Here is a 288358-nt window from a genome sequence, read left to right on the forward strand (position 1 = left end):
AAAGTTCAGGATTAGATTCTCACTTCGTGGAGGTCACTCTGGTCACTGTGAGGTGAATGGATGGGTCAAGAGGTCCCAGGCGCTTGTGGTTGTCCAGGTGCACCGTGCGATGACAGAAACACAGAGTCAAGAACTGAGGACTGTAGTGCAAGCCAGTGGCCTTGGGAGATACTGACAGGTCTTCCATTGGTGATTAATTGTACTAGGGAGATCAGGGGGGATGCTTGGCTTGCACAGTTCTGGGGATGATGAGACCATTCACCGAAGCAGAGAACCGGGTCTAGGGGTAGAGTTATTAGTTAAGCTGTGGCTCATTGGGTTTGAGGTGTCTGTGAGACACTCAAGTGGACTAGTCAAGTCCAGTTTGATCTCTGGCCTCCTCCAGAAGAGATTTCAGCAAGAGATTTACATTTGAGAATCATCAGCATATACCTGGTTGATGCCGTGATCCAGAATGAGGTCACCTAAGGAGGGGTTAGGGGAGAAAGGAGAAGGGCTGGAATTCAATCTCTAGAAACTCCAACTTTTCTTTTTTAAAGATTTTATTTATTTGAGAGAGAATGAGAGACAGAGAGCACGAGAGGGAAGAGGGTCAGAGGGAGGAGCAGACCCCCCGCTGAGCAGGAAGCCTGATGTGGGACTCGATCCCGGGACTCCAGGATCATGACCTGAGCCGAAGGCAGATGCTTAACCAACTGAGCCACCCAGCCGCCCTAGAAACTCCCAACTTTTTAACAAGGAGGATACACTGGCAAAGGAGACTGAAAAGATAAGAGCTTGAAGGAGAGACAGCTATGTTGGATGTTAGGATGTCTAAATTTGAGAGCTTGGTGCTGAAGGATGAGCAGGAAGACATGTGAGCCTGGGACTGAGTGATGGAAACAGGGCAGAGGGAACGTCTGGGAAGGATGGAGCCACGGCACTGCGAGTGGTGGGGAGACCTGCCAAGATGGGCGCAGGTGCATCTGGAGAGGAAGGGCCGGGGACCACCTGCCACGCAGGGAGTGCAGGGAGAGAGCAGACAGTGAGGTGAGAAGGCTCAGGGTGCTCTAATGATGACCTAAAACCAAGAGAGCAGGGATCTACCGACGGGAGGGAAGGAGCAGGGTGGGACACGCACCCAGTTTCCAGACTGATGTTCCGAGGTTGAGAAGAGCCATTTCCAGTGTCCACGGAAAGGATGCTCTTTCATCAGACACAGAGAACCACTAATGCCACTACTTTTTGACTCAGTTCATTAGGTAAATTAGGTCCCCAACTTCTGGAACAATGTTCCCTCTAAATGTTCTCTGAGCTCTTTGTCTTTAAAAAAAAAAATTTATACACACACACAGATGCTGTTATATGTGTTTGAACATTAAATTGTACATATTTTAATATTGTGATCCACTTGAGATCCTTTTTTGGAGTTAAGTATGGGTACAAATTAAGACTAAATAAGTAATAAATTCACAGAAGAGTTCACAAAACATATCAGAAGGGCAATGTTACAATTGCAAATTCTTGCCCGGCGAGTACAGTTCTGTTACAGTTGTTGTTTGGTTCTTCCTAGCATATTGCCACATATAAGTGAATAATTAGCAAATATTTTGGAAACTTTTTTTTATTGATGATAATGGGAATTAAATACTTTCATTTCGTTAACCCACAGTTTCTCAACCTTGGCAGCATTTACATTTTGGGCCCGATAATGCTTTGCTGTGGGGAGCTGTTTCTTGTAGGATGTTTAGCAGCATCCCTGGTATCTACCCACTGGATGCCAGTAGCGGGCCTTGTCGTGACAGCCACAGCTATTTCCGGGCTGGGCAAAACGTCACCCGGGGGCGAAAATCGCCTTTGCTGGAGAACTACTGTGTTTACCTATTTCATTTTATTTTTAAATTAGTCAACTTCTCAGTTCTTAAGATCCTTATAGGCAATGACGGGCTCAAAATAAATGTTTAGTGATCGGTTACATCTAATTACAGGTATAACACACTTTACACATGAGCAGTGTTTCTCCAAACTTACACCATTCACATTTGGGCAGCTGTGTATTTTAAATGCACCAAGAAAGCTCCCTCGATCCTCAGGGGGAACACCATTGGATGCCTTTTGTAAAGTGAAGAATTAACCTATATTTTCTGAGTTCATATTTGTTGTACTGGGTTCTTCTAAGCAGGACGCATGGAGACTGCATCTGTTTTTGGTGAGTGTTAGTTATATATAAAGGAAGGAGAGAATAGGGCTAAATTTGGGTTATCTTTGATCTCAGGTTTAAAATTCAGCAGAGGGTATTGAGTTACCCTGAGGAAATTAGAGCAGTAGTTAGTAGCATAAAGAATTTCTTTTGAATGTTTTCTAATTATTTCATTGCAATGACAGCTTGGTGGCTCAGGGAAATAAATAGGAATTTTAAATAGATGGATTCAGGTCTAAACACCAATTATACTTGAATTCATTTTCCTGAATCTTATGTCTTCCTTCTTTGAATTTAGGTTTAAAACCCACAGTGGCCCTGTGTCAACAAAAGTGTAGACGGACGGGGACTCTGGAGAGCAATTATTGTTCAAGTAACTTTGGTAAGAAATAAAACGCCGCCCTTTCTCTTTAATCAGAAACTTGAGACTGCATGTTTAATCTCAAAGGAACCGCCATGAATGTGATGGTAAAGTGTCAGTTACACTCTTCATTTACCCAAGAAAAGATTTTCCTATACCCTAAGGTACGTTGACTAGTGCTGCTCAAAGTGTTAGATTTCACAACTGAGAATAATATGTATACAGAAATTATGGTTTTTTTCACATAAACTTATCAGTTTGACTCCTGGAGTGTGATACTGCTGCTCTGTGTATTCTGGCCAGCTCAGTGTTCCTGAAAAACCCTGTACACTTTTTCCTCACATATTTTTCATGTCCTGGGTATTTTTTTCACACATCTGTAATTCCACTTAAGTAAATTAGAAACCAATCCAAGCTGGTCTTTCTTAGAAGAAATTCAAGTATTTCCTCTGTCATGGCCTTCCAAAGTACTAAGTTAAAACTTGGGAACCTGAAATCTCTTTGGAAATGCTTATAAATTGAAACCTGAGGAGATACTACCTAATGACTTAAAATTTCTAAGAGCTTTCTCCAATTTAAAAAAAAAAAATGGCACTAAAAATCAACTGAAGAGCAAGAGATACCAAATTTAATTACGTGGGCTATTTTTAAAAGGAACATTGAAGAAAAGTCTTGTCAAGAAAAGAAAGTTGCTGAAACCTAAATACATTACCCAGAATGAAGGGTCTCCCAGAAAAGGCTTGGCCTGCTTTTTCTGTGCCTGAAGGTGGTGACTCTCTGCAGCCCAGACAAACTGTGTCGTAGCAAAGGTGTGAAGCACTGAAGAATCTAGGGCCCTAGACCTCACTGGAGTTTGCGTGCTGAAATTCAAATAACAGGCATAAAAATGAAAACAAACTGCTATCACGTCCAGGTTAGTCCTCGGTGGGAGGTGCTTAAGGAAATCTCCCTCCATGTCCTATGGAGCCACCTGATTTCCCTTGGCTCTAGACTAACATTTTGCAGTGAACACTTACCACCAGGAATCAAAGTAAGGCATGGTAAGAATTCTGATTTTATGGATTTTGCCTGCTACATAAGCAGTGACTTCTCACTTTATCCTGAAGGGTCGGGTCAGCGAAGTCCAAAACTTGATTTATTCCACTGTGACTCTCTTACATGGCAAAATGACCAAATACTATCCCCAGTGGCACACTGGTTCTCAGCCTGCCTTGGTAACAGGGATAAGGCTCATAAAACATTCTCCCAATCCAAGTCCTGCACCACACAGAATTGTCACCCGCAAAATGCCAAAAGCATGTCTTTGAGCAATACAGCATCTTTCCTTCCATGGCTCCGAAGTAAGACTCTTACCTCTTACATCACAATGGAAGAAAGAGAGGGTTACTAATGAAAAGCAACTGAGTTTTGCTAGGGTTTTTTTGGTTGGTTGGTTGATTGGTTTTTTTAAAGCAAGAAAACGTAACTTTGTTAAATGAGATATACAGGTGGATAAGAAAGACTCAGAAAAACACAGATATTTACTGATAATAAGAGATGGGGACCCATGGGATGAACCCAAGTTGAAGGAGAGAAGGCAGCTAAACAGAAAGGGGAAAAGACACAGAAAGGTAAGGCGCTCAAACACACAGAGAGGAAGACTCAGATCTTCATGGCTCAAACCCCTGTCATGCAACCTCAGTATCGTATTGTCTCTAAAAACTCAAGGTCTTACTGAGTCTTCATAGGTAGAGGCTCATAAGCCTCTCCCTTACTTGGTAAATGGTCCCCGTGTTGGATGAAACGCTGTAAAGCGTCCCCACCTCAGCAGCAGACTGCAGGGCAGGAGACATTCAGGTTTCTGTCCTGGGTATCAACACCTAATAACCCGGGTAACATTATGGCTCCATGGCCTCTTTTTTTTCCAACCTGAGTTTTGGGGACAAATGTGCAGAATCAAATCCGATAGCTCTATTAGGGCCTTCTGTTGAACATTAAAATGTTACCTATCTGAAACTTAGAAGAACGTACAGTTATTTTCAGTTCTGCCTGCGTTTGCCTTCATGGTCATATTATTTCCACATGTTTTCTTCGGCAGTATTGGCCGGCACCGTGATCACAGCTGTCACCCGAGGTGGAAGCTTGCATGCCACCGTCTCCATCATCAACATCTACAAAGAGGGAAATCTGGCAATTCAGCAGGCTGGCAAGAACATGAGTGCCAAGGTCACTGTGGTCTGCAAGCAGTGCCCTCTCCTCAGGAGAGGTAAGTATGGAGGAAAACGGTAGTCTTTCTTCTAGGGGAGTTCGACGACAGGGAAGGGAACGAGAGAGAGAGTCCAAGCAAGTCTCGGATCTTTCCATGCCCTGGCTGAGCAAGGGAAGTGAGATCAGGCTTAATCTGTTGCCCACTTCTGCTGTAGAAGGCAGGCCTTTGGAGTCAGGCAGAATGGGGCTCTGGTCCCAGTTCTTGTAACTTGTGGCAGAAGATGAGAGAGTGGAAATGATGAAAGAGTCCAAGAAGCATTTGAAGCTGGATCAACAAGGAACAGACATAGAAGGAGCAGTTCGGGGGGAAAGAGATTTTCAGCTATTGCACTTAAGGGGCCCATGCAAGTTTAGAGGAAGATATTCAGCAAGGAGCAGGGAATTCAGAGCTGAAGTTCAGAAGAGAGAGGTATATATGGGCTAGAATTAAAGATTTGGGAATCATTTGCAGATATAGAATCATCAAATCCACACATGGAAATCAGTTTAAGAGAAATTATGGAAAAGGGAAAGTTAAAAAAAGGAAAAAGTCCAGAGCCAGAGGTGCAGGATTTTTTTTAACAAGTTCTTTAACTTATAAAAGTAATGTATAGTCTATGGTTTTTAAAAAGTTTAAGGAAGTAAAGAAGGAAATAAAATAAAAAGTGAAGCCCTTTCCCTTTCCCCAGAGATACCATGAAAAGTTCCTTCTAGAAAGTTTCTATCTATAGAAAGCACACATGTATGTACACAGACAAGTGAGATTGTGCTATAATAGTCTGCAACTTCCCCCACATGATGTGTGTAGACATCTTTCCACAAACAGCACATATAGCTAGATCTCTCTCTCTCTCTCTCTGGAGTGGTAATAATGCCAGGTATTCCATTGTGTGATATACCATGATTTCTCTATCCAATCCCAGCTCATTCCTTTCCTCAGTCTTATTACAAACCTCTCCCACAACCAAACCAGACCACACACACACACACACACACACACACACACGAGAGAGAGAGAGAGAGAGAGAGAGAGAGAGAGAGAGAGAATATTCACTTCAAGAAAAGCTTTACTATGCATTCAGATTGTTCAGAAAAGCCTGGAGGCTAGCAGCTTCACATTGGGGCTTCAGAGGGAATAGCAAAGGCTCTGTAAGAGCTAACACTTCTCCCCCGAACTGCCAGGAGAAGCAGGTAACGTCCATGGAGAAACGTACTGCACGGTCTCACCACAATGCCGGCAGCCCAGCCTTGAGGAGGCGCCCACCTGCACAGCCCTCCAAGCTCGCACAGGCTCAGGGTCACTCTGAGGACAGTGTTAGCCCACAGAGGAAGGGTCAGGCTGGAGGAAAGGACACACGTTATTTCTCTTATGACACACAGGAGAGAGGAAGAATAAAAGAGACAGTAATACACACCTCCTTTAGGACATTTTTCTCAGACAGTGTAGATCTTCAGAGTTGAATCCAACATACCCTTAGCTTGCGCCCCAGTCTAGGCCTAACTTAGCCAGACACACTGTTATACAAAAAAGTGTGTCTCTGACAGAAGTACTTCTTGGTACCTATTTGTTGCAAAGAACTGTGAGAATGCAAATAGATGACGCACCCATGTCCTCAAGAAACTACCGTGGTATAAATGCTCGAGATGTTGAAAACAGTTCAAGTCGACCACAGCAGCAGAAGATAGTGGATCGTTAGTTGCCAAATGCCTGGGAATCCAAAAGCACCTAGGGAACAATGAGAGGCCATCTGGGGATGCCGTGTCCGGGAGCACGGAGGCCCCTTGAGGAAGGACAGCCTTCCGCATGAACGCGGTGCACTGTGCACGGCAGATGCTCAGTCAGTCCCCCGGCCTACAGCCCTGCAGAGCAGGGCGTGACCGGATCTCATCCCTCCGTCCATCTTCCTAGTGGTGGCAGAGCTGGGGTATGTTACTTAGTTGAATTCAGATTTTTTTCTAATGAGAGGCTTAAACCGGACTTTATCCTGGGGAGACAAAATGTATAATTATACCATTTATAGATCATTTATCTAGAGGTAAGTTGTAGTCTAGGTTGTATCAAAACAATAGACATAGAGGGGCGCCTGGGTGGCTCAGTCGGTGAAGCGCCTGCCTTCGGCTCAGGTCATGATCCCAGGGTCCTGGCATTGAGCCCCACGTCGGGCTCCCTGCTCGGCGGGAAGCCTGCTTCTCCCTCCCTCTCCCACTCCTCCCCGCCCCCCGCCCTGCTCGTGTGCGCTCTTTCTCAAATAAATAAAATCTTTAAAAATAGTAATAAAAAGATAATACACAAAGAGAAAAAAGTAATTTATGTTCTCTTCTTTTTAGGTCTAAATTACATTATTATGGGCCAGGTGGGTGAAGACGGGCGAGGCAAAATCATGCCAAACAGCTTTATCATGATGTTCAAGACCAAGAATCAGAAGCTCCTGGATGCCTTGAAAGACAAGCAATGTTAATAGTGAACTGTGTCAATTTAAGTTGCATTCTGTCATTGCCTTTGAAAGATCTATATTTTTCTCTGTAGAAAAAAAATCTTATATTAAATATTGAGCATTCGGAAAGATTTACTCTTCACATGATGTAGCTATGAGACCTCCGATATCGCTGGTGGAAGTTCTGTGTCTGCACCGAGAGGAACAGATGTGTGATTGAAAACCTGCAGACTTAGTGCGGCAACAGGAAACTGAATGTATCAAGCGTTCTCAGTGTGGAAGCAGTTTATTTATACATCTCTGTAAAAGGGTATTTTAGGGATCAGTTTGTGTGAAGATGTAAAAAAGAGATTTTATAAGTGCAATATTTATAGTGATATTTGTTTTACCTTCAAGCATTTGCTCTGAGGTGTTATATTCTTCTCTTGCATTTTTTTAAGTCAGTGCTTAATAAAATATTTTTAAATGGTTACATAGCAGCCATTAAACTTGTTTTTATAGAAAATGGGACACTGTAAAAAGGATCTTCCCTGCTTTTTGCATATCAATTTGGCATCAATTTACACTTTGCTGAAAGAGTTAGCATTCCAAGAACTTCAGGGACGGGATGGGCCCAGTGACGTAAGTAGACTATAATTCTCTGGAGAATCAGAGAACGTTAGTGTTAGAATGGCATCCCTCGGGATCTAGTTCAACTCCTTCATTTTGTAACAGAAATTGAAGCTCGGGTCTCTTTAGTGACTCATCTAGAGCCCACATCTCCCAAGAGACCCAGCTGGCACTCAAGCTCAGAAGTCCTGACTCCAACCCAGTGCCCTCCCTGCCACTAGAAGAGGCCCTCCCTGCCCCAGAGGAAAACCCTCTTAGCCTGACTGCAGCGTTGGCTCTTTGTTTCCTTTGCAGCCTAAATCACCATCGGTCGTTTTATAGGACTTGAAATTAGAGGTGAGTCTGATGCCCTGGTCCTGTTCCTCCTCACTTAACTGGATCAGGCTGCATCAGCTAGGTTGCTTTCTGCTATGGCCTTTGAGGAATCAGTTTTCACTCAGTGGTGGAGGAACTGTGAAGGAACTCCCCGCCTCTGCACACAGCTGTTTAACCTGCAACGGCTGTGGCAACCGGCCCTCAGGAGTTTGCCGGCCAGCAGCTGTGGAAGAGTGGGCAACCATCCCTGTCTGAGGAAGGGGGGAAGCACATCAGGGATGAACAAAGACTTGGGTCACAAGGTCTCTCATGGTAGAACCAAAGGTTTAGAAATAAGGAAAAGTTTCTTTTGGGTAAAAACAATCATTCTCAGCCCTAGAAGTGACCAGACATTCAAAAGGCAAAAAAAGAATTTCAAAAGGAAGAATCCCTCTGTTTTGGCAGCTGAACACAAGCAGGCCATGAATGTGGGCTGGTTGTGGGGTCAGGAATCATTCCTAACCTCTCCCACTGGGCTGCGCCCGTCAGTACCAGAGAATTCAGCAGCTGAGAAAGTGGATGAACGGCAGGAGTTGGTGGTTGACTTCGCTGGCCAGTGCCACCTTTTAGAAAGGCCCCCCACAAGGCACAGCTGTGCACAGCCAGAATGTAACTGTGGAATCCTGATTGAGTCTAACCTTCTCAAGGCAGGGGAGTTCCTTTCAAGAACCCATGTTATGAGACTTTGCAATGATTACCAAAGATTTCAGTATTTGGGGGGCACCTGGCTGGCTCAGCCAGTAGAACGTGTGACTCTTCATCTCTCGAACGGGAGTTTGAGATGACTTGTCGAGAGTGTGTGTGGTGTGGGGTGTGTGGTGTAGGGATTACTTAAAAAAAAAAAAAAAGTTGGATTTCTTCTCCTTCTCTTCTAATTGGTGCATTACCAGCAGAAAGACTGCCATTTGTGGCTGGGCAGGTGCCTGAGTCACAGTGAGGTAAAAATTGGGAAAAGTAATCCAAACTATTTATACCATTGACATCTCTGACACAAGACTTTGAACTGTTGAGGGAATCAGTGGTTAATAATGAATGGCACTGGTTTGTCTTTTAATTCAATTTTTCAAAACGGAGATAAGCTGAATAGTGACCTTGCTCTTTTTGGTCCAACAACCATTTCTTAATTTCTTTCTTGTTTAATAAATCACTTACTTTGACTGAACTTGAGTTTCCTTAGTTATAAATTAAAGGAGTTAGACTAGATGACTTCTGGGAATTATTTCTCTTTCAGGAATTTTTTTTAATTTTATTTTTTTCAAAGTGCAATTGACTAAGTTTTGTTTTTGTTTTTAGTACTTGTACTTGGGGACACAAATACACTGGATGAACAAATGGGTGACCATACTAAATACATCATAAAATATTTCCAGACTCTCTGATGTGTTTCAGGGGATCCTGTTAGCTTAATTTTCGTCCTTTGAATTCAATTCAATTCCTATAATAAAAATATATAAATTTTGCAAAGTTTCCAAATCTTAAATTCTGTTATATAACTTATTTAGTCAAAGGTTAACCTTAGTTGAAGAAATTTACCTTCTTTTTTTTCTTTCCATAGGAAAGGGCAGCCAGGCTCCCACTCTATCTTCTGGACTGCTTTAGTGAAAGAAACTAATAACAAAGATCTTCTTTAAAGAAGAGCCTTATAATAAAACAGCTGAAGGGGGAGCGCCTGGGTGGTGCAGTCAGTTGAGCGGTGGACTCTTGATTTCGGCTCAGGTCATGATCTCAGGGTCATGGGATCAAGCCTGGTGTAGGGGCTCCACGCTCAGTGCGGAGTCTGCTTGGGATTCTCTCTCCCTCTCCATCTGCCCCTCCCCGCTACACTTGCTGAAGCGCTCTCTCAAATAAATAAATAAATCTTAAAATAAATAAAATTTAAAAAGAGCTACTGATTAGTAATTCTAACGTGAGTTAAGTAATATTATGCAGAAATTCCATTGGCTTGAATTCATGGATATATTTATATAAGTGCAAACAAACAAATTTGCAGGAAAAAAATTCAAGTAGAAAACATTTAAAGAAGGTGGGGGAGGGGGAGCTTGCCCTAAGTGTTCTAAGGTCCTTTAATTAGAGAGAGAAGGATAAAAATACTAATTTAGAACTTTGATAACTTAAGCCTTTACATTAAAATATCTGGGGTAACTATAAAAGGATACAGAGTTTGAAACTTTATTTTTTTTTTAAAGATTTAATTTATTTATTTGACAGAGAGAGACACAGCGAGAGAGGGAACACAAGCAGGGGGAGTGGGAGAGGGAGAGGGAGAAGCAGGCTTCCTGCTGAGCAGGGTACCTGATGCGGGGCTCCATCCCAGGACCCTGGGATCATGACCTGAGCCCAAGGCAGACACGCCCAAAGACTGAGCCACCCAGGTGCCCCCAGAGTTTGAAATTTTAAAAACTAGCAGAGAAGGTAAATAGATTTGAAAACTTAGATGAAATGGACAAACTGCTAAACTGTACTTACCAACTCAGACTCAAGTAGAAACAGAATACCTAAATAGTCCTATACCCATTAAAGAAATTCAAACAGTAATTAAAACTTTCTTCAAATAAAATTCCAGGTCCAGATAGTTTGACTTAGGAGGTCTACCAAATATCGAAGGGACAAATACTACCAATCTAACACATACTATTCTAAAATAGAAATAAAGAAGTAACATTAAGCAATTCTTTTTGTGAGATTAGTGGAATCTTAATACCAAAATTTCAGCAAACATAGGATCCAGTCTGATCTCACTTATGAACATAGGTACAAAAACAAGATAATTATCAGACAAAATCCAACAAACAAAATAAGTCATGATCAAGTTGGATTTATCCCAGAAATGCATGATTGATTTAACATCAAGAAATCAATGTTCATACTTCACTGCATTCCTAGATCTGCAATGCCAGCTAGGCAGTTGTAGGCACAACTCAACATTCAGACTCATGAGTACCACAGGCCTCTCTCACTACCAATAACATCCCCAGAGCTATAGAACAAGGACCAGAGCTTAACAGGATAGGGCCAGACTGGGAGCAGTTCACACAGCCATCCATGAGCTGTTTTCTTTGGCCTTCCTAGATAATGTCTCAGATGCCAGGGGCCTCGATCCATGTCAGGTGGGTGCAGACGCTCCACCTTAAAGTTCCCATTTCCTCGGAAACCAGATCTCTTGTATGAACTCCATAGGCATAGTAGCTTCCAGGCTCCTCCTAGATGACATGCCTCATTATAAGAGTTACACACTCAGGAAAACCCAAAGCTGTGGCTCCCCTATTAGGTATTTAGAGTTCCATTATAGTTCCTCCCAATCCAATGCAATTTACCAATCAGGGTTCATTTACACCACAAGCAAGTTTGCCTAGCAACATAGTAGACATACTGTAGTATCAGATTACTAGGTAAATGAAGCTGGAGTCAAACAAAGGTCGTGGACTCAACAGAACGGGGAAAGTTTCTGTTAAGCCCTATTCGCAATACATGTAAGGAGAAAAATCATTTGATCTTAATAATGCAGAAAAGCATTTGATATAATCCAACATTTATTCATGACAAAATAAACCCTGAGGAAACTAAAAATAGAAAAGAGCTTCCTTAAGCTGACAACAACAACAAAAAAAACCTGCAGCAAATGGTGACTTTTAAAGTCATGGATAAGATAAAAATGCCTGAAGTCAACATTTCTATTAAAAATTGCACTGGTGGGTCTAGTTAATGTAGTAAGGAAAGAAAAAGAAATAAATGATATTGGACAGGAAGAAATGACTGTTATAATGCAAAGATGATATGATAATTCAACTAGAAAAGCCAAAAAACCTGCAGGTGAGTTGCTAGAATTAATAGAGTCTTACCAATTTGTTCCTTAGATGTACATATAAGCCCTACTCCAAGGACAAAATATTTTTAAAAATCTTTTATGATTAAGCATCTTGAATTAAATATGTGAGGGCCATGATTCACGTGCAAACAGCCTCTTTTTAACATAGGGCCTAAGGAAGTACAAGTGTGGGAGTGTACATGGATGTACAGAATTGGGTATTCGAAGTAGCTCTGGGATGTACACAGAAATTTGTTCTGGATAATTTTGACGTTGTTATTTAAAATCCTAACTTTTAAGTACTGGGGATGAAAGGTACAGCATGGGGAATATAATCAACGGTACTGTGAGAGTGTTGTGTGGTGACAGATGGGAGCTACAATTGGGGTGAGCACAGCATAATGAATAAACTTCTTGAATCACTATGTTGTACACCAGAAACTAATGTAACATTGTGTGTCAGTTATTCTTCAATGAAAAACATTTTAAAAAAACTAGACTTCTACTTTGTTTTTGGAATTTGCTTCTTCCTCTAAAAGACAAAGTCAGCAATTAGGTTTAAAAAGGCTAAAATTTGATTATAAATTTGAAATGTTATCTTTTGCTGGAAAGATATTCCCGTGGCATTCTGAAACTAAGATTAGTATTTAAACAGTGAGATAGAGCTTTTGAGTACAGAAATCTATTAAGAAAATGTATAAACTTAAACATTTCATACAGCTGGTTAATTTACCTTACACACAAGAAATTAATAATAACAGTGACATAATGTAATTAAGAGCCTCCTGGATGAGGCAGACAAAGACTTGGATTCTCCTTCACAGTGTAGCAGTGGGAGAACTTTAGTTTCCTATCAAATGAAGTTTCCTTTTCTGTAAAATGAGAAAGGTAAATTGGATCCTTTCTGAGATCCTTTATAGGTCTTAAATTGTTTCCAGATCCTTGAATAACCAGATGGATCAGGATATAAAGTGGCACAGAAATAAAATCAACCAGTGCCTCCTTTCTAAGCCCCTGGTCTCTCCATGCCCTGGCTTATTTTTTTGAGACTGCCTCCTGGTTTTCTGTTTATGCTTACTACCTCACTGTCCCTCTTACCCCTCTTATTCTTACTCATCTCATTGGTCTCTGTTTCTGTCCTCAGTCATAAATTAAGTCTTTAATAAACTATTCGTTTGGAAAAGCAGGGACTAGGTATCTTAAGTTCTGGTCTCTGACGAAGATGAACCTACAATGAGAAATTAATTCAAAAAAGCAAAGCTTTGGAATGTATCTTACCTGATACAATAAATTGAGTTCAGGCTCTCAAATCTGTCATGATTCAATCTTGGACAAATTACTTAAAATGTGATTTTCTCACATATAAAATGAGAAGGCTGAAGTAGGTGACTAAGTTTTCTTCCAATCTAAATGATGAAATAGGTTCGAGCGCACAAAACTGTTAGATAAGTGTCTGACTGGACATCAGTCCTAGGATGGTTACACACATAGATAATGCTAAATTTTCATTCAGCAAATTTGTGCCATTCACCATCAACATTGAGAGAAATGTTTCTGCCTAGTTTTATAACTTAAAAAAAAAAAGAAAGCCTCTGCATTAAAACAATCATTATAGAAAATGCAGTGATTGTTTGTTATTTCCACTGAAATATTAAATGGGGGGGATGAGTTTTAAAATATTTAAAATTTAAGGAGTGCCAGAGTGGCTCAGTTGTTAAGCGTCTGCCTTCGGCTCAGGTCATGATCCCAGGGTCCTGGGATCGAGCCCCACATCGGGCTCCCCGCTCCGCGGGAAGCCTGCTTCTCCCTCTCCCACTCCCCCTGCTTGTGTTCCCTCTCTCTCGCTGTGTCTCTCTCTGTCAAATAAATAAATAAAATCTTTAAAAAAAATTTTTTAAATTTAAAATATTAAAATAACCTCACAAAATTAATTAAATTTCTGGATGAGTTACTGAGGCAGCTAGTATTTTCCTCCTCAAAATTCTTTTCAAATAGCACCTGATCATTTTTAGTATCTTTCAATAAGAATAATTTGCCTAAAATTGAAGAATGGATTAAATAACCTTACCTAATGAAAAGAGAGACCAAGAGACAGACATACAACACAGAGGAAACCCTAGAATGCAGAATGAAGGAAATGGAGCTTACCTGTCATTTACCTGGTTGAAACAGTTCTTTTTTTAAACATTTACCTCCTACATAAACCTGCTGTTTTGCTTCTTGTATTACTGTACTCTAATTTATATCAGAAGTCTTGTCTCTTAAAGATGGCTACTTTTAAAGGATGTAGGTAGCACATAAATTTTTTCCTAATTTTGAATGGCATATCACAAGTATTTATTTCAAACTGGGGACAAGGAGAGCAGGAAAAGAAAACAATATGAAATTATCAAATGAAGATAAACGCTATAATTGGTAATTCTTCTAAGTATATATTTAAGAAACACACGTTTATGAATAGGACAGTGATGCCAGAAAGCTAAAAAATAAGCTTACAAATGAGAAATTCAGCGCAGCCATATCCCTGGTACCGTTAGTATTGTCTTAGTGTAATTCCGAATAATTAGATCCAACTGGTTTACTCCTCAGGGCCTGCCTATAACCTCAGCCTATTTGGATTTTATAAATGTATTTTCTGAGGAAAACAAAAATTTCAGTGCAATTCCAATAAAATGCAATTTTATTGGATGCCATTCCAATAAAAATCCCAACTAACCCTTTTAGTAGAAATTGATAGGCAGATTCCAAAATTTATATGTAAAAGAAAGAAGCTAGAATAGCCAAAATTATTTTGAAAAAAAAAAGTACAAAATAATTTACCTTGGTATTTATTACCATACTTCACCCCACTGTGTTGTGTTAACGATGGGCTACTAACTTGCATATTCAAGCAGTTTCCTTTTGGAGTGATAATGCATTATAAAAGTCTACTGTTATTTTCCTATTTTAGTAAGTTGTAGCCTTATGTATTTTTGTCAGGTTAATGAAGCCTAATTTCCATTCATTAAAATTCATCCTTTTTGAGTATATAGTTTAATTGTGCAACCAATCTTCTCCCACCAGATCTTAGTAACCGATGATCTGATTTCAGTTTCCCTAGTTCTATCTTTTCTAGACTATCATGTAAATGGAATCATACAATATGTAGCCTTTTGTGATGATTTTCCTCACTTAGCATAATCCTTTTAAGACTCATCTATGTTATAGCATAGATCGGTAGTCTGTTCCTGTGCCAACCTGGGTAGGCTGTTTTGTTTCCCAGAATTTTCTTCCTTATATACTTCCAGATAGGGTGAGCCACAAGCCCCATTTGTGCGTGAAATTTGGAGGGCAGAACTAAAGCAGCGGCTTCATCTTATATTTTAGGCAGGCACTTTTGTAGTTCCCACATGGTATGACTTACCTGCTGGCTCACATTTTGGGGTGGGGCAGCGGTCTGGCCTGCATTGTTCTACCTTTCCTTGCATCCTCCTTCAGCATCTTTGACTCCTGGGTCACGTGTATGTTTAGCAACCTGGCAAAAGGCAACTTTTCACACAGGATACTCCCATTATCAAAGTTGGAGGCAGTGAGAAGTGACATGGGTCTCAGTCAGTCCTCATGGGTTCCAGCTTTGTCTTTGTTTCTTCCACTTTCCATCTCCTGTCCCTTTCTAACTGCCTCCCCTGTGAAGTCTAAGCTCTTAGGTGCAGAAACAACAGCCTCATAGGGACTGCTTAACCAACCCCAACTGTGTAACAGCAAATCCCTGTAAACAAATCACTATAAAAAACATACAGGTATGCCTACAAATAACCTAGTAGTTCTGCTTCTCTGACTGAAGTCTGATACAATTTTGCATCCCTGAGTAAAAAAATATCCACTATATGGATGTACGGTTTGTTTATCCATTCACCAGTTGATGGACATCTGGTTGTTCTCAGTGATCCAGTTTGGGATCATGAATAAAGCTGCTATAAATGTTCACATACAGGTCTTTGTGTGAATATATTATTTCAAAACATGGTATTTATAAATATAAGAAATAGCTAAAAGAGTTCAATGTGACTGCCACTGGAGGTGGAAAGGAGCACAAAGGGGGCTGATGTTGATGTTTTACATTTGAGACCTTTCTTACCATGATTTAAAAAAAACAAAAACACTGAATGTACACTTTAAAAGAGTGAATTTTATGCTAGGTGAATTATACTTCAATAAAAAGGTATTAAAGTATATGATAATACAATAAACAGACTGCCAACTTATAATCTAATATCAAGTTTTATTTACCTTTTTTCTTACAATATGCTTGTCATTCAAAATATACCTCATAAGTAACTCATGCATACAGTAGGCACTCTATAAATATTTTGATTTAATAATTAGGTATTTTTTAGAATGACTAAAAATCCTGATGTAAAATCCCAATAGGGAAGTGCATAATCCCATTGTAGACAAAATATATAACTTTACAGTAAACATTTTTATAAGAATTTTCCCCAAAGAGGGAACACTTACAATTTGGAAATTAAAAAATAAAAAGTAAAAAGCAAGATGAAACACAATACTAGTATATTTAGCCAATGATCCCTGGATCAGTGGTGCTTAGAGACCAAGGGTTACCTGCACCCTATGGCCTTAAGACCATCTGAAATTCAGTTAAGAAGATAGTCATATACCTAATAACCTCTTAACTGGAAATGCTGCAAGAAAATATAAGCAATAGCCTGTGAAACTTTTTAAACTACATCCCTTATATGAACACAGGAAAAAAATTTAAATACATATTTTATTCTCCAATTTTAAAAAAATCAAGGCTTTTCATCTTAAGCAGCAAGAATGATCCACAAATAAGCAAGAAGTAACTTTTACAGAAGCTATGTTAAATTCTGTGGAAAATACTGTGGGAGATTAGTTCAAGAACCTTAGTCCAAATATAAAATAAATCCTTGCATTGAAGGGTCTTACAGTGTTTACAAAAACAAAACAAAACAGGCTGTGACCACATAAGATAAAGTGTCTTCTAACTCCTTATTTTGGTTTGGCTTTATAACTCCAACCTGAAAAAAATTATAGCACTATTATGCTAAAGAAAAATTAAAAGCCACCAAATGCCTAACCTTAGTGAAGTACCTGTGCAAACCTATAAACATACTCAAATACTTAACTGCTATAAAATGAAAAGTCTACTAACTATATTTTTCAAAAACCATATATAATTCTATAAAATTTAAATATGTGGACTATATCAATACATGGAAATGTATATATAAAATACTATCAAGTGAGAATAACAAAATAAAAAATATAAAGTGATTACAACCATGTAAAAGTAAATATATTACAATAACAAAAACTGAAGTGAATTTAAATTTATAGAGACATAAATAGATTCAAACATCCATTAGGGGCTTTTCTTTGTTACGTAAGATTATAACAAAATAAAAAAAATAGACTATTATTTTAGATAAAACTATACTCCTGAACAATAAATACTGAACTACATGTGAACTCCTAAAACAGATCTTAAAAACCATGACTTACTCCATTTCAGGTGTGTCCTATGGATGGAGATCAGCCCACATTTGCTGATCTTCATTTTACAAAACCTTCTGGCAATGTGTACAATTATAATTGCCCTTCTTAAACATAAAAAGAAAAAAATTTAAAGCACTGTTCAAGTAAGAAAACCAAGCAGCATGCTAACAAAACCTATCTACTTAATCTGTTTTGCTCCTGCAAAAAGCTAACAGAGGATTTAAAAAAACTAATTCTATATACATATTTTACATAATATATTTATGCTATAAATATTTTAAAGAATGGCTTTTACATAATTCTCCATGTTAATTTCAATAGATATCTTATTTAGTCACAAATTATGCAAATGCAGTCTTCTAGAATTATTACTGAAAATTATTCTCTCCATGGTTTAGAAAATGGTTAATTTCTTGGATAAAACATAGCATATTTAGAAGTCCGAAAGCCAAGTAAATCCCTTATTTCATTTCGGAATTTTGACAGATCCTGGCGTAGTTCATTTAGGTTTTCCACGGTTGCCTGATCTGTACTTTGCATCTTCTGCCTCATGGACGTCAGGTAACGATGCACCAAGCAGCACATCACTTTTTGGTAGTTCTCATCCCTCTTTTGTTTCAGATTTCTCCATTCCTTCAAAACAAACAATTGCATGGTACTAACAATGGACATAAACCATATTTAAATGAGTTTTTTTAAAGATTTTATTTATTTATTTGTCAGAGAGAGAGAGAGCACAAGCAGGGGGAGCGGCAGGCAGAGGGAGAAGCAGGCTACCTGCTGAGCAGGGAGCCCGATGGGGGACTTGATCCCAGGACCCTGGGATCATGACCTGAGCCGAAGGCAGACGCTTAACCAACTGAGCCACCCAGGCATCCCTAAATGAGGTGGGTTTTTAAAAAATATTCACAGACACAAACACATGTTTTATTAGACTGTATTTTTGGCATTATGTGTTACAAGGTAATATCCAACACTTATTTAAAACAAATATGGCCTGCACATTTTGTTATTCATTCACCTGGATGCTTTTCTTGATTTAACAATAGTCTTAGGAATCTTCAGTTTATAGGAAAGATTAGCAAACCACAACCCACAGGCCAAACATGGCCCACTTACTATTTTTTTATGGCCTGTGTAAGCTAAGAATGGTTTTTACAGATGACTATTTGTAATTAATTTGATGATAGGGAACACTAATTTTGAACCCTAATTAAACAAAATGTTATTTCCCTCCCCAAAATGGAATTCCATTCTTTACATTAGATCTGTATTACAAAAAAATTATTACTCAATTAATATTATACTTTTAATTTCACCAATAAAAATTTTATAGATATTTGTATTCTTTCTTGTAATATTACTTGTTATATTAATATAACATCTTTGATTTTGTCTCAGTCTGCAAAGTCCAAAATATTTATTATCTGGCTGCTTACTGGAAAAGTTTGCCGACCTCTGGTTTGTGGCAACATGTATTGAATTATTTATGTACTGAATAACTTTCAAGAAGAACTGAAAAATATGAGCTGGCTCTAGTAGTCAATCTTTATCTATGCTGACAGAATAGGTATTCTAAATATTTTCCATGTTTTAAAGCTGTGAGATAAGATTTCATGAAAAAAAATTACAGCTCTCTCCTCTCACATATTGAATCCTTACTGTCTGTTAGATAATGTGCCACGCATTAGGGGTGTATGAGCGAAAAAAAAGTAGACAGTCCTAGGTCTTAAAGAGGCCGAGGACATATTTACACTTTAGTAAACATCTGATATTAGGAACTGTTAAAACTTCCAAGTTACAATTTTAATTTCTTTTTTTTTTTTTTTAAAGATTTTATTTATTTGACAGAGAGAGACACAGCGAGAGAGGGAACACAAGCAGGGGGAGTGGGAGAGGGAGAAGCAGGCTCCCCACTGAGCAGGAAGCCTGATGCGGGGCTCGATCCCAGGACCCTGGACCGTGACCTGAGCCGAAGGCAGACGCTTAACCTACTGAGCCACCCAGGCACCCTACAATTTTAATTTCTTACCTTCAAACTGTTTTGCCGTTTAACCTTGCCTTTTGATGTATGAGAGCAAATCCACTTACTGAGGCTACTAATCATATAGCAAATAGTCTTTGGTGAAGGAATGATGTTGAAAGGTGGGGGTAATGTACATTTGTCATCAAAGTAGCTAAGCCATAACTTTGCTCGAGCGAACTTCCATTCTTTGTCTTCATGATTCTGTAAGAGGCAAATGAAAAAGCAATATAGAATATGAACACACACACACACACGGGGGAAGGGGAGGACAGAAGGAGCAAGGGAGAAAGGTGGGGTGGGGGGAGGAGAGAGAGAGAGAGATCATTTTAAGCTGTCCAAATGTTTGCACACCTTGTATATAAAAATCTGGTTCAAGATTTGCAGTTAATATACATTACTTACATTTTACAAAAATCTATATTTAATTTAAAAATACTAATTTTTAATTCTTACAATCTTTGGTTGCCTAGATTTATCTACTGCATACATTTGGTATGATCTGAAAGAACATAAAGGTTTTAAAAGAATGAACACTTACTGCTATCAACTGGAAGCTTTTATGAAGCATTGCCACCAGCAGCTTGGTAAGCACGATCACAACCACAACATTGTATGTCCCAACAATAACAGCTCCAACAAAGGACTGCAATTCTTCTCCATAACTAAATCTTGTGACAAAGATTGCCACATGTGCTAAGGAGAAAATATACCAGAACAAAGCAAAGCAAGTGCCAATGAACCTGTAAAGACAATTACATTTCTGTTTAAAAGGAAATTAAAGAGATTAATTAGCAAAAATGAAGAATTCATTTATATCAACACTCCATAAAATATTGATAACCTAAGAATAATACTTTAAAAAATAAACGAGGTTGAACCCAATGGTACAGATATGCCTTCCTTAAACAAAGAAACAGACTCAAAAGGAGGATAAACTACTTTTGTTTAACCCCTTACTGCTTTCCTGTCTATTCTCAACAAAGCAGCTGCTAAGACATTGTTAATGCCTAAATCAAGCTGCCACTTCTCTGCTCAAAAACTTCAAATGGCTCTCAATCTCAACAGCCCAAAGTCCTTACCAGTATCAACAAGGTTCTACATCTCCTACAACTTTCCCTCAGCTTCACTACATCCCAACCACACTGGCCTCCTGGCTTTTCCCTGAACTTGGCAGCCACACTCCCATCTCAGGGCATTTGCCTTTGTCATTCCCTCTATCTACTAATGGTCTTCCTCCAGCCATCTTCTTTGTGTCTTGATTCTTCATCAGCTTCATATCTTTACTTGAATATCATCTCTGTGGGGCCTTCCCCAGTCTCCTATCTAAAACTGCACCCTCTCACACATATATCCTCCCTGGCCCAAGCTTTGTCTCTTTAGCCCCTTTTATTGCATAATATACTATATATTTTATTTCTCTTTTTATTGCCTATATCATCTCACTCTAATAGAATATAAGCTCCATGAGGTAGTGTTGTTCACTAGTACTTCATTCACTCAGCACTTCAAACAGTGTCTGTTACGCAGAAGGGGTTAAATGAATACTTATTATTAATTTAATCTTATTCCTTAAATAAGATGACATGCGAGTATCTAAAGAATAGTTGGTACATAACAGCAACACAACAAATGAGTAATTCCACACCCCTTCTCCATTATGTTATTTTAAAATGAGGGGAGGTAGGGCGCCTGGGTGGCTCAGATGGTTAAAATGAGGGGAGGTATTTTCTCTCCCTTACAACTGATTATTCAATTTCTTATGATACAGCAAATTAGAGAAAAAATTGTTGATGAAGCTCTAATGATTCTCAATTCTAGTGACCTCCTACTAAGTGTTGAAAATACAAGAGATTGTTTTGGCTGTAACAATGCTGGACAGTTGCTACTGACATTTACTATGTGAAGGGTAGAGATGTTGAATGTCTTGCAATATACAGGACTGACAGAAAACTGTCCTGCCCAAAATACTAACAGTGTACAAAATGCCACGAGCTCCTCTGTTAAAACAGACTGCAGTGGGGGAAACGATGTATGATTTTACGCCTACTAATTACTTAAGATTCTACTTATATAAAGATAACTATCAAATGATTCATGAAAATAAGTATTTCTTATTAAAAAAGAATGTCTTGGAGAAAATTTGAAGTTCTATTTCTCTAGGTACTAATTCATATACAACACAATAGAAAGAGAGAAATATATTTACTAAAAACTTTAAAAGACACTCACGAATGGAAGGTATCATTGCTTTGCTGTTCACAGAAGATGCCTACACAGTCCTTCTGTTCTTTTGGGGTATAGCCTTTATCGTACAGTTGTGTCAGTCCAATTGTGAAAGAAAACAAAACAAGAAGGAACATCCCAAGAAACTTTCCAAAATCTTGTAACATCTGTCCCATTGAAATCTGTGGAATATATTATATAGGTGTTGGTTAAAATTATCAGGAACAAAATAGTAAATATTAAATGACTAGGCAATAAAAGTAAAACAAACATATGATCCACAGTCTATTCCTTTTATTCCATCTGGTTAAGATAGTTTCATACTTTTAAAACATCAAAAGTCTCGTTGCCTAACAAAAAGCCATTCTAAGCATGCCAGCACTGTAAGTACTGGATGGCACAATTCTTGAATCTGGACCAGGTGTGCAGAGGACATGGCTGTGATGAAGTTAGAGGCTGAGACATGGAGATTTAAGAAAAGCCTATTTGCAAGGAATAAAAGGAAAATTCTTTGCTCAAGCCTAAAGGGAAATAAATGCTAATATTTACAGCTTTTTAAAATTTACAAATATAAAATCATATGACATAAAGTATTTGATTTTTGTGATCAATTACCATAAGATGGCATTTCCTCCTCCAGGACTGCCCTAATTTCTTTTGCCAAGGTGGTCAATTTTCTTTCATTTTAGATAAATTATAAAAAAATATTATGTGTACGAGCCAGATGAGTAGGTTTAGTATATGGGTACCTATTGTAATGTACACTTGTGAAGTGTGTCTGGAAGCTTTATTCAAGCCTAATTTCATTGTCCTCTAATACTCCTTAAAAATCTGGGAAATAGGCATTTTTCATAAATTCCTGGTATTTAAATTAGCATAGCAAATTCGAAGAATAATTTGACATTACCTTTTTGACCTAGCAATTCTATCCCTTGGAATTTAGCTAATAGATAAGAAATACGCTAAGATGTGTGTATATACAAGGATTTTCACTGTAGCACTGTTAGAGGTAGCAAAAAAATTAGAACATCCTAAATATTGTTAAAAAGAATGAAGTATATATCTCTAGGTGCTGGCACAGAAAAATGTCTATAAAATGCTAAGTCAAAAAAGCAGGGTATAGAACAGTATTCTAACAGCTACTGTTTCTAATTTTTTAAAGGATAAATCAGGTATATATTTTCATATAGACAGGATTTAATGTGTACAGGGAAGTTTTGGAAGTTTACACAAGAAACTGTTAACAGTGCTTATCTATGGAAGGTAGGACTAGGGGTTAGAAGGCAGACTTTTTTCCTTTGATTTTTCTTTACTATATGCATTTATTACTTTTACAATACAAAAAATAGTGTTTAAAAATAATCCTTCCTCAAGATTTACAGGTCAGTTTTATATAGTTAATTAAATCCAGCTTCAAATAAAATTTCTCACTGTTTCAAACCTGCCAAAATAATATATGCCATTTACCAATGACACAAAATGGCAGTGACAAGCAAGTGGCCAAACCCCTCTAACCCACTAAAGTCAGCCAGGTAATTAAGTAGAAGAGGCGTGCTAAAATTTTTTAGGCACACCATAAGCTGGCGACCTGGACTCTGGAAAGGTCCAATATGCCTGAGCTGCACATGTGACTAGGCCATATGGTACTTTTAAAAGTCTTATGCTTCCCTCACTTCCCCTTGCAAAATTCTGAGAGAAGAAATAGAGAGCTTTTAGATTCAGCAAGCCGGAAATGTGTGACAAAGAGAAGAAATACATTTCCCTTTTAGTCAATGATAGCTTTCTACTGAATCACCTTGGAAAAGAAATAATTTATTCAGACTGTGAGTGCTTAGATAAAGCCATGCCATGCAACTAGAGAACTTAATAAGTTAGGACAGTAAGAATGCAGTAACTGCTTTAGATAACTACGAAAAGACTGCCTTTGAAGAAAACTTAAGACACTGTAAGTAAACTTATGAGTAAATAGGGTTTCCCAAGAGTGACTATGTATGATGTTATTTGTTTAATTTTAAAAAATTTAGTCCAAAAGAGAAGCCTTAATTTAACATGACTAAGTTGGTTTTTTAAAAAATATATTTATTTATTTATTTTAGAAAGCGAGCAAGCGAGGGGAGGAGCAAAGGGAGAGGGAGAGAGAATCCTCAAGCAGACTCCCTGCTGAGCAAGGAACCGTAGGCAGGGCTCAATTCCATGACCATGAGATCGTGACCTGAGCTGAAATCAAGAGTCGCACACCTAACCAACTGAGCCACCCAGGAGCCCCTAACATTACTAAGTTTTAAAGAGTAAGTATAATTCAATTTCAGTATCAAGATGAACAATATTTAATGAAAAAAAACCCCACAAACTTCAAGGTCTGTTCTTTAAAAGCATGATATTAGTTCTTACATAAGATGGAAGAATCAAAACTAGCTACAGTGGATATCACTGAGGTGAGCATCAACTGAAAGAGCATACTAACCAAACATTCATGTGAAAGGCAAAATTTAAAAACAGTAAATCTATTTTAGTGTGAGACATTATGAGGCTTATTTATTTGTGAAAATAATAATGCTTTTGAAAATATTTACTTATTTTAAACTACTTGGCATTTCTACTCAAGAAATAGGAAAATTAAGAAATGAAAAGAAAAAGGTAATTAAAATGTCAATACTGAAGTTTACACAGAGTTAATAGGGGTATACACAGAGAAAAATATATATACATCTTTCTTAGTAATCAGAAAAACAGAAATGAAAGAAAACTAAGATAGTGTAACTTAGCACCAAATGCTATTCAATGTGGTGAAACAGTCTGCTTTTATACTGCTTGTGAGACCAAAAATTAACACATCCTTTCGAAGAAAACAGAAATACTAAGGCACTATTAAGGATCATATCTTCTGATATGTTAATGCTACTGGAGATTTATCCTTAGGAAATAATTTAAAAGAGGCAAAGTCCTCTACACAGAGTACTGTGTAGAACAGCAAAAACATGCCAAATGCCTGAGAGGGCAAAGACTGGTATCATTAGGGTTCACAGCAAGTGTTAAAATTATAAAACTTGCTAATGAAGCAATAATAATGACAACCTCTAGTCATTCTCCTTCCAAATCTTTCTCCAGAAAAAGCCACAGTTACCTGTCTAAAAGTTCTTTAAAAAAAAAAAGAAGATTTTTATTTATTTACGAGAGAAATAGAGAGAGAGCACGCACACAAGTGGGAAGGAGGAGCAGAGGGAGAGAGAATCCCAAGCTGATTCCTTGCTGAGCACCAGCCGGGCGTGAGAGGCTCGATCTCATGACCCTGAGATAACGACCTGAGCCAAGATCAAGAGTCGGACATTTAACCCCTAAGCCACCCAGGCACCCTACCTGTCTAAAAGTTCTATCTAATCAAGCATTCATGCTCAAAACCTCCTTTGCACGTATGATAATATTCAAATTCCTGGCACAGAGAACTTCAGAGTCCAGTCCGGTCTATTTTTTCAGCCTCATCTCCCCAGTAGCCACCCACTGTCTAAGTACAAAAGACATCCTGTCCTGTCTGAGCACGCCATACTTTTAGGACTCCATGTTTTCACACATGTAACTCCCTGCTCTTTGCCAGGCAAGCTTCTCATCCCTTCAAGGCCCAGATCAAATGTCACCCTAAGAAGCTTTCCTGACTCTCTCCAGGCACTGCCTCATTTTGCTCCAAAGTGCTCTGTCCATAATCTCTAAAATACTATTTTTCACTTTATACCAATATGTATGTTTGTCTCTTCTAGTAGTCTTTAAGAGCAGGCACAATGTCAGTAAGCTCCAGAGCCCAGCATATTAGTTAAAATGTTGAACACATAACTACTTTTTATATGCCTTTTTATACAACTCTACCATTTTCTAAGAGGTATCATGTATTCTTATTTACCTTGCAGTATGGGAAAGGCTAGTATTATCTCTATTTTTCCAAGTGACAAACTGAAGCTTGTGGAGATTTAGTGAATTGCTCAGGGTAACAGAACAAATAGATGGCAGAGGTAGAATTCAATTCTCATTTCTTGCAAGAGATTTTGTGAAACATCACTGTCATTTTTATCATAGCTCTCCCATTAAAAATTTGGGGCTGTGTACAAGTTAGAAGGATTTCGTTCTCATGTAACAGTTCCCCCACACAGCAGGGCTTATTGACTTAATGCATGAATAAATATCGGGAAAAAAATGTAATTGTTAATTAACATTTTGCACCAAGTCTTTTTTTCTAACACTATGAGCTGGGCCTTAGTTTCCTGAGCTATAAAAGGGATGGTCATGTGCTACATCAGACTCACTTACCTACATGCTATTAAAAATTTGCCAGACTTTATCCCAATCTATTTAATCAGTATCTCTGAGGGCAGGACTTAGAAATGAAGGTTTCACAGGCTCCCCCGGTGATTTTTTTTTTAAGATTTTATTTATTTATTTGACAGAGAGAGACACAGCGAGAGACGGAACCCAAGCAGGGGGGAGTGAGAGGGGGAGAAGCAGGCTTCCCGCCGAGCAGGGAGCCCGATGCGGGGCTGATCCCAGGACCCTGGGATCATGACCTGAGCCGAAGGCAGCCGCTTAACCATCTGAGTCACCCAGGTGCCCCTCTTCCCTGGTGATTCTGACTTAGCCTCACCAATTTGGGAATTCCTAGACTACATGACCTCTAAGTTTCCCTCTAACATTTATGCTTCTTAAAAGAAAAATATCTATCCCCAGTATACCCTAAAATGCAAGGTACCTGAAATTGCTCTTTACTCATTGCAAAGGACAATATGCCATTTCTGTGTTACAGACCAGTAAATCAAATCTAATAATTATCCAGTAAAGCCAAATAATGCCCTAGTAATAAAGTATGCATTCATGTGTCAGACACTACATTTACTTTCCAAGTTTCCTTGTATTATGTTTCAGGTCTGCCACAGTTAACTCTACTAACTATAAAGGGAATGGAGGAACGGATCTAATCATTTATGTAAAACTCATCATGTGTCAGGGACTCTGCTATGAGATGCATCTTCTACATGCTGATCCATTTAATTCTCATGACAATGATACGGAACCTGAGACTCATAGAGATGAAGTAGCAGTAAATTATGGAACAAGATTTTGAACCTAGCTGGTTGGTCCTGTCTTGTCCTTTCTGTCTTATGACCCAACTACAAGGGCTAAAGGTTGTTTAATTCATTTGAAATACATGGAAAAACCAGGAAGAATTTTTGAAATCTGTAAATTATTAAAGCCTACCCAAAGAAGTGTTGTACAATAAAAGTTAATGAGAGAATCATATTACCCTGTAGCACTGAAAACAGAAGGGCAACTTAGCAGAGTGGTGAAGATCATTAGCTCTGGAGCCAAACCACCTGGGTTGGAATCCCAATTCAGCTACTTACCAGCTGTGTGACTTTGTGCAAGTTACTTAATGTCTCTATGCCTCAGTTTCTTCCTCTGCAAAATGGAAATAAAAGAGTCTGCCTCTTAGAACAGTTGTGAGGATTTAATGAGGTAATAAATGTAAATAAAGATCTTAGAATAGTATCCACAGTAAGGGCTCAAATGTTAACTGTTACTATTACAATTGCCACCTTTATTTTTAGATTCTGTCTTCATGTCTTTTTTTGTTAAAATGTAGAACATTACTGATTTAGGCCCAACCATGACTCCTATCTGAAGTGTATTAGCTGGCATCCTTCATAAAAGCAGAAGAGCTAACTTCAAAGAGCAGGTTGGTCTGTGGATTCAGAGAGACTCAGGTTCAACTCTTGACTCTACCTCTGTCTAGTTCTGTGAACTACTGAACCTTTCTAAGCCTTAGATCCGTCATTTGTAAAATGGAAATAAAAAACAGCAAGGGTTGTGATGAGGATTAAATAAGTGGAAAACAGCACAGTGCCTGGTCCACATGAAACGTCCAACAAATGTGGTTGCTGAACATATTTTGAAGAAGCAGCTCCAGGCACAGCTAGGATGTTGTCCTATTTCTCCATCAGCCTTTTTCTTTTCACATACCCATCAGCACTTGTCTCTACTGAAGCCCATTCTATCCAGTTTTTCAATTCAGTTTAACAAACAGTAAGTAACTACTATGGCAAGGCAGTAAGTAAAGTGCAGATGAAAAAATAAAGCTATATTCCCCATCCTCAAGGATTTTTTAATTTAGTAGAAATAATATCATCTAGAATTTAAGACAAGCTAAATTTTAATTGTCTTACAATTAAGACAAGCTTTAGGAAGTGCTTTAAGTGTCTTACAATTAAGACAAGCTTTAGGAGATTCAAGGTATCAAGTTCACTGGATGGAGTTATTCATTAGCAGGGAGCAGGAGTGTAGGAATAGATTTTCCAGTGGCAAGAGCCCTGAAGCTAGCACATGTTACTTCTCCTTGGGATACCCTAACCCACCTCCTTTCTACTCATCTTTCAAGACTTACTTCCAGTGTCATCTCTTCTGGAAAGTGCCTTAAACTGAAGCGAGTGCCCCTTCTCTGAGCTGTCTATGACAACAATTACCACTGTAAATGTCATGCTTGTTGGTCACCCTCAATGCACTGTGAGCTCCTTAAGGAGATATTGGAGCTTATTCATTTTAGTGTTCTCAGTGTCCAGGACCTACCAGGCACTCAATAAATGTTTGTTGAATAAATAAAATTTCAACAAGCAGAGGGATGGCTGGGACATTCTAAACAGGGTAATAACAAACAATGACATGGAAGTGGAAGAGCACGGGACATGTGTGAGATTAGTGACTGGTCTTGGCCCAGATGGAGAAGAATTTCAGTAAGAGACAGAGAGGAGTACAGTGAGAGATGGCTACAAAGTAAGTAGGGCCAGACGTAGAAGGTCACCTTCCAAAGTCTACCTACAACATAAGTTACAAATTTAATGAACACAATCATAAAAATGTCAAGTACTAGAAAAGAAGATTCAATCACTGCTGAATATAGAACCATTTTATATACTCTATGACATTCCTATGACCTTCATTTGCCTAGGATAGTCCCAGTTTCCACTTGTTTTCCCAAGTTGGTATTCCCCAAAGTGTCTCTATTCAGATGATAAAATATGGTCATTCTAATCAGGGAGAGATCTGTACCCCTAACACAGGTTATATATCCAGTTAAAATAAGTCTGTCAACTTCTAAATCTGCAGAAATTTGGAAGGAAAAAATGTTAGTATATGGAAATAAATTTAACAACCAACAGCAGTAATCACATAAAAACATTATCTGACATAGCAGGTTATATACATAAAGGAAAAAATGTTACACTTTTGCTGAAGTAATTAACTGTCAATTTTCTTTTTGCATTTCTTTTAGTTTTACATTCATAACTGAATCATTCCATTTTAATTGAGTTCCTTATGATGAATAAAACGGAAAAATGTATTATAATTCTTCTGATTTTTTCTAGAATATTTTGGCAGAATTATGCAATACAAATCTGTCATGTTAGTAGGACTACACTGGAAAACAAATGTCCTTATTTGAAAATTTAAGTAAAAGCCTCAAAATATGAATCTACAGATTCCTATTCAATATCTATTTTTTGCCCTCTTCCTAACTAACCAGACCTTGATTTCCTGGGGGGCAATATGCTCAATTAAAGGTACTCATCTCCTCAGACTTCCTTGTAGCTACAAATAACCATGTGACCAAATTCTGGCCAATGAGTTAATAAGTGGAAACATTTGGTAGGGCTCCAGGAAAAATTATTGCTCTCTTGATAAAAAGAGAAAGACAGCTGGCCCATGCTTTCTGCCATTTGCCCTCTGCCTTTCCCCCTTCTTCCTGCAGGATACCGACTTGATATAAGACTTGGAGCTTGCTTTGTAATATCATACTAATTCTATTTGTATTTCCAAATCTTTCAGTTCTGACACTAGCCTACCCCAGCAATGGTTGCCTGAGGAGAGGGCAAAGGGAGTACTAAATGAAAAAGGTACCAAGAAACTTTTTGGGCTGATGCACATGTTCTCTATCTTGTTTATGGTGGTGATGAAACAAACTTACACATTTGCAAAACTCATCAAGTTAAGATGGGTGTGTTTTACTGTACGTAAAGTTTACCTTAACAAAGATAGTTTTTAAAAAATCATTTGCTGAACTAAATCATAATATTTAAGTATATATTATGATTAACCTGCAGACTTTCTTAAAAAATGGGAACACAATAAATATTTGTTGGCTTCACCTAAATTATGTGTAGTTCTATGGCTATTAGGATAGTATAAATTATCATGGTGGAGGAGAAAAACACACACAACAGCTGAAATGACAAATACCCACTTATGCAGTATTTGTATACACAACTATAGTTCTTTTGGGAAGAGACTAAGTCAGAAGACCTGATTCAACAGTTCTAAGAGAAACAAAGAGATAATTCCCTAAGAATAGCATACTTTTCCTTTTTAACTCTCTGTAGAAATCTATAAAAAAAATTTTCCATATAGAAACTTGGTGATCCCATCAGTTTTTAGCTAAAATAAAAAAAAATCAACATGCACGTAAAAATTACTGTTGAATCTTGACTAAAACATTCATTGAAGATATTAGTGGCAAAATTAAATCAAAATAACAGATAGTCTAAACCAGTGTTTCACATACTATTGCTTTGGAGAAAAACAGAGACTTGAGCATATCTAATGAAAACTGAGTATGACATTAAATGAGTTTGTGTAATAATCCTTTGAACAAGCTTAAACAAGTTTCTTTACTTCTTTCTCATAAGCTTTAATGTGATAATGTGCACTGTGAATTCCCAAAAGAGTTTTATGGAATGCAGTGTGTCTGACTTATTTCAGTCAGAGCACCTCATAGGACTTGGTTAAGGAAATCACACTTCAGGAAACCCTGTTGCAGGATGACAGCACAAGCCAAATCAAATCAAGTTTTTCCTACATATTTTATTTTCATATCTCTATTTGGAGAAGGTAATTATGCCCTCTATTTAAAACATCTCCTTTAAAAATATTTTTAAAAATCTACGTTCTTGGGGTGTCTGGGTGGCTCAGTCAGTTAAGCATCTGCCTTCGGCTCAGGGCACGATCCCAGCATCCTGCAATAGAGCCCCACATCGGGCTCCCTGCTCGGTGGGGAGCTTGCTTCTCCCTCTCCTCCTCGCTTGTGCTCTTTGTCGCTCTGTCTCAATCTCTCAAATAAATTAAAAAAAAAATCTTAAAAATCTACATTCTTAGTAAATTTTAACTTATTGAGAAAAAATTAATATTTAGAGCTAGTCATGTAGCAAAGTTGATCCCCACCTTCTAAAAACAATCATTACTACAATCTGTGGGGTAAATTCAACCAATTATGAGTCCTTTCTTTAATGTAAAGAGACCTAGAATTTCGTCCTGGACTCTCATGATAATCATCATACTACTCTGAACAAATCACATACCACCTCAAAAGCTCAATTTCTTGAGCTATAAATTACTATAAAGTATAAAGCCGGGCCATATGAACTCTATGAAACTTGTTAGTTCTAAATATGCTATTTTCCAACTTATTTTTACTTAATATTTACTAAACAAAGTGAAAGAGTATTTTCAAAATATAGCTTATTTATTTTCTTTTTTTTTTAAAGATTTTATTTATTTATTTGAGAGAGAGAGAGAATGAGAGATAGAGAGCACGAGAGGGAAGAGGGTCAGAGGGAGAAGCAGACTCCCCGCTGAGCAGGGAGCCCGATGTGGGACTCGATCCCGGGACTCCAGGATCATGACCTGAGCCGAAGGCAGTCGCTTAACCAACTGAGCCACCCAGGCGCCCATAGCTTATTTATTTTCAAAATCATCATTAAATATGAATTTTTTGCACAACACCTCCCTCATATTTATCACTTAAAATTTTAAATATGAGATTCATTTTGGTAAAAGCAGATTTTCATGTTCCTCTATTGTCTGAAGTATAACTATATTTTAAACAAATCTACATCTGTTGGCTGCAGGACAATAGGCCAGAGCTTAATAAAGTTTGAATACCTGAAACCAAAAGATTATCATTCAGCCAGAAGCAAAGCAGATGAAAATGCAGTGTCCTCTCAACTGTTAATTATTATCAAAAGCAAAGTTTAACATCATGAGAGAACAATGTTCCAGTGGACCAACAGCAAAATATAATAATAATGACATTTAACAAATATTCTTTAATAAGAATTAATTATTTACCTGTAATGGACCCAATATGGAGCTTGTTGTATACATAAAAAAGAGACGAAGATAACTTAGAACATTTGCAAATGCAAAAAGCCCTTCCGCCACCAGAGTAGGATGGAATGCGTCCCAGTCCTTCCGGTCAGCAAAATCATGAAACTAAAGTTAGGAAGAAAAAGCCAAAGGTAAATAGCTCCCTCAGTTTAGGAAAATAAAAATAAATATTCTGACTATTGAAAGAAAACTAATTATTTATACCTCTTTCAGGGGTTCTCCTTTTATGTTTTGTAAAGTCCTCTTCTTTGAATACAAATAACATTATTTTAACTAAATAAAAGATCTTTACATATGTGAGGCAATATCACTTACTCTATATAAAGAGGTTTTCTCAGAAATTCTTAGGTTTTAAAAAATTAAGCAATTTTTTAAAAATGTCATTAAACTTTTTATGATGAAATGTTTACTGGTTTTCCTTAAATTCTACAACACAAACTTTAAGTATTAAGTAAAATTTAAGTAAGTTTGCTCTCAGTTAATTAGCTATCATATTAAATTAACCTAGCTCTTTAACTCAGGTTTCTAGAATGAACCCTAGAAGTTCTTCTCCTTTCTAAATACTAAGAAAGAGAGTGCATTATTATACCCAGATGTAGAGTGGCCACATGTTCCAATTGCCTGGATAGTCTCAAATTATATACCAGTTTTCCTCGCATAATCATTAATGCCCCATTTCACTCTCAAAGTGTCCTGGTTTGGATAAAAAATTATAAGAGCACCCCACTTCTAGAACTAAAGAGACTGGTGTAAGACACCAATGACCCTCAACCATTTATCTATGTATGACCAATTTTTATTTTCTTAGTAATTGCACAACTCTGGTCACTGAAAATGCCTTACAAACATGTTCCATACTACTGATCATTTAAAGGAATAGATTTTTTTTTAATAAAGTAAAATGACATAAGATAACCAGTTTTTTTTTCTATAGTCTATAAATTAGTTAAAAAAAACCAAAATATATCTCTCAGTTCTTTGACTGTGATGCCTTAGAAGAATTCTAGACTCAGGGCTTAAACAAAGATAGTTAAAATAAAATCTTACCTTTTCTGGGCTTAGAAGAGCTTACATCTTCATAAAATTATAAGATGTGTATAAAACTAAATTTTTGTCAAATTCCAAATTTTAAAAATAGAGGCATCAAAAAATTATCACACTTATGTCATTTTTTAAGCTATGGAAGACAATAATCATGATTTGGAATGTGGTAAAACACTACAGAATGAATTCTTAAAGATCAACTTTTTTCTAGCATGTATAAAGATAACTAACACTAATCAATTTCAGTAACTTTGTGTTCTCATTTTAAGTATATATACACATTAATGAGGTAAATGAATCTAGCTCAGATATAAGGAATTGGCATTTGGTAGAAAGAAAATGCCTAGACAGACCTGGATTTAAATCCAGTCTTGGTTTCTTACTGTGTGGTCTTGGATAAGTTACTTAATATCTCTGAGCTTCGTTTTCCTTATTTGCAAAATGGGGATAAGGACATCTGTCTCACAGAGTCCCTGTGAGGATAAAATGAGATAAAGTATAGCAAGTATCAACCATGGTGCCTGGCATATAATAGGTAACCAACATTAAAAGGCAATTAACATCCTTCAAACTACTGGAAGGCAGGAAACAATGCACATTATTCCCTTACACTGGGATAGATTTAAAATGAAAACACATCAGATACAGATTTGGGCCGATGTAACTCTGAGTTATACAGATACATATCTCAGGTTTTTCCTAACAAACCTTCATTTGTATCTCCAATTAACATAGCTAATAGTCACCTTGTTGTGAGCAACCACTTTGAGGGCAAAAGTTGCCAAATAAAGTGAATTCATGACAAAACTGAGTTGATTACGGGATTCTTCCAAAAAGTCTTCCAACCCTTCATACCAGAGTCTTTTAATGTCTGACCAAATCATCCCTAAAAAAAGGAAGGAAAAAAAATCAAATAATGCTCTTAAATCAATAATAAACTGAAGACTACTTTAAAACTCAAGATATTAAATAAACAACACTTGTATCAGCTATAGCTTCATTCAAAAGAAAAAATAACTTTTTAGTAAAAAGTTCTCAAAATTTGAAAGAAAATAACTATGTTTTATATGACAATATTTTTCTCATAGAAGAATTTTAATAAATGTGAAACAAGCATAAGAAAACAAACTGATGCTATACACACACACACACACACACACACACAGGCTCAGTTCCTGATTCTTTTCTTTTCTCTATTATGCTCACTCCTACAGTGACCTCATCCAGTCTAATCTAATGGCTTTAAATACCATCTATGGGCAGATTTTCAAATTTATCTCTCTAAACTCAATCTGTATTTATAGAATTAATATCTCTAACCCTCTCTCCTAAATTCAACTTGTATACGAACTTGACTACTCTACATCCCCAATGGGATGTCCTAACATATCCAAACTGAACTCTTAATCTCTACCCCCAAATTCACTGTACCTTGAAGTCTTCCCCTCTCAGTGATAGAAACTTCATCATTCTAGTGGCTCAATCCAAATTTCCTTGAATCATCCTTGACTCTTATTTCTTTTAATCCACACATTCAATGCAACAGCAAATCCTGTTGGCTCTACTTTCAAAATATATTTAGAATCTAACCCTTGTCACTATCTCTTCAACTTCAAGCAACCATCCTGTCTAGCCTGGATTACTGAAATAGCCTACCTGGTCTCCCTGCTTTTATCCTTGTCTCCTTAAAAGCTATTCTCAACTCAGCAACCAGAGTAGTCCTTGTAAAAAATGCAAGTGTTGAGGCTGAGGTCGAAGAGGTTGCTGCCTGTGTTCTCCTCTAGGATTTTCATGGATTCCTGTCTCACACTTAGGTCTTTCACCAATTTTAACTACTGGGACTTAATCAGGATAAAAAGCTCTTGCACAACAAGGGAAACAGTCAACAAAACCAAAAGACAACCAACAGAATGGGAGAAGATATTTGCAAATGTCTTATCAGATAAAGGGCTAGTATCCAAAATCTATAAGAACTAATCAAACTCAACACCCAAAGAACAAGTAATCTAATCAAGAAATGGGCAGAAGACATGAATAGACATTTTTCCAAAGAAGACATCCAAATGGCCAACAGACACATGAAAAAGTGCTCAACATCGCTCGGCATCAGGGAAATCCAAATCAAAACCTCAATGAGATACCACGTCACACCAGTCAGAATGGCTAAAATGAACAAGTCAGGAAACGACAGATGTTGGTGAGGATGCGGAGAAAAGGGAACCCTCCTACACTGTTGGTGGGAATGCAAGCTGGTGTGGCCACTCTGGAAACCAGTATGGAGGTTCCCCAAAAAGTTGAAAATAGAGCTACCCTATGACCCAGCAATTGCACTACTAGGTACGTACCCAAAGATACAAATGTAGTGATCTGAAGGGGAACCTGTACCCCAATGTTTATAACAGCAATATCCACAATGGCCAAACTATGGAAAGAGCCCAGATATTCATCGATAGATGACTGGATATAAAAGATGTGGTAGGGATGCCTGGGTGGCTCAGATGGCTAAGCGTCTGCCTTCAGCTTAGGTCATGATCTCAGTGTCCTGGGATCGAGTCCCGCATCGGGCTCCCTGCTCAGTGGGGAGCCTGCTTCTCCCTCTCCCTCTGCCTGCTGCTCCCCCTGCTTGTGCTCTCTCTCTATACATATCTCAGACAAATAAATAAAATCTTAAAAAAAAAAGATGTGGTGTAAATATACAATGGAATATTACTCAGCCATCAAAAAATGAAATCTTGCCATTTGCAATGGCATGGATGGAACTAGAAGATATTATGCTAAGTGAAATAAGTCAATCAGAGAAAGACAATTATCATATGATCTCACTGATATGTGGAATTTAAGAAACAAAACAGAGGATCATAGGAGAAGAGAGGAAAAAATAAAACAAGACGAAACCAGAGAGGGAAACAAACCATAAGAGAGTCTTAATCATAGGAAATAAACAGGGTTGCTGGAGGGGAGGTGGAAGGATGGGGTAACTGGGTGATGGACATTAAGGAGGGCATGTGATATAATAAGCACTGGGTATTATAAAGACTGATGAATCACAAACCTGTACCTCTGAAACCAATAATACATTCTATGTTAATAAAAAAAAATTGTAGAGAACTGAAATATCTAAATAAATAAAATTAACAATAAATAAAGTTCACTTACTAGCTCTCTTATCAAAAAATCAAACAGTGGCGTCTGGCTGGCTCAGTAGGTTAAGCATCTGCCTTCAGCTCAGGTCATGATCCCAGGGTCCTAGGATCGAGCCCCGCATCGGGCTCCCCGCTGAGCTTCTCCCTCTCTCTGCCTGCCACTCCCTCTGCTTGTGCGCTCATACTCTCTATCAAATAAATAAATAAAATCTTTAAAAAAAATCAAATAAAGATAACACCTCATAATGGTGCTTAACTGCCAAAAAAAAAAAAAAAAAAGAAAGAAACCTAGAATTCGGTTGTGTGGTCCTTCCACTCCATCCTAAGTGTAAACTTACCCCAGATCTCTTTTCCCTTGCTACTGGGTATATGTTTTATACTGATCCAATAAACCATGTGATTTGAGCATCAAAAAAAAAAAAAAAAAAAAACAATGCAAGTGTTACTTCCCTTCTCAAAACTCTGAAGTAACTCCCAGAGGAGATAAGGATTAACTACAGGTCTGAACTCTTTCTCCACGGGAACACAACCTATGTTACTGTCTATTAAAAGGGTTTCCTTGGAAACATACTACATTAAGAAAAATACGGAAGGTCAGCTGTGTTCAACATTGTTATAAAAACAACACTGATTGGGGAATTGCATCTGGACTGGGAGGACTCTAAGTGGACTCACAAGCCCTGAAGGTATACACAGCCAAGCCTATAAAAAGACATGTTGAAACTGATGAATCACTGAACTCTACCTCTGAAACTAATAATACCCTATATGTTAATTGAATTTAAAGAAATTTTAAAAAATAATTCGTAACTGAAGTATATAATAATATCATATATATAAAATCTAGTTTCTCTATGGGCTGTTTGACTACTTATTTGTCCATTCCCCAACAGTATTTTTTGTTACATTAGTGTTATGATTAATATGAGTGTTCCAATTTTGCTATTAAAAAAATCATTGTCTATATGATTTCCTGGAGTACTTTGAATATGGTAGCTTCTAATATACCTAGTAAGTTTACAGGATGGTGAATCTTTACAATGTCAACTCATCAGTCAACAGTGTGTGTTTCTTTATTGACTTTGTGACATTTAAAACATTTTTATCTATAATCTTCTTAATAGATTTTTTAAAAAAGACATATTGAGAAACACAGGCCTCCGCTTCTCTGTGTGATGTCTCTCTTCACTCAAGAGTGTGCTTGCAGTGGGAGGAGCTACACTCTTGGGCTTTATGAGGTAGTGCTGCTGCTAGATTTGAGGCTTCTCTAGTTGGGGTAGCCCACGCCCATCCCGTACAACTGAATATGCCCATAATGGGGCTGGGAAACAGCCCCAGACTTTTGTAAGAATTGCCAATAAAGAGAAATTTGAAGCTATAATGTTGTACTTTCCTGTCTTGTACCCTTCTACCAAGCTAATAAGTAAACCAGGGCCAGGTTCCCACCTATTGTGTACTGCGAGTGTGAATGTCAACGAGGACCCAGGATCACTGTTGTTGATTGTGCAGAGTGGGTGCCGCACCTTCCCTTTTATCTCATGTCACTCAGAGTCAAAAGTAATTTCTTTATCATGACCTGCAAGGCCCTATATCACTTCTCCCCTCTGGCATTCTCTCCTATCCATCTTTCCTTTCACTACTTGTCACACTGGCCTCTTTGCTTCCTTGCCATCCTCTGAACACACAAGGCTTCTGCGTTAGGGTGTTTACATCAGCTCTTCCCTCTGATTGGAAGCTCCTCACCCAGATATCCATTTGATTAACTCCTTTACTTCACGTCTTTGCTTACCACCTACTCTGATCATCCTATTAATAAATTGCAAACCCCATGTCCTCCACTCCCAACTCCCTAACTCTGCTTCTATCTTTCTTTTCCCTTAGTACTTAACACTTTTAAACATTGGGTATAGTGTACTTATTATGTCTATTATTAACTGACTTTATTCACTCCACTTAGAGGAAACTCTTCAAGAGTAAGAATTTTTGTTTTTATTAACCAATGTCCTAAATGTCCTGGATGGCTCCTAATACATAGTGGGTACTCAAAAAATGTGCTAAATGAATAAATATACACAAATAAAACCCAAACAAACAAAAATCCTTTCCCCCTTTTTGACCAGAAATTCCTCCATAATTAATATATTCCTAGGAGTACCAGAGAACAATATTATATTCTAGGATAGTTTTATGATAAATTCTTTCATAAGATCTTTTTAAGGAGAATATACAGTAATAAAAAAAAATAGAGTGCTGCAACATAACATATGGGCAGAGATCAAGTTAAGCCAGTCAGAATCATCCTCTGGCTTACCAATAGGCAGAATAATTCCCCTAGGAAGCACATGAAGCATTCTTGAAAAATTGTTTATAACATCTTAATTACACAGTACCCATATTTTATGCAGAAAACCATTTTTAAATATTTGCAGATCTGACAGGGAAAATACATAAAAATTCCACTTAGATGAGCTTCTATTTAAAGTGAATACATAAAAACTATCTGAAAATGTTAAACCAAACATTCTTTTTTTTAACTCAAATACTGTACCACTGAAACATTAAACCAAAACAGATGCTTACAGAAATAAGTGTTTTATTTCTGTAAAATGCAATATTATAACTAAAAGGAATTCTTGACAACAATTACAAAAGGAATTGGACAAGATTTTTGATTGAAAAAAAAAAAAGGCAGGGGGGCCTGGGTGGCTCAGTTGTTAAGCATCTGCCTTCAGCTCAGGTCATGGTCCCAGGGTCCTGGGATCGAGCCCCACATGGGGCTCCCTGCTCTGCGGGAAGTCTGCTTCTCCCTCTCCCACTCCCCCTGCTTGTGTTCCCTCTCTCACTGTGTCTCTCTCTGTCAAATAAATAAATAAAATCTTAAAAAAAAAAAAAAAGGCAGACATGTGAAAGAACAGTGAGTACCATTGTCAGGTGGTTTCCCATCTTCTGCGCAACACCCCACAACAAAATGAAGCTAATACACTTGACGTATTTGATATTTCTGAATTGAATTAAGAGAACAAAATAATTTTAGACTATTATAATCAGTACATTCACTAGCCAATGTACTATATTTTAGGGTCTTTTTTGTTTTTATTTTTTTTAGAATTAGTAACCAATACTATAAGCTGTAATCCCATCATTTTGGGATTCCTCAAGGCCTGCTCCTACATCCTCTATTCTCATTTTATACTTTCTCAAGTGTCTCATTCATGCCCATAATTTCATATACAACCTATATGCAGATTATTCACACATTGCTAACTCAAGTTTAAACTTCCTCTTGAGTTCCAGCCGATGATGTCTAATTGTCTTTTAGATATCTTGAAATCTTTTTAATTTCAACGTATCCAAAGCCACAGTCAGGATCTACTCTCACAAATATCAAAACCAAGTACTCTTCCAAAATACCTACACTGCTTAATAAACTCACTCTTCCTCACCTCCTATATACTGTGTATTTCCATGCCCTATTGACCTTACTTTGTAAGTATCTCTCAAATCTGTTCCCTACTCTCTTTTTCTATCATAACCACCCTAAGTCCAAGGTACCATCAGCTTTCATCTGCAACAGCCTCCTTCTGGTCTCCCTCCATCCACTCTTGCCACACCCCTATCCTCCTAACCATTCTCTACTATAGCCAGAATGATTTTTTCAAAAGCAAATCTGAAATACAAAAACAAAAAACCAAAAGGCAAATCTGATCATGTCACTCCAATCCTTAAAAATTTCAATGGTTTTCCAATGTTCTTAGCATAAACTCAAAATTACTTAACATGGCCCACAAGCCTGTCCATGGCCTGAAGTACCATCCATTTCTACAGCTTCATCTTGGATTTTGCTTCTCTTGTTCTCTCTGCTCCAGCCTTTACTCAATACCTTCTTTGTGCCACACTCCTTCTTGCCATGGTGCCTCTGAACATAATTTTTAGATCAGCCTAGAATACACTGTCTTAGTTGACTTTTTTATTTTTTAGACCTAGCTCATTTATCAGTTCCTCAAGAAAGCCTTTTCCTAACTTTCCTGACTCGGCAGGATGCCTTTATAATATGCTTGCTCTCCTAGCTCCATGACCTTTACTTAGCAGCACTTAACTCGTTTGTGCTTTTTCATTTATCTGTGCAATTTTCAAGTTATTGGGGTTTTGCCTTAATTAGACCATAAGCTCCATGAGTGCTGTACCATATCTCAGTTTTGCCTGTGTTTGGACAAAGTAGATATACAAAATTTTTAAAAATATATTTTTAGGGGCACCTGGGTGGCTCAGTCAGTTAAGCATCTGCCTTCAGCTTAGGTCATGATCCCAGGGTCCTGGGATGGAGCCCCACAACCGGCTTCCCTGCTCAGCAGGGAGCCTGCTTCTCCCTTTCCCTCTGCCTGCTCTTCTCCCTGTTTGTGCTCTCTCTCTCTCTGTCAAATAAATAAATAAATAAAATCTTTAAATATATATATATATATATATATATTTTGTACTAGCTGTTCTATTATATTCTAAGAGTAAAAAATTAAGTAAAAGGATACCGCTAATATTCTGTGCATTCATCAACACATTATTTCCATTTACCTATGTGTTTTTTATAATTTAACCCTACTTTTCTTGGAAAGCTAAGGAAAAGAACAAGAAACAAATGTACAAAAGTCAGCTATCGTGAGTCAAAAGTCACTGTGTTCACTGCGTGAAATAATACATTGAATGAGAAAGTGCCTTTAGATAAGCAGGCCAGTGATTCCTACATGTTTCCTTAGAGCAAGTTCAGATCTATATATCTAAGGTAACCCAGAGTGATCTAATTACATAACAGGCTTAGAAGATGTCCTTGGCAAGGTTTATTCAGATCTATTGGTTTCAAAGCAGAAGCTGTGCTGAGAAAAGTAAAATACTTCCAGGAATTTTACTAGCTTAATGCATATTACACTCTTCTACTGAAGCAGAATATGGTTAGAAAATTAATCATATTGTATGTGCATGAATATTCAATAATGTCATTGAAAATAGGGCCATCATGATTAAAAGGAGTAGCAATAGTTTTACCATTATTATGAAATTTCATCACAGCAGCAATATTTACACTATCCAAAGAGTGGTATAACTCTGAGTTCAATAAGCTTTTACTCACTGCTAAGAAATATAAATTTTAACTTGATCCTACACAGACTTAGGAAACCTAAATCTTACTTACAAAACAAAGAAAAGATTCTTTCTCATGACTATTTAAACAATAGTTTACAGATAAATGATATAAAATTTCCTTTATTACTAAGATATATAACAATCTTTCAGAAGTATTTTAAATGAATAGAGGGGAAAAAGTGCTTCTTAGAGATTCCATTCAGTATAATATTTTTTAACCCATTCAAAAAACAATATAAACAAGTTTCACACTAGAAAGCTCTATAATGATGCAATTTGGAATTACATATGATAAAGTATAAATTACTTCCTAAATTAAAATATTAAGTTTTAGATTAAATAGCAGAAATACAGGAGAGAAAAATATTAACAAGAAGAAATTATTTAATTCCCTTTAACCTAGAATCCAGATGTGTTATTTTTACTTTATCTACCTAATTTTAAATGTTAATGCACAATGGATTGAATACTGCTAAAAGTAAAACTCTGATTTAAATCAAGTTGCTTGAAATGAACTAACTTCCAAATTAAAATTAAAATTCCAAAACATGCAAATTATTTTTATAGCTGAAGGAGAACTAAAAGTGAAAATGATACATTAATTTTCTCAAAATTATTTAATGGTTAAATCAATAAAGAACATATTGATCAATCAGTGTTTTATGCCATAGAAAATACTAAATTTTAATATCCCTTAACTCTATAGCAAAGAGCAAAAAGACAGGTGAGAAATACTGAGTTTAAAAACAAGGTTAAAAAAGTAAACAATCAATAAAACTAAAAGGCAACCTATGGAATGGGAGAAGATATTCACAAATGATATATCAGACAGATAAAGGGCTAGTATCCAAAATCTATAAAGAATTTATCAAACTCAACAGCCCCCCAAAAAAATCCAGTCAAGAAATGGGCAGAAGACATGAACAGACATTTCTCCAAAGAAGACATACACATGGCCAAGAGACACATGAAAAAATGGTCAACATCATTCAACATCAGGGAAATACAAATCAAAACCACAATGAGATACAACCTCACACTGGTCAGAATAGCTAAAATTAACAGCATGGAGGTTCCTTAAAAAGTTAAAAATAGAACTACCCTACAACCGAGCAACTGCACTACTACGTATTTATCTAAAGGATGCAAACATAGTGATTGGAAGGGGCACATGCACCCCAATGTTTATAGTAGCAATGTCCACAATAGCCAAAATATGTAAAGAGCCCAGATACCCATCAACAGATGAATGGATAAAGAAGATGTGATATACAGATATAGATAGATAATGAAATATTATTCAGCCATCAAAAATAATGAAACTTTGCCATTTGCGATGACATGAATGGAACTAGAGGGTATTATGCTAAATGAAATAAGTCAGTTAGAGAAAGACAAATACCATATGATTTCAGTCGTATGTAGAATTTTTTTAAAGATTGATTTATTTGAGAGAGAGAGAGAGCATGCAAGCAAGTGCAGGGAGGGGCAGAGGGAGAGGGAGAGAGAAGCCTTAGCAGACTTCTTGATGAGCTCAGAACCCCATGTGGGGCTCGATCTCATGACCCTGAGATCATGACCCGAGCTGAAACCAAGAGTCAGTCGTTTAACCGACTGCGCCACCCAGGGTCCCCTCACTCATATGTGGAATGTAAGAAACAAAACAGATGAACATAGGGGAAGGGAAGGAAAAATAAAATAAGATAAAAACAGAGAAGGAGGCAAACCATAAGAGACTCTTAACTATAGGAAACAAACTGAGGGTCGCTGGAGGGGAGGTGGGTGGGGGGGATGGGGAAATTGGGTGATGGGTATTAAGGAGGGCACTTGATGTAATGAGCACTGAGTGTTATATGCAACTGATAAATCACTAAATTCTACCCCTGAACCTAATAATACACTATGTGTTAACTAAATTGTATTAAAAAAAAGACTGAAGATACATAGGGAAATAAAGGAGATGTCATTAAAAGACCATAAATAGACAATGTGATTGTATCTCAACTCTCTTCCATCCCCCACAAAAAAAGGGCAAGAGCTGTAAAAACTGCAGGTCATTTAAAATATTTATCATACAGCATAATACTTATAAAAAACAATTTTCAGAAAATAAAGTATCTTATATTTAAAAACCCTGTCATGGCTGCCTGGGTGGCTCAGTCATTGGGCGTCTGCCTTCAGCTCAGGTCATGATCCCAGGGTCCTGGGACCGAGCCCTGCAACAGGCTCCCTGCTCGGTGGGAGGCCTGCTTCTCCCTCTCCCACTCCCCCTGCTTGTGTTCCCTCTCTCCCTGTATCTCTCTCTGTCAAATAAATAAAATCTTAAAAAAAAAATTAAAAAATAAAATAAAAACCCTGCCATTTCTAAAGAGATCGGGGTATCATTACAAAGAACTGATTCATATTGAATGAGTCACCAGGGAATCCTTTAAATCTAAATTTAAATAATGTTTCTATAATAAAGATAAAGATGTAACCTCGTAAGTTCATAGGTTCTTAAAAGGAAAACTAATGGTATAATAAAACAAAATAGTTAACTCTTCAAATGCAACAAAGTATAATATATATCACATTTCAAAGTACCTAAGAAAAGATTCATACTCATACCAAAAAAGCATTCATCAGCACAATTTTCCGTGTTTTAATGATAATGAAAAATTTTAGAGACTGAGAATAAAGAATTTCTCACTTCCATGTAATTAAGTAATATTAAATAAGAGATCTGCTGCCTTATCAAGTTCAGGATCATTTATCGTTACAAAAATGTTAGTTAAGTCTTCCATGATCATGAAAGTGTTCAAATTCTTGCTCTGTAAACAGTTGAACACAGATGTTTGTAATGCCACCAAGCAAGGGAGAATTAATGGGCTATATAAAAGCAGATTCTTTTGAATAAACTTGACACTTACCAATAATCCACAGTATAAGTAGATAGTCTATTCTTTCAAGCGCTGGCCCCATTGTGTTTTTCTTATCCTCATTGTAGACAAGAGAGTAGAGGTTTAATAACAGCAGGAATGTGAAATATGATGCTCCATGAATAATAAATTTCATAAAAGGAGTGTGAATGATTCTGCCAAACTGAGATTTGGGAGCTATCAAATAACAAAGTGACAAAACTGGCCAAAAGATGCCAACTGTCAAAACAGTCATTATCTTCTTACAGGTGGGCTTACGTCGGTAACCTGACATCTGCCCAAACCAAACAGTGTTCAGGAACTGCTGGCAGTTAGACTGTGAGACAAACTGGAAAGAACACACACATACACAAAAATAAATAAATATTAATAATTATTAATGAATAATTATTCTGTTAATAATTATTAATAAATACTTAATATCTATAAACATAATTTGATAATACCATTATTTAACTGATATTCAAAGTGTTACTATTTTAAAATCAATTCTATACAGTCCACACAATTTTTTGTTTTTCGTTTTTCTTACATGTAATAAAAGAGTGTAGAGGTTGAGCATAGACTCTGGAGCCAGATTACCTGTTTTCAAATCCAGGCTCTGCCACTTAATAACTGAACCTGAGGAACTCTTTAAACCTCTTTAGGCCTCAAATTTCCCATCTATAAAATGGGGATAATAATAGTCTCTACTCATAAACTTGTTACAAGGATTAAATGTAAAACTCTTAGAATAGTGCCTGATTCATAGCATGTAGTATATAAATATTAATAGCCTACTTAGCCATTTTGCAAAATAAAGACTCTCATAACGTTTGTGAAATTTCAAAGTTAACAACCACAAACCAAAGAAAAAAACTTTTGTCTAGAAGAACTACTGATTTCAGTTATAAGAAACCAAGACACTAAGATAGAAAAGCAATCCAAGTCTAAACATCAGATATATTTATGCTCCATTAAAACATTGAGAATTTCTTAAAATGTATTAAACTCTTAAATCTGCTTAAAACTAAATTCTGTGTAAGAAAAAAAGGAAATAAATTACCAAATAAGAGGGAAATTCTAGTTCAAGTACAGGAATCAATTTATCAAAGTTTACAAAGCTTCTTAGTTTACTGATTTCAGAAGCAGTATTTTCCCAATATAATGCTCATGTTGTGAAGTATAACTTAAGGATTCTGGTAACTGTGGATATAATAATGTGATCAGGTTTGAAATTACCATAGCACAAGTGATCATAATGTCATTCAGATATTAAATACTAATTGGTCAATCTTCTGTTTTAAAATGATTTATCCTGGGCACTAGGTGGCTCAATCCAGTAAGCGTCTGACTCATGATCTCAGGGTCCTGGGATCGAGCCCCGCATTGGGCTCCCTGCTCAGCTTGGAGTCTGCTTCTCTCCCTTTCCCTCTGCCCCTTCCCACTGCTCATGCTCCCTCTCTCTCTCAAATAAATAAATAAAATCTTAAAAAGAAAGAAAGAAAGAAGAAATCTCCTAATATACTATACTTGTTTTTGGCAGTTAAGTCTTAACTTCATTCTTCATTCTTCTGTTCAGATTCCAGTGCTCTTAGGGGATCTTAAATTGTCTCTCAAGATGAAATACTGGGGAGAGAAACAGCTTTTCCTCCTACCAACCACCCAGTTTAGTGGCATCCCAAACTTAGTGGTTTCTCCCTTCCCCCCAATTATCAAAGGACTGCTGTCCTTGCCATTCCTCTATATAATGATGATTTAATTAACAGTAATGTTAAATACGTAATTTGAAGAACAAAATTTCAACTGGAAATGTTTTAAGTCTGTGGTGGTTTTAAAACATTGATACAAATTCTTTGCTACTCTTCTCATCAAGAGGTGCTTATCAATGTTTCATACCCTTCAATTCAACAAAGCTGTGACTGCTTTAATCAGTAAATTCTGGAAGAAGTGATACTATGTGACTTCTGAGGTAGGTTTTAAAAGGCCATGCAGCTTCTACCTTGTTTGAGGAACACTTGCTCTTGGTGCCATTAACTGCCATATAAAGCATCCTACTACCCGAAGTTACCATGCTGTGAGGAAGCCCAGGCTACCTGTAGGCACTCTGGGCAGCCCTCAGAGGCTTCTTAGACTATCTCCTCACAGTCAACCCACCATGATGACCATGCCCCTCTGTGATTCCAGTAGTAAGTGCTCAGGAGGCCCACCCTCTATGGATCCAGCTGGCCCACTCAAGAGCTCCCTGTTGGAGTCCTCAGCAGCTGCTCAGGCTCCAGACATTTGAGTGAAGAAGCCTCCAGATGATTGTAGCCCCCAGGCATCTAAGCTATCTCCAGCTGAGACCCTAGATATAGTGAAGCAAGGACAAATTATCCATCCTTGCTGTGCCCTTTCCTAATTCCTGGCCTACACAATCCAAGAGCATAATAAAATGATTATAAAATTATTATAAATGATTATGAAATACTGTTTTATGCCACTAAGTATCAGGAGTTTGCTATTCAGGACAGATTACCTAAACAAAGTCTACCAACTATTTGGGAAGATATTATCCTCCCCTTTGATCATATCTAGAAATCTAGTTTAAAAAACTACATTTTCATTCATCCTTAAAATTACAGAGTATTTTCCTTTCAAATAAAAATATTACTACTACTTCTTGTTTCCTTTTCTGGCATCTTCTTTAGAATGGAACATTTGGTTACATCTGTGAGTCCTCAGGGTGATATATATATATATATATATATATATATATATATATCAATCATTAGGAAACTGGCTCTTAGTTTTTCCTTCCCTAACCAGGATAATCTCAGGTCTTTCCACCTTTCTTTGAGGTTCTTTTTCCAATCCCTTATATCTTGTTATCTCTTTATTCTATCATTTTCTAGTATTTCATGTCTATTTTAGGTTGTGGAACACAGAAGTAAATAAATTAGCCTAAGGGCGCCTGGGTGGCTCAGTCGTTAAGCGTCTGCCTTCGGCTCAGGTCATGATCCCAGGGTCCTGGAATCGAGTCCCACATCGGGCTCCCTGCTCAGCAGGAACCCTGCTTCTCCCTCTCCCACTCCCCCTGCTTGTGTTCCTGCTCTTGCTGTCTCTCTCTGTCAAATAAATAAATAAAATCTTAAAAATAATTAATTAATTAATTAATTAACCTAAGATCTAGTCAAAATGTATATTAGAGGATGATTATACCAGGGGTTCTATATTGTTTCTATTTATACAGATTAGTATAAGCACACAGGTATGTTGTTGATTTATAATCTTACAGTTACACTGATCCAAAATCTTGTGTATAATTTTTTCCTATAAATGTTTTATCTTAATCAAGAACCTTAGAGTACTAGAAAAAGCATAGGATTTGAAGTCAGAAATCTGGATAAGTGACATACCATGTAGGTAATGTTAAACACCTTAAAATTCCTGTACCAATTTCCTGAGTCACAAAACCATTGTGAGGCTCAAATTTTCAACCAAAATAATACAAAATTCTGCCTGGCACCAAAGGTCCTATATCTTGCCTTCCACAATTATTTGTCTCAGGTCCCATTTTTATATTAATACAAATCTGATAAGCAAGTTTTATTCTAACATCTATATTAATAATAAAAATAATGGGCCTTAAGGATGTCTGGGTGGCTCAGTTGGCTGAGTGTCCAATGAGTTTGGCTCAGGTCATGATCTCAGGGTCGGGAGATTGAGCCCTGCAATGGTTCTGCACTAAGTGCAGAGTCTGTCCCTCTCCCTCTGCCCTTTCCCCTGCTTGTGTTCTCACTCTCTTGTGCTCTGTCTCAAATAAATAAATCAAATCTTTAAAAAAAAAATAATGGGTCTTAGAAAAAATATCTTAAAAGTATCATTTACCAATACCTCATACTATCAACTGGATATCATTACCTACATATAAACACCCATAGTTAGTAAATTATTTCAAAAAATGAAATTTAAAATGCATACCTTCCTTCTTCAAGTTCCTGAATCATGTATTGTGTGTGTGTGTGCACGCGTGCGTGTGTGTGGGAGGGGATTAGAAATAGGTATTATTTCCCTTAATAAGAAGAGATGATGCCAGTAGAGCCAGATTCAACTTAGTTATCATATCATATGCTTCTCCACCTTTGGGTTTCGATGAATTAACAAGAACCAGGAAACACAGTATCTGATACTTTATTTTTAAATAGAAAGGAACTATTACTATAGAAAGCGCTATTTATAACCAAATCAACAAAACAAACCTACGATGACAAAACACAAGATGGAAACATCATTGTGAAAGTACTTACTATACAAAATCTTACCTCAATAGCTACTACTTGGCAAAATATTAAATCAACATCCATATTATTATTATAATTAATATTGTTAAAAGCAACTTGTGTCAACAATACTTCAATTTTTTAAGAAAAGGAAAGTAGTAAAACTGTGAACCAAAAAATAATAATAATAGCAACTGCCATTTATTCAAATATTTGCTTAATGCCATACTCATTGTACTAAACTTTTAAAGTACATATCCTTGGGGTGCCTGGGTGGCTCAGTCGGGTAAGCATCTGCCTTTGGCTCAGGTCATGATCCCAGGGTTTGGGGATTGAGCCCCACATTGGGCTCCCCACCCAGCAGGGAGTCTGCTTCTCCCTCTCCCTCTGACCCTCATCCCAGTTCATGCTCTCACTCTCTCTCTTAAATAAATAAATAAAAATCTTTTTAAAAAAGTGATAGTACAGTACATATCTTTAATTCTTAATTGCTCTGAACCACTGTGGAGGAAATAATTCTTTTTTAAGAGATTTATTTATTTATTTTATATAGAGAGAGAGGCCTAGCAGGAGGGGCAGAGGGAGGGAGAGAGAACCCCAAGTAGACTCCACACTGAGCGAGGAGGCTGGCTCTATCTCACGACCCTGAGATCATGACCTTGAGCGGAAACCAAGAGTCAGACACTTAACTGACTGTGCCACCCAAGCACCCTGGAAATAATGTATATATATCACAGAAAACCTCATACCTCCTTTTGGTTATATTTGATAGCAAGTTTTAGACGACTTAAATTCATTCTTTCTTCTAGTAATCCCCGTTTGTCAAGAGGCTCATCACTAGATGTATGGTTTAGGATAACTTCCAATTCTCGTGAATTCCGGGCTTGTGCAAGCAAATCTTTAGCAAACATCTTACATTGTCGGGCTAGCTCCTCATAATCATTCCTGCAAAATGCAACAGTTTATTATTAGAAATGTCATTTCCAACTTCTAATTAAGCTTTTTTCAATAGAAAATTATTTACTCAGTAACATTTTAATTCTGATAGGGCTATACAAAATCTGAAGTCATTTTGTGCTGATGGTCAAAAGAACCTACTGGTGCATAAATTCTCTGTAGCTCTGGGGAAAACTCTAACACAATTATGTTCTCTGTGTTTCACACTGATAATTTTAGATGAGTACAGTATTTCTTTATATATACTGATATTCCTAGAAATTCGGATTATAGTTGTCAACCAGTTATTAACTCATTTGCCCTTATTCTCTATAAGTTTGATATAAAACTTCCTTTTATCTGACTTATCTAAACAATAGATAATAATAATGCTATCCAATAAATATTACTATGTAACTTTTAATGAGAGATGTTTTCAAAATAGTCTACAACATGTTGTATGCTACTTCTGATATTAAAATAATATTCTGATTCACTTTAAAGTGTTCATTTGAACAAAAGTCAAGTTGGAAAGAAAAGATGATGAAATACTCCTAGTAAAGAATTTTCTTTCATAATCACTACTCCTTGAAATTTAGGATTTAACTGCTGGTTAAAGATAGGCCTAAATCAACCAACTTGTGAGAAATTAAGAAGTTTTAATAGATAATCCTCTTTAAGAACATCAATTACATTAAAATTACATCTGAGTATAACTTGAAAATAAAGTTAGAAATAAATATGAGTCAACTGAGGTCAGATTTCGGAAAATAATTTTATTCAGTTTTTTTTCTCCTTACTGGGAAAGGAAGGGAAAACAGAAAAATTTCCCAATGATTAATCATCTATACAATGGGATTTTCCCTGAACAGAAAATTATCACTCAAAGAATTAAAAACTTTTCCTTAGAGGCTAACATTTTTCTCATCTACTCTTTGCATTTACTATATAACCAAAACTACCTAAGAATAAGTAATTGGATTTCTTTAACAAATGAAGTATTACTGCTTCTTAGTCTAGGAATCTAATTACAGATGAGAATATTCATCAAAAGTGTGTATTATTACAAAGAGGTCTCATCTTTAGGTAAACACTGACAGACCACTAAATTCAGTAAAATTAATATATTCTATTAATCTAATTTTCTTAATCTTTAACAGATTATTAGAAGACTAATAAGTGGCTATATAGTTTAGATGGAAATATAGTAGACTAGAAGCCAGGAGTCCCATGTTCTAGTTATAACTTTCGCTAACTCTGTTCCTAATTAGATGCTGATATCAGTAAGATATCTAACCTATAAAGATCACCTTCCTTGTCTACAAAAACAAGGGGATTGAAGTAAATGGATTCTATGATCTATGTTCAAAATCTAACTTTATTATCCTATGATTACAGAATAATCATAGCAGTTGCTTCAAATCCTTTTTGGAAGGAGCTGAACGAATTCTATTTTATAAGGTAACAGAACTCCAATTATAAGATTATAATAGGAAGTTCTTCAGATTTAAAAGGAATAATTTATTAACAGCCTCATATGCTAATAAGTTAAAAGTAGCAACAAGTTACATTTTAACCATGTCTTATGTGTTTCTCAAAGTATATACTTGATGTCATATCAAGTTTAAATAAATTTTAACTTATCCAAATTGAAATAAAGGAGTTCCATACTTGAAAACTTATAAACAGGTATATTTAAAAAGTTTCTAGAACTCAGCTATCAAGAACACACTATAAACTGCTGTTAAGGCATAAGAAAACCAAGCTTCTTATTGGCCTTGCAGGAAGAAGTTTGAATCTTTCCATCTTGTCAAGTCACGAGAGGAGTGCAATGCAAAGGCATGGGGCTCCCACAGCAGCTAGACTTAAAAGGAAAGGTAGAAATAGGTATTACCTGCTCCCCAGAAACTTCACAGCAGGAACTGGCAAGAAATGATCAATTTCTCCTTCTTTGGGGGGCACCAGGGATACTTTAACATAAGGGAAAATCTCAAAGCTTTTCCTCAAGTCTTCGAAATGTAGTTTTCTAAGGACTTCTATTTTTTTAATGTTTAAATTAGTAGTTTAATAGGCTGCTTTTTCCAGAGCCTTTTTTTTGTCCCCCCAACTTAACTCTCCAAGGGAAATTGATAACAATGATTCTTTGTGTCAAAATTACATTTAACTCTTCATTTCAGAAGAATACTCAGAATGGGATTCATCCCTCTTAATCAGTAGTATTTTATTTTTTATGTCTACATGTTATGTGTCTCCTAATAGAAAATCTCACCAAACAGTGAAAAGGGACTATGTCTGTGTGTGTGGAATGTCCCTGACACACAGAAAGCATTTTATATGCTTCTGAAAGTTATGAAGGATCAGGCTCTCAGGATGATTATAGTATCTGGGAATGAGGGGAGGTAGAATAGAGAGCAAATAACAAATTTGCTCTGGCTTAAGGTTGCCACTCCCCCTACTCTTCACCCTTAGAACTCCTTTGGTAACATTAAACAAAGGGGGAATTTAACGATGGTGCAAGAATGGCAAAGGGCAGTTGGGGAAAGAGTGACCTAAGTAACATCAAAGTCTATTCCATTGAGCCTGAAGGAAAATCCCAAGTAGGTGGCAGCAAGGTCTGGTCATCTTGGATCAAAAGAAAATAAATGTAAACATGAATTTGGTTCATGAAAAAAAACTCAGGTTGAAGGGATTCTGGAAAAAAGGACATAATTTACAATTTCCACTCATTCCCACCTGAATTCCACCTCCACAAGGCTTAATTCTTTTAAATCAGCACTAAGTTCAAATGCTCTCAGAATTGGATCCTCCTCTGTTAACATTATTAGAGCTGGACTGGCCAAACAGCGATATATATCAAGACGAAACCTGTGATAAAATTTGATTCCATAATGTAAAATAAATGGATTGTACACATATAATTAGTATTTTCAACCTACAATTTTCATAAATTTAAAATTAAAATACTATAAAATTAAAAGAAAATAAAACAACTATAATATACTTAGGATAACTACATAAAAAGAAAAAGACTTAAAAAATAAGTCTTTGTATTTTTCAATCCAATTTAATTAAAAAATTTCTCTTCCTGAACCCAATATTATTTTAAATGAAATAGGGTAGTAACTAATACATTTTGAATATGATGTGAATGGTTATTAAATTTTTCCTTCCTCAGTGATAAGACTACATTAATATGCTAGGTATGTATAACACATGACTCGCTCAACCAGGTTGTTTTTTAAAGATGTTTCAAATCTTAAGAATGAAATCATTCATTTATGCATAATCTCCAGCTAACAGAAGATCACATTCCTTTACCTTCTGTAAACTAGTTAAGGTTCACATTCAATACCTAAATAGGAAGCAAACCAGAAAATTTTTGCTATAATTCTTTCATTTATAAACATATACTTCTTAATTTATAAATTTGATAGATATTATATAACATATTTTCTCCCAAACATAAATACATGCTTGTTATTAAAAAAAGCAAGCAGTTTAGGGGCGCCTGGGTGGTTCAGCCGGTTAAGCGTCTACCTTCAGCTTAGGTCATGATCCTGGGGTCTGGGATCGAGCCCCACATCAGGCTCCCTGCTCAGCGGGAAGCCTGGTTCTCCCTCTCTCTCTGCCTGCTGTTCCCCCTTCTTGTGCTCTCACTCTCTCTCTGTCAAATAATTAAGTAAATAAACAAATAAAGAAAGCAAGCAATTTAGAAACTTGATGGTCCCCAGTTCTCCTCCTTTCACCAACTCTACTCCTCAAAGAATGGTCACTTACAGAGAGTTGTGAATATCCTTGATATTTTCGATTCACACACAAACATAATCAGACATACTATATAAAGGAACAACTCCTTCTATGTCACTACATATAGAGTCATGTCATTTTTTCCCAAAACTGGATGGTTTCCCATTTGATGGCATCTCATCAGATCTCCAAAAATGGAAATTTCAGTTGCTTCTAATTTTTTACTTCTATAAATATCACAGCAATGAATATTCTTTAATTCATATATTCTCTGCACTTAGAATTGCTGGATAAAATGGCATGTGTATTTTAAATTCTAATAGCTGCTTCCGAAGCACTAACAATAAGGAGAGCTCATTTTCCCTTACATCATCATTAGTATTTTGCCACTCTAAGAGATGAAAAATGGAATTTTATCTGAATTTCTTTAGAAGTTTAAGCGTCCTTTCCTGTTTACTATCGATGTATACTATTTCTGTAAACTGTTTATTTTCATTAGCCTATTTTTCTGATAATTGTTTATTTTTTAAAATCAATTTGTAAGATCTACATATCAAAGAAATTAGCCCTTTGTCTAGTGAAAGCCTTTTAAATACTTTTCTCCCAATTTATTGTTTGTCTGCATTTCCCAACTAACCCAGAGATTCACCAGGAGACAGTAGAACTCTTAAAGGCTCAGAGTGTATTAGCATAAACTTTACCCAAATCAGTGGCTCACCTATACAGACCCTGAAATGACCCTTAGGAATCAAGGCTAAAAAATAAAAATAATCAGGGGCGCCTGGGTGGCTCAGTAGGTTAAGCATCTGACTCTTGGTTTCAGCTCAGGTCATGATCTCATGGGTCGTGGGACTGAGCCCTGCATCCAGCTCTGCACTCAGCAGAGAGTCTGCTTGAAGATTCTCTCCCTCTGCCCCTCCCCCCATCACATGTGCACTCTCTCTCTAAAATAAATTTTTAAAAAAATAAGAATCAAAAACTAAATTAGGCACAGAGATCTACAATTGTACATTACAGGGAGACAGATTTTGTAGGCCAGAAAAATAATAATAAAAAAAAATCTTAGAAAAGTAAAACAGTATTCATACTTGCTACAATATATACTAGACGGTCCAGATTTCACACAAAGACATACTAGATGTGCAAGAAAAAGTCAAGCTGTGCTTCACTGAGGAGCAACATCAGAGGGGTAAAATAGACTTCACAAAAATAATCCAGCCAGACAGGTAACAGAAACTGCCTTTGAGAGTGACCAGAATTCAGATTTAACAGAAAAAGATTTCAAAGTAGCCATTATAAATATATTCACAAAACTAAAGGAAGTATGATTAAAGAAGTAAAAGAGAGCATGATGACAATGTTACCTCAAGCAGAGAATATCAATACAGAAACATAAATTATGAAAAAGAACAAAATGGAAATTATGGAATTGAAAAGTACAACAACTAAAATTTACAGTTCACTAGAGGGGCTTGTAATAGGTTGGGCTGTGTCCCCCTAGAGTTCACATGTTGAAGTCTTATCCACTAGTACCTCAAAATGTGAACTTATTTGAAGACAGGGTCTTTAAAGAGGTAAACAAGTAACAATGAGGACATTAAGGTGGAACTAAATCCAATATGATTAGTGTCCTTATAAAAAATTTGGGGTATTGTGAAGACAGGAATACATACAGAGAGAATACCATCTGAACATGAAGATGGCCACCTACAAGCTGATGACAAGAGGCCTGGAACAGAATCTTCCTTCACAGCCCTCAGAATAAACCAACCTTGCCAATACCTTGATTTTGGATTCCTAGGCCTCAGAATTGTAAGACAATAAATTTCTGTTGTGTAAGTCACCCAGTGTGGTATCTTATTATGTTAGCCTTAGCAAAATAATGCAGGGCTCAACAGTAGATCTGAACTTGCAGGAGAAAGAACTACCAACCTTGAAGATATATCGATAGAGATTATGCAAGCCAAAGAATAAGAGAAGAAAAAGAATGAGGAAAAATGAACAGAAATTCCAGAGATATGTAATACTATTAAATACAACAAGATACTCATAATGGGTCTATACCAGGAGAGAAGAGAAGAAAAAATATTTGCAAAAATAATGGCTAACAGCTTACCATATTTATTGAAAAACAATAACCTGCACATCCAAGCAACTCAACAAATTCCAAGTAGGATGAATGCAAATAAACTCACAAACCGAATCATGGTAAATATGCTGAAAGTCAAAGGCAGGGAAAAAGTCTTGAAAGCAACAAGAGGAAAGTGATGAGTCACTTACAAGGGAACCCCAATAAGACTAACAGCAGACTTCTCAGTAGAAACAACAGAGGGATAAAATAGTCAAAGCACTCAAAGAAAAAAAAAACTATCAAAAATCCTATAACCAGGAAACCTATTATTCAAAAGCAAAGGCAAAATAAGAACTTTACCTGATAAACAAAGACTAATTGAATAGATTCCTAGCAGACCTGCCTTACAAGAAATATTAAAAGGAAGTTCTTCAAGCTGAGAGCAAGTGATCCAAGATGGTAATTCAAATCCACATGAACAAAGAGCACAAGTAAAAGTAGTTATGTAATTATAAAAGACACTATAAATGTATATTTCTCTCTGCCTCTTAACTGATTTAAAAAGCAATTATATAGGGGTGTCTGGGTGGCTCAGTCAGTTAAGCATCAGACTCTTGATTTCAGCTCTGGTCATGATCTCAGAGTCATAAGATCCAGTCCTACATCAGGCTCCATGCTCATCAGGCTCCATGCTGTGGAATCTGCTTGAGATTCTCTCTCTCCCTCTCCCTTAAATAAATAAATACGGGGTGCCTGGATGGCTCAGTCAGTTGAGCGTCTGCATTTGGCTCAGGTCAGATCCCAGGGTTCTGGGATCGAGCCCCGTGTTGGACTCCCTGCTCTGCTCCCTCTCTCTCTGCTTACCACTCTGCCTACTTGTGCTCTTTCTCTTTCTCTCTCTGTGTCAAGTAAATGAATGAAATCTTTTAAGAAATAATAATAAAAATAAATAAATAATCTTTAAAAAGCAATTATATAAAATAATATGTGTACAATGTATCATTTGGACTATAATAACACAGAGAAATGTAATACATATATCATGTATTCACCAATAACAGCACAAAATAAGTGGGCAGGACTACAGCTGTAACAGACTAAAGAAATGATGACAGTAAAATAATAATTACAACAATATGTTGTTGGGTTTGTAATATTAATAGATGAAATATGTATAACAATTACCATTAAAAGAATGGAAAAGAGAATAGAGCTATATAGAAGTAACATTCTATATATTATTAGAATTAAGCTAGTATTAATCTGAAGCTGATTCTGACAAGTTAAGATTCATATGGTAAGCCCTGGGGCAACCAGTAAAAAACAAAAACAAAATTTTTAAAAAACCCTGAAAACATATAATAAGTAATTCATTAATGATATTAAAATGCTAATTAGAAAATATACACTCAATGCAAAAGAAAGCACTAATGAAGGAACAGAGAACAAGAAAAAAAGACATAAAGGAAACAAAAGAGGAGACATACAGAAACCAAAAAGCAAAATGACATATGTGAATACAACTATGTTAATAACATTAAATGTGAATGGTTTAAACAATCCAATTAAAAGGCAGAAGTTGTCAGACTAGATTTTAAAAAAGCATAATCTATATGTTGTCTACAGGAGATACACTTTAGATTCAAAGATACAAATATATTGAAAGTAAAAGTCTGGAAAAAGATATATCATGCAAACAGCAACCACAGGAAAGCTGGAGTAGCTATACTAATATCAGACTTAAACAAACAAAAAAATGTTACTAGCAATAAAGAGGGACATTTTATAATGACAAAAGGTCAAAGAAGATATAACATTTATAAACATATTTGTAACTAACAACAGAGCACCAAAATCATGAAGAAAAAATTAATAGAAATGGAAAAATAGACAACTGAACAATAACAAACAGAGACTTTAATACCCCACTTTCAATAATGGATAGAACAACCAGACAAAAGTCAACAAGGGAAGAAAAGAATTAAGCAACACCATTAACCAACTAGACGCTGACAGAACACTCCATCTGACAAGGATAAATTATATATTCTGAAACATTCTGAGATCTAATATTCCTCTCCCAGAAATTGGTAAAATAAATGGATAGAAAACCAGGAGGGATAAGGAAGACTCAAATACTATGAAAGAATATATGATTGAACTGAAATTTATTGAATGCTCACCCCAAGAGTACATAGAATATTCAAGAGTATTATTTCAAGAGTACAAAGAATATTCTTCACATCAAATTACATGGTAGGCCACAGAACTAACCTTAATACATTTTTTTAAAGAATGAAATCATAAAAAGTACTTTCTCCAAATTAAGTAATGGTTTCTTAGCTATAATACCAAAAAGAGGTCAACTGGACACCACCAAAATTTAAAACTTCTATGCTTCAAAGTACACCATCAAAAAAAGTGAAAAGATAACTGATAGAATGTAAAAAAAGATTTGCAAATCATATCTGATGAGGGACTTGTATCCAGAATTAAAAAAATAAATAAACTCTTACAATTCAGCAATAAAAAAGCAGATAACCAATAAAATACTGGGAAGTGGATTTGAATAGACATCTCCAAAAAAGATAAGCAAATGACCAATAAGAACTTGAAGGATGTGATTTATATGAAATATCCAAAAGAGGCAAACCCATAAGAACAGAAAGTAAATTTGGTGGTTTCCAGCAGCTGGGAGAGTGACTGTTAATAAGTATAGTGTTTCTTCTGGATGTGATGAAATGTTCTGGAATTAGATAATGATGGTCAATGTATAACTACATGAATATTGTAAAAGGGTGAATTTTAAAATATATGAATTATATCTCAATAAATTATATCTCAATAAAGTTATTTTTTTAAAGATTTTATTTATTTATTTGAGAGGGAGAGAGAGAGAAAGAGGGCAAGAGCAGATGGAGGGAGAATCAGACTCCCCACTGAGCAGGGAGCCCAACACGGGGCTCCATCCCAGGATGCTGGGATCATGACCTGAGCCAGAAGGCAGATACCTAACTGACTGAGCCACCCAGGTGGTCCTCAATAAGTTATTTTAAAAATACAGTATATTCTTCAATCAATTAATTAAGTTAGAAATCACCAGTATAAAGAAATCTGGGAAATCCCAAAATATGTGAAAGTACAACAGCACATTTTAAAATAAAGCATGAATTACGAGAATGAAAAGACAAGCCACAGGCTGGGAAAAAATATTTGCAAAAAACCTATTTGATAAAGGACCCTGTATATAAAGTATACAAAGAACTCTTAAAACTCAACAATAAGAAAATAAACAATCCAATTAAAAAGTAGGCAAGAGATCTGAACAGACATCTCACAAAAGAAGATATACAGATGGCAAATAAGCATATAGAGATGTACAACATCATACATCACTAGGGAATGGCAATTAAAGCAACAGTGAGATACTATACCATTACACACCCATTAGAAAGGCTAAAATCCAAACCCTGACAATACCAAATGCTGGTCAGGATGTGGAGCAACATGAACTTCATTCATTTTTGGTAGGAATGCTGAATGGTGCAGGCAATTTGCAAGACAGTTTGGCAGTTTCTTAAAAAAGTACACATATTCTTGGGGCGCCTGGGTGGCTCAGTCGTTAAGTGTCTGCCTTCGGCTTGGGTCCTGATCCCAGGGTCCTGGGATCGAGCCCCACATCGGGCTCCCTGCTTGGTGGGAGGCCTGCTTCTCCCTTTCCCACTCCCCCCGCTTGTGTTCCCTCTCTCGCTGTGTCTCTCTCTGTCAATAAATGAATAAAATCTTTAAAAAAAAAAAAGTACACATATTCTTAGCATATGATCCAGCAATCACACTTCTTGGTATTTATCTAATGAGTTGAGAACTTATGTCCACACAAAAACCTATACATGAATGTTTATAACAGCTTTATTTATAACTTCCAAAACTTGGAAGCAATCAAGATGTCTTTCAGTAGGTGAATGAATAAACTGTAGTACCTTCATACAATGGAATATTATTCAGTGTTAAAAAGAATCATACTGTCAAGCCATGAAAAACATGAAGGAAACTTAAATGCATATTACTAAGTGAAAGAAGCCAATATGAAAAGGCTACATACTATATGATTCCAATTATATGACATTACAGAGAAAAGTTAAAACCATGGAGACAGTAAAAAAAAAAAAACCAGTGGTTGCTAGGGGTTTGGGGTGAGGGAGGGCTAAATAAGTGTAATGTAGGGGATCTTTAGGGCAGTAAAACTATTTCCTATGATACTATAAATAGAAAATCCCAACTAGAAAATCCAGAACCAAGAATCCAAGGCAAGGATATTCACTCTTACTAACTTACATTCAACATCACACTGGAGGTTCTAGCCAGTGCAATAAGGCAAGAAAAATGAAGGCCTAAAGATTGGAAAAGAAGTAAAACTGTCTCTACTTACAGATGATATAATCTTATATATAAAAATCTTTAGGAATCTAAAAAGCAAACAAACAAAAAGCTCTATTAGAATAAATGAGTTTAGCAAGATCACAAGATACAAAATCAGTTTTATTTCTATATACTAGAAATGAACCATCTACTAATGAAATTAAGAAAGCAATTCATGTGCAGTATTATCAAAACAAATAAAATACTTAGGAATAAGTTGTAAAATAAATTGTAAAAACGAAGCACAAGACCTATACACTGAAGACTAGAAAACATTGCTGAAAGTAATTAGGAAGATCTAATAAAATGGAGAGATATACCATGTTCACAGATTGAAAGATTTAATATTATTAAAATGGCATTCTCTCCAAATTGGTTTAATGCAACTCCTCTTAAAAATCCAAGCAGGTATTTTCATAAAAATTGGTAACTCATTCTAAACTTTATTTGCAAATGCAAAGAACACAGCCTAGCCAAAAATTTTTTAAAAAGGATAAAAGATGACTTACATTTTGTTTCAAGTTTTGTTTTGTTTCAAGTTTTTATTTAAACTCCAGTTAGTTAACATATGGTGTAATATTAGTTTCAGAAGTAGAATTTAGTGATTCATTGTTTACATATAACATCCAGTGCTCTGGGTGCCTGGGTGGTTCAGTTGGTTGGGTGTCTGCCTTTGGCTTGGGTCATGATCCCAGGGTCCTGGGATTGAGTCCCACATCGGGTTCCCTGCTCAATGGGGAGTCTACTTCTCCCTCTGCCCTTCCCCCCACTCTCTCTCTCGAAAAAAAATAAATAAAAATCTTAAAAAAAATAACACCTAGTGCTCATCACAAGTGCCTCCTTAATACCCATCACCATTTAACCCATTCCCCTGCCCACCTCCCCTTCAGCAACCCTCAGTTTGTTCTCTATAGTTAAGAGTCTGTTTTATGGTTTGCCTGTCTCCCTTTTTTTTCTGTATGGTCATCTGTTCCTGAAATTCCACATATGAGTGAAATCATATACATTACCTGATTTAAAAGTTGACTATAAAATTACAGTAATCAGGACACAGTGATATTGGTGTAAGGACAGACTTATAGATTAATGGAACAAATTAGAGTCTAGAAATAAAATCATACATATATGCTCAAATGATTTCTAAGGTGTAAAGATAATTTACTAGGGAAAACAATACTCTTCAACAAATGATAGTAAAACAAATGATTGGATATTGCAAAAAAATTAAAAAAAGAACTTAGATCCTTATCTCACACACATATAAAAGTTTACTCAAAATAGATTATAGACTTAAATGTAAATCATAAAACTATAAAACTTCTAGAAGAAAACAGATTTTCTAGGAGAAAATCTTTGTGACCTTGGGTTAGGCAAATATTTCATACATATGACACAAGAAATAATCTACAAAAGATAAAAGTGATAAAATGGGCCTCATCAAAATTAAAAGTTTTGCTCTTCAAAAGACACCAAGAAGAAAATGAAAAGACAAGTCACAGACAGGGAGAATTCATTTGCAAAACATATATCTGATAAAGGACTTGTGTCCAGAATATACAAAGAACCTTTAAGACAAACAACCCAATTTTTAAAAATGGAAAAAATCTGAATAGATACATCATCAAAGAAGATATATTAATGACATATAAACACATGATAAGATGCTTGATATTATAAGGCATAGAGGAAATGCAAATTAAAACCACAATGAGATACTACTACACTTCTGCTAAAATGGCTAAGATCAAAAAAACTAACAATATAAGTGACCATGTGGAGGAACTGAAACCATCATATATCACTGGTGAGAATGTAAAATGATACAATCACTTTGGAAAACAGTTCGGCAGTTACTTAAAAAGTTAAACATACACTTACCATACACTCAGCAATTCCACTCCTAGGTATCTACCCAACAGAAGTAAAAAAAATATGTCCACACAAAAACTTATATGTGAATGTTCACTGCCAAAAACTAGAAACATTTCAAATGTCCATCATCTAGTGAATGTATAAACAAAAGATTCATCCTTAAAATGATATACTACTCAACAATAAAAAGGTATAAACTACTGAAATATGCAATATGAATGAACCTCAAAATATTATGCTAAGTAAGAGAAGCTAGAGACATAAGTCAATATATTATATGATTCTATTTATATGAAATTTCTAGAAAAGAAAAAAACTATAGGTTATAGACAGAAAAAAGATCTGTGGTTGCTTGGAGCTAGGAATGGGAGCAGGGATTGACTATAAATGGGCATGACAGAACTTTTTCCAGTGATGGAAATGACAGAATATTGGATTCTGGTGATAGTATACACCTGTATACATTTACTGCACCTGTATACATTTACTGCATATCATCAATCTCCATATTTAAAAAAAACTTTTTCGGGGTGCCTGGGTAGCTCAGTTGGTTAAGTAGCCGACTCTGGCTTTCAGCTCAGATTATCATCCCAGTGTCCTGGGAGCAAGCCCCATGCCCGGCTCCACGATCAGTGGGGAGTCTGCTTGAAGATTCTCTCTTCCTCCTTCTCTGCCTCTCCACCCCCTCAGCCCCACTCATGTGCACATGCTCTCTCTCTCTCTAAAATAAACAAATAAATAAATCTTAAAAAAAAAACACAAACTTTTTTGAGTCCTGTAGTTATGTGATTATATTCTACATAACTTTCTGGTATTCATCCACACCAAGAAGAATATGGGAATATGAAATTCTACATTGTCCAAAATACTTTTAAGACAGTAAGTAATTTCATATGGTTCAACCTAAATATTCAGACAACAATAAGAATGGAGTAGATGAGACAAGATTAATATCAGGTAGGCAAAATTAATGAAATAGGAGAGGAAATTTTAATGGAATCTGTATAGACAGAAATCAGAGAGGGAATTTCTAACTTCAACATGTAACTTATGGTCATTGATGGAGACTAGTTTCCAATCTAACACCACAGTTAGGAGTCACATTTCTAACCAATTAGAATTCTAGTCATTGAGCAGAATATAGAACCTCAAGCTGATCATACTGGTTAGATCCAGAGACAGGAGGAGAATTGAGATTGGTCAAAGGACACCTGCTCAAAATTAAAGTTAGAATTTTTACACAGATTTGAGGATTTATTCACATATTACTTGTGTAGTTAAAATAAATAGCTTTCAAACTAGTATTACTAGAGCCTCATAGTTCACTGATTTTCTCAATGCCAAATCCTACTCTTCTAGCCAAGTTGTACAAATTCAATTGCTTTTAAGGGTGAAGTGGCTAATAATAGGAGTAAAGTTGAATATACTTTAGGCTTACAGGCATTCAAACTCAAAACTATAAAAATCACTGTGCAGTTTAAACAAAGCACTTCTCAACTTTTAAAAAACTTTGCCTTTCTTTGATAGATAGTAAAGATTGCAAACATTTCTTTAAAGTTATTTAAAATTTCACAACACATGAAATAATTGAGACTAAAACCAAATCACAGCAATTATATTACTGAAAATGTTTTTCTGAACTGCAGTGGTCCATTACCCTTCCCTACCCCATTTAAAATTATCCCCCCTAAGGGGTGTCTGGGTGGCTCAGTCAGTTAAACTCTGCCTTTGGCTCAGGTCATGATCCCAGAGTCCTGGGATCAAGTCCCGCATCAGGCTCCCTGCTCAGCAGGAAGCCTGCTTCTCCCTCTCCCTCTGCTGCTCCCCCTCTACCCGCTGCTTGTGGTCTCTCTCTCTCAAATAAATAAAATCTTTAAAAATAAATAAATAAATAAAAATAATAATAAAATAAAATTATTGCCCCTAGATCTTATCATCACCTGGAACTTCAGCATCTCTAAAATTTAAAAACCAGTAACTTTGTAAATACAGATTGCCTCATTTTCTTATTGCCAGTATAGTGGCCCTTCAACTTCACCAAAACCTTCACCCGTATCTCTTTTTACTCATTTTGTTAGCCTCCTTTTCTTCAGCAAGTCTACTTAGCAATTCCTAGAAATGACTTGTAGTCAGGGCATTTTGACACTTGCTATAACTGTTTTCCCAAATATCAATAACAAACTCTCTCAAACTTTTCTGTAAATACACCACATCATTCGGAGTTCCCTAAATAAACCACAATCACATTCTGTACTTTCTGCATAAAACAGAAAGTTTTTGTTTTTTTTTTAAAAGATTTTATTATTTATTTGAGGAGGGGTGGGGTAGAGGGGGAGGAAAAGAGAGAATTTCAAGCAGACTCCCCACTGAGCACAGAGCCAACAAGGGGCTCAATCTCATGACCCTGAAAATCATCACCTGCACCAAAATCAAGAGTCAGAGGCTTAACCAACTGAGCCGCCCAGGGCCCCTCTTTTTATTGTTATTCATACCTAAAGACCAAGCTCAAGCCACAGGTCCTCTAAAAGCTTTCAGAACAAAGCTTTTTCCCCCACCTGAAACCAAGCCAGGCTTAGTGTTCTCTCCAGCCCCAATTCCTACAACCTCAGCTGTTTCAACTACACACATATTTAATAAGCATACAATTTGGGAATATTTATATTTAATATTAATAAAGGATTTTAAAACTAGAAGAAGCCTTAAAGATCATTTCTGCTAGCCATTTTACAGACTAGTCATTATATGATATAGCCATAGCTATCAACCAGATCTTATAAAAAAAAAATAGATCTCACTGTAAATAAACCTGACAATAGAAAAACTTTCCAGTTCAACCTCTGCAAATAAACATTAAACTGATTCCCAGGAGACTTTCTCAATTTATGGATCTGTGACTATCTGTCAATCCACCAAAGATCTGTCCTTAACATAAGGAAGGAGTGAGGGTGAAGAGCTTGCAGCTTTAAGGTTAATTTCACGTATTGTAAAAACAGTTTGTCAATGGGCTGCTTAGGACTTCCAGACCATATTTCCCATAGTAAATGTTATACTTGATACAATCTCAACTGTATTTGATTACTACATAGATTATATATAAAGACTTAGGCTGAAAATTAGATTCTCAAGTGTAGCCCAGAACCTTATACAACATGCCCATATGTGTGCTCTTGCTCAACCCATCCAAGATGGGATACTTTCTCATTCATTTTCTCCTCAGTTGTTGTTAATATTTTGACTGGGGAGAAAGGGAAGAGAAAAAGATTTAAATATTGTGTGAAAGGGGAAGTAAGAGGCATAACAAGTTAAGTATTTAGTCAGACAGAAAATACGTTTTCTTTCCTTATAAATAAGATAAGAAGGGGCATCTCCACCCCTTCTACTATTTGGAAATTCTCTTAGGTTAATAAACTCTGCTTTTAAAAAGTAAATAATGTCTCTAAGCCCCACCAGCAGAAGCATGAGGTAAACCCTATTCATAATTTGAAGGCTCTTCCTAACTATGCATCATTTAGTAAACATTTCTAAAAGATGTAAAACTCATATTAAGCAAAGGAACTAGATGTTTAGCTTTCATAAGCCATTCCAGTACCATATTTCTTAAAAGCTGCATAGAAAGAAAAACAACAAAAATTTCACTGACATATACCTTACTAAATCACACACCTATTTATCAAAACCTTACCTGGAATGTCGGAGACTGTCCTTTTTGTTCTTTGCAGAACACAATGTGCATTCACAGCCAACTGCATGGGGCTTGGGTAGAGATACATCCTGTTTTAACAGCATTGTAAGAATTTCATAGTTGTTACGATGAGCAGCTAAAATGACAGGTGCAACATCCATAGTTGTTGAATACTCAGGATTCTGAATTCGCTCCATTAGTTTCTGAAAAATATTTATATAAATGTCCAAAATTATTATTTGTGACTTCAAAACAACATATTTATCTGTAAATGAAATGAAAAAAAAAACCAGAAGGCACAAAGAACACAATAATTATTTTTAAAAATATGATAAACATTTTACCAGGACTAAATTTTTTTGAAACCTGAAAATTTTAATTAATAAATTCAATATAATCATGACAGACAAAAATCTTCAATAGAACATATTCATACAACTAGAGTTTTGTTTTCCTAACAAAGAAGAAGTGAGGATACCTAGACAAATACTTTAGAAAAAAGTGTTTAATTTTCACAAGATTATGGAAACATGCATGACAAGGATAAAGAAGAATCTTAGAAAAAGAATATAAAGGGAAAAACAGAAATGTTAAAAATAAGCAGAGTACAAATGCATGAAAAAAACTTAAAAATTCCACCTTTATGGCAAACCTTGCCACATTAATAGCAATGAAGCTGCCTGAAAGGGATAAGTAAATAGGAAGCACTCTTCATTTTATGTAATTCTTTACATATTCTCAATCCTTACCTATACTATTTCCTGTTACAAATGCACAAAAACACTAACAATAGTAACTATTATTAATGAGTCCAGGACTGTTAGGCACCTTACATTTATCATGTCATTTAATCCCCACAATAGTCTGCAAAATTGAGCATTGTAATCCCCATGAAGAAACTGAGGCTCAGAGAAGTTAATGTGCCCAAGCTACACAACACAGTGGCAAAATGCAGATCAGAACTCAGGTCTGTATTACACCAGAGCCTGAGCTGCTTTCCCTACATGGGCTCATGGGCCTGGTGATGGCATGACATGAGGAAAGAAACATTAGTAAATAAAGAGTCAGCGTTAAATAAAAAGGTTGATTATTGTATGACTATTGTATATTCTTCCCAATACTTCTCACTTTTTCACATGGGTTTTCCTGAGAGCTGTTTGATTCCATTGTATAAGCTTATCAAGTTCACAGGGTTTTTTTGGTAATTTTTATTAACATTATAAAAGTAGTACACACATACTATAAAATATCTGAAACATATAGAAAAGCAGAAAGAAGAATAAAAATTCCCATATCCCTACTATGCAAAATACATTTTACAGTATCTCCTTCTAGTCCTTTTTCTACTATACCACCTTTTAAGGACATCTTTGGCATAGTGATTTGGCATCAATGATTAAAATCAATGGTCCTTAATATTTTGAAACTCAAGGACCCTTCTAATAATTTCATAACCAGAATTTCTGGGAAATAAAATTCATGTATAGAACTAGCATGTAATTTAAGAAAATTCATAGACCTATGTTCAAGATATTTTGTTTTGCTTATTTAAATAACACTACCACAAACATCTTTATGAATACAGCTTTTTTGAAATTTAGGATAAACTCATTAACCACAGAACCCCTGAACTGCAATAATAGGTCTAAAGGCCATGAACAGTTTTGAAGCTTTTGATATATATATTACTAAAGTTCTTTCCATAGGTTATATTTCCAATAATACAGGATTGTACCCATTTCACACTCAAGGTTTACTCACCAGCACTAGGCATGGTCATTCCCAATTTATGAGTGAAAAAAACTATCATGAAATATTACTTTCCTTTCCTTTGATTACTAGCTAAGTTTTAATATTTTCTGACATACTTAGCTTTTTCCCCCTTCTTTTATGAATAGTTTCTTTATATACTTCCCATTTATTTATTGGAAACTGTAAATTAATGAATTTATTTAAAAATAACAAAGAAATCTAAAAATTTAGCCCGTTCTCCCCTTATTACTGGTTATAAAGAGAAGAAAATTATATTTAAATGTCTTCATTTTTCCTATAAAACATACTTGACTAAATGAAAAACATTATTAGAAGATTAAAATGCATTATTTCATTGCTCATAATATAATCTATATACTATCAAAAAAACCCCACCTGTATTTGAAAAATCAATATTTATCAAAAGACAATTTTGATAAGCTTAAGAATACAGAATAAATTCACTGAAATGGTAAAAAAAAAAAAGTATGTAAAAATATTTCACATTGCCTGTCAAGAAGTATTAGGGCTGTTAAAATGTGGTCTTACTGTCACTAGAAATACTCAAGCAAAGGATGATAACCCTTTTTGTTAGAGATGAAGTACAAAGTTTTCTTTGGCTGAGGGATGAAGACTGCCAGAGCCTTACAACTTAAGAGTCAACTGGTGGTGCTAATGGTGATGAAATAATGTCAGTAGGTTGCTCCAATACCCTGGCATACTACACCCCACCCTCCCTGCCAAGAAAGTAAACGGGTAAAAAGGCTACAAGGTGGAATAAGTATACCGAAATATAACAGTGACTGCAAGACAGATGACAGAAAATCGAATAGGATTCTAGACATTTCTGATCATTTGGACAGGTGCTATATTCTTAGCCTTTTTTTCCCCTCTGTTCTTTTTGGTTTCTTATCACCACTTAAACTAGTTGGTACTATCCTCTGGAGAAAGTCATGCTTACAGAAACTTTGTAATACCTAAATGAAAGTAAAGATTTCAGTTAATATATGGTAAAGTATGCAATTTAGCAGAGCTTCTCATTGTTCTCAGATAATGGCAGATAATGCACAACCGATTTATAATTCTATCTTAAAACAATATTTTTTCTTCAGAGGATAGCCAGTTTACACTACCAGCAATTATTTAAAAACTGCTTGTTTCACTACATCCTCACCAATAATGAATGTTATAATTTTATGTATATATAATTTTATATATATATATAAATATATAACAATATCTCATTTTAAAGTAGAATTTATTTGGGGTGCCTGGGTGGCTCAGTCGTTGATCATTAGTGACTGTCTTCCTAATTACAAAGGCAATAAAGAAAAATAAAAGGAGTAAGAAAAAAATACCCTTAATTTAGCAATGAGATGACTGCTGTTAGGTAACATTTTGCTACATTTCCATATAGTTCTTTGTCTGTCCATCTTTTTAACCTTGGATCATATTATATGTCCAGTTTACTATTCCCATTTTTTTCACTTCCTATGTCATATTTATCCAGGTTCCTAAATATTCTTTTAAAAATACCATTTTCATATGTACGTAATTTTTATTATTTCCAATCTTTTATTTGGGGATGTTTAAATTGGGTCACATGGTTTTTTCATTGCTACAAGTAAGATCACAATTAACATTCTTCTCCCCATTTCTGACCAGTTCCTAGAAGGGGAAACACTAGATTAAAGAATATGAACATCTTTCTTATTTATGATATACTCTGCCAAACTGCTTTCCAAAATACCCTCCCCACCAACTTGTATTAGACTATACCACTCCCTTGCCATCAATGATAATTATTTTTAAAAATCTTTACTAATTTGCATTATCAACAATAGCCAAACTATGGAGAGCCCAAATGTCCATCAACTAATGAATGGATAAAGATATATATAATGGAATATTACTCAGCCATTAAAAGAATGAAATCTTGCCATTTGCAATGATACGGATGGAGCTAGAGTATATTATTTTAATATATTAAGTGAAATGAGTCAGTCAGAAAAAGACAAATACCATATGATTTCACTCATATATGGAATTTAAAAACAGATGAAAGTATGGGAAGGGGGGGAAAAAAGAGAGAGGGAAATGAACCATAAGAGACTCTTAATGACAGAGAACAAACTAAGGGTTGATGGAAAGAGGTGGGTGGGGGTGGGCTAAATGGGTGATGGATATTAAGGAGGGCACTTGTGATGAACACTGGGTGTTGTATGTAAGTGATGAGTTACTGAAATCTACTCCTGAAACCAAATTGCACTGTATGTTAACTAACTAAAATTTAAACAAAGAAATAAAATAATCTTTGCTAATTTGATAAGCAAAAATTAGTATTTCATATCTTATTAGTAGTAAATTTTAATATCTTATATTTTCTTTTCTGAGATTTTTTTCATGTCCTTTTCTGATCTTGGTGTTTTTCATCAATTTGTCAATTATTAAGATTATGAATTTGTGACATATTTTGAAAATATCTTTGCCAGTTATTCATCTGCTTTCTAAATTTTGCTCTATATCTGAATTCCAGAAATTTAACTTCTATACAGCCAAAGGCTGTGCCATTGCTTTTTATGATCAGAAAGTCTTTCCACTCATAATCAGTTAAATATTCACCTACATTTTCTTCCAGTTTTATGGTTTCACTGTTTATATTTAATTGTTAAATCCATCTGGAAACTGTATTTTCAACCTAATCTATAGAATGTCCAAAACTAAAAATATTGGTCCACACTGACAAGATTACGGAAATATCACTAATTTTAAAAAGGTTTCCTGAAGGGGCGCCCGGGTGGCTCAGTCGGTTAAGCGTCTGCCTTCGGCTCGGGTCATGATCCCAGGGTCCTGGGATCGAGCCCCGCATCGGGCTCCCTGCTCAGCGGGGAGCCTGCTTCTCCCTCTGCCTCTGCCTGCCTGCCTGCCTACTTGTGCTCTCTCTCTCTCTCTCTCTGTCAAATAAATAAATAAAATCTTAAAAAAAAAAAAAAAGGTTTCCTGAAAGCAAAATTAATTATTCCTGCAAGTATCTACTTACTTTAAGGCAATATTTTACAGAGTAAAAAAAATCCATTTCTTTAAAACAAAATAAATTTGGGGGAAGAAAAAAATGGGAATGGGTCAGGAGATCTATTTTGGTTTAAAAATCCAAATTAATAAATATTTAAGAGTACTAACTACTATAGTTGGTCTTGATGATCGTTTTGGTCGATGATTAAGTAGTATATCAACAGCTCCCACTACTTCAGAGTCGATTGCCACCAAAAGTGCATCTGCGGACTTTAAAAAAAAAAAAAGGTTAAAAATGAAAATGGAGGATAAAAAGGTAAACTATTTATTTTTACTAATTCTTAAATAAAACTATCTTTAAATTTAAGCTGTATTATGTACAGTAATACTAAATTTTTAAAAATTTAGACTGTCCAAAGAGTACATTTGCTTGCCTTAGCAGTACTTTTGCGTACACACACAAATTTCTGTGCTGATTTCACTGCATAAGCTGGTAAAAAAATAAATAAATAAATGCTTGCTAGAAGGGTTTATTAATGGAACAGTGCTGATCCATGGAGTATTCAAAGCTGAAATTTTTTTTCAAGACCTTTACTTGTGAACTTTGAACCAAAAAGAATCTTAACATTCCAGATCTATTAAAGAAATTGCCAAGAACTATTACTACTGGTAAAGGATTATGTTCATTCTAATAAAAATGATCATCAGGGGCGTCTGGGTGGCTCAGATGTTTAAGCGTCTGCCTTCGGCTCAGGTCATGCTTCCAGGGTCCTGGGATCGAGCCCCACATAGGGCTCTTGGCTCAGCGGGGAGCCTGCTTCTCCCTCTGCCTCCCCCCACCCGCTCATGCTCTCTCTCTGTATCTCTGTGTCTCAAATGAATAAATAAAATCTTTAAAAAAAAATGATCATCAATGCAACCATGAGGATAAGGGGCGCCCTCTGGTATCAACTTTAAAACCTATATGGCTAACTGAAATGTTACAAATTTGACATTAATATTAGCAATCTTATCAAGTAAAAGCTGCAAAAAACTAGGCTGCCAATGTTCCTGGAGAAAAGAGGGAGAAGTGACTTTATAGTTTTACTCCCAAACTATCATTCATTTTGAAACTCCAACTCTGACGGGAGGAAAAAGTAAATAGAAGCTGAGCATTTGGGACTTTCCAACACTCTGTAACAAAGTGTACAGTCCATACTTGGCAACTGTGACATCGGGTTTTTGGGTTTCTTTTTGTTTTGTTCTATTCTGTTTTGTTTTAAGGAAAACCATAAAGGCAGAAGGGAAACATGGGGACAAATAATGATTTAATCTAAGAGAGTGCCCTGATTATTTTCAATCTGTACATTTTAAAAACTGTTATAATCTTTAATAACCATTTACATCAACACTCTCTCTTGAAAATGAAACCATATCAGATCTTTAGTATTCTTGGAGCTGAAAGGAATAAAGCTTCCACAAACGTTATCTAGATGTCAAAAATAGGACTAAAAACGACTTTGACTAAAAACGACGACAGACTTTGGATACCTAAAAATAGAAATAATCACCCCAAAGAACTGGGGGCCACATTCAACCATTAGGAACTGCCTATGTATTTCCACAGAAAAAACTCCCCACCCCAATGAGAAGTTTAATTTTTTATCCCTTAAAACTTTTAAGGTTCACTGGGTTGTAGCCTATTCTTTAAATCTAGCATCATTATTCTTCTGCTTTGCAAACATTTCTCTTCAATTTTTACCATACTTGGTCAAGTGGAGCAAACAAAAAGAATTGTGTTCATTACTAAACATTTCATTTATGATAAATTTTAACCTATAAAGCTAACTATATAGTAATGCTACTGCTCTCCAAGTCAAAACACCAGTCAACTCCAACCATCTGAAACACAGCCATGGATCCAACTGCAAATTTCCAAAAAAACTATATTGAGCTGTGACAAACTAACTTCATGGGCATTATTTCCCAGAAGGAATTGTCTCAATGACACTGACTAAGAGTTGTCTACAAATGAAGGATAACTTGCTTTCCCCAAGTATTCTTCAGATCTTTACTGAATAAGGAAACAGCTAGATAAAAACTAACAAAATAGAAAGAAATGAAGAAAAAATTGCTAAAAGCTGACTACTGAAAAGATAAAATACCAGTATAGGAAAACAACTATCAATACAGAGCAGTCAGAAGCCATTTAATATAAGGACAAACATGTTAATAGTTTCAGATTATACAAAGCAAAGTAAAACAATTATATTTTCAATGATTCCCACTTACGATGATAAAGTTAAATTATATTCAGACACACTATTTAGTGAAGAATAAAGAAAGATTCATGTTAAATCTCTCAATGCTTAAAAGGATAAGCTTCAGGTATAAAAATATTTGTGTAAAAAAGTCATGTAAATAAGGAGTTACCATTAACTTATTCTGCACAAATCATATGCTATTTGATAAATCAAAGGAAGTTCTGAATGAAAAAAGTCTTAAATTATTTTTAAAATATCTATAGGACAAAATGTCCTCATTAGTTTTGCTTCCCAATTTCTCACAAATATTTGACCATCCCTTATTAAAATTTATTCAATATGTATATTTATTATGTATTAATGAGGTTGCTTACTATATTCCTTCCCACCTCAGAAAATGTCTTTTCAACAAATCTCATACTCTTTTCTCTAGACTCAGAGTAAGAAGCTTCTTATTTCCTTTCCAAAGCTAAGTTTTCCACCTTGGTATTCTACTTAATGCTTTTCTGTCTCCTACAGGAACTTGGTCCTTTGTTTACAGAAATACCAGTCCTAGCCTCCATCTCCCAAAATATGAAATACTTCCTCACTCTTTGCTACCTTGACTTGATCCTGTCCCACTCAAGTTTTCTTCCTCTCACTTTGTCAAACTTCTCCAATCATGCATATCATTTTCTCTAACTCTATTGATGCCAGTTTCAAAATCCAATGGCCCTTCCTACCCCTTCACTTTCTTTGATTTCTAAGCAACACATCAAAACTGCTCCTTTGGTTTTAACAATGCTGCACTATCCTAACTCCTTTAATGGAACACTTTCCTTCTATTGCCTTTATTAATGTAGATGCTCCCTGAGAAAGAATCAGCACCAGCCATTCGCTCTCCTCTGTAATTTCATCCACTTTCATGATGCAAGTGATCGTCCCATGTCCATGACTGCTGTATCTCTCCAGCCTGACCTCTCTCTACACATGTAATTTCCATCGGTAACTGTCTTTTGGAGACTGCTTGATATGCCCCAAATAAATGAGGCTAAAACCCAAATTCACATTTCTCTGCCCCAATCTTTACTTCTTAACTTCCTGTGTTTCTTTCATCCTTCTCCCAGCCACCTATGTTTAACATTTTCAAATCATCTTGGTCTCCTTTACAATTCTCCCCTCCAAATTTAAATACTAAGTTCTATCAATTCTTCCTTCATAACATCTTTCACAACTGCCATTTTTTCTCCTATCCTTACAGCTACTATTCTAGGTCAGGCTTCAACTTCTTCAGACCTGGATTACTGTAAAAACTGCTCACCCAAGCTATAGCCTTCTCCACTTGCCATTTTTCAATCTATACTGAACACAGCCACTAAAATACATTTCCCAAAATACCACTGGACACAACACATCCCTTCTCAAAAATCATTTAATGAGCCCATTTTCTATAAACCCAAACTCCTTAGCCTGGCATTCTGGCCCTTTTCACTGGTTTTGTTTGTTATTTTTCCAGATATTTCCCACTACTATCCAACCCAAAGATTTTGTTCAAAAGGCTAAGTCAATTCATTTTCTCAAAAATATACATTGCACATCTTTGTTAACATCCTTCCCCACATCCCCTGTTCTGGAGTGATCTACATATTTTGGAGAGTAGCTCTGGGTAGTAGGTAAAAACATGGACTCTGGAACCAGAACCTGAGTTCTAATTCCAGCTGGGCCATTTGTGGAGTGTCTTTGGGCAAGTTACCTAAACTTTTTGTACCTTGGTTTCCTCCTCCATAATAAGGAAATAATAATAGTACCGATCTCATAGGTTGTGAGGACTAAGGAAGTGAATATATTTAAGGTACCTGGCACACAGTATCACTATAAAAATATTGACAATTATTGATGTTTGAAGGCTGAGCTCAACCAACACTGTTCCATGAAACCTTGATTAGCTCAATCCACAGTAACCTTCTCTTTTCTATGTTTCCAAAATATCTATTGTAAAGCACAAAAGTTTAAGTATAAAACATGATTTCTCAACAGTGACATTATTGACATTTGGGGCCAGGTAATTCTTCGTTGTAGAGGTCGTCTTGGGCACTGTAGGATGTTTAAGCAGCATACCCAGCTTCTACCCACTAGATGCCAGTATTGATCCATCCCCCAACTGTGAAACCAAAAATGTTTCCAGACATTATCAAATGTCCCCTGGGGAGCAAAACTGTTCGGTCAAGAACCACTAGTATAATATAAGAGAAAGTACATGAAAGCACTTTGTAACCTCAAAGTAACATACAAGGGTCAAGTATTATTACCACTCAGCGCGTATCAAATACACATCTGCATTATTTAATTGATTTGAAACTTGTATGTACACGTTGACCCTTAAACAATGCAAGAGTTAGGGGTGCTCGCCCCCCACATAATTGAAAATCTGCACATAATTTTTAACTCCCCCCAAACTCAACTACTAAAAGCCTCCTGTTGACCAAAGCCTTACCTATGACATAGTCAATTAACACATACTTTGTATGTTACATGTATTATATACTATATTCTAAAAATAATCTGGAGAAAAGAATATTAAGAAAATCATTAAGGAAAATATTTACAGTCCTATACTGTAAAAAAATCCATATATAAGTAGATCCATGCAGTTCAAATCTGTATTGTTAAAGGGTCAACTACACTTTCATTATCCAATTAGTTTTAATATCCTTTAGTATGAAACTCATGTTTTCCTTATTCATTTCCACAATCACACCCCATGGAAAGCCTTGGACATCTGTTGACTGATAGGTAAGACAGAGGTAACCTGAGACAGAACACAGTAAACTGGAAAGCGCATGGGATTTGCAGTCAGAAGACCAGGTTTGCATCTTAGCTCTGCCTTCACTTATTTCAGAACTTTGAGCAATTCATTAAAGTCTATGAGCCTCAGTTTTCTGATCTATAAAATGTGATATCTATATAGGTTGGCTATGATGTTCAAATACGATCAGGAACCATGTGAAAGAACCATGTATATTGCAGAATTATTATATACATAGGATCATATATGTAAAAAGACAAAAATGACGATTATACCATAATACTTCATTTATCCAGAATCATCAAGGTCTTTCTTTATAACCTTATTTTCTAGGTAACTGAAGCTTATGCCTTTAAGTATTTAACTTTGAAATTTAAACTATTTTGATGGAAGTTTTCTACTTTCAGAAGTACTATACATATTCTTCTGTCTTCTAAAACAATAGGTACTGAATATAATTTAACTTTTACTTACTTACTCTGGCCATTGTTGTAAACATTAATTAGAGATTATCAGATATGAATGCTGTTGACCTCTTTATTAAAGAGAGTCAGAGGTACTGTGCCCCATTTTGTTTCACTGCAGCCCTCATGCTCCTTCTGTTGCCCCTCTGATTCTCTATGCATTAAAGACTAAGGACTGAAGTTTGTTAAAGTCGAAGGAGGGCTCTCATACTCCTATGACTAAAGTTTATAAATGGAAAACTTCATGGCAGCTACTGCTCAGAGATGTTTTTTGTTACTTTCTGATTCTCAGTGGTGTTCTGGGTAACTGAAATTGCTGGGAAGGCAATTTCTTTTTCTGCTCTATGTATACATAGAGACAGTACCATAGATTGCAATGCATATATATGTACATAGAACTAACCTACTTATATTTTAAAAATCTTCTGTGAGTGCTTCCTGATGCCACTCAAAAAAAAAAAAAAGTCTCATTAATTTGAAGCTACAACAGAGCAATCATACTATTTGAAAGAAAAAAAAAAGTGCCAGGATTCATGTGCTCCCATCATAAGCAAACCCAAAAGAAAAGGAAAATAATATTATTAAATTTCCTTTCAGAATCTCTTGACTGAATTCTCTCAAGACTTATATGCATGCCTGCTTTTCTATGTGAACTGATATAAAGAGAAACAGAAAGGTCTATATTTTCCAGTTAAAAAAAATTTGTTCATCTTTAGTTACAAACACTAAACTTCAGACAAAAGGAAAACTTAATAAAATTTAACAGGAGAAAATCAAAATCAAATTGAAAATTGCATTGTGAGTCAGGAGCATTTTGTTCTTATGTTTGTAAATTACATGAGCCAGAGAACAACCTGTTCCCCTGACACTTCAGAACACGTGTACTATTTTTAGATATATAACATAAATAGTAATAACGTAAGTAATAAAAACAAAGTCATCTGTAATAAATCGTGATAATTTACCTTTGTGAGATGTTATAAAACATATAAGGGAGGAAGTAAAAATTTGGAGGGAAAAGATAAATCAAGTCAAAATATACTTTTAAAAAAGGCTTTTTTTGGTTTGTTTTTAAAACTTTTAGTGGCTCAAGACAAAATAAAGGGTGAAAGATAAGAATGAAAAAAAAAGGAAGGAAAGAAGGAAGAAAGGGGGGATGAAAGGAAACTAGAAAGAAAGAAGAGAACATGGCATATCTAACAGTATTTAGAAGCTACTGGTAGAATTATCTAGCCTTGTACCTGACAACCGTAGTCCAAAAGAAGCTGCAGTATATCCAAGTTTTCGTTTTCAATAGTTATGGTAACAGCATTTCTCCCAAGCACATCTACGCAATTTATGTTCAAGTCACCTGAACTGTTTTCCTCCAAAATCTTTTTAACCATATAATAGTCACCTAAATAACAATATACAAACATAATTTAATATCCAAGACATATTAGATAAGAATGACTGTAAAAACTTAGCCTGTTGATATAAAATTTAAAAACCTAAACTCATTTTTGTATATGGAAATGTGCAAAGAAAATGTGAACATTTCCTTGCTGAAAACCTTATCCTGATAAAATAGTATGTACCTCAGCTGCAAGCAAAAAGAAAAAATTTTAAATGTGCAGTTGAAATAAAAGTTGTTAGTTTAAAATTCACAACTGACTGATTATAAGGAGAGAAACTTTTAGAAGATATTTAAAGCAATGATGTCCATAAGTACGGACTGGAAACTAGAAAAACCTAAGAAGCGTACAGGATTTAAGTTTTAGACCTCAAATACATAAACACATTTACTGGCACATAATAATGGTTAAAAATATGATCTAAAAACAAGCAGAGGATATTAAGAAGTGGTTTTATAGGGGAAAAGTAGTTTGGAAAAGCAGTATGAATATATATATATATATATATATATATATATGCTAGTGGGTATGCATAGTAAAAGGGAAGGATGCCAGAAATTCCTTTCCTCTCCTCCCCACTCTCCCAACACACACACATACACACACACACACACTGCCAGAAATTCCTCTCCTCTCCTCCCCATTCTCCCAACACACACACACACACACACACACACACACACACACACACACACCTTATCTCATTAATGAACCTGTTTACATGGCCAGGGAATATTCAGCTCAAAACTCTAAGGCAGAACTAGGATTAATGATGGTAAAGGCTCAAGTGAGAATATTTCAAAGTGAAGTTTCACCTGTCAGGAGCATGCAGGTTACCTTCTGCCTAACTCCATTCTGTCTACATCAAAACAACTGACCCATAGGGGAAAATGAGAATAAGTACAGAAGTCATCATTTTCACCCAGTGCCCATTATATTTGTCTGTTCACCAGCTAGTGCAGTAATTTGGCAGAATAAATCAAAAGAGAAGTGCTAAATAAATAAAGCCAGGTGGGTTTTGTTTGTTTTATTTCATTTAACTTTTGAAACATAAGATCAATAAACCATTTTAAATGACTTGCAAATATAGTTGTCCTTAAAAGTCTATGAATAATAACCAGGAAAAGAACAATCAGAGTGGAAACCCCAAGGAAAAAGAAATGAATAATTTCATGATACAGAAAGAAAAAACCCTAAAACTTAACTAATTGGGTGAATAAGGAAAAGTAACAGATTTCTGTTAAAACTTCTAACAAATTTGCTATTTTTAGCCAATGACTTTAAAGTCCCCACACATTTTGGAAGAAGTTGAATAGTAGTTTTTTTGATGGTATATTTCCTTAGTTCCCTCAAGAAGAAAACTAGTCACAAAAAGAAATATTTTCCTCATAGCACTACTAATTAATATTTAAACACTTTTGTTCCATGACAAAAACTTACCAAACACTTCACAAAGTGAAGCTCTCAGTCACAAGCTGAACTAATAGTGAACATACAGATAGACCAGTGAAAATTTAGCACTATTACTGGAAACCAATGTTTAAAACCTTATTTCAGGTGATTTCAATATATTAGTGGTCAGAGAATGCCTCCCATAAAAGCTCTACATTTTCTTTGGTTTCATGATGTGTCTAGGTGAGGACTAATTTATCTAGGGACTCATTAGGCTTTCTGAATCTAAAGACTTCTGCCCTTCATAAATTCTGCAATATTTTCAGCCATTCTCTTCAAATACTGTTTCATCCTCATATTACTCTTTTTTCTACTGGAACTTCTATTAAACATTATGTTGGATCATCTCATTCCAACTTCTGTGTCTCTAAAGATTTATTGTTCCTCTTTCTCTCTTCTATATTCTTGATAATTTCTTCAAATCTTCCAGGTACTTATTATTTTTTATTAACCCATTCATTTTTAATGACTATTTTTTACTTAAGTTTTATTGGATTCCTTTCCAAATCTTTTGATTTACCTTGTTTTCATTTCCTTAAGATTTTAGTCATTCTATTTATTTTTATTTTTTTAAGATTTTATTTATTTATTTGACAGACAGGGAGATAGCGAGAGAGGGAACACAAGCAAGTGGAGTGGAAGAGGGAGAAGCAGGCTTCCCGCTTAGCGGGAAGCCTGATGTGGGGCTCGATCCCAGGACCCTGGGATCATGACCTGAGCCAAAGGCTTAACGACTTAGCCACCCAGGTGCCCCAGATTTTAGTCATTTTAAACATACTTATTTTATGATTTCTATACGGTATTATCTAAGGCCTCAGGGATTTAATCCTATGTGTTGTGTCTACTGACTCATTCTTTTTTTTTTCCAAAGATTTTTTTTTATTTATTTATTTGAGAGAGAGAGAATGAGAGACAGAGAGCACGAGAGGGAAGAGGGTCAGAGGGAGAGGCAGACTCCCCGCCGAGCAGGGAGCCCGATGCGGGACTCGATCCCGGGACTCCAGGATCATGACCTGAGCCGAAGGCAGTCGCTCAACCAACTGAGCCACCCAGGCGCCCCTACTGACTCATTCTTGAGAATGGGTGACTGTCTTCTGAATTTTTAAATTGGGTGTTGCAAACTCTTCATGCAGATTAACTGTGGAAATCCTGGCAGCCTAAAGTTTGAAAGGTTGTAACATCAAGGATGTTTTGTTTCCTTCTTCTGGATAACTCAGAGGTTTTGCTATCCTATCAATCTTTTTTATATTTATTTCTCAGTTTAGGTTTTCACAGACCAAGTAGGTAATATTAAACTCCAAGCCCTGGGGGCACCTGGGTGGCTCAGTTGGTTGAGTGTCTGTCTTCAGCTCAGGTCATGATCCTGGAGTCCCAGGATCAAGCCCCATGTTGGGCTCCCTGCTTGGTAGGCAGTCTGCTTCTCCCTCTCCCCCTGCTCCTTCTCTCACTCTCTCTCTCTCTCTCCCAAATAAATAAATAAAATCTTTTTTTAAAAATTAAAAATAAGTAAACAAACAAACTCCAAACCAACAAGAGAGAGGACTACAGCTGCAAATTCTTACTTACAAGCTTCACTGTAGTCTCCCAGTGCTGGTGGGTGGGTTCTTTTCTTCATCTACCCCTTTGCTACAGGTACAGTGCTTTAAGGATCCCGATTTTATGTATGGATGTTGTGCTAATTTCCCACTTTGTACAAACACAAGGCCTTATAACCTGTTTCCATATGTGCATTGAAATTCAAATCCCTATAATGCCTGGACCAATAACTAACTCTTGCCCCATCCACAGAGTAGCCAAAATGTTAGCTCACACACTCCTCTGTTCTTCAGATCATTTTGGATCATGAGTGTTTAATTTCTTGAAAGATCAGCTGTTCACTTAAATGGACATTTGTTATATTTTAACTGACATTTCTAGGTGATTTGAAGCAGAAGGGTTTTCAGATTATCTAAGTCAGCCATTTGTCAGAGACAGAAAAGTATAAAAAATTGTATAAGTACAATTCTTATAAAATTTTATAAATTTCAGGTATAGCAAATGGAAAGAAACAACTGCTACCTGTTTTAAAACTTTAGATTGCTGTTTCAAGAGTAATTGTATTGCAAATGTCAGATACTCCAGCTTTAGGTTTCAAAGACTATTTCCATTACAGTCAGGGGACTATACGAGAAAATAAAACTTAAAAAATCAAACCAAGTAAGTAATTTTCATCCCTAAAAATAAGAAGTTCCACCCTGCGACAGCTGACATACTCATGCAAATGAAAAATTACATGCTATAGTCACAGAATCTATAGGAAACTAGAGTGGTTTCTAAGTATTCCACCTAAGTTTACATTTGCAAGCCATTTAAAACAATGTGCTACATTGTTAAGCCCAGAACAGTCTTAATATTTGGTATGAGTGTATATGTACAAAGAGGTTAGTAAATTTAAAATACAAAGCAAGAAGCTAGTTATAGAGCAAGGATTACAATTTAAATGCCTTTTATGTCAAATATATGAATGCTTTTCATTTTATATTCAAGTTGCTTTTAAGAGTTACATAAATCGTTTGTCTTTTAAAATGTAATATATACAAGGAAATGCAACATAATCTTTTTACCTTTTGGCTAGATGGTTCTTTTTTTGGTGAAGGGAAAATAAACGTTTCAATCAATTCCACTAGTACACCAATTTAATAGCAAGCCTTCTCAGCTCCCCCTCCAAAATAGTTCCCATACTCATCCACTTGTATCCATGTATACTGCTACCCACAGTCAAAGCCACTATCATCTCTTTCCTGGACTCTGCAATAGACTCTTTTTTTTTTTAATTTTATTTATTTATCTGACAGAGAGAGAGCACAAGTAGGCAGAGAGGCAGGCAGAGGGAGAGGGAGAAGCAGGCTCTCCGCTCAGCGGCCTCGATCCCAGGACGCTGGGATCATGACCTGAGCCGAAGGCAGACACTTAACGACTGAGCCACCCAGGCGCCCCTCTGCAGTAGACTCTTTACTGAAATAGCTGCCAATACTCTAATACAAAGCTCAACACACTTTTTCTATAAAGAGCCATATAGTAAATATTTCAGGCATTATGGGCCATATTATCTCAAGTTGCAAATATTCAAGTCTGCCCTTACAGCACAAAAGCGGCCACAGACTACATATACACAAATGAATTCCAATGTGTTCCAATAAAACTTTGTGAACACTAAAGTTCTAATTTCATATAATTTTCCTATTATAAAATATTATTCTCTTGATTTATTCCCATTTGAAATGTAAAATGTAAACTATTTTTAGCTCACAGGCCTTAGAAAAACAGGTGGTGAGGATCTGGCCTGTGGGCCATAGTTTGCTAACCTTGCTCTAGCCCCTGCTCTAGTCCCACCCCTTTAATCCACTGTCCATCTAACAGCCAGAGTGATCTTTTTTAAATTAAAATCACTCAATTCCCAAAAATCTTGAGATTTTCCATCACACCTAAAATAAGTGCCAAAATTTTCACTGTGGCTTACTAAGCCCTATGGCACTTGAGCTTTGCTACCATTCCCTATTAACCTTGTGCAACTCTCCTGTTTACTCACTGTGATCTTTCTAGACTAATGTTTTCCAAAATGCAGGTTGCAACCCACCAGGAGTCATGAAATCAATGTAATGAGTACTAAACAACAATTTTTAAAAATAAAATGATATATAAAACACCAGGGTAATCTCATGGATCTTTAGCAATCGATTCACCCTGGCCAACTGTGATAAACCCTTAAGAAATACAGTGAGAGGGGCGCCTGGGTGGCTCAGTCCTTAAGTGTCTGCCTTCGGCTCAGGTCATGATCCCAAGGTCCTGGGATTGAGCCCCGCATTGGGCTGCTCTGCGGGAAGCCTGCTTCTCCCTCTCCCGCTCCTGCTCCCCCTGCTTGTGTTCCCTCTCTCACTGTGTCTCTCTCTGTCAAATAAATAAATAAAATCTTAAAAAAAAAAATACAGTGGAGAAATGTTACAATATCAATTAAGAATAGATGATTCCATCTCTTCTTCATTGGCATCTCTTTATTTTCTGGCATATGATGGTAAATTTTAGTATCACTAAAATGGGAGCATTAATGTTGATCAGTTTAGTTTAATTTTATAGTATCCAAATTTTCAGTTAGTTGTGAAGTATGGGAGAATTTATGTCAAAAAAATCTGTAAAGCTTTTCAAACTAAGTTTCTGTAACAAACTTTTTGAGTGTGTCAACTGTAACAATCTAATTGAACTATTACTAAAGACACTTAAAAAAAGATTTTATTATTAAAAGGAAAAAGAATAACGAGGTAAAAAAAATACAAAGACATGATCAAATTTAGTTGCTGGATCTGTAAATACAAATAGTGACAATAATGATTAAAATGTTAACTCTATAGCAAACTTCAAATTAGTTTGAACCAAATTCTAAAAAGAAAAAAATGCAAGACTTTTACAGTGAAAGTGACTTAAAAATGTAGTTTTACCCAAATGTGCAAAACCCAATATTTCTCATAAATCCCTGTTTTATAATCATACTTATAAACGAAACCTTAAAAATTAAAGATACTCAAAAACATGGTATGTTTGAATATTTTTGAAAAAAGACAATTATTACTGTAAGTTCTTAGCCATTTATGACTGTTAATGAAGACTATTAATGATAATGAATATCATCTGGCAAAGGAGCAAAGATTCACTCTGCTGTAGGAAAAAAATTATACTTACAGCATAGAAGGTGATGCTTTTTTTATAGTAAGTAAGTTGACAAATTAAAAATTATTAACAGTATACTCTTGTATCTATTAGAAAAACAATTAGAAGCAATGTTTATTTTGTAATTAGAGTCTGGTATGACTGGTATATGATGCAAATCAGTGATGTTGCAAGTTGTATAAAATTTTAGTTTACATCAGTTAGCTAAAAAAGTCCCATTAAATATATTAAGTACGGTCTTATTAAAATGGCAGTTTAGTATTACTTCTCCCAGAAATGCTGCCCATTTTAAAAGCATGCTTCGTCCAAAGTTATGCAAATTCATGTAAGAATTCAAACATCAAGGCACCCTTCTACACAACGCAGCAAATCCTACCACAAAGGTGACGTAAGACCTCAGACTAGACTGAGCCCAAGGACAGCTCTCTCCATCCCTCCTGTGCCCTCATGCTGAAATTTCAAGAAGGGCATCCTGACTCATTAATTGCAAATAGAAATTTCCTGAAAATGCCCTTCATAGGGAGTTGAAAGGTCCTAAATCCGGACTAAGTCCTTTCATTATTTCCTTTCTCTGCACAAGAACTGATCATAGCATATTAAAGGGTTAATATAGGTTTAGCTCGTGAACATATACTAAAAGCTACCATCTACTCAAGTTACATTAAAAGAGGTAAATTAACATGAACTATACTTAGTTAGGCATTCCCTAAACCGATGTAGTAACCCTTTCTCCAGCCATCAGGCCTGAGTAAACCACAGGCTCCCACAAATAAAAGTGGCTCATTATCACATTAACTCTCAATGAGAGAGGAAAGAGGTGGTCATAAGAATCCTGCTTAATATTTCATAAAATAGCCAGCTGTTGTTTCAATTATCTTTCACCTCTGAGTTGCAGCGTTCTATGTCTATAAAGAATATGAATGTGCTTTCTGAGAATTTTACTGGGGTTAGGGCACATACTTAACTTGATTGTCACTAGTACAGGAACTTTGACTTCTTCTAAATTTTATACAAAGAACCAATGATACATGATTCTGACCTACTTTCAAGATAAATAACAGCCACTATTAAGCAGCCACTACCTGGAGATCAGCACTTACCTAGATATATTGAGCTCATTTTTCATAAAAGCCAGCTATAAATCAAACATAAAATCTTTTTCTTTCCTACTTTTTTCCTTTACTCCTCAATGTGTACACACCCATCCACTAACATCCACTAACATACACATAACCAAAATCTCCATAATTTTTGCTTTAGGAATTCTCCCTAAATGGACTATATGATAAACATTTTGTACACATAGAGTAGGATTTCTAAATGAAAAGGATGAGAAACATAGATACGACAGTGTGGATTTGTTCTAGTGCTATTAAAGCTTTTCACTTTTATTGGATAAATATAATCCACAGAATCAAGGTTTATAAAACATTCATAGAGAGCAAGTTTAATCTCCAACTAGTAAATCCAAATTTGGATATGTCTTTTCTAACACAAATGATTTTCATTCATTCAACTACAACTAGATCAATACAACATAGTGTTTAAGAGTGCAGGCTCAAGCAGATCTGAGTTCTACCACTTCCTAGCTAATGTAACCTTGGGCAAAGTGATTTTAAAATTTTGCTAAGCCTCATTTTCCTCATTTGTAAAATAAGTATAACAACAGATCTGGCTCATGGGGTTGTCAGGATAAAATGAAATCATCTATGAAAAGCATATACACTCTACCCTAATGCCTGTTTTAGCAAATGTTTGCTATTCAGTTTGATGAAAGCTCCAATGTAATAGTGGAAGCTATCGCTACTTCAAGAAATTTCTTACTTTTAGATTAAAAGTAAAATACACTAAAAAAGGCTTAACAATATTAGTGAATATAAACATGTAAGCAAATAAAAATACTGCTATAACTCAAATTTATTTTTTCAATGTAAATTGTATACCATAAACATATGTAATTTAAACCATTTTTCCAAATCTAAGCCAAGAATTCATTTCAACATACCTGAAAGAGAAAATACCTATTTAATCTCACTCATGTAAAAAAATGTTTAATTTATAGAAGGGTAAAAAAAAAAACATGCATATTTATCTTCCACCCCACCCCCAAAAGCTAAATCTCTCCGAGGATCTTAATGTTATAAAATGGGAAATTGGCAAAGAATAGGAAGCTATTTCAACTAACACTACTGGATAGGCTACAAAACTATCATATATGAAAACTTTCATTTGAGGTATACCATGCAATAATTCTAAATATACATACCATTTAAGTACTTTCTCCAACCACATTCCATTATGACATTCCTCTGTCCTCAGTTGACAGCAATATTAAATTCCCTTTCTTGAAATACTTTCTGTTTGCTTTAAAATAACCACAGCTCAGTAAGCTGGGGTAGATGCAGCAGCCACTTACTCATTCTAGTACAACACAATCTTGTCCCTTCCCCTCTCAGAGAATTTTTGAGGGAAGAGAACTCAGATAATCCACGTCAGTAATACTAAGTAATTTTACATAATCCACAGACAGTGACTTTTGTGAGGTTATAAACATATTCTGTTTCTTTACATTTCCAAGTCTATTCAAAGTTGTGTCCATGGTGGACTTTAACAAAAGCTTCCATAATGTAATTTAATACTATTACATAAGAACATAAAAGTGTCTGACAAGAGACACAAGTGGACTGTTTATATGTTAATGTGTTCTCAAAAAGTTGTGTAAATAAAATCCTATTTCAAAAGCAGTAAGAGAGGTGAGAAAGGCTGTGATTTATTAAAAACACACTCATACATACAAACAAAAAATCCTCTGTAGTTAATCTTTTCACAGTGTAAGCTGCCCTTTGAGTTTGTGTTTGGAAGTTTGCAGGATCCTAAACAGAGTATTCCTAAGTGAGCATGGCCATTGTAAGGCAACTTAATAAATTTAGAAAGAAAAAAATTACAGCATTTTCTTACATGTGGGAAATAAAAGCCCTCTTAGGGCAATCAATTTCCCATTCCTTTTATTATATGCATCAATATAAAGCATGCTTAAGTGAAGAGATTTTATTATGGCCATAAAAGTGATTGATTTCTAGTTGGTTTTTTTTTTTGAAAGAAAAACACATTAAATACATTCCACAGTTTTGTCTGTAATTGTTTTGCACGACCATTTTTTCCAGAAGGTTCAAGGACAATAAACCTTCTTCTCCAATGAAAAGCACGAACAAAGTTCCGCAAATTAAAAAAAAAAAAAAAGTTTGGCACTAAGGCATAATTTCTCCAGTCCTATCTTTATCTCCACCCAGGATACTGACATACCTAAATCCCATTCAACAGTCATTGAACACCAAGGCAATGGGTGGCTGAAGCTAATAATACCAGTACGGGTTTAAAGAAAAAGAAAAACAAAAACCAGGTGAGAGCCCATAAACACGAGGAACCCTAAGCAAGGTCATGGAATTTTCTAACTAGAAGGTCCCAAACTAGACAAACCCTGTGGGATTCCAGAAAGAAAGAACAGAAGCTCGGAGAGGGAGACCAGGTCATTCAGGGGGTTAGTAGCAGAGGCGGAGGTCTGGGTCGGCAAGTCTCTACCTAAACACCGGAGCCCACAAAGGGAGGCCACGGCCAGAACCGCCCCAGGTGCGGTGCTCCGAGGGCTGCACGCCGGCTGCTCCCGCCCGCCAGCTCCACACTCACAGGGCAGAGGCGGTGCCGGGTGGCCCGGGAGAGGCAGCGGGCGAGGCGGTACAGAAGCTCCGCGCGTGAGGGAAGAATGACCCAAGGTGAGGCTGGGGAAAGGGTGAAGGGTGTGGAGGGCAGGGGTGCCCAGAAGTGGAGAAAGGGGCCTAGCTCTCACCCTTGTCGCACGCCAGCAAGAAAAGCTTCTCATTCAGGGTGTTCTCCTCCTTCACCTCCCGCACATCCTTCAGCGCCATCACCTCGTTCGGCGACGAAGAGGAGGATGGGGAGGAAGGAAGGGAGGAGGAGGAGGCGCCCGAGAGATCCGTGCTCGGGTACAGAGCCGCCATCATCGCGGCCCATGAAGGGGGCAGGCCAGGAGACGGGGGCGGGGCCCCCACCAGACCCGACCCCGACCCCAGCCCCGCCCCAGGGCTGGAAAAGGGATGAGTCGTTCCCACGGCCGCCTCAGCGCGCGGCCCGTTGGCCCCAAAGGGCGTAGTCTCCCCACGGAGCCAGCACTCGCCCTCCACTGACAGCCCCAGACTGGTGGCGGCGCATGCGCGGCCCCGGGGCCAGCGCCCCCTCCCCAGTCGCCGGCGCCCGGGCCGAGCCGGTCCGCGCCCCTCCGGGGACGACAGAGTGGCGCGCGCCAGGGCGGCAGCTGAGCGCGGGGCCGTGCCAGGAGGCGCAGGGGCCGCGCTAGGGGCGGCCCAGCCCGGGAGGAGGATAAGAGATCTGTGGGGAAGGAGCTCCGAGAGCGATTCTGCGCACGTCGGGCTCCCGGGCTGTGGGAACCGCCGGCCCAGCTGCGCCCGGAGATGTTCGCGACTCTCCTCACGTCATCTTCCGTTCTGCTATAGCGACGACAACGGGGCGGGCTCGGGGGGACGGGGCCGTTGTGGGGGGCGGGGCCTACGTACGCCACGCCCCCGGTCCTCGCCAGCCCGCTGCAGCCTCGAAAGGTATCCAGTTGGTGGGGGCTAAGTGAACGGCCCAGTGCGACTTTTCCACACCCGGGTTGTTGAGGTAATTTACCTGCGGTCCCCTGCTGCATGTAAACATGCAGCGGTATGGGTACTGAACCTTTGACGACTTAATGTTTAGTCGAACCCCCCTTGTGGAATTGTCTAATTATTTCGTGTTGGTCACGCCGCTAGACTTGTGCTTGTGTGTGTGTGTGTGTGTGTGTGTGTGTGTGTGTGTTTGCACTAGCTAAACTCATTTCTAGACTATTTTTTCAACAACTTGTTTGTGATATAAAACTGGCATAACATTCTTGATGTCATACATTTATTCGCATGTAATTCAAGTGTACCAACATGTAGCCATTGGATAAGCGCATTTTTAGCATCTACAGTCATTCCAGTGGTTTCTTCACATTTATAAATTTGATTTTAAAAGATGTGCGTTAGGCAAAAGCTAACTGAAACACAGTACTACTTTCTTGAATAATTTTTTTTAAAGATTTTATTTATTTGAGAGAGAGAATGAGATAGAGCATGAGAGAGGGCGGAGGGTCAGAGGGAGAAACGGACTCCCTGCTGGGCAGGGAGCCCGATGCGGGACTCGATCCTGCGACTCCAGAATCATGACCTGAGCCGAAGGCAGTCGCTTAACCAACTGAGCCACCCTGGCGCCCCTGAATAAATTTTTTTAAAGCAAGCTTTTATTTAAGGCAGATTCTTGCACCTTTAAAAGCTAGGGGATAAAACTACAACTCATGTCTTTAATAATTCTTATTGCTTCCCACAACTATAGAAAAATCAAAATTGTGCCCTCACTGCTTTAGGTTTTTAAAGGCAGTAAATTTACATCAGAATATCTTATATTTGAGGGAAATACTTCCTATTCAGGTTGATTTATTCCATCTCTGTTCTTGCCATCACTAACTCCCAAATTTCCCAAATATAACTTTCTCACAATTCAAAGTACTCTTTATATCTTCTCTAATAGGAGGCCTTAGGTAGATGACAAGATTGCCCATCTTTCCAAACATTGTCATGTGTTTACTTCAAAATAGTCATCTATTGAATCATTTTAGCTTTTTCTTTCTCTCTAATGTATCGTAAATCTTCCCCATTCTATATTGTTTCCAAGTTTGCATATTTGGTGGACTGTCAAAATTGTTCATTGCTAATTTGTAGCCCTTGAACACAGAGGTACGTATGTGGGGGTTTATATGTGTGCTTACTTACACAATCTTCATAGTCTAGTAAAATTTTAACTCTAATGCTGACCCATCCAAAAGTTCCAGAGTATTGAAAGGTAAAAATTCAGGTAGCTCCAAGTATAAAAACTACTTTACTCTTAAGTTTTTTCAAGCTTCTGGGTTTGTGATTTCTCATCCATAAGGACTCCCACAGGGGTTGGATTAATTTCTTAGATCCAGGGGAATTCCAACCTACTTTTAGTAGATTATCCTAGAAGGCAAAGTTATTAGAGGTCTATCCTTTTTCAAAATAAGCCAGTGTTGCAACTGCGTCCTGTTTTTTAGAAGTTTTTTTGAATCATCTCAGATGCAGCATATTCTCTCTTGCCTCTGGTACATATTTTATCCAGCATAAATTGGGGTATTTTAGCATCCCCTATAAAATGGGTTTATTGTACATCTGTGATAGTAAGACTAATGACAGAATTATGATGAACAACGGCATGCAAGATTCAGAAGCAGCACATTACTCAAAACAACTCCCCAACCTGTAGGTACAAAAAAAGAGCCATCAACTTCAATTGGAGAAGAGAAAAATCCAGATTCAGATCTAGTCTTAAAAATAGAACAGATCCCGCCCCCAAAAAGTAGAACGGGGCACCTGGCTAGCTTAGTCAACAGAGCATGTAACTCTTGTCCCACACTGGGTATAGAGCCTACTTTAAAAAAAAAAAAAAAAAGAACAAGAACAGATCCTATCTCCAAACTCAAGGTCACATTTGCTTGTTTTACTAAAATGTCTGTAAGACTTTTCCTGCCTCAGAGCTTTTGTACTTGTTCCCTCTGCTGAACATTTATCACCTACCTCCTCATCATTTATATTTCAGTCTAAATAGCACATCCTTAGAGAGACCATTCCTGAGCACCCAAACCAAAATCTTAACCCCAGTTCCCAAATCAGTCTCTATTACGTTACCGTTTTATTTCCCCTATTGCATTTTATCACTATCTAAAATTCCTATTTATTATCTCTCTCTACTAGGATATAAGATTCATGAAGTTAGAGAATCTATATTTTTTCAATGAATCCCCATGTTTCTAGCATCATACCTGAATCATAACAAATTTATGTTAATCAACTGATTCCCTCATATTATTTCAGCACAAACTAAATCGTAGTAATAATGCAGTTGGTCTTTACTAAAATTCTTCATATTAAAGAACCACAGAACCACCTTCATTCCCCAAAAAATAATCTAATAAATTTCTTTTGTTTTACTAATTAAAATTATTTTTTCTGGAAAATAAACTTATGATAGATTAATTTTCAAGGCTGTATATTCTTTAAATGAAATGAACACTGACACATTTGTACATACACAGAGTTTTTATTAAATATATTTTGTGAGAAAAAGAACACCCTAAAATGCCAAATTTCATGTAAATCAGATAACTTAGTAAATATAATGGTGAAAAAAAATTAAAAGGGGAAACATTGATTAATCTCTTAGAGCAAGAACATATCTTAATCTTCGTATAAGAAAACAGTCATCAAAATATAAAAGGAAAGGAAATCACTTTTGTAGAAGAATATATTTCAAAGTTCCACCTATTGATGATTTCATTTAAAAAATCTGAGACACATGAGTAGTCTCACTCTACCAACCTGTTTTAATCAATGGTAGAAGAGGGGTTTAAACTACTCATTCACATGGAGATAAAGTGACAGCATTTTTGTTGCATAGCAGTATCGCTCACTCTCACAGTGGATGATGGAGGAAACAGATTTCTCAATTCATTTTTTAGCAGCAGAATCTGTCTGCTGACAGAAATTCACACAAAAATAGGTCTGAGGGTTAGCTATTCCCAAGTAACACAAGCATTAACCAAACACTGTCAATTTGTAGGAAGCTGTGGAAAAAACATGTGAAAATATTCTGTGTTGAATATTAGCTTTGTGTTATTTTCTGCTAAAGATGTGGGCAATTTCTAAATTAGGGCTTCAGTATAGGTCAAAATTAACATGTTTTGAGATGCTGTAGTCAATGTTTTGCTATAAATATGTGGAAGAAGTCAGTTGAAAAATAGCTATATGCACATCCAAAATGAATATTTTCTAAAAGAAATCTTCATGTACCAAATATCTACAAACTAAAAAGTTATTATACACGTAGTGGGACCATGATAAACACTTAATGGTTGCCTGACTGACCAGTTATACATACCACTTAAGAAGACCTGGGTAATTCAGATGCAAAAAAAAAAAATTATATATACACACACACATATTTCTCTAATAACAGCCTACCAACATATATGCTGCATAGTTAAAGCTGTATTATAAACTAGCATACATAAAGTATCAGTACAGTTAAAATTAAGTTTTTTTGTGTTTTTTTTGAAGATTTTATTTATTTTTTAACAGAGAGAGACAGCGAGAGAGGGAACACAAGCAGGGCGAGTGGGAGAGGGAGAAGCAGGCTTCCCGCCGAGCAGAGAGCCGGATGCAGGGCTCGATTCCATGACCCTGGGATCATGACCTGAGCCGAAGGCAGACGCTTAACGACTGAGCCACCCAGGTGCCCCAAAATTAAGTTTTAAGTAAAAAGCTCCTGCTACTTATACAAGAGAATGTATTTTGGTGTTTATTCAAGAGTTAGTTCTCATATATAAAAAAGTTTTAATGAACAATACTTGTCACTTAAAAATTTGAGACAATATAGAAATTTACAGAAAAGCTGAAGCTCACATAGTTGGAGGAAAAAATAAGAGAACCTGGATAATGACTTAGAATACATTTGTGATCAAAATTAACAAATACACACACACACAAATCAAAGCACAGCAGGACATGCAAAAAAATTTCTACACTGATCTTTTTTGAACCATGAAAAAGAATGAATTTGTTTTAATAAGACTTTCAGAAAATGAAAATAATTTAATTATGAAATATCAGCTTGATAATGAGCATATTATTATCAGTATTGACTGGTAAATTAATTGCGTTATCCAAAAATGTTGACAAAGTCTAAGTAGTATGAAAAAGATACTGAATTCATTAATGAATTATACAACTAGTCTAAGCATACAAATAATCTCTGGTTTTATACCCACTACATTTCAGAATTCTGTAAACTGTGAGACATTCAATGTGTTTAATGTGGCAGAAAATCATTAAATGTTTCATTATTTTATTCTATTCAGTCCCTTTCCCATTAAGCATGCAAACACGGTCATAACCATCTTTGGTTTCACTTCTACGAGGTCATCAGGTAAGGCATATATCCGGGCACCGATCTTTCGAGCAACTGAAATGGCATATCTTGAAAAGACAAGAAAAATATCTTATTAGTTGTTAGCTACTGTGTTTTCACTTAATATATGTTAAGAATGAACTATTTTGATTAGATTAGTGCTTTACGAGAAAGTTAAGTTTGAAAGTCTTTAAATCATAGTCTCCATATAAGTTGTACTTAAAAATGTTAAAGACGTAGTAACCTTACCTGTAAGGACTTACAAAATTTAAGAGCCACTGTGTTCTAATTTAAACCATAAAAAGCTTACTTAGCATTGTTCAGCTTGTCCTCCTCAGATAAGTTGTCTCTCTTGATCATTTCTTGACGAACTGCATTTGGTGCAATGGCATCTATTAAGTCTAGGACAGGTAAACTAGTGCTAATAGATTTGTCCTAGAAAATAAAGAATGGATGAACATTCATAAACATCTTTTAATTTTCATAAATGGCAAATTGGGTCATCACCATGTAACTGAAAGCAACTTATAAATTTTCTTTGTACTGAACATTCAGCTTTTCTGCAACCAGCACACATCACAAACCATTTACAACAAGCTTTTCCTTCAATCTTTACAGAGCTTACAGTGTGGAGTTGTTACCATACCCAAATAGGGTTTGCAGATGTGACAATTCCTAAAGTATGCTAACTACAGTATCCATTCTGTAAAAAAATAACTTTGAAAGGGACTAGGAGATGAATTTTAAATTAATAGTTTTGTAAATTCTAGTAATATATTTCTTAGACCATCGATTCCTAAGCCTTCACTTGAAATTTTTCAGAAAGAAAAATGAAAATATTAGTGGAAAGGAACTAACATTTACAAAGGCATTATTCTAGTTGCTTTACATGTCCAGCTTGTTTAATTCTCCTTACAACCTGGTAATAATTATGATCTCTCTTTCAAAGAGGAAGAACATGAAGTTCATAGAGCTCAAGTGACATGTTCACACAACCAGTAAGTACAAAACCAGTAATTGGACCCATAACTGTCTGATTATAACGCCCAAGATTCTCTCCATTTTTGAAGTCACCTCCAAGCTGAACTAAAAATGAACAACCAAATTCTAGTGGATAGTGCATTGCAGTTAAAGCCAGAAATCCTGGTCTGAATTGTTTTACCACTTACCAGTACTTGAAAAAAGAAAAAAATCACTTATTCTGTCTCTCAGCTGGGATAGTGGCCACTGCTGCTTACCTACCCAGAATCTATTCTTTCCTTACTACTTTCTCCATCCTAACAGAACCCACATTTTTGCTCTGTGTCCATACCTTCCTCACATGTACTCCTATTTCAACTCTCTCTTCTATTCGCTTCAAGGAAAGCGGAACCCAACCACAGCTCCAGGGGTGATCCTGAGCTAGTCCAGGCCATGAATTCTGGGCGTAGGGTGATAAACTTATTCTTTTTTATGTATAAAGCATACAGTATATAAACATACAGTAATATCCATGGCATTAAAATTTCAGAGAGGGGCATTTAGGAAGAAAACATCTAAAAAGACTCCTTCGATGAACAAAAACACTAGTCTGAACCAAACAAGAGTAATCCCATCTGATTACCACAGTGATTTAATTTTGGCCTAATTTAATTTAATGTGAGGTCCTTGCTATTTTCTGGAAGAGCCATGAAAAACCAGCAACCCTCCTCCTGTATGTGAATGAGAGGATGAAACCTTTGTCCCAGCTAGCAGCTATCCTATAACCAAGAGGAAAACCAGCTATAGGGTGAAGTTGGCACTGTAGATGGCAAAGCAGAGATGAATAAAAACCTCAGTCCTGAATGACATTCTTCAATTACTGTTCAACCAACCCTAAAATCTACCCTACCTCTGGATTTCTGCTATTCTGTACCTTTCCTTTTGGTTTAAACCACTTTAAATTGGGTTTCTGTTACCTGAAGCCAAAAGCAAGCACCCTTTCCTAATCGCTACCATGAGAATGTCACAGGATTCTTGGGAATATTAATATAAGTGAAAGCATCTACTACAGTTCCTAGCCAAATTAATAAATTTTTGAAAAAACAATTTGAAGCCATGTGAAGAAAAGTAACTGTCTACTTTTTTGGGCCATGATGTGTAAGCCACTACATTTATTAATTTTAGAAAAATGTATATTCTTTACTTTCAGGAATGTTCATTTTATGAAACAGATTTTTGGGGAGAAGTATAAGTAGAGGAGTAAAAATAACTAGGGTCTTTAAGTCTTTGATGCTGGTAATCTGGATCTGGGTGGGGGTTTCTTTGGCATCTTCCTTATTTCTGAAAAATTCTCGTATTTGTTTTCTCAATGTGTAGTCTGCAGACCACCTACATGAACAACACCTGACATGCTGTTAAAAGCATAAATTTATCCCTGTAAATGAATGAGTCAGGTTATCTGTGGATAGGGCTAGGAATCTGCTTTTTTAATAAGCTTCCTAAATGACTCTAATATACCATTATTCTTTCTAAAAAAAACTTAACATTCATGCCATTCTATAACAAATTTAAAATTTCTGTGTGCTTTTCACTTTTCTATGATGATTCAAAAACATACAAGTGGCTTAATTGTGCTATATTTTGATTACTTATTTACATATTTGTGAGGGTTTTTTTAAGACTGAGGAAAATTATTTTGTTCATTTGTTTTTTTCAGCTTTATTGAATTATAATTACACATTAAACTGTAAGACATTTAAAGTGTACATCTTGAATATTTGATATATTTATATGTTGTGAAAGCCCCTTGTACTGAGCCCTTAAGACGTACCAGGTACTATTGAGCTCTTTACATTTGTTAACTTAGTTTGATAACAAACTCAGATGATAGGTATTATTAATATCTCCATCTTAAATATGGGGAAACTGAGGCATAGAGAAATAACTTGCCCAAGGTCACACAGATACTGAATGTATGAGCCAGAAGTAAATTCAGTTTTATTTATCAAGAGGTGTAGTCCAGTTGTTAGTATAAACTGCTAAGGTTTCTATAAAACACACCCTTTTCACGTGCTTCCTACTCCCCTTAGCTGATTTTTATAGTATGCTGACACCCCACACAGTGATTCCTGTCTTATTTGCTTCCTTTCCTGAACGGTGACCACTCTGAGGGCATTATGTAGCCCCAGTGACACAAAGCACCTGATATAGAGTAAGCTTTGAATATTTATGAGATGAATGAGCAGTATGTCACACAACTAACAAGTGTCTGCGCTGAAGTCAAATCCAGGGCCACACAACTACAGTTTGGCTTTCAACCTGCAGTTAGATCTGCCTGTGAAATCCAGCTATTCTGCTTAATAGTTAAATGTATAACAGTGGACAAGTTGTTTAACTTTTCTAATGTTCTTTTTGCTTATAGAGTTATTTAGAGAATTAAACTGTAAAGGGCTTATCATGGTGGCACAAAGAACTCAATAAAGGGGAATTATGATTATTGTTATGGCTGATATACCACTTATCTTCTTTTATTTTTATTTTATTTTAATCTCAGTGTTGTTAACAGAGTGTTCTATTAGTTTCAGGTGTACAATATAGTGATTCAACAATTCCATATATTACTCAGTGCTCATACACTTCCTTATCTTGATGAGGGAAAATTACTTTGCAACTAAAAAGGGTAAATTTGTCTTTTCTACAATTTCTCAGTATAGCACTGCCTTGATTATGATTAATAGATTCTTACTAGTACCATTTATTATAGCCTTCAAAAATAATGCCTTCTACAGTTGGGAAAAAAAAGCCTCCCCACCCCAACTATTTTTTAGCATTTGCTGCCAGATTTCTTAAGTATAGTCTTTTTAAAGATTTTATTACTGAGCATCTACTAAATAAATGCCAAGCACTTTTGCATTATGTTTCTGCTACCTCTGTTCTAAGTAAAACTCTCAAGTCCGCTTTTCTCTGTGAGCTCCCTCCCTCTTAAAGAGTTTGTGTACTCCTATTTTCAACTATCTCTTCTATTCAACTGATCAAGTCTGTGTTCCCAGTTTTAATATTTCCTTTCATCCAGCTCATTTCCTGAACATTACCTCAAATCTAACAAGCTTAAAACTGGACTCATCACCTTTTCCAGAAAGCAACTATACCTCCTGACATTCCCATTTGTTAGTGTTATCTGTTTTCCAATTACCCAGGCCTAAAACATCAAGTTTTAATTCCTCTTTCTCCTGTGCTTCCCTAAATCAAGAAGCCAAACCCTACCTGTTCTTTTGCAATAGCAAATAACTATCCACTGTTAACATGCCCAGTGCCCACCCCCAACTCCATTCAGATCCTTATCATTTCACACCTTGAGTTCTGCCTCAGCTTCTTAGGCACTGTCCTTGAATTTACACCTTTCTTCCTCCAATCCATCCTGCTCACCACAGTCAGAAGAGCATTCCTAGGGGCACGTGGGTGGCTCAGTTGGTTAAGCATCCGACTCTTGATTTTGGCACAAGTTATGATCTTGGTGGGGAGTCTGCTTCTCTCCCTCTCTCTCTCTGCCCACCCCCCACACACACATGCGTGCCCACACTTGTACGCTCTCTCTCTCTAAAATAAATCTTAAAGAAAAAAAGAAAAGTATTCCTAAAATAGTTACTTATTTTTACATTACTTCCGATATCGATAAACTTTTATTAAGGCCAGATACCTCCACAATCTTGACCCCAGACTATATCTAGCACTACACCCTTAGGAACTATCCTCTCTAGCCAAACTATTTCTCCTAACCTTCTCAGACTTGGCTTTATTCAAGATGGACCGTTTTGTAGCTTGTTATGAAAATTCCAGTTATGAAAACTTTGTCTTTCAAATACATGGTGAACGCTATGAGGGCCAAATTAATTTCTTATATTCTATATCTTTACCTATAAATGTTACTTAATAGTAAGAGAGCTCAATAAATATGTTTCTAAATATTCTCATTGTATTTGATTTAAATATATACATGCTTATTATTTTTCATCAACTAATGTACAAATGCATAAAATTTCATTACAACAGTTTTAATGAGTAACTATCAGAGAATTTCATATGTCCCTTTTCCTGTTTTACGTTTTTAAATTGTGTTTTATGTCTAAAATATATAAAAACAAATCATGGACTGAAAATTGTTTCTCTTTTTTTAATAAGCAACAGCAAAAACTCAAAATCATTAGTTCCTTCCAAGATGGCAAAAAGAGAAACATACTTGAACTAGGACTCAGGCAACATCTCTGCTGTATTCCAGCTGTCCGGTTAAAACCACTTTGGGGCTCAGTATTTAGTAAAGATTTAATTTATCAATTTCTGACATTTCTCCTGCTCTAAAATGTTGTCAAACATATAGAACAAAGGAAAGGAAAAGACTAAAGATGGATAGATAACTCTTAGGAGAGCTTAGGGTTTCATCTGTTTGCACTCTTTTTTTTTTCTTTTTAAGATTTTATTTATGCACTCTTATTCACTAAAAACAAAACAAAACCACCAAATTGTGGATTTTTCACATATAATAAAATCACAAACACAAGCCTCACTGGATTCATGTGTACAAGCAGACATGCTTATTTGTAGTTAACATCACCTTGCATGCAAAAGCAAAACACAATGGAAATGAATGAAAATTAGTGGGTATGCATGTGCAGATTACATTTTTGAGTGCTTTATGAATCATCCACAAATGCTCGGAAGTGAGTGTTAGGTGCCATTATGAAGCCAGATGACAAGATTTTTTTTTTTCCTACCAGTTTTCTCAATTCCCACTTGAATCGGTTTGGCTGGCTCTGTTATGCCTTGGAAATGATGTCAATACAATTCTGAGACTGCTGCTAGGGAGCACAAAACATTATAGGTCCTATATAAACAATGGCTTTTTTTATCTTTCTTTTTCATTTGACAATTGGGTTTTTTGGCTCTATTCTATTTCTTTTTTAAGATTAGATGACCAGAGCCTGATAATATTAACCTGCATTTACACTCAACAGGACAACCAATCAAAACTATAAGAATTCAAACATTTATTTTTGCTTCAGATGCCAAGTAACTAGTAAGCCTAGGTTCATAAATTATGTTTCTGATCTATAATGTTACTGTAACTCTGAACCTAAACCAATGTAATTTCCAATAAAAATTCCTTCCTGAACTTACTTACGAAAACAAAATTTTAAAATAGCTTTTGATTACCTTGAAGTTGGATATAGAAGTATTTTTTTTTGCACTTTTAAGAGTCTGATTGACCCATTTAATAATAATTTCATCATTTACTTTTTCACCCTCTCCAAGATCTGATAACACATTCAATGTGTACCTGTAACAGAAAAGATGTATATTTGAGAGTGAAAGGGGAGAGAGAAGGGGTGAAATTTGCTCTCACATCATTTATATCAATATTTAGATAAGTATTTAAATATTTTGGCTCGAATAAATATTTCTAATGTTAGATATTTGAACTTAGTCACATTCCAAAGTTGCAAAGCTCAGTAATCAAAAACAAAAACTACTAAATGGTATTTTATAAAAACAACTCCTTACAAGGCAGTTTTTAAGAGGCATTAATAAAAGTGATTATTTCCAGAGATTGATCCACTTTTAAACAAAATGTATTATCAATGGCAAATCATTTTAAAATACATTTTACATTTACATGTTTCTTATGTTTGTTATTCTCAAAAAGAGCTAAAATTTTAGTTCATATGACTTGCTGAAGGAAGCAGTATTGCTATAAACATATCAGCCTTTACCTTCTCATCAGCTGCCATACCAATGCCAGAGTAAGTGTTGAATTCCCTTCATTTAGGTCCTGCCCAGCAATGCCGACCAAGGAGAATTTAGCCTTATTCTTCCCAAGTTCCACTGCATAGTTACAGTTTTCAATCTATGAATAAGGAAAAGTTTTGGTATAAAAGCATATTTTTAGGGCGCCTGGGTGGCTCAGATGGTTAAGTGTCTGCCTTCGGCTCAGGTCATGATCCCGGAGTCCTGGGATCGAGTCCCGCATCAGGCTCCCTACTCCTTGGGAGCCTGCTTCTCCCTCTGCCTCTCTCTCTCTCTCTGTCTCTCATGAATAAATAAAATCTTTAAAAAAAAAAACATGTTTTTAAAAATATATCTCTTGAGTACACCAGCTTTGTTCAGTCATTTGAAAAACAACTGAGGACACCTTCAATTTAGATGACAGAATATCATTTCATAACACTGAAATTAAGGAAATAATAATTATTCCCATTTTATAGCTGAAGATATCAAAGCACTGAAGGGTTAACCTAGACAGAGAAACAACTGGCTAGAAAGTTTTAAGATCTTACCCTAAAAGTCTTGACTATCCAAGATTACATAGTTTATTAGAGGCAAATCTGTGACTAAAAACCTAGGTTTCCTGCATTCCATTAATAGAGTTAAAAAATACTCTTTTGTCTAAATTTAAAACTAAGGAATAAAGAAATTGTTTCATTAAGAATCTAAAACCTCAGGGCGCCTGAGTGGCTGTCGCTAAGCGTCTGCCTTCGGCTCAGGTCATGATCCCGGGGTCCTGGGATCGAGCCCTGCTCGGTGGGAAGCCTGCTTCTCCCTCTCCCACTCCTGTTTGTGTTCCCGCTCTCGCTGTGTCTCTATCAAATAAATAAATTAAAAATCTTTAAAAAAAAAAAAGAATCTAAAACTTCATCTCCCATTTCTTCATCCAGGTATTACTCATCTTCCAAAATGTAGCTTTTAGCTCACGTTCTTGAACAAAGGCTTATTAACCTTAACTATACCAGCTAATAACAATCTATCCCTTAATGAACTTCCAATAATGCTTATTTTGTATGGCTTATGCACCATCTTCTACTTAGCAATTTATGTTCTTTCTTTTGTCAACCACAGGACAGGCTCCTTTAAAAAAAAAAAAAAGATTGTATTTATTTATTTGTCAGAGCGGGGGGAGCACAAGCACAAGCAGGGAGAGCGGCAGGCAGAGGGAGAAGCAGGCCCTCTGCTCAGCAAGGAGCTAGATGCGGGATTCAATCCCAGGACCCTGGGATCATGACCTGAGCCACAGGCAGATGCTTAACCAACTGAGCCACCCAGGCATCTTTGGACAGGCTCCTTTTAAAAATTATAACATGTACAAGTCTGTATCATACTCTTCTCCATCCCCAGGCCAGAACCCATCACTGTGCCCCGCCTACACTAAGAATCTGAGGAATGACCACCAAGTCAATTATTTACCTACCTACTTCTTTCCAGTGTTATAAGTCTAGTTAAGTCCTTTCTCTAGTAAATTTTTTTGTCTACATGGCCTCTGTAGATGTTTATTATCTCTAGTCTTCTTATCTCAGGGGTGTGTGTGTGTGTGTGTGTGTGTGTGTGTGTGTGTGTATAAATTCTTAGGTATTAGAATCTTTTTCTCCAGTGAAATTGTAAGCTCTCATAATCTTTTAATACACAAGTAATAAAAAGTGCTTACTAAATACTTTTTGGAATAAACATTTAAGAAAAATGGTGTAACTGGTTTCTTCTGATTTTCTTTCCCAAGTTAGTTAAGACCTCATTACAAAACAATTCAATGTGAGATATACAGATACATTTTTCTTCCTAAGAAAGTATTTCTAGGAAAGGTGAGAAAGGGACCACACAATAGAATTTGCACAAATAAATGGGTATTGTTGTTTAAAAAAGAAAATCCAAATTCCCAAAGATCAGTTTGTTACAAATAAAAATGCATGAAGATCCTTTGATCCTGCTGTAGCATCTGCCTGGTTCTCTCAATAAGTTTCATAAAATCTTTGATAGGTATGCATTTTTTTAAAATACAATGAGATAATATTTTAAAATTCTTTTTCCTAGTAATCATATTATACTATAGATTTAGACTGCCTAATAAAAATATATGCTATAGAAATGCACAGAATTGAAAAACAACCAGATACCTAATTTATAGAAAATAGCATCAAAGTTCTGATTATGTCACAGTGTGAACAGGAGAAAAACCAGCATATTTTCCGCTGACACCTGTTTCAATGGGAGAATTTTCTAGCAAATGTAATAATAATCACTTTTGTGCAAAATGTGTTTCAATGAAGGGCCATCTATTTTACAGTTAGATAAAAATTCCCAAGTGTAATGATAGTGAGAAGGGTGCTCAGGGTTACTAGAGGTCGGAGACATGGATATAACCAGCAACAAAAGGGTACCTGGAAATGGACGCTAACATAAGGAAATAGATGTGTTCTGGTTTTTGTGGCAACAGTTGATTCCAAATTTGGCAAAACTTCTAAGATCTGGAGAGGTACCAAACTAGAGAAAGAATAAGAAATTCAGCTCTAGGGATAAGCCTTGTTTATGGTACTACTTAACACTCTAAAAGTGGATCTGCTCTCTGAGGATGTAAATATAGAAAGTTAAGAGCAGTGGGCCAAGAACTGAGCCTTGGATACTTCTAGAGGTGTCAGGCTAAAAAACGAAGAATAGGTAAGAATAAAGGTAAGAATAAATACAAAGCAAGCAAGAAAAAAAACTGGAGAATGCAGTTTCATATAGTTAATGGGAGAAATGATTATCAAGCACTTCAAATGCTTTGGAAAAAGTGAAGCTTAGATCATTTGGAAAATGAGAAAAATTACATAAAAGGATACAGGGTTCCAAGTGAGAAGAATTACTGAAGAAATAATGAAGAAAGACTATTTAAGTGGTGCAACTTTATGAACTTCACAAATGAAGCAAAGTGATGTCTGATGAATGCCCAAAGTCTCTAAAATAAGCCTCTATGATACTTTGTCATGAAAGTACTGTTTCATTTTTTAAACATCTTGAATTTATTACAGGGCTTATGCTCCATTCTATAAACAGCTGGTATTTGTTGAAAGGAAGCATTTTACATATGATTCACTTGTGACATCTCATAATTAAAATTCCAGATAAAATGAGTGGTTTAATTTTTGTTTTCCTATTACATTTTGCATCTGCTTACTCCTAAAGGAACTAGAAAAAGAACAAAGCCCATAGTAGAAGGAAGGAAAATAATAAAGATGAAAGCAGAAATAAGACTTAAAAAAACAATAGAAAAGATTAAAGAAACCAAGAGTCAGTCTTTGAAAAGATAAACAAAATTGACAAACTTTTATCCAGACTCATCAAGAAAAAAGAGGACTCAAATAAAATCAGAAATGAAAGAGAATAACTGACACCATAGAGAGACAAAGGATTGTAAGAGACTAGTATGTAAATTATATGCCAACAAATTATACAACCTAGAAAAAATGGATAAATTCCTAGAAATATACAATCTTCTAAAACTGAATTGGGAAAAAATCTGAACAGACCAGTAAGTAGTAATTAAATTGAATCAGTAATCAAAAATCCCCCAGCACTTGAAGTAATGAGCACTAGGTGTTGTATGCAACCGACGAATCACTAAATTCTACCTCTGAAACTAATAATACAGTATATGTTAATTAAATTGAATTTAAATTTAAAAAAATTTTAAATCACCCAACAAAAGTCCAGGACCAGATGGATTCACAGGTGAATTCTACCAAATATTTAAAGAAAAAAGAAGGAAGGAAGGAAGGAAGGAAGGAAGGAAGGAAGGAAGGAAGGAAGGAAGGAAGGAAAGAAGGAAGGAAAGAAAGAAAGAAAGAAAGAGAGAGAGAGAGAAAGAAAGAAAAGAGTTAATACCTATTCTTCTCAAACTATTCCAAAAAATAGAAAAAGACAAGAACAAGTTTTGGTAAGGGTGTGGAGAAAAAGGAAAGCTTGTGCACTGTTGGTGGGAATGTAAACTGGTACAGCCACTGTGGAAAAGAGTATGGAGGTTCTTCAAAATATTAAAAATAGAAACACTACACAATCCAGTAATTCCAGTACTGGTATTTACCCAAAGAAAATAGAAACACCAACTCAAAAAGATCCATGCACTCCTATGTTTATTGCAACATTATTTACAATAGCCAAGAAACAGAAGCAACCCAGTGTCCATTGATAGATGAATGGATAAAGATGTGTGATATATATGTGTATACACACACACACACACACACACACAGGAATATTACTCAGCCATAAAAAAGAATGAGATCTTGCCATTTGCGACAATATGGATGGACCCAGAGGGTATTATGCTAAGTGAAATAAATCAGCCTGAAAAGACAAATACCATATGATTTCACATATATGTGGAATTCAGAAAAAAAAAAAGAGCAAAAAAAAAAAAAAGGCAGAAACAGACCCATAAATACAGAGAACTGGTGGTTGCAGAGGGGAGGAGGGGGGAATGGATAAAATGGATTAAAGAGAGTGGGAGGTACAGGCTTCCAGTTATGGAATCATCATCATTCATTTCCCAGATAGTCTCCCACTGACTGTAATCAAGTCACTGCCCTGCTCAAAAATGTTTAATGTCTTCCCATTACTTCTAGTTTAAAATGCAAGCTCTTTAATCTGACAGTCAAGGTTCTCAACACTTGGCTCCAGTTGAAATTTTTAGGGTCTTCTTACCTATTGGAATCCTCTGCTATAGCCAACATATTCCCTCCAATTCCCAGAAATGCATTTTATATTTTCCCATCACTATCCCTTTTCCTGATCCTTAGCCCCCTCTCCACCCTCTCTCAAACTCTAACTCAAATACCGTCTCCTGCATGAAGTATCTCATGATAAGTGCAGCCTGTGGTCTTTTCTTCCTTAGAACTCATAATATTCACTTCTATAGGGGTGCATGGGTGGCTCAGTCAGTTAAGTGTCTGCCTTCATCTCAGGTCATGATCCCAGGGTCCCGGGATCGAGCCCCACATCGGGATCACTGCTCAGCGGGGAGCCTGCTTCTCTCTCTCTCTCTGCCTGCTGCTCCCCCTGCTTGTGCTCTCCCTCTGTCAGATAAATGATAAAATCTTTAAAAAATACATTCACTTCTATATATGTTACACTACATTAGTTTGTACACATATCTCTAATTTTTTTAGGCTTCTTGAGGACCAATTCCATGTCTTGTACTATTTTATATCTTGAATTGCACTGTACAGGTAGTAGGTAATCAGTAAATATCTGTCAAAAGCTACTAACAAATAACCAGTGAAGATTTGGCAAGTTCTGGGGATTATAATATAGGAAAGCATTTATGATGCACCTCAAAGAAAATTAAGTACTACAACTTGTTAAAGACAAAAACAGTTACATAAAGTGTCTGACTGAGCGAACGGTCTTCATCTTTCCAAACATTTATAAAAGGGCTATTAAGCTTAACACATTTTGAGTTAAATCAGAATCATGGGAACAGGGGCGCCTGGGTGGCTCAGTCATTAAGCGTCTGCCTTTGGCTCAGGTCATGGTCCCAGGGTCCTGGGATCGAGCCCCACATTGGGCTCCCTGCTCAGCGGGAAGCCTGTTTCTCCCTCTCCCACTCCCCCTGCTTGTGTTCCCTCTGTCACTGTGTCTTTCTGTCAAATAAATAAATAAAAATTTAAAAAAAAGAATCATGGAAACAGACCACACGTTACTAAGCTTTATGAAACTCCAAATCCTTTGTTTCATATTAGAACAATAACAACATATCCTTGGTGATTATCTCATTCACCTTCTTCATGTTCCCTCCAAGAGCAGGATAAGGAGGTTTGTTGACCTGGCTCCAGTTGACCGGCACGCGGATCATTTCATAGAGCTGAAAGACCACTAAAGCATCTGCAAGGTCACTAAAACAAGAGGAAAAGATGATGAAGGAGGAGGAAATTTTATTAAGCACAATGGATATAGGCTTAGGTCTTCAAAAACACAACAGGGTCATTTAATCCTTAAAAAAATGACAGGACAAGGGCAGCTGGGTGGCTCAGTCAGTTAAGTGACCAACTCGTGATTTAGGCTCAGGTCATAATCTCATGGGTCATGAGATCAAGCCCTATGTCTGACTCCATTTTCAGCAGGGAATCTGCTTGAGCTTCTCTCCCTCTGCCCCTCCCCCCACTCGCTCATGCGCTCTCTCTAAAATAAATAAAGCTTAAAAAAACGACAAGATGTATCATTTGACCCAGAACTTTTTTTTTTTTCTTTTCTCAAATTATTTAAATTCTAGTTAGGTAACACACAGTGTAATATTGGTCTCAGGGGCAGAATTCAGTGGTCAACCCAGAATCTGTCCAAAACTTTTTTATAAATGTTTACAAAGACAGAAGTAAAAAGACATTTATTGCCACATTATTCATAAATTTGGAAGCAACTTAAATGCCTGGCAGTAGGGGACTGTTGAATAAACCATCCATACCATGGACTCTGGTCCACCATAAGAAATAAGGTAGATCTCTATGTACTGACATGAAAAGCCTTACAAGATATATTATGCTTAAAAAAGCAACTGGCAGAACACTGCATACAGTTCACCATGTCTAAAATTTATTTTCAAAATTGAGAGTATTTAAATACCTATATGTGCTATGGACTGTTAACAGCAATACCTCTGAGGAAGAAAAAAGGAATATGGGAGATGTAAGAGAAGTATTATCATGTTTTAATTCATTCTACTTACTTACACACTTCCTGAAATTTGTACAGTGAGAGTAAGTTCATGTATTACTTACATATTATGATTTTTAAAACCTTTAAAAATATACAAAAATCACAATAGCTACAAAGTAGGCAGTTGTTCATGTTAAATAATGAGGGTTAAAAGGAAGGAATTTATGAGCAAGTAGGCGTTATTGAAGTAAGAATAGTACTACTTTGGATTCAGAAAAACACATCCTTCTGAGATGCTCAAAGTATATCCATTGAGTCTGTTTTCAGTTTTGTATGCTAAGGACATAAAGCAACATCAATTGATTTTGAAAATTGCTGGCTCTGTGATGTATTATGTGGTTTTTCTCTTTCAACAGCTTGTTCACAGAGTTGTTTTGCTAAGATTCATATGAAAGTTACTTTGCAACTCTGGATACACACCCTATGGCAGTGAAGGGGACTGGGCCCTGTGCTGAGTGATGGAAAGATAAAATCTATTATGAAGGCAATTAAGAGCTGAGTGGGTTATCTATAAAAGCACATGGAGAATTTTATATAAAAAAATTACTAAAGGATTTGTTTTTTTTTTTTTAAAGATTTTATTTATTTGACAGAGAGAGACACAGCGAGAGAGGGAACACAAGCAGGGGGAGTAGGAAAGAAAGAAACAGGCTTCCTGCGGAGCAGAGAGCCTGATGCAGGGCTCGATCCCAGGACCCTGGGATAATGACCTGAGCCGAAGGCAGACGCTTAACAACTGAGCCAACCCAGGCACCCCACTAAAGGATTTGTATTGGTTCTGCATTTTTCTTTTTTACTTTAGGTGAATTCATTCTTATTTCTATTTAGAAAGTATTATTATTCATGTTTTGCAAATAGGGAAACTGAAGTCCAGAGAGTTGAAATGATTTCCAGAGAATTCAAGATGTATTCCTGAACCAACCTGTCATAGAAAAATTCTAGGACTAACATTTCTTCAAATATATTAAATAACTTGTGTAGGGGAGAGAATTTTCATTTAAAATCAATCTAAATTTTGCTAATGCTTTGGTTTGCTTTAGATTTGGTGTACTGCAGGAGAGGAGTTAAAATAACTTAGGGTTTAGGAATATGATCCAGACACAAATTCATAGACACACGGTTCTGGCGCCAACTAGACCTCTGGCTACTGTTTTTCTATATATGATAGTTCTCTTGAGGGTTATGTTACTTTTGAGAATTTTCTGAATTCCCTTTTCCAAAATAAAACTACATATGCCTAGAAGTCCTATGCTAGCACTTCAGGACTTTGACTAAAAAATGTGGTCAATTCTCTCCTCCACTGTCAACCATAGAGAACTCTAGTGATCATGACATTTATGAAAAAGTTACCATGAGTCTCACTCAACAAATCTTAGTCCCCTAGTATTAAATTTACTTTGTAATTTAAAAAGAAATTTACTTTGAAATTTACATGCTCATTGTAAAAAAAAAAAAGCATATTTAAGTCATTAAGATTAAAAATAAGTCTTCTCACTACTCTCCATCCTACTACCCAGGATGCATACAGTTTGGTATTCATCCCTCTGGGGTTTTAAAAAATTCATATACAAATGTGTATACACACAATTTTTCTGCAAGATAAGAAAGCAGTTTAATCCCAACATTTTTTATGCTATAAATGCTTATATTAAGAAAAGTTCAAATAAACAACTTACCATGACACTACAAAGAACTAGAAAAAGAAGAAACTTATCTGAAATTTAGTAGAGGAAAGAAATAATAAAGAAAAATCAGAAATAAATAAGAGACCAGAATAAACAATAACTTAACATTGAAAGTAATGACCAGTTTAAAAAAAAAAAATGGCAATGCTTTGTATATACTCAATTTTAAAATAAAAATGGAATCACACTAGACCTATTATTTTCTTCTTTTTTTAAAAAAGATTTATTTATTTGAGAGAGAAAGCAGCAGAGAGGGGATGGGGGTGGCAGAGGGAGAGAATCTTAAGCAGACTCCCTGCTGACTGTGGAGCCCCACACAGGGCTCGCTCTCACAACCCTGAGATCATGACTCTGAGATCACAACCTGAGCTGAAACCAAGAGTCGGGTGCTTAACCGACTGTGCCACCCAGGTACCCCTGAGGTATTATTGTTTTCTCTCAAATATATATTATAGACATTCTTTCCCATTATTCTATAAAGATCTTATCCCTCCCTCACCCCTCCTCCCTCCCAGGATTTGATTCCTTTACTGCCTTGCTACTATAATGAGAGTTCCAGTCTAAATGATATATATCTGTCATCTAGGTGGAATTTACACACTTTTAAAGAGTTCATCAAATATCAGTCCATCACATCAAAGCCAGTTACCATAAGGTAGTACTGGTTTTAGATTTTATTTTTTTAATCTTTTTAAAGATTTTATTTATTTGAGACAGAGAGAGAGAAAACACAAGTTGGGGGAGGGGCAGAGGAAGAAGGAGACTCCCTGAAGAGCAGGGAGCCCAACAAGGGACTCGATCCCAGGCCCTTGGGATCATGACCTGAGCCGAAGGCAAACGCTTAACCGACTGAGCCACCCAGGTGCCCTAGTTTTAGATTTTAAACAAAATTTTGCATGTACACCAAGAAGCAGAAATTACTGTATCATAAATCCTCAACTGGCCAGTGAATTGGTCTTTTGAGGTAGATTTTGGCAAAAATAGAAAGTGTGAATTATAATTTAAAATACTGATATAATGATAAGAACAATTTATAAAATATTACTATTCTAATCTGTTACAGTTGAAATATTTTATTTTTCTGATCAATAATTATAAAAGAGTACGACGAATTATCTTTACCAAATTGGTTGTTTATATCATCAAAAATTGTAACTATTATCATATTCTGATCTTTTTAAATAATACTTTACTTTTCTTTAAAAATCCATTGTATTGCCAATCTCCAGCATTCTGAAATTATAAATGTTGGTTAAAATTCTTGTGATTTTTAGAAAATGTACTAATGTAAACATACCTATGGTTTGAAACTAGAAAAGTTGGATTTTGGCTATAAAACTAAAACACAATAAAATATTTACCTGTACAAATGATTAATGTATGGGTTGACCCCCAGGGAATTCATCCAGTTCCGAAATGTTCTCTCTTCCTTGCTCTCTCCTAGAGTAGACACAAGTTCATACTGATGATTCCAGACAAAAAGCATCAAGAAATATATTTTAAGCCATCCTGGCAGGTGCAAACCAGCCATACATACTTTGCTGTGGTTTCTGTGATACTACAATCTTTTGGGGAAAGGTAAGTCTTACTGCCAAAGTCCCTTCTCCCCACCCCGCCCCTCTGTCCAGAAGGCCTCCATTTGCTCTAAATTTCTCTCTCTAGAGTCCTTTGATGTCTGTGAACTACTGAGTCATGGGTTTCTCTGTCCAGAAAGTGACAAAGAAACTTATATGGTCGTATCTGTAGTTACGATTACATGCAAAAGGGACTGGCTAAAAATTAATGAAACAAAATCTTTTAGCAGTCAGGGTAACAGCACAGTAAACACAAAAGAAAAGCTGTGCTTTTCCCAATGCAGTGTTTCTAAATTTGTATAGATTTTGGTTTTACACAGGGAAGTTTCTGGGCACGCAAACTTACATTTTAATTACACCAAACAGCAATGAAGGGGAGAGGGGGATTACAGGTAATATAAAAATAAGCAATGAAGGGACAGAACTATTTTACAGGCTTCCTGAGTTATTTTAGATTGTCACTACTGAAAACACATGAGGGACACAGCCCCCACACAGGGTGCTAAGAGAAAGACATCTTATCCTAGTAAGTCCCTAGACCTCAGAGATCACCTCAGCAAGAAACTCCTTGCAGACACTTTTAACCTGTGATTACCTAGCCTCCCTGAGCATTCCCTTCATAGCATCTACAAGAAAATGTGGGCTATCATGTACCACAGAGTGGGCAGAGAGCGAGAGGGACTCTCCTTGCCATGTCTGCTTCTAGTCATCTCCCAGACTGCAAATCCTGGTGACTATCTGTAGTATTATTTATTTTCAGCAAAGGTAGGGGGCAATGGAATGTCCTAACCTACATCTCATCACCAGACTCGTGAAAAACTGAAACATTTACACCTCTCATCACTTCTAAACTGTAGGCTAGTTCATGTCACTCTCTAGACTTTGACTCATGTGGGATTCCCAGAACAATGGATCATCTAAATCTATAACCAACTGGGCCCCAGGGACCCATTCCTATAGAGCCATCCCTGCAATCATCTTCAGAATAAGTGCCACAGGTAATATAACCTTGCACACCCAGAAAAGAAACCAAACCTTATAAAATCTAAAGGATTCTGTTATTTTGTGCAGCTGTTCGGGAAATAATCTGTCCATTATATTTTCATTTGATTTTCTATGCTAATACCTAACGGCATTCCCAGAATCTACTTTAATTCTTACTCTATTAAATTGTGTAGCCATGTAATTTCTTAAATTTTGTTCCCTCTGGCCTGCATAAAAGGTAATGACCAGTCTGTTGTATTTGCCACTATCACTTTATGATAAATAACCTACTTGAAAACCCTTTAAAAAAGAACCAAGTTAAACTAAATATCCTAGGAACCATGCTTCCCTGTTTGTAGGAGTTATTAAACAAGTATAAATTAAATATCTGAACTTTCCCCAAAGCGACATAAATATAAGCGTACTATCATCAACAATTTGATGCATGTGACTTGGATTTACCTTTTAGTTGTTTCTATATTAAAATCTGTAATTGATTTTTCACTAGTAATTAGAGAAATTTTACATTATTTCCTTCTGGGAAAATCCAAGTTATGTTTTAAAATTACAAACATTGATAGTGTAACAACAGTCTAATCTTTAATTGAAATAATATCCAAATTCTGCTGAACCTGATGATACAGCAAATAATACCTAAAAAGATACTAGTATTTTGACTGAGTTCTGAAACTGTTATAAGCTTCAGGGGTTCATATTTCTTCCCATTGTTCTCAACTGATTATATTGTTATTATTTTCATTTTTGATGCCTGGAAAGTAAAATAGATTATGTAAGTGAGCATTTATTTATCTGATGCCATTTCAAATTGTCTTGGTAAATAAATGCTCAAAGCCAGAAGCACTATGCATTTGTGCAAGAGCCATGATAAAGCATTACAAAAACATATGTATTCCAGATTGTAAATGTTGTCTGTATTGCAGACAACTAAAGCAATCCTAGAAGTTAAATGTTGATTGCTGATATAAAAGATAGAAAAAACTATAAAACATTTCGTTTCAGGGCCAAACTTATATCTGCAATTGACAAAAGTTTCAGAAAAAAATAACAAATATACAGTAAGTAGACTACTAAGAGGAAAGAAAAGGAACTAACATATATTTAACACTCACTAAATGTGCGAAGTGATGTTTTCCTCTTTCCAACCTATTACTGAGCACATACTGTATGCTAAACTCCTTCATTCCTCAAAGGTCATTTTAACTTGCTCTGTAATTCTTCAAAATTAGTATTATTAATCTTGGTTTATAGATGAGAAAACCAAAGCTCATGGAAGTCACACAGATACTAAATGGTGGACCCATAATTCGAACAAAGTGTAATACCACGGACTATATATTTTCTATCACCACAAATGAATTCTGAGATGGCCTCTCTATACATAGCCCACATATTTGGCTCAATTTAATATGAAGGGTTTTTTTATTCAGTTGGGCTTTTAATTTTCTCTAATTCCATTCAGATAAAATTCTTTACCAATGAGAACATGAATATGGGATGTGATAAAGTCAAGCTTCAAATTTCATAAGGATCTATAAAAACAAATTTACAGAGGAGAAATTCCAATGACAGTCGAAGTCAAATACATTTTTTGGCAGACGTATCAGGATATACATATGTTCTAAATAAAGATGATTGATAAATATTTCCCATAGTATCTTCTTATATAGAGTAAATACTAATGGAAATGTTTAGCAATCCTATTCACACTGAAAAATTCCAAAAGCATGCTGAACACTAGCAAAAGAATTCAAACATGACAAAAGAGCGAGCAAGTTGGAAAAGATATCTAGCAAGAACTCAGTGACTATAAAAAGATCATTTTTAATATGCCACTCTAAACAATGCCTTCTATTGTAAGATACAGAGGCATTTTGAAATTTTCCAGACTGATGAAAACTTAGCAGTCTTCCGTTTTAATTTTTTTAAAGTTCTAATCCCTCACCCTCAATTTCTCTGCTGAAAAATCTATACTTTTATCTATCTTCCCACTCAATTACATACCTATGCAGAGAATAGTCTTTTTTTTTTGTTTTGAGAATATAGTCTTTATCTTTCCTCTCAATTACATATCTATGTAGAGAATATAGTCTATTTTACTGGACCTCAGGAAGAGTGAATTGAATTAATCATATTCCTCAAAGAACATACTTGTTAAATCTGAAACTTCTTTCATTAATCAAGAAGATGCAATTATAAAGTGTCAAGGACACTGGAACTCTGGTTTTGGCAGTCAAAGAGAAGAAGATCATGAAACTGATTTCTCATTCTATCCCCCTCCCCGGGGAAGGAAGGGAGTAAGGCAGGTGATGCGAGAGAAAGGACTCTGCAACGTCAGATTCTCTCTGCCAACAAGAATCCTACTTGAAGACTGCCTTCTCCAAACCAGGGCAACTAGTGAGAATATTTTAGGATGGGCCCCTCCCTCTGACTGCTGCCACTGTTTTCACGTTTAGTTCTGATTCTAATATGGGTTTGGGTATGCGTATGAGAGTATGAGAACCAAAAAGAAGACAGGCCAGGAAACAAAGATAGGGAGAAAGAACTAGATAGCAAGAATGTTTCTGTCGTCACGACAATTCATATATCATAAGCTTCAATGACAGTCAAGAAATGTAACATAACTAATACAAATAAAACCTAAACAGATCCTTCCAAAGATTACCAGTGATAAAAGGTAAGTGTGTTTATTCACAGGAGAAGGATAAAGGCTTTACAACACGAAATCCAATTGTCAAAACTGATTTTTAGTGTGTTTACAACTATAGTATCCCATCATTACAGAAAGCAAATTCAGGGGAGAGTTTACATAATCAAGCCTTGCTATGCTATTCTAATTCAGTTTCATTTGTGTTTCTTCCTTGTTGTCATTCTTTAGGCATATTAAGACAGAAAAAACACAGCATGAACAATGCAAAAAATAAATATCAACCCAGAGAGAAAGAATAAATGGTACTAATAAAAAGAACATTCAGAATGAATGTATTTATAGGGTATAGAAAAGTACTAAATACAGTACCTACATTAGGAGGGGTCAAATCTGCATTTCACGAAGCAAAACAGGAAAGTATTATAAATTATGAGACAGATAACAATAGCCCACACACAACAAGACAAGTAATGAATATTTAAAATTTTTTCATGTACATTAAAAACATTAAAAAGAGAACAATACTGGAGTCAAACTGTAGCTTTCAAAGGAGGAAAAAAAGCTACAAAATGATTATTTTTTCCAATAGATAATTCATTGTCCATATTGGTGGTGGAGTTATGTTATGTGGCCATTTAAGAGACTACTTTAAATGTATGATAGTTTTCACTAAACTCTGATGGAGAAATGACAGACAAGTAAGATTTACCCCAGCATTCTCTTTTAACAAAACCAACAACCACTTTCCTTAATACGAACTTTTTAATGGATGCACATGCCTACACACAGTAAACTGCATCTCCCACCACAATCCCCTACCTCTGACAGTGAAGTAGTCAATACCACAAGAAGATGCAACAGTGAAGCAATTAAAGGCAGAAAGAACATACCTTCCAGTAAATTCATATCGATGTCATTATCAGGCTTGTGTAGGCAGGGGTATGTGTTAAACAGATTAGCTACAAAAGCTAAATTAAGTTTAGGATTGCCTGAAACCACATCTGCAGGAGTAACAAACTGTTTGCAGCCCAGTTTATCTGCTTCTTGAAGCATGAATCCAGCACGCTTCAGGTCGTTTTTCTCCTAAACAACAAAATAAAACAAAAACGGTCAACATTAAACTTTTGATTGGCATAATTTTTTTATTGATACACATATTTAAAAGTAATCACTTTTCTAGAAATATATTAAATGACAGATCAAAATAAACTCTCAAATTTTCTATCAGTCAGCTCCTACTGGTCAAATTATAGATAATTTGGTCAAGATCATACCTTTTGGCTAAGAGGCTTAGTTATCTCACCCATTCTACTCTGAATAATATTTCCAGTAGACTCTTTTCTCAATGAAAAACAAGTTGGGATACAAATAAAAAATTATTAAAATCAGAAGAATAGCACTTTTCACAAGTGCGAAATCCTAGAAACAAACCAAGTACTTGTCAACAGGAAAGGAGACAAACTGTGTCGTATTTATATAGTAACATCGAACAATGTGAGTGACTTAGCAATATATGTTCAAAATAAGCATTTAAGTACAAGGTAATAAGCTTTATGTGAAGTTAAAAAGTAAAATGACAAATTTAGTTTTGTAAGGGATATATTTGGTTGAAAGAAAACTATACAAAAAGAGAAGCAAAAGAACAATGAGCGTAAGACTGAAGACGGTGATTATCACATTAAGGTGAGGCAGAAAGATGGAATAGGGAAGAAGAAGAAAGCTAAACATAAATTACTATCAAGGCCTTAGCTTTCTTGTTGGAGTGACGGTTCATACGGACTTGTTAAAATTTTAAAACAACTACAAACAAAAATAAATAAAAAGAGGGACATGCACGGACCCATGATGAGAGTGTATCATGTCCAAGAATTATGACTTATCTCATTTTGTGCATCAGTTACAAAAAAGTAAAAATGTAAATGAAATCAGAGAAAGCAATAGGTTTAATGCTATTAAACAATAAAAAGTTCCTAACGTAGACACGAGCAAATAATAATATGTGGACCTTATTCAGATCTTAATTCAAATAAACTATAGAAAGAAAATCTGACATTTAAGACGCAATTGGAAATGCCAATGTTGACTAAATATTTTGATGATATAGATTATTGCTAATTTCTTTAGGTCTGATAAGGTATTATGGTTATATTTTTCAAGTTTATCTTCTAGAAATACATATTGAAATACTTATCAATGAAATGTTTGAAGCAAATGTTTGCTTCAAAATAATATGGGAGAGGAAGTACAGGTGATAAATGAATAAAGACTAACCATGAGCTGATAGTTGTTGAACCTGGGGGATGAGCACAGGGTAGTTTATTATACTGAGTTTGTTCATTTTTTTATTATGTTTGAAATTTTCCGTACGTTTAAGTTCTTAATTTTTTGACTCAAACTAATTTGCTAATTTTGCAGTTTTGCAATACTTTCTCAAATGTTTCATTGTAATAATGTAAAATATAATTCATTTGTAATGACTCAATTTGCCTTTAAAACCATTATGGATGTTGCACTTTAAATACTTAATAGATTTTCATACAAACTATATCTGATCAGATTTTAACGTTGAGACAGAACTATCCCCAGTATTTACAACTTATGCTAAAAAATGGGCTTCCTAGGAAATGCATTAGCTAGGCCAGGATCTGCGTCAGTCCTTCCTACACCATAAACACTAGAAACTGCCATCTTTTATTTTGTGTATTTCTGAATATAAGTTGGAAGAACTGATTATCAGTTGCTTAGCAATGGTTTGTTACTCCCTTTCCTAGTATACAGTGATAGTCACCAAAGCACCCTTGTGAGTTCCAGTTATATTGCACCAGGAAGAAGTGGATGTACGGTTAATTCCACACATACTCAACATCAGAATTCTGTAATTACCCTTCTTCAGTTATGACAGCCAGATGGCTTAGTATGGAGATCTGAAGCCTAGGGCATGAAAAACTTCTGAAGAACAAAGGGCCAAGGTTTAATGAAGAGCTGAGGACTCCATCAGGGAATGCTGCCTATAGAGAATTGCACTCTAAATCTGACTGTACTCACTAGTCAAATTCACAGAGATAGAAAGTACAACAGCGGTTACCAGGGGTTTGGGGGAGAAGGGAATAGGGCGTTATTGTCTAACAGGTATAGATTTCACTTTGGGATGATGAAAAGTTCTGGAGATGGATAGTGGTGATGGTTGCACTCACTGCAAATGTACTTAATGCCAAAGAACCGTACACTTAAACATGGTTAAAATGGTAAATTTTGTCAATGTATATTTTACTGAAACATAAAAACCTTTAATTAAAAACTGTACTTACATTAAATCCTGAAAGGTCAATGGTAATGGTACGTTCATCACCCCGGTCACCTTTTGGTGCAATCTGATTAAGCAGATGAAAATAGGCTCTTGAATCCTTTAAGGAAAGACATGAAATAGAATTTTTTAAATGAATAAAATCATCATTTGATTTAGGGAAATAGTACTCAAACTGAAGAAATTGTCCTCATCTTAAAGAATGGAATAACTTAGTAACTTTACTTATTACTTACAGGCTCCTGAATGCACTATGCTGGTTTCACACCTCACAGCTTCTAGCGACACTGTTCCCTACACCTAGAATACCTTTCCTCACCTTTTCATTTATTTACACCCCAAGCGTCAGTTAAGATTAGGGTCAAGTATTATCTTCTGGAAGCCTTCCCCCCTTTAACTGAGACTGGCCTTGTGACTTGCTCTGAACAACAGAATGCAATGAAAGTGATGTACTGGGGCTTCCAGGCCCAAGCTGTTAAGAGCTTCTGCTTCCTCCCTCTTGAAGTTGGCCTCCACGGAGGAGGTCCAACTATCTGAGACTATCACGCTGTGAGGAAGCACAAGCTAGCCTTATGGAAAGGCCTCATGGAGACGCTGTGAGGCACTAGACATGTGAGTGGTGCCCTTGTGCACCCTCCAGACCAGCCCAACTGACAGCTGAATGCAAATGAGTTTTATCCCAAACAAAAGCATCTGAAGCAGAACTACTTAACCAAGCCGCATTAACCCACAGAATCATGAGAAACGATATGGTTATTTTAAGCTATTAAGTTCTGAGTGGCTTGTTAATACCAATATGTAACTGAAATATCCATCCACTAAATGTCTATCTCCCTGTGTAACTGGTGAGCTTCTCAAGAGCTAAATCTTTGCATCCCCTATGCCTGGCATAATACCCCATAGGAAGGATTTAATAAAAATCTGATGAACTGAATTTTAAAATAACAGAGCTCCCCAAAATAAATTTTTAAATGAGCATATAATAGATGAAAGCAGAGAAATACAATGTCACTTCAAAGAAGGATTGTCATCTAAGCCCATTATGACAAGAACATAATCTGACTGAAGGTGTTAATATAGCTAGAGATAAAATACGGATAAATGCCAATGCTGATTAGTCTGGGTGGGGGAAGAAAGCATAGAGAAGGAGTCACAGAGACCCAATCTGGCAATGCATGTCTAGGAAGTGACCATGGGAGAACTGTTAGGCACACTGAATGTTATAGTTTCACTGATAAGCTCTCCCGGTAGGGAGAGAAGCATTTCAAGCTATTTTGGTTGAGAAACATACCTGAGGAATTCTTTTTGTCTACTGATTCCCTGTGCCCTCGGATATTTGGTCTCCTGTTAGCTGGTTATTGGCAAAGTGGTAGCAAGAGTGTTGAACTGGTCAGGCCCACAAGGGCCGTTAGTCCAGTGAACAGAGGAAGTCTCAGTCCAAATTAATAGACTGACATCCTCATTATAACTTAGTCTCTCTGTGGCATATAAAATGGGAAAGAATGCTTTAATCTGCTAGGGCTAGTATCTCCTTCTCACAGCCAGTTGTAGTTCTTCTTAAATACCAATAAACCAGTTTTTTTCCTTATTGCAAAAGAAAATTTTGTCCTTTTTATATTTTTAAGTCCTTATTTAAATTCCAGTTAGTTAATATACAATGTAATAGTAGTTTCAGATGTACAATACAGTGATTCAACACTTCCATACAACACCTGGTGCTCATCACAAATGTACTCCTTAATCCCCATCACCTATTTCACCCATTCCCCCATCCACCTCCCTTCTGGTAACCATCAGTTTAAACCAGTTCTTTTTTAAATAAAAGGATTTTGCAATTATAATTGGGAGATCCACCTCAGACAGAAAAATGCAAAATTTCATTTTCTACACTGTGTCCGTATGAAATAAACTTCAATTCAAAATTAATTCTGAACACTTTTTGTTTTTCTGCATTCTACATCCTTATTTTATATCACAGTTATGAACATTAAGATATAAACCCTAGGGGCGCCTGGGTGGCTCAGTCGTTAAGCATCTGCCTTCGGCTCAGGCCATGATCCCAGGGTCCTGGGATCGAGCCCCGCATCGGGCTCCCTGCTCGGCGGGAAGCCTGCTTCTCCCTCTCCCACTCCTCCTGCCTGTGTTCCCTCTCTCGCTGTGTCTCTCTATGTCAAATAAATAAAATCTTAAAAAAAAAAAAAAAGATATAAACCTTAATGTCTTGGCTGAAGTTTTTGATGGTGTGCCATCCTGCATTGGTCAGGTGGTAGTTCACCCATCGCAGCAGTAATTCCTCTGGAGAAAGCTTCATCAGCTCTTCTAGATCCTCACCTTCATTTAGCAATGCAATTAGAGCTGAAAAGAAAACAATGAAATATAAATTTTTCCCACAGTAAGTACATGTCAATGAAAAGTAAGTATTTTTGATGATCTTACCTTCGTTCCTGGAAATCTCAATATCAGCCAAAAGACCAACTTTGATGATCTGCCAGAGAAGTCCCAAGACCAAGTGAGGTTTTCCTTCTTTAAGATCCTGTGCACCAATGTTGACCACTGTACAACCGATGGCTGAGGCAGAATTCAGGGCTAGGTTTAAGTTTTCCTGAATTGCCGCAAAGAAAATTATGTGTGAGAAAGTACTTTCCAAAGTCTTATTGACAAGTTGTAAAGGTAAATAAAAAGCAATAGATTGTGAAAATTCAGCTTTTGAAACATAAGTAATATTTATACAAGCAAAATACTACTATTCAAAGAAAAAAAATCCCATGGTTTTAACTAGCACTTTACTACTTGATCTCTTTCCCTTGCTTTCATAGTTACTGTTTGTCATTTTCATCCCTTCGTATTTCTCTTCTTTCATACATCATGATACTACATAAACCCATCATCATGAGGTAAAAAACTATGTTATCAAACTTTACAATCTTTTACAAATGAATGAGGCTTCTTTTGGATAAAGTTTCATGGGAAACTAGTAGTATTCTAGCCGATCTATTCCCAGAGCTCTAAAATTACTAAAAAAAAAAAAAAAAAAAAGACAGATTTAATATCCACAGTAACACTTTGCTCCTTCCCAGAGATCTTTTTTATTCTACATTAGTATACTCTTTCAAGCCTCCCAAAGATCTAGACTATTACCCCTACTCATATTGGAAGACTGTCATCTCTAAAAATAAAACTGTAAAAGACTTAGCCCCTCGGGCCCATCCTGTAGTTATTGCAAAATAGCTACAGAATTTTTTTCTTTATTTTCCTTTAATGCACTGCATACAAATGTTAAAAGTAAAACCAGACAATAAATTTGTACAACACTGAGAAATGCTGTATTTCAGAGCCAGTGTCATAAAAAATTATGACACGTATCCTAAAAATAAGATGTATGAATATTTTCAACAATCATAGATATTAAACAAAGCATCCCAACACAAGATGTGAAAGAAAATAAACTTCTGGCAATTGCAATCAGAAATGAGCTTCTTCAAGAATGGTAGTTTCTGCTAGGAATATGCAATATTATTGCTTATTGGAAAGTGGGAGACAAGAAAGCCATATTAGTCAACATCCAATTCATACTCCCCAATGAGGATACAGGAAATAGGAGTACCCCTTGGATACTCCAAGACTAACCATGTAACACTGCCCTAAAGTTGTAGCTTCCCTATAAAAGAGGCTTAACAACTTTAGCAAAATCGAGGATTGTATTTGCCAAGAGAAATGAGGGAAATAGCTTAGAATTAGCTCACTTTTAATAGCTGCAGCTGTGACTAGTATATGCACTAGTTGCTATTACCACTACCACACAAGAGTGGCAGTACACAGTGATTATAAGGTGGGCTCTAGAGCTAGACTGCTGGGATCATATCCTGGTTCTGCCACTGGGTAACCTCTCAGTGCCTCCGTTTTCTCATCTGTAAAATCGTAGCATCTACCTCATTTTAAGGGTGCTGGGAAGAGTCAAAGAGATAACTTATGCAGTTTGTTTAGAATAGTGGCTGGTACCCAGTAAGTACTTAGTAACTATTGATATCCAGCACTGCTCTAGAGATTTTGAGGGGAAAAGTATGGTGACTATAAATTCTTGGACTTTAACAAGACCTGAATGGAGAAGCTGACTACAGAACAATATATTAAAAAAGAATAGCTCAAATTCTGTGAAATAGTAAAACATGGAGTAAAACTATATAGTACTCTTATTTCAACCAAGAACAACAGCATCAAGCAAATATTCACTAATAAAAGCAACTCAATTGTTACAATAATATAACATGAATACTATTATCTTAAGTAAAGTTCATCTAAAGCACTCTGAACAATGTTTGTTTGCTTGTTTGTTTGTTTTAGGTGGGCTCCACGCTGGGGCTTGAACCCACAACCCCACAATTAAGACCTGAGCTGAGATCAAGAGTCAGATGCTTACCCAACAGAGCCACCCAGGCGCCCCCCCATCCAAAGCTCTTTGAATCTTTATTTCATTCAGTACAAAACTGAAGCTGAATTTTTATTTAATAAAACCTAGTTTTTATAAGAAACTGAAATTATGTTAAATCCAACGTTTACATGAATGGACCCTTGAAGGCATTATGCTAAATGAAATAAGTCAAAGACAAATACTATATGACCTCACTTATATGTGGAATCTAAAACAAAACAAAGCAAAAATTACCAAACTCATAGAAAAAGAGATCAGACTTGTGGTTAGCAGAGGCAAAGGGTTGGGCGGGGGGGAGGAAAAACTGGAGGAAGGTGGTCAAAAGGTACAAACTTGCAATTTTAAGATACTTAAGTACTAGGGGTGTCATGTACAACAAGATGACTACAATTAACACTGCTGTGTGGTATGTAGCGAAGTTGTTAAGAGAGTAGATCCTATGAGTTCTCATCACAAGGAGAAAATTTTTCTTCTTTTCCTTCTTTCTCTCTTTTTCTTTTATTGTATCTATATAAGAAGATGCATGTTAGGTGAACCATTGTGGTAATCATTTCACAATATATGTAAATCAAACCGTCACACTGTATGCCTTAAACTTACACTGTAAAATATGTCAATTATTTCTCAATATAACTGGAGTAAAAAAAGTTTTGCCTGGGCCTAAGTACCCATTAATAAAGGCCTTACATTTTACAACACAGTACATGATTATTAGCAAAGGGCAAATACTTACAGAAATAGTGAAAGGGGTGAGCTTTTTCTTATTAATGGCTCTTTCATCAATTGTGTCTGGTTCAGATAAGTTGATCATTTTGCTATAGGAAAATGGCAGTAATTAAGCTTACGACTCCCAGTTTAAGATAAATAATTTACGTTAAATTATTTAAGACTTTTTAGTTTGTTTTTACAAGTAGACAAAATAGTTAAATTTTGAAAAGTAGTAACAATCCATTTCTTTAAAATATAATGTGATTCATGTCAGGGACTTACTTTTTAAAATCTAAGAAATATTCTGTAACCTAAAACAAATCCATCACTCACTGCAATAGTAATCTTAGCACTTCCTCCTAATTTTTTTTTAAATTGTCTTGCATTTTCTTTATGTGAGTCCTGTCTCTATTTCATTTAATGATCATCAACATTCAGCAGTCTGAAATGTAAAACAAATTCTTTTTTTTTTTTTTTTAAAGATTTTATTTATTTATTTGAGAGAGAGAATGAGATAGAGAGAGCATGAGAGGGGGGAGGGTCAGAGGGAGAAGCAGACTCCCTGCTGACAGCAGGGAGCCCGATGTGGGACTCGATCCTGGGACTCCAGGATTATGACCTGAGCTGAAGGCAGTCGCTTAACCAACTGAGCCACCCAGGCGCCCTGTAAAACAAATTCTTAAGAAGCCAAGTTTCATAAAGTGGTATCAACAGTGTCAAAATTACTGTTGTTGCAGAAAGAGCCAGAGACATGGCCTAAAATTTCAATAACTCAAACATTTTAAGAGAAATTAATATAAAATTTATCTCTAGATTTTAGAATATATTTTATATTTTAAAATAAAGATAGAAAAATACCCATTCAATTCATAATAGGAATTTCCTCTGAAGGTCAGAAAAAGAGATTAGAACTGTAGGTAGAAGTCAAGGTATATTTTATATGTTACTTAAAAACTAATATCCTGTACTTGTGCGTAGGTTGGAGTTTTTTTTTTCAAGTAAAAACACAGAAAAAAAAAGACTGAAAGAAACATGCCAGAATATTAATAATAGCTAACTATGGGTGATAAGAATATTTGTGATACTTACTCTTCTAAGTTTTCTATATTTTTATAAACTTAAAAAAAAAAAAAAAGACACCTGCTTTGTACAAAGAAGTATGCTGGGACTGTAGTACACAAAACAGAAACGAAGATATGCCCCTAGAGAGCTTACAGTCTAGTGAGCAGAAACACACTGCAAAGAGCCAAGGATATGACAAGACTGACTTAAAACATTAATTTCACTTAACCAAAATGAGATGTATCTTTCTTTTACATTTCCTCATGTCCCTGTCCCAGGCAATAATTCTTTATTAAAAATGAAAAAAAGAAACCTTGTGGACATTTTTAAATACATCAAAGGAATAACTCAAAACTATCCTGGCAGCAGTAAGGAAATAGAAAAGGCATCAGAAAACTAAGAGATTGCACTTAAAGAAAAATTTTGGAAAGCATCTGGTACTTAATTTTCCATGCGATATAAATTCTTCAATACCTACATAGCTACTTGTTTGCTGAGTTGTAGTTTTTACTGAATGCTCATCAACGGGGAAAGGAAGAACCTATCTCCCTTAACCTAATGTTCAACTCACCAAAGAAGGATGCCATCTGCAAGTGACTTGAAAAGGCTGCCATCATTGGGATTCATGGGTAGGAGATGCTTACAGTCAGGGTCATCCTCCAGGGCTTTGTTGATCCAGTTAACAAAAGCCACTTTTTCTTCCTCTGAAAACAGAAAATCTTAGTCAGCAAACCAAATTTCACAAATTTTACAAATGAACGGCATCTTAGACTTGATGAACTATCAGATTTAGTGAGTGAATCAATGACTGAAAGATCAAATTTAGATTGGCAGATTACCTGCATAAGAATGCTGTGTGCCCTCACTGGAAATGGATGAAGTTCCTCCAATAGCAGTAATTCCTTCTCTCTTGTTAATTGTTTTGCGGAATGTCCTGCTGATGTCTTTGCTTTTTAACTCTTGCATCAGCTGGAATGGAATATAAGTAAAATTGAGCCTTGATCAGACAATCAAAAAAACTTGCAGTGTGAAGGATAATTATTTAGACTTCTTTATTTATTTGGAATATCAAAATAAATCCCAATCAGGTATTCCCACCCTTATTGGTTGTGTACACAGATACCTCTCATGTCATCTTACCCAGAGCACAAAATGTATAAACGTCTGCACCCCAAATACTAGAAGAAATTTTGTTATAATTAAGCTTAAATTGAATACACTGAAATTATTCTCCTGTGCTTGCCACGACCTTTTGTTGTGTCTTTTGAAAACTAAAGAATAACTAACTACATGATATTTTTAAATGCTTTAATGAAGATATTTGCCTGTCTGAACATTGCAAAGTTAAAATCAGTAAGTCAGACACTGCAGGAAATTTGAGAGGTTTGGAGAAATGCCCTCTCCCAATCACTCTCATAATTGGCTAGACTGAATTTAATCAGTACTCCAAGCAGCAGCCAGAGTGAGTTTTTAAAAAAATCTGAATCTGATCATGTCACTTCACACTCTCTTCTTCCTACATCACTGGCTTCCTATTGCTCTTATGATAAAAATGAGAATCCTACAAGACCCTTATGACCTGACCCCAACTTACTTCCCCAGCTGCATTCCATCCCCTTACCATCTCGCCCTATCCACACTCAGCTTTTTTCCAAGTGCTTGAGAGTATCTACCATCCCTAAAGCCACACAGGGCCTCCACATAGGCTGTCACTTCCATCGGCCTCGCACATCATTCATTTTCCCCACTCAGCCCCTTTGATCTGTTTAACATCTTTCTTCAGATCTCAGCTCAGTCTTCATAGCTCCCAGGACACATTCCCTGAGTCCCTGGGTTCCGCGGCCTCACCATCAAGTTCTATTTCCATATGACACATACAGTCCTGGTGGAGGCATAGGAAGAAGTGCTCAGCTGGCAATGGCAATGGCAATATGGTCAAGTCATCTCTCTTGGCCCAAGAGTTTGAAATACATGATATTCAAGATTCAGTTCTACAACCTATTTTTCTTCTGTTGGTTAAGTCACGTATTATTTTTCATCTTGTTCAGTTCCCTGAGCCTTGAGGTACTTTAATAATGAAACAATGCTACCATAGCTAGCACCAAAATCTACCTTGTGGCATTTGCTGAAACTAAAGGTATAACTTATCACAAGGAAATAACCAGTTTCTAGGAAGTATAGCTTCCATACCTTAGCTATGTCAGTCACAAAAAATATTCCATTTCTCAAGACCAAGTACTGAGACATTAAAACATTCTGTATACGGATAGTCAGTAAAAACCGAACTCAACTGTAGTTTTACTAGCACATGAGCTATTACTGTCAAAACCTGACTTCTAACAATTTGAGAATGATTTTTCCCTTTCTTTTATGAATTATTTGTAGACACTCTTGTTACCATCATCATCATCATCACCACCATCATTAGAAACAGTGCTTTTTTCTGGTCTCTGCAGCCAGATTTAACCAAAGAGAGCAATGACATTACTAAAATCCTGCTCAAAGCTAAAAGATCAGTAACCAGGAGAGGATGGGATTACTTACTGACACAAACTCTTGAAAACTGATTTTGCCATCTTTGCTGCTGTCAGCAACTGCTAGAATTTTCTCCACAATTTCGCGCACCTTGTATCCAGGCAGAGGAAGGCTTGCTTCCTTAAACAGGTCCTGAAGTTCATAGTCACTAACATACCCACTGTTGTCAATATCTGTAAAGATAAATTATGAGCTGTCAAATATCATTTGCACTCTTCATTAGAGGTGTGCACCCAGAAGGCCTAGTGGGAGATTCATAGGCAGGTAGAACCTTTCAGGTTTGCTCCACAAGTTGCAGTCACCTTTTCTCCTGTATCTGAACAGTACAAGGTAGTCTATACACTTGTCAAAAAAACTCATATTTAAATGGACTTTATCCACACAGATTTAGGACTCCATGCGTATTTTAAGTACATAGTATGAACACTGCTCTGACAGATGAAAAACCCAGGCTTAGCACACAACTAAATTTCAAAGAACTAAGCATGGACAAGTCTCAGAGAGCTAGAAGAAACAGCAGCAATGGTCATGAGGGAATACCTACCAGATTTTAACTCCTTCAGAGAATTTACAAAATGGGTCTGCAGGTTCCACACTGTGTATAAAATATGTGCAGATTTGTGTAGTAAATACAGTAAGGTATTTCTGTTATACATTTCACTTGGTGGCAGTTCTGTTTCATTTGTCAATAATTCATTGCTTCTTCATTATGTATTTATGATACCATTATGTAGGCTGAATCATGTTTGATGTCACTTTGACATTAAGTGTTCAAGAAATAATTTCACACCTGTATTTGGACTTCTGAAAATAGGTTTCCAGGCATTTTCACATTATCACTGAGGTGCCCTTCCCTAGGTTTTCCCTGCAGATTAGATATCACTTCTTGACACAGAACAAAGAAAACACAAAACACTCCTGCCCAGAGTTGGCAACAGAACTTTGGATTGTTTGGTTAGTTGCCTGGATCCACCTTGTTATATAGGCTTTCTTGGCTCATCTGCTTATAGTTGCTTTGTTTCCTCTATTTCACTTTTTCCTCTCGATGAAAGCCATCCTCACTATAACTCAATTAATGATAAAGACAGAATTTTTCTTTTAAACTCTCATACACAAGTTTTAGAATTAACACTGTTTAGAATAATTAAAAGTTTCTCAACTAGAATCTACCAATAACTAAAATATTGCTATAATCTCCAAAGTCAGCTAGGAACCTTGATATTGCAATAATAATATTATTTTCTTTGAACTTAGAGCAAAATATCATTATTTAATACATCACAAGTTCAGAATTGTTTCCTATAATTCTGAAATAGGCAAATAAACTAGCTGGCTTACTTCTTTACCAGCACTATGGCAGAGAGTATTTAAAAATAAACAAGATTGAGGGGTGCCTGGGTGGCTCAATTGGTTAAGTGTCCGACTCTTGATTTTGGCTCAGGTCATAATCTCTGGGTCATGAGACTGAGCCCTGATTCTGGCTCCTCGCTGAGCGTGGAGCTTGCTTAAGATTCTCTCTCTCCCTCTCCCTCTTTCCACCTCCCCCACCCTCACATGCAAGATTGTGGAAAAGTTGTTTACCTGCTAACCATCATGCTATACTAACAAGAATACTTAGGAGCTGGGAGTCTGAAGATGAATAGGTCTGTGTGCTTAAATCCCAGCTCCATCCCTCTGGCCTCTGTGGTTTGGGTGTGATGTGACAAGAAATAATAGATACCATTTAATAAGCACATATTCTGTGCCACGTGATTTGTTAAGAACTTATCTCATGAAATCCTGTAACAACCTTGAGGTAATAGATAATATTATTCTAATTTTAAAGATGAGGAAATCAAGGCTTAGGTTAAATTATCATAAAGACTAGAGTTTAAAAAGAAATAAGACTTTCCTATAATTCAACAACATCAAAAACAAACAACTTATGATTAAAAAGTGGGCAGAAGAAATAGACACTGAACAGAAATGAAGAGACATTTTTCCAAATAAGTTATACAAATGTCCAATATACAAACAAAAAGATGCTCAACATCACAAAACATTAGGGAAATGCGGATCAAAACCACAATGAGATACCACTTCACACTCATGAGGATGGCTATTACAAAAAATTTTTCTTTAACAGAAAATAGTAAGTGTTGACAAGGATTTGAAGAAATTGAAACCCTTATGCACTGCCGATGGGACTGTAAAATGTGTAGCCACCACAGAAAACAGCATGATGGTTCCTCAAAAGATTAAACACAGAATTACCATATTATCCAGCAATACCACTTCTGAATATATACACAAAACAACTGAAAGCAGAAATGTGAACAGATATTTGTACACTCATGTTCATAGCAACATTATTCACAATCGCAAAAAGGTAGAAACAACTTAGATGTCCTTTGACAGAGGAATGGATAAACAAAATGTGATGTAGACATAAAACAGAATGTTATAAAAGATGAGGAGTTGGTATTTAATGGGTTTGGGAAGATGAAAAAGTTCTAGAGATAGTGGTATGGTTGCATACCAACATGACTATACGTAACACCACTGAACTGTATACTTAAAAGTTATTAAAATGGTAAGTTTTGTTATGCCTATTTTACCAAAATTTATAAAGGAAAAAAAAAAAGAAAGAAGACAAATATTTTAACCTGCCATGTCTCCCTTGAGACCCAAAAAACATCCCATGTAGTAAGGCTGGATGGGCATGTCCCTCTGCCCCTTAGAAAAGTTGTTTGGTAGAAATTATCAGAGAGAATACTGAGTTCCAAAATAGCAATTTATCTTGTCAATAAAGCTAGTACATATTGTGCTAGTGTTAGCACCGTCCTCACAGAGAGCAAATTATCCGGCTGTCAGATTTGTTCCATCAATGAATTATTTATTCAAAATATCATTAAATAAATATTGCAGGATTATATGTCCGTGAGTCATAAAGAGTAAAGCTACACAAAGAAAAGGGATTACTAATTCATTCATATTTCACTAAGACTTAGGTAGCACTTCTGTTCAAGCTACCAAACTGCACTATAAAATAACAGCAACAGCAAACTCAGAGATACATTTTTATTTACTTCCTCTGTTTCAGTGCTCAGAATGAACAGACCAGTAATAATTGCCCAACTTTTGTCTTGAAAAGACTCTGGGCACTGCATACAATACTCCATGAAATTTATTATTAATAATAATCTTCTAGAAATTGTATCATATTCATGCAATGCTCTACTGACAAATATACCATCCTCCAAATAATGAAAAGATCAGAATTAAGGCATTCACTATGAGCCTAATTCAGCCACCCTGTAGACTGTATTTGGAAGGTCTGAGTTACTCTGGGGATGGCTGTGCAGGGAGAGGTGGAAGGGCCCAGGGATTTGTACACCTCACTTTACTTCACAGCAATATTTGTAAGTTATGAGCTTCCTGGCTCAGTAAAGCAATATTTGTAAGTTATGAGCTTCCTGGCTCAGTAAAGCTCAGTAAAGCTTTACTTTTTTTTTTTTTTTTTTTGGAGAGCTCTCTTTTTTAAACTCTTTCTTTTTTTTCCATTGGTCTCTAAAATTCATTCTGCACTACATTTCATCTACATGAATTTTAGTGATTATTCACGAGGTTTGTGAGAAATCTAGGCACAGGACCAACTGTGATCATTATATATCCCCGCTGGTCTACCATCTGACTGTTTCTCATGGACTGCTCTTCTGTACCAGAGAAGGAGCCTACTGTGGGAGGGGCAGGGATGGTGGTGTCACTGTCCCAGTGTCCTTTCACTGTGCTCACCTTTCACTTGCTTGCTTTTGCAGACTAGAGCAAAAGACGTTATTTATATTCCTATTTGCCACAGGTTTCCTAGGAACAAAGTATGGAAGAATTGCAATCCAACAGAGTATGAGGGGATGTTTTGGGAAGAAAAATACAAAGCTGTCAAATGATAATGTCATAAAGACAAAACACCATTTGGTTTAAAAAGTGAAAGAAGAAAAATAGGATATGCAGCCTTTAAAAACAACCCCAAGATTTTTTAAAATTATGCATAAGGGAGAAGGAAATTAAGACATATGGCCTTTAAAAACAATATTCAGATTTTAAAATATTCTGCATGAAATAAGAAAGTGTTATTGTTTGTGACAAACACATGAAGGCCAGAGTTCAGTTTATAAACAAGGAAGTGTTTCTGTATTTTCTCTCTGTAATGAGGATATCATGTTAAGCATATTCAGTAACACTGTCATTCATTAACCTGGATTACTCTCGGCAAAGAAATTATCAAAGAATTCAAAGTCCAGTTCTCCTAGAAATTTAAGCCAGTCTTAGTTTATCTTTCAGAAAGAAAGAAAGAATTCAGTGAAACCTAGATGGGAGGGGGGGACAAAGGAGGGGGAATAAAGCTAGGGGTAAATGGGTGGTAGTAAAACCAATAAAAGTTATTGTTCCATTCCTGGAAGTCTGATATCAAGCAGAATAGCAATGTCGTATCTAGTTTTTCTCGAGCATACCTATTTTATTAAATGCTTCTTGTAGCTCTTCCAGTTCCTCCCGTGAAATGACAGTGGTACTGTTTTCCATCTTTGGAGAAAACACTACCTTCAGGTCTTTATATCTAGAAAAAGTAAAGTTATAAAAAGAACATTAGCCCTTTGGAAACATTTATCTAAGCAATACAGAGTACACAGACAGTACACTGTCTAGAAGAAAACACCTGAGAGGTCTGGATGACAAGGAACAAACAGGAACAGACCCTCCTGGGAACACCACTTCCCAGCACAGGTGGGAAATAAACATTTCAAGTTTGAGAGACATGTAGCATTTATAAATGTAAAGGAAGTGGTCAGAAAGTAAAATTTTAAGACATGACTAATGTCCAAAAAAGAAGAAAGCACATAATTTTTGAAATATAATTTATTCATTAAAATTTGTCATTTAAAGATAACATATTAAGTTGTGTGAAGCCCTCAAAGAGTATTACAGCTCGTGTGTCATTTGTGATCTGTATACCAACTTGCTTAGGAATTTTTGGTGTTTTTTCAAAATGACATTTCTGAATCTTACAGCTATTCTGGGGCCTGGTTCTAATCAAAGTATAATTAAATCTTTGGGGCTTTTGGAGGGTTTTTTGGTTTGTTTTTAAAGATTTTATTTATTTGACAGCAACATAGAAAGAGAACACAAGTAGGGAGAGTGGCAGACTTCCCGCTGAGCAAGGAGCCCAATGTGGGACTCGATTCCAGGACCCTAGGATTATGACCTGAGCCGAAGGCAGATGCTTAACCGACCGAGCCACTCAGGCGCCCCTAAATCTTTGGGTTTTAAAAAATATACCACTGCCCACTATTTAATCCTACTCTGTTTAAAAAAAAGAATCTTAAGAGCTCAAGTAATAGAGCTGATAAAGGGGTAAACGGAATTCATCTTACTCTCCAGATGCAGTTTCTTCCATCTTAGCATTAAATAATAAAATTTTATCGAATTCTCACTTTTAGAATATTTCACTATAGTTAAAACTATTTATAGGCATACTTATTTTGTGTTGAAAGAGATTAAACAGATCTTTTAGAATTTTTAAGCATAATCCCCTAGTTCTGCAAAATGCTAATTCTGTCACAGTTGGCTTTGAATCTCTGTGGTTTTGGTCATCCTGCATATCCTTCCCCATATTCAAAATGATTTCTACCGCTGGCCTCAAGTTTTAAAAATAGTGATCCAAGGTTGCACCTGGGTGGTGGCTCAGTCGGTTAAATAACTGCCTTAGGTTCAGGTCGTGATCCCGGGATCTCACTCTCACTTTCACTCTCAAATAAATAAATAAAATCCTTAAAAAAAAACAAAAACAAAAACAAAAAAAAACACAGTGATCCAACTTTCCCAACTGCAGTCCACAGAAAGGCTGCAAATTAATAGTCCTTGTGCTACCTCATATTTGAAAGGATAAATACCCCTGGGGTTCTATTCTTTTTGCTCATGCTTATTTGAATTTATGTGATTAGTTAACTACATAAACTATTGTTATTTTCCCACAATCAGACAAAACCAGCAGTTAAACTTATTGAAAAACCAATTACCCATACAATGTGTTTCTTATTTTTAAAACGTTATTTTTGTAAGTAATAAAGTTGCTTCAAGTCCTTTAGTGTTTAAATGAAAGAAATAGAAAAATATAGAGCTATCTTCAAGATACACTCTTAAGTGCTTGTTTCACCAGCACTAAAATTGGAACAATACAGAGAAAATTAGCATGGCCACTGTGCAAGGAAACACACAAATTCATGAAGCATTCCATACTTTTTTTAAAAGATATACTTTTTTTTTAAGATTTTATTTATTTACTTGACACAGAGAGAGAGAGCGCGCGCACAAGCAGGGGGAGCAGCAGAGGGAGAGGGAGAAGCAGGCTCCCTGCTGAGCAGGGAGCCCAATGCGGGGCTCAATCCCAGGACCCTGAGATCATGACCTGAACTGAAGGCAGACGCTCAACCAACCAAGCCATCTAGGTGTCCACAAAGATATACTCTTAAAAGAACAAAGCAAGGTACAGAAGAGTAAATATGGTGGGGGGATAGGAAGCTATATCAGTTGTATGGTTATAAACATTTCCAGAAGGATACCAAAAAAAGGTAACAGTGACTGACACTCTAGGGGAAATGAGAGATTGGCTGCAGAGTGGGAAAGGGGCTTACTTTTCCTTATACATGTTTCCATTCATCTTTGTAGACTATAAGCCTGTCAAAACCAAAATAACTGAAAACAAGACAGGCAATTGTGGTAAAACATTGGAAAAAATAAAATAAATACTCGTAGTCTGAAGGCACACATTGTTGGATACTGATAATGCTAAGATTGATATGCACAGTATCTACACGTTACAATTTAAAATAAGAGCACCTATTTTCCTTACAAAGCAAAATACTATGATTAAAATAGTAAATTAAATGGGGCACCTGGGTGGCTCAGTCCTTAGAGCATGCAACCCTTTATTTCAGGGTTGTGGATTCAAGTAGAGATTACTTTGAAAATATATTTTTTTAAAAAAGATTTTATTTATTTATTTGAGACAGAGAGAGGAAGTGAGAGCACGAGCAGGGCAGGGGGAAAGGGAGAAGCTGACTCTCTGCCAAGTAGGGAGCCTGACACAAGGCACTATCCCAGGACCCTGGGATCATGACCTGAGCTGAAGGCAGACACTTAATGGACTGGGCCACCCAGGTGCCCCAATATATACATTTTAAAAGACATCTGCCTCTGTAAAATTCTTTGTAAAGTTTTGAGGGGAAAAATTCTAGCTAGATCAACTCATATTTATCAAACACATAACTTGGTAATCCTGAAACACTGTAGAATGCAGTTATTAGAATTCACTTTGCAATTTTAGAAACGAAGAACCCATCACTTAACCAGTATCCAACACCTGGCATTGAAGCATTCCTACCTGGATGCCTGAGATGGCTCAGAAGAGCATAGTTTTGTTGTTGTTGTTGTTGTTTTGTTTTGTTTTCAAAGATTTTTTATTTATTTGAGAGAGAGAATGAGATAGAGAGCGAGCATGAGAGGGGAGAGGGTCAGAGGGAGAAGCAGACTCCCTGCTGAGCAGGGAGCCCGATGTGAGACTCGATCCCGGGACTCCAGGATCATGACCTGAGCCGAAGGCAGTCGCTTAACCAACTGAGCCACCCAGGCGCCAAGAAGAGCATAGTTTTTTAAAGTCAGTCCTGAAAAATGCAGCCTAGAAGGCAGCCAGGATCAAACCAGAGACCCACCAATGGGGCAGATTATGTTGAATTCTGTAGATAGATATACCTTCCCATAGATTTTGACGTGTACCATGTTTTCTTCAGTAATTCCGACACTGCTTTCCTCCTCTGCCTTTTTTTTTAGCCCATATAATTTAAAAGCTTTCTTTTACCAATTAAAGCCTTTTTTAGCCCCTCCCCTAATCCTCAAGGGTATCCTGACACAACCAAATATATATTTAGAAACTTAAATATATTCTAAGGATGAACTCAATTTAGATGAAATTTGATCTGATCTTTTATCCTTCCTCAAATTTCTAACCTCCCTGAACCTTTAAAAGCTTTACCAGAATTAGTCTAAGCAGCCATTTACGATTTACAGGATCTAGAACTCCAGGATCTAGAACAATTTCAGAGAAAAGGCATTAGGAACAACCCTGAGACCAACCAGATTCTGATGCCTTTCAATCAACTGTAAAGCTTCCAAATGTGAGGGACCAAAACTGTTTACACAGGCACTTTTTGGCTTCTTAGCTATTCTGTTTTCTTTCCTCCCACTGTGGCCCTAGCCCTGGTCATCTGATATTCTGAGTTCTTGAGGTAGCCACTGACCCACTGAGGCAGCCGTCCCCTAACTAGTCTAGTCTATCCTCCAAAATTCCCTTCTTCCCTTACTTCCTCCTTCTCTAGTAATAGAAAAAATAATGGCAAATATTTACTGAGGGCTTTCAATGGACCCAGAACTATGCTAACCTCCTCACCCACAAGCTTACTATGTATTTATCTGTTCTACTGATGGAACAAGCATCCTCTCTTAAATGTAAATTAGAGGGCTGCAGAGATTACCTGCCTAAGGAAGGCAGACAAAATAAGAGATTCAAAATCAAATCTGTTTTAGTGCCTCCAAGCTCTTAAATTCTACGTGTAGTTAATTAACATCCCTATTCTTGGCTGCAAGCATCACAGGTAGTTTTAAAGAAAAGTATGAGTGATTGATAAATCCTTACAGTGCTCATCAAATTTATATTTTAAGGGCATATTTATATTTTATTTTTTTAAAGATATACTTATTTATTCAGAGAGGGAGTGTCCATGTGCGTGCAGAGGGGGAGGGAGAAAGGGAAAGGGAGAAACAGTCTTAAACAGACTCCACACTGAGCACAGAGCCTGACAGGGGCCTCAATCTCACGACCCCGAGATCACAACCTGAGCCAAAACCGAGAGTCCCATGCTTTACTGACTGCGCCACCGAGGTTGCCTGTAGGGCAAATTTATATTTTAAAGCAAATGTGTGTTTTCTTTAGAATAACGGATGAATACATTATTATTTAATCAAGAGAATATACATCATTAAATAAATGAACCATATCTGTCTCTTAAAAACACAGTAACTGGAAAAAGCAAAGTACAACAGGATACATAGAGTATATGTACCAATTATTAAGGTCTAAAAACAGAAAATACTGTATATGTTGTATTTGTTTTGTATGTTGCCAAACATAGGTGCTAAAACTTAAAAACATATGGGAATGACATACAAATTTAGAATATTGGTTGTCCTATGGAGAGGGAGGTAAGGGGCACAGCTGGAGGCTGAAGCTCAATCATTACATTTTTTAAGAGAAATCTGAAGCAATTATGGCAAATTTTTTTTAAGATTTTATTTATTTGAGAGAGAGAGAAAGAAACAGCATGAGAGGGGAGAGGGTCAGAGGGAGAAGCAGGCTCCCCACTGAGCCGGGAGCCCGATGCGGGATTCGATCCCGGGACTCCAGGATCATGACCTGAGCTTCATGAAAGCAGTCGCTTAACCAACTGAGCCACCCAGGCACCCCTATGGCAAAACTTAACATCTGTTCAATCTGAGCATTAAGTATATGGATATTGGTTAAACTGTTCCTGTACTTTTCAGTATTTTTTGTTTTAAATATTTCATATATAACTGTTTAACTTTTAAACTCAGACAGTAAAAAATAATAAGTAAATAAAATAATAGAGCTAACATAAGAATATGTTTTGAACAGGAGAAAATTTCCCAAAGCCCCTCAGGACATGGGGAAAAAAATTTTTAAGTACTTCAATGTTGAACTATCAGTTAATATTATTGCGGCAGAAGAATTTATTGAAATATCAAATTGTGTTTATTTTCCACCTTCCCCCCTCCCCAGTCCCACTCCTCAACTAAAGTAATAACTACCTCTTGTTTTAGGAATGCTGGCAGCACAGAAAGCAAAACCAGCCTGGAATCTGTGGTTCCTTGAGTCCTTGGGTTGAAGTACAAACTTCCTTAGGGTTTACTTAGGCTGGGTGTGCTGTGAATGGGGCAGCAGGAGGACATCTCTGAGAAGCCACTAGATAAGGAAGACAGAGAGACGGAGAAATTACCCCGGTGGGGAAGGAGGAAAGTCTGGGATGCCATCAAGGAAGACTGCAGCCATAAAGGTGGCAAAGAGAGGGACAGACAAGGTGTAGCAGAATCTCTGCCAAAGGGATACACAGAGTAAGCAACGGGTGCTTCCCAGGTCAACACTGAGGACTAACGACCAAGGACAGAAGAGCTTCCTCCAAGCCTTTGGTCTGTTTAAGACCTCATACAACAGAGCCTGAGGGGCAGATTCCAGATACCTGAGAAAGACCTGACTGCTCAGGCAGGATGAGGCATCACAGTCAAAATAAATTTGCCTTAAATAACATAAATAGGGGCACGTGGGTGGCTCAGTTGTTAAGTGTCTGCCTTCAGCTCAGGTCATGATCCCGGGGTCCTGGGATCGAGCCCCGCATCAGGCTCCCTGCTCGGTGGGAAGCCTGCTTCTCCCTCTCCCACTCCCCCTGCTTGTGTTCCCTCTCTCGCTGTGTCTCTGTCAAATAAATAAATAAAATCTTAAAAATAAATAAATAAATGTGATAGTTTTTTCATATCTGACTTTTATGGGAAAAGCCTTGATAGTGTTTCTCTGGAGAACTGCCTAGGATCAGAGGTTCCAGAGCACCACAGTATCTCTGGGAGTAGCGACTCTATGGTATCCTATACCCTCCTCCCCTTCTTCATAAACTATTCTCTTATCTGCCACCACAACTCTCCTCTTTTCCCGTTATGTCCTATTTTTAGCTCCCGATTACAAGCTTAAAGAACACAAGGTCGCCGTAATAAATCACTATGTGAAAAAATAAACAGCTAAGAAATATGAATTAATTAAAGGGTTTTCTTTTTAGTTTAAAGGAAACCTAGGGAAAGCTTCCATTTTTCTGTATTTTCAGCAATCTCTTTTTTCAACCATATTTCACAATAGGGAGTGGCATCACTCATTTTCCAAAAAGCAAACATTCATATTCCGTATCAGCCTGTTACTTTATCAGATTTTTCTCTAGTTAATTGGACTGTCTACAGATTCTCTAATATAAATATGAACTGGGAGACCACTGACTTTGTTAAATATTAGACTCCTACTCTACATACCAGACTGACCCCTCTTTGGACAAAGCAAGCTATTAAATGGGGACAACATAACTCAGATTTCTCCTGAGCATCCTTCTGCAAAGTGAAGTCACAGGGGAGCTTGACCCACACCAGAATACCAATGTAAAAGCATGTGGTGAGTCAACAAGTATTTTGAATTCAGAAATGGATTCAGACCAAAAAAAATTATATAGGAGGACTTAGAATAACTTTCTCAAGGAAAGACACTTTATTGAAAAGGAAGCTGCGGGTACCAAAACTGACCTTCACTACTTAGTGTATGGGATTTGGTCACCCAAGCACAGAGGTTCAAATGTTACTTGATTTGTGCAACTCAATGAATGGCTGTGAAGAGTTAGAGTTGCTCACTGAATGATTAATCAGCATGTAGGAAAAAAACTGGTCTCTTGTCACAAGGCCTTACTCCAGACTTCTCTGCATCGACCCTAACTAACCCCAAACAGTGCCAACTCTGGAAACCCCAACACATAAAGCTGTAGTAAGTGCAAAAGTGATGAGGGGTGGCTTAGGCAAAGGAGGGCAGTGTGTAAAGCCTGCCTCCCACTCTGCACTCAGCTCCACCCAAACGGGTGACTAGTGTATCCACCGTGCCCTAACGGTACAGGTACAGGTACAGGCTCTTCCACTGCAGCCTGCCCAAGAGGCAGGAAAATCATTGCCCCTTTGTCAGCATAGCCACACTTAGTAATTTTTTAGTTGAGAAATAGGAAACTGCATTAAATGTACACATAAAAGATACAAAGTAGAGTTTACTGATCCAAGTTTAGGTCAAGAGTATCCATAGAAGACTGATTGGGACCATTCGGGATGTGAAAGAAAGGGGAAGACTTAGTCCCTAGTATCTTCCTGAAGCCTCAAGCTCTCTCTAAATTCAACATCAAGTGAATACAGCTAACTTGTAAGCGGAGGAAATTACAGTCTATCAAGTGGGAATCAGTTCTTCTTGGGACCTGCTAACCAATGATGCCCCATGGACCCAAGCTCGGCACCACTTCTACCCAGCAGCCCATGAAAATTTTTCCTGGTCCCTGAAGTCCGGGAGGAGGAAGGAGGCCCTGACATCTGACTCCCTAGCCTTTAGCCTTTTCCTGATGTGTCCAGGATGCCTGCCTGGTTCTGAAAGGGGAAGCTACTGCTGAGCTCCAGTGGACTGTTGCCCACAGGAATCAGGCCGAAGGTTGCCAAATCTTCTGATTTTTAAAGAGAAACCAGAAACCCATATTTTTTTTGAAAGATTTTATTTATTTATTTATTTGAGAGAGAGCAAGCACAAGCAGGGGAGAAGCAGAAGGAGAGAGAAAGGGAGAAGCAGTCTCTCCACTGAGCAGGGAGCCCGATGCAGGGCTATTTCCCAGGCCCCCAGGATCATGACCTGAGAGCTGAAGACAGATGCTTAAACAACTGAGCCACCCAGGCGCCCCAGAAATCCATATTTTTATATGAAATTTTATTTTCAAATTTTGCAAACAATTTGAATTCTTACAAAGCACCATGTGTGTCAGACCAGAACTCTGCTCTATTAATTTTGCTTCTACACCTCTCTAATTCCACATCACTTCACTTGGCCTTTCAAGGGAACTTGGAAACACTCTATGTTTCTCTAGAAACACTCCCATCAAATTAGCTCATTCTCAGGGCCAAAAGAGAACATTTTATCTCTTAACATGTCAAAACCCAACCTCACTTATGCACCACTCACCACATCCCTGATCCCAGTAAGGGATATTTCCAAAGCACAGCTCCTCTGAGAGAAGAGGAGCCAGCAAGTCAGAAGACCACTAATCACAGATTCCTAGCTCAGTTAAGTGGATCTGCCTCTTATCCCAGGATCTTTTCCTTCTCACTTATTATTTATAGCCCCTCTACTCTCCCTCACTCCCCCACCCCCGCCACTTTAGGACTTCTCTGGCTCTCTGAGAAAATTCAACACACCAATGTTACCAAAGTTGCTATCCTATAATGTTATATCATCAATACTTCAAGTATCATTTCCTGAACATGTTTCTTCTCCAGTAACTATTTCCCTTCTTCTGGTAACCGCACCAATTTTCATTTTGGGGTTCCACTCATTCCATATAATCCATGCATAACATTTGAGTGAAGCTCTAGGTCCAAGCCAATCAGCACATCATATTCTCTGGCCAAAGGGATTTGGTTTAGGGACAGGCATACAATCCAGTTGGAGCCAGTGAGACATAAGAAAGCTTTTGTGGAACTTTCTGTAATAAGAGTCCCACAAACCCCCCTGGATCAGTTTTTCATGAAGTAGAGGCCAGAGCAGCTGCATGCATCTTGCCTCCAGAAGGGGAGGACCTGGGGGCTAAGAACGAAGCCACAACCAACACAGTAGAAAGGAGAGCCAGTGGGTGAAGAGAAAACGTGACCCGGCAGGGCTGAGTGCAAAATCCCACTGTGCTAAAACCTTGACACTAAAGTGTTACTTAAAACAAAATTTTTTAAAGCCACTTAAACTGGGTTTCTGTTGCTTGCAACAAAGAGTCCAAACTGATATACAGACATAGTTTACAAAAAGAAAATAAAAGGGGGGGTGGTCAATTCCTCAAATGACAGAAAATATTTGAACATTCTGAATTAGGAAAGAAAATTAATCATAATTATATTTTCTAAGTTTACATCCAAATAAGAAGCATTATTTTTGTCATAATTTTTTAGGTTTTTTTTGGGGGGGCAGGGTAGAGAGGGAGAGAATCTTAAGCAGGCTCCACACCCAGCATGGATCCCAACAAGGGGCTCAATCTCACAACCTTGACATCATGACCTGAGCTGAAATCTAGAGTCAGATGCTTAACCGACTGAGCCACCCAGGCCCCCATTTTTAGTTGTTTTTTTTTTATTTGAGTATGGTTGACACACAATGTTATATTAGTTTCAGATGTACATTATGACTCAACTTCTCTATATGTTATGATGTGCTCACCACAAGAGTAGCTACCATCTGTCACCATACAGTGCTATTATAGTATCATTGAGTTTTGCCATAATTGGTATTTTACCACCACCACCACACCCAATCCCAGAAATTCAGTGCATCAGTGAAGTACAGAAGTCAGTTTATGGTTGCTCCCACAGCACTGAAGACTATATTCATAGCCTAAAGGCCTCTAGACTTACAGCTTCTTTGTACCTTTTTTCCCTTCTCTATATCCAGAAAGATTCTTCCCATTTCTCCTAACTCATTTCTTGTTAAAGATGGCAAACTGAGTAGTAATATATTATGAGGAATGGCAGGTCTTTCTGTTGTGAGGCAGAGCAGGCAATGTAGCTGCAATAAGAAATATTCAGAGTCAACAAATCGTTAAAATCAGGAAATTACTAACACATTGCAGATAGAGGGGGGAAAAAAAGAAATTTACCTAATACATGATAGTAAAAATAACAAACACCCAAGATGTTTGTAACTTTATCCAGTAGCTCACCAAAAGCAGGTCTCCCCAAGTATCAAAGTCCCTATAAGTTAGTTCAATTTTCAAAGGGGTGCTTGACCTACACCTCCATGCGACCCTCAATAATTTGCTGTGTGGAACAATAATGTGCTTCCGAAGTACAAAGGGAATAAGAAAGATGTATGGCAGACAGGAATTCAGGAATGAATGAGGCTGAAAAAAACAAAACAACCTATCTAGTCTCTTTTTTTTTGGTTTATTTATTTAGTTATTTTTAAGTAATCTCTACATGCAGTATGGGGCTCAAACTCAAGAGATCAAGTTGCATGCTCTTCCAACTGCCCCAGCCAGGCACCCCTCCATCTAGTCTTTAATAGCATTTTTATACATGATTAGATGTCTTCTTTAAATAAATTTGTGTTTTTGCCTACTGGTAAGTTCAACTTCTGACATGAAAAATAACCCCTGCCATCTCCAAAGATGCCTGCATGCTATACCTTCTACTTGGAGCAGGCCAATCCTGGCCCACCTAAAGACTCTTCCTTTTTCCATTCAAATAGGTCAACAACTCACTCCTTATGCACCTCAGAAAACAAGTGATCTCACTGTAAGCCATACTCTCTAAAAAGGAATTTTCTGTGATTTCCAAGACTCGTAGCTTCATCTGTATCCCCTTACATACTGACAGTGGACACATTTAATCTGCCTACTTGGTATTTGTGCCCTTTAAGGTATTTTCACTGTAAGCAACCAAAACTGATTCTGGCAAAATTTGCCAAAAAAGGAACACACTGGAACACACTGGCTCAAAGAGTCAGGGAGGACTGAACAAGCAGGCTCTGGAAGGACAGGCGCCAGGCAGTTCTAAGGAGCTTCACAGTGGAAACTTTTAGAGCTTTTAGAGCTCTGTCTCCAGATGCTTCAACCACCACCAGCTGTGGATGACAGTCTAATCCCCAGGATGTTATTCTGATTGGCAGAGCTCACGCCACATGCTCAACCCTGTGGTTCAGGGGATACCAAGAAGACCGACGCTGTAGAGAATCTCTTTGTCCTAGGTTCATTTGCCTTCTGCACAATCTCTATGTTTGCATGAAGCAAAAACCAAGGCTTAAATCTGACTCCCAAATGCAAGCATGCCATTAATAGTTTTCTCCTGAACTGAACTCATCCCACCCAGTTAAGAACACCTGAAGGTCCTAGAAACACTCATAAAATTGCCTCCAAACTCTCCATCCAAAGAAATCACAAAACACAGCACTCATACACAACAGCAGTCCAAAAAGGCAAGGGAAACTTCCCTTACCTCTCTGACAGTAATAAACATTCATGGGTGCTCATCACAGGCCAAGCACTGTTCTAAGTAGTACATATACTGTCTCAATCTACACAGAAACTGTCTGAGGCTGGTAATACTACAATTCTCATTTTACAGTAAAGAAATTGAGGTCCAAGGCTTCACAATAAGTGGCAGAGCTGGGATCCATGCCCAGGGAGTTTTCCAAGTCCAGACCCTTAATTATACTTCATAGTGGTGGTCTCCATACATCCCCTTCCACTCCTCTATCTCAAATTATACATCCTGTGACAATGGCCTATTAGAAGCTGCCCTAGAAACTGGCTTTCCAGCATACAGTTAGGGTGAAGTGTGGACAGTTAATAAAGAGGGTCAGAGACAGATCAGTTAATAAAGAGGGTCAGAGTTGCTTTTTGCAGGTTGTAAAATAAAGTGCCTCAGAGTTTCAACTCTTGAAAATACCGTTTTATCTATGTGTGATCTGTCTTACTAGAAACTCAGAGAATGAATGAAAGGATTTCAATGAGCTTTGTGAGAACTACATGAATTCTTTTACATTACCTTTTTTTCTGTCTCTACAAAAGTACCTTGTTCCTATTTTCTATGTGTTATTTAGTCACTGGAAATTATACATTAGAGAGGTAACTTCCCAGACTGTAACTACCTATACTGCAAAATATTTCATTCAGAATAAATAACTCAACACAAACACCAAAGAGCTGTCAGAGAGCAGGAAGCTGTGAGTCACTTCCAGGGGCTCTGGAATAATCCGGGCATTACTTCCTAATTTATAATCCTTTCCCCCCATTTCCACCCAAGAATTTCCATGTATATGATTCACAGCAATACAGACATTCTTGTCCAACTTGTGTCCAAGTGAGCAGAGGAGTCCTCTCCAGGGTATATTCTGGTCGGGGTTTGAACTTTAACCTCCAAAGCACACATTGGTTTAAATTTGAAATGTCTCACTTTGTACATAAATTAAAAGTGCTTTTAGGAGTTGAAACCCTGAGGCACTTTATCTTACAACCTGTAGAAATCAACTCTGACCCTCTTTATTAACTGACAAAGGAAGAAGGAATTATCATATATATGTGTGTATGTTTTCAATGACCCATAAAATCCTAAATTTCTATCAATTATGGATAAAAATCATTAGTATCAAAAAATTATATTTTCCAACAAATGCTAAGGATGCCATATTACAAAGAATCACCACTACCACCACAGTTTTCTTAAAGAGTACAATAGTTAACAAGTCTATGGTTTTATCATTAATAGCCTGCATGCTACCACAGAAGGATTCTACTAGCCAAACATAACAGGTCAGAGACGTTCCTACTCACAGGAGAGGGACACGTCCACAGTGCAACTAGACATCTGCTCAAGCACTATGAGGTATCTGCACCTCTCGCTGTGGAGAATGGAAGGAGGCAGTGCCCACTACCAGCTCTGGAAATTCCCTCACACCAGAATCTTGGCATTAGAAATATTAAATAGCACTTTATATTTATCAAGTATTTTATACTTTCCAAGCATCCATTTTACCTCTTTAACCCCTTATTAGACATAGGTCTCCCAACAAAGAAACAGACACAGTGAAATTTAAAGACTTATCACATTTATAAAATCCAGTCCACACTTCTCCAGAGATGACAGACCGGGCATCTAGACAGGAGTAAAATGCTGTGCTCAGAGTTCTAGAACAAATCTTTGACAATGCTGGGTAAGAGTATTTATATCAAAAAAGGACTCAGAGTAAACACCACTAAAGACAAATACAGTTAAAATTAAGACACACTGGCATTAATGTTTATATGCCCCAGGTTGTATAGCTTTAAGAAACAAAGGAAGAAATTAACAAGAGCACAACTACTGTAGGAGATGTTAACTGCTGATAATTTAATGAGTCAAAAGCAAACAAGGATACAGAAAATCTGAAAAATAAATTGTAAAGCTATAAAATTTTCTACAACTCTCAAATTATAATCCTTATTTTCCTGAATTAAATCAAAGTTAGGTCAAAGGCCTACTCAGTATGATCACTTGAGAAGACCAACACTAGTTGTTAGGTAATTCTGCACACTTTCCTTTAATTATCCCCATCTTTCCCCCAAACTCCTCTCTGCGACAGTGCCTCCTTCCCTGCCACAATTCCCAGACCACCCTCTTTAGGTCTCAGCCTCCCGTTCTCCAGGGTATTTCTTTCCTTAACCTCCACCCCAACCACTTTTCTTATGTTGAGCAATTCAACTCTTTGCTCACCTTCTGCAGTTAACACTCTTTCACCCACTGCCCGGTCACCAAACACACTTTCCACCTAAGGATCCAACTTCCTTAGAAGACAGTAGGGGAATAGCAAATAACAAAAAAGGACAAGTTGGTAGCCACTCTGGGCCCATACGACTAAGAAAATTTTCTAAACTGAAAAATCACTGACCTCCTGAAAACATCCCTTTAAAGTGGCCACTAGGGGCGCCTGGGTGTCACAGTCTGTTAAGCCTCTGCCTCTTGGTTTTGGCTCAGGTCCTGAGTTTAGGGTCTTGAGATGTAGCCCCACATCAGGCTCCATGCTCAGCGCAGAGTTTGCTTGAGATTCTATCTCCCTCTCCCTCTGCCATTCCCGCTCACGCTCTCTCTCTCTAAAATAGATAAATAAATCTTTAAAAAAATAAAAATAAAACAGCCACTAAACCAAGTGGAAATTAAAATAATGAAATACCATTTTTTTTGCCCAGAAAATTAGCATCCATCCTTTTAAAGGATAAGAACCAGTTGGAGCAATAGTTCCAGGAAATATACAAACCCACTGTACTGGGTGCAAATTGAAACAAATTTTCTGCAGGATAATTTAGTCTCAAAGTCTCAAAAATGTGGTGAAGGAATTCCACTTGTAGGAATTATTCTACAGAAACAAGCTGAAATCAGTGGAGAGATATTAGTATAAAGATGTTCATTTCGGGCGCCTGGGTGGCTCAGTTGGTTAAGCGACTGCCTTCAGCTCAGGTCATGATCCTGGAGTCCCGGGATGGAGTCCCACATCGGGCTCCCTGCTCAGCAGGGGGTCTGCTTCTCCCTCTGACCCTCTTCCCTCCGACCCTCTTCCCTCTCGTGCTCCCTATCTCTCATTCTCTCTCTCTCAAATAAATAAAATCTTAAAAAAAAGATGTTCATTTCATCATTACTTATAATAATGGAAAAACAAAACCTAAATTTCCAAAAATAGAGGATTTGCTTAATAAAATACAGTATACTCTTACAAAAGGCAGGTAGTCATTAAAAGTAATCTTCTCAAAGAATATGAGGAAAAACTCACAATATATTATCAGGTTAAAATAAAGGGGATTATTAACATGTGTAATATATTTCCAACTTTGTTTAAAGTATGTATCTGCACAAGGAGTTGTTAGCCAAGATGATAGAGGCAATAGGTAAATTCCTCCACCTGTTTCACATAGAAATGTTGGATAAGGGGCACCTGGGTGGCTTAGTTGGTCAAGTGTCTGACTCTTGAATTCAGCTCAGGTCATGATCTCAGGGTTGTGAAACTGAGCCCTGCATTGGGCTCCGTGCTGGGCATGGAGCCTACTTAAGATTCCCTTTCTTCCTCTCCCCCACCCTTTCCCTCCAAAAAAAAAAAAAAAAAAAAGGTTGGATAAAATATAAATCTTTAAATTTTCTCAATATGTATCTAAGCCTAAGCAAGCAAAAGAAATCTCCTAGTACCAAAAATGAAGTGGCAAATCAAGTCAGAGCAGGTGCACATTCACATCTCAAGGGACAGGAGTTGAAACCTCAGGCTGTGAACACAGCAGAAACCTGGAAGTGAACACACAGGTGGAAACCAGGAAGGGGCCATCCTCTCTGTAAAGACGGATGCTCAACATAGACTCTACATAGAAAAAAGGTACCCATGAGATCAGAACCCCAAATCTGCCCCGTGTGAGTGTGAAATCTGAATTTTACATTATCTTACTGCAAGAACCTAAGAAACCAACAAAACCATATGGATCTGGCAGGCAGAAGCAAAACCGCCCCATAGGCACAACTCCAGCACCTAGAGCATACACTGAACTCCACTAAAGAAAACAAAATGTTCTGAAGATAAGCTCACAAACATTACAAATCATATAAGAACCCATCACGATGGAAGACAGTAAAAACTTCCAAACTGGAAATCATGAAACTTTAAAATAAAGTATGCCTGAAATATTCAGAGATAAAGAATTCATTTATAAGTAAAAAAAGGACAGTTTTATTTTTTATTTTATTTTTAAAGATTTATTTGAGAGAGAGCAAGCAGGAAGGAGGGGCAAAGGGAGAAGCAGACTCCCCACTGAGCAGGGAGCCCGATGCAGGACTCAATCCCAGTACCCTGGGATCATGACCTGAGCCAAAGGCAAACGCTTAACTGACAGAGCCACCCAGGCGCCCCAGGACATAATAAAAAATATATATACATTTAAAAGTATTTTAAAAATGAACAGGAGATACTATACATAAAACTGTTAACAGGAGCTATTTGGGGGGTGAGGGTGGTGAGATTATGGATGATTTAATTTTTTTTCTAGATAGTTGCCTATTTTCCACAATGATCATACATTACTTTTACAAGAGACAAGAAGTGAAGGAATGGAAAAAGTGAAGATTCACATTTAACCATTCCTACATGACAGTTAAAAATAATTTTGAAGGGGCACCCACATGGCTCAGTCAGTTCAGAATCCAACTCTTGGTTTCGGCTCAGGTCCTAATCCCGGGGCTCCTGGGATCGAGCTCCGTGTCAGGCTCCGAGCTCAGGAGGAGTCGGCTTTGATATTCTCTCCCTCTGCCCTTTCCCCCATGCACACACTCTCTCTCTCTCTCTCAAATAAATAAATCTTTAAATAATAATAATTTTGAAAACTGGAGGAGATAAACTTTATGTTCTGCTAGAATAAATCCAAGCTGGTATCTAATGGAATGCCCCTTTATCATGAGGTACCACTACTCCTGCCCGAACCACATGCTCTAGTCATACTGAGCACACCAGCAGATCCTGTACATGTTGCTTCCTCCTTAATACCAACCCTCTGCACATGCCCTTTTCCTAGCATTCCTGGTCCAGGTAAATACCATTTCCCTGTGGAGTCTTCCTCAACTCCCTCAGACCAAGCAGCTACGTCCGTCCCTCAGCAATGCCAAAGAAAGTCAATCAACACTCTGGTGAATGCCAGTGTGCATACTGTATCTCCTGTCCTCCATCAAGGACTACACATTTGGGGATGTTAGAAACACCTTTTCTCAGATCATTTCTGAATACTGAGTGTCCAACACATTGGACTTACCCATAGGTGGTACTCAATAAAAATTTGTTATTTGAATGCACATGTAGAAAATCATTAAAATCCTACCAAGTGTAAGCTCAGGGGAATCATCTGCTCAGTATAGTTTTTCTCCCTTAGCCTCAGAAAAGTGAATTAGAGTCATCTACCCACTGTTGCTAACATCCTCTTGAACGACTGCCATCACAAATACTACTTGCCAGGTCTTTGATTTTTCTGGCCTTGTATTATACCCTATCCCTGACATGCCATGCATGTAATTATACTCATTTTATCTTTCCTATTCTATAAAATTCTCCCAGCTAATTTTAATTTTTTAAAGCTTTATTTTTTCTTTATTACTTATTTTTTAAGTAATCTCTATGCCCAACATGGGGCTCAAACTCATGACCCCCAAGATCAAGAGTCCCATGTTCTTCCAACAGAGCCAGCCAGGCACCCCTCCAGCTGACTGTAATCAAAATCTTTAGTCATTTGCATGTAGAAGACATGGGTCTTCTAGGCTTCCTTGGACACTGGAAATACATGTAGAAAGAATAACAAAAAGTGACTCTCAATTCAATCAAATGAAGTAAATAGTTTATGACTACTCAGGATTCAACACTATGTTGAAATATAAAAGGTAATAGATTTTCTGTAATCAAAAAATTTAAATTCATTCATTCATTCAGCCAATATGTACTGAGGACCAGCTATGCTTTTAGCCCAATGCTAAACACTTGAGAAGAGCATCAGGACATTTACTATCCGGTCTGGGCATTCCAAGAGCTTACAAACTAGTTGGGGGGGGGATGTATGAGAAACACAAATAGAAAGTTAAATAACAACGTTAATATTATGTGTGTAATCAATAAAATTCAGGAAAAAATGTTAAAAGATGTTAAAATGATGTTGAGATCATTTTTTTTTAAAGATTTTATTTATCTGACAGAGAGAGACACAGCGAGAGAGGGAATACAAGCAGTGGGAGTGGGAGAGGGAGAAGCAGGCTTCTCGCCGAGCAGGGAGCCCGATGCAGGACTCAATCCCAGGACCCTGGGATCATGACCTGAGCCAAAGGCAGACGCTTAACAACTGAGCCACCCAGGCGCCCCAAGATCATTTTTAAGATGTTATAAGAGGTGTCACAGGGTAGATGGTGCAGTCTGGACACAAAGAATTAAAAAGAGGAGAGAGAGGCTTCTATATACCCAAGTGATCCAGAAAGTGTTCCATGGAGGAGTGGGAACTGGGGAGAGACAGGTGATCTCATGTATAATGGGGTAAAATAGCTCATTAGTGACTAACTGTTTTACAATCCCTCACCATATACCCTCCACCATTCTACTACTAAGCCAGGTGGATTTGAAGGGGATTCAGGATCTTTTTTTTTTTTTTTTAAGATTTTATTTTTAAGTAACCTCTACACCCAAGGTAGAGCTTGAACTCACATTCTGAGATCAAGGGTTGCATGCTCTACCAACTGAGCCAGCAAGGAACCCTCAGGATTCAGGATCTTAATGAAGGGACACCACATGGGCTACAGACCAACTGGGAATTCAGACACTTCTGCAGATATCAGCAGGGAGGGACACCCATGCCCGGGACTACACAGGAACCTAAGTCTCACCAGAAGCCAGTGTCAGAGAAACAACAGTCCTGAACTAAACTCTCTACCCTCAAACCTGTGCCACAACATGATGAAATTTCTGAAAGCTTAAATACCACCAGGAAGAAGACAACTGAATTCAGCCTTAAATGACTGTTTTACCCTGTATGACTAGAAAAGTCTTCCACTATATGGGTACTAATAATAGAAACTATGCTGTTGTAGAAAAATAAAGATATTTTTATATACACCTAAATTTTGAGGCCTGAGAGTTCATCCTTGCTACAGAGGTTTAAAAAATCAAACCTATTCAACAAAGCAGGAAAGAATATCTCATGGGAAAAAAAGTCTCTCCAAAAAATGGTGTTGGGAAAATTGGACAGCAACATGCAAAGAAAGAAACTGGACCACTTTCTTATACCATACACAAAAATAAACTCCAAATGGATTAAAGACCTAAACAGGAGGCCTAAAAGCATAAAAATCCTAAGTAGTAACTTCTCTGACATCAGCCATAGCAACATTTTTCTAGATAGGTCCTCTGAAGCAAGGGAAACAAAAACAAAAATAAACTACTGGGACTACATCAAAATAAAAATCTTCTGCACAGTGAAGGAAACAATCAACAAAACTAAAAGGCAACCTACTGAATGAGAGAAGATAACTGCAAATAACATATCCGATAAGAGGTTAGTAAGAACCGACAGAACTCAACAATCAAAAAAACAAATAATCCAATTTAAAAAATGGGCAGAAGACACGAACAGACATTTCTCCAAAGAAGGGAGAACCAGGTGGCCAACAGACATATGGGAAGATGCTCAACATCATTCATCAGCAGGAAAATGCAAATCAAAACTACCTCACACCTGTCACAATGGCTAAAGTCAAAACCACAAAGAAAAGCAAGTGTTGGCAGGGATGTGGAGAAAAAGGAATACTCACACACTGTTGGTAGGAATGCAAACTGTGGGAAACAGTATGGAGAGTCCTCAAAAAGTTAAAAATAGAACTACCCTACAATCCAGTAATCAGCTACTGGGTATTTACCCCCAAAACACAAAAACACTAACTCAAACGGACACATGCAGCCCTATGTTTATTGCAGCATTATTTACAATAGCCAAGATATGGAAGCAACCCCAAGTACCCACTGATACATGAACGCATAAAGGAGATGTGGTGTGTGTATGTGTGTGTGTAATGTAATATTCACCCATAAAAAAGAATAAAATGTTGCCATTTGCAACAACATGGATGAGCTAGAGAGTATAATGCTAAGCAAAATAAGTCAGAGAGAGGCCCCTGGGTGGCTCAGTCAAGTGTCTGCCTTTGGCTTGGGTTATGATCCCAGGGTCCTGGGATCGAGCCCCACATCGGGCTCCCTGCTCAGCGGGAAGCCTGCTTCTCCCTCTCCCACTCCCCCCTGCTTGTGTTCTTTCTCTCACTGTCTGTCTCTCTGTCAAAAAATAAAATCTTTAAAAAAAAATAAAGTGTAGTTTCTTCAAGGCAACATTTAGCTGGGTCTTGTGTTGTCACCCAATCCGAACTATCTCTGCTTTTTAACTGGGGTGTTTAGACCATTAACTATTTATTTATTTATTTCCATTGACCTTTTAATGTGATCATTGATATGGTTAGGTTTAAGTCTCTCATTTTGCTCTTTGTCCCACCTGTTCTTTGTTTCCTTTCTTCCTCCTTTTTCTGCTTTTGGATTACTCAAATAATACTTATAATTCCATTTTTTCTCCTTTCTTGGCTCAACTCTGTTATCTGAGTGGTTGCTTTAGGGTTTGTACTCATCGCAGCTTATCTTCAAGTGGTATGACACCATTCCATGTAGAGTATAAGGATGCTAACAGTGGTATACTTCCATTTCCCCCCCAGTCCTTTATGCTATTTTTGTCATACATTTTACAAGCCCCATACTACATTTTACTCTTTCTTTAAATAATTCTCTATCACAAATACATCATAAGAAAAGATCTCTTACAGTTTACCTATACATACAGTACCATTTCTGGTGCTCTTCCTTTATATAGATCTGTATTTCCATAAGCTATTATTTTCTTTCTGCCTGAAGGTCTTCCTATAACATTTCTTATAATGGGGCTCTGCTGAGGATGAATTTTTCCACTTGTTACATGTCTGAAAGGTCTTTATTTCATCTTTATTTTTGAAAGATATTTTTGTTGGGCGTAGAATTCCAGGTTGACAGTTTTCCTTTCAGTATTTTAATGATGTTCCTCTCTTATGCACATTTCCAACAAGAAATTTACATTATCTTTATCTTTCTTCCTCTGTAATTATGTAAATGGTCTCTCTCTTGGTTTAAGATTTTATCCTTAAAGATAAGATCCTTTATTCTGGCTTTAAGCAATTTAATTACAGTGTGACTTGATGCAGTTTTCTTCATGGATCTTTTGCTTTAGTTAATTGAGTTTGTTGTATCTGTAGGCTTATAATTTCATCAAATTTGGGAAAATTTTTAAAGATTTTTATTTATTCATTTGAGAGAGAGAGAGAGCACAAGCAGGGGGAGCGGCAGAGGGAGAGGGAGAAGCAGGCTCCCCACGGAGTAAGGAGCCCAACTCCAGGCTTGATCCCAGGACCCTGAGATCATGACCCAAGCTGAAGGCAGTTGCCCAACCTATTGAGCCACCCAGGCACCCCAAATTTGGAAAAATTTTAACCATGATTCTTCAAATATTTTTTTCTGTTCCCCCTCCTCCTTAGGGACTCTAAGTACATGGATATTAGGTCACTTGAAGTCCCACAGTGATCCCACAGATCACTGATATTTTTAATTTTTTGTAATTTCTTTTCTCTTTTTCATTTTGGATAGTTTCTATTGCTATGTTTTCAAGATCACTATTCTTTTCTTCTACAATGTCTAAGCTGCCCTTAAGACCATCCAGTGTATTGTTTATCTGGCATGTTATAGTTTTTATCTCTAGAAGTTCAGTACAAGTCTTTTAAAGTATTTCCAATGTCTCCACTTAACTCTTTCAAGCATTTGGAATATAGTTGTAATGATTGTTTCAGTGTCATTATCTGATTATTCTAGTATCTGTGTCAGGTCTGGGTCATTTTTGGTTGACAGACTTTCCCCTATCATTATGGGTCATATTTTCTTGCTTTGCTCATGTATTTCATGCTCAGTATAAAAATCTAAAACAACTGCAGTACTTGGGAGGACTGGACTATTTTACCTTACAAATACTCATGTATACTTATATACCTAGATACATGTATGATTTTTTAAATGGGGTTATGCCATAGATTTTAAACATTATTTTAATAGCTACATATAATGGGAAAGGCAAATGAAAACAATGACCCAACATCTTAAACCACAGTGCTCTCCAGAGTGGTGTATATCTGAAAGAGGTGAAGATATGCATACTCTATGATACACAATTCTACTTCTAGAAATTTATTCCAGAGAAACTCTTATACAAATATACCAAAATAAAGGTAAAAGCACCCCATTGTTAATAGTATCAAGAAATTTGGGGTGCCAGGGAGGCTTAGCCAGTTAAGTGTCTGCCTTTGGCTCAGGTCATGATCCCAGGGTCCTGGGATCAAGCCCCACATCAGGCTCCCTGCTCAGAGGGGAGCCTGCTTCTCCCTCTCCCCACTCGTGCTCTCTCTTGCTATCTCTCTCTCAAATAAATACAATCTTTTTAAAAATAGTATCAAAAAATTGGAAACCACCTGAATTCCTCCATCAGGTGACTAGATAATTACAGAATATTCACTTAGTGAAATACTATACAACAGTTAAAATGAAGTTGATATTGGTTTTAACATGAGGAATATATGTTAAATGAGGAAAAGTATACAGCAGATATCATTTGTGAAAATTTTTAAAGCATTTAAAATAGTACTTTATATTATTAATGGAAAAATATAGAAAGATGGGTGGGAAAAATAATTAACATGCCAACTTCAGGACTGTTAGCAAGGTAAAGGATTAAAATGGGGAAGAGCCTTCAGTCATCTCTCTAATGTTTTACTCCTTACAGAAAACAAAGAGCTGATGCATAAAATAAATGGCAAATTGCTGATATTTCTTAAATCTGGGTAGAGAAAATGTGTGTATGTTGTATTATTCTCACTATTCTTTTGCATGCTTTTTTATAACTAAAAATATGAAAGTAAACAGAGAATGTTACATGGATATTAGGTCCCTTGAAGAATATTACATTAGGGCATATCCTATAACTGTATATAGCAGTCCTTCTCTCCATCATGCATTTTACTTAATCATCCTCTTCGACTGGTTTTAGAAAATACAGCAGAAAATCTGTTTTTAAAGAAAATTATGTAGCAACTCCCCTAAGTTAACATTTCAGTTTGTGAATATATAGAAAAAGCTGAAGTGTGTCAGGCTTTGTTCTTTGACTTAATAAAGAGCACCTAGAATGAAAGGCTAAATGATGAATGGGGTCTAAAATAGACCAGTCCAGACAGAGGTATACATAAACCTAGAATAGTATAATTTTTTAAGTTCATAATACTAATTATATGAAGAGAATCTACTATGTGCCAGGCACTTTATATAAATTATCTCTATCTTTTTTTATTTTTAACTAATTTCTATACCCAATGTGGGGCTCAAACTCACAACCCCGAGATCAAGAGTCACACACTCCACTGACTGAGCCAGCCAGGCACCCCAAATTATTTCTAATTCTTAAGACAAGCCCCAAAAGTAGAAGTATATCTATTTTTACGGATAAAGACACTCAAGCTCAATAAGATTAAGTAACTCGCCCAATACCATTCAGCTAGGAAGCAGTAGAGTCATACAATTCAAACAAGAGTGTTAAGGTCCACGTTTCCACTACTCCAAATGAGGCTGGGCCCAGGAAAGTACCGGGATCTGTGACAAGGCAATTTAATCATTCTGCTTACAGAGTTAGACTGACACTTACCCAACATTTGCAATCTTTGAAAATCTTAATTTCAGTATCTTAAAATAACATTATTTTATTTGTGTGTCTTCATGGGAGTCTGTTTATTCAGTTAATGTAAGCGTCTCAGGGCAAACACACTAGACATTTCCTTCTTAGCTAATAATAATGGCCTAAATTTTGTGAAAGCAAAAATAAATTTGAAACTGATTCTTCATAGTGGGCTAAAACCAAAGACCAAGGAAAACTACCATGACATTGTACGGAATAGGTGCCATTATCAAGATAAAGAAGTCTCACATTTAAGTGCTAATTTACTTATTTATTTATTTAGATTTTTTGAGAGAGAGTAGGGCAGGCAGAGAGAATCTCAAGCAGACTCCCCACTGAGTGGGGAGCCTGACATGGGGCTCCATTTCACAACCCTGAGATCATGACCTGAGCCCAAACCTAGAGTCATATACTTAACTGACTGCACCACCCGCATACCCCTGTGCTTTCTAATTTATAAAGCACTTTCACATATCTTATCACATTTGACCCACATTAATCCATTAAGTTGTACTGAAAATAATAATTTTATAATAATAATTATAATAATATAATAATTTTCTATGTAATAGTATTTTCTGTTTCCCTATATTATTTTACTCCCATTTTACAAATAAGGAAACAGACTCCAAGAAATCAACCTACATAGCCTAGGTCACCTGATGCTGAGTGTCAAAGCTGGTACTGCTTTCAGTGTGCTTGAGTCCCAGTTCAATAAACCTCACTGACTCTTGAACGTCCAAGAGCAATGAAGACATGAAATAGGATGTCAGGGCAACCAAGGAATCAACTTTCCACACGATATTCAAGGAAGAGATCTGAGCCTCTTTTATATAGACATTGAAATTAGAAGACTTAGTGTAGAGGTTTACAAAACAGTTCTATAGGTGGTTCTTTTTACTTTTTTTTAATTCTAATTTAACCCCAAATTCTCCCTTTTTTCTAATAAGTAAATATTTACTTATTACATTCAATAAGAATTATCACTCATAAGTAAGATAATGCCATGAGTACATAATTAGTAGGAAATACAGCATGGCATTTTCAAGGTTATGGTATTAAGCATTGCTAAAAATACTGATTGCATAGTAAGGTCACAAAATGCTATGGAGAACTGAAAACATACAAAAGTGATGAAAATCAGGTTAGAAAGTAAACATAAATTAAGATGAATAGTTTATATTTGAAATGCCCAGGTGTTCCCTGTGGCACTGATTCTTTTTTTTTTTTTTTTAAAGATTTTATTTATTTTTTGACAGAGAGAGAGAACACAAGCAGGGGGAGTGGGAGAGGGAGAAGCAAGCTGCCCGCTTAGCAGAGAGCCCGATGTGGGGCTCAATCCCAGGACCCTGGGATCAATGACCCAAGCCGAAGGCAGAGGCTTAACCGACTGAGCCACCCAGGCACCCCCCTGTGGCACTGATTCTTAAAGGTCTTTTGATATTTAGCCTTTTTTGATCAAAAGCTATGGGCACTGCACCCAGAAAAATGCACACAGATCTGAACTTCATATATATTTTCAGAAAGTCTGTAGATGTACATCTCATCCTCAAGCCCATTCATGCACCTCCAAGAGGCCTACAGGCTCCAGGTTAAGAACTCCAACCCCAGATTTTCCCAAAAAGTTCCCTTAGGAAGAAAACATTTTAGAATAATTTCTTAGATAATATGTTCTCCACAGCTTCAACATTTTCAGTGAAAAACAAGAAGTGAATCATCAAGGCTTGCTGGTATAAAATTGAACAATAAATAACTGTGCCTCATGAAAGGCAAACATGCACACATATAACCATGATTCACGTCTACTGATAAAAGTGTACAGACAGCTATATGGGAGGAAAAAAGAGGAAGCAAATATGGGTCTAACAAAGATTTTCCTGAGGAGATAATGTTTAAGCTGAGTGGGCCTTGAAGAGTAAGGATTAAAGTTGTGTTTGGGAACCACATATATCTCTAAAATCTTGACTTAAAAAGCATATCCTAATATGTCATTCGTATTTCTGAAAATTATTCCTTATACAACTTCCAAGCAGTGAGAGTTATTTATGAGAATGAGTTGACAGGCATGTACAAATAAATAAATAGGATAAAAATCCCAGATTAAAAAAAAACCTTAAAAGTCATCCAGTCCTCTCTAGCTGCCAACTTGCGTCCCTGCGTGTGTGCACCTAATCTCAGCTGGTCGCCCGAGACCCCCTGAGCACCAACGCTATTCCCCCGTGCGGTCCCATTTCCGCTCCAACAAGATGAAAGAAACTATCATGAACCAGGAGAAACTGCCAAACTGCAAGCACAAGTGCGCACTGGTGGGAAAGGAACTGCTCGCCGAAGAAGAAGGTGGTTCATAGAACAGCTAGAGCAGATGATAAAAACTTCAGTTCTCCTTAAAGAAGTTGGGGTAAACAATATCTCTGGTATTGAAGAAGTGAATATGTTCACAAACCAAGGAACAGTGATGCGCTCTAACAACCCCAAAGTTCAGGCGTCGCTGGCAGCGAACACTTTCACCATTCCAGGCCATGGTGAGACAAAGCAGCTGACAGAAATGCTACCCAGGATCTTAAACCAACTCGGTGCAGACAGTCTGACTAGTTGAAGATGACGAGCTGAAGCTCTGCCCAAACAATCTGTGGATGGAAAAGCACCACTTGCTACCGGAGAGAATGATGATGAAGTTCCAGATCTTGTGGAGAATTTTGATGAAGCGTCCAAGAATGAAGCAAACTGAATTGAGTCAAGTTCTGAAGAAGATAAAACTTGAAGAAGTTACTGGGAGCTACTACTTTATATTATGACTGCTTTTTAAAATTTTCTTCATAGATCTGATAAAATCTAGATCTCTAATATTTTTAAGCCCCAGCCCCTTGGACACTGCAGCTCTTTTCAGTTTTTGCTTACACACAATTCATTCTTTGCAGCTAATTAAGCTGAAGAAGACTGGGAATAAAGTTTGAAACAAGATTAATTAAAAAAAAAAAAAAGTCATCCAGTCCTGGGGCACCTGGGTGGCTCAGTCAGTTAGGTATCTGACTTCAGCTCAGGTCACGATCTTGGGGTTCTAGGATCGGGCCCCACATCGGGCTCCCCACTCAGCAGAGAGTCGGCTTGTCCCTCTCCCTTTGCCCCTCCCCCTGCTCGTGCTCACTCTCTAATAAATAAAATCTTTTAAAAAATAAAAAAAGTCATCCAGTCCAACCCCCTCTATAGATGAAAAGACTGAGGCCACACCATACTCCTCAAAAGATACCAAGGACAAAGGTCTCCACCAGAGGGTAGGAAGTGAACACTAGGAAGCAGTATTAAGGAACAAAATTAGATTTACAAATATTTAACATACTTATTTTCACTAGCATCCTAACTTGGTCTTTACAATAGAGGATCCCATGTCACAAACAGTTCAAGAGACACCCCAAGAGAGGAGTGGATATTCCACAAAGCAGAAGCTGGACAGTGGGCCATCACTCCTTTGACCACTTCCAGTATTTCTGACATCCTGAACTTTATGTATGCCTGAGTGGCATAACTTAGCTGACAGCAAGCCTATCTTCACTAAATGGGCAAGTAGCTTTAAATGATGCTTACACAGAAACTGGGTACTGAAAATACACTAATCAGACAAGCCTACGAAAATGGAGGAGCAGATACCTCTACTCCTAATGAGTCTCCACCAGCTACATTAGAAAATAAAACAGAGAGACGAACCATGAGAGACGATGGACTCTGAGAAACAAACTGAGGGTTCTAGAGGGGAGGGGAGTGGGGGGATGGGTTAGCCTGGTGATGGGTATTAAAGAGGGCACGTTCCGCGTGGAGCACTGGTTGTTATGCACAAACAATGAATCATGGAACACTACATCAAAAACTAATGATGTAAGGTATAGTGATTAACATAACGTAATAAAAAAAAGGCTATAAAAAAAAAAACAGGCGAACGTGACAAGTTGGACAAATGATCCAGAATTATCAAGACTACATAAAATACAGTTTTACACCATCACTGACAATAAACAGTACCCTGTGTGTAAATTGTACCATGAGATATTAGTTATTACAAATATTATTCCTTGGAAGTAGTGTATACAGAAAACGTTTTTATTGATGAGAGCAGAACAATGAAAAAAACCTGGAGGTCACTGTTCCAAGGACAAAGAGCTCAATGTCCAGCCTCTACTGGAATAGGTAAAGGTAGAGTTCTTCCCACCCTTTGCTACTTCTGGTTCATGACAGCATCTCTTCTATCCTGTAAGACTGAAAACTGGGTTGGAAATATTTGAAAGGAAAGAAACAGAAGGAATCTTTCTAAAAGGCTCAATTCTAATAAAAGGGTATAGGTCAGAAAAGGCCAGTAAATGTTTATAATTCTTAAGCAATTCAGGCCCAGACACAACGAGTGTTAGAGATTAAAATCAGCCCCTAGAAAAAAACAGGCAGCAAAGCACTCAGTGGACTATATTCAGGAGTTCAGGATGCATGCTTGCAGTGCATACCTAACCCCAAGTGCTACTCCACTCTCCACAGGCTCCTGCTCCTAGGATCCTTAGCAATTGGGCCTTTTAAAGCACTGAATGCAAGTCAGTGTGAACTTGGACTTTTTCAATGGCTAGATAAGGCCACACCATACTAACATCTGTAGCTATGCAAAGTAACATAATAAGGGTAACCAAATATCATGCTTTGGGTGGTAAGCTGATCTAAACTAAGGATCATAAAGGAATGGTATCCCCCTCCTCTACAAGAACACAATTGAGTATTTGGCTGCTTCATTATGAAAGGACTAGCACAAGGGCAGAGCCTTTGTTAGACTCCGGGCATAATACAGGAAAGGGAATTCTGGCTCCTTATTAGAAAGCCATGAAGGGCTTAAGAACTATGTGAAATTTGTCCACGGCACTCACTTTCCAGAGTTCATTGGTCATGATGTGTTTGTTTCTCTCAGAAGAGCCACAGATGCATACAAATAAATTTAAATGGTTGACTGCTTCACAAACCTGAGCAGATTGTCTTAAATTACTATGGAGGTTTGAGAGCTCAGGTCACTGCGCAAAGGAAACATACTTAACTTTTCAGAAGCTGGCCCCTTTTAAGAAAACTCCAGAGTTTTTAATTCTTTGGCACTAAGAGCTGTGCAAACTGCCAGCAGTATCAGTATCCAACTTTCCCCGACATGCATCATTCAAGACCTTCTCAGCTTTACATGGGCTGGGAACTGCTCATTTTCTGTTTTACTAAGAAAAGAGCTCAAGGGAGGCTGCCACAGTTTCCAAGACTGTGTAGGGGAAAGATCTATGGTTCTCCAGTCAATTTCAGAAACCATTAAGAATGTTCACAGTGAAACACAACATGCTTATCTGTATACTACATAAGGAAATTTCCTGAAAGCCCTCCACTTCTTCCCAAATTCAGTGCAGTGCTGGGGTCGGGGGCGGGGGGAGAAAGTTTTTAAACAAGAGCACTATCTCCAAGTACATTCTGGTACTTAAAAATGTAGAAGAGCAAAAATAATGATAAAGAATTTATTTCAATTAAGATATTTTCTTCAGACTCCAGATGGTTGGATACTTTCTTAACAGGTCCCAATACTGGCAACATCTTCTATTACCATTTGTTTTACATAGCTGTGAAATTCCTTTAGAAAAAAGAAAAGTCTTGCTTATCCATGATCAAACCATAGACTGGAAGAGCTGTTTCATTAGACTAAAAGAATCAAGCTTCAAAGCAATTATACATATCCATTCTAGAGGACACAGAGTGTATGTTGTCGCATTAGCATGTTCCTAAGAATTTATATACATTTCTAAAGGAAAAATTAAAGTCAAATAAAAAATTATGAATTGAATTTTTTAATCCAACCCCGAGTAAACCAAAACAGCCCGCTTTTTTACCTAGCTAGTATTGCTTAAGGAAGAAATAGTTTTCAAAACAGAAAAATTGGGGCACCTGGGTGGCTCATTCGGTTAAGTGTCTGCCTCCGTCTCAGGTCATGATCCCAGGGTCCTGGGATCAAGACTCACACTGGGTTCCTTGCTCAGCAGGGAGTTTGCTTCTCCCTCTCTCTCTGCCACTCCCCCTACTTGTGCTCTCCCCTTCTCTCTCTGACAAATAAATTTTTTAAAATAAAAAAAAACAGAAAAATTAAAAGAGAATTAAGAACTATGTGACCCTCACACCATGGTTATTATTTGCATTGATTAAGCAAAGCCACCTAGAATCCCAAAGCAAGAATGCACTAAAACAAAACAAAACATGAGGGGGTTTATCTCAATTTAACAAAAATATGAAAAAAGCAGTTCTAGAAACTGAGGCCTGATTATTGCTATTAACATAAGGGGAAATTTTGCATACCTGTTTCTGTTGGTCTTATCACCTGAGATTTGGAGGTCCAAGAAAACAACTCAGAAGATTTAAAATTCAGTGTAAGATGTGTCTATCCTCAGGTGATCCTCCGCCAAAGTCGGTGTTTGACCAAAGAAAGTAAGCAAGGCCAAACTGAAGTATTCTGCCTACTAAGATTTTAATCTCAAAAGAGTTTGGCCTCAAGTAGAAAGGCCAATTTGCAACATGGGTGTGGTTTGGAACTATAAAAAAATCAAGAGGCAAAAATGTAGATGATATCACCATTTGTTTGATTATGACTGTGGCTTAAATTATACCTGGAGTTTCACTTTAGTGTTTAGATTCCACTCAGGCAGGTCTTCCTATGGAATGTGACTGTCCTATGAGAGGTCTTATGTTATTTTTATACATATTCCTTTGCCACTTTAAATTTTGAAATGGCAACTTTGTTTTCACCATATGAACAATCATTAAACAATTAATTATACATTGAGATTCCTGGAAATCACTAGGAAATTGTGCTGAACTTAAAAACAAAATAAAAAATTAAAAAAATAAAAAAACAAACCCTACATCCTACTGAATTTTGTTTTTTTTACAGTCACTTAATTTTAAGGAAATGTATAAAATTACCTTTGAATAGTAACTGGAAACATTATATAGAATCATATAGTGTTAAAGCTAGAATGTGCCTCAAAGGTGATAGTCCAATTCTACTTTTTAAGTGTGGCAGGAAAAGGTTCACTTATAAAATCCATAATCCATTTTCACTGAATGGTTAATTCTCTGAAGAGGAAGTATGAAACACTTTTTATGATGCCTCCATAAAAGTAAAGAATGGCTATTATAAAACTGCTTCACAAAGTGAAAGAAAAAGTAAAGGGTTTGTATGGTACCAGCCAGTTAAAAAAAAAAAAAGTACGTAACGTATGATTACATTTATATCAAATTCTAGAAAATGCAAACTAATCTACGGAGACAGAAATCAGATGAATGGTTGCCTAGAATAGGGGTGGAAGGAGGGACAGACTGCAAAGGGACATGAAGAAACTGGGGGGTAATGAAAATATTCTGTATCTTGATTGTGGTGATGATTTTGTGAGTGTGTACAGCTAATCAAAACATACCAAACTGTCTGCTCTAAATGGTCAAGGTTTATTATTCTACCGCAATGATTGTTAAAAATACACTGATGGTGATTAACATAACAAAATAAAATTTAAAAAAATACACTGACATATATTTAAAAGGCACCTGTATTGAAGAAACTTATTCTTGCTCTATATGGCCACAGTATGGCAAAACTAGGATCATTAGGCCAAAATGCCAGAAAATTTCTGCATCGATAATAAAGAAATATATACTGTCCCAATGGTCCAGAGTCAACCTGGGCTCCCTTGGGAATACTAAAGTTCTCTCCACTGGGCATGCTCCAATATAAGCTCAAAGTACATTTTGGGGGTGCAACGTTGTCTTTAGGGATTCCTACACAGAAAGTTGCATGAGGTGACCACTAATGATTCTTGCATCAAAAAATTACATTATTTCAGGGCGGACCATTTACAGATGTTTGTGACCCTGCTGTGTGGAATCCTGCTAACTTCTTGACTAAAACAGGGATTTGCTGTGTCTGATTTCCCCCAAGGACTTCACAGGAAAAGTCAATTATCTGCCCAATGCATCCTTTGGGGAGAAGGGTAGGGGAGTATGTAAGAAATATTTTACGAGGGACGCCCGGGTGGCTCAGATGGTTAAGCGTCCGCCTTCGGCTCAGGTCATGATCCCAGGGTTCCGGGATCAAGTCCTGCATTGGGCTCCCTGCTAGGCGGGGAACCTGCTTTTCTCTCTCTCTCTCTCTCTCTCTCTCTCTGCCTCTGCCCCTCTTTCTCTCTCTCTCTTTGACTCTCATGAATAAATAAAACATTTAAAAAAATTTTATGATACAAATAAAACTGGTTTTCAACTTTTTCTACAGGTTTTTAATAAAACTTCAGGTTGACTAAGTAATTTCCAGGTCTATTTGCTTTCTGAATTTTGAAGTTTAATTGGTGTTTTTTCCTTTTCATTTTCCCCATCGTTGCCGGTTTTTACCATCAGAAATTCCTTTCCCACTTTTTTTAAAATTTAATTTCAACCATAAGAGACGATGGACTCTGAAAAACAAACTGAGGGTTCTAGAGGGGAGGGGCGTGGGGGGATGGGTTAGCCTGGTGATGAGTATTAAACAGGGCACGTTCTGCGTGGAGCACTAGGTGTTATGCACAAACAATGAATCATGGAACACTACACCAAAACAAATGATGTAATATATGGTGATTAACATAATAAAAATTTTTTAAAAATTTTAATTTCAAGTTAGTTAACATACACTGCAGCACTGGTTTCAGGAGGAGAATCCAGTGACCCATCACCCACATACAACACCCCGTGTTCATCCCAACAAGTGCCCTCCTTAATACCCAGCACCCTTTTAGCCCATCCCCCACCTACCTCCCCTCCAGCAACTGTTTGTTCTCTATAGTTAAGAGTCTCTTATGGTTTGCCTCCCTCTCTGTTATCTTACTTTATTTTTCCTTCCCTTCCCCTATGTTCATCTGTTTTGTTTCTTAAATTCCACATGAGTGAAATCATGATATTTGTCTTTCTCTGACTTATTTCACTTGGCATAATACCCTCTACTTTGTGGCAAATGGCAAGATTTCATTCTTTTTGATCACTGAGTAATATTCCATTGTGTGTGTGTACATGTATATATGTATATATAAATGCACGCCACATCTTCTTTCTCCATTCATTGGTCGATGGGCATTTGGACTCTTTCCATAATGTGGCTATTGCTGATAGTGCTGCTATAAACATCAGGGTCCATGTGCCCCTTCAAATCAGCATTTTTTATCCTTTGGATAATTATCTAGTAGTGCAATTGCTGGGTCATAGGGTAGCTCTATTTTTAACTTTTTGAGGAACCTCCATACTGTTTTCCAGAGTGGCTGCACCAGCTTGCATTCCCACCAAGAGTGTAGGAGGGTTCCCCTTTCTCTGCATCCTTGCCAACATCTGTTGTTTCCTGTGTGGTTAATTTTAGCCATTCTGACTGGTGTGAGGTGATATCGCATCATAGTTTTGATTTATATTTCCGTGATGAGTGATGTTGAGCATCTTTTCATGTGTCTGTTAGCCATCTGGATGTCTTTGGAAAAATGTCTATTCATGTCTTCTACACATTTTTAGCTGGATTATTTGTTTTTTCTTTTCGGTGTTGAGTTTGATAAGTTCTTTGTAGATTTTGGATACTAGCCCTTTAACCGATATGTCATTTGCAAATATGTTCTCCCATTCTGTCAGTTTTAGTTTTGTTTCCTTCACTGTGCAGCAGCTTTTTACCTTGATGAAGTCCTAAAAGTTCATTTTTGCTTTTTGTTTCCCTTGAGACATATCTAGTAAGAAGCTGCTGCAGTCGGGGCCAAAGAGGTCGCTGCCTGTGTTCTCCTCTAGGATTTTGATGGATTCCTGTCTTACATTTAGGTCTTTCTTTCAACCATTCTGATTTTATTTTTGTGGATGGTGTAAGAAAGTGGTCCAGTTTCATTCTTCTGCATGCAGCTGTTCCATTTTTGCAACACCATTTGTTGAAGAGACTGTCTTTTTTCTCCTTTCTTGCTTTGTCAGAGATTAGCTGACCATACAGTTGAGAGTCCATTTCTAGGTTCTCTAGTCTGTTCCATTGATCTATGTGTCTGTTTTTGTGCCAGTACCATACTGTCTTGATGATTACAGCTTTGTAATACAGCTTGAAGTCTGGAATCGTGATACCTCCCACTTTGCTTTTCTTTTTCAATATTACTTTCACTATTTGGGGTCTTTTCTGGTTCCATATAAATTTTAGAATCATTTGGTCTAGTTCTATGAAAAAATGCTGGTGGTATTTTGATAGGGATTGCCCAATGCATCCTTTTTAAAAAATGGATCCTGTGTGTCTATTTTCTGATTTTTGAAAAGTAACATGCAAAGTGGAAAATATTTAGAAAATAAGAAAATTTAAATCGCTCTCAAGTACACCATTCAGAAACAACCAGAGAGCCAATGTTATGAATTTCTAGTCTCTCTTCTACACACGTGCATGAATATATTTTTTTCACAAAGATCTTTCAATATATAGTTTTACTTAGTATTGCAAGAAATTTCCCCTATCATTAAGCATTTTCTGAAAACGTGCCTTTAATGCTTCATTAACAGTCCACATTATGACCACAGCATGATTTATTTAAGCATCCATATTGGTAACTAAGGTGGTTTCCAATGTTTTACTTTTAGAAATAATGCTTCCACGTCCTTGAACACAGAAAATGGACAATGGATAGCCCTGAATTCAGCTTCTCTAAAATTTTATCCACTCCATTTTGCTTATTTTTTTTTAAAGATTTTATTTATTTGACAGAGAGAGAGTTAGCAAGAGCAGGAACACAAGCAGGAGTGTGGGAGTGGGAGAAGCAGGCCTCCCGCCGAGCAGGGAGCCCGACGTGGGGCTCGATCCCAGGACCCTGGGATCATGACCTGAGCCAAAGGCAGACACTTAACCACTGAGCCACCCAGGAGCCCCATATCCACTCCATTTTGTTACAAGCAATTTCACTTTCCACTCTTCCGGGAAGTGCTGTGGTAGACAATTAAAATGTGCAGTATGGTGGCTGCCACCTTTGCTGACAAGAGTTTTTTCTTGAGTACCTACTATGAACCTCAACCAAAATTCCAGAGAAAATATACTAACTTGATCTCAATAAAAACTATGCAGAAAGTGATGCAGTGCCAAGGCACCGCTCAGGGCCAAGTGCATGGTGCAATTTTAACAACTTGTGAATATTGGAGGCAAAAGTATTGTTTGAACCAGGGCACCTGGGTGGCTTAGTCGGTTAAGTGGCTGTCTTCGGCTCAGGTCATGATCCCACGGTCCTGAGATCAAGTCCTGCATGGGGCTCCTTGCTCAATGGGGAGTCTGCTTCTCCCTCTCCCTCTGGCCCCTCCCCTCCGTTTGTGTGCTCTCTCGTGAGCTCTCTTAAATAAATAAAATTTTTAACAAAGTATTGTCTGAACCAATACAGTATCAGTAAATATTGGAAAATAATAATCTAACTCAAAGTTGCATATGTAACTGAAAACTATTTGATAAACCAAGAACATTTAGAAAAGAACTTATTGTTTTGCGTTTAGATGCACCTTCTGGGCAGGAGCCACATTTTTTTTTTACATCTCTGCAAACCCACATATTCTTACTTGGAGATTTGTTTATAGGAACTTTTTTCACAATATAAGAATGTTTTCCTGTATCTTAAAAATAGTTCATTTCTCAAACTTCTCAAATTTAAGGGTAGCAATTACCCTTGAGAGTAGTGACAACTGGAAGGAAACAGGAAGGTTTTGGGGATGCTGGTAATAATTCTGGTTTCTTGATACCGGTGCCAATTTCATGAGAGTATCATTTTGTTAAAATTCATCAAGTTATACACTCATGATTTGTACAGTTGTCTGCATGTGTACTGCATGTCAATTAAAGATTCAGAAATGGACAAAAAACAGAAAGTCTACTCCCTTGCTCCCACCATTCTTTGCTAGGTAATCTGACAGAATATGAATTTATATATTTAGTAAAAGATGAATTGGAAATTTTACCTCTAACAATCCCAGTTCTAGTCCTTAAATTAGACATTCTTAGCAATGTCCTTTTGTTAACAACATAAAATAATAAATACACGTATCTTGGCAGAATTTTGGTGTATCGACAATATAACCACAGTCGTTTAAGTTTAGAACTTCAAATCAATTCAATAAGTAGTTCTGAGTCCCTTCTATGTCCAAGATGCTGCATGGGCATCTTTAATGCTGTGCAGCTTTATGGAGGAAGACATCAGAGAGAATTTAAAATGGCCTTTGAAACAGTGGCAGATAATAGAGATTCTTTTTATCCTTTTAAGTCACCTACTGGGAAAAATGAGTTGATGCCACACTTTCAGCACCGTGGAAAATGTCTCCTAGAATTGGAAGGTGTCAAAACTTGTCATTCGCATGTACTATTACAGATAAATGGAAAGACAGACAGAAGGGCAGAGCAGGCAGCTGAGAGGGCATGAACAAAGGAGTGGAAGCATGAGAGCATCTGGCCTGCAGTGAGAAACTAAAAGCAAATAACCTGGTTGAATGAGTGGCCCTACTTCACGTCATAATTTTCTTCCAAATCTAAATTACCAGAGAAGCAGGCACAATGTGAATTACTTTCCTGTGCGACACACAGAGGTAAGTGCTACTGTAGCTCTCCTTGCCTATACATAAGTCCTGGAATATCCTTTCCAAAACTACTTGTTTTGGAATCTGGCCCTGAGATGATTTCAATTCAGAAAAAATATCCGGTTAAATAACATTTTCTCATACACGTCAACATTAATGCCTGGAACCCTGCTGGCAGTGATGACCACTGCTGGCTTATCTGTCAACAAAGGCAGACAATGTTTCAGTCAGTGGCAGGCGGAATAATCCCCGCCCCGCAGATGCCCATGCCCTAACCCCCAGAACCTGGGAATACGTTACCCTTACATGGCAAAAGGGACTTTGCCGATGTGACTAAGAGTATGGGCCTTGGGATGGGGCAAATCATCCTGGATGATCTAGAGAGACCCAATCTAATCCCATGAATTCCTTAAGAGCAAGGACCTTCCCCTGCAGAGTAAGAAAGATGGAGGAGGAGGAGAGATTCAAAGTGTGAGAAGGGCTGGACTCTGCTGCTGATTTTCAAGATGGAGGAAAGGGGCCATGAGAAGTTCAGAATGGCCTTCAGTTTATATCCAGTAAGAAAATGAGGACCTCTGGTCTACCATCTCAAGAAACTGAATTCTGCCAACAACCTGAATGAGGCATGGAAGAGATCCTCCCCTGAGGACCTTCAGAGGAACAGCCATGCCAACACCTTTAGCCCAGTGATAAGATCCATGTCAGACTTCTGACCTACAGAACTGTAAAGTAATAAATGTGTTATAGAAGTCACTAAATTTTGTTAGGGAAGCAACAGAAAACTAATACAGGCTCACACAGTTTTATTCAGAACAGGATGTTCTTACCACCTTGGCTGTGAATGGCCCACAAGAGAAAACAGCTATCATTTAGGAGAAGCAGAGTGAAAAGAATAGTGTGTTTGTAAGGAAGGGCCAGTGCTGGCTTTGACTCTCCTTAAATAAATTTTCCCTTCAACAGGATATGCACATATATTGGAAGTTAGTCAAATATTCAGGTTAGCGGCTGAAAAAGAACAACACCACAAAAAGGAAAAGATTGAAGATTCTGCCAATAATGATGAGTAGGATGCCTTACTCTTAACCCCACCTAATAGACTGGGGCCCAGAGATTACTGCAATAGACAGTAAATGCTACCCAGCAATTAGGTGAAGTGGTTCTCATTAGCAGTCATAAACACAACCTGCAGAGCTTATGCTAAACGCAGATTCCTGAGTCTCATCCCCAAAGGTTATCATTCAGAAGTTTTAGGGGAGAACCCAGAAACCTGGATAAGATCAAAATTCAGAATTTCTAAATTTTGTCCCCTAACGAGCGATTCATACTGCTGAAGTATTCCCACCAACCACCTAAGACCTGTCCTATTCTGACCTAGGCCCAGTGCAATTCTTGTCAGGAGTTAGCCCAGGAGCTAGCCCATCTAGTAAACTCGGTGGTTAAGAGATACACAGCTTGGTATAACCAGACTTAGATTTGCTTCTGCTCTGCTCTTATTAACTGGACAAGTCATTTAAGGTCCCTGAACCTGTTTCCTCATCTGTATAAAGGGAATGACATGTCCTACCTACCCATATAGTTGTCACCCAAACTTAAAAGTTCTTGAAACACAGTAACTATTCAGTTGCTGTGATTATTAATAGCACTATTAATTCCATTTTTAGATGAAGTCTAAGCAAAATACTTACAAACAGGTAGTTTGAATTCTTTAGCATTTTTCATACCTGTAACAGTAATTGGAAAGATTAATTATTTAGTGGAAGTAAGCTTCCACTCTGGACTGCATGGAATTGAGTATGTTTACAACAGGCTATATTGTGGGGCTGGGCGGGGATAAATAAATAAAAGGAACCATAATATCCATATCTCTTTGAGGCTGTATATACCCAATGAGGTATAATTTTATTTCAAACCTCTAAAAAGGTTGGTGCAAGCAAAAAAAAAAAAAAACAAAAAACAATCTTTCCCAAGCACAAGCAGTTAGGAAATTTATCTTTTTTCACCTTAGAATATAAAACACCAACTATATGGATTGCTATCACTGAGTATTTTAATGGCTAACCAGACCTCTGTTCTGATTTGAAGACTCTGAAAGTAAATCTGAACAACCTGCTCAAGGTCACAAAAGCAGGGCGCCTGGGTGGCTCAGTTGGCTAAGCGACTGCCTTCGGCTCAGGTCATGATCCTGGAGTCCCGGGATCGAGTCCCGCATCGGGCTCCCTGCTCAGCAGGGGGTCTGCTTCTCCCTCTGACCCTCCCCCCATCTCATGTGCTTTCTCTCTCATTCTCTCTCTCAAATAAATAAATATTTTAAAAAAGTCACAAAAGCAATATAAACAGTCTCAACGTCCAAGTGAATATGAAGAACATACATAATCAATACACAATTCAGTAACATGAAACAGAATAGACACAAACAGGAAGCAAAGAGCCCAGCGTCATTTAGCATGGACTCAATGACAAATAACACTATCACAGTCAAATGGCCTGTATAGTTGGGGTCACAACTAGAAAAATTAATCAGAGACTAAAAACTTAATAAAGTACAAATATATGAAGAGTAGTTATAAAGAATGATATTGGAAGGAATACAATACCTATTCCATTATTTTCTTCCTATCATATCTTAGTATTCTCCCTCTCCCTGCTTGTATTCATTCCTTTGCCTCTCCTTTATCCTTTAGAGAAAAGGTAGGCAACGTTAACAGATGAGAAAAGAGGCAGTTAAAGAAAGTCTTCATGGTTGCATCCGCTGGTCCTTCTCAGACTACAGTCCTCTAGAGAGGGTGAGATTGTCAGTTAGGGGAAATCCATTCTCCTATCTTACGTTTCCGCGAGAGCTTATTGTAAAAGCAGCACTCTTGCCCTCTTCTCTACATTCATTTCTCACCCTCCCCAAGGGAGGGGCACTGATTCATCTTACTGGTGAGACGGTGTCCTGGGCCCACTGAAACTTACTCCTCTACTGCAATGATTCTCAAACTTTAACTGCAACAGAATCGTAAGACTTTTGAGCTCCACACCCCGGAGTCTCTGCTTTGGTTCATCTGGGTTAGAGACCACCGATCTACATTTCTAACAAGTTTCGAGGTAATGTTGATGCTGCTTGTGTGAGGACCACACTTTGAGAACCCACTGCTACACTGAATGGGGCTAAAGTGTTCTATGTCATTATCCTTACGTGACTTGCCCTATTCCTCTTTAGCAGTAGCTTGTCCTCAGGACACAAACTCTCCCTTCCAACCCAAAAGCAACTGTTCAGCAAGTCTGCCTGGAATGGAGTGAACAGAAGTTAAAATTTGGGGAGAAAAGATATGAAGACCATCTGGCCACAGGCTGTAATCATGGTCCAGTTCCACTGGGAATAAAGTTGGTATTTTGAACTCTGAGAGGCCTCTATTTCTCAATCAGTTCAGAGAATAAAGAGAATAGTATAAATTATCAGCCCCCTAAATCCAAGAGCATCCGGCATATGATCGTGGGAATGACTAGGTATTCCAAAGTCTGTACCCTCATTCTGGAAGCAGAGTGGCTTGTCTTGTCTAAGTCATAATGCTGAAGCCAGATGCATACTGAATAATGTTCCTGCTCTTGAAGAATATGTAGGAATCACCAAAGGGGTATAAATGGAGAGAAGATATTGAGCCTTCAGGAAATTCAGCCTAGATTACTTCTCTGGGTTGATCACCAATAACTGTCCAGACCAGGTTGGCTGGCTCAACAGCTCCCTCCCCATCCACAGCTAAGCAAAGCCCACTAAGACACTTCTTGACTACCCTTTCCACCCATTTTCCATCCTTGGGTCTGGCAGCTCTGCTTCTATGTTGTGTCCTGACCATCCTGCAGATACTTCTGAGTCTTAGCTCTCAAGTGACACCCTGGCTTCAAACCCTAATGTGTAAACAGTTTTGCCCCATCTCTGCTCAGCCTCACTGAGCTCCTGGAGCCTTTAACAGGGTTCAACATCCCCAGGCACTCTTTCTTCAGGAGGGAAGTCTGTTTTCCTTAAGAACAGAAGAGCAGAAAATTAAAATGCAATCTCTCAGCAAACAGAAAAAGAGAGAAAACAGTGAAACTCATGCCAGGTCTTACAGGTCATAACCTCCCTACTCCTGGGGCACCCGTCTCAGGGCTTTTGTAACTTCTTCACCACCCTAAGAGGCTCTCCTGGCTACCAACAGACAAAATGGCACCCAGGGGCCACATCCTGCCTGGACACATGTCTTCTGTGGCTCATTAAGTATCTTTTAAATTTTGGAGTGAACGTATACAATTAGGAGATTAACATAAAATTCAGATTTCTATTTTCTCTTTTAAAATCAGGAGGTCTAGGAGCCCCTGGGTGGCTCAATCAGTTAAGCATCTGGCTTTGGCTCAGGCCATGATCCCAGGGTCCTGGGATCAAGTCCTGCATCCGGCTCCTTGCTCAGCGGGGAGACTGCTTCTCCCTCTCCCTCTGCCACTCCCCCTGCTTGTGCTTTCTCTCGTTCTCTCTCTTGCTCTGTCAAATAAATAGATAAAATCTTTTTTTTTTTTAGAATTGAGAATATCTTTCATTTAGCATAATTTGTTTTCAGACAAGCAAATGGAAGGAATTAACAATTTCAAATGTATTAAATATAGAATGTAACTTTAAGAAAATACTAGAACATTTTATGAAAAAAAGGTCATATATTTTGAACACAATATTTCATCAGAATACCAGTGACACAATATTAGAGACAAATGCAGTTGAAAAAAAAAAAATCAATCACCTTTCTATTATCTATATTGAGAACAATTTTTCAGCTCATGCTATATACAATATTCAGATAATCAATATAAATACTCTTTTCATTTTATTTACGGTTTTAAAAAAATAAAATAAAATCAGGAGGTCTAGCCATCCTGAGCCCACATTTCTACATGGTAGCACTGGGCTAGGCCAGTGACAGCTGTGCCCTTTCCATAGGTGTAAACAGTTTGCCACAGTCCTATGATCCCTGGCTACTCTCATTTCCCATAGAGCATATGTAAATGAACAGTGGTAAAGCATGAGCTCTACTACTGCCATTGTTAATTTCCCGAGCTACCCTTGAACTCAAGTTATTAATGCTGTGCTGCTGAGACAGAAACACATGTATTTTGTTTCCTTTTCAGATGGTACTTGCTTCCATTCTCAGTCCTGAAGCCATAATGTAGGAATCATAAACAAATGGACACTTTATCCCAAAGGGGCCCAGACTTGTGGAAGGTGAGGAGAAAGACAGTAAAGGGACTCGAAATAAAAAGGCAATCCCCTTTTCAACATCTCTAGTTCCCTAAAAGATCAGGACTCAAGAAAGAAAAGATAGCCATATCCTGTGTTGTTACAGGACAGAAATTCCATAATCAGAAGTGACCAAATATAGAAATTTATGGCACACTTAATTTTAGATTATACATAAAGCAAATAAAAGTTTATTGTTTTTGTAAAGACCATCACCTGGCAGCCCTTTTCATTTGGAAATAAGCTACACCCTCCCCCCAAAAAAGAAAGAAACTAGACCACTGAGAAAGAATTATTACCTACTTAGGAAATTATCATGGTGCAATAAAAGTGTACAAAGACCTTTTCTTGTCTTGAATTATCTGTTATTTGCATGTACAATGAACTGGTTGAAAGTCCTGCTAAGCCACCATCAAATGACTGCAGTGTCACAGCCAGACACCTGCCCTAGAGTGACCCAAGTTTGGGTACTTTTGAATTCCTGGTCTTTGCCCATAAGATTAGATCAGTGAGTTGGTGTCAAGGTGAATATTTCTTTTTTTAAGATTTTATTTGTTTGTCAGAGAGAGATCGAGCACAAGCAGGGGGAGCGGCAGGCAGAGGGAGAAGCAGGCCTCCCGCCAAGCAAGGAGCCCAATGTGGGACTCGATCCCAGGACCCTGGGATCATGACCTGAGTTGAAGGCAGAGGCTTAACCACCTGAGCCACCCAGGTGCCCCATGAATACTTGATTTTTAAAATCCTTCCTTCTCTTTCTCATTTCTCTCCTTCCAAGGCCAGCATTTAAGTGGGAAAATAAAATGTGTTACAACTTCTCTCCTTAAGACTTTCCAGGACAAGAATGGATTCCATAGTCCTTTTCCTCCTGGTTCAACATAAAACAGATCCCAAAGTGAATCAGAAATTTTCAATAGCCCAAGAATCTTTCACAGGTTGTTTTTGCTTTGGGACCTAACCTTTCCACTGGTCCAGATGAAGGAACAATGCAGGGAGGGCTAAGGCTAAATCTATAGTGGAATGGCCAGCCCACTGTGATGACTAATGAGATCCCTTGGGAATATATTACAGAGTCCTTCCACATAATGTGTCACATGCAGGGGAGTATTTTGAAAGCTTTATATACAAATATAAAGTATCTATGATTTTTGAGCTGGACATGATGAAACTCTACTGTAAATCTGGCCTTACCCTGATTCTCAGTGATGATTCAGTTAGTTCAGAAAGGAGGAAGATCTCAGCTCACTGTTTATGCCAAATTAGAGTCTGAGTTGATTATCTCTGCTCACAGACAGAAACAAGTTAAAATTACATCAGTGAAAACTATTAGAATACTTGCTTCTTAATGTTTCCTTTTTGCTTAAGAAAAATAATTTTTTAATTTTAGTCACCACTTCTATTTTCTTACACTGTAACAACTTTAAGCAAAAAACAGTTTAACTACTTTAGGGGCGCCTGGGTGGCTCAGTTGGTTGACTGTCCAACTCTTAGTTTTGGTTCAGGTCATGCTCTCAGGGTCATGGGATAGAGCCCCACATTGTGCTCCAGGCTCAGTGCAGAGTCTGCTTAAGATTCTCTCCCTCTCCCTCTGCCCCTCCCCGCTGTGTTCTCTCTCTCTCTAAAATAAGTAAATAAACCTTTAAAAAATAAAAAAGAATACCACAATAAATATAAGCTTTAATCATCATCACCTGAAGAATTATAATGCAAAAAGGTAACTTTTTTCTTATAAGTTTGTCTTTATTCCCTTAGAAGATGCAGTCTTGATATCCACAAATGTATATCAAGTTGCTGAATCAGCCATACCTAAATTATTGTAAATTTATTAGTTTACGGCAAAGCTCATTTGGAATTTAGTATCAAGTAATTATCAATAAATGTTTCAGTATATTTTTCTCTCTTTACTGGAGTTTTTGGGGTGGATGATTTGGATTTAGGTTAGGGGTTTGTTGTTGTTGTTTTGGCAAACCAACTACTTCTCTTGCTGTCAAGAAGGTGAGGCAAAGACATTTACTGTTCAATGAATAGCCATGTGCTTCCCCTCCCTTCCAGCAGGATCATGTGATTAGTTCTAATCAATGGGCTTGAGTAGAAGTAATATGTGTCACACTAAGCCAAAGCAATTCAGAGCTAGTATGTGATCCTCTAGCTCCTCTTCCCCTGCTAAGATAATCTGGAAGTCCCATGTTAAAACAGCAAAATCAAAATCACAGCAACCGGGATCTCTGAGTCATGGCATATAGAACAGCTGCTCTGAAGAACAGCCAATGCACAGTGACATTTATGTGAACAAGAAATCGATGGCGAGGGTGCCTGGGTGGCTCAGATGGTTAAGTGTCTGCCTTCGCCTCAGGTCATGATCCCAGGGTCCTGGGATCCAGTTCCGCATCAGGCTCCCTGCTCAGCAGGAAGCCTGCTTCTCCCTCTGCCTCTCTCTCTCATGAATAAATTAATAAAATCTTAAAAAAAAAAAAAAAAGAAATTGATAGCCTACCCTAACTCATGCAGAAAGTATGACCATAAAGAAACCTTGTATCAGTCCATGATCAACCAACTTGAGCCATTTACAAGGATTAGCTGAATCAAGTAGGGAAATTTTCCAAACCTTCCTCAGATCTTCTGTTACTTTATTTCATTTCATGTGCATTCACAGGTTATTACCATACATACTCTTTTTCAAAGGTAAGTATTTAAGACCAAATCCTCTATGCTACTCACTTATTAACAAACTCAAGATCTTACTGAGACATACCATGAGCAATGGACATTAGGCAATGTAACCACTGATAAAGCTTAGCTGAATATGTTGTTCTCCTACATGGCTGCTTTCCTGTTTTATAACCCTCAGGCTTCATTTCAGGAGACACATGTGGTAGGGGAGTTAGCAGGCCCCAGGAAGACAAGAGGACATAGTGACCTGGGTCAAGCTGGCTCTCCTTTGTCAGCAGCCCACAGGTATGCTGTGAATTGGACAGACTGGTTTCAGTGGGGCCTTGAACAGAGAGAGATGCTATCTCCTCCAGCTGGCAGTAAAAATATCCAGTATGATAAGGACTCAAGCCTATGCCCTTCAAAACATTACTGATTTCAAACCTCCGGAAACTCTGGAGCCTGGCCTGGACAACAGTAAGGTATAAACTCCCCAGCCCTGGATTCAGATCTCAGCTCAACAACTACTGACAGCTGCGTAAGCCTGGCCACAAGACACAGTGTCACCGAGCCCCAGGCGCCTGCCCCCTTCACAAGGCATCTGTCAGGATTCCTGGAATTGATGGTGGTCAAAATACTGACCATATGTTGTACCCTTGGTGCCTCAGAACCATGGGATTCTTAAAGGCAATCTGAATTTCTGTTAATTTTATGTTTTATTACAAGCAAAACATCATTCTTGGGTACATTTAAAGCAGTCAAAAATATGTCTGTGGCTCTACCCTTAGATTAGATGCTCCCTAATGACAGTCACAATAATAAATTCTCCTACTTTATCTGATCGTCTTCCAATGTGATCAAGTCCTTGCTAAAAAAAATATATCTTGAGTTAAAGGTCTGTTCATTCTCCAGAGGAAACTGAATTTTTTTTAATTCCTAGGAATTTCCTATTAACCATATTTTTGTGGATTTCCAGTTCTGATCATGTATTTCTATACTCCAAGTAAACTGAGCTCATGTAATATTTTTTATACTAAAAACCAATGTCAATGCAACCTAATCACAAAAAAGAAAAATCAGACAAATTCCAACAGAGGGGCATCCTACAGTGTACCTGACTACTACTCAAAACTCTGAAGGTCATCAAAAAATAAGGAAAGGCAGAGAAACTATCACAGCCAAGAGAAGCCTGAGAAATGTCAGCTAAATGTAATGTTTGGTATCTCGATGGGATCCTGGAACAGAAATACGACTTTCTATAAAAACTAAGGAAATAGGAACAAACTTAATTATAACAAATGTACCACACTAATGTAAGATGTTAATAGGGTAAACTATTAGTGTGTGTCAGTGTGGAGGCACATGGGAACTCTCTGTACTACCTATTTAATTTCTCTATAAATCTAGGGGCATCTGGGTGGCTCAGTCGTTAAGCGTCTGCCTTCGGCTCAGGTCATGATCCCAGGGTCCTGGAATCGAGCCCCACATCGGGCTCCCTGCTAGGCAGGAAGCCTGCTTCTCCCGCTCCCACTTCCCCTGCTTGTGTTCCCTCTCTTGCTGTGTCTCTGTCAAATAAATAAATAAAATTAAAAAAAAAATTTCTCTGTAAATCTAAAACTGTACTAAAAAATAGAGTTTATTAATAAAAAAAAAAAAATGTTACCACAACGAGATACCACTTTCATACCAAGAGGGCCATAATCAAAAAGCTAAATAGCAATTTAGGATGTGGAGAAACTGGAACCTTCATACATTGCTGGTGGGAATGTAAAATGCTACAGTCACAAAATAATAAAATAAAATGGTGCAGTCATATTGGAAAACAGTCTGGCAATTCCTCAAAATGTTAAACAAGTTACCATATGATCCAGCAATTCCACTTCTAGGTATAGGCCTGAGAAATGAAAAACACATGCCACCCCCCAAAAAACTTGTTCACAGCAGCAGATTCATAATAGCCAAAAAGTGGTAACAACTCAAATGCGCATCAACTGAGCAACAAATAAGATGTAGTAGTTCTTCCATTATTTATTGTCCTAATTCTATGAGAAATTTAATACTAACCTTGCAGAAAACTTCAGTTAACGCTTAGTCTCCCATAGCACAACACATATCACATAGGTAGAATATAACTCAGTAAAAATTTAGCAAGGTGAATTTTTTTATCCTATACATTCCAGATGTATGTTAACAGGAAATACAATAATTTTTAAAATGAAACTACTTTGTTCAAATTGAAAAAGATGAATTTTTGCCCATATTAATCCAGCCTAATTTCATGAATCAAGAACTGAATAACAGTTGACCCTTGAACAACACAGATTTGAACGGCGTGGGTCCAGTTATATGTAGATGTTTTTTCAATACAGTACAGTACTGTAAATATATTTTCTCTTCCTTATAACTTTCTTAATAACATTTTCTCTAGCTTATTTTACATAATATATATATTTTATATAATATATATAATACATATAACCTCCACAATATGTGTTCATTGACTGCTCGTGCTATCAGTAAGGCTTTTATGTTATCAGTAAGGTTTCTGGTCAACAGTAGGCTATCAGAAGTAAAGTTTTGGGGGATTCAGAAGCTATATGTGGATTTTTCACTGCAGGGGTGAATGGGGGGAGGTAAGCACCCCTAACCTCCACGATGTTCAAGGGTCAACTGTACTGCTAACATTAAACAAGCCGTGAAACCTAAGGCAGAATAAAATTACTTTTGGTTTTTGTTTCATTTAACTGCAGGAAAAACAGGTATCCAAGCCTCTAGCAGATCAGTGTATTAATATACATTTCTCCGAGCATCTCTATAGGCTACTCTCCTACTCCTAATCGGATTCTTCTTAAAATATAAAATACTCCACTCTAAAAAACAGTATGGATGTTCCTCAAAAAGTTGAAAATAAAGCTACCATACAACCCAGCAATTGCACTACTGGGTATCTACCCCAAAGATACAAATGTAGTGATCCGAAGGGGTACGTGCACCCCAATGTTTATAGCAGCAATGTTCACAATAGCCAAACTATCCTAAGAGTCTAGATGTCCATCAACAGATGAATGGATAAAGATGTGGTGTGTGTGTGCATATATGTATATACATACATACATACATACATACAATGGAATATTATGCAGCCATCAAAAGGAATGAAACCTTGCCATTTGCAATGACGTGGATGGAACTGGAGGGTATTATGCAGAGCAAAAAAGTCAATCAGAGAAAGACATGTATCATATGATCTCACTGATATGAGGAATTCTTAATCCCAGGAAGCAGAGGGTTGCTGGAGTGGTGGGGGTGGGAGGGATGGGGTGGCTGGGTGATAGACACTGGGGAGGGTATGTGCTATGGTGAGCGCTGTGAATTGTGTAAGACTGCTGAATCACAGACCTGTACCTCTGAAACCAATAATACATTATATGTTAAAAAAAAGAAGAAGATAGTAAGAAGGGAAAAATGAAGGGGGGGAAATTGGAGGGGGAGACGAACCATGAGAGACTATGGACTCTGAGAAACAAACAGGGTTCTAGAGGGGAGGGTGTGGGGGAATGGGTTAACCTGGTGGTGGGTATTAAAGAGGGCGCGTACTGAATGGAGCACTGGGTGTTATATGCAAACAATGAATCATGGAACACTACATCAAAAACTAATGATGTAATGTATGGTGATTAACATAACAATAAAAATTATTAAAAAATAAAAATAAAAATGCTAATAAAAACTATAAAATAAAAAATAAATAAATAAAAGTTCAAAAAATGAGTCTAAACCCACAAAAAAAAAAAAAAAAAACTAATGATGTGGGTGCCTGGGTGGCTCAGTTGGTTAAGCGACTGCCTTCGGCTCAGGTCATGATCCTGGAGTCCCGGGATGGAGTCCCACATCGGGCTCCCTGCTCAGCAGGGAGTCTGCTTCTCCCTGACCCTCTTCCCTCTCGTGCTCTCCATCTCTCATTCTCTAATAAGTAAATAAAAAATCTATAAAAAAAAACTAGTGATGTATGGTGATTAACATAATAAAAAAATATTAAAGGGGGAAAAAACAATATAAAATACTTTAAGAGGAATATAACCTCAATTTATTTTTTTAAATTTAAATTCAATTAATTAACATATAATGTATTATTTATTTCAGGGATAAAGGTCTGTGATTCATCAGTTTCTTTTTTTTTTTAAAGATTTTACTTATTTATTTGAGAGAGAAAGAATGAATTTATTTGAGAGAGAGAGTGAATCTACAAAGATGCTTATACTTTGAACTCAAGCTATGCAGCTGTGTCTCCTGGATAAGGCTGGGTCCTCTCTCAAGATTTACTGTCAGTAAAACAGACAGGGGGTTAGCAGTCTGAAAAAAAAAATAAGGCACCAGGGGGCGCCTGGCCTGATCAGTCGGTAGAGCATGCGACTCTAGATCTTGGGGTCGTGAGTTTGAGCCCTACAATGGGTGCAGAACTTAATAAACAAACAAACAAGTATGTAAGTAAAATAAGGCACCACAGATCTTAAGTCTCTACAAGCAAGTAGAAGCTAGAAAGTATTAGGTATGTGACAGGGTGGGGGTGGGTATAGATTCATCCATTCATTAATTCCTTTCTATATATTCATTCAACAACTTATCAAATTCCTACTATGCATCAGGCAATGGGGATACAAAGTTGGAAAGATACAGTCTTGCCCTCAAGAAGTTCTCACCTGGGCGGGGGCAAGGAAGGGGAGGAAGAAGCAGCAACAGCTCATACTCCACATGGCCATCCACATCTGTGGCCCCAAGAACTTCAAATAAATTTTAGTGTTATTAAATTTTATTTTTTAAAAAAGTTACATTCTTTTTTAAGTTTTTATTCATTTATTCCTTTAAGTAATCTCTATACCTAACATGGGGCTCAAACTCAAGACCCGGAGATCAAGTGTCCCATGCTCTTTTGACTGAGCCAGCCAGGCATCCCTATTAGAAAACTTTTAATCTAGGGGCACTGGGTGGCTCAGTCGTTAAGCATCTGCCTTCGGCTCAGGTCATGGGATTGAGCCCCACATCAGGCTCCCTGCTCCGCGGGAAGCCTGCTTCTCCCTCTCCCACTCCCCCTCCTTGTGTTTCCTCTCTTGCTGTGTGTCTCTCTCTGTCAAATAAATAAAGAAAATCTTAAAAAAAAAAAAAAAGGAGATTTTAATCTAAGATGTGTATGGTACCTTTCAATTTAACTAAGATAAAAATCTTATTTAATCCACAACAAAAGTAGAACAATCACAACAAAATACAAACCACCACCACCAAGGCTCAGATAGGCTGCATGACTTTCCCACCCACTGAACCTCTTAGCTGTGGATTGTGGGCAAATGGGAGTCAGTCAGCTCTGTTCCACTTAACTCACTAAGCTGCCTCTTTTATCAGTCAGCTAGCAAGTGGTAGCACCAGGGTGCCAACTTCTACTTACAAATCCACTGTTTTTTGCTTTTCTCACCACACTGTAGTTCTCAGCACAGGATACTTTGTAGGGGATATACACAGAAGATTCTTAAAATCTCCAATGAGACACAAATGTCTTCCCCATTTGTAGCCATCCCCCAAAAAGATGAATAAAAGGGACCACTTGGCCTTAGTGCCTTTTAATCCCCAGCTCTTCTAAATCAGCACTAAACCAGTAGACATCACCCCATTTATCGCTGAAGCAATTCTGAAGAGACACCACATTGTCATTCACCCTTACCTTTGGAATCTTTCAGCACTTGGGAGTCAGCCTGAAAGCATCTGCTTAAGACACCATATTTATATCCTTAGCCTTAATTTTTGAATTCCCTTGTCTTCCCAGAACAATCCAGAACAAGTAATATAATCACTAGACCTAGTAATTTATTTTTGTCTCATTTTTGTCATTTGTCTCTCAGAAACTGAAACTAGTTGTCCTTTTACATTTTACATATTTTTGAAAGACACAGAAGCCTTTAAAGATAGATTGATTTTTGCAAATCCAAAGGATGACTGAAATACACATATTAAAATCAGCCAAGGAAAAGCATTTTTAGGTGTTTATCCGAGAGAGTATGAACTATAAATAAATGCACTGTAAGAAATAGGGTTCCTCCTTTTCTGATGTGTTTGGGGGTTAGGAGGGAACTGACAGGGTAAGCCAAGATAAGCCTATGACTCAACACTGCCTACAGAATAAAGCCCAAATCCCACAAACTCATACTCAAATGCTCCACAACCTTCCCTAAATGCCTGTCCAGTCTTATCTCCCTGCACTTCCCCCAAAATGAAACAGTGTATTTACCCCTAGCTGCACCTGCACTGCCCGGCCACAACTCCATTCTGAGGTTCAATCGCCCCCATTGTCTGGAACACCTCTCCCTCTTCCTCTCCCAACTGACTGGTGAGCACCTGCCATCCTTCAATGCCTACCTCCTTCAAATGTCCCTCCTCCATTATTTGCTTTATGTAGACAAATGCTCCCTTATTTCAGATGGCTTACAAAGATGCATGAAACATCAGAAGACAGCATTAATCATCATTCCCTCAACTCTGTCCTTGCCTGCCCTAATTGTTACAATGGAAAGTGAGTCTTCCTCCACCTCAGCCCCCTCACCCTTGGTTTCTATCATTCCTACAGCACGTGGCACCAACTGCCCTATACTGGAGCTATGAATTCATGCATCTTAACCCTCCCATAAAACTACACGTTTTCTGAGGGCAGGGAAGGAACTTTCTGCCATTGTGTACATTCTACCTCTTAGCTCAGAGCTTACAAACTATTCCAAAAATACTTGTTGAATAAAGTTTAACATTATACCCAGATTAACAAAAATAAAATCCAAGTATATACCCTGTGAATGTACTAGTCATTCATACTTGGTTTGGGGTCGACTCCTGACATCATCTACCTGATGCTGGCTGTTCAGCTTTCCACGGGTGGAAGGGCCATACTGACTAAACAGCAGTTATTTATTTAAAAGTATGTAATATAAGAAAAGGACTGATTTCTTAGAACAAGGGGGGGTGGGGCACAGAACAGATAAGGAACTTCCAGGGAACAGCGAGGGGCTCAAGGCAGCAACCACTTGGTAAATGAGACTAATTAAAAAACAAAACAATGGGGTGCCTGGCTGGCTTAGTAGAGCAGGTGACTCTTGATCTTGGGGTCATGAGTTCAAGCCCTCTGCTGGGTGTAGAGATTACCTAGAAAATAAGCTTAAAAAACAACAACAACAACAACAAATCTGAAACATCAATTTTGTGAAGGTAGTATAGTTTCAAAAGAAAACCATTTCTTCCTAGCTCATCTGTCATACAACGCCCTTTATTCTAGCCCACTGTTTCTCAAAGTGTGGTTCCCAGATCGGCAGCCTCGGCCTCACCTGGGAACCTGCTAAAATGAAACTCTCCAGCCCCATCCCAGACTTAAAAGAATGAGAAAGTCTGGAGTTGGGACCTAGCAATCCATTTTTCACCAAGCTCTCCAGGTGACTTGTACGCATGCTTATGTTTTAGAACACATTTAAGTACCTGCAGCTTCCTGAACAGGCCAGCTCTTTCTAGTAACCATGCTTTTGCTCCTCCTACTCTCCCTTCTCCAAGGAATGCTTTTTACTCCATCTATTCTCTGTAGGTTGAACTTGTGTTTTCAAGGCTCAGCTCAAAAGTCTTGACACTTTCCTCAACCCGCTGAACAGAATTAACCGCTCTCGACTTGGGCTCCCCCAAAGCTTCATTCTGCCCTCTCTCCTGGTGCTTACTCTTGTCCCGGGCTGTTCATGTGTCTGCCTCCTCCATCTGACTGAAATGCATGAACTTAGGGACATGTCTCACTCACAGCCCTACCCCCAACTCACCTCCCTTTATTCAATTGCAGCCCTTTGAGTTGTGCTGAGGAAAGAAAAGTATTCTTCTGCAACAAGCCTCTGATTGACAATGAGAAGACTGCTGAGAGGCATCCAACCCCTCTCGCCCTAATGGAGATTAATGAATATCAAGTGAGATCTGCAGTTTAGGGGGCAGTTGTTGAAGGCACCTCTGGCAACAGAGAAATCCCTTAAAGAGCTCCATAGTCAAGGCTTAGCTACAAACATACTTAGGATCTTATAAAAGCCAAATATAAATTTGAAATTATTCCCTCTGATCAGTAAAAGAATATGGATTGACTGGATAAGCACTGGATTTGGAGCTATACTGAAGCTCCAAGAGGACAGGGACCCTGTATCTGTCTTGGTTATGACTATGGTCCCAATGCTGAGCCCTGACATTTTGTCAAATGCTGAAATTAGAAGATATAGGTGTGAGTTCCATCCCTGTGCCTTCCAACTAGGTAACCTCAAGCAGGCAAGTTATTCTCAAAGTCTTGGCTACTTATCAGTGAAAGGCAGCAAGGTCAGAAAATTATTGTAACTACCAATAAATAGCTTACTCCTTACCTTATAGTTTACTAATTGTTTTCACATTCACTGTCTTGTTTGATCATTAAACATGCAGCTGAAGAGAAGGCCTCCCTTCTCATGGGGTCAGACTTTGACTTCCCATCCATGCTCCTGATCATAGGCCAACTGATTTCAGGTATCTAAACTTGAAGTTACCCAGCTCATTTTGATTGATCACTACTCAGAGATTCTCAAGTTACCTTTTATCCATTGACGGTGATCTTGAGTTTAACTTGGGCTCTTTAAGGATAAGAAAAGGGATAAAGCAAATTGCTATTATTGTTGTTTTTCCAAAATTAATTCACTCGCATGACAACTTTGCTAAAAAACACCATTGAATTTATGTAGCTGTGTTTCACGGCTGGTACCGTGAACACAGTGTCAGCCATTAACACTGACCTGATAACACTTAAACTCTGCAAGAACCGGGCCACTCCTGAAAACACCATCTGGACCAAAAGAGTGTCCCAGTGAACCTGAAAGCTGAGAAGGAAGGAGGGAAAAGAGAGACTTCATCAGGACAAAATGCTGAGAGAGCCTGTAGAAGAAAGAATTCAGGAGTCTGAGAAATTTGGGTTTGTTCCTAAAGGTTATAAATACTAACTTGATACTGAGCTAAAGGTTCAATTATGTGCTAACTTGGTACTGTATTCCCACCAAATTATTGATAAATTGCATTAAAACCTAAGCAGAGACTCATTTATCAAACCTCAAAATTCTAGTCTGCATTGATTTTTATATATAAACAGTACCCTTTGAATATATTTCATCAAGGACAAAAAAAAAAAGAAACCAATATAGCTACAAAGGATGGCATTTAAGATGACAAAGTGAAATGAAACAAAAACTCTACTTGTGCCTTTGATCGTTCACTGTAAGTGAGTCGGTTCTGAACCTGCTTTTCTTTTATTTCAACAATTTAATCTAGATTCTGAGCACCAGCTATGGGAACGATGTGGGAATGCAGCCGGTACTTTCTATCTAAGGCATTCAAATTGTTTGATCAACATCAGTTTTAGGTCACAGATTGTCATGCATCACTTTGGATTTTACAGTTGTGATCTGTGGGGTAGGTTTACTCTTTTATTCAGGGTGCAGAGGGCCCCCCATGGGAATTCATTGTAGGGAAGAAGGTTTAGACAAGTAGACCTTGGTCCAAGGCTTAATTACCATGACTGATCCTCTTCCAAGCAATTACCAATGTTTCAAATTCAATCCAAATTCTATTTTGACAGCACTGCTAAAATCTTGTTTCTTGGTTCTTCATCATTTCTTACGTTTTGAAGGGGACTTCATCATTTCTTAAGTTTAAAAAATTGAAGGGGACTTCATCATTTAAGTTTAAAAAAAAATGTGTTATTTCCTAGATCTTTAAACAATTTGAGTTTCTTAATAATGTCAATGCCAACCATTCCCCCAAAAACCTTTTGCTTTTTATCATGAAGAAGGTCCCCCACAAACCTTTCACCTTACAAAGACATCCATCCACTTTACTGTCGGAAAAGACAGTTTCTTATGTCTCCTCTGTGGTTGGCTTGGATTTTTTGAAGGAGGCATGTCTATGTGCAGTGAGTCATCATCCAAATATGCTTGTAGCTTTATAGCTCTGAATTGCTTAAAAGTTTCTTATCAAGTCTAAAGTCCCCTCACCACTGGACTTTGTGAGCAAATAACCTGTCACTCTCCTAAAAAATAAAATACTTTCTGATAAGGGGCACCTGGGTGGCCCAGTTAGTTAAGCGTCTCTTGGTTTCAGCTCAGGTCTATGATCTCAGGGTCCTGAGACCAAGCCCCACGTTGGGCTCCATGCTCACACTGAGTCTGCTTGTCCCTCTCCCTCCCCTACCCCCGCCGCCTTTGTGTGCATGTGGTCTCTCCCTCTCTCAAATAAATAAAATCTTAAAAAAAAAAACCTTTCTGATAAAACAAGTGTTTTAAATGAGAAACTCTCCTAATCATCACTTTAACACATACACTTTCTGTGCCCACAGTGTCACTAAAAAGCAACTTGCTTTTACAGAAGCCATGCCACATCTCACCAAAAACAACCAATAAGTACTTTCAGACACAGGAATACGGAAAAGAAGACGATCAAAGGTGACACAGCCTCACCTCTTATGATCTTTTACGTCAGCAAAATTTCCAGCAATCAAACTTGTATAGCGATTTTATAACCTATAAACCTACAGGCAGTATAAAGGCCTCTTTCTCTTGGTCCCTGATTTTCATCATCACCCAGAAGAAAATGTGGATTTGGATATTTGTTCAGGGAAAGAGCTGGATGGTAATGATGAGTTCCTGGATGTTGAGAAGAGTGGAAATGGGTGGAGGCCAGAAGCTAGTGACCTTTCCTTTTATATCCAGTGCACATGCCCTGGGAAAGCACAGAACCAGAAGGCGGCGAAGCAGAAGCAAGAAACGGAAACAGGACTCATCACAGAGAGGAGAATGCTCTCAGCTGGATTCCATTTTGAGACTCCCATGAGGGAGTAATTAGGTTCATCAAGGAGATAGATGGGAGGCACTTTCTCAAGGGCAACTCGCTGGTCAAATCTGGGGACTGCCAGTTCTGACTCTCAATTATTTGTCTCTGACCTGGGGCCCTCCCTGAGGTCTCTACACCCACCTCCAACTGCAACAAGTCCACACTGACTTCAAAACTCACTGATCTTGAGGATCCCAGAAGACTGTGTTCAGGTCTGGATTCTCCCTGGGGGTTTTGATCACAGTTCAAAGACTTGAGATCAGAATAAGGGTCAAGACCCACAGATATTCCAGGAGCTTCCAGCAGTAGATCCTGCCACCTCAGGGGGAAAAAAAATCCTTACAAACATGGTCACCTGAGAGTCCTTACACTCATACACAAAGTGAATTTCACAACCCCCAACTCAGAGGCATCTCCCGGATCACTAAACCAACTCACCTCCATTACCCCTGCTCTACCCCCTAAAAGAGGATAGGAGGAGAACAGAAATAGCTTTATGGTGCATGCAGAGAAAGAGTTGCTGAATGCCTCCAGAGATGCTTTGAGGGTAAAAAAGGATAAAGACTAAGTGGAATAATTTTTAAAATAAAAACAAAAACTGGAAAGATTTACCACTGTTCTTTGTTTCTCAGATTAAAGTCTGGCTCATAGAATGTTGAGAATTTCACCAGCTGAAATCTGTGGCCATTCTAAGCATCTATTAGAGTTACCACAGATAAAGCTTTGCCTTTTGTTAAGATATTTAATTAAGTTATTTGAGCTCTCCATGACTGAAGACAGGCAGGCCTGGGATCAAAACTCAGCTCAACACTTGTCAATTGTATCACGTCAGAAATGTGACTTTGTCTATGTTTTCTCATCCATAAAACAGGAATAATGGCACCAATCTCATAGAATAGTTTGTAAAGACTCTGACATATCACTTATAAAGCGTTTAGAACAGTGTCTGGTCCATGGAAAACATTCTATAATACTAGTTACTAATATTACCGTTATTATTTTGAGAAAGATTCAGAATACAGTCATTTTATAAAATACTGCTATAACATATAACTCTAGAATGTAATATTTGGGCATTTTTTTAAGTGTATGAGACATTAACTTCAACATACTACCTGATTTTGCATTTGGCTATCCAACCAATTCATGACAAAAAAAAAAAAAAAGGTAATCCCTCTATACCTGGCCAACCCTTCCCCACCCCACCCCCAGCAAACCATCTCTCAAGCTCTGTCTCTCCTCTCTACCACTCTCTCTCCTTGACTCCTTTAAAGGAATAAGCACATTACCAGTTGAAGCTGTGAATGTTCAGTGTAAAAGATGCGCTGTCAACAGTTCCCTCAATGCTATGTGCAGCTCAGTGAAAAGGCTGTGTTGATTTGCAAAATGGCTATTTGCAACATCTGTTCCAAGTAAACAAATATTTCAAACCACCTCAAACTTATTTTGGATTCAGAAGCATTGCCTTCTGTCTTATTTTTCCAAGTAGAGAGTCTGATCATAATTCTCTCTCAACCTTACCCCCACAGCCATCGCTCTCCACCTCCCAGTAGTGTAAAATGTATCTCCCAAATACACTCTCAGTCCAAGGACTTTGGGCCCCCGTTTATGTCTTCTGCCCCATAGGCTACCAGGTCCTCTCTAGACTCCTCCTCAACTCCATCACGTGCAGATTCCCAGGACTGCAGCCCACCCCTCCTCATTCTGTGTATTCAACCTGGAAATGGCCAGTCATCCCTTGTATCTCATCTCTTCCAATAACACAGACATCCTCCCATTGGCCACCAAGTTCCTCCTATTAGATTGGTCTCTGAGGCTTTTCAATCCATATAACATCTTGAACTGGAGTGCCCTGTTGCCAACTCAAATTAATCTTGAGGCCAATAACCTTGAAAAGTTAGAGTTAATGAAATGAGCTAGTAGTGAGGAGATGGTGTAGCCAGAGCTTCTGTTCACACTAGCTTAAACGTAACTCAGTTCCTCTTCTTATAATGAGGGGATAGTCTGGATAAAGTACTACCTGATAGCTCTAAGATCCTAAATGCCCACCTTCCCCAGGCCAAAATACACTTATTTATCCATGCAGTAACTATTGAGCGTCTAATACAACAAAGCTACATGCCTCGTATTGTGAGGGGTTAAAGATCATCCCCCCCAAAAGCTTATCATCTAGAATGGGAAATAGACAACCATATCAATTACTGTAAGAAACAGAGAAAGATGTCACAACCAAAGGTACTTATAAGATAAAAACATTACAAGCCCATTACCAACACACCAAGCCTGAAACTGATTTTTAATACATCTTTTCTTCTCTGCATCTAGTCTTTTACCAAAGCTTTTTCCTTTTCCTTTACATCATTTCTTAAATCTGTGCTTTCCACTAAGCACTTAAGAGTCACATGCTTAGGGCGCCTGGGTGGCTCAGTCATTAAGAGTGTGCCTTCAGCTCAGGTCATGATCCCAGGGTCCTGGAATTGAGCCCCGCATCCGGCTCCCTGCTTGGCCGGAAGCCTGCTTCTCCCTCTCCCACTCCCCCTGCTTGTGTTCCCTCTCTTGTTGTGTCTCTGTCAAATAAATAAAATAAAATAAAATAGTCACATGCTTAAATGCAGGCCTGGGCAACTCTCCCCTGTTACGATTTTACCCCTTTCCCAGCACTCCCCAAACAGATCCATGAGCTCTCATCAAAATGTGAGAATCACCCCATTAGGCTGGTCTGACTTGGCCACTATCCTGCTATACTTCTAAGGTGGCCTCCCCCATATTACACAATATTCACATCAAATCCCTTTAGAAAGGGCGCCTGGGTGGCTCAGTCAGTTAAGCGTCCGACTCTTGGTTTTGGTTCAGGTCATGATCTCAGGGTCATGGGATCCAGCCCTGCATCGGACTCTGTGCTCAGTGTGAAGTCGGATCGTCTCCCTCTCCCTCCCCCTCTGCCCCCACCCTAATCTTTATCTCAAAATAAATAAATAAAATCTTTAAAAAAATTCCTTTACAAAATGATCCATACTTCACCTCCCACAAGCAGTGTCTGAGAACATACTTAGTACTGGATGGGATGTCTAAGTCATAGGCTTTAAGTTCTAAGAGCTTACAAACCGGTCAGGAAGTTGAGACATGTGCTAAAATACAATAATCAGGGATACTAAAGATGAGAGGGATGCTAGCGGCACAGACAACAGTAATACATGCTATAGGGTCTAGAAGAGGGAGAGCTACTTTCTGGCCACAGTAATCAAGGAAGGCTTCAAGAAAAGATCAACCTGAGTTAGACCTTGCAGTGTGGGCAGGACTTCAGGGAAGGAGGCAAAAAGGCATTCTGAGCCAAAGGCCCAATGTGCCTGAGGCAAGAAAGGAGGCCGGTTTCAAAATCAGCAAATTGTTAGGTGGGGCTTGAGTGAGAGGGCACTTTTTGAAAGGTGTTTATAGGGTACAATCAAGCTTAGTAACAGGAATGATTAATTTTCTGATTAAACCAGACAGTATAAGAAGGTAGAAAAGTAAAGTTTAATAATCTACCCACACTGTGAAGAGAGTATTATCAGGGGGATGGTAAAAAGAGCCCTAAAATCAGAAACCCTGGGCCCTGGGCCCACCTTGGCCAAGGAGGGGCTCCAGCAGCCACAGCAAGTCATTTAACCTCACTGGTCTCGGTTTTCTCATTTGTAAACTGAAGCAATTGAACTGGCTGACCCTGAAGGTCTCTCTAACAGTCCAAAACTAAACCAACTGTATATTATTTCTGCCATTAAAACATTCATCATGGGAAGGGGAGAGGGTGGAGGGAAAGGCAGGTATCTGTATTCCCTTTCCATATAGGTTTCTCTTCCTGAACTAAAAATTTCTTTTTCCTAAACTCATTAATTCTATGTATACGCTTCCCACATCATAAATGTAACACTTTACCTAAATAATGTTCAGTGTGCTCCCCCGACCTAAAATTTTATGACTCACAGGTTATCCAAGAAATTTGTGCAGCACAGCCTTAGCCTCCTACAAGTGTATCCAATACCTCTGCCCCAGGGTAAAACATCTGTGTATGAGCCCTAAGATGTGACAGGGTAAATAAAGGACAGAAAAGTGAGAATTCTTGTTACTCATCTAAAAGACCGCTCTCTTTTAACAGCACCAGATTAAGCCTGAAATAATACTAATGTAGAAAAAGGGGCGGGGGTGGGGTATCTCACATTTTATAAAGTTTCTACTTTAAAATGTAGCTGAAATGCGTAAGGTATTTGGCACTGAAATTCGCTGAAAGCTGACATTTTTTATGCCGCATCCAGAGGCCCCCTGCTCCAGGAAGGCACCAAAACTAGAAACCACGGATGCGATTTCATTCCAGCCCTATTGACCCTATGCACCAAAAGACCAAAGGCAAATAAAACCACTCACAGAGTTCAAGTGAAACAGGCTGGATCAGAAAGCCTCGTCAGCAGCCACCCAAAGTTTAAAAGCGACAGAGGAATATAAAAAAGTTAACAAAATGCCTAACTTCAAGCAGGGAATCATAATTCAGTTCACAGGCTGTGTAAGCAGCATAAATACACGATTTAACACCTGCCCGCACTCCACGCTGCCGGGCCTGGGCAGGTGCGCACCCGGCGGTCTGAGGGCGCCGCACTGCACAGCCGGGCGCAGGGAGCCGCCTCTCGAGCGAGGGAAATCGGAGAGACCCCCCCCCCGACTCAAGCCGCTGTGCGCCGGCGAAGAAGTGAACCTTTGCTTTCTGCCTACCGTTCCAGCCTTCCTCTCGGACCCCACCGCCGCGCCCCGTACCTGCGGTAGCCGTTGAGCCCACAGCTCTCGCTCGGGATCCAAGCACCCCCAGCTCCCCTCTGCGGAAACCTCTCGGCGGCCGCCTAGCTGCTGCGCTCGCGCCACTACGCATGCCCGACCGGCCCCCAGGCCAGCAAACTCTGAATCCACTTGCCGGGTTTTAGCTGCGGCTCCTAGGGGAGAGGACCCAAGCCCAGGAGCCTGAGTTCCGCCCAGGAGTGGAAGACGAATTGCAGATGCTGGGAGAGGTGGATGGGCACTGCGGCAACGTTATTCCTATTGTCCACAGTTACCCAGGACGTACTCCTCTAAACCTAAAGCTAACCATCTATACAATTGGAATGAGCTTAGTAGAGTGGTCCTCAAACTTGAGCATGGATCAGAATCACCTGGAGGGCTTGTTAAAACACAGATCCCACCTCTATTGTTTCAGATTCAGTTTGTCCACAGTGAGGCCCGAAGATTTACATTTCTAGCACTTTCTCAGGGGAAACTGATGCTACTAGTCCCCAGACCACACACTGCGAACCCCTGATCTAAAGCTATTTGGTATTAAAACAGGAAAGTTTTCTCACCAACTCCCACCCCCAGGATTTCACATAACACTTCCTCTTCATTTAACAGCCACACCTGCTTTAAAAATAAATAAATAAATACAGCTCCCACTCAAACAAAGGTGGGACATTTCCTCTAGCATGTGAGTCAAGTAAATGGAATGCAGCCTCAAGAGTTTAGGCATACGTTGCCTGTAGCATAATCTATAGCTGTGGTCCCTCCAGCTCTGTCCCGGCAACAGGAGGGGGTCCCTATTTTGCTGCCTCATTAACTCAAAGTCCTGTGTGCTCCCTTAGTGTCTAGCGCAGTACTGGGTACAAAATAGGTACCCAAGTACTCAGTACCTACTGAAATGGTACGGGTAGGATGGGAGAGATGAAGAAGAAGGATGTTGAAATCATTTTAGGAAACCAAAGGAAGTGATAAGCAATTAAATATAGAAATAAGTAAGCCAATAAGGATTTCTACCTGCTTTCTACCTAGAGGAATCAGTGGATTTTGTATCCTTATCTGAGCCGAGATATATGTGAGGAGTTGACTACATAAGTTCTCACAAAATACTTCTTAAAAAATTAAACACACCTCTGCCATATAACCCAGCCATTCCATTCATAGGTATTACCCAAGAGAAATTAAAACATACATTTACACAAAGCCTTAAACACCAATGTTCATAGCAGCTTTTTTTTTTCCACAATAAGCCCCAAACCAAAAGGAACCCAAATGTTCATCAACAGGTTAATGGGTAAACAAAATGTGGTACATCTATGCAATGGAATAGTACTCAGCAAAAAAAGGAAAGAATTATTCATACAGGCTTCAACATAGATAAATCTCAAAATCATTATTATGCTGAGTGGAAGATCCCAGAGACAAATGTATGATTCCATTTATATGAAGTCCAAACTAACTTATAGTGACAAAAAAACAAATGAATAATCACCTGGAGCCAGGGGTAGAGGGAGGGATGAGTTATAAAGGGGCAGTAAAAATCTTTTGGAAATGATGGAAATCTTATCTTGATTATAGTAGAGATTTCACAGGAATATACAACTGTCAAAACTAAATTGTACACTTTAAACCTATGAAATTTATTTTACATAAATTATTCCCTAATAAAAATAAGAAAAAATTAATCAAACATTCCTATGAGCTCTTAGTTGGAATATTGATCAAGATAAATTCAGGAGGAAGTATAGACCCTAGATATGGTGTAATCTGATTTGTAAAAAAAAGAAAAAAAGAGAAATCACCCTCTGTAGAGAAGCAAAAAATAATCAATATAAAATGTCTGAAACCACTCATCTCTAAAAGTAAACAACCCCAAGATGTCGTTTGTAAAGGTACTACTGATTAAAGTATTTCCCAAAAGTATCTCCAAATACAAAATAAAACATATTATAAATGCACAACAAGGGGTACCTGGCTGGTGCAGCTGGTTAAGCATCAGACTCTTGGTTTTATCTCAGGTTGTGATCTCAGGGTCATGAGATCAAGTGCCACGACAGCTTCTCCCTCTGCCCCTCCAGCTCATGCTCTCTCTCTCTCTGAAATAAAAATGAAATAAAATAAATCTTAAAAAAAAGAAATATACAACCAGAGCATAATTATAAAGAAAACCATTATCTGATAAATGATTATATCTCTAACAATAAGAAATAAAGTTTTCAAACTATGTTTCCAGGAGCCTGGGATGTCATGGAGATGATAAATAAGCAGGACTCTGGGTCAAGGACCCCAGTCCCAAGAGCACACTATTACTTCCACATTGGAGTATTCTCTGTGATTTTATTATAAAAGAGTTCCACTGGTAATTAAAAGAGCAATAGTTGAAAGCAACAGAAGTAATGGCATCAGGTAGGAAGAATTCACAAAGAGGAAATGCTGTATTGGGTGGGCACAAGTATTCTGGTCAGCAAAAATATACACCCTAGTTATAATACCATATGTTCCAGTTTTTCCATAATACTCCTGATTTTTAATATTTATTTATCATGTGAATTTATGTCCAATTATGTGTTCCAACTAATAAAATCACAAACATAAACTGAAATAGGGAAAATTTTCTGGGTCTTCTATACTTTATATAAAATATTAGAAATAATATTAATAACATAGCTAAGAGTTATTCTGGTCCTAGTATGCACCAGCCACTGTTTTAAGTATTTTACATTGTTTTTTCATTGACTATTCATGACAACCCTAATAAACTATCCTCATTTTATAGGTGAGAAAACTGAGGCACAAAATAGTAATTAGTTTTCTCAAAATAACACAACTAAATAAAAATCAAATAAAACTAAATTGAAAAATGCATTTTATTTAAAGACAATCTTTGCTAATTTCACATTTCCCAAGGAGACTCTGGACTATTAATTTATTTTCCAGGCTTATTGATATTGAGAAGGAGATCATAAAGGGCAGAATTTCTTTTTTTTTTTAAAGATTTTATTTATTTGACAGAGAGAGACACAGCGAGACAGGGAACACAAGCAGGGGGAGTGGGAGAGGGAGAAGCAGGCTTCCCGCTGAGCATGGACCCCGATGCGGGGCTTGATCCCAGGACCTTGGGATCATGACCTGAGCTGAAGGCAGCCGCTTAACTGACTGAGCCACCCAGGCACCCCAAGAGCAGAATTTTAATAAGCCAATTAAAAAAAAAGCATCAATAATAATTCAATAATAGTAGGGGACTTTAACACCCCTCTCACTGCAATGGACAGGTCATCTAAGCAGAAGATCAACAAGGATGTAAGGGCTTTGAATGACACACTGGACCAGATGGACTTCACAGATACATTCAGAACATTCCATCCCAAAGCAACAAAATACACATTCTTCTTCAGTGCACATGGAACATTCTCCAGAATAGATCACATCCTGAGTCACAAATCAGGTCTCAACCGGTACCAAAAGATTGGGATCATTCCCTGCCTATTTTCAGACCACAATGCTTTGAAACTGGAACTCAGTCACAGAGGAAAGTTGAAAAGAAGTCAAATACATGGAGGCTAAAGAGCATCCTACTAAAGAATGAATGGGACAACCAGGAAATTAAAGAAGAATTTTTAAAAAATCATGGAAAAAAAAGAAAATGAAAACACAACTGTTCAAAATCTTTGGGACGCAGCACGTCAGTCCTAAGAGGGAAGTATAGAGCACTACAAGCCTTTCTCAAGAAATTAGAAAGGTCTCAAGTACACAACCTAACCCTACACCTAAAGGAGCTGGAGAAAGAAGAGCGAATAAAGCCTAAACCCAGCAGAAGAGAAATAATAAAGATCAGAGCAAAAATCAATGAAATAGAAACTAAAAGAACAGAACAGATCAATGAAACTAGGAGCTGTTTCTTTGAAAGAATTAATAAGATTGATAAGTCCCTGGCCAGACTTACCAAAAAAAAAAAAAAAAAAAAGACAGAGAGAGAGAGAAAGGACCCAAATAAATAAAATCATGAATGAAAGAGGAGAGATTACAACCAACACTGAAGAAATACAAACAATTGTAAGAACATATTATGAGCAACTATATGCCAGCAAATTAGACAATCTGGAAGAAATGGACACATTGCTAGAGATGTATAAACTACCAAAACTGAAACAGGAGGAAATGGAAAACCTGAACAGACCCATAGCCAGCAAGGAAATTGAAGCAGTAATCAAAAATCTCCCAACAAACGAGAGTCCAGGGCCAGATGGCTTCCCAGGGGAATTCTACCAAACATTTAAAGAAATATTAATACCTAGTCTTCTGAGGCTGTTTCAAAAAATTGAAATGGAAGGAAAACTTCCAAACTCATTTTATGAGGCCAGTATTACCTTGATTCCAAAACCAGAAAAAGACCCCACCAAAAAGGAGAATTATAGACCAATATCCCTGATGAACATGGATGCAAAAATTCTCACCAAAATACTAGCCAATAGGATCCAACAGTACATGAAAAGGATTATTCATCATGACCAAGTGGGATTTATCCCTAGGCTGCAAGGTTAGTTCAACATCTACAAATCAATCAATGTGATACAGTACATAAATAAAAGAAAGGACAAGAACCATATATTCCTCTTAATAGATGCAGAAAAAGCATTTGACAAAGTACAGCATCCTTTCTTGACTAAAATTCTTCACGGTGTAGGGACAGAGGGCACATACCTCAATATCATAAAAGCCATCTATGAAAAACCCACTGCGAATATCATTCTCAATGGGGAAAAACTGAGAGCTTTTCCCCTAAGGTCAGGAATACGGCAGGGATGTCCACTATCACCACTGCTATTCATCATAGTACTAGAAGTCCTAGCCTCAGCAATCAGACAACAAAAAGAAATAGGGGCACCTGGGTGGCTCAGTGGTTAAGCGTCTGCCTTTGGCTCAGGTCATGATCCCAGGGTCCTGGGATCGAGTCCCGCATCAGGCTCCTTGCTCAGCAGGGAATCTGCTTCTCCCTCTCCCCCTGCCTGTTCTCTCTCTGTCTCTCTCGCAAATGAATAAATAAAATCTTTAATAAAATAAAATAAAATACACAACTGAACAGATAACTAAACATTATCACACATTTGGTGGGGGGGAATCACCATAAGAGAGGCAGCATTTCTATTTTTCTACTACTAATAATAAACAGACCTAGAGATCAGAAGACATTTGAAAAGTATAATTAGAACCTTCAGAGAAATATGAGATGTTGCAAGTACAAAAACTGTAACTAGATATTTGGGGATTTAAAATTTTGATGACTGAGATAAAAAATTAAATGGATAGTCAAGATATCAGAATAGACATGATTTAGGAAATGAAAGATCAAGCTGAGTAATTATCCCAGAATGAAATGAGTCTAACAGGCATTGTAAAAAATAGCTTTAGTGCCTAGAAGGATGATCTGGGGCAGCTCACTACCTTCTCCATCCTATCCCACACTTTGCCCATCCTTACTTGAAAAAAATAAAATCGGGGCACCTGGGTGGCTCAGTTGGTTAAGCGACTGCCTTTGGCTCAGGTCATGATCCTGGAGTCCCAGAATCGAGTCCCGCATCGGGCTCCCTGCTCAGCGGGGAGTCTGCTTCTCTCTCTGACCCTCTTCCCTCTCGTGCTCTCTCTCTCTCATTCTCTCTCTCTCAAATAAATAAATAAATAAAATCTTTAAAAAAAGAAAATCATGTGCAACATTAACTGAAACAGATGGAAAATGGGAAAAGAGCTTTGGAATGTGGCAGAGATTGCGACTGTCCCCAAATATATTTTCATCGATGAAAATGAGGGCATATCAAAATAATGAGAAAATGATGGATTAGTTAGTAACCTATTAACAGATTCTGTAGATTGTCCAAACTCTCTTCTTGGATACCTTCCTGGAAAGCCAAACCTGCATTTCCCAGATCCACCTATAGATTGGGTTCCAGATATGATTTAAGTTCCTCCAATTCAAGTTTCTCCAGAAGATTCTGTATATTATCCATATCTCTTAACAAACCTCTTTATTCTTAAACTAGCAAGAGACTTCAGTTCTGACAAATGTACTATCCATCCAGGAAACAAGTTGTCTTATTCAAAAATGATCGGTAAATAAATTTGAGAAAATGAATACTAGGGAATTAAAGTAAAAAGAATCTCAGTTAAAAGTATAGAAAAACACTTTTAACCATGAGGTTAACCTCATGGTTAAAAGCAAGACTCAAAACCCAGAAGATATAAAGGAAGATATATTTGCTATAATAAAAATTAAAATTTCTGTATGACAAGAGCCAAGTGACAGACTAAGAAAATATTCTCAGAATATAAATCAGAAAATGATTAATATCCATAACATATTAAAAATGCCAGTTGCAAGATAATGACATATGCAACAGATAAAAGTATATGGAGAAAAGTAAAAGCAATGATTGCAAATATAAATAATCACTACCATTCAAACAAACTGGATATAATCTTATGGTCATACTTGGGACCTTAGCAATGAAAATGATAATAATTCGTTACTGAGGTATAGATATCCTTAGAACATGAGAAAGTACTCCACATCCTTACTTCAGAATCATCTCCAAAAACAGTGGAGTTCTAGTTCTGTTATATAGCCTTAGTAGATGTGAAACTGCCACATTGATAGAGGGTGCCTGGGTGGCTCAGTTGGTTAAGCGACTGCCTTCGGCTCAGGTCATGATCCTGGAGTTCCGGAATCGAGTCCCGCATCAGGCTCCCTGCTTAGCAGAGAGTCTGCTTCTGCCTCTGACCCTTCCCCCTCTTGTGTTCTCTCTCTCATTCTCTCTCTCTCAGATAAATAAATAAAATCTTAAAAAAACAAAAACAAAAACAAAAAAAGAGACTCACTTTAGCCTTAAAGACACACATAGACTAGGAGTGAAGGTATGGAAAAAAAGCCATTTCAAGCAAATGACAACCAAAAAAAAAGTAGGGGTAGTCATACTTATATCAGAAACAACCCGCTTTACACTACAAATGGTAAAAAGAGACAAAGAAGGTCATTACATAATAATAAGAGTTTAATATATCAAGAAGATAAAACAATTATAAATATTTATATGCCCAACATCAGAGCACCTAAATATATAAAACAAAAACTAACAGAGCTAAAAGGAGAAGTAAACAGTAATACAATAATAGTTGAGGACTTTAATATCCCACTCTCTACAATGGATAGATCATCCAGACAGAGAATCAATAAGGAAACCGTGTATTTGAATAACACTATTGACCAAAGGGACCTAACAAACACATATACAAAACATTCTATTCAACAACAGCAGAATACATATTCTTCCCAAGCACACATGAAACATTTTTCTAGGAATGACCATATCTTAGGCCACAAAATAAATCTTAGCAAATTCAAGAAGACAAATCATACCAACCATCTTCTCTGACCACAATGACATAAAAACAGAAACCAATAAGAAGAAAATTGGAAAATTAACAAACACATGGAAATTAAACAATACTCTCCTGAACAACCAGTGGATGAAAGAAGAAATTAAAGAGAAAATAAAACAGTTTCTTGAGACTAACAAAAATGGAAACACAACATAACAGAACTGCTGGGATGCAGTGAGAACAGTTAACAATATACACCCACATTAAGAAGCAAGAAAGATCCCAAATAAACCTAACTCTATGCCTTAAGGAACTAGAAAAAGAACAAACTGAGCCCAAAGTTGGCAGAAGAGGGGAAATAATAAAGATGAGAGCAGAAATAAATAAAATTAGGAACAGAAAAACAACAGAAAAGATTAACAAAAGTAAGAGTTGATTCTTTGTAAAGATAAAACTGATAAACCCTTAACTAGATTAACCAAGGAAAAAAGAGAAAGGACCCAAATCAACAAAATTATAAATGAAAAATAACATTATAATTGATACCACAGAAATTCAAAGAATCATAAGAGGCTACTAAGCTCCAACAGATTGGACAACCTAGAAGAAATGGAAATATTCTTAGAAACACAACTTACCAAGACTGAATCAGAAAGAAAAAGAAAATCTGAATAGGCCAATTACTAGTCAGGAGATTAAATCAGTGATAAAAAAAATCTCCCAACAAAGAAAAGCCCAGGACCAGATAACTTCAATGGTGAATTTTACCAAACATCTAAAGAAAAATTAACACCAATACTTCTCAAATTCTTCCAAAAAATTGAAGAGGAGGGAACACTGCCAAACTCATTTTATGAAGCTGAAATTATCCTGATACCAAAACCAGGAAAAACACTACTAGAAAAGAAAACTACAAGCCAATACCCCTGATAAATATAGATGCAAAAATTCTCAATAAAATACTACTAAACCAAATTCAGCACCACATTAAATGAATCATTCACCATGATCTTGTGGGATTTATCCTTGGGATGCAAGGATGGTTCAACACACACATATCAATCAATAAGCTACATCATATTAATAGAACAAAAGAAAAGAATCATATGATCACCTTAATAGATGCAGAAAAAGCATTTGACAAAATTCAATATCCATTCATGATAAAAACTCTTAACAAAGTAGGCATAGAAGGAACATATCTCAATGTAATAAGGTTCATATATGATAAGCCCACAGTTAACATCATACTCAACAGTGAGAGGATGAAATCTTTTCCTCTAAGAGTGGGAACAAGAGTGGGTGTCCACTTGCACCACTCCTATTCAGCATAGTACTGGAAGTCCTAGCTAAAGCAATGAGGCAAGAAAAAAGAAAAGGTATCAGAATAGGAAAGGAAGAAGTAAAATTGTCTCTATTTGCAGATGACATGATATATATAGAAAATCCTAAAGATCCAACAAAAAACTGTTTTATCTAATCAACGATTTCAGTAAAGTTGCTGGATACCAAACTAACATAAAAAAGTCAGTAACATTTCTATACACTAACAATAAAATTTCTGAGAAAGAAATAAAGGTATAGATCCCATTTACAATAGCATCAAAAACAGTAAAATACTTAGGAATAAATTTAACTAAGGAGGAAATGATCTCTATACTGAAAATTACAACACTGATGAAAGAAACTGAAGAAGACACAAAGAAATGGAAAGGTATTCTGTGTTCGTTCGTGGATTGGAAGAACTAATATTGTTAAATGTCAATACAACCAAAAGCCATCTATAGATTCAATGCAATCCCTATCAAGATTCCAGTAGCATTTTTTACAGAAGTATACAAACAAACAAATAAGAAAACACTCCTAAAATTTATATGGAACCACCAAAGGTCCTGAATAACCAAAAAAATAATGAGAAAGAAGAACAAATCAGGAGGTATCATTTCCTGATTTCAAGCTATAACTAAAGGTATAGTCATTCAAACTGAATGGTACTGGCCTGAAAACAGACAAATAGACCAACGGAACAGAATCAAGAGTGCAGAAATAAATCTGAGCACATATGGCAAACTAATATTTGACAGGGGAGCCAAGAAGACTCAACGGAGAAAAGATAATCTCTTCAATAAATGATGCTGGGATAACTGGATATTCACATGTAAAAGAATGAAACTGGATGGATCCATATCTTATACCACTTACAAAAATTAACTTGGAGTGGATTAAAGATTTAAATGTAAAACCTGAAACCATAAAACTCCTAGAAGAAAACATAGAAACAAAGCTCCTTAACATGGATCATGGTAATATTTGGATATGACATCTAAAGCATAAGCAGCAAAATAGAAAACAAAGAAGTGGGACTAAATCAAACTAAAAAGCTTTTGCGTAGCAAAAAAACCCATCAACAAAGTGAAAAGATAATCTACAAATTGGGACACATATTTGCAAACCATATATCCAATAAGGGGTTGATATCCAAAGTATAGACAGAGTTCATACAACTCAATAACAAGAAAACAAACAACCCAATTAAAAATTGGGTAAAAGACTTGAATAAATATTTCTCCAAAGAAGATATATGAAAGGCCAACTGGTACCTGAAAAGAAGCTCAGCATCACTAGTCATTAGGGAAATGCAAATTTTTTTTTTTTAATTAGAGAGCGAGCAAGAGAGAAACAGCATGAGAGGGGAGAGAGTCAGAGGGAGAAGCAGGCTCCCCACTGAGCTGGGAGCCAAGATGTGGGACTTGATCCCAGGACTCCAGGATCATGACCCGAGCCGAAGGCAGTCGCTTAACCAACTGAGGCACTCAGGCGCCCTAGGGAAATGCAGATTTAAAGCACAGTGAGACATCACTTCATTCCTGTTAGAATGGCTATTATCAAACAGACGAGAGATAACAAATACTGGCAAGGATATGGAGAAAAGGGAAGCCTTGTGCACTGTTGGTGGGATTGTAAATTGGTACAGATACTGTGGAAAAGACTATGGAGGATCCTCAAAAAATTAAAAATAGAGCTACCATATGATCCAACAATTCCACTTCTGGGAATACATCCTAAGGTAATAAAAACACTAACTTGAAAAGATCTGCACTCCTATGTTCATAGTAGCATTATTTACAATAGACAAGATATGGAAACAGGTAACCTAAGTATCCATCAATGGATGAATGAATAAAAAAATTGTGACATATATATTTATATAATGGAATATTATTTAACCACAAAAAGAGGGGATCCTACCATTTCTGACAACATGGAGAGAACTTGAAAGCATTATGCTAAGTGAAATAAGCAGGACAGAGAAAGATAAATGCCATACGATCTCACTTACATGTGGAATATAAAACAAACCAAAAAATCCCACCAAATTCATAGAAAAAGAGGTCAGATTTGTGGTTATCAGAGGTAGGACATAGTAGGAGGGGAACTGGACCAATGTGGCCAAAAAGTACAAACTTCTAGTTACAAGATAAATAAATACTAGGGATATGATGTACAACAGGGTGACTGTAGCTAATACTGAGGTATGGTGTATAGGAAAGTTAAGAGAGTAAATCCTAAGAGTTCTCATTACAAAAAGAAAATATTTTTTTCTTTTATTCTTCTTTTTATTGTCCCTATATGAGAAGATGGATGTTAGCTGAACTTTTATGGTAATCATTTTATAATATATGCAAATGAAACCATCATGCTGTATGCCTTAACCTTATACAGTAACATGTCATTTATTTCTCAATAAAACTAGGAGAAACAAAAATTAAAAATTATTTAAAATGCAAATTTTCGAGCACCATGTACCAAGGAGGTGTATATTTAAATCCATTCCAGTGTAGAAAGAAAATTGAAATCTATATTTTTATCTCGTTTCCTTAAGATTTTTATTTAGGGACACCCGGGTGGCTCAGTCGGTTAAGCGTCTGCCTTCGGCTCATGTCATGATCCCAGGGCCCTGGGTTGGACCAGCATTAGGTTCCTTGCTCAGTGGGGAGCCTGCTTTTCCCTCTGCCTGCCCCCTACCCCTGCTGCTCCCCTGCTTGTGTGCGCTCTCTCTCTCTCTGACAAATAAATAAATAATCTTAAAAAAAAAAAGATTTCTGTTTTAGTGTATATTTTATGATGTGAATTATACAGTAAAATCCTGACAAAATACCCTAAATGAAATAAAAAAAGTCCAATGCATTATGATGGAACTTGTAGAGAGGGACAGCCAGGAGTTTGGGCATCTGAGAAACAAGTCCATTTTCCTCTTATTTGGGTTGTGGTGCCACCTGGTGGTCATCCCCCCCCTTAATCATCAATGGGGACAATTCTATACACATGCAGGCTAAAACCTCCAAGGCATTGGCTGGTGCCCCCTTATCAACTTTGAATTAGACACTGGGCTTAGGAAATACCAAGGTCTCAAGGACACTAGGACCCACCTACCTAAGCCTCTCTGCTTCCTGCTTCACTCTCTACCCCCCACATTCCACTCCCCCTAATGACAAAAAGGTAGTGAAAGGAATATAGACACCAATCAATGGTTGTATTTTGTCCAAATTTACATTATCATGCATTTTATGTATACTACAACATAGTGCTAAATATATGTGGTTAATAAATATGCACACATTAGGATGCGTATATTTTAAAAAGTCCAGTGATACTGTTGTACAATAAAAAAAAAGTTGGGAGGGTTCAGTGTTCAGTGTAGAGAATAGATTGGAAGGAAAAGCCTAAAGGAAGAGTGGTAAACTAGAACGCTGTGGGAACAATTGTGATGGTCTGAAACTAGCATGGTGGTAATGGGATTTGGAGGGAAGTAGATTGGCTTGATTATTTCGAGGCAGAATTGAATCTTTATCTTTAAGAGATATAAACTGAAGTATTTATAGATAAATTTATTTGATGTTGGAGATTTTCTTTAAAATAATCCAATTAGGGGGCGCCTGTCCAGTTAGTGGCTCAGTTGGTTAGCCACTGCCTTTGGCTCAGGTCATCGGATTGGGTCCCACATCAGGCTCCCTCTGCTCTGCAGGGAGCCTGATTCTCCCTCTCCCTCTGCCTGCCACTCCCCTCTGCTTGTGCTCTCTCTCTCTCTGTCCAATAAATAAATAAAATCTTAAAAAAATAATCCAATTAGGAAGAGGCGAAATGGGAAGGGTAGTTATAGATGAAACAAAGACTGGCCATATGCAACAATTATTGAAGTTTGGTGGTAGGCACGAGGTGTTTCCTTATTCTAGTTCCTCTGTTTTTGTATATATTTGAAACTTCCCATAATAAAAAGTTAAACAAAAATAAAGTACCTCGGAAAAATTCAAGATAAAAAACTCAGTAAAAAGTTAGACATGTGAAACATAAAGCTCAGAGAGAGATCTGGGCAGAACCAAAGAATTTGGGAATAATAAGCAGGTGGAAAGTTTACTGAAGTCTGAAGAGTGAATTAAGTCACTTAGGACTAAAAAGAAATAACAGCAGTTAAGAGAATGGCAAAGGAAGTGTTGCTACAAAGAGAGTAACATAGGCCAAAGGAAGAAAATATCCTTAGAGGCATTAATCTACACTGTTAAATACTGCTGAGTGGTCACAAAAGAAAAGGGCTGATCAACATCTTTTGAATTTAGCCGTTCATACGGTAGTCATTGATGACTTTGGTGAGAAGCACTTGAGAGGGCAGGTAGGGCAGAGAGAATAGCTTATGTAGGTTTAGGACTTGAGTGGGAGGTGAGGAAATAGAATCAGCCTATATGAAAAACTCAAAAAGTTTGGTGGGGGAGAGAAATATATGGGTACCTCGAGGGAGGATGTCTGCTTGGAATGACAATTGCTCATTTATTTTATTTTATTTTTTTAAGATTTTATTTATTTATTCATGAGAGACAGAGAGAGAGAGAAGCAGAGGGAGAAGCAGGCTCCCCGCTGAGCAGGGAGCCCGATGCGGGACTCGATCCCAGGACCCTGGGATCATGACCTGAGCGGAAGGCAGATGCTTAACCATCTGAGCCACCCAGGTGCCCAACAATTGCTCATTTATTGATTTACTGCTAAATAAGTTCGATTTCTTGAAATAATCTGCTACCCTCCTTTTGTTCTGTCCTGCACCCTGCTGCCAGATTTGAGTGTAGCTTTAACTGTCACTTTATATAAAATCTTCCAGTGCCTCTTCAGTACTTACTGAGGTTTGTACAAGTGTCTCAATCAGATTACTCTACATGTTCCCTAACATCAGCTGAACTGGACCACCAGTCTCTCCCTCCATATGGTTTTGTTCATACTGCTGCCTCTAATTAGAAAATATTTCTCTTCTCCAATCTTTGTTTCCTCATATTCTGCTCTTCCTTCACATCCCATCTCAGATGTGGTGCCACATTCTCCTTGAGCCCCTTCCTGCTCCACTTCCTCTCCACAGAGTATACTTTATCTCTTCCTCTTCTATTTTTCCAGGGCAAGTTGTTTATATCTGTCATAGCATTCATCAGATTCTGCTTTGCTTTTCATTTTCTGAATTCTTATGATGCCCTTCTACATCCACAGTTTGCATACTACCCAAGACACTTTATCGTCCTCATTTTTGTGTCATAGAAGTACTTAACAAAATATCTTGCATAAAAATAACTTTTTGAATTAAATTGGATTCCCAAAGCCCTATTGTTTCCAATGTTTCTAATGTATACTCCCTTTCAGAATTCTAATGCTATTCGGTTATTGCCTTCCATGTAACACTGTAATTTTTATTATCTTTCTTCATATCATCTAAAAATAATACTTAACATTTGTTACTTTTTAGTTGATAAATTTTTCATATGTGTAATCTAATACAAGCTTTAAAAAAGTATATTTAGGGTCACCTGGGTGGTGTAGTCGATTGGGCGTGGGACTCTTGGATTTGGCTCAGGTCATGATCTTAGGGTCATGGGATTAAGTCCACGTTGAGTGCGGAGTCCGCTTGGGATTCTCTCTCTCCCTCTCCTTCTGACACCACCCCCTGTACTCTCTCACTCTCTCAAATAAATAAATCTTAAAAAAAATCTATTTATTCTTTAAAACATTTTGGGATATCATATCCACACAGATAAAAATAGTCATATAACATTCACCCAAATATAACAAATGTTACATTTGTCATGATTAATTCAGATCCTATTAAAATAAAACCCTCACAGGTATGTTGAAACTTCATCATTTCATTCTCTTCTCTCTTTCTCCAGGGGGATACAACTCTTCATAGAGTTGATATATATCCTTCCCAACGATGTTTTTATATTTTTATTATATATGTATGTATATGTAACTTGCACAAAGTCTTATTTTGTGGTTTTAAAATATGTGATATAATATTATGCATCCCTTTGCAATTTTCTCTTTTTACTCATCATTTTCAAGATTCATCTTTGTTGGCATGTATTCTTTACTTCACTTATTTTAACTAAGAAATGGGTTCACTATGTGACTCTATTACCCATTATTTAATTTTTATCATAATCTCATGAGGTAGATTATTATTTATCCCATTTGATAGCTGAAAAAACTGAAGTGCAGAGAGGTTAAACAATTTTACTGAGGTCATATAATTTCTAGCAGATGGAATGAGAACTTGTGCAGGACCTCTAATGCCTAATCCCATGTTCTTTTCACTATAGCATTCAACTATTTAACAAATATTTAGTGAACACTATGAGGCATTGTTTCAGGTCCTGGGTATCTAGGCAGTGAATAAATCAGGTAAGATACTACTTCCAGGAGCTTATATTTTAATTGGAGGACACAGTCAATAATAGTACGTAATATACAATTCTGTTCCAAGTGCTATGAAGAAAAATAAAGCAGATGGAGAGGGAAAGAGAGAGTTTAAGTGTGCTATTCTACATGAAGTGCTCTGGTGACATTTCAACAAACATCTGAAAAGGAGTTGGATGAAACAGAGGACTGCTCAAGATTATGGCAGAAGGTAAAGCAAATGTAAAATCCCTAAGGCAGGAGCATATTTGGCTGTCACTCCATCACTGATTTATTTTTATTTTAAAGATTTTTATTTACTCATTTGAGAGAGAGAAAGAGCACAAGCAGGAGGCAGGGGTGGAGCGGCTGAGGGAGAAGCAGACGCCCCTCAGAGCAGGGAGCCCTATGCGGGGCTGGATCCCAGGACCCCAGATCATGACCTGAGCCAAAGGCAGACTAAACCACCCAGGCGCCCCTTGGTATTTTTTAGATATTGTATCAATAATTATCCTCATGTACCCTGGAACAAATGTAAGCACACTGCATGGTTTTGCCTGATTAAATACATAATTTTGACATGTTAACAGTCTCTTGTGATGGCCATTTTTTTTTAAGATTTTTATTTTATTTACTTGTCAGAGAGAGCGAGAGAGCACAAGCAGAGGGAGACGCAGGCTCCCCGTTGAGCAAGGAGCCCGATGTGGGACTCGATCCCAGGATCCAGGGATCATGATCTGAGCCAAAGGCAGATGCTTAACCAACGGAGCCACCCAGGCATCCCGATGGCCATTTTTCAAATAAACAAATTGGGTTGGGCTAGAAAATGTCTACAGCCCAAATCCATTGATTTACTTTAAAAAAATTAAATCGTGGGTAGTTAATGCCCATAATGGTGACATAAACATACACAGTACTGACCCTGAATATGATGAGACACATATAAAAAGTTCAAACCTCTAATATTAAAGGTTGGGAATATCCTCGAGAAAGCCTGACTTCAAGCGGAAAAAAAAAACTTGCTGAAACAGGAAAGACAGGGAGGAGTCCCTATCTCTCAGAAAGGATGCACGGAAAGTGGTAGGAACCTGAGGGCGTTCCTCCATGGGGAGACCTGAGACCTAGTCATGCCCTCTACTCGCCGAATTATCTCAGTTCTCACTTTTTTTTTTTAAAGATTTTATTTATTTATTTGAGAGAGAGAATGAGAGACAGAGAGCATGAGAGGGAGGAGGGTGAGAAGGAGAAGCTGACTCCGCTGAGCAGGGAGCCCGATGTGGGACTCGATCCCGGGACTCCAGGACCATGACCCGAGCCGAAGGCAGTCGCTTAACCAACTGAGCCACCCAGGCGCCCCTCAGTTCTCACTTTTGTGATGCGAGGGAGGCAGGGCTAGTGCCCGTCAAGCCTGTTTCTTCTCCAGAACCGGGGATCTTTGCTACACCCAAGCTGTAGCAAAGGGTGCGGGTAAAAACCAAAACTTGTCGCGAATCACTGCCACCCCGCGTTCCGCCCTAAACCCGAGCCGCAGTGAGAAACTTGACCTGCGCGTGCTCCGTCTGCTTGCTCCACCCCTTTTCGGCCTCCCGGTTTCCCCCGGGTCCTACACGGAAAAAGAGTGGGGCCTAACGGGGCAGGACCAGCAGCGGCTTCCGGGAAGAGTTTTGGGCCTGGCGGGTTACCGTCGGGCGCCGCGCCTTCCCGGCAGAGCTAGCTGGAGAGACGTTGGGAGGCTGCGTCGGCGCCGTTGATGAGTGCGGCGCATCCTCAGCATGGGCGACCACGGCCTGGAGCTGGCGTCTATGATCCCCGCTCTGCGGGAGTTGGGCAGGTAGGGCCAGGCCTGGCCGCTCCCGCTCCCAGTCCCGCGTCTTCTTCCGCCCGGCCAGGCTGGCGTCTCACGTGCTCTCCCTCCCCAGCCGCGCGCGTGCCGGCTCGGAAACCCTCAACCCGGGCCCTTGTGGATGTTTCGAGACTCATTTCAGCACTTCTTCAGAGAGGTGGTTAAAAATAGGCGAGGCGTCGCCGCAGACCTTTGGGAAGCCGGTTCAGGGAACGAGAGGCGTTCGCCGACCCCATACCTCAGCGGCGCCCGGGAGCTCGTCCCTAACCCGGGGCTTGTCCCCTGCAGCTGGAGGGAACGGCCCCTTCTGATCACTTTCTACACTCATTTGCTTCCTGGAAACCTCTTTCCTGAGATGAGGGGCTTGACCCATGAACTTTCCCCAGTTTCTATTTGTGATCGCTCCGGAAGGAATTGGGTTTTTAGCTTTACCTTTGGACCCGAACTGCCTCTTTTAGAAGAAAAATCACTGGTTCTCATTTTGTGCAAGGAAGGCCAATCCCAGAAAAGGTAGTTGGTTTCTTCCTTCAGAATGAAACCATAGGCCGTTCTGAAGATAGGACCCATTTCCTGTTGGCCATCCAGTCCTCAATCCGTTATTTTAGTCAAAAACTCCAGGGACCTGCCACAACGTCCACAAGATATAAATGTGCACAGAATGATGCCAAAATGTGAAAATAATATTGTTTCATTTGCAAAAGCTTGTTTTCTGTAAACCGAACAGTAAAATCAGGTAAACCAGTATCCCACCTGAAGGGAGGGGAGGGATGTGGATGGTTGCCAACCCCCTTCAGCACACTCGCAACTTTCAGCCAGGCCTAAGGAAGGCAGGGTTTTTGTTTTGCTTGCTTTTTTTTTTTTTTTTTTAAGTTGTAACCCACTGCGAACAAGAAAAAAGTGGGCTTGTACCACAACTGCAGTTGAACCATCAGTCGGAAAAATTGCTTCCCAATTTTTTAAGCTGTTTGAAAACTTAGCACACAAAGTCAGAACTGACATTATATATATATGTGTGTGTGTATGTATATGTATGTGTATAGATATATATAATATCCATGGGATATTTAATTCCTTTCTTTTTGCGGTGCAGTTGTGTTCATCTCCACTTTTTGGCCATACAAGGGTATTTAGTCTTACTCAATCACATAAATAAGAGGATAAATGAAGGAACCACACTTGTCTTAACGGAATCATTCTGTTTTTGTGTTTTTTCACTTTTCATGAATGTTGCAAGCATACTTTGTGTTAACATTTTATTTTGTTTTTTTTTTTAAGATTTTATTTATTTGACAGAGAGATAGCACAAGTTGGCAGAGAGGGAGAGAGAGAAGCAGGTTCCCCGCCGGGCAGGGGGCCAGATGCGGGACTCCATCCCAGGACCCTGGGACCATGACCCGAGCCAAAGGCAGCCGCTTAACCGACTGAGCCACCCAGGTGCCCCTGTGTTAACATTTTATAAAGTAACGTGAATACACATGCTCATTTTAGAAAACTGATGTACAGGTTTCATCTTTCAGGCTCAATGTGAAGCTAATATTTTTTTTCCCATCTTGTTTTAATGTAGAATCAACTAATTAATACTTTTCTTCCCTCTTTTTTCTTCCTTTATGAGACTTGTTAGTAAAAATAATAGTATCTTGGATTTATTTATAGTCTCTTACATCACCAGAGCTTATGTTACCTTTCATTTCATTTAATTGTGGCTATTCTGAGGGAAAGAATCGAAAAAAATGACCCATAGAGAATTCTATAATAATAGTTTTTAACTGTCATGAGTTTCTCATTTCAACTGCTTCATTCAGGCCTACTCAGTCTCACAGTATCTCCATGATGTAGAATGGAGTACATTTTATCACCATTCAGTAAGAAACTGAGTCACAGAAATTAAAGAACCAAAGTCAAAGAGATAGCAGTTATCAGAGCTGGGTGTCAGATTCAAGGCATCAAGTCCTTTTCGTCCCCCCCCCCCCTTTTTTTCATTAATTGACTGGCAGTTCGATTCTGAAAAGAGTGAGATGTTAACTGTTCTAATGTGTGGGCTCTTCTGTCTCAGTAATAAATTTTGCTTCTGTTTTTTGCTATTAGCACTCTTTTCTCTGCATAGTCTTTCAGGGTGATCCCATCCACTCCTGCCTTCATGTGCCATCTATTTGATGATTGCAAATATGTTTCTCCAAACCACATCCATTTCCTATAGAATATTTATGCAACTGTATACTGGCAGTTTTAGCTGGGTTTCCCACATGCCATTAAGACTCAACATAGCTGGGCACCTGGGTAGCTCAGTTGGTTAAGTGTCTGGCTCTTGACTTCGGCTCAGGTCATGATCTGAGGGTCATGAGATTGAGCCCTATGTCAGGCTCCCCACTCAGTGGGGGGGGGGGTCTGCTTGAGATTCTTTCTCCATCTCCCCCCCCAAAACTCCAGTGCTCTCAAAAAAAAAAAAAGGCTCAACATAGCCAATACAACATATTGTCCACATATCCCCCCTCCCCAATTTTTTCCCCTCCCATTCACTGAGGTAGGGATATCTCAGTAAATGATACCATGTTCAGTCATTTTTCAAAACCAGAAATGTAGGAATCATTCTTGCCTCCCCATGTGCTTTGGCTACATCCTTTGTCCTCTTTTCATCTCTACTCTCTTCCTAAATAACTTCATCCAGTCCCATGTCTTTAAATATCATCTATATGCTGACAACTCCCAAATTTATATCTCTACCCAGAGATATTATTAGGTTGCTTACTGTTGAACATCTATACCTGAAATGAAAATTAACATCCAAAGCAGAACTCTTGATTTACTGTCTTTACTGTCCTTCCCCAGGTTGTTGTAAATGTACCAACCAAAAGCCTAGGGGTTCTTCTTGATTCTTTCCCTTATCCCTTAATAATCTATCAGCAAGTCCTGACAACCCTACCTTCAATACTTCTCACCGTCTCCACTGCTATTCTTATAATTTCTTATCTAGACTATTACTGTAACCTCTCAGCTAATCCCTCCATTTCCATTTTACCCACTTAAAATGGATTTCTCATTCAGCAACCAAGATGATTTTAACAGCTATAAATTATATTGTAGATTATATAGCATTAGTCCTCTGTTTAAAACCTTCTGTTAGTTTTCCAGCACATTTAGGATAAAATCCAAACTTCTCCCAAGGCCTCTAAGGTCCTGCATAATCTCACCTCTGCCTGCTTCTGACCTCAAGGCCACATATCCTTCCCTTACTCTGCTCCAGTGACATTGGCCTTATTTTTTGTATGCATCAAGGTCATTCCTGCCTTCAGTCCTTTGCACCTTGTTTCTTCTCTCTAAACAGACTGGTTCCATTCAGATGTCATTTCGGAAAGGCCTTGTCTGACCTTCCTGTTTAATATTACTTTGTAATTACAAGATATTTTCAGATAATGATAGTTGCTATTAAAATATTAAATGGGGCAATGGGAGGGAGATGAAAGCCTGGGAAGCATCAACATTAACCACTAGAGGAAATTTGAATGGTGAGAAGAAGCCAGTCATGTGAAACTGGGAGAAGTGTCTTGAGATTGAATGGGAGGTTTAAGGGTCTCTAGGTGGGAATGAGCCTACTATTTTAAAAAATAGGAAGAAGGGTGAAGCCATAGGAAGCAAGGAAGGGACTGGTGTGAGTTAAGGGTGGAGGAGTAGCCATGGGCCAGGTCCTTTAGTACCTTATAGACCAGAATAAGGAATTAGATTTAAGTGCAGTGGGAAACCATTGGAATGTTTTAAACAGGGAAATAACATAATTGAATTCAAGAACATTTACCCTTCACTCTCCTACTTAGCACCTTTCAATGTCTCATTGCCTTCAGTACAAAATCCAGACTCTTTAGTTGGTTCTTTGAGCTTTGGACCTTATAGTTTTTCTTCAGCTTCATGTCCAATTACTGCCTCCCTCTTCTTTAGCCATATAGAACTCCTTAACAGTTTCTAGAGCAGCCTGTGTTCTTGTTCCTGAGCCTTTGCACATGCTGTTTCCTCTGCTTGGAATACTTCCTCCTTTCCCTTATTTTACCTGCCTAGCCCTTTAGGGACTTAGCTTTGTATCACTTCCTTCAGGGAGCCTGGACTGATAAGCTCTACTCAGGGCTCTGTCCCTCTTGTGCTCTGTTTTGGCTCTATTAATACTTAACCCTGCTGTGTTAAAATTACCTGTTTACTTTTTTAACTTTTAATCTACAAATATTTTTAGGGTTGATGCATGATACCTTCGTTAACCTGGTATTTCATCCTTGTCCCAGAGGAGGTAATCAAGTATTTGCTAATGTATCCAACCTTCAGGTGAATTAAATTTCCTCCTAAGTATACCCTCTTAGGTCAGTTCCAAGATAGAGCTTGTATAAAAAGAAATGCCCACTCTCCCATGAGTGAGTATTCTAATAGTACATCTAATGAATGATAATCAATTCACCTTTTTGAAAAACTGAATAGAAATGGGGCGCCTGACTGGCTGAGTTGATAGAGTATGTGACTTGATTTTGGGATTGTGAGTTCAAGCCCCACGTTGGATAGGGAGCCTACTTAAAAAATTTTTTTGATAAAAATAACACATTGATTTTGTGTCAAAAATTTTGATAAAAATTATATAAATTGTCTTTATAGAAAATTATACTTTGTAGAAAACTCACCACCACCCATAGTCCTGATTCCTCTCCCAGTACACCTCATTTCACATTTCTAAATGATACTTACCAAATTACACTTGGTTTAGAAAGACAAACTCTCTTGACTTTGTCTAAAACAATTGATGTTACCTTGTAAGTTTAGACTTTTAAAATTTTTTGTTATATTTAAATCTGTGTCATATAATATGGTAGCCACTAGCCAGATGTAGCCACTATGGCTTATCTAAATTGAGATGTTCTGTAAATGTGAGATACACACTGGGTTTCAAAGAGTCAGCGTCAAAAAAAAAAAAAAAAAATGGAGGTAAAACAGTTTCTAATAATTTTAATATTGATTACATGTTCAAAAATATTTTGTATATACTGTTATGATGAAAATTGTTTCTTTCTATTCTTAATGTGGCTACTTAGAAAAATTTGAATCGCACATGTGACTTGCATTATTTCTATGGGCCAATGCTGGTTTAAATAATAAGATAAATAGCACCAAGTTTTTTTCACTTTCTTGTACAAATACAACTACTTGGTCTTTGATTCTATATACCTAGGGTTTATATTACTTGTCAGTATTTGTTAATTTCAATAACTTAGTAGTTCCAGCCTGAGAAGATAAAAATGTTCTGGAGATGGTGGTGACGGTATAGAATAATGTGAATATACTAAATGCCACGGAACTGTACACTTAAAATGGTTAAAATAAATTTTATGTTAAGTATATTTGACCATAATAAAAAATATATTCAAAGGACATTTTAACAAACAAATTTAATTTGATCATGTCTAGAGCTCGCTCCTCGAAATTCTAACCTTGGTTTCTAGAACACGCTTCTTAAGGTTTTTCTTTTTGTTTTTCTGGCTCTTTCCCTTTCTCCTTCATAGCCCCTTTAACTTTAACTTGGGGTTCTCTCTTTGACTTCCTTATTACTTCTTATATTGCACTAATTTTCAAGGCTTCCACTACCACTAGCTATAATAGTAGTAGATTATATAATTTCCATGAATGTCAGCCTCATATGCAAATTAGGGTTTAATATCCGTATTATACTGCTTTGAAAGTATGCAATAATGCAGTGTGTTTAGTCTTGTTTGATAGGTATTGTTATATAATGATAATTTAATCTATGTTTCTAGGCTAGATATTTCTTGAGGACTAGAGCTTTAAAAAAAAATTTTTTTTTCTGTAAACTCTACGCCCAACGTGGGGCTTGAATTTACCACCTGGAGATCAAGCCTCACATGCTCTACTGACTAAGCCAGCCAGGCACCCCTCAAGGACTATAACTTTAATTCCAACAGTCTTTTTGTGCATCCCATTTAGTTGCTCCTTTGAGACCTTAAACTCAGTATTTCTAAAACTGGTTTTGTTTTTCTCCCCGGACCTGTGCTTCCTCCTATCTTAACTCTTTTGGTGAATGGCCTCACAGTCCACCCTGGATAGAGGCCTAGGTTGACTTAACCAGTCTCCTCCACTAACTTGTCTTTCACTTACCCCAGCAGTAGTTTCTGGTATTTAGTATGGCGCATTATAGGTGCTCAATAAATGGTGGTTGTTTATATGAATGACTGTATAATTTCTCATCCTGTGTGGTAGAATACAGACTTTCTACTATATTCATACATTCAGTTCTTTGCTGGTTTATACCAAATCATGGAGCTTAAGTTCAGTTCATTCAGGATTCTAAGATACAATTGCTCTGCTTAATTATTATATATTCTCTTAATATTTACTTTTCTTGATTGGTCCCAATACTCAATACATGTAATTTTCCCTAATATTTTATTGAATTTTCATTGTGGAAAGTTTCAGACATCCAAAAGAAGGGAAAATGGTATATCAGTTGCCCATTTAACCCAATAATTATCTATTCATGGCCTTCCTGTCAACTCAGATTACTTAGAAGCAAATTCGAGACATCATTTCATCTATAAATCTATAAATATCAATATTACCTGTAAAGACTTTTTTTTTTTTTAAGATTTTATTTATTTATTTGAGAGAGAGAGAGAGAGAGAGAAACAGCATGAGAGGGGAGAAGGTCAGAGGGAGAAGCAGGCTCCCCGCTGAGCCGGGAGCCTGATGTGGGACTCGATCCCAGGACTCCAGGATCATGACCTGAGCCGAAGGCAGTTGCTTAACCACCTGAGCCACCCAGGCGCCCTACCTGTAAAGACTTTTTAAACATACCATAATACCATTATCACACCTAAGAATGATTTCTTAATAACATCAAATATCTAGCTTGTGTTTAAATTTTCCCAGTTGTCATATACAGTTTGCTAATAGTTTATTTTTGTTTGTTTTGTTTTGCTTTTTTTAGTTTTTTTTTTAAATCAGAATCCATTGTAGGATCATAGATTGTAATTGATTGATATGGCTCTTAAGTCTTTGTTATAGGTTTCTCCTCTTTTTTTCCCCCTTAATTCATTTGTTGAAGAAACTGTGTTCTGTAGATTTTCTAAAAGTCTAGATCAACACAGCTCAATATGAATAAAATGCAAGCCACATGTGTAATTAAAAATTTTCTCGGGGCTCCTGGGTGGCTCAGTCGTTAAACATCTGCCTTTGGCTCAGGTCATTATCCCAGGGTCCTGGGATTGAGCCCCGCATCAGGCTCCCTGCTCAGCAGGAAGCCTGCTTCTCCTTCTCCCACTCCCCCTGCTTGTGTTCCTGCTCTCACTGTCTCTCTGTCTCTCTTTTTGTCAAATAATAAATAAAATCTTAAAAAAATTTTTTTTTCTAGTAGCCACATGACAAAAAGTAAAAAGAAAATAGGTGAAAGTAATTTTCAATAATATATTTTATATAACTCTCTAGATATCATTTCTACATGTAATTAATATAAAATTATTAATGAGATATACATTTTCTGGTACCAAATATTTAAAATCCAATGTGTATTTTATACTTAAAATACATTTCAATTTGGACTAACCACATTTCAAGTGCTCGATAGCTATAGAAATAATGGCTACTATATTGGGCAGGGCAGGTCTAGATTTTGCCTATTGGGTGCCTCTGGTGTCATTTAGCATGTTTTTTTCCTTCTAACTCAGTAATGCGTATTTAAATTTTCCTTTCATTTTTCTTTTAAATTTTTAAAAAAATTTTTTAAAGATTTTATTTATTTATTTGACAGAGAGAGAGACAGCGAGAGCAAGAACACAAGCAGGGGGAGTGGGAGAGGGAGAAACAGGCTTTCTGCTGAGCAGGGAGCCCGATATGGGACTCAATCCCAGGACCCTGGGATCATGACCCAAGCCGAAGGCAGACGCCCAACGACTGAGCCACCCAGGCGCCCTAAATTTTTCTTTCATTTTTAAACAGAAGGATACAATGAAAAACTCAAAATTCGAGAATCTTTTACAAATGAAATTGTGAGTCTTTTTAAGGCTTAAAAACTTTTTATTTGTATTTTAGTGCCAGTCCAGAGGACTATAATACAGTTGTACAGAAGCCAAGACAAATTTTATGTCAGTTCATTGACCGAATACTTACAGATGTAAATGTTGGTAAGAAACAGTTATTTCTTATATAAATTTTATGAATTAAATTGTTTTCTTTTTTATTTATACAACGTTATGGTAGCATTTTTGTCCATGTAGTTTTAAATGTAAAGTTAGTATTTATGATAGTTACTATTTTCAAGCAACTTGTTTACGGTATTAACTTATTACATAATGTGAGTTAGGCATTTAAAGTAATTCTGTTTTCCTGCTTGTTATCTAGATTTTCTGCTGCTTGCTATGGCGTTCTTCTTTGATATAAGATATTAGAATAGATGAAAAATAGTTGGCCATTTCCAATGATGTGGACCCCGTTTTAGCTAGGTCTTATACTAGTGGTTGAGAAACAAATGCCGTTTAAAAACTCTAAGAGTTGGTGACTTTGTGGGAGGTAATAAGATCTTGTGAGTTGAATCATGGAACACTACATCAAAAACTGATGTAATGTATGGTAATTAACATAACAATAAAATTAAAAAAAGATCTTGTGAGTTGTTGAAGCAACTGTTTCCTGTTTGTGGCAATTTAAAAGACAAATATTACCAACTTGGCAAGATGGTGTCACATTTGTCATATCTGTTAAAATTACATGGAAGGGGTAATATAGTGTAGCATTTGGCTCATAGTATATAAACTTACTTCCAAATTTGGCACAGATATTATGACTTAAAATAGTCAGCCTTTTTTCAATCTATGAAATTAAGAGTTGCTGAAAAATAACAAAGGACTACTGAATACTTGCAAGATGTGTTTTCATATGGTATTGTCCCTGTTTAGACCATTTGCCCTTCCCCCCTCTGACCAAATTCTCATCATCTAGGAATCAGTTCCTTTACAGCTTCTTCGCAGACACTTGCTTCCTCTATTGTGGATTGGTGCAGTTAACATACCATATTATAATTATTAGTTTGTCTGATTCTCTCACCTAATCAGGTGAGGTTTTTTTCCCCCACTCAGATTTTAGTACAGTGTCAAGCATATTGTAGGCCTTTAATCTATATTTGGTGAATGGGTGTATAATAGATGAATGTACATGTTTATTAAACATTTAAAATTAGATAGGATTGTAGAATTTAGTCCCATCCATTTATCATGAATATTATACTGGACACAGTTCTGGTCACCAAAGTCTACTTTTTAACAAAAGGACTGCCATCTAATTTGTCATGACTCTTTAAAATGAATCTTTTATCATTTTAGTTGCTCTAGAACTTGTAAAGAAAACTGACTCTCAGCCAACCTCTGTGATGTTGCTTGATTTCATCCAGCATATAATGAAGTCCTCCCCACTTATGTTTGTAAATGTGAATGGAAGCCAAGGGCAAAATGAGGCCAAAGGCAGTTGTATTGGTAAGTCCTGCTATTTGTGCATTCATTTGCAATTGGTTTTATGAAATCTACCCTCTTCTGCTCTTCTGAAATACAACATACATTTTATACATATTTTTGTCAGATTTGCTCTAAATTTAAGGGAGCAAAATGGTAATGGTTAGTTTTGTTTTATGCATCTTTATTGTTTTCTTTTGTTATGAAGTAGGTACCCAGGATGGAACAGAAATAATCAAATTTATTTGCCATTGAACACTTGAGCAGTTTTCTTTTTTCTGTTTTTGATAATCTCTTTTAGATCAGGCATTAGCAATCTGTGGCCCAGGGGCTGGCTGCCTATTTTTATAAACAAAGTTTTATTGGAAAATCCATGCTTTTACTCATTGTATTTCCTTATTGTCTATAATTTCTTTTTTTTTTTTAAAAGATTATTTATTTATTTATTTTTGAGAGAGAGAGAGAGAGAATGAGAGAGAGAGAAAGCACATGGGGGGGAGGGTCAGAGGGAGAAGCAGACTCCCTGCTGAGCAGGGAGCCTGATGCGGGACTCAATCCAGGGACTCCAGGATCATGACCTGAGCCGAAGGTAGTCGCTTAAGCAACTGAGCCACCCAGGCGCCCTTGTCTATAATTTCTGACCAGAACTCCTGACTGCCTGCCCTAGCACTGGCTTAGTTGTTCCTTCTTTATGCTCTGTTTGTACTGTGTTCTGCATTTCTTCTTTCATAGTGGTTATTAAGCTGGATTATAAATACCTGTTTGTCTATATTCTTTGCCACACTTTTTTATTTTATTTTTTTAAAGATTTTTTTATTCATTTGAGAGAGAGCACTAGAGGGGGGCGGGGGCGGAGAGTCAGAAGGGGAGGAAGAAGCAGACTCCTCGCTGAGCAAGGAACCCCATGCAGGGTTTGATCCCAGGGACCCAGGATCATGACCTGAGCCGAAGGCAGACACTTTACTGACTGAGCCACCCAGGTGCCCCTTTGCCACACTTTTTTAAACAACAGGTCACAACTGGTTAGTAGGTTATGAATATAAAATATAATAGACTAGAAAATACCATAATACATTGCATGTAATAAATACTTTTTCATGAAACTTTTGTTTCATATATTTAAAATAAATATGCGTATGTAGACTGGGTCATGATATAAAATGTATCTCTTAAGTTTGAGAAACTATATAATATTCATGAGGACTATGACTGATTTGTTTTTGTGCACTTGGGGCAGAGTTGGCACTCAATAAATATTTGTTGAAGGAATGATAATAGTAACCATTTGTTGAACCTCAAGCACTATGCTGAGAATTTCACATATATTATCATACTTGATCCTCATGGTAACCCTTATTTCCTTCTTATAGACAAAGTTACCAAGGTTTAGAGATGAAAAATTCACACAACTCGTAAGTGGAAAGTTAGGACTTTGACTCCAAAATTGGTACTAAATTACCATATTTCCATTGTGTAGAGAATGTTTTAGACTATTTTGTTAGTGTTTTACTTTAAAAAATGAATTGGGACACTTGGGTGGCTCATTTGGCTAAGCATCTACATTCGGCTCAGGTCATGATCCCAGGGTCCTGGCATCGAGTCCCGCATCAGGCTCCTTGTTTAGCGAGGAGCCTGCTTCTCCCTCTTGCCTCTGCCTCTGCCCCTCTCCCTGCTTGTGTGCTCTTTCTCTCGGTCTCTGTCAAAATAAATAAATAAAATCTTTAAAAAAAAAATGAATCATCAAGGACTTAGCAAATTAGCATTTCTGATGTACTTATTTAATATCTTTTTTGTTTATTTCAAAGAATTCAGTAATTGGATCATAACAAGACTTCTGCGGATTGCAGCAACTCCATCCTGTCATATGTTACACAAGAAAATCAGTGAAGTTATCTGCTCATTATTATTTCTTTTTAAAAGCAAGAGCCCTGCAATTTTTGGAGTACTGACAAAGGAATTACTACATCTTTTTGAGGATGTGATTTACCTCCACAGAAAAAATGCAATGGGACACTTTGTGGAATGGCCAGTGGTAGTTAGCCGATTTTTAAGTCAACTAGATGAACATGTGGGATATTTACAACCAGCTCCTTTGCAATTGGTGAACATGCAAAATTTAGAATTTATTGAAGTCACTTTATTAACAGTTCTTATTCGTATTGTTGCAATTGTGTTTTTTAGAAGGCAAGAACTCTTTCTTTGGCGGATAGGTTGTATTCTGCTAGAGTATGGTAGTCCAAAAATTAAATCCTTAGCAATTAGCCTTTTAACTGAACTCTTTGAGCTTGGTGGATTACCAGCACAACCAGCAAGCACTTTCTTCAGCTCATTTTTGGGATTATTAAAACATCTTGTAGAAATGGATGCTGACCAGTTGAAACTCTATGAAGAACCATTATCAAAGCTGATAAAAACACTGTTCCCCTTTGAAGCAGAAGCTTATAGAAATATTGAACCTGTCTATTTAAATATGCTGCTGGAAAAACTCTGTGTCATGTTTGAAGATGGTGTGCTTATGCAGCTTAAGTCTGATTTGCTAAAAGCAGCTTTGTGCCACTTACTGCAGTATTTCCTTAAATATGTGCCAGCTGGGTATGAATCTGCTTTACAAGTCAGGAAGGTTTATGTGAGAAACATTTGTAGAGTTCTTGTGGATGTGCTTGGATTTCAGGTAGATGCAGAGGTAAGTCATTTTTAAGGTTACTTGATAAGTATTATGTATTTTGTTTATAATGTAAGGGTATGCATATATGTAAGATGTAACAATGAGAAAATAGAATATCTTTAATAACGTATATTCAGAATGGAATGAGTTTTTTCACAATCCACTTTGGCTCCTTATTATGAACTTTTACTTTGATTTGAGAAGGATTTCACTAATTTGGTAATGAACTGCCAATGGAGTAGGATATTTTAAAGTAGAATTTGTGAAGTGTAAGCATGTTTAGTGCCTTACTAATTAAAAGGGGACCAGTTATCAACTTAATTGCAAAACCTTCAAGCACTCACCTAGATTTTATCTTTGACAGGTTATATTCAATCACGTTTAGAAAACCTGTGGGTACATAGTACTAGTCATGCCAAATTATGCAGGCTGTGAGAGATGGGCAGTACAATAAAATATACAGTAACTTGAGTAAATATTTTACCTTGCTGGATTTGTAGTATGAAAGTGGTTAGTAATTCCCTTAGAGAGTTTTTCTTTGTAGCATTTTTTAAACTAAGATTTTATTTACTTAGAGCAAGTAGGAGCAGGGGGAGGAGCAGAGGGAACCCAGTGCTTGGTCCCAGGACTCTAGGATCATGACCTGAGCTGTAGGCAGATGTTCAACCAACTGAGCCACCCAGGCGCCCCTCTTTGTAGCATTTTGACAGAGGGAAAAACTGGTTAGAGAGAGAATTTGTCTTAAGACTTTTAGGACTATAGAACCATAGTTCTAGATACAGAGTCATATATATGTCTGTTTATAGATTGTGAAATTATACAGATTAACTTAGGTCTTTGTTTTACCTGATGAGACTCTGAAAATAGTTTACCCTAATAGAAAACTTATAACCTAATGAATTTTTGCAGCCTTTGAATAATGTATTTCCTAAGGCATAGTTTTTGAATTTTTTCTTTCTCAGTATTTGTTGGGCCCACTTTATGCAGCCTTAAAAATGGAAAGTATGGAAATCATTGAGAAGGTTCAATGCCAAATTCAACAGGAAAGCCTCAGCAGTGATAGTGATGGAATATCAGCCAAAAGGCGTCGACTCAGCTCATCTCTAAACTCTTCCAGAAGACCGCCAAAACAGACTGAGGAGTATGACCTTCATTCAGTTTGTATTTAGTCATTTAATAAAACTTTATTCACTTTTAAAAATCACCTTTAGTTAAGTGCTTTGACTTAAATACACAGCAGTTGTTCTTTTTAAAGGTAGTCAGAGGAATGCTTTAAAATACTTAATACTTGTAGTCCATTCTAATGTGAAAGATAACATGACTACATATGGTTACTTAAAAGATTTAAGTTTTTATTTGCCTGTCTAATTTAACTTCTTAGTATCTAAAAAAATCTCAGATTACATATTCATCAGCAATTTAAAATATGTTAATAAACTTAAATATATTAACAAATGTGATCAAAGAATTCCCATATTTCAGTTAGCCCTGAAAGTTGTTTTAATTGTACCAATTTTATATTAACCAAATTTATACTAAATATGAATGTCTTTATATTATGGTTATAATTAATTACAGAATTAAACATGTGGATATGAACAAAAAGAGCATATTATGGAGTGCCCTGAAACAGAAAGCTGAGTCCCTTCAGATTTTCCTTGAATATGGTAGTCTAAAGAATCCTGTTATTGCAACTGTAGAAGGAATCACTGTTGTCCTACAGCTGACTGCTCTGTGTACTGTTCATTGTTGTCATCAAAACATGGACTGGTAAAATAACTTGTATTTTTTGTGTGGGTTGTCTGTAATAAATTTGGCTTTATTGCTTTAGGAGACTTCATTATTTGCTCAATTTGTGTGACCTTAGAACACAGACTTTTCAGTGAAATGGAAAAGATATTTGTTTTTTATTGAGCACCTGCTAAATGCTAGGTACTGTATTAAGTACTATACATATATTATTTAATCTTCATAACAGTTCTGTAAGTTAAATGCTGTTATACCTACTTTACAAAGTAGAGATTGAGGCTTAGAGAAATTGAGGCTTATTGGTTCCTAAATTGGTCCTATATGCACAGGGCAAGGAGAGACTGAAGAAAGAGGCAGACCACTCCAGATTGTAGGTGGCAGGTTTTATAAGGGAACTTACTTACAAGGCTTGTCTCAGGCAGCTGTGAAAGACAAATTGATCTCTCAACTCACTTTCCAGACTCTTAGAAGTTTATTTGGAGGACTTAATGAGGTTAAGTCATGTATTCAGTCCAGATGGTCTCAACAACACCTTACTCTCAAGGCTGTGTCCTTGGAACAGCTCCCACTGTGGGACCATTAGGCAGAGTGTACATTCCAAGGACAGGGGAAGGGGTGAGGAGCCTCTGATGGCCTGGGTCCAGCTTGAGGGTCAACTGGTGGTCATCCTCTTGATTACTTCTTTAACAAGATTGTTTTTATCTGAAGCCTAAACTAACTTTCCTGGGCATACATGATTAGAAAGTAGCAGAGCACATTTTTATATAACTCAAAAGCCAATGTTTTAGTCAAACATTTAGTCAAAAGAACATTTCCCTTTGATAATAAGAGTAGGGATTTAGAACTCATTAGAATTATCTTTTCAGTTTGGTATTCTTAATTTATGTTAATTATTCTATCAGAAGAAACAAGTGTGAATCTTCTCTGAAGATGTAGTCTTATTTTTACTGTCAAGTTATAGACCAAAGCTGAGTTAGTTTTTTACATGATCATTTATCCTGTTATTTTCTGACTCTTAACTAGCCAATAAAAAGTTATGAAGGAGATTTTAAAGAAACTATATTAATTCAGATTGCATTAAATTTGGAATTTGAGACAACTTAAGGAAATAGCTGATTAGGCTGCAGTCTACTCTATTACTAAGAAAGGGTTTTACTGAGGCAGTTAATAATTATGCAGGGATATCTTCTGTCATTTTTAAGCCTGGTGATACCACATTTAAATATCCTAGATTAATTTTAATTACCAAATCCTAAGAGTGATTTAGACTGACATAAATAGTTTGAACTTAAAATAATAATGTCATATTAATTGATGTGCATATTTACTTTGAATTGGTTTAAATTTATGTTAGTTTTATATTCACAGTTTTTTTTGACTTACTTCAATATTAGGTTGGAATAACAAAATTCATTGTAATTCTGTGTCTTAAAAATGTTTTAGCTGCAGCCATAATTTCAAGGATTGTCAACAGAAATGTAAAAAGAAACCTTCAGTAGAGATAACTTGGATGTCTTTGGATTTTTACACAAAAGTGCTTAAGAGCTGTAGGAGTTTGTTAGAATCTGTTCAGAAGCCTGACCTGGAGGCAATTATTGATAAAGTGGTGAAAATATATGATGCTCTGATTTATATTCACGGTGCGTATAAATAAACAGTAGAACAAAATAACTTTTAAAGATCATCAGTATAGAAATAGGCTCTTTTGAGTGAGGCTTAAATGCACAAATGTTTGGAATACCCAACAGTTTTTTCTTGATTTTAGTTCTTGTTCTTTTTCAGTTCTATTTCAATAATTCAGTAGTTAATTCAGTAATTTCCAAGTTCCAAATTTGTCTGTAATATTTTGATTTATTATTCTTTTTCAGCCAATAGAAATGATTTAGAACTATTAAATTTTTTTGAGAATTTCTGAAGAATGCTTTTGATCCTTCTAAAAAATACATGGATGCATATTTTTATAAAGTAACATTTAATTTCTTTGGGTTCACAGACCTCAGAACATCATCTCTATATTAAGAACCTTTGTTTATTAAATGCTATAATTCTACCTGATGTTTAGGACATTTATTTTTATTGAAAAAAGATATAGGTAAATATGGTTAAGGAAAAAGATATAATCTATCACCTGTTGTGTGTTTCTGTAGTGAAAACTTCTTTTGAAGATCATATTCTGGAAGATTTGTGTGGAATGCTCTCACTTCCATGGATTCATTCCCATTCTGATGATGGCTCTTTAAAGTTGACCACATTTGCCACTAATCTTTTAGCATTAAGCCAGAGGATTTCAGATAGCTACTGTAAGTGGTCACAAAATTCTATGTGTGTGGTTTAACTCATCTCTATGTGGGACTTCTAACATGTTGCTGTTTTTTTTCAATAATTAAAAGAGGAAGTACATTTTTTTAAATTTTATTTTATTATGTTAATCACCATACATTACATCATTAGTTTTTGATGTAGTGTTTCATGATTCATTGTTTGCATATAAGGAAGTACATTTTTAACAATTCAAAAAGGAGTTAGATTTCTAAGAAGTAACAAATTGAACAGATTGTAGGATTTGCACATCCCCTGCTCTATTCTGCAGCATTGTTCTCCAAAGAGGCCATTCCGGCTTACATTCCTTTTAGCAGAATATGAGAGTTCCTATTGTCTCACATCCTCACTTTGTCAGACTTTAAAATGTTTGCTATCAAAAAAAAAAAGTGTTGAGGTAACTAAAAGAAACTTTTTTGCTCTCTGATGGGTGTGCTTTTTAGTTGCATTTCTCTGGTTATCCAGTAAGATTGTACATAGGGCTTTTTCAGTGCACATGCTTTATTTTTGAAAAAGGAGCTTTTAATTAAATATTATATGTATTTTAAATGTTACTTTACAACAAAGAATGAGTACATATATAAAATGAATATGTGTTTGTATACATACGTATATAAATAAAATTAACACTTAGAAATCTTATTTAATAGACTTAATTTTTTCAGCACCACAGGCACAGTCACGGTGTGTGTTTCTTCTAACTTTGTTTCCAAGAAGAATATTCCTTGAATGGAGAACAGCAATATATAGCTGGGCCCTACAGAGCTCCCATGAAGTAATCCGGGCTAGTTGTGTTAATGGATTTTTTATCTTATTGCAGCAGCAGAATTCATGTAACAGAGTGCCCAAGATTCTTATGTATGTATCAATATTTTAATTTGAATATATAACTTGATTGGAAAAATCATACTATATGTAAATATATGTATATTGCTCGTTATATAGAGCAAATGTTGATTTTAGTTTTAGAATTTAAATTTTCTTCCTTCTATGCTTTGTCTTACTATTACTTTTGCCCCAAATTAAGCAAAACTATTTAGACCACAAAATAAAGTGAGGTTTAGTTAGTACTTTTTCTTTTTTCTCCCCAGAGATAAAGTCAAAGATGATTCTGACATTGTCAAGAAAGAATTTGCCTCTATTCTTGGTCAACTTGTGTGTACGCTTCATGGCATGTTTTATTTGACAAGTTCTTCAACAGAACCTTTTTCTGAACATGGACATATTGACCTCTTCTGTAAAAGCCTAAAAGTCACTTCTCAACACGAATGTTCATCTTCTCAACTAAAAGCTTCTGTTTGCAAGCCTTTCCTTTTCCTACTGAAAAAAAAAATATCTAGTCCAGTGAAACTTGGTGAGTGATTTGTTATGATCTGTCTAATACTTTAAAACCTTTTTTTTTTTAAAGATTTTATTTATTTATTTGGGAGAGAGAGCACGTGCACCAGTTACGGGGAGGGGCAAAGGGAGAGGGAGAAGCAGATTCCCTAATGAGCAGGGAGCCTGACCTGGGGCTTGATCCCAGGACCCTAGGATCATGACCTGAGCCGAAGGCAGACATTTAACCAACTGAGCCACCCAGGCACCCTACTTTAAAACCTTTTTAACTTCTTTTTTTTAAAATCAGTGATAGAATAGGCCCGAAGCCTTAAAAAATTAGACATGCTTGATTCAATGGTCATGTAATGATTACTTATAAATGGGATATCTGGTATTAGACTGTATCACAGAACTAACAAGGGAAGTAATTTTTGGATTTTTAAATGCTCATTTGATATGATAGCTTACTTGGGGATACCTGGTGTTTAGTTCAGTATCATGAGGTTCAATATTCTATATCCTCTTTAATGATACCAGGGACCTTCTTAATGTGTCCCGGGCCACTACCTTGGACCTTCAGAACTTCAAATAATTAGATACTTTGCCCAATTGAGGACAATATATAGGCTATCTTCTTAGTCACTTTTCCAGTGGTAATATATGAGTATGTTGAGAGCATGAGATTTACATAAATACTTGTAAGATCCATTTGTTTGGGTAGTAAATTGCAACTTGTTCTCAGGTTTTCAAGATAATATGTAATAGGTAGTTTCTAGGACTCCCTGAATATTGTAATGTAAGATTAACAGTAAGGCTAAGATTGCCCTTACAACTGTTCACAGTTCTTTGGATTAGTGAAATGTGCTGCTTTTTTTTTTTTTTTTAAGAGGGTGGAGAGGGGCAGAGGGAGGGAGAATCTCAATCAGGCTCCACACCCAGCATGGAGCCCAAGGAGGGGCTCGATCTCACAACCCTGAGGTCATGATCTTATTACCCTGAGGTCGTGAGTCAAAATCAAGAGTCAGATGCTTAACTGACTGAGCCACCTAGGCACCCCGGATTAGTGAAATGTGCTTTTAAGTCTATCTTGGTAAAATATGATCTACAAAATCTAAGTGACTAGTCATTTTATAACTTAAAAAAATCTAGAATTTATTTTAGATGCAGATTATTTATAACTTTTATTAAGTATAAAGTAAATTTAAATTTGTAAGTATTCAATTTAATCTTCCACAAATCTGTGTGCTCTAATTTAAATATTGACATTATAAAGCCAGTTAGAAATCTTTGTAAATTGTTTATTGTTTTTTACTGGAAAACTTTGATACTTGATATGTTAAATTAGGTATTATATGCTCTCACCCTTTAGCTTTCATAGATAATCTATATCATCTTTGTAAGCACCTTGATTTTAGAGAAGATGAAACAGATGTGAAAACAGTTCTTGGAACTTTATTGAATTTAATGGAAGATCCAGACAAGGATGTTAGAGTGGCTTTTAGTGGAAATATCAAGCATATATTGGAATCCTTGGACTCTGAAGATGGATTTATAAAAGAGGTTGATAGTTTTTATTTTTAAACATTTATATCTTCATTAACCTGGCTCTAAAAAATTCTTTAACTAGTTAATTTTATCATTCTAGCTTTTTGTCTTAAGAATGAAGGAAGCATATACACATGCTCAAATCTCAAGAAATAATGAGTTGAAGGATACCTTGATTCTTACAACAGGGGATATTGGAAGGTATATTTGGCAGCATTTGTATACTTCCTTCTTTGTTTGCTTTGTGTTAGAAATGGTGGTGTGATAGATATGATACAGAAAGAAATGTGTTATCAACATGTATTTTTTTATGAATTTCCATTTATATTTGAGACATTGATGATAACTTTTTTTAATTTTAGGGCAGCAAAAGGAGATTTGGTACCTTTTGCACTTTTGCATTTATTGCATTGTTTATTATCGAAGTCAGCATCTGTCTCTGGAGCAGCATATACAGAAATCAGAGCTCTGGTTGCAGCTAAGAGTGTTAAACTGCAGAACTTTTTCAGCCAGTATAAGAAACCCATCTGTCAGGTGAGAGTCAGGACTGGCCTTGACTATAGGAAATAGCAGTACTTTGCAAGAGTTTAAAAAAAAAAAGCTATATATATATACATATATATATATATATTTTATTTGTCTTGCTTTAAAGGATATATATATATTTTTTTAATTTTATTTATTTATTTGGGAGAAAGAGCATGCACACACATGAGCGGGGGAGGGACACAGGGAGAAGCAGATTCCCCTCTGAGCAAGACCGATGTGGTGCTCGATCCTAGGACCCTGAGAATCATGACCTGAGCTGAGGGCAGACACTTAACCCACTGAGCCACCCAGGCGCCCCTAAAGGATATATTTTTAAAATGATCTATTCAGTTTATTTAATAAGAGAACCTAAATCTTACCAGTTTTATATTTTATGATCTTGGTCTGGAGATATATATATTATAAATGGGAGGGGAAAATCATCTTATAATATATTGACTTATGCTCTATTGTTGATCTATTAAGAAATGCTTTTTTAGCCTTTTAGTGGCAATAAACTTTTTTAATATTGTGGAAAGGCACTTTGTTTTTAAAAAGGTTGATACAATTCATGGTAGAAAAGTTAGGATATGTTAAAATACTGGCTTTGCCTTGTTAGTGGTGTAGATTTAAATTTCTGAACTAAACATGGCTTCTCCATTTGTAAAAGGGAGATTATGACATAATCTACCTTATTAAGGTTGTTAAACAAAAATTGAATGAGGTAATTCAGGTAATGTGTTTAGAGCACTGATAATGTTCTTTATGTTAGCTTAGAGAGTATTTGTTAAATTTCCTTCCTTGTATGAAAATTAACAAATTGTTTTGCTCTAGTTTTTAGTAGAATCCCTCCATTCCAGTCAGATGACAGCACTTCCTAGTACTCCATGCCAGAATGCTGAGATGAGGAAACAAGATGTGGCTCACCAGAGAGAAATGGCTTTAAATACCTTGTCTGAAATTGCCAATGTTTTTGACTTTCCTGATCTTAATCGTTTCCTTACTGTAAGTTGCAAGGTGTAGTTGACTTAATTGAGGTTTTCAATTTTGTGTTTATTCCATTCTAGTCTTGTTTAAAGAAAATCTGGCAAGTACAGTGAGGAGCATATAGATCCTGGATTTTCAAATTTACATGTTTTGACTTTGATATGTTATAAAATTTAAGTTCATATTAATTTGAGTTATTGCTTTATATGGTTAGTTATCCTGAAAAGTTAATACTAATTGATTAATGCTAATTCAGTTGACTGAGCCCTTATGTCTCGAGTGCTATGATTGGTTCCATTGGTAATGCACAGTCTTATATCATTTTTATTCCTAAGGAGTTAAAGTAATATAGTACAGAACTGTTGATATATATGATCTCCTGTGAATTCAGATTACAGAGTTTGTAGTATGGAGTGGTTTGGGAAGCCTTTGAAATGTCATTAGGGTTGAGATTTGAAAGATGGATGGAGTAGATTATCTTACTACCTTTTTGCAAGGGCAAAGTTATCATTATCCTTAATAAATTATAATAGTGATTCACACTGTCAGAACTGAGTATTTCTCCCTACAATATTACTGTGTTTTAAACAAACTTAAAATTGCTTGTAAATTGGCCAAATCCTGGAAGGAAATATGATTGTATACAGTAAGGATCATAAAGATACTCTTACCTTTTCATTCAGTAATTTCACTCTGGGAACCAAAAGTGCAGGTGTTTATTGCAGCATTTTCCAAGTAGCAAAACTAAACAAAACCCTAAAACTAAATGTCTAATATTTAGGTTATAGAACGAACCATTAATATAATAATTTTTAATATTTTGTAGACTTATGTTAAATCAGTCTTAAAATAGCTTCATTTCAATATTAAATTGAAAGGTATTAAACAAGTAAGGTATAAGCATCTCTGAGGGCAGGGCCTGAGGCTTATTACTATTACGTCTCCAGTGCCTAGTGTAGTGACTGACATGTAGTAGGTGTTTTTTAGATACACCTTGAATGAATAAATGAAAGGTCAACCATTTTATGTTTGGAATTTTATATATATTTAATGAATAAGATCTTAAAGGAAGTAGACCAAAATCAAAACAGATTTTTTTTGCCATGTTGGGATGGTGAGTGTGTTAAAATGGTTTTATTAATATTGAAGCATCAACTTTTTAATTTTTTTCAACTTTTTAATTAAAAAAAACTTAAAATACTGTATTTATGGTTACTCTTGCTTGTTGTCTAAATCCAAGTTAGCCCAAATAATAAATCAAACTTGGAACTTCTGCCTAAGAGCATGAGTATATTTTAATACATACTCATGAAAAGTTATCTTCTTTACTTATGTATTAGCTTATGTGTTAGCTACAGTGTGACCTCTGTGCTATCAGGGACCTTGGCCATTTTTTTGTTTCTATAACTGTAGTGCCTGAATCATAGTAGATGCTCAGTAAGTATCTGTTGAATGAATAAATGGTAAATCTGAATTTAAGTCATATATGGACTCTAGATTTATTTGGCATTTTAAAATATTTTTGCATATAACTTATGTGAATATGTAATTACCTGGACAAATGTACTTTTTAGTAATTGTAGTGTTTCTTTTTCAGAGGACATTACAAGTTCTGCTACCTGACCTTGCTGCCAAAGCAAGCCCTGCAGCTTCTGCTCTCATTCGAACTTTAGGAAAACAATTAAATGTCAATCGTAGAGAGATTTTAATAAATAACTTCAAATATATTTTTTCTCATTTGGTCTGTTCCTGTTCCAAGGATGAGTTAGAACGTGCCCTTCATTATCTGAAGGTAATTGTATGTTTGTGTATATTTTACTCTTTTGTTTAAATTAGCATTATAGGAAAGCTGTTATAATGTTGTAGGAAGGAGAGTAGGTAATTTATAGCTTATTCTAAAGTAATATGAGTGCAAATAGTATCATGTAAATAAGCTTTATTTTGGGCCTAGAGGAGCATATTAAATAGAATTATTCATTTGTTATTTTCTTTGATCATTTCACCATAATGGCATATGATAATCATCCATTCGTGGATCAGGTTCTCAACTCATTTCATTTTAGAATTTTTTTTTTAGCTTATTTTATTTTTTTTTGTAGTCTCTACACCCATTGTGGGGCTCAACTCACACCCCCAGGATCAAGAGTCACATGTTCTTCCAAGTGAGCCAACCAGACACCCCTCATTTTAGAATTTTTTTTTTTTTTTAATTTTATTTATTTGACAGAGAGACACAGCGAGAGAGGGAACACAAGCAGGGGGAGTGGGAGAGGGAGAAGCAGGCTTCCCACCAAGCAGGGAGCCCGATGCAGGGCTCGATCCCAGGTCCCTGGGATCATGACCTGAGCCAAAGGCAGATGCTTAACGACTGAGTCACCCAGGCACCCCTCATTTTAGAATTTTTTGATTGGAGGGGCACTTGGTGGCTCAGTCGATTAAGTATCTGCTCAGGTCATGGTCCTGGGCTCCTGGGATTGAGCCCTGCATTGGGCTCCCTGCTCAGTGGGAAGCCTGCTTCTCCTTCTCCTCCCCACTCATGCTCACTCTCTTTCTCTCTCTCTCAAATAAATAAATAAAATCTTTTTTAAAAAATGAATTTTTTGATTGGAGCTGTAAGTTGACCGATATGCAAGTAATTATATTTACAGGAAGAGGCAATCTCAACTATAGCATAATGTTAGTGTTTGTTTAGTTACTTAGTGCTCTGATTGCAATTTGGCCCAGTATTTTGCTTGTTTTTTAAAATTTAAAATTATAGCTTATACTTCTTTTTTGGTGTCATACTGGCAATGATATTTTTTTTTAATTAATCTTTTTTTAGAGGAGCGAACGCACATGGGGAGGGACAGAGGAAGAGAGTTTTTTTTTTTTTTAAGATTTTATTTATTTATTTGAGAGGGAGAGAGTTTGTGCAAGCATGTGCAGTGGGGTGGAGCAGAGGGACAAGCAGACTCCCCGCTGCTGAGTGTGGAGTCCAACGTGGGGCACGGGGCTCGATTCCAAGACCCTGAGATCATGACCTGAGCCGAAATCAAGAGCTGGATACTTAAACGACTGGGACAGCCAGGCACCCCTGTAACAATATCTTTGAAAAAATACAAGACTATGCAGGAACAGGAGAAACTCTCAGATACATATATGTGACTACTGTTTTCTCTGATGTTAATTTATTTCATGTGTTTCAAATATGGTAGCAACAGATTTCTTTCCACATGAGAATTATTGAATATTGAGTATGTTTACTCATTTTGAGAAAGAAAATCTGTATTGTAGAGGTAGAATGATAATAATATTTTCCTACATGTCAGAACTTTACTAAACAATTTATATGGATCATTTCACTTAGTCCTCATTAGTTATCCAATGAGATAAAGATGCTGTTATTTTTCCATTTTATAATTGAGAAAGCTAAGGCAGAGAGAGGTCAGATTAGGTAACTTGTCCAGGTCACAGCAGAAGTAGTAAGTGACAAAGCTGGAATTTAAATTCAAACAGTTTGACCAGAAAGACTGCTCTAAGCCACTATACTATATTTTCTCCTAGGGATTATGTATCTAAGAATAATGAGTTGATGATATTTTAAGAAAACTGGGACTTCCTTTTTAAAATTTTATTTGAAAATAGTCTAATCACTTTTCTTCATTACCTGTAGCCCATGGAGACCTGCTGGGAGAAATTCAGATTAAAATCCTTTTCTAATACCTTTTAAAAATACCGTTAGTAAATCTTGTCAGATGATCTAAAACTCTTGATTTACTAATAGTATGTTAAAATCAAGATACTTACTTCCAAAAGCCTGTTATTACTATTTTTTTTAATGTATCTTTGCATTAGAATGAAACAGAAATTGAACTGGGGAGTCTGTTGAGGCAAGATTTCCAAGGATTGCATAATGAATTATTGCTACGTATTGGAGAACACTATCAACAGGTTTTCAATGGTTTGTCAATACTTGCCTCATTTGCATCTAGTGATGATCCATATCAGGGCCCCAGAGAGATCACATCACCTGAATTAATGGTAAGGAATGTTTTATGGGCTTTTTGTTTGTTTTTGCCTTTTTGTAGCTTAATTGTGAGACTGGAGAAACAGGTATTGTATGCATCTTCCAAATGCTAGAGATTTATTTAAATTTCAAATTAGGATTTTTATTTTGAAAAGGTTGATGATTTAAATTATATGGTCACAGCAAGGTATATATTGAAAAATATGTGTTTTGAAATTATTATAGATTTTATTTTTTCACTGGGTAAAAATGTTCAAATTACTTTTTCTTCACTACTTTTTAACTGGAGTTAAAAAACTTCCACTCCCAACTACCTGTTTGGCACAACATACTAACTACTTCTCTTTTCCTATCTTATTTAGCCTTTCAGGGGTATTCAGTACAACTGACCATCCCTTCCCTGTGGCTTCTGTCATACCACACTTTTTTGATTTTTTTTTTTTTTTTTTTACTGTCTACTCAGTCTTTATTGGCTCTTTTTCTCTACTTTGTCTACTTTATCCTTTATTTTTTTTTAATATTTATTTGAGAGAAAGAGTGAGTGAGAGAGAGAGGGAGAGAGGGAGAAGCAGGCTCCCCACAGAGCAAGGAGTCCAATGCGGGCCTTGATCCCAGGACCCAAAGATCATGACCCGATCCAAAGGCAGACACTTAACTGACTGAGCCACCCAGGTGCCCCAGTATCCTTGCCCCTTCCTTGTCCATACATAAATATTTTGAATATTCTTCTTGGCAGAGTACTCACATTCCCATTTTGTAATAATATTAACAACTTAAATGGAACACTTTACTGTATTTTTTTCCCCAAGTTCCAGAAAAGGCTTTATTACATAAAGAGGAGAGGGGTTCAGTCCTTCTTGGCTGCTGCTTTCCTCATGGCTGCCAGGACATTGCTCAGCTCCTTTCTCTTCGTCTTGGCACGGATGTGTGTCCCCATCCTTTCTTTTCTTTTTTTAAATTTTTTTATTGTTATGTTAATCACCATACATTATATCATTAGTTTTTGATGTAGTGTTCCATGATTCATTGTTTGTGCATAACACCCAGTGCTCTACGCAGAATGTGCCCTCTTTAATACCCATCACCAGGCTAACCCATCCCCCCATCCCCCTCCCCTCCCCATCCTTTTCTTGATGAACTTGAGGGTGTGCTTGTACTTGGAAAACTTGAGCAGCTCCTTTGCATGCTGCCATATGGGGTGAAGCCACACACCTCTCATACCATGTCTGCACAAACTTGATGTGCTTGATGAGGTGCCTGCAGCACTTTCTTTACCTTAGTTTGTTCATGTTCTTAGTCACCTTTTGGCCCTCGTTGAGGCCCATGGCCATAGAGTCATGCAGAGCCATGGCTGCTGCTTCTCAATGGCCCCTGTAGCAAAAGGAGTACTTTACTATTTTCTTAGTGCTTAATGAATGTTATCTTATTTAATCTCTACAACATCTCTGTGCAATAAGTCTTTTCATTTTACAGACTCAGAGGAGTTAAGTAACTTACCCAGCATCACACACTGGGTAGGTCAAAATCGGCTCTTTCCACAGTTTGGCTATTGTGGACATTGCTGCTATAAACATCGGGGTGCACGTACCCCTTCGGATCCCTACATTTGTATCTTTAGGGTAAATACCCAGTAGTGCAATTGCTGGATCGTATGGTAGCTCTATTTTCAACTGTTTGAGGAACCTCCGTACTGTTTTCCAGAGTGGTTGCACCAGCTTGCATTCCCACCAACAGTGTAGGAGGGTTCCCCTTTCTCCGCATCCCCGTCAACATCTGTCGTTTCCTGACTTGTTAATTTTAGCCATTCTGACTGGTGTGAGGTGGTATCTCATTGAGGTTTTGATTTGGATTTCCCTGATGCCAAGAGATGTTGAGCACTTTTTCATGTGTCTCTTGGCCATTTGGATGTCTTCTTTGGAAAAATATCTGTTCATGTCTTTTGCCCATTTCTTGATTGGATCATTTGTTCTTTGGGTGTTGAGTTTAAGAAGTTCTTTATAGATTTTGGATACTAGCCCTTTATCTGATATGTCATTTGCAAATATCTTCTCCCATTCTAGTTTCACTAATTTTTAAAATACTAGATGTGAGAATATATACTTTTAGAGAAAATCCACCAAGTGCTTATTCTAATATCCTAACATAGGTAATATAGAAATGATGTTAGTTAAATAAATTGTTGATTTATGAAATTCAATCTGTAAAACTTACATAATATCTGTTTTATGTGGTTTTTTTTTTATTAGGCTGATTATTTGCAACCTAAGTTGTTGGGCATTTTGGCCTTTTTTAACATGCAGTTACTGAGCTCCAGTGTTGGCATTGAAGATAAGAAAATGGTAGGTAGTGATATTAAGTTGCAAAATTCTAGAATTCATATAGAATTTATAGGAGACGTGACTTCTGCTTGTAGCTACAAACATTCAAAGGTAAGAAATAAATATATATAGTTAGCAGACTCCTTATCAAGAACCCTGGCTCTTTTCATACTTTGGTGTTCTGCTTGGCCCTTTCAGGACTAGTCTTTATTGGAGTTTTCCACTATAGTAATCCCTGGGCTCATCTGCATGCAGTTTGGGATGCAAATGTAGCCTCTTCCCTGGAGTACCTTGGTAATTTTGTTTATTTTTGTCATTAATTGTGCATTTTTTCAAAATAAAATATTTATTTTAAAAAAATATTTAAACCATAAGAAATAATCAAACATGATATTCTGAATCCCTCTATCCCTTTATAAGCTTTTGGGAAATCTAAAAAGAGGAATTATATCACTTACAGTTTTTGTTTGTTTGTTCATAAAGCCAGTTTTAACCCAAACTGGCTTAGAAGACTTTATTGGCTTTGTGACTAAAAGTGTAAGAATAATATAGCTTTGGGCATAACTTTATTTTGGACATAGTGTTCACAGAATTCATCTCTTAGCTCAAATGCCCCTGGATTGGCCCTATACATAAGTGCCAGGTGCTGACCCCAAGGGCTTCAGGCTCATGTCCTCATACCATCTAGCTCAGTGGGAAAAAAAGAGACTAGCATCTCTGATGGCTCAACAAAAGTTGCATAATTGAGTTCATTGGTCCACATTGGTATGTTGTGAGTCATGGCCCATGGTGTTTTTGAAAACCAAAAATGTTAGGTTATATAAAGTCAAGTAACTTCAGTATTTGTCAGTTTATATTTAAATGTGTTTGGTACAGTGAAGTTTCATTATGACTGCTGTAACAGTTGGTCACCACTAGAAGTTTCTGTCCATAGATTAGGAGAGAATTTTAGATACTGATTAAATTTCCCTTTTTATTGCTTTCCATATCTGCAGGCAGTAAAATTACAGAAAAAAATCTGAGTAGAAGCTTTTATTTCAGTCTGTACTTGTCTTCTTTTAATAACCTTAAGGAGCCAAGACATGGTACAATATTAAACTCTACTTCCACAGTCAATACTTATTCTGTTGGTGTCCCCTAGTAAATTTAATCCTCCAGACAACTTCTGTTTCATCTCCACGGAATCTTTCTTATCGTTATCCAGAGTGAGAGAATGACCTTCAATCTAAGAAAACTATAGTTTGCATTTTAAACTGTAAAAAGCTTGTATGTTTTGGAACATAGTTAAGGTTGTCTAGAGAGTTTCTTTATCCTTTCATTAGAACCTGGAGCTGTTGATAAAAGTCCGATTCTGTGTTCCACAATAAAATGTATATGTAATTTTCTGGGTATGTCATCAGTTTTGTTTTTCTAAATTTGTTTGTTTTACTAAATTCAGAGCATCTTGAAATTAGTACCATTAGGACAAAAATACATGTGCTACATAAGAGTTTGGGATGAATATGAAGAAAAACAGTAGTATTATATTCTTAATAAATTTGAAAATTACTATTCTAGAGCACTGCCAGGACAAAAATAAAAAATTACCTTCACAAGAAAAACACAGACGAGAACTCAGCTTATATTTTTCAAATTCGTAATTCTTACATAAGAATTTAGACAAAACAAACTGACCAACATTTAGTCATTGTGTTGCCAGAGAATAGGTACTACTCTGAGATGTGGGTGGGATCTTGTCCTTAGGGCTCATGTACTCCTGCTGACTTGTTTATAGGCTTTATTTTAAAGCCCTACTTACTTTATAGGCTTTGAACAGTTTGATGTCTTTGATGAAGTTGATGGGACCAAAACATGTCAGTTCTGTGAGGGTGAAGATGATGACCACGCTAAGAACTGGCCTGAGATTCAAGGATGATTTTCCTGAATTGTGTTGCAGGTAATTGACTGCCTAAGTTCATTAGAATTTTTGTGTTTCCCAGTAACATTAACTTGAATTCTTATCTCTTTGAGGGATTCAGGCTGTAAATAATTAAGATGGAAAGGATATTTGTATTGAAAGGGAATATGCTTACTTCTTCAGAGACATACTAGTATGAAATCTTTTAACATACTGGGAAACAAAATAGTATAATGAACCCCTCCATACCTATTTTCCAACCTCAACAGTTACCAGCATTGCTAATCTTACTTAATCTGACCACCTCCACCTATTTTATTGTTAGTTGGAATGTTTTAGAGAAAACCCCAGTATCAAATCATTGCACTTGTAAACCTCAGATTTATCTAATGGATAAGGCATTTAAAAAAATACAACCATCATGAATTATTATATTTAGCAGAATTAATAGGAATTCTTAATATCATCTAAAACTCAGTCCATATTCAGATTTCCCCAATTGTCTCAAAGATTTTTTTCCCCCAAAATGTTGGTTTGTTTGAATCAGAATAAAATAACATGCACATGTCACACATTTGGTTTTTGGCCCCTTAAATATAATCTCTTACAAACAGATTCCGTCCTTAAGACTCTTTCCCACACTTCTTTCAGTCCATTGAGATTTTGGCATGTAGGATTCCTAATTTAACATAATTTTAGTATTACTTCTAACAGACTACTGAATGCAGTTTAAGCTTCTTGAAGGTCCTTTTTTGTTTTATTTGTTTATTATGTATTTTTGTTTTTTTCAGAGGTCTTTTTTATCCTTAGATTGTACTTATTAGAGATGGAGTGTCAGAATATGTTTTAAAGTCATGTGAAGTAATTCTTTTCTGTGTACATGTGCCACCTACTTGATACTCATTTAGGTTCAGTTGTTTCGGTTTGTTTAAATTTTTTTTTAAAGGACTTATTTATTTATTTGAGAGAGAGAGACAGAGAGAGTATGAGCAACAGGGAGGGCCTAAGAGTGACAAGCATTCCCGCTGAACACAGAGCAGGGCTCCATCCCAGGACCTTGAGATCATGACCTGAGCCGAATTCAGACACTTAACCGACTGAGCCACCCAGGTGCCACTAGTTTGTTTTAAAATTTTTAGAGGTTGCTTTTTCCCTCTTTAATTTTAAATTCATATAAAACATAAACATTGTCTGAAATTCAAATTTGTGAATCTAGATTTCATTTCTAACTATAAGTATCTATTTTTCTTAATTTTTGTATAATTCTCCCCTTTCTAAAAGTATAAACAAATTGGGGCGCGTGGGTGGCTCAGTCGTTAAGTGTCTGCCTTTGGCTCAGGTCATGATCCCAGGATCTTGGGATCGAGCCCCGCATCGGGCTCCCTGATCAGCGGGAAGCCTGCTTCTCCCTCTCCCACTCCCCCTGCTTGTGTTCCCTCTCTCACTGTGTCTCTCTCTCTCTCTCAAATAAATAGATAAAATCTTAAAAAATAAAAATAAAAAAGTATAAACAAATACACACACACACTTATTTTTGTATTAACCTTGCCCCAAAAGGTAGCATATTATAACCTCTGTTTTTTACCTTCCTTTTTTTGACTTAATACATTAGAGAGATCACTCTGTTTGCATATAGAGTACTGATCTTTATTCTGTTTTTACAGCTGCCTTGTAACCTTATTATTGTATTGTTTTTTGCCCTTATTATTTGTATGTATGTGTTATTTATATGTATTGTTGTAGCTAATAACTAACTGTTGGGGCTTTACAAATAATAAAAACAATGTGACTTTTAACTTGTTTTTTCACATAGAGCTTGGGATTGTTTTGTTCGTTGCCTGGATCATGCTTATCTTGGTTCCCTTCTCAGTCATGTGATAGTAGCTTTGTTACCTCTCATACACATCCAGCCTGAAGAAACTGCAGCTATATTTCACTACCTCATAATTGAAAACAGGTATTTATTGTAACTGAAATTAATAGTAAAGATAGCAACTTCTTATTACTGTATATTTATGTCTCAAGGTATTGGGATTACTGCTGGCAAGGTGGGATTGTTCACATTCTTTTTAATTTAGGGTGCATCAAACAAAAATAATTGACATGCTTTAAGTCAATATAGATCGAACTGATGTTATTTCAGTTGTGACATTGATCCATTATAATTATATTTAAAACATTCTTAGATCAGCAACTCAAAATTATTTTTCATCAGTTTTGGAAAAAGTGAAGCTAAATTTACCTTTCCTTTTCTCTTTTTTTTTATTTTTATTTATTTATTTGAGAGAGAGCATGAGCAGGGTAAGGGGCAGAGGGAGAAACAGACTCCCTGCTGAGCAGGGAACCCAACGCAGGGCTCAATCCCGGGACTCCAGGATCATGACCAGAGCCAAAGGCAGACGCCCAACGAACTGAGCCACCCAGGCGCCCATTAACCTTTCCTTTCACACTTAAAAGGCAGACAGTTGAATAACATGAGAAAGGTTAGGAGGAATGTTCACCTACTTTCTACAGCTTACCTTAGTTGACACTTTCATTACTTCATTGTATTAGCTTTTTTTAACCAGCCTCCCTTCCTTTAGGATTTTATCACATTTCTTCATATTGTTCATATTTAAAGCATCTCTTTTATCAGTATTATTATAACATACGGAGATTTTCTGTGATTCTCCCAATTCTGACAGATGAATTTCAAATTGCTTATCTTGACATTCAAGTCTTTCCAAAATTTGGTCACATCTTATTTCTTTAAATCTTTTCTCAAGATTTTCCAAAACAGACTATGCTCTAGCTTACTTGGACGGCTATTGGAAGAACATATGTTAGTCCCTTCCATTTTTGTATTTCACACTGGTTGCTTTTTAGCCTGGAATGTGTTTCTATACATTTTAAAATTGTTTCTATGTTTATGCTTATTGTTATATGGTAAATATATTGCCTTTGCTGCAGAAAAGTTAGGTTTGAAGTACTACCTATTTATCTACTTACCTACCTATACATATACTCGCTATTCCCATTAATCATTTTCAGTAACTGTCTAAGCAGGGAGAAAGTACAGAAAAAAAGGTTAAAGTAATTTTTTTTCAGTTAAAATACTTTTATTTTTGATAATTTGAATATGATAGAACAACATAATCACTGATCTAGATCACTTTTTCAAATATTTTTTGTATTATTACGTAAATAGTGTTACCTGTGCTTTTTGTTATATAGCAATTCTCTACCTTTTCATATAAAAAAATTCTTTCATTTAGTGCTAGTTAAAAGATCTTAAACTCCCTGAAGAAATCAGCTTCCTTTATTGTTACATCACCAGTGTCTAGCACATAGTGGCACATGGTAGTTGCTTAATAAATATTTATTGCATGAGTGAATGAAGACTAGAATTTAGAAATTCATTATTGGGACTCAAAGATTAGAGTATTATATTTGAAGCAAATTAAAAATTGTAGCCTCAGTAAGAATTATTGATACCTTTTCTCTAAAATTTTTAATGAGAATTTGTGTTTTAAGGTTGAGTTTGGCTATCTCTTGCTGCACTGTGAACTACTCCAAAATCTAGTGTCTTAAAATGACAGCATTTTTATTTACTCATAATTTTGCAATCTGGACTGGGTTCAGTTGGTGGGTTCTTTGGTCACTGGTATGGCTGCAGTCAGCCAGCAGGTAGACTTAGCTGGGTTTCTGTCTCTTTCCATGTAATCTTGGAGCCTCACTCTTTTCACATAGCCAGTCCCTGTTGGTGGCCTTACATGGTGACTTAGGACTCTGATGAGCACAAAACCAGAAGCTACCAGATCTTTTTAACACTTAGACTCTAAATTGGCACAGCATTTCCTCTACCACATTCTGTGTGTTAAAGCAAGTCACACATCTCGCCCAAAATGAAGAGGGAGTGACTATACATGCATGCATATACAAAGAAGTATAGTTTTATTTGGGGCCACCAATGTAAATATTGCAACAGCTGATTTCCTTAGATTTGATTATTTGCTATTATTAACCACTAGACATGGTTAGGAAGAATCATTAATCCACTAGCACTTTTTAAAAGAATTTATTTATTTGAGAGATAAAGAGTGGAGGGAGGGGCAGAGAGATGGAGGAGAGAGAAATGCAAGCCGACTTGACACTGAGCACAGAGCCCCATTAAGCTCCATCTTACAACCCTGATGAGATCAGGACCTGAGCTGAAATCAGGAGTTGGACACAACCAACTGAGCCACCTAGCCATCTCTAGCACTTTTTTTTTTTTTTAAGATAATTAGTTTTAAAATCTCTACACCCAATGTGGGGCTCAAACTCATCACCCGGAGATGCTTTACCAACTGAGCCCACCAGTCGTCCCTACTAGCACTTTTAAGTGTGAACTAAATTGGTCTTAGTTTCAACGTCTGCCTTATATTTTTTTAGTCCTTATACTCTTTGTAAATAATTCTTTTTCTTCCAATTAACTATTAGGGATGCTGTACAAGATTTTCTTCATGAAATATATTTTTTACCCGATCATCCAGAATTTAAAAAGATAAAAGCGGTTCTACAGGAATATAGAAAGGTATTTAATTTTTTATTTATGTCTTAGAAGATCACTGGTACAAAATTGTTCCCAGATTCCAATCTTTGAACAGAGGTTCTTTAGAATCATATCTAGAGGTAATATAGTCCTTTTCTGATAGCTAATTTTGGCAATTAGATAATCCTATCACAAATTAGGATTTTTTAGAAGGAAGTTTTAGCATTTAGATAAAGATGTTATTGCATTACAGAAAACAGAGAGCAAAAAATACAGTACTTGTGACTTTACTTCCCAGGTCAATGTGTCCCTACTTATAGTCCCCCAAAGAAGAAACTACCATAGCTTCATGCCCTGAAAAGCTGTGGGACAATTCTAGTTATTTTGTGTGAAATTGTCAAATCTTACTGATTCCTGAGCTTTAGAAGGGGAATAACCTGTAGTTCCATCATCTTGAAGTCCAGTGAATTCTCCGAAATTATGAAAGTATTAATGGTGATTCCATAGAATTTTAGGGCAGAAAGTGGGATACCTGATCTTGGGTCAGAATAGCAGAAGTATTTACTATAGACCCCAAGATTGATTCTGATGTCTTTATTTTCTCTTTTACTGGGTAACTCATAGTCATAAGAAAGTAAGTAATCAAAGTAAAGAATGAATTATTCATTTGTGTAATCTAGGTTTGGTTCAAGGCTATTCAGTCCTTTGTGAGTTAAGGGAAACTTGTATTTCTTACCAGGAAGGATTTCTTTTATATCAGTAGATTCTTTATTTGATCTGAATAAAATTTTTCTCCAGGTCTAAAGATTTTAGAATGAAATCCCTTTCCCAAGAAATACTAAAAATAACATATGCTATATGAATGAAGAGATGGAAATTATTTTCTTAAGATTTTATTTATTTAGTTTTGAGAGAGAGGGGGGAGCATACTCAGGAACGAGCAGGGGGGAGGGGCAGAGGGAGAAGCAGACTCCCCGCTGAGCAGGGAGCCTGATTCAAGACTCGATCCCAGGACCCTAGGATCATGACTTGAGCCGAAGGCAGATGCTTAACCGACTGAGCCAACCAGGTGCCTGGAAATTATTTTTTTAAAGCTGCTTTTAATTGGGATATAGTTTACACTTTAATGGTAGCTCTATAGGGAATCCAGACCTTCTGAAATGGTTTCTGAAATCATTAACTGATAAGGTGTATCTCTCTGTGTTCTTTATATAGGAGACCTCGGAGAGTACAGATCTTCAGACAACTCTTCAATTATCCATGAAAGCAATTCAACATGAAAATGTAGATGTTCGTATTCATGCTCTTACGAGTTTGAAGGAAACTTTGTATAAAAATCAGGTATACTAAGATCCTAAGATATAATTAAAAGGTATAGAAAAGAAAGATGTTTAAAGAGTTTAAAGTTTAGTTTAAAGAAAAGATGATAGGTTAGCATATTTGCTTGAGATTCAGTAGGTTCAATGAAAGAAGTAATTTTTATTTTACTGAGATTATCAGACCTGACTTAGAATCACTAATCCATGAGATACTCTTTGAGGCTGAATACCAGAATGTGCAGAGTTTTTTGTTATTTTGAAGGGCATGATTTGACAGTTATGTTTTAGGTTATTGCATCTTCCTCAGTACGGGTGTATGTGTACAACAGCAGCGGTTCATGTGTCTTTTCATATAATTTCCTATAGATATCTATCATATAAAATCTCAGTAATTTTGCCATTTTACAATTTGACTGAATTAACTTTTAGTTTTTTTTATATAAGAATTTTTTTTTTAAGATTTTATTTATTTGACAGAGACAGAGCGAGAACACAAGCAGCGGGAGTGGGAGAGGGAGAAGCAGGCTTCCCGCCGAGCAGGGAGCCCGATGCGGGGCTCGATCCCAGGACCCTGGGACCATGACCTGAGCCGAAGGCAGACGCTTAACCGACTGAGCCACCCAGGCGCCCTGAATTAACTTTTAGTTTTAATGAAACTAAATTTTTAATTTTACTTTTTCATGATGCCAGTGAACTTCCTTCTTTTCTTTGGCAACATACTGTAGATTAGCTCTAACCTTGATGACAGTGAGAACTGGTATTTAAAATACTTGATCACTGTAAAGCTATAAAATAGAAAAAAATTATCTGAGGTATTTGTTTTTGCATGTCAAGAACTTATATGATAAGCTGTGAAAGCGTAAAAACCCTCATGAGTTAGGGGTCCTACCACAGGTGAGGAGCCTTGACTCTCCTTAAGTATAAGTTTTATGCTCTCCTAACTCTGAATCTACATTATTAATCTTACAGCCTCATTCCCTGCCCTCCACTGACTTCAGTGAAACTACTGTGTGCTTACCCTTGCCCCGAACAAACCTCTACCTGGATTTTAGGTAACTTAGAGGGCTTCTAGCATTTTATAGTAATATAGGGATTTATGAATAGCGAAGGATCTTTCCTCTTGGCCTAGAGGTTTCCTAGGTTAGGTTATTTCTAAGCAGATGACATGATTCTGGCTTAATTTAAGGAGACTTTATATTGATCATTACCTCTTAGATATAAATGGCTAAATCTGAGAATTTAAGGAGATTGCTTATATTCTTAGGGAAAAGCCACAGTTGCCCAACTTTGTCACAAAAGAAAAATCACATCTGGTAATACCCTGAGAAGCCTTCCTTCAATGTGAAGTCCCAGTGCTAATAGATTAGCTAGACAGAGTAAGAAGGTAAGTGTACTTGCAGGAGTCTTGAAGGTCAGGTAGAGTCTGAATAAGATCTAATGGCCACAGATTGTTATAGGATATTTTAAAGTAAGGTTTATTCTAGTTTAGAATCAATATATAACTGGATAAATTTACTTTAGGTTAGTAAGAAGAAACTAAAGACAATGGCTTGGAGGTGCCAGGGGAAATAAGAAAAGAAGGGAAGACATCCAGAGACACATGTCTTCCCAGCTGTATCCCCACAGATACTGGCCTAAAACACCTCACAAAAAGAGAGAAGGAAATGTTTTGTTTTTTTTCCAAGTATGACAAGGTAACATCAGTGTTGAAAGCAATCAGTTAAGTTCTAGAATAGCATTGTCCAAAAGAATTTTCGGTGAAGATGGAAATGTTCTGTACATGCACTGTCCAATCATAACTGCTAGCCACATGTGGCTCTCTTGAGCACTTAAAATGTGTGATTAAAGAACTGGATATTTAATTTTATCTAATTTTGTTTAATTTAAATTAAATAGCTTCGTGTGGATAGTGGCTATGATAATGGACATTGCAGCTCTAGAATATGGCTGAACCTATAGCAATATGAGACCAAGAAACTGATGTAAGAAGGGTTAGAAGTCAAAGAGTCTTTGTAGTGAATGCTGGGAGAGTCTATGAAAGAACAAATGCAAAAGATACTCTTTTAAAAAGTTCAGATCTTAACCAGAGGGAGAGGAAAAGATACTTCATGAGTACGTTGAAAGGAGGTGTTTTAAATAATTAGACCTAAAGTTGTGGTATAACTGGCTAAAGAAATAATTGGGTATAATGTAGTGACAAAGTAAACTCTAAAAGACAGTTAATAAGATGATGCTGCTGTAGCCTTAGACACTTGACTGTTTTGATGGACTGACCCTGCAAAAGCCCTTTCTAATGGGGAGCCCCCAGAGGGTTGTTGACGTTAAAGAAATGACAGTTTATACTCCTTACTTTTAAGGAGGAATCTGCATTTTTGAAGGGTAAAAATGACACCTAAAGTCAGTGGATAGCAGGAAGTTTTTATTTCTGTGTCAGAAAAATGAGGCTATAGATCAAACTGAGCAACCATATAATCTCTTTCTGAAAATTGATACTACTCATGTCAAGGTGAATGTCTATGGTAAAATCCCAATAGGACATGGTGTTTGTATTGAGGCCAAAATAAACTTTGCTGCTAATGCAGAATTCCAGTAAAAAGACATTTGCTAATGATTACAAATCCAAGAATGAGCCCATTGAAAATAAAGCTGCTAGAGACCTCCACGTTATACTAGGATAATGTTGGAAGCCTAAATCTGAATCTCTACATACCCTCCAAAGCATAAAGAGCAACAAGGAGAGCAAGTAAATTCACATATAACTCATACCTTCAGCATAACTGTGAGACTACGAATACTATGAACTTCAGATTACCTATAAGCAGTGGAGCTATCTGGAGCTCATGTCACAGGTTTATGTTAAGAGCAGTTAGATTCTGAGAAGACTATATGAAAAAGAAGAGAGTGGAGTGGAGGAACCAAGGATAATGAAGCAAAGATAAAATCACCAACAAACATGGTCCCACTCAAAAAGTAGGTCCAGGATGTGGCACATCAGAGCTCTGGCTACAAGGAAGGTACTTTAAAGTGTGCAGATCCTAAGGTTGTAGTCTCTGAAAATCATTATGTCTGGGGAGAACTGAAAGAACAGGATGATGGGGACATTCTTTGGAGACTTAATTGTAAACAGAAAGAAGAAAGTAAGAGAGTTAAGGTTCCTGTAGAAATAAAAAGAAATCTACAAGATCACAGATGTGCCAGATTCCCCCCCTACTCTCCTTCCCCAAAAGCTACTTATGAAAAAAAACTATATTTCACTAGGCTGACAGAAGAGAGTATTCATGAAATAGGAATCTTGTAAGCCACTATAAAACCCTTACTGTTACTGCATACGGCTATTATAGAGGGTCTACGGTATAAATAAAAAAAGATATTCTATATATAGAAGGTTTTTGTAAGACAAAAAAAAATGAAATCTTTTGGTTGATATCAGTTCCTCCCTCAATGCTAAACATTAAGCAGAAGAAAACCAGACTTAGCACTACAGCCTGAATTAAGTATTTCAAGCAATCATTTGCAGATATGAAAAAATTAAATGAAAAATTTAAAAAGCAAGAGAAATGGACAAAAACCAAAAAGATGTGAAATAGGTGAATTCAGAAAAGAAAAACTTAAGAAATGAAGATTAAATTATAAGGACCACAGGAGAGGTTATATTTGACTATTAGTAAGGAGCACTAAGGAAAGGCAAAAAAATAACCAAGAGAATGAAAATAAAGTTTAAAAAAGGAGTGAATAGGGTCAAAAAAGTGGTTGAAATGGAAGGTTGTCAGATTTCACATACACTAAATTAGAGTCTCTGAAGAAGAGAAATAAAACAATAGAACAATTAATATTTAGAACTATAATCTAAGAAAACTTTCTGAAAAAAAAGGCCTAAATCTACATGTTGAAATGACCCAATTGTGTACCTGAGAAAATTGACCTCAGAATAGTCAAGTCTGATAAATATTAGACTTTAATAATAAATTTTCAGGACCTACAGGCAAAAATGTTTTTTGAAAAATCCTTAGAAGAATAAGATAAGTAGGTTAGATTCAGACTTCTCAACACAGTAGCTGAGAGGGTAGCAGCATTTTTTAAAATGTCAAGGGCATAAATTATGAGTAAAGAATGAGTCAAGCTATCCTTAGACTAACACAGGTAAGACACACAGTTGTGAACATGCAGGTATTGAAGGAATACTGTTTGTATAAGCAAATCCTTCCTAAGAGATATGTTAGAGAACGGCTTCAGGTAATCAAGAGAAGACTGGGGAGACTTTGGCAAAAGGACTGATGTTTACTGTTCATACATAATTATAGAATTAAGACTAAAGCAACAATGAGAACAAAGATGGGAGAATTACATATGAATGTTATGTATTCTAATAAAGTAGACATAATGTAATTTTTTTAAATGGGAGAAGAGAAACAGTGAGATATAAATAAAATAAGCCCAGTAATTGTTGCATAGGCAAAAACTGGGAGTCAAGATACACCATTTCAAGCTGGTAAAAGTTACATAAGGTTAAATAAGAAAAAAGGACTGGAAACATTAAAAAAGGTATTAGTATAGAGGATGCCTTTAGAACAAAAGTTATCAACTTTCTGCCATACTAAAATAATTTTTAAAGCAAATAAAACAGACCAGAGGAAAAATACAGTTATTATAATACATACAGTATTGTAAAAAATATGACAGAATTGAGGCCAAAGATACCAATCATATTAATAAATGTGAAAGACCTTAAAAGAAAAGAGTTTATAATTTGACTTACAATGCAAAAACAAACTATGCTATATGGAGTACATACATCTAAAAAAAATAATTTACGAAAGCTAAAAATAAAGAGATGAACAAATTTATAACCAGTAAGTGGAAATAATAAGAGAGCAGGAGTTTGCATTCTGCCACTAGATGGTAAAGAATTGAAACCAAAAAAGCATTAAATATGACAGAAAAAGGGCACTTCATAATGCTAAAAGCCATAATTCATGAAGAAGATACAAAATTCACAAAGAAGATACATTATAAATACATATGTATACATTCTCCTGAATGAGCAAGTCCATGGAGATAGAAGGTAGATTAATGGTTTCTTGTGGCTGGGAGGATGGGGGAAATGGGGAGTGACCACTAAGAGGTACAGTTACCTTTTTGGGTGATAAAAATGTTCTGGAATGGGGCGCATGGGTGGCTCATTTGGGTTGAGCGGCTGACTCTTTTTTTTTTTTTTAAGATTTTATTTATTTGAGAGAGAGAGAATGAGAGAGAGAGAGCACATGAGGGGGGAGGGTCAGAGGGAGAAGCAGACTCCCCGCTGAGCGGGGAGCCCGATGTGGGACTCGATCCCAGGACTCCAGGATCATGACCTGAGCCGAAGGCAGTCGCTTAACCAACTGAGCCACCCAGGCGCCCGAGCGGCTGACTCTTGATTTCAGCTCAAGTCATGATCTCAAAGTCCTGGGATTGAGCCCTCCCCCCCCATTCACTGGGGAGTCAGCTTCAGATTCTCTCTCCTGCCCCTCCTCCCCCTCCCCCCACACGTTTGCTCGCTTTCTCTAAAATAAATAAATCTTCAAAAAAATGTTCTGGAATTAGAAGTAATGGTTGTGCTTGTACTACACCTTGTAAATATACTAAATATTGATTTGTATACTTCAAAAGTGAATTTATAGTATGTGAACTAAATTTCAGCAAAGCACAGGAAGAAAATAATAAAAAATAAAAGTAGATATAAATGATATAGAGAACAAAAAAACTAATAAAAATTATAGTTCTTTGGAAAACATTAGCAAAATAGATAAATATCTAACCTAATAAAGAACAAAAAGCAGAGAACACAAATTTGTAAATAGGAAATGACAAGACAGAAATAACCATTGAAACAAAGGAAATATTTTTTAAAATGACAAACTACTTTGTACCCTTCTGTGCAAATACATTTGCAAACTTGGATATTTTCCCTGGAAAATACGGTTTGTCAAAATTGACTCCAGAAGAAAGACTAATTTCTTTAGAAGAATTAGAGAATATTATAAAAGAATTACCTCTAGAGGAAAGCACCGGGCCAATGATTTCACAGGGGGATTTTTACCAAATCTTCAAAAACCAGATAGTCCAAATGCTGTTTTAAATTGTTTTGGAGCATAGAAAATGAAGGAAACCATCCAGTTTTTTTGAGGAATATTATGTAACAGTGTTCACTAAACTCCATGAGTTTAGTGCTATCACAAAACAAATTAAATTTCATTATCCGCTTACAAATACTGATACGAAAAATTCTAAGTGAAATATTATCAATTCAGTTTCACATTAAGAAATAATACCGTGACCAACTGGAATTTATTCCAGGATTGCAAGGATGGTTCTTATTTAGCAATTCATTAATAAAGTTCACTATATTCATATATCTAAGGAGGAAAATCATACCATTATTTCCATAGATGCCGAAAAAGCCTTTGACAAACTGTAACATCCGCTTGAGATAAAAACAACGAAGAAAATAAGAATTGATGGATACTACCTTAATACACATATGTATATGTGTATGTATGTATTTGTATACATGCATGCATACGTACATACACATAATGGGAAAATAAGATGCATTCCCACTAAAGCAAGCTTACTCATTATCTCCACTACAATTTAACATTCAGCGGAAAGTATCACCCAGTGACTTTAGATAAACATAAGCAGTCAGAACCATAAGAATTGGGAAAAATGTAAAATTTTTTTAAAAGATTTTTAAATTTATTTTTGAAAGTGGGGGGAGATCGAACAAGGGAGGGCAGAGGGAGAGGCAGACTACCCGCTGAGTAGGGAGCTGGATGTGGGGCTTGATCCCAGGACCCTGAACCTGAGGCAAAGGCAGATGCTTAACCGGCTGAGCCACCCAGGTGCCCCTGTAAAAGAGTTTCTATTGGTAGATGATAGGCTAATATACTTGAAAAACCATAGAGAGTTATCAATAAAACTAACTCAGATAACAAGCTAATTCGGTAAGACAGGAGGATATAAAGTCAACATATAAAAAATAATTTTCATATGATAAGCAATAACCAGGTAGAAGATTTGTTGGAAAACCCAACTTACAATAGTAACAGAAGATGATATATTTAGGAATAAGCATAACAGAAATGTATAAATCAATAAAGAAAAATCTTGAGACACTCCAGAAAGACACAAAAATGTAGTAGATTTAAACAAATGGAAAGCATCCTGTATTTATCTGGTAGGTTGCCTTAGTATTACAAAGATTTCAGTTCTCTCTAGATTATTTTATAAATTTAATGCTATCCCAAAGGAATGCCAAGAACTTGCTTGTTTTTTTTTAACTACAAAAGTTCATACGGGAAAATAAACATATAAAAACAGCTAAGAAGGGGCGCTTGGGTGGCTCAGTTGTTAAGCATCTGCCTTGGGCTCAGATCATGATCCCAGGGTCCTGGGATTGAGCCCCGCATAGAGCTCCCTGCTCAGCGGGAAGCCTGCTTCTCCCTCTCCCACTCCCCCTGTTTGTGTTCCTGCTCTCACTGTCTCTGTCAAATAAATAAATAAAATCTTAAAAAAAAAAAAAAACAGCTAAGAAAAGTCTGGGGAGAAAAAAGCAAGTATGAGGGTTTAGTATCCCTACTAGATAGTAACATACCCTATAGCCTCTGTAATTACAACAGTGTGATTCTGGTGCATGAATAAACAGACCAGTGAGAAAGAATAGAAAGTTCAAGCATAGACCTTTATGTACATAGACTTTTAGGATATGATAAAAATTATATTTCAAATAATTAGAGCAAACAAATTTGACAACTGATCAGGTATTTGGAAAATGATAAAATTGGGTCCATATGTTAAAAAGCCTTTTTAAATAGAGGCATTGAACACACACTCATTTTTGGAACTCAGTATTTTTGCTGAAAAATGAAACTTTAATTTGTCTAACCTAGAAGTCAAAACAGTTTTAAATACATAGGAGGGGCGCCTGGGTGGCTCAGTTGTTAGGCGTCTGCCTTCAGCTCAGGTCATCCCTGGGATCAAGCCCCACATTGGGCTCCTTGCTCAGCGGGAAGCCTGCCTCTCCCTCTCCCACTCCCTCTGCTTGTGTTCCCTCTCTTGCTGTGTCTCTCTCTCTCAAATAAATACAATCTTTAAATAAATACATAAATACATAGGAGGTAAGTATATTTTTAAATTACCTTTCATTTAGTGTTTCATAACGAGTATTGCCTTGAACTAAATTTATCTTAAAGACTCTTAATGAGATAAAATGTCGTTAATTTTCTTTTGAAATGATTACTCTAACTTGAATCATATTTTTAACATGGAGTTTGAGATCCTCATGTGTGCTTTACTTTTGCTTCTTACTTAACAGCATCTTCATTACAGCATCCTCAGGAGATTGATGAAAAAAGATTACTTAAACCAATGTATTGTTTCCTCATCACCATGGAACCCTTTCCCCTTTATTTTTTTCTCCTACTCTGCTGGTTTCATATACACTTTTCAGTCTTCTTGTTTTAAGTAATAGCTATTCCTTGTTGACTTATTTAATTATCTGTCCTCTATCCTTGAAATGTTACCCTGAGTTCTTTTTCATCTTCTTGATTGCTTCCAAGTTACCTTGTAAATATATTTGTTATTGTACATACCATATGATATTTTAATTACTTATTATCTATTTTACCGTTAGACAGGGAACTTGCTGGGACAAGTCTGTGTCTTATTTTCGTATACTAATGTAATAATTCTCAGTAACTGCTTAATGGATTAAAGATTAAAACTTTCTAAAATAATGATTATAATCTCACAGAATGTATTATGAACTATATTCTGTGAATTCATCAAACAAGAACTGAAAAGACTGCAGATATCAGAATTTAATTTTATCAATGTTTATATCATATATTCCTTAATATTTTAAGTTAGTTTCTAGTTTGGAAAATATACTAGTTTGCTGAAGTTATATAAAAATTTTCTTTCTACTTTTAGGAAAAACTGATAAAATATGCAACAGATAGTGAAACAGTGGAACCTGTTATTTCACAGTTGGTGACAGTGCTTTTGAAAGGGTGTCAAGATGCAAACTCTCAAGCTCGGTTGCTCTGTGGGGAATGTTTAGGGGAATTGGGGGCAATAGATCCAGGTCGACTAGATTTCTCAACAACTGAAAGCCAAGGAAAAGATTTTACATTTGTGGTAAGTAATGGTAATTTGGAATGACAAGAAGAGTTCTCTGTCCTATTTGAATTTCTATATTTCATTTACAAAGAACTATTCAGGTTATCCTTAGTAGAACATGATCTAAACTAGAAAATTTAGGTAACTTCAGAGTTTATTCCTTAATACTATTTGCAGATATCTAGTGCCAAAAACAGTAAAGTTGGAGTCCAGACTAGTGTGCTGTGTTATTTTTAAAAAGCTTCCCAACCTAATGATGACAAATAGTTAAAACCTAATTAATTATTTAAATATTACTATTTCAACACTATTGCTAAGTGTTTTCATGGGAAACTAATTTCCCAGGGTGTCATAATAGTGAGTGTATAGAAAAGTTTCCATGGTCAAATGTGTTTGAGAACTCCTGTAAAACAAAATCAAACAGAACATCTAATGTATCATTTAATGTATGTACTATGCACATCCAAGAGGAGGGTATGTTAAAATTATTTCTTGGAGTGTCTCAAATGACCAGGCTTCTACAGCATGCAATTTAGAAAATGCTATATATACAATTTTCGTTTTAAAGGTTAAAAAAAACAGAAATGAGGGGCACCTGGCTGGCTTAGTCAGAAGATCATGTGACTCTTGATCTCAGGGTCACATTGAGTGTAGAGATTACTTAAAAATAAAATCTTTAGCAACAACAAATCAAAACCAAAAAAAAAAAAAAATGAAAACTGTTGGAGCTATGCAGGAGTGGAACGATTCTAATACTCCTTATAAATAGTCTAAAAAGCCTTAGGTTTGGTTTCTTGGCTACAGATTATGTTTTAGCCTTGGTACCAAACGTAGTTTAAACCTTAATGTCCTTTCCTTTTCTAAGTTAAATTCACTTAGGTAACTAAGTTAAATTAACCATGTAAGGCACAGTACAGTTTAAAAAAATTTATATACCTTAGATGGTGATTTTTTTCTTTTTCTTTCTTTTTTTTTTTATTGAGACTGGAGTAGAAGATTCAAGCTTTGCCTTTGGATTATTGATGGAACTAACAAGAGCTTACCTTGCATATGCAGATAATAGCCGGGCTCAAGATTCAGCTGCTTACGCCATTCAGGTAAGAGTATGTATAGTCAGTACTGGCTTTGTGTTACTGAATTCTAGTAAGAAAGTTGTAAATCTGTATGTTGAAACTTATTTTTGCAAACTATCGTTACCAAAGTTCATAATGATCATAATATAAGTTCATGATAAAATTTCAGAGTATAGAAATGTACTCTCTTAACAGATTATTATAGATACTTTGGAAAATTTTCTGTGTATTTAACAAATATATATGTCTTTTCCACCACACAAGGAGGTCATATTACTTATGATGTTCTGTAACTTGATTTTCTTTTGTATTCAATAGTCTATCTTGGGTAATTTTCCGTTTCAGTACATAGGTCTCTAATTCATTCTTTTCAATTACTTAATATTCAATATGGGTGTACCATAATTTGTTTAAGAAATTTATTTAACACATTTAGGATGTGTTCAATGTTTTGCTTTTATAAGAAGTGCTTCAGAGAACATACATATATTTCTGAGCACTTGAGTGAATATAGCAATAACATAAACATCTAGAAGTTAAAATATGTCACAGAACAGTACAGAATTTACATTTGATAAATTTTATCAAAAATGTTTCACCAGTTTATACTTCTTTGACATACCGGCCTTTTAGCAGAATTTTAAATCTTTGTCAATGGGACAGAGTAAAAAATAGTACCATTTTACTTTAATAGCATTTAATTATGAGAGAGGTATATCATCATCCTTTAATATTTATTGCTTTTTTTGGCAAATTAGATGATCTTTGCCCATTTTTCTCTTGGTATAGATCTATTTATTACTATTTAAGGCTTATTTGTATATAATAGAAATTAACCCTTTGTCAATCATACATGTAATAAATATTTTCCAGTTTGGCTTTCTTTGCCCTTTTTTTATGATTTTTTTTTCAAAAAATTCTTTTAAAAATTTGTTTTGTTAGATAGGTCTGGAATTCATGGTGAGTGGTCTCAGTTTCAGATATAAATATGGAGATATTCATTATAGTGATGGTATTTAAAATTATGATCCTGGATAAGATGATTAAGAGTGGGAGTACAGGTAAAAAGATTGTAGTAATTGAGCCCTGGGCACTGAGAGATCAGTGAGAAAAGCAGGGAACAAGTAAGAAAACGGAGAAGCGGCTGCCAGTAAGGTAGGAGAATGTGGTGTTCCAGAAGACAAGAAGGTGTCTTAAAGGGAGAGTGGAAGAATGAAATAGTAGCTGGGAAGGAAGGGGGAGTGAAGATAGGAGAAATAACAGTATGCTTATATGTTGCTTGGGAACAATTCAGCAGAGAGGAGAATAGATGATGTAGGAAAGAATTGATGTAATACTACTTTTAATAGGCAGAAAGATGTGGAATATAATGTGCAAGTGGAGGGGTAGCCTTAATTAAAAACAAAAGCAATTCATCTGTAGTAAGAGGAGAGAAAGCATATGGGTACTGATACTGATAATGCCAGGCTGGGTAGGTATGTGGGTAGAAGTTATGGAAGTCTCTTTGGATTGCTTCTGTTCTTTTCAGTGAAATATGAAGCAAGGTCTACAATTGTAGGTATATTAGTCTTTTTTAAGAGTATAAATGATCCCCCCCTAAAAAGAGAGAATTGCTGATCTACTTAAGAGGGTTTTTGTAGCTAGAGTAACTTTGCCAAACATCAAAAAAGCTGGCTTCAAATGAAAATGGGTTCTGAATATTTCTGTATTTGAACTTTTCATATACTTCCTTTTACTAAAAAATACTAAAGTATGTATTTTGCTAGACAGTGCTTATATTTATAAATATTAGGAATACATCTATTGCAAATGGTTATGTTCAGTGGAATTGGAAAGAAAGAGTAATTAGGTGATAGAAGATAGAATATCCTAACATATTTGTCTTGTTTTGAATATTAATATTAGAGGCAAAGATTTTTTTCATTTATAAAATCTCAGTTTTATTTTCAGGAAAGTAAAATAAAAACATTTAATTTGGAGACTTGAATAGTAAAATGGTCTTTAACATTTGCATGTTCTTTTCATAATTTCTTTTTTAAGTAAAACTCTTATCACCAGCGTGGGGCTTGAACTCACAGCCCTGAGATCAAGAGTCGTATGTTCTACCTGCTGAGCTAGCCAGGTGCCCCTTCTTTTCACAATTTTAAGCTCAGTATTTTATACCTAGAATTTGAGATATCTTGAGTTTTTAAAACTATTTTGGATTTGTAGTTGATTTTGTTAATCAAAGAATTATACTGCTGCAAATATAGACATATCTACTTTTTCCTCCAAATAGCTCTTAATCTTAGATTCCAGTACATATGTATAGAACACAAACTGCCTTCATGTTCAAGTAGTACGTAGTCACAGCTTTATGACCTTAAATAAGTCACCTAAATGGTTTTAAGCATTGAAATAGATGTCCTAAGGAAGTTCACAACCCCAAAATTTTATAATTCTTCATATTTAAAAATTATTTTTATCACTATTATGTATAGAATGTTGATGAGCATAAAGATTTATCTGCTTCACTATAGATTTACAAATGTAAAATAATGTATTTGTAGGAGTTACTTTCTATTTATGACTGTAGAGAGATGCAGACTGATGGCCCAGGTCACCAGCTGTGGAGGAGATTTCCTGAGCATGTTCGGGAAATCCTGGAACCTCATCTAAATACTAGGTGTGTAAACTAATTAAAACCATTTTTATAAAATTGTTTTTAACTTTATAAAACTAATGTCATTTTTTAAAAAGATTTATTTATTTATTTTAGAGAGCGCAAGAGATCGTGCATGTGCGGGAGTCAGGGAGGAGGGGCAGAGGGAGAGGGAGAGAGAATCTTCAAGCAGACTCCCCATTCAGTGCAGAGCCCAATGTGGGGCCCGATCCCACCACCCATGAGACCATGACTTGAGCTGAAACCAAGAGTCAGACGCTTAACCAACTGAGCCACCTAGGCGCCTCATAAAATTAATGTTACTTTTGATAACATTTTTTAGCATTAAAAGTATTTTCAGTAGTCTAATAAGTATTTTCCACTGTGATGATGCCTATAATCTTGTCAAAATGAAAAGTACAGTCTGCTCATTGGTTAAATTCTATAATTTTAAATATTTAGATGAATTTATTGAAGCTAAAATGATAGATTTTTTTTAATTCAGTCAGTAATACTTTGAAAGAATCCACTTTAAATTGATTATGAGTTTAATAAGCTTTTGATAGGCATAATTAATATAGAAATTTAAGAGTTTAAAGCTAGTTCCAAAGCCATTAGTAACCCCAACTAGAGATTAGAGATTTCAACCCTCCAACTTCTCTTCATGAAGATATTTTCTCCCTCTTCTTTAAAAAAAAAAAAAAAAAGTATATTCTAACCTCTTTTTCAATTTTAATAATTTTGTTAGGACTGATTGAAATCTGGACGTCTGGGTGTCTCAGTCGATTAAGCATCTGCCTTCGGCTCAGGTCATGATCCCAGAGTCCTGGGGTTGAGTCCAGGGAGCCCGCTTCTCCCTCTGCCTGCCGCTCCTCCTGCTTGTGCCTTCTCTTTCTCTCGCTCTGTCTGACAAATAAATAAATAAAATCTTTAAAAGACTGATTGAAATCTATAAAATTATAAACTATTTATAAAGTATACTCGGTCACATACTTATTAGATATGTGACCATGGGTAAATTACTTTACTTCTTTGAGCCCTGATATAGGGCCTAGCATTGTAGTAAGTTCTTTATAAAAGCCCTTAAGTATGCATACTTATTTGCTAGATATCTCTTTATATTTAGAAACCTTTTAAATTTAGAACCTTTTTATGTGTAGAAACAGATGGGCACAGCTGGTAAAAACAATGGGGCAATGGAATGGGTAGAGAATATTAATGAGAGTTCTTAAGTGAAGGACCATGAAGACCACGCTGGTTAAGGAAAGAAGTAGTGAAAGGAACGTATTACAGATCAGGAGAGCATAACAGAGTCAAGGGACAGAAGAGTGATAGAGAGCCAATGTGTTAGCATAACTGGGTGAAAAAACTAGAAATTTAGGAAGGTAGGGCTATAGAGTAAGATATCTAAGTAGTTCTTTTTGGAAGTGAAGAAGTTTTTTGTATTGACAAGGGAGTCCTGATAAAGAAGTAGAGGAAAAAGTCATTGGGAAGTTTTGAGTTTGATTAGTTGGTCCAGCCAGCCATTGAAGTCACTCAGGATGGTAAGACATAGGGAAGAAAGAAAACACAGAGATGTACTAAAGTTATCAGTGAGTTTGATAATCAGCGAGTTTAATAGATACGCATAATGAGTAGAGAATGGTATGCCTGGGTGGCTTGAACCTCAAAGGAACAAGTCTTTCTTATACAAAATGGAGTAGAAAGGATCAGAAAGGAGCACTGAGGAAGAGGAGGAGGCAGACTCAAACCCTTTAAAGTACTTGGGGCATGCAGGAATGACTTTCCACCCCACTATTAACAAGGATATAGGAAGAGTAGTGTCTTTAGCCATACTTTATTTTATTTATTTATTTATTTAAAGATTTTATTTGAGACGGAATGAGAGAGAGAGAGAGAGAACACATGAGAGGGGGAAGGGTCAGAAGGAGAAGCAGACTCCCTGCCGAGCAGGGAGCTCGATGTGGGACTCGATCCAGGGACTCCAGGATCATGACCTGAGCCAAAGGCAGCCGCTTAACCAACTGAGCCACCCAGGTGCCCTTTAGCCATATTTTAGTAAAGGAAGGCAGTAGTGGGATAGTGGTGAAGGAGTTGATATAGTTTTTTATATGTTTTACACTGAAGTTCTCAACAGATGAATATATTTTAATAAACAAATTTTCAAAATTACAGATATAAGAGTTCTCAGAAATCAACAGATTGGTCTGGAGTAAAGAAGCCAATTTACTTAAGTAAATTAGGTAATAACTTTGCAGAATGGTCAGCATCTTGGGCAGGTTATCTTATAACAAAGGTAAGAGAACTCTTCAGAATTAGTTAAATGAACAGAAATTTTAAAGGAAACCAGAACATCTATCTGAATATATAGCACAAGAGCAAGCACTGAAATATGTGTGCTGGTAGTGATAGAAATTTTTGTAGAAAATGTTTACTAATAGTAACAGTTTCTCTATTGTTACTAGTTTCTGGGTAAGAGGGTAATTATTTTATCAAGCAAATTACTGTGGTCTTTGCAAAATATCTGACATACATTATGTCTGTTCATTTTCCATTGTGAGATGATACTATTTAAAAAATGACCAACTGAGCCACATAGGCACTCCAAATTTCTTGTATTTTTATGAACATACTGAAAATATATTACGTGAAATGTAGAATACCATTAATTACTTCCAGATCTGAAATCTTTGATTTAGTTTAGTTTGTTGTTGTTGTTGTTTAAGTGTTTATATTTGAGAAGGAAAAAATCTTGAAATTTTAATAAGAAAACAGTAATGTTGGTAAATCTAATGTTAGGTCATAACAAAATTTGACTCTAATCCCAAGTAATTTAGATTTCTATTTCTTTCATTCTTTTCCCTGTAGTAATTACTGCTTGTTATTATTAAAAATGTGAGTCTTATACTTAATGTACTGGCCCAGAGTACACATTTTGGTTACTTTACTCATCTATGTGTTCAGGGAGTTAGTACACTGAATTTAATGTTATCTAACTAAAATATACTGTAATTCGGGAAGTTAATCTGTAACAAAACATGATGCCTCCAAAATAACTAAGGGGAAAAGGCCATTTATGTTGAGGTGATTGACATTGCCTTTATAGGTCACAGCAGTTCAGGCATTTTGAGATATTTAGAGTGACCAGAGAGGTGGTGATCTGAAATCCTTTTTGCATGAGTATGCATGCCCCTCTCCATCCAGGAATACCCACTCTGCAATGATAAATTATCTCATGCGTGGTTTTTTGACATTAATCAATAGAGTAAAATGTATAAAATTACTTACTGTCCCTAAACCATTTGGGTTTACAGGTTCGGCATGATCTTGCCAGTAAAATCTTCACCTGCTGTAGCATTATGATGAAACATGATTTCAAGGTGACCATCTATCTTCTTCCACATATTCTAGTGTATGTCTTGTTGGGTTGTAATCAAGAAGATCAGCAGGAGGTGAGAGATATCATTTTATTTGGTTTTTGTTTGTCCAAACATTTGTCCTCTAGTAATTAGTATTAGACAAGCTACATGTTAGGAAATGTAGATCAGTGTATGGCTGGCTGTGTATATACATGTCTAATTCTTAAAAATCTTTTTAACCTTTTATTTATTGAACAGTTATCCAATGCTTAGTGTATAAAATTAGAAAGTATATATTATATATGCCCCAATATACATAGAACATTTTGAAATAAAGAATACATAAGAAATTACTGATAGTGATTTTTCCTGGTGAATAGTACTGTGGATTAGGATAGGGGAAGGGGAATATTTTACTTTTTGTTTTACAGTATTTTGTAAAGTTTCTTTTTTTAACCACATACATATAACACTTCCTTTAAAAATGATTATTTTTTTTTAAAGATTTATTTACTTATTTGAGAGAGAGAGAAAACAGGATTGGGGGGAGGGGCAGAGAGAGAGGGCACCCAACACAGGTCTGAGCACAGAGCCCAATGCAGGGCTCGATCCCACATCCTTGAGATTATGACCTGAGCCAAAATCAAGAGTTGGATGCTTAACTGACTGAGCCACGTGGTGCCCCCCAAAATGATTATTTTTTTATAGTAGTGAGAAACCCACTGAGAGTTTTAGAGGGGAGGGGAGTGGGGGGATGGGTTAGCCCAGTGATGGGTATTAAGGAGGGCACTGCATGGAGCACTGGGGGTTGTACGAAAACAATAAATCGTGGATCACTGCATCGAAAACTGGTGATGTATTGTATGGTGACTAACATAACATAATTTAAAAAAAAAGTAGTGTATTACTATGTTCTTAATGGAAATATTTGAATTCTACAAATAAAAGTGTACCCTTTGACTACCATTCCTGATCCCACATCCCCAGAAGTCATCACTGATAATAATTTGATATGTATATTTTCAAGGGCGCCTGGATGACTCAGTTGGTTAAGCATCTGCCTTCAGCTCAGGGCATGATCCCAGACTGCTGGGATCAGGCCCTGCATCAGGCTCCCTCCTCAGCAAGGAGCCTGCTTCTCCCTCTCCCTCTGTTGCTCCCTCTGGTTGTGCTTCCTCTCTCTCTCTCTCTCTCTCTCTGTCAAATAAATAAAATCTTAAAAAAAAAATTTGATGTGTAGATTTTTAAACTTTTTTGTTTTTTAATGCAGTTGTTTAGGTTTTTTTGATAGTATCCTAGTAGGTATTCTGCAACTTGCCTTTTTTTAAATTTACCAGTATATATTTATTGAGCCACCTTTCTTTTATTAATGCTGTATTATATAATCCTTCCATTTTGTAGTTGTACCATAGTTTAACTGTTGCCATAATAATGATTATTTCCAATTATTTTGTTCTTACAATGCTATGGTACGCATTATGATGATTCTTACTTGTGAAAGCGTTTGTGTATGTGTGTCTAGGGTGTATTCCAAAAAATAGAACCATTGGTTTATATGGTATTGTACATTTAAAATTTTATTAGAGACTGTAGATTCATCTATTCTGACTTACATTTGCCTTAGAATGCTTGGTGTAAGATAATAGCAAAATGATATTACATGGCACATTATTAACCATAAAATGAGTTCTTCTTAGGTTTATGCAGAAATTATGGCAGTTCTAAAGCATGATGATCAACATACCATAAGTACCCAAGACAGTGCGTCTGATCTATGTCAACTCAGTACACAGACTGTGTTCTCCATGCTTGACCATCTCACACAATGGGCAAGGCACAAATTTCAGGCACTGAATGCAGAGAAATTTCCACAAAGCAAATCAAACAGAGATAAAGTGGATTCAGTTGGTGAGTCCTAACTTGTGTTTGTTTTCTTCTCTTAATTATTAACCAGTTAGCTACTTCCTGTATCAATTCTGTAATTTAAGCATTAGCTTTTTAAAGACCTATGTTTTCCTAAGTACCTTTTTTTTCCCCCGAGATAGCCTTTTCACTGAGAAAAAGCAGAGGATTTATAGTCAGAAAACCTCTCTTTAAATTCTATTCTCACTACCTTAGGCAAGACAGATGCCTAATTTTTCTTTGTAAAACATAGGATTAATATTATTTTCCTTAGAGGACTGAGGATTAAATGAGATGATGAATATATAAATTGTAAAATGTGAAATAAATGACATGTTAATATTGTTAATAACTGACCCCTCAATGTTAAACCTTTTACTCCATGTCTCCTCAGTGTATTGTGTGTATATACACATACATATACGTACACATGTATACATACATACATATATATATATGTAGTGAAGTGTTCTTTATCCTTTTTCACTTATGACATACTCTGTGATCTTTTTCACATGTAAGATTTAAATTTCAACTGTTAATTTCATTTTATGGCCTATTCTTTTTTTCTACTCTATTCATTTCATTCATTTTATTTTTTTGTTTTTCCTGTCTCTGGTAGTGTTTGGTATCCAGTGGTCTCTCCAAATATGCTTAATACATGTTACTACATTACACCCTGCTATACCAAATATGTGCAGTTTTTTTCCTGTGATATTACAACTTCCACTAAGGTGATTAAAAGTGGAATCTCATTAGAGTTAAAAATGCCCCCTAGGATAGAAGCATTTGGTGAACAGAATTATATTCATTCTGCTTCTGTATATCTCAGCTGTTTTAATGGAAATCTCATGTTTTGCCCCCTAGACTTTGAGGCTAATTGAAAAGATTGACTGTTTAAACAATCTTTAAAGAGACCTTCACTTATGCAGTTCTCAATTTCTGAGTGTCTCCCTCTTGTTCATATATGTGAGGAAAGCACATAATTCCTATTGTTAAGCACAATAGTTTATTTTTCTAAAAGTTTTTGGCCTTGCAAACAAGTATCTGGGGGGATTGTTTTTCTGAGGACTATGGCTAATTATTGATATATTTTCCATTGATTTAAAAATTTGATGTTTGTTTTTATTTCTGCATGTGTAAATGGCTCTATAAAACCAAATACAACCTCTATCTCCATTTCTACTAACATTAACATTACAAGGGAAATACTAGCTTTTAAGAATAACATTTGTTATGGTTCAAAAATACAATATTTTTAACATTTCTCATAATTTAAATGATCTACAAATTTTGATGGAATCGGGACTTAATTTTAAATATAATTGCTTTTAAATTTGCCACCTTGATTATTTAAATTTTGAAGAAACTTATTTCTATTTCCTATTCTCTACATACTGTTATGAATTGCTACTAAAATTTATAAGTTTTAAATAAGAATTCATAAACTGGACTGCCCTCATTTTGAAGTTTCCAATTTAAGTCTTTTCTTAGATTCTTGAAAAAAATTACCCTAAAGTATTTGTGATTTTACTTCAAAGGCACTTCTACTTTGAATTTTCATGAAAACAGTTGATATTGTTTTTGTGGCAACAGAGGAAAAAAATAGATTGTTAACGATTCTAGGCTTTAAAAAGAAGCTATTTCAGTAATTCTGCTTTTTCCCTACTGTTATACTCTCAGTGTTTTTATAATTATCATTAATCTATAACTCATCTTTGTATCTTTTGTATCATCTTTGTATCTTTTCAGCATTTAATACAGATTTACTCTTAGGGTTTTTTTTAAGTTTTTAATTTAGATTTCAGTTACTTAGCACACAGTGTAATATTAGTTTCAGATGTACAATATAGTGATTCAGTGCTTCCATATATCACCTGGTGCTCATCACAAGTGCACTCCTTAATCCCCATCATCTATTTCACCCATCCCTCCAGCCACCTCTCCTCTGGTCGCCATCGGTTTGTTCTCTAAAGAGTCTGTTTCTTGGTTTGTCTCTCTCGCTCTCTTTTTCTCCTTTGTTCATTTGTTTTGTTTCTTAGATTCCACATATGAGTGAAATGATATGGTATAATACAGATTTACATTTAATCCTCACAACAACATTGTAAGGAAGGCAGGACAATACTAATACTTCCCTTTTATATATGAGGAAGCAGAAGCCCAAATAAAGTTAAGTATTTCCAAGTAAGATAAGTGATAATTGTGGAGTTGGAGCAAGACTGCTCTGAGTAATCCTCTGGTAGTTACATTCTAAGTATGATTCTCTAATACATTTAGATTAATTTATTTAGTGAACTAAATTGAATTTAAATAAATTACACTTTAAATTGACACTTTTAAAATTTCATCTTATAAGTCTTTAATCACTCAATTGTCTTTTTATTATCTAGTATCTACTGCGGATTATGAAGACTATCAGAGTGTAACTCGTTTTCTAGACCTCATACCTCAGGACACCCTGGCAGTAGCTTCCTTTCGCTCCAAAGCATACACACGAGCTGTAATGCACTTTGAATCATTTATTACAGAAAAGAAACAAAATATTCAAGAGCATCTTGGATTTTTACAGGTTTGAAATTAATACAGTAAATTTAATGATGTTTATTGAGTGTTTTAGATACTCTGCTAGCTACTAGATATTTAGGAGCACTTTAGAAGCTTACAGATTAGTGGGGAGAGATAAACATCCATTTGGTGTAAAGTGATATATATGTGCCCTGAAGAAAGGCACTTAAGTTATCCTCTGTGTGGGGTAGGGTAGGAGATGGGAGTGAGCAAGGGGTCAGTACGGGCTTCTTGGAGACGATGTCCAAGCTGGGTCTTAAAGAATGGATGGTACATAGGTAAAAGGAGGAGGAAAGATACTTCAAACAGAGGCGTCAGTGTGCAGTGGGAAATGGTGGTGTGCCATGGTCAGAGTGGTATTTCAGTTAAATGACTATGACGGTCATGGAGGGAGGGTTTGAAATAGCTATGATGCAAGGGAAGCAGGCCATTGCTGGTTTTTTTTTTTTTAAGATTTTATTTATTTATTTGGCACAGAGAGAGAGAGCGAGAGCAGGAACACAAGCAGGGGGAGTGGGAGAGGGAGAAGCAGGCTTCCTGACGAGCAGGGAGCCCGATGTGGGAGTCGATCCCAGGACCCTGGGATCATGATCTGAGCCGAAGGCAGACGCTTAACGACTGAGCCACCCAGGCGCCCAGACCATTGCTATTCTTATGAGAAATGTGGGCCTGAATTTGGGGTGGGTGGGAAGGGGGATGTGCTGGTTGTAACAGGAATCAGGCATGACAGTGCTCGTGAAATAATGGCTTAGGTGATAATATTTTGATTGTGTGGGGAAGGAAAAAAAAAGGGAAGGTGGGGCTAATACAGGGTGATTAAATAAATTGGTAGACTTTTTTTTCAAGTCAAAAGCAAAAAGTAGTGAGAAACTGAAAAATTAGTAGGTTATAGTCTGTTTTTTTTAAGTTTTTATTATTCATTTAAGTAATCTCTACACCCTACATGGGGCTCGAACACACAATCCTAAGATCAAGAGTCTCATGCTCCTTCTGCTCTGCCAGCCAGGCACCCTGGTAGCTTATAGTCTTTGGATGAATTTAGCCTTCATCCAAAATGTAGCCTTCTCCTGTCTGTTTTTCTCCTTGTCTAGCTTTGAGTCTGTTGTTCATTATTAAAATCATTCCCTTACAGAGATGTTCACCCTTGTCTTTCTCCCTCTATGTGATAACTCACTTTGTAAAATACCGTCCTTGGATAAACGCACCCATCTGCCTTGCCAGTGTCTTGCATTTAAGCAGTTGAACATTTGCTGGAGAAACATCACAGTGGATTTTTAGCTGCTCTCACTTAAAGTTTATAATCTGAGACCTCAGCAGTACTCTTTAATACTGCCATCTGTGTTTCTCTAGTAAGCCTACCTTCCTGCTCTTCATGATGACTATTTTTTCTCATTTCTCAGCTTCTACCTTACTTACTCTCAAGTAGTAATCTTGTTTTATCATCATTGAGAAAATGGAACTTAGACATCCACCAAATTTGAAAATACACTGACTTGTGCACCATATCCTTTTTTCTTCTCTTATATTATCCCTAGGGAAGGATCCCTTCCTGTCCAAATTCAATCCTCCTGTTTGTGTTCTTGATTTCAATCCTTCAAATATTCCTGCTTTCTCTAGTATCAATAATTTATCTTCCTCAGCTGGAGTATATAGACACGCTCTGGTATCTTCCATCTTAATTTTTAATAATTCTCTTGGTCTTACATTCTCCATCAGATACTGCCCATCTCTCTGTCTCCCTTTATAGCCAGTTTTAAAAGAACTCTTATCTTCTCTATATTCACTTTACTTCCCATTCATTTTTTGACCATTCCCCAACAAGACTTCTTTCTCTATTCCACTGATACTACTCTTGCTAAGAAAATCAGTTGCCTCCGTGTTACCAAATCCAATGAATGTTTCCCACTTCTCATTTTCTTAATCTCACAGAATCATTTGACCACTCCTTTTTCATTAAGACATTTGCTTTTATTCATGGCTTCTGGGATATCACATTGTCCAGATTCCTGTAAACTACTCTGGTTTCTTTTCTCAGTTTCATTTGTTAGTTCTTTCTCTATTAATATAGAAGTACTCCAGTCTCCTTCCCTGCCCCTGTGTTCTCCTCTCTCTTCCTGTTCATTTACTAAATCATGTCCTTTCCCCCTGCCTTTAAAGAACATTTTTGTGCCAATTGCTGCCAAATTTTTATCTACAACCTGAATATCTCCTTCAAACTCAGATTTGAGGCATCTCAATATCAACATATTAAAATACTTATTTAAAAATTTTGTAACACTTTTGGGCGCCTGGGTGGCTCAGATGGTTAAGCGTCTGCCTTCGGCTCAGGTCATGATCCTGGAGTCCTGGGATCGAGTCCCGCGTCAGGCTCCCTGCTCCTTGGGAGCCTGCTTCTCCCTCTGCCTCTCTCTCTCTCTGTCTCTCATGAATAAATAAATAAAATCTTTAAAAAATAAATAAATAAAAAAAATAAAAATTTTGTAACACTTTTAAACTGTATTCACCAGAATTTATCCTAAGTTGGATTTAAAGAGAGTTCAGGACCTTGCTGTTCTTTGTAACTCTCAGTATCAATAACAATTGCTAATGTAGATTTGTATTTAAGTGGAACAAAGGTGTTAAAATAATAAGATGCCTGGAAATAAGTTTATAAGTTTACTGTGAAGTCTGCCTTGAAGCAAATACTTACTGTTGCTTTGAGAAAAATTCTCGTATGCTCTTTTCACATAAACTGGTGGTTTTATAGTTTTATTTCTAGTTGTGTTTTTTTCTATTATTTTATTATTTTGTTATGGTTGAACAAAGAAATTGTACGCTGCTATGCATGAACCAGATGGAGTAGCTGGAGTAAGCGCAATTCGAAAGGCCGAACCATCTCTGAAAGAACAGATCCTTGAGCATGAAAGCATTGGCCTACTGAGGGATGCCACTGCTTGTTATGACAGGGCTATTCAGCTAGAACCAGACCAGGTAAGATAATAAATGAAAGGCAACATAATGAAAAGGCCCTGAACTACGAACTCTGGAGATCTTAGTTTCAATACTATCTCTACTAGTGTCACAGTGTATCTAGAAAATAGTTAATCATCTCTGAGCTTGAGTTTCCTGGTTGATAAAATTAGAAATGTGAGATGATCTCAAAAATCCTTCAATGCCATTTCTGTGACCTTAGAAATCCCCCAAATGAATGAGGCTTGTTGAGGATAATATTTATATTAAGCTGTGTGTCCAGTTACTCAAATGTATACAATTTTAGTTTGCAATAAAAAGTATAACATATATGTCAATTTTTAAATAATAATTGTGATTTTCTACAGCCTAGGAAACATTCACATTTCACATACCCTCTACCATTATCTGTGAATTTCCAAAATGATCCCTTAGAATCACTAAGCTACAATTATAATGGGGGCAGGTTAACATATCTCATGTTTACAAGGACAGGAAGGGAGTTTAGAATTACTGATTTATAATTTTGGCTTAGATTCTCTCTAATCTTGGGATATTGCTTTTTGTTGTATTTGACATGTTTATTTTCTCAGAAACTCAGTGTACAACGTCTTTATTTTTCACAATCTTGTTTTCAATTTTAAAGAATACTGCATAATCCTATATAACTTTTTAGTTACTAAAGCCCTAAATCTATATTAATGTTATTGTGAACTTTGAGTTTTAATTTTTGTGTGAGAAAAAGTATTGCCAATAATCTTTAAACAAAACATTAAAGAATACTCCTTACTTTTATATTTGATTTGAACTAAAAATTAGACCAAATCTGGAAAAAATAATAAATTCAGTCTGAGAATTTTTTAGGTTGTGTATTTTTTTAATATTCACACAAACAAGTCAGTTGCTGAACTAAGAAGGATAGGCTCAGTGAGGCAAATAGTACTTTTTAATGAGTATCAGTTAAACTGTCTTTGTTTCCCAGCGTATATTTGAAATGATAATTGCTATTTAAATATTTTTAAATTTCTAGATCATTCATTATCATGGTGTAGTGAAATCCATGTTAGGTCTTGGTCAGCTGTCTACTGTAATCACTCAGGTGAATGGAGTACATGCTAACAGGTAATATTTTTTTAAAGAATGATTTTCTTTTTTATTATATCTGAATGGGAAAAGTTTAGTGAATTAGGTTGACGTAACACTTATTGAAGAAACGAAATCTTTTTTATGTTTTCATGGTGTTGGAGATACGCAACAAAAAATATTTTTTTCTACTTTTCCACAAGTTGATTTAGCACTTAATAGCTCATCTTCTGTCCCATGAGTCATCCTTGAATTATATTTGCTTTAAGACAAACTTTCCAGAGCTCACCTGCTATGGGTAAGGCTCATAGGAACATATCCAAAAAGTATTTAAGCTCTGTCTGCATTATCAACACCAGTTGTTTTCTGTGTTGGGGAGGGGAAAACCTTGTGACTGCTTTCTAGAACACCACTCAGACTGTGTGGGTTAATTTTTCCCTAAAGGATTGATAAAAATGAAAGCTGCCTTCCTTTCTTTAAGAAGATGTGTTTGTTATAGCAAACCAAATGATGCAAAAAAATAGTACTTACATTGTGACAAGGATTAAAGCTGCACAGTTCTTCTGGTCTGGGGAGTAACTGTGGAGGTTGGTTCTGCCCTTGAAGCTGCCTTGCTCTGAGAGCTAAAAGACTTACTTCTTGATAAATTTACCAGATGCCAACTGACTATTGTGGGCAGTGAGATCTGATCAAAAGGGATGGGATCTTGGTTAACCAAAGAGCACACTGGCCACCATTTTTCAATTAGGACTCTCAAAACGGTTCTTCTAAGTATAGTTTCTATAAATCCCAAACTAATTTGTAAAGACCACAATTCTGTAATGTTTGAGAGCAGAGAAGCTCACTGTTAATCAGATGATTTCACATAATGGAATTTATGAAATGAGGGAGGAAGATTTGCCGAGGCAGAGAAAGATGTTTTAGATGTTTCTCTAGGTTAGTTGAGGGATCTTACAAATAACGTAATTTGGGAAGGTTTTCATTACTCAAGCCTAGGTGTCAAGTTTCCTAATTATACACGCTGAACAGTTAGACTCCTCTTATCTTCTTTTTGGATCTGGGATACATAGAGCCTCTGGATTTTTTTTTAAGATTTTATTTATTTATTTGACAGACACAGCGAGAGAGGGAACACAAGCAGGGGGAGTGGGAGAGGGAGAAGCAGGCTCCCCACGGAGCAGGGAGCCCGACGCCGGGGCTTGATCCCAGGACCCTGGGATCACGACCTGAGCTGAAGGCAGACACTTAATGAGTGAGCCACCCAGGCGCCCCAAGCCTCTTCTTGATCTTTGAGCTGTGAAAAGTCAAGTGTCAATATTCAGTCAAGATTGTTCTGTCCTATTGGATCAGATGGTCATTGAGGACGTGTGTGTTCTTTGGAGAGAATATTTGCATTTAAACAAATACTTCTCCAAAATTACTGACTGTATTACTATTTTTAATGTACCTATTTTTGTGGATAAGGTCTCACAGCCTGATCTTCATTGCCTTTTAGTACTTCTTGGTGTAATGCTTAGTATGGGACATCCTCTCTAGATAGCAAATTATGCTAATTCTACTCAGATTTTTATCTTAAAATTTTGATATTTTGGCATCTGGTGATGAGCTTGTAAAGTTATTCACAACTGGACTTCAGAAACTACATTTCTAGTGTATTTCTTTTAGCCTTGTTTTAAATTCTACCAAGAATTCGTATTTAGAAATTAGAGGGTATCCAGTATTTATGCTGCTATTTAGGGTTTTTTTTTAAGTAAAAAATTCACTCATTTATTACATTTTTTAAATGTGTTTTTACTACAGAAAGAGCAAGGAGGACTTTTAAGGACATTGATCCCAGCCTCTCTGATTCTTTTACCTCGTTTATAATATGAGGATATGTCAGCCTTTCAGTGTTATTAGATAATTAAATGGAAAATGTGCCTAGCCCAGCATGTAGCATATAGCAGATACTCAAATGGTGTGATTAATAAAAAGGAAATAATGGGGAAAGCCTAGCTTCTTCTATGTAGTCATGATACAAAATATCACTACCTCATCTTAATGTCACATAAGAAGAATGCTTAAAAAAAATAATTACCAATATCATACTGGTTTTACAAATCCAAATTTTAAAGTAACTGAAAATAGTTTAATATATATTGTAGGTAGCTAATTTTATATCCTTTGTTATGCCATTGACACATCATTTGTAACTGTTTTTTTAAGATTTTATTTATTTATTTTAGAGAGAGAGTGCATGCACGGGGGGGGGGGGGCGGCGGCAAACAGACTCCTCATTGAGCAGGTCGCCCATTGAGCCCTTGGCTCAATCCCAGGACTCCAAGATCATGACCTGCACTGAAACCAAGAGTCAGGCGCCCAACCAACTGAGCCACCTAGGTGCCCCCATTTGTAACTTTCTTAAGGCCTTATTACTGAGTGTCCTATGCACCCCCAACTGCTCCAGACCTACCCACCAGCTCCTATATTTTTGCCTTAAATTTAATTCAAAAGTCCCAAGTTCTTAGAATTGCTTACCTCTCAATGTGTATATGTTCAGTTGGCTCTTTTTCCTTCCTGCCCTTTGTTTAAGTTAAGCACACAGCTAATCTTACAATTGTACTTTGTAATTATTCAGGCATTGATTCTGTTCTAATATATGGCACAATTTAATTTGTTATGGAATGGCATTTTTAAATGGCCCTTTTAGAAGTAATTATTGAAAAAAATGTTTTGGGGGAATAGAAAGATTAAAAATTGGACGGTTATTTTGGATGGAGATAATTATTTTGTATCTAAGTACAAAATACAATATGATACAACAAATAGAGCAATAAATAAATACAATAAATAGAGTTCTAAAACAATGAAAAAAATCTCTAAATGCCACTTTAAATAAATAAAGTTTAGTTGATATTGGCTTCTCTTAATAGGTCTGAATGGACAGATGAATTAAACACATACAGAGTGGAAGCAGCTTGGAAATTGTCACAGTGGGATTTGGTAGAAAACTATTTGGCAGCAGGTAAAATTACTTCTTATAATATAAGCAGTTTTAATATGCTATAAATATTCAGACTTAAGTAGCTAAGTAACATCTATAATTAATCTTTCAGCTTGTTTTATAATTGCCTTGTTTAATTGTTCAAAGTAGAATGAAACATCTGTTCCAGTATTTCTGCTGACCATTTTACCAAATGAAATAAAGCTTGTTTTGGGGCCTTACGGCATTCCTTGACTCTACGTTTATTTTTCAGATGGGAAATCTACAACATGGAGTGTCAGACTGGGACAGCTATTATTATCAGCCAAAAAAAGAGATACCACAGCTTTTTATGACACACTGAAACTAGTGAGAGCAGAACAAATTGTACCTCTTTCAGCTGCAAGCTTTGAAAGAGGCTCTTATCAACGAGGATATGAATATATTGTGAGGTATATGGGGGGTGTCCATCTTTATATTCCTGGTGTATAACTGTCTTCTGACAGACTTGGAATGTTTTGGTTAGTAAATAAGTGATAGTATATTTGGTATCATGTGTATCAGTAATTAGCTAATTAGTCCAGTTTTATTGTCAAGATACATACAATGGCTCTTTTATTCCTTTATCTCACAATCACCTTATTTTTTTTTTTTTGGTTTTATTTTGTTTTGTTTTTTAAGTAATCTCTATGCCCAGCACGGAGCTTGAACTCACAACCCTGAGATCAGGAGTCACATGCTCTGCCAACTGAGCCAGCCAGGTGCCCTCACCCTTTAGTTTTAAAAAAATGTTCTAATATATATATATCCCTTTCATTGGAAAGGCAATTATGAGACTTCTAAAGAATAAGAAAAATATCTTACATTCATCTTTTTGTAATGTCATATTGTACTTGCTCTATAACTAATCTAAGTAGTATAGACATCTGTGCCTGGCACTTTGGTGCTCAGTGCTTTTTAGTTTCTTCTCCTTCTCATTTAGAAATGGCATTTGACACTTTCCTCCCCAAAAATATAGGCATTACACTAGTAGAAAGGAAAATTAACTTTTAGAGGTAAGGAAGAAAATGACGAAAAACATTTCAGGTCTGTTAGTTCACCTAAGGAAGATAATAGATGTTATAATTTAAAAAATAAGTAAGAACATTTTTTTTAATTTAGAAGAATTTACTATAATTTGTATCGCCTCTTTGGTAATAGCCTAATGAAACCATAGGTTGGACCACTGAGATTAATTCTCTTCTGTAGCTACTCACCTGCGTCCTTGAACACTGAGTCATAGACACTGGGTATTATAAATGGAAAAAAAGCTAGTGTGAATGTGTCATGAGTGTTTCCATCATTCTTAGAAAAAATAAAATTGCAACATTTCACAATTTTTTGCTGGCATCTACTATGTCAGGCCCTCTTACAGAAGCACCAGCAATATATGCAGATATTTCTGTTCATTTATAATGGATCCGTATTTTCTTTTGTTGTTATATAGGTAATAAAATTCATACACTTAAATTTAGTTTTATATACCCCTCTCCAATTTAATTAATAGGGGTTTGGGGACCATAGCAAAGCACTAAACATTTAAATCAACATAAGTTGTGTTTTATATCCAATTTAAAAAGATAAAAATGTTACTGCTTAAACCAAGAATATATATTTATTGGTTAAAGTTCTTCCAAAGGAAACTTCACATTTCAGATTCTTGATGGCTAATGTGAGTATGTGCTTTGTATATGAGATTAATAGGCTGAACATGATAACATTTTAACATAGGCTTTATCTGTCTTCAGATTGCACATGTTGTGTGAGTTGGAGCATAGCATCAAATCACTTTTTCACCAGTCGCCAGGTGACACTTCTCAAGAAGATTCTCTAAACTGGGTAGCTCGACTAGAAATGACCCAGAATTCCTACAGAGCCAAGGAACCCATCCTGGCTCTCCGGAGAGCTTTATTAAGCCTCAACAAAAGGTTTTTCATACTTCTTTTTTTTCATGTCAGTAATCATGAATTTACTATTATATTTGCTTATTACTTGGGAATATTTATCTTTCTTAATTTTCTCTCTGAATCTATATTTTTCTATTATCAGTTGTCAAAGCAATACTATATAAGTTGAAATGAACCTAGAACTTGAGAATTACTTTTATATGCAATAGATCTTTTTTTATTGTTAATGTATCTGGGAGAGGTACAGATATAAGTCAGTATTAGAGTTTTCATAGACTTGTAATTGATAAAAATTGAGCATGCTAAGAAAATGAAAATGAGTTTTTTAACAAATTAATCTTCTTTGATTTCTTTGAAATAGTATATTGAGAAGGTTCCATGTTAGGAAGAGATATTTTTAGTTAAATTGTTGAGTATACTTAAAAATGCTCTTTGCCCCTGTTTTTGTCACATTCATTTAGACCAGATTACAATGAAATGGTTGGAGAATGCTGGCTGCAGAGTGCCAGAGTAGCTAGAAAAGCTGGTCACCACCAGACAGCCTACAATGCTCTCCTTAATGCTGGAGAATCACGACTTGCTGAATTGTATGTGGAAAGGGCAAAGTGGCTATGGTCCAAGGTAATGGCCAAGAGAACGTCATCATGTATATATATGTATATATTCTGTTGTAGATGATCCCCAGTCCACATTCAGAATCGTTTTCTGTCATCTTTATCATTCTACCATAATTTAGAAGAAACCATTCCTTCTTTCCTGAAGTCCCTAAATGTCTTTACATTTCAAGATGAAAGTGCAGTTCTTTCGGTTTTCATCTGTTTTCCTTTTTTTTCTTGAGGGAAGCAGCCAATTTTTACTTTGTTTTTACCTCCTATATATATACAGGGTGCCATGTAATAGGCACTCAAAAGATATTTGTTAAATGAAAATAACACTGTTCCCTAGTTATCCTTGATAGCTAATTAGTCCAGTTTTATTGTCAAGATTAATTTCTAATCTAGCCTATCAGGAAGGGCTTAGCATAAGAACAAAAGTCCCCAGCAATCCCCAGACTGAAGCAATAGTAATGAGAAAGAGGCTTTTTGAGTATCTGAACTACTTGCAAAGATGATGCCCCAGATTTAAATGGTTATTACTTACATATCTTCTTATGCTTGCCACCAGTCTAGAATTAGTTGTAAGCATTGCATGTTCTGAAATTGACATTTAGCAACTATAGCTGGTACCATCTGTGATTGTGGAGGCGAAAGTAATGATTCACCTTATACTTGTCAGTACCTGGTCATTTTCTGAGCTAGCATTAGTCTATGTATTGTAATACCATAAATTCAGTATGTTCAAAATGCAGTATCATTTACTGTTCAATAACTGCTTCTCTATTCTCAGTTTTTCTAAATAGGACTCTATTGTATCCTTTCATCTGAGACAGAAATCTGGGCATCATTTTGAACTCCTTCCTTTCCTTCATTTTCCACATCCAAGTGGAGACTAAATTTTCCTTAGAAATATCTTTTGATTTTTTTTTCCCTTAAATAAACTCTACCTCCAACCTGAGTCTCGAACTCATCACTCTGAGAGCAAGTGTTGCAAGCTTGGGGCACCTGGGTGTCTCAGTCGGTTAATCTTTTGACTCTTGATTTCAGCTCAGGTCATGATCTCAGGGTCCTGAGATACAGCCTCCCACACACTTGCTCTCTCTTAAAAAAAAAAAAAAAAAAAAGTTGTGTGCTTTACCAACTGAACCTGAACCATGTAGGTGCCCCATCTTTTGATACTTTGATACAAACTTCCAGTTATAAAATAAGTAAGTCATGGTGTAATGTACAGCATGGTAACTGTAGTTAATAATACCTTACTGCATATTTGAAAGTTATAGAAAGACATCTTTTGAATCCTCTCTCTTATTTATCTCTGCTGCTTTCATTCATGCCCTTAGCATTTATAGCCTCTAATAATATTAATAGCCTTTTTTTTTCTGAGTCTATTTCTCTGTGCACATGACTGCAGTTTGTGATCTTTCTAAAATGCACATTGAATCATGTAACTCCTCTTATTAAAATCTTTTGAAGTATTCTTCATGCCTTTATGATTAAGTCTGACCTCTAGAAAGTATACAAGGCTTTTTCTGATTGAGTTTCAGTCTACCTCTTCAACTTCATTTATCACTCACTATCTCATAAACCCTTTAGGCTTTAGCTAAAACCAGACTACTCACCTTCTCCAAGTAGAGTTATTATTCCTTTTTTTTTCCCCCCTAAACCCTGAGATCAAGACCTGAGCTGAGATCAAGAGTCAGGTGCTTAATCGATTGAGCTACCCAGGTGCCCCAAATTATTATCCTTTTACCAAGAATGTCCTTCACTGAATATTGCTACTCATTCTTTAAAACCTAATTCAGATTTTCCTTATCTGGTAACTTTTCCTGAGTGCTGCTCTCCTCCATTTTCCTGTATTGTCATATAGTTGTAGGAGATTCCCTTCCTTCTCTGTCCTTAATAATACCCATATATATTCCTGTTAATAGTTTTTAGCATTGTGTTGCTGTTTTACAGAGTCTACTTCCTCACTTGAACTATGAACTTTTTTAAGCCAGAAATTTTGATTTATTCATGTTTGTTTATCCCCATCCATCTACATATATCTTCAGTTCCTTGTACTTTGACTATAAAAATGAGTGAATGAATGAATGAATATGAGTTCTACATGAAATGAAGCTTTGCTTCCTTTTTAGGATTTTACTTTTGTAGGAGGGAAATGAGAGGTGAACATGAAATTACAAAGATTTATACATAAAACATACTTAATGGACTTCAAGTACTAATGATTTTGTTTTTCAGAAAACAGAAATATCTTAAAAGGCTGTTGTTGCCATTTTCCTTTTAGGGTGATGTTCATCAGGCACTAATTGTTCTTCAGAAGGGTGTTGAATTATGTTTTCCTGAAAATAAAACCCCAACTGAGAGTAAGAACATGTTAATCCATGGTCGAGCTATGCTACTAGTGGGCCGCTTTATGGAAGAAACAGCTAACTTTGAAAGCAATGCAGTTATGAAAAAATATAAGGTAAATATATGTATAATGCAGTTTCATTAGGAACTCAATCTTTTGTTTGTTTAGAAAATGTCTAAAATGATTTTATTTTATTTATTTTTTAAAGATTATTTATTTGACAGAGAGAGCACACAAGCAGAGGGAGCAGCAGGCAGAGGGAGAGGGAGAAGCAGGCTCTTGGCTGAGCAGGGAGCCTGATGTGGGTCTTGATCCCAGGACTCTGGGATCATGACCTGAGCCAAAGGCAGATACTATCCAACTGAGCCATCCAGGCACCCAAGAAAATGTATAAAATGATTTTAAAGTCCATATGGAAGAACACATGTTTAAAAATAGCCAGGAAACTTTTTTACTTTTTAGTGTGTGGAAAGCATAAGAAGAATTATCACAAAGCAAATACACTCAAGAAACCACCACCCAGGTTAAGAAGTAGAATATTATTAGCATTCTGTGACCCACTCTTTTGCCTTCCTCAAAGTTAACCACATTGTATCCTGAAATTTTTTGAAGAAACACAAGGTATACCTTCCTTACTAAGTATTAAGCTTTACATGGATGGTGTTATAAGGGAGTTACTTCCTAATAACCCATGAGTCAAAGAAGAAATTGCAGTGGAAATTTAAAAGTCATCTGTAATTATAAAATAATTATAATAAACTGAATGATAATAAAATATGACATAACAAAACCTGTAGTATGGGGGAGCACCTGGCTGGCTTAGAAGAGCATATGATTCTTGATCTTGGGGTCATGAGTTCAAACCCCACATTGGGTGTAGAGGTTACTAAAAAAAAAATAAACAAAACTTAAAAAAAAAAACAAACCTGTAGGATTCGGATAAAGAGTAAAGCCATTCTTAAAGAGAATTTAAAATTTTATTTGTGTATGTTAGAAGAAAATAAAGCCCCAAAATTAATGAGCTATGTATTCACCTCAAGGAGTTAGGAAAGGAACTGAAAAAGAGAAAAAGTAAAAACAAAGAATGTAGAATTTGGAAATAATAAAGTAAGAGCAGATGATTTTTAGAATTTGTGTGGCAAAGTGAGAAAAAGGAGTTCAACAGAGACAGTTCCAGATCTGTGCAGGAATCCACCTGCGTCTTTGGCCGAATCCCAAGCTGCACGTGTATAGCTCAACACTTTGTGAGGCCTGGCAGGAAACAGTTATCGGGGAAAGAACAATCACTTGAGGGATGGGGATATTAGGAAGTGCTGTAAGAAGAACAATTTCCAGAGCTTACATAGGATTGAGAATCATTCAGAATTCTACTAGCTAGGCAAGAGGCCTCATTGCATACATAATACATAGAGACTCTCAAAGGGTCACACCTTAGAAGTGGGTTTAATTAGCCCTAGACTAAAGGCTACTCTACATCCATCCTACAAAAGCATCAAAACACTAAAAGGATTAAGCTGATTTGCAAGTAACATTACTGCCTACCAAATCAAAGTCTACCACTCTTTAAAGGAATATAACAAAATCTAAAACTCAGCAACATAAAAATGACCTATGTCTGGCCTCCAGTAAAAAATTACTCTAAATATATAGAGGCAGGAATATATGAGCTATACACAAAAGAAAAATCAGTCAATAGAAATAGGCCCAGATATGGTAAAGATGATGAAATGAGCAGATAAGGACTTTAAAACAACTATCATAAATATGCTTCAGATGAGGACTTTAAAATCACTACCATAGGGGTGCCTGGGTGGCTTAGTTGGTTAAATGTTTGCCTTCACCTCAGGTCATGATCCCAGGGTCCTGGGATCAGGCCCTGCATCAGGCTCCCTGCTCAGCAGGGAGTCTGCTTCTCCCTTTCCCTCTGCCTGCTGCTCCCCCTGCTTGTGCTCTCTCCCTCTCTGTCAAATAAATAAATAAAATCTTTAAAAAAATAAAATAAAATCACTACCATAAATATGCTTAAGCCTAGAGAAGAACATGACAATGGTAAGGAGATAAATGGAAGATATTTAAAAAAAAAAAGAAAGGGCGCCTGGGTGGCTCAGTTGGTTAAGCGACTGCCTTCAGCTCAGGTCATGATCCTGGAGTCCTGGGATCGAGTCCCGCATCGGGCTCCCTGCTCAGCAGGGAGTCTGCTTCTCCCTCTGACCCTCTCCCCTCTCATGCTCTCTCTCTATCTCATTCTCTCTCTCAAATAAATAAATAAAAGAAAAAAAAAGAAAGAAAGAAAGACCTAAATGGGACCAAGAGCCATAAAGTAGGTGAAACACTCATGTTTAGATCCTGGCAGTGTTGAGTTCTGAGTAGGATACATAGTGGGAGCCTAGCCCCTGTTGCCTTGTTTACAAGAAGGTTCCACGGAGGGGCGCCTGGGTGACTCAGTTACGTGTCCAACTTATGATTTTTGGCTCAGGTCATGATCTCTTGGGTTGTGAGATGGAGCCCTGAGTCAGGCTCCATGTTCAGTGGGGAGTCTCCTTAAGATTCTCTCTCTCCCTCTCCCCCCACTCACATGCATGCTCTCTCTTTCTCAAATAAATAAATCTTAAAAAAAAAAAGGTACCATGCCACCAAAGTAACTAACCTTCCTTCTTCTCATCAAAATATATACTGGGGCACCTGGGAGGTTCAGTTGGTTGCATGTCTGACTCCTGATTGTGACTCAGGTAGTAATCTCAGGGTTGTGAGGTGGAGCCCTGCATTGAGCTCCACAGTCAGCAGGGAATCTGCTTGGGATTCTTTCCCTCTCCCTCTGCCCCTCCCCCTGTGCATGTGCTCACTCACGCTTTCTCTCAAAAAAAAAAAACCTTTTTACAAAAATACAGTACTTTGGGGCGCCTGTGTGGTATAGACAGTTAAGTGACCAACTCTTGGTTTTGGCTCAGGTAGTGATCTCAAGGTTGTGAGATGGGGCCCTGTGTCTGGCTCCACACTCAGCCTGTGGAGTCTGCTTAAGACTTTCTCCCCCTTGGGCATCCGGGTGGCTCAGTTGGTTAGGTGTCTGCCTTTGGCTTGGATCATGATCCCAGGGTCGTGGGATCTAGCCCCACATCGGGCTCTGCTCAGCAGAGAGCCTGCTTCTCCCTCTCCCTCTGCCTGATGCTCTGCCTACTTGTTCTCTCTTTCTCTCTGTCAAATAAATAAATAAAATCTTAAAAAAAAAAGTTTCTCTCCCTCTCCCTTTGCCCCTCCTGTGTGCTGTCTCTCAAAATAAATAAATCTTCAAAAAAATAATATATATATACTGTACTAAAGGGCAGTAGCAATGAGGCACATCCTAAAGTCATACTTTATAAGTTTCACTCTCCCAGTTGGAGATATCTGAATTTCTTCTAACTTGTGAGGCACATAAAAACTCACTAATTCTTCACAACAAAATTTATTTATTTATTTATTTATAAAGTTTTATTTATTTATTTGACAGAGACAGCGAGAGAGGGAACACAAGCAGGGGGAGTGGGAGAGGGAGAAGCAGGCTTCCTGCAGAGCAGGGAGCCCAATGCAGCACTCGATCATAGGACCCTGGGATCATGACTTGAGCCAAAGGCAGACACTTAACGACTGAGCCACCCAGGCATCCCCACAGCAAAATTTATAGCAGATACTCCAGGTCTTACATCTCTTACGCTGAAGCCTGGGTTGGTGGAGGAGGGAGAGAAGCCCTCATGATACCAAAGTTAGAATCTGATTACTCTAGCTACATTCCTAAAGCTCTGTCATGATGGCCTAAGTAGCCATGAGGAATAGTCTTTTTTTTTTTTTTTTTTTTTTTTTGGAGAGCGTGCACGCCTGGTTGGGGATGGGGAAGGGGCAGAGAGAGAATCCTGAGCAGGCTCCATGTCCAGTGCAGAGCCTAACACGGGGCTCGATCCCAAGACCCTAAAATCATCACCTGAGCCAAAATCAAGAGTTAGATGCTTAACCCACTGAGCCACCTAGGCGCCCCTAGGGATAGTCTTTTTAATAAATGGTGTATCATTTGGTTATCTTTTAGGAAAAAAAAGTCAAACTTGATCCTTTCTTCACACCATTAACAAAGGTAAACTTCAGGTAGATTGTGGATCTAAATGTGAAAGGCAAAATGATAAAGTTTCCAAAGCATTATATAGGAGAGTATCTTCAAACCTAGAAGTAGGTCAGGACTTCTTAAACAGACCAAAATGACCAACTATAAAAGAAATGATTGATAAATTTGACCACATTAATAATATGAATTTCTGTTCATGAAAAGATACCATTATGAATGTAGAGGCAAGCCATAGATTAGAAGATACTTGCAACACATAAATGATAAGAGGCTCATATCCAAAATACAGTAAGAATTCTTAAAAGTCAATAAGAAACCTGAGACAAGAATTGTATGGAAGACTTACGGAAGTAAATATATAAATGACCAAAAACAAATAAAATGTATTGAATTATAGTAGACAGGCATAGATGCAAATTAAAAACATTACAAGGCAACGCTGTATACCTATTAGAAAGCGAAAATTTAAAGATTAACAACTCCAAATGTTAGACTAGAGCATTTAGACTCTTAGGCAATGTTGCTGGAAGTGTAAATTGGTATAATCATTTTGGAGAACAATTTGGCATTATCTCCTCAAGGTGATAATACTGTGACCCAGCCGTTCTACTTGTCTCTCTAGGATATGTTCAAAAATGTGTATAACAACATCATTTGTAGATTTTACTCTGGAAGTAACTCAAATGTCAGTTGGTTACAGAATGGATAACCAAGAGGTTGGGGGAGGGGAAGAATGGTTAAACAAGTTGTAGGGTATTCCTATAATGGAATACTATGTAGCGAAGAAAACCAACAAACCAAAGTTATATGCAACAGCTTCCATTGATTTCACAAACATAATGTTTAATGAAAAAAGCTGGATAGAAAATAATACATGTAGGGCGCCTGGGTGGCTCAGATGGTTAAGCATCTGCCTTCGGCTCAGGTCATGATCCCAGGGTCCTGGGATTGAGTCCTGCATCAGGCTCCCTGCTCCTTGGGAGCCTGCTTCTCCCTCAGCCTCTCTCTCTCGCTCTCTCTCTGTCTGTCTCTCATGAATAAATAAATAAAATCTTTAAAAAAAAAAAAAAATGTATAAAAAAAAAAGAAAATAATACATGTAGTATGTTTCCATTTATATAAAATTCAAAAATGGGCAAAACGAAATTACTGTATTAGAAATTCAAATAGTGGTTGTCTTTTTGGGCTGCTATAAGAACCATATACTATAATAAACATATAACATAAACTGGGTGACTTAAACAACAGACATTTATCTCTCACAGTCCTGGAGGCTGGGAAGTAAGATCAAGGTGCTATACATTTGGTGTTTGATGAGGGCCTGCTTCCTGGTTCATAGACTGTCATCTTATTATAAGCAGAAGGGGTGAGGGGACTCTTAGGGATCTCTGTTATAAGGGCACTAATCTTATCCATGAGGGTTCCATCATCATGACCTAATCACGCCCCAAAGGCCCTACCTCCAAATATTATCACTTTGGGGATTAGGCTTCAACATGAATTTGGGAGTGGGTGGACACAGACATTCACTCTATAGCAGTGGTTATTTTCAGGGAAAAGAAAGGAGGTAGTGATTGGGAGGGTGAATAAGGGAGCTTGTGTTCCTGGAGTTCTTGTATGTGATCACTTTGTGATAATTGATCAAGCTATACTTATAAGATTTGTATATTTTTCTGTATGTAAATTTTATTTTCCAAAATAAATTTTTAAAAACTTAAACCAGAAAAGAAGAAACGAGGAGACAGGTAAGAGGAAAGAAGGAGGGTAAAATGATGGTTAAAACCAGACTGAAAAATATCTTTTTAAAAGAAATTTTAGTATATTTCCTTATTCCCTTTGCTTCTATGACTAGGTGGGGAAGGGATACTGGCAGCCTTGTCCCTGTGGCTGGTTGGGCACATGAATCCAGCATCTGTTCCATACATCTGGTCATGTCATTCTCTCTATCCACAGGCAGGTTGCCATCTAAAATTTGCAGGATTAGGTTCAGGGGAAACTCAAGATCTCATTTATGTTCCTAGTTCAAACTATGTTCTCATACTTGCTTGAATTAAGTGTGGAACTTCATTAAAAAATTTTTTTTACAGTCAGCCATTCTATGTGTTTTCTATCACATTTCAAATAGTATTGTTTTAAAATAAACACAAATACTTAAAAGGCGGGGAAAGGGAAAGGAAATGACGGGACAGAGTAGGAGTGGCCAGAAAGGTAGGAGAAAACTTGGAAGATAGTGGCCTCACTGAAGCTGAGGGAAGAAAGTATTTCCAAGAGGAAATGGTGTGGACAACAGAAACAGATGCTAACAAATGAGATCAGAATTGGGAAGATCTTTTAGATTTAAGGAGCTGCTTTTGGGGAATGCCAAAGACTGAAACCATGAAGAAATAGTTTGAGGAGTGAATGAGAGGTGAATTCTTAGAAGCCTGATTTTTTTTTTAAAGATTTTATTTATTTATTCGACAGAGAAATAGCGAGAGCAGGAACACAAGCAGGAGTGGGAGAGAGAGAAGCAGGCTTCCTGCGGAGCAGGGAGCCCGATGTGGGGCTCGATCCCAGGACCCTGGGATCATAACCTGACCCAAAGGCAGACGCTTAACGACTGAGCCACCCAGGCGCCCCAGAAGCCTGATTTTAAGGGTGTTGAGAGGGAGCGCAATAACCCATGAAAGATATTGGAGAAAAATAAGATGTAATTTTTTTAACCATATGTTTATGCTCTTAAAGTCAGTTCTTTCCTCTGAGCTTTGATATTTTCTTTTCACTATTTTTTTAATAATAAAAATATATAAACACTTTCAAAAAAACTTTAATCCATCTGGAAATTATTTTGATGACATATAAAGTAGCAATGTAAATAGAGTTTTCTTTCCCTAAATAGCTAATTATCCCAACACTATCTCATGTTGTCCAGTGGACAACTCACCAGAACCAACCAGCCATCCTGAGAAAACCTTTCTAAGAGAATTCTTTATCCAAATGAAAGAGTCACTCTGCCTTTGGCTTTGCTCTGCCTACGTGTGGGTCTTACACTTTTTGATCCCTAATCATCTATTCATACGTTATTTCCCAGTATAGTATGGGGGTTTCTTAGGTGAGTGTTGTCTTTTACAGGATGTGACCTTGTTCCTGCCAGAGTGGGAGGATGGGCATTTTTACCTTGCCAAGTACTATGACAAATTGATGCCCATGGTCACAGACAACAAAATGGAAAAGCAGGGTGATCTCATTCGGTATATAGTTCTTCATTTTGGCAGGTAAGTGTGAGAACTGATGTGTGCTGATTAAATATGTCCGAGTGACTCTTGATCTTGAACTGTTATCACAGGTTTTAGTGTATTCAGGATGTTTTCTGCTTTACCACTGATTCAGTCTTTAACTTTAGATGAGATATAAATTTTTTCTTTGTAGCATTCTTTATTCCTTTTAAAAAATAACTTTATTAATGGAAAAAGTAAGGTGCATTTATATTTTTAAATTCTGTAGTATCAATATTACACAATGAAAGTTAAGTGTCCTTCCCATTCCACACCCTCATCTCCTGAATCCCCCACCCTAGAATTCCAGGAGATCCTAAATGTAATATATTTATTGGTTATAATTACCAATGGGATGTCTCCTTCCTGCTCATTCTGCTAAGAAATATGTAAATCATGTAAATGATTTTGACATTAGTCTTGTAGAAAGAGCTTATCTCTTAGACTAGATAACAGGTAAAATATAACTTGATTTTATATTTTAGTGTATTATAATCACATAGTGTATTGTCTCATGCCTGTTTATATTTTCACGTATTATTTCCTAAGAAGTAATAATGACATTCCATTCATTCTTTTTAAGATTTTATTTATTTATTTGAGAGAGAGAGAGAGAGCAAGCAGGTGAGCACGAGGTGGGGGGAGGGGCAGGAGGAGAAGCAGACTCCCTGCTGAGCAGGGAGCCCAATGTGGGGATTGATCCCAGGACCCTGAGATCATGACCAGAGCCAAAGGCAGCTTAACCGACTGAGCCACCCAGGTGCCCCATGTCAAGGATACTTTTAGATAATTATTTGATCCTGCAAACATTTTCTGTTCATATCTGTCAAGTGGTAGTTTAAGTCTTTACATTTTAATCCATCTACTGTGAAAAAAGCACTATGTTAATAACATCTTTTCTATATAATTGCAGATCTCTCCAATATGGAAACCAATTCATATATCAGTCAATGCCGCGAATGTTATCACTATGGCTTGATTTTGGTGCTAAGGCATACGAGTGGGAAAAAGGTATAATTTTTTATGTAAAAATTTTAAGGGATAAGAAAAATTTTAACTTTGGTATAAAGTCACATTTGGCTTTACAGTCTAACTTACAAAAAGCTAGGAATGAATTTGATAAATTAGATTGAATATAAGTGTGAGCAAGAATATTATAACAAAGAGGAGAAACACTAAATGCATAGACATGTTGCAGTTCAAGGCTGCAAATGAGAATCTTTTTTTTTTATAATTTTTTTTAAAGATTTTATTGATTTATTTGACAGAGAGACACAGCGAGAGAGGGAACACAAGCAGGGGAAGTGGGAGAGGGAGAAGCAGACTTCCCGCAGAGCAGGGAGCCCGATGTGGGGCTCAATCCCAGGACCCTGTGATCATGACCCAAGCCAAAGGCAGACAACTTAACGACTGAGCCATCCAGGTGCCCTGCAAATGAGAATCTGCTCATTCCTTCCTGAACCTAACACATATTGAGAGAAACTAGTTTAAGCCAAATAATTTACCCTAAAAATTATAGTGAAGTGTGGTTTGTTCTGTGTTTCTAGTGAAAATTAATAGCCCTTGAGTTTTTTAATGGCTCTAAATATGTTTTCCTATTTAGACAAAGACAACTATGTTCACAATTTGGCAAGTGATCTAGCTTTGGGTGTGGGAATAATGTAAAGCTGTTTTTAAAACAGTTTTTCTTCTGTGAAATGAACTGATATACTGTTTTTTCTTCTCTGTTTTTTTAACTTTGATTTTTTTCCAGCTGGCCGTTCCGATCGTGTACAAATGAGAAGTGATTTAGCTAAAATAAACAAGGTTATCACAGAGCACACAAATCACTTAGCACCATATCAGTTTTTGACTGCTTTTTCACAGTTGATCTCCCGAATTTGTCATTCTCATGATGAAGTTTTTGTTGTCTTGATGGAAATTATAGCCAAAGTGTTTCTTGCGTATCCTCAACAAGCAATGTGGATGATGACAGCTGTGTCAAAGGTAATATAGTAATCACGACAGTGTCTTTTTCCATTTTATATGGCAGTGATTATTTAATGCTAATATGAAGATGCAAGTTCCAGTGTTTCTTTCTTAGATTAATAGCAAAACATAAATTTTAAATATTTGAAAAAAAGAAATTAAAGCATTTGTATCATTTTAAAATTCAGAAATATTTACCACATCAAATGAAAGGACTAGTATGTTAAGATCAGAGAATTCAGCATGTTTTTTCTCTATGAAGTCAAATAAACTGTTCATGCATGGTATAAAATAGTAGACTATTTTTTCAAAGTGTTTTATCCAAAGTATCTAAGCTCTTAATAATAGAAAAACTTTATTGCATTATTAATGGGCATTTATAAGGTGGTAAATATATCTAATTATAAATATTTAGAGAATTTGGAAAATACACAGATATAAAAAAGAAAACTAAAATTCACTAATTCTACTATTGATGGTCTTCTCTCTTTTTGTGTATTTTCTATGCATATTTTAATGCCAAATTTGGATTATAGAGATACATAATTTGATATTTTTCACCTAACATTGTTACCATAGCATGCTCCTATGCATTAAATATTCTTTGAAGACACAATTTTAATAATTATGTAAAATTCTATAGTAGTCTATAATTATTTTCAATAATTTATTTAACTGTTGTGTTTCCATTTTTTTGCTCTTGTAGTAAATGCATCTAGACACATCTGTATTTATTCTCATTTCTGATTATTCCACCAGGATAGATTCTAAGAAGGGAATTCAGGAGGTCATAGGATAACAGCATTTTTATGGTTGTTGAGAGCATTGCCAAATTGATTTCCAGGAAATTTGAAACAACATAAATTCTCATCATGAACACTTTTTAAGTTGATTTGTGTCTATCAAAATTCTGGGTTTTTTAAAAAGATCTTGTATAAAACTACATTTAATTCTTTTATGACAGTCTTCTTATCCCATGCGTGTGAACAGATGCAAGGAAATCCTAAATAAAGCTATTCACATGAAAAAATCCTTAGAAAAATTTATTGGAGATGCAACTCGCCTAACAGACAAGCTTTTGGAATTGTGCAATAAACCGGTATGATCATAAATCTTCCTACTTATAGACCAGTGTTGGATCATTTATATAAAACTTCTCTGATTTTAGCTGGTTTTCTTTCATTTGACTTAATTCAGTTAAAATTCAAACATAAGTGGGTATACACATACATAAAAATTCATTAAATTATATACTTTAAACATATGCAGTTTACCTTAATAAAGAGGTTTTTAAAATTTCTAACATGTCCCTCTCTCAAATTTGTACTTTAAAATTTCTAAAGCTTTTCTTAGTGTAGATTCTGAGAGTAAATTATCCATATTAATTAGAAATAATTTAAGTAGAGGAATATGAAATAAGCCATAAAACTATGTGTAAAATACTCCAAGTTGTTTCTATTATTATTTTGTGTCATAGCTTTAAATTTTCAAAACTTATATATATTAACCTACATATGTGAGAGGAAAGAAGATTGGAGTTCCGGTTTTCATTTCATTTCATTCTCAGTACACACTTACTTCATTGCCTGTTGACAGGCACTAATGCTAAGTGAAACAAAGATAAAGAAGGCGTGTTCTCCTGCATTGAGGTGCTGATAGTGTTCTAGGGAACTAAGCAGATGGTTATCATCTAGTTTAATAACTACTTTTTTCAGTATACTTGTGTCTAGAGTATGAACATGCTTACAGGAGTAACACACTTTTTTGCTCAAGGAAATAGAAGGGAAAAAATCCCTAAATATATATATAGAAAAGGTAAAAGTAAGGAATGAAGATAGTTATGAGAAAGGGGAGAGAGACTCTTTACAGGTAAATAGCTAGATTTCACTTTACAAATATTCAGTCTATTAGCTGTTAATAGGTGAGAAAACACAGACTATTCTATTTTCCACCTTCCCTTTATCAGTAAACACCTTGAAAGAGTAATCTGTTTTTGTTACCCATTTTACTCCTATTTGACCTCTGATGCAGTTAGCATTATCAAAGACAACATTATGATAATAGCCAACATTTACTAAACACTGGCACTTTTCTGAGTGCTTTATGTGTACAGGTTTTCAGTTCTTTATTGGAAATTTTTGTGACCAGCTAGGCTGCATTTAGGAATTCTGAATTTTTCAGATTTTTTAAGGTAATGTAGTGTATGTACTCAATATTGAGTATCCCTACAGAGAGTATTCTGATAGAGTATCCCATAGTCGGTTACGTAACTGTTTCTGCAATGACACATACTCATCTTTAAGTGAGAAGTTCAGTTAAATGAGATTTGGTACAAAAAAAGATTTTGATTTACACAGCTCTTTGGATTTGGTAATGTCTGATAATAGATTGTAGGCCTTTATTGTCTCCTTTAGTCATTAAACAGTCCTGTGGTAGAAGTACGATTACCAATAAGGCAGGCAAAAGAGTACAGAGAGGGGAAAATGAGATATATAATAAATTCTTAGAAAACTGCTGACTGCTTAACCATTGTAACTAAAATACTGTAGAAGTAAAATTTTTGTTTTGGTTGAAAATAAGTGTTCTGTAATTCAAGGTAAACCCAGAGAAATTAAAATGTACTATTTTCTTTCCCCAGGTGGATGGAAGTAGTTCCACATTAAGCATGAGCACTCATTTTAAAATGCTTAAAAAGCTGGTAGAAGAACCAACATTTAGTGAAATCCTCATTCCTTTACAATCAGTCATGATACCTACTCTTCCATCAATTCCGGGTGCCCATGCTAACCATGAGCCATTTCCTGGGCATTGGGCCTATATCTCAAGCTTTGATGATATGGTAAACTTCAGTGTTAATGTAACTGTAACTACGATTTTAAAATTTTATTAAGCTAAAATTTTCAAATTAGGTTTTTTTAAAAGTGTTTTTCTCAGAGACTAAGTGCATTTTATTTGCAAAGAAAAAGATGATTAGAAATACAGAAAATTAAAACTCTCTTTTATTGGGATAAAATTAAATGTTAAAAATGCCATGTTCCCAGTATCTGTGACCTATAAAAATATCCAAATGGAGAAGATTGATACTTTTCTAATGTGTATTATAATGAATGAGAGCCTTGCATCTTAAGTAGTATAATAGGGAGATGGTTCCTGTACAGTTGTTAGCTTTTCATGTCCTCCAATGAATACGTTTTCTCTCTAGTACATATTGCCAACATTACATGTCTGTTTCTAATCAGTTACTACCTTTGTATTGTCAACTTTTCAACCATATACATTTATCTTCCTTCCCCTGTGTATTATAAGATATACACACACACTGTTCATGCTTATTCTCCTTTTAATCTTCTACAACCCCTAGGACAGTGTCTTAAAAAAAAAAACAAACCATGTTCAACTGAGTATTTTGATTTTTTAGATGCATGTATTGTTTTAGTATGAGTATAATTTTTATTTTTCACAGTTTGATTTTTCCATACTTTGTTTCATCCTAAAAATGGAGAAGAACAAAATACAGTTTTTGCTTATACTTTAGGAGGAAGCAAAATTCAGCTAAGAAGAGCTTGATTTTTTTTAAGTATAATATGTGACTATAAATATGTGACTATTTTAAATAAGTGGTACTAGAGCATTTTTTTTAAAGATGTTTATTTATTCGTTTGACAGAGAGAGAGAGAGAGACAGCAAGAGAGGGAACACAAGCAGGGGGAGTGGGAGAGGGAGAAGCAGGCTTCCCCCTGAGCAGCGAGCCCGATGCAGGGCTCAATCCCAGGACCCTGGGATCATGACCTGGGCCGAAGGCAGATGCTTAACGACTGGCCCAACGACTGAGCCACCCAGGCACCCCATACTAGAGCATTTCTAAGTAAATAATTTTTTTTCTTTAAATTTTTTTGTTATGTTAATCATCATACATTACATCATTAGTTTTTTCTAAGTAAATAATTTTGAAAACTGTTTGTTCTAGTAATTCTATGTATTAAAACATTTGTTTAATTGCTTCAGAGCCAGATACTAAACCACATAATGAAGTCATTCTTACTCACTTACAGTCATGCTTTGTTTTTAAATTAATAGTATTTAGCTTATTAACCCACCTCATTAGGTGGACTTGATTTTAGAAGAGTTTCTTTTTTCAAAAATCAAGTTACATTAAATTGACAAGCATTTCTTACCCCTAAAGACATTTAAAAACAGTGTCTCCAGCTCTAAAGACAGGTTCTAAAAACTGTTTCAAAAACCTTTTAGGGGAGCCTGGGTAGCTCAGTTGAGTGACTTCCTTTGGCTCAGGTCATGATCCTATGGTCCTGGGATCCAGACCTGAATCAGGCTCCCTGTTCAGTGGAGAGTCTGCTTCTCCCTCTGCCCCTCCCTGCTGCTTGTGTGTGCACGCTCTCTCTCTCTCATCCTCTCTCAAATAAAATCTTTTTTTTTTATTAAAGATTTTATTTATTTATTTGACAGAGAGAGACACAGCGAGAGAGGGAACACAAGCAGGGGGAGCGGGAGAGGGAGAAGCAGGCTTCCTGCCGAGCAGGGAGCCCGATGCGGGGCTCGATCCCAGGACTCTGGGATCATGACCTGAGCCGAAGGCAGACCCTTAACGTCTGAGCCACCCAGGCACCCCCTCAAATAAATAAAATCTTAAAAAAAAAAATCTTTTAAATATTGTGGCTGTCCTAAAGAGGCTGCGTAAATTTGAATGTGTAAGTACTTATATTGAAGTAATCCTTTTACTTTATAGCCATTCCTAATGGGTGACAATGGGTCTCTATTCATGGATATTCTTTTCATACATCATCAGTGATTATGATAAAAGAAATTAGTAAAATAATAAACTTACTACACAATATAAGTTATATTCTTTTTGTTACGTAATACAGTATTTATATATAAAAATTTAAACAAAGAATCTTGACCTTAACTTATATATAATTCATTATCTTTTAGGTGGAAATTCTTGCTTCTCTTCAAAAACCAAAGAAGATCTCTTTGAAAGGATCAGATGGAAAGTTCTACATCATGATGTGTAAGCCAAAAGATGACCTGAGAAAGGATTGTAGACTAATGGAATTCAATTCCTTGATTAATAAGGTTTGGAGATAGTTTGCTTTAATTTTTTAGAATTACCGTAATTACTATCATGTGATACGAGCTTTTCATAATGCAAATAGATCATTCTTAAAAAGAGAATGAAATGTACTGCCTTTTTTGTTTTCACTTAATTTTTTTTATTGGAATAAAACTTGCCATTTTAACCAACCACTTTTAGCAGTTCAATTCAGTGACATTAAGTACATACACATTTTTGTCCAACTATGACCACCATCCCTCTCCAGAACATTTTTCATCTTCCCAAACTGAAACTCTCTCATCAATAAACAATAACTCCTCATTCCTTTCCTCCCTAGCCTCTGGTAACCACCATTCTACTTTCTATCTCCTGAATTTGACTACTCTAGATACCTTGTAGAAGTGGAGTCATATATTTTTTGCCCCTTTTCTGGCTTACTTAGCATTGTCTTCAGGGTTCATCCATGTTATATCATGTGTCAGAATTTTTTTCCTGAATAAGGCTGAATAATATACCATTGTATGTGTTTACTGCATTTTGTTTATTCATTGATCTGTCTGTCGACACTTGGATTGCTTCCGCCTTTTGCTATTGTGAATAATATTGTTAATGAACATAGGTGGATAAATAGCTCTTTGAATCCCTTCTTTCAGTCTTTTGAGTATTTACCCAGAAATGGAATTGCTGGTTTCATGTAACTTTTTACTTTAAAAAATAAGATTACTTTTATTATATTGAGAAAAATGTGTAACACATGTTAGGGAAAATATTTTCTATGTAATGTTTAAATTATCTGTAATAGACTCTGTCAGATGTATTTATGTTTTAGTGCTACACAAAAGATGTTAGGTTCTGTTTTGGGGGGCTTTTGTTTGTTTTTAAAGATTTATTTATTTATTTTAGAGAGAGAGTGTGTGTGCAGGCGGTGGGCAGGGGCAGAGGGAGAGGGAGAGAGAGAATCTCAAGCAGACTGCTGCGGGGCTTGATCTCACAACCCTGCGATCATGACCTGAGCTGAAAGCAAGAGTTGGATGCTTAACCAGCTGAGCACACAGCTGCCCCTAGGTTCTGTTTTTATCAACACACTGCTTAAAGGTGATCATTAGTATTTTTTTCAGTACATTTGGTAAGTGCTTGATTTCTGTCTCAGAGATTGAGATATGAAAAATCTTATTAAGGGTTTATTATAAATGGATGACCTTAGGTATTTTGAATTATTCTGTGGCCAGGTGTTTGTAAATGCATAGCATCTCTTTTTTCCATTGGGAAAAATTAAACCATACAACAGAAAGATGAAATTTAATTATTCTTTTTATAAACTTTTTGTCCCTCCTCTATCCTCTCCCCACATTTCACTGGTACCTCTTTAATTAGCAGGAAAAGTTACGGACTTTTAACATAGAAAAGATATAGCAACAGA

General features: G+C 36.8%; 4 protein-coding genes and 3 pseudogenes across 17 annotated transcripts in view; 4 read left to right on the top strand and 3 right to left on the bottom strand.

Annotated features, from left to right (window-relative positions):
• Nucleotides 1-7673, top strand: part of PCOLCE2 (procollagen C-endopeptidase enhancer 2) — a 68704-nt gene extending 61031 nt beyond the window's left edge. The window contains exons 7-9 of the mRNA XM_025881105.2: nt 2478-2561; nt 4618-4785; nt 7095-7673. Coding sequence (XP_025736890.1) covers nt 2478-2561; nt 4618-4785; nt 7095-7225 — 383 coding nt within the window. The 3' untranslated portion in view covers nt 7226-7673. The remainder of the gene's footprint in view (nt 1-2477; nt 2562-4617; nt 4786-7094) is intronic.
• Nucleotides 7674-16718: 9045 nt separating this feature from the next.
• On the bottom strand, nt 16719-87438 carry TRPC1 (transient receptor potential cation channel subfamily C member 1). Of its 6 annotated transcripts, XM_025881119.2 has the most exons (13): nt 86783-87438; nt 76633-76787; nt 70068-70169; nt 65136-65338; nt 52078-52209; nt 49158-49353; nt 44159-44495; nt 33720-33859; nt 31891-32034; nt 21742-21917; nt 20051-20252; nt 19519-19713; nt 16719-18119 (listed from the first exon to the last, which is right to left on the bottom strand). In XM_025881119.2, the coding sequence occupies exons 1-13, from the start codon at nt 86955-86957 to the stop codon at nt 17892-17894; spliced, it is 2385 nt and encodes a 794-aa protein (XP_025736904.1). In that variant the 5' UTR covers nt 86958-87438; the 3' UTR covers nt 16719-17891. The 6 variants fall into 6 exon arrangements, with proteins under 6 accessions (XP_025736904.1, XP_025736922.1, XP_073755096.1 ...); XM_025881137.2 differs by lacking the exon at nt 70068-70169; XM_073898995.1 differs by lacking the exon at nt 52078-52209 and having other exon boundaries at nt 86783-87090.
• Nucleotides 87439-91674: 4236 nt separating this feature from the next.
• On the bottom strand, nt 91675-188512 carry PLS1 (plastin 1). Of its 3 annotated transcripts, XM_073899054.1 has the most exons (18): nt 188390-188469; nt 181522-181605; nt 181323-181360; nt 128917-129020; nt 124436-124599; nt 122731-122860; nt 122463-122595; nt 120855-120936; nt 118129-118294; nt 117905-118047; nt 115697-115792; nt 113279-113471; nt 108524-108602; nt 104546-104660; nt 98736-98869; nt 98179-98302; nt 92321-92445; nt 91675-92078 (listed from the first exon to the last, which is right to left on the bottom strand). In XM_073899054.1, exons 3-18 carry the CDS (start codon nt 181331-181333, stop codon nt 91943-91945), a joined length of 1935 nt encoding a protein of 644 aa, XP_073755155.1. In that variant the 5' UTR covers nt 181334-181360; nt 181522-181605; nt 188390-188469; the 3' UTR covers nt 91675-91942. The 3 variants fall into 3 exon arrangements, with proteins under 3 accessions (XP_073755155.1, XP_025736942.1, XP_073755168.1); XM_025881157.2 differs by lacking the exons at nt 181323-181360; nt 181522-181605 and having other exon boundaries at nt 188390-188512; XM_073899067.1 differs by lacking the exons at nt 181323-181360; nt 181522-181605; nt 188390-188469 and adding an exon at nt 158548-158698.
• Nucleotides 130606-130703, top strand: LOC112834464 (U6 spliceosomal RNA; annotated as a pseudogene).
• Nucleotides 154537-154933, top strand: LOC112830973 (transcription factor BTF3 pseudogene; annotated as a pseudogene).
• A 16580-nt stretch (nt 188513-205092) lies between the features above and the next one.
• The window catches only part of ATR (ATR checkpoint kinase), a 96275-nt gene continuing 13009 nt past the window's right edge, over nt 205093-288358 (top strand). Inside the window, exons 1-42 of one of the 7 annotated variants that reach the window (XR_012380271.1) lie at nt 205094-205304; nt 213384-213475; nt 214670-214819; nt 216601-217478; nt 218423-218601; nt 219039-219230; nt 220653-220849; nt 221357-221509; nt 222194-222386; nt 222620-222882; nt 224218-224408; nt 224494-224594; nt 224756-224927; nt 225756-225926; nt 227506-227700; nt 229743-229928; nt 232161-232253; nt 234038-234168; nt 235943-236086; nt 238591-238684; nt 239858-239983; nt 248932-249138; nt 250104-250217; nt 252743-252858; nt 255010-255130; nt 256149-256286; nt 257891-258101; nt 260489-260667; nt 263469-263633; nt 264643-264734; nt 267608-267699; nt 267932-268109; nt 269445-269624; nt 270065-270224; nt 272487-272666; nt 279754-279896; nt 280810-280907; nt 281650-281882; nt 282829-282963; nt 284503-284703; nt 285533-285729; nt 286815-286946. Coding sequence is in view for 5 of the 7 variants with exons in the window: in XM_073899040.1 (XP_073755141.1) it covers nt 205438-205826; nt 213384-213475; nt 214670-214819; nt 216601-217478; nt 218423-218601; nt 219039-219230; nt 220653-220849; nt 221357-221509; nt 222194-222386; nt 222620-222882; nt 224218-224408; nt 224494-224594; nt 224756-224927; nt 225756-225926; nt 227506-227700; nt 229743-229928; nt 232161-232253; nt 234038-234168; nt 235943-236086; nt 238591-238684; nt 239858-239983; nt 248932-249138; nt 250104-250217; nt 252743-252858; nt 255010-255130; nt 256149-256286; nt 257891-258101; nt 260489-260667; nt 263469-263633; nt 264643-264734; nt 267608-267699; nt 267932-268109; nt 269445-269624; nt 270065-270224; nt 272487-272666; nt 279754-279896; nt 280810-280907; nt 281650-281882; nt 282829-282963; nt 284503-284703; nt 286815-286958 (7377 nt within the window). In the remaining 2 variants the exon portion in view is untranslated. Of the gene's footprint in view, nt 205305-205344; nt 205827-205849; nt 206050-213383; nt 213476-214669; nt 214820-216600; nt 217479-218422; nt 218618-219038; nt 219231-220652; nt 220850-221356; nt 221510-222193; nt 222387-222619; nt 222883-224217; nt 224409-224493; nt 224595-224755; nt 224928-225755; nt 225927-227505; nt 227701-229742; nt 229929-232160; nt 232254-234037; nt 234169-235942; nt 236087-238590; nt 238685-239857; nt 239984-248931; nt 249139-250103; nt 250218-252742; nt 252859-255009; nt 255131-256148; nt 256287-257890; nt 258102-260488; nt 260668-263468; nt 263634-264642; nt 264735-267607; nt 267700-267931; nt 268110-269444; nt 269625-270064; nt 270225-272486; nt 272667-279753; nt 279897-280809; nt 280908-281649; nt 281883-282828; nt 282964-284502; nt 284704-285532; nt 285730-286814; nt 286959-288358 lie in introns of those variants that run through there. The other 6 variants (XM_025881170.2, XM_073899040.1, XM_073899017.1 and 3 more) reach the window with 6 other exon arrangements.
• On the bottom strand, nt 230474-231263 carry LOC112831011 (large ribosomal subunit protein eL36-like; annotated as a pseudogene).

This window comes from Callorhinus ursinus, unplaced genomic scaffold, assembly GCF_003265705.2.
Source record: "Callorhinus ursinus isolate GAN/ISIS: 27379988/994484 unplaced genomic scaffold, GSC_fseal_2.0 scaffold1, whole genome shotgun sequence".
In the NCBI taxonomy this organism is placed as follows: domain Eukaryota; kingdom Metazoa; phylum Chordata; class Mammalia; order Carnivora; family Otariidae; genus Callorhinus; species Callorhinus ursinus.

Coding starts and splice junctions, on each gene's coding strand:
- TRPC1 (XM_025881119.2), bottom strand. CDS start 86,957: ATGATGGCGGCTCTGTACCCGAGCACGGATCTCTCGGGCGCCTCCTCC. Junction 65,339..70,067: donor CATCAAGACCAACTATAGTA/GTTAGTACTCTT, acceptor AATATTTTTCAG/AAACTAATGGAGCGAATTCA. Junction 33,860..44,158: donor ACTTATACTGTGGATTATTG/GTAAGTGTCAAG, acceptor TCCTTTTTTTAG/GGATGATTTGGTCAGACATT.
- PLS1 (XM_073899054.1), bottom strand. Junction 120,937..122,462: donor GCAGATGGCATCCTTCTTTG/GTGAGTTGAACA, acceptor ATTTTCCTATAG/CAAAATGATCAACTTATCTG. Junction 92,446..98,178: donor CTTCTATATCCAACTTCAAG/GTAATCAAAAGC, acceptor TTTATTTTCTAG/GACAAATCTATTAGCACTAG.